The 288,358-nt window shown below is 40.9% G+C and overlaps 1 protein-coding gene across 1 annotated transcript; it reads right to left on the bottom strand.

Annotated features, from left to right (window-relative positions):
• Positions 1-56,128: 56,128 nt before the first annotated feature.
• Positions 56,129-279,459, bottom strand: LOC126412116 (phosphoribosylformylglycinamidine synthase). The gene is made up of 24 exons (XM_050081551.1): positions 279,443-279,459; positions 256,673-256,944; positions 243,642-243,792; positions 230,008-230,158; positions 229,785-229,921; positions 224,209-224,321; positions 207,320-207,460; positions 207,125-207,237; positions 193,928-194,188; positions 187,294-187,367; positions 179,424-179,580; positions 169,210-169,433; positions 150,474-150,599; positions 138,984-139,220; positions 135,704-135,829; positions 130,830-131,010; positions 126,776-127,021; positions 113,238-113,503; positions 107,534-107,750; positions 101,189-101,365; positions 100,923-101,087; positions 69,395-69,562; positions 61,060-61,188; positions 56,129-58,163 (listed from the first exon to the last, which is right to left on the bottom strand). Exons 2-24 carry the CDS (start codon positions 256,936-256,938, stop codon positions 57,982-57,984), a joined length of 4,008 nt encoding a protein of 1,335 aa, XP_049937508.1. The 5' UTR covers positions 256,939-256,944; positions 279,443-279,459; the 3' UTR covers positions 56,129-57,981.
• Positions 279,460-288,358: the final 8,899 nt, after the last annotated feature.

The following is a 288,358-nucleotide window of genomic DNA, read 5'->3' as shown; positions in this document are numbered from 1 at the left end:
GGGGATTCGAGGAATTGGTAAAATTTAATAATAAAAACTAAAGTAGCATAGTCACAAACATTATACTGATTTTAATACACAAGCAATGACGAAATGGCAGTTACAAGGCAAGGCGACAAGGCTTCTTAGACGTTTCATCCAATACTTCATCAGTTTTTATTTCTGTATTTTTGTGATTATACATCAAGGCCAATCCATTTAATCTGTCCCCTCCCACTGTGCTCCTTACGCATGTCTGCATGTACTGTAATGTTGAGAACGAATGTTCTTGTGTTGCTGTAGCTACTGGCAATGTGCAGAGAGGACGATGTTTCAATCCCGCGTCCGGCCATCCTGATTTAGGCTTTACGTGATTTCCCTAAATCGCTTCAAGCAAATGCCAGGATGGTTCCTTTTAATGGGCACGGCTGACTTCCTTCCCTAATTCGATGAGACCGATGACTTTTGCAGTTTGGTCTCCTCCCTAAATCAACCCAACCCCATGTACAGAGAAGTTTGAGCACTTTATTAGTACCAGGAAAATAATTTCATTACACATATTCAAAGATCTAATACAATCTGTGGGCAGTAAGTGAAGATCTGTCTGGTTCAGGGAATTTCTTCTCCATATCCTCAGTTAATTGAAGAAACTCTGGTGATGTATCAGAATCATTAGGTCACTGATTTACCATAGCATCAACAGTAGTTTCTAAGTTTTCATCTTATGCTTGCACTACGATTTTTGGCAACAAAGTCTGTGTTTTTTAGTATCCCCATATGGTTTAGAAAACTGTTCTTGAGCTGACTGATGAAACAGTATATGAAAGGAAGAAAAACTGAAAGCCCAGAATAGTCTTCTAAACTCTTTTTCTCGAAGTTAGGATGCTATGTTTGTGTCCCTGTGGTCCCTGGAATTTCCAGCTTAATTCCAGTAAGTTCAGCCATACTTTCTGCCTCCCTGTGCACTGGGCGAAAATGTGATGAAAATCTTCCATTTCCTTTTCTAGGTTCTCACACAGAACAAGACATATATTAAGGTCCATCTCTTTTGATTGTAGTAAACCGCTAAACTATGTGACAGGCTAGAAACCTGGCTAGCTACAACCACTGACACCAAGAATGTCGGTTTCTGTATTGCTGACAAAACTGAAAATGCTTGGCTTGAAGTTTCTGTATCTGGAAATTCTTGTATGTCGGACAAGGATTCAATGATGAGAGGAAATAATTCACCAAAGAAGGAAACAACAACCAGCTCTCTACCCACCTGGTCTCACAGAATTTAATAAGCCTTGTTCTCCTTACTTTGGCATTAACCTTTAATATTTTGTCCTTCAGTATTTTTTTAGGGAAAGCTCTGAAGAATGTAACGCTTTTGTTTGCGCTGCCTAAGGAGTTTTTGATTACAGAAACAATGCATGAAAAGTTAAGAGCTAAATTTAATGAATGGTTAGCACAGTGAATATAAATTGCCAGTGGTTAGAACTGTTCGAATTTTGCGGCACAGCCATTGAACATACCTTTCACATTTGCTGTGCCGTCGCAGCCCAATCCACAGACTTCATTCGGATTTAATCTCAGATGATGAAGGCTTCGTTTTATAACACCAGCCAAAGCTGATCCACGCAGATCATAAACAAGAACATATCTGAGGAAATCTTTATCAACATTTTTGTCTTTATCAACATATCAATCACAAAACATGAACTGTTCTGTTCCATAAATATCAGCTGTGTCATCTCTCAGAGGATTGAAAAATTAGATTTGTTAATTCTCTCAACAAGTTGTTTGGACATTAAAACACTGGCAGCTTTAACAATTTCATTCTGAATGCCTTTACCCAGATTCGTCACATAAGCATTTGCACTATCAAGATGTTCTTTTAGAGCTTCATGTCCTCCCTCAATTCGGAATCTTGGTAATGCCCTAAATTTACCATCATTTCGACTTGCACGTTCATCTATTGACAGCTGTCCATAATCTCTGTATCCTCCCAGTGGTAATCCATCTCGTCCACAAAACAAAACAATATTAACAATAGAGAAAAGCTCTGCTCTGTTTTCACTAACTGTTTTTTTTTCTAATGTGCGTTCATCTGGATGTTAACGTTATCTGCGTTCTTTTCAAACACTAATATAAAATTTTGAGTAGAAATGCAGGTTTTCACGTGATACCCTTTCTTTTCATGATCTCTGAATTCTTGTTTAGCATTTTTCTATATCATGAACGGTTTTTTTTATTAAAGAGCTCAACTGAATATGTGCACCTTTCTCTGTTTGGAATTTAGCTGCAAAAATATCACAGGATTTGCAGAAAGCGCCCTCATTTATTTCTGGATAAGCTAACTACTAAAACTCTGAGACCCACTGATGCTGAAATTTAAAAATTTCTTTTGCCACAAGGAAATCTCTAACTTCAAAGTGAAACTGAAGCTTTTGTAATTTAGTCATATATTTCCTGATCATCGTGTCGGCAGTCTGTGAAGAAAAGGTACCTATGTCATACTGGTTGTAGTTTTGTATTGGGTTTGGATGAGTAATTTGAAATTAGATGTACCTGGCTGTGGTTCAGTACGCTGGTAATGATGTATTCCATTCAGTTTTGTTGTTCCTGACTGCTGCGAGATGTCTTCGTCAGGTTCTGAAGTGATGTTCATTATCAGTGTAATTTCGGTTGTTTTTAAATACTTCATTTTGTTCGCAGACGAAAAGAAAAGCACAAACTTGTTTATATTTTGAACCCATTCCAGTATAACTACACGAAACATAACACTCTAATCAACAATATATTGTAATTGCAGCACGTCGTTTGACTGAATCATAATGGCCACATTACTATGATGACATGCTAATCCGTATAACACATAAGACCCTTCGAAATGGGTTAAGCTAGTAACAGGTTGTTCTTATGGTTTTCAAATCTGTCATGCGGTGAGCCGGCTTTTACTGCCGCACCTACGCACGAAGTTAAGTGTGAAGGCTCAAAAAAATCGGCCTAACACGTGACTAAACAGCTATCTGTTTGGTCCGAAATGTTCACACCCCGCGGTCGCGGACTGCAGCAAATAGCTAAACCACTAACACTGGAAGGTGCACACTCCTCAGTGATGGAGAGCGTGGTGTAGTCACGAGTTTGCTGTGAGACAAGGGTCGCATGTCGAGTTGAACGCGCAAAACACGTCTCGTCTCGGGGGACGCCTTTTAATTCGCGAAGGCGACGGGACTCCGTGCCTATTCAAATTCGTCTACGCGTCAGTGGGAAGTGCGCGTTGCAACACACGCAAGTGGTCCGCAGCCGGCAGAATCAGCGATCAGCATAAACGTTCACGCGCAACCGAGGTCCAGCACATTGGCTTCCGCTTTTGTCTCTTCCGTACGTGTGGGCGCTACACCGTTGCCAGCGGTTGACCTAAAGGGAAAAACCGCGCGCGAGTGCGAGTACTCGAGCGCCGCCACCCACGAGATTTTGTGGAATGGCTGCCACATGTGCAAAGCTAGCAGATTCCAGCGATTCCGCTAATTAATAGCGAGGATGTTGACTCACACTGTGTCATTGCTGTCCTGCCTATTGTTAGACCTGTATTACAGAGTAAAAGATCGTCTGCACAACAGAATTTAATGCACCGTTGGTCACGAGCTCATTGTTTTAAAATAAAGAAAAAATGCAAACAGTTGTGCGTGAAACCGCAGATAGCTGTTCACCACAATCTGCTTCATGATCTTTCCTACAATATGGGGACGTAACTATGGAAACTGTTTGAGAATGGGCAACCAAATATTTCAGTTGCACTTATGAAAGTAGCCTCTCGTATTTATAAACAAGGTATTTAAGAAATGCCATTTCTTAATTTCATTCATGGCAATCGATATTTCTGGAAGGCCCACAACTACGGCATTCATGTTTAAATAACGAAACACTTCGCTAGTTACGCATTTTTTGTGCTGAATCTAATGTGTTTTGAGAATTTCTTATCTTTATCAAGAGCAAATATTCACATATGTATTTTACGTGATCTTTTGCAGTGTAATACAGATCTTATCAGGAAGTATTTGATTGCAACTAAACGATCATAATATGAAAGACACGGGCGTGAAACTGTAATAAACAGATCGGTTTGGCATTAGCAGTCAAGGCATCAGGAATGCTGAGTTCATATCTCTTGATGATGGAAGTCTTAATTAGATTAATAATTTAGAGCTTATTTCATATGATAGCTGTCAGTAAAAGTGCCATTGAGGAGCATACAATAAATAGATCATAGTTCAAAAGTGCACTTAATACGTTTTGAAAATATGTTCCTTAATTATTGAAACCCAGATTATCATTTAACTAAAACGCTTCCTAAAGGCAGGGCTACAAATATCATATTTAAATATCTCGAACGTTTCACGGCCCTGTCAGCAACTGTACAAATATTAATTGTAATTTTAATAAAGAACAGCCTCAGTTGCACCATTTACCTAGAATATATCTTGGTTTCAGTTGGGATAACCCAACCTTCTTCAGAATAACAGTATCTATGGTTTGTCCATAGTGGACATCGTCAAGCTAAAACTACAAATCCATAAATTATCGTCAGACTAAAGCTTACCTGGTACTGCCTCGGCCCCACTTAGTGAACGCGATGCGGCAGCCATGAGTGCTGTACTGGAGCAGGATCTTATCAAGATCTGAGAATATTTATGCAGCTTCTTTCAGATAGTACTTCATTATAGATCACTGCATCACCTGCAAAAACCTCATTTTCCTGTTAATATTGTCTACTAGGTAATTAATATACAGTATGAACAGCAAGGGTCCCAACACACTTCCCTGGGGTTACATCTGAGGATGACCCTTCATCCAAGATAACATGCTGTGTCCTCGCTACTAAAAAATCATCAATCCAGTCACAAATTTCATCTGATACCCCTAATGATCATACTTTTGACAATCATCATAGATGGTGTACTGAGTCAAATGCTTTTCGGAAATCAAGAAATACTACATCAACCTGGTTGCCTTGATCCAAAGCTTTCATAATATAATGTGAGAAAAGTATGACTTAGATTTCACATGATCGATGTTTTCAAAATCCATGTTGGTTAGTATTGAGGAGGCCATTCTGTTCTAGATATCTCATTATGTTTGAGCTCAGAATGTGTTCTAAGATTCTACAATAAAATCGATGTCAAGGATATTGGACGGTAGTTTTGTGGATCACTTCTACTACCCTTCTTGTAGACGTATGTGACCTATGCCTTTTTCCAAGAACTGGGCACAGTTATTTGTTCGGGGGATCTATGGTGGATTATATTTAGAAGAGGGGCCAGCTCAGCCATAAGTTCAGTATAGCATCTGACAGTGATTCCATAGGAGCCTGGTGCTTTGTCCAGTTTTAACGATTTCAGCTATTTATCAACACCATTGCCTCTAATACTTATTTCATTCATCTTTTCAATGGTAAAAGGTTTAAATTGGGTCAATTATCCTGGGTTTCCCTTTGTAAAGGAACATTTGAAAAAGGAATTTAAGCATTTCAGCGTTTGCTTTGCTATCCTTAATATCACTTCGTGTCTCACTGCTAGGGCCTGGACACTAATTTTGGTGCCTCTAAGATCCTTTACATACAACCAGAATTCTTTTTAGTTCTATGAAAGATGACTCCACAATATTCTGCTATGGGAGTCACTGAAGGCATCACACATTGCTCTCTTGACAGCCAAATGCATTTCATTTAGCATCTCTCTATCTATAACCCTATGCTTTGTTTTACACCTATTATGTAGTAATGTCTGTTTCTTTAGAAGTCTCTTTACAGTGACTGTTCTCATGGAGGTTCCCTCCCTTTATGATCTGTACTACTGGGTACATATCAATACAGTGCATGGTCAACTGTTCTTTCAAATTGGAGCCAGAGTTCTTCCACATGCTCCTGCCCTGTGCTGAAAGTTTCAAATTATTCATTGAGATACGAAACTACTGATTTTTTATCTAGTTGACTGTGCATTTATATCTTTCTGCTTGTTTTAGTTGTCCATTGTACTGTGGTAATCATTGTTACCACAACTGTGTCATGTTCACTGATACCAGTTTTGATGTAGACATCCTCAAAGGGGTCAGATCTATTTGTTGGCATTAGATCCAATATATTTCCATCATGAGTTCAGTTCCTAACTACATGTTCTATGTAGTTTGCAAAGAAGGCCTTTAGCAAAGTTTCACAGTATATCCTATCATGTCCACCACTAACAAAACTTTAATTTTCCCATTTAATCGTTGGATGATTCAAGTTTCCATCGATGATTACAGTATGACTGGGGAACTCACATAAAAGTGAATTGAGGTTTTCTTTCTAAGTTTTTGGTTACATTAGGAGATGAGTCTGGTGAGTGATAGGAAGATCCAATTATCATTTTATGCTCACCTCTGATACTGAATCTAGCCTAACAATATCAAATGAGGCTTCAGTTTCCCCCTCAGTGGATTTGAATTTCTTGTCTACTGTGACAAATACACAAACTCCATTTCCCATTTCCCTATACTTTCGATACACACTTAATTTTCCCGAAAAATCTCACTGCTATCAATATTATGATTCAACAAGCTTTCTGTGGGAGGCTTTTTTTCGATATTATACTGATACTTCTGGGTTTTCTACAGCTGTCGTTATCTGGATTGGGTGGAAAGTCGCCTAATCTAAAAAATTCTTGCATGCAGTCCACACGCAGTCAGCTACCTGAGTAGCAACTTCTGATGTGTAGTCCACACCTGACCTATTTAGGGGAACCCCAAAGTTCTCAACCCCAGGGCGCAATTCCAGGAAGTCGCAGTATAGCTTGTCACAGAATCTTTGAAATCTTTGGTTCAGTCCTTCTACTCGACTCAGAACCAAAGGCTCACAATCAGTTCTGGGGACAGTGAGGTAAATTATTAGCTTCGTTGAATCTCCATGTGCAAGGTTTATCTTCTCAACCTTCTCTGCCAGTCGCTGAAATGACCCAAGAATGACCTTGGAGCCCAGACAACAGGCATTATTTGTTCCAACGTGTGCCACAATCTGCAGTTGGTTGCACCCTGTTCCCTAAATGGCTGCCAGGTTGGCCTGTTCAACATGTTGAATGAGGCACTGAGGTATACACACTGAGTGCACCTGGTGTCCTTTCCTGTCGCTTGCTGCCATTTTCCTCAGGAGTACCGTCATTCACGATATGTTTGAACTGCCAACGATTAACAGACCCCTACTCCTATGTGTTTAACCCTCACTGACTGGACAAAAAAGGTTTCCCCAGAAAAGATGAAGTGAGTCTCACTTTCGGTTTCAGTGAAAGACAGCCCCTCAAACTTGTTGGTTAGAGGGATCGGTAGAATACCCTGAGTCCTCCCTGAGCCCCTTCCATCCTTTACAGGACGCCTAGATCTACAACTGATAAGCCACTCACAGTCAAATGTATAGATAATGACACGTCATGTACTTTCTGCAGTGGACACAGGATCAACAGGAGAGGACAGTACTTGAGGTACCTCTGGTACAGGTATCACAGGTACACCACTCTTAGAAGCTCTTCTAACACACTGATTCACAGCAGTTGCCAATGGTTTGACAGAAGTCAGGGCGATTTTCAGCTGCTTATCAATGTCAATCAACTCGTCTCGTTTTTGAAAACAGCATTCACAGTTGGGCTGCATTTTGGCTGGTGCAGAGACCAAATCCCTATAAGAATTTAAGCTGATACACAAAAACAAGATTTCTACTAAGGCAACACAAAAACCTTTAGTAAAAATTACTAGTTTCCTAAAGCATTTTGATGTTAATTATAGTTGGTAGCAGATTTGAAAACAGAGTTAATTTACGATAAATGCAGTTAATATATAGGACTACTCGTCGTTAAGGGAAAACTAGATGTAATACAATATGTTTGTTAGAAAATCTGTTACAGTAATTGAATTACAAACAGGGTTTTACCACAAATTGCTCATAGATGATGTAAAGAACAATGGTAGCTTCCAGAATTATCAAAAATGCACGTTTATTTGTGTTGAGATACAATGAAATTCACGGATGATGTATTCTTTGGCTGAACTGTAAACCACAAACGCTGTTTTGCTACGAAATAAATTGTGTATCCGTAACACTCTTCCCAGAAACTTACGAAAATATAGTTTTGTAAGCGTCCAAAAGTTCTCAAACTAATCTATTTCTCATGTAGTTTTACGATGAAATAAGAGGACGATTGTTTTGAACGATACACGAATATAGGCCTACTGTTCTGTTTTTCCTTTTTAAAAAAAATAGCACAATTTACTTTAGCCCTGCAATTAACGATAACAGTACTAGTTTTCCATGGCACTCGCCAATGTTCTAAACTTCACAGTATCTCACAATACAGACGGGCATTGATACTATCAGCGAAAGATTACGCAGAAGCGATGCGAACAGTAAAATACGCGTATTTAGAACTTTAAATAAGTCGGTTGTTCTAAGTAAATAAAAATGCGCGTTGCTCGGATTTTTCACTTAGCTGATTCTGTGCACACTTCTGCACTAGCTTGCCGAAGAAGAACGCTGTACCGAAAGTTTATCTGGATGAAAATCGCTAAAAAGTGCGGCACTAACAAAGCACGTCCTCTGCCTGTTGTAGCTCACAATTAATGTGGAAAACGTACATGGAAAAGCAGTTGTAGTTCTGTTAATAAGATCATCTGTGGCTTTTACTTGCACAATATGTAGATTTTTGCCAATATACATAATTTCCAAGCATTAACAGCAAAAGTGCATATATCATCACAAGTTTTAACTATAATCTCAATGTATTGTCCATCAAGATTTAAAATAACAATGAGAGAATGGTACTCATTATTTAATCTACCATCATTGATATGCACAGACTTAAAAGCTCATAATTCTTCGTGAGGCTGTGAAATCAATGACACCATCAGAAAAAGCATTTTGGAAGCAGTGTGTGAATTTAATTTCTTTATATTATACAATGGGTCTCCGAGACTGCTTACTGTGCCACACTGGAGAAAATCTATTTTTCTATTTGCTCAGAATCACTAACAGACACACTTTAATGGAAAGTTAACTCAGATCCAATAGGCTCCGATCACTTTCTAATTGAAATAGCAGTATATAATTCACCAACTGATATTATCTATGAACCAAAATCGAGACTAAATGTAAGGAAAGAAAATTGGACTAGTTATTAAAGCCTTTTACATAAAGAATATAGTACATTTGACATTTCAGAAGGACCATTATAGTATCTACAGTAAATTTGCAAATATTCTCACTGCAGCCTCTATTTCACAGAACATGGTGCAATGGTGAAAGTTCACGTGTAGTTGCTAAACATAAATTAGGATTTACACAGTACAAACGAAATAGCACGTGGGAAAACGCAACTATAAGAAAGAGGATACAAAAGCTAAACAATTCCTTAAACTTCAGAGGAAATCTTCCTAGAAAAAATACAGTGGAAGGATTGGAAGAAATATGGCTCTCTCAGACATCTGAGCAAAGATAAGATGAATCAACAGTAATCCTCTACTGCCAAAATCTGTAAACAGTTGTCTTGTAGACTTTGCAGAGAATATTGCACCTCCATCAGCAGGAAGAGAAACATTACAGTTTTAAAACAGCATTCATGAAGAAGCACAAGGACCTAGTGAATTATTGGATTGGTGTGTAAGTTCGTAGCGTTTCTCAAGGAGATTAATAAGCACAACTGATAAAAATGATACAGACTTTAGTCATCAATAATATTTTCTCCTTCACTATTTACAACAGTCTGCCAACGCAAGTGTAGTTTTTCGCTTCTGCGACTGTAGAAATCATGTGCGCATCTTCGTCCTGAAGGGAAGTTCCTTGAAGGTTGTTCGACAGAAAGTAGAAAAGGTGAAAATCTGAGGTCACAAGATGAGATGAATAAGGTGGATGTGGAATGACTTCCCAACCGAACCTTTGTATGGTATTTTTTGTCAGTCTAACAGTATGCGGGCGGGCATTATTGTGAAGCAGCAGCACTTCATGCAGTCTTCCTGGTCGTTGTTCTCGGACTACGTCTGCTAGATGTCTCAGTTTCTTGACAATAAATGTCAACAGTGTTGGTTACACCTTGGGAAGCAAATTCATAGTACGCCATACTTTCACTGTTCCACCAGATGCATAACATAATCTTTTGTGAATATGCAGAGGTCTTTGTATGCGAAGTTGCTGTTTTATTTGAGCTGAACTATTCCTTCCTTTTCCTTATGTTAGCATAAAGACACCATTTCTCAACACCAGTAACGATACAGGATAGGAATGATCGATGTTGTTCACAAGCCAATTGATGGTGACTGAGCAGTGATGTACATATGGCCACCTGCTGATTTTTGTGATTTTGGCTTAGAGCATGCGATATCCATACACTCGATTTTTGAACCTTCCCATTCCATGCCAATGGCACACCACAACGGTGGAGTGATCACAGCTCATCACATCTGCCAGTTGTCGAGTACACTGACGTGGATCATTGTGGATTAATGCGTTTGAAGTGCAGTGTAATACTGTGTGTGAGTGATTGCCATTTATAATTATTATCTATGGCGCACTCTCTGAATTATGTTTCCTCATTTGTTTTTATGCTGTTCTGTTGTTTAATTTTCTAGTAAAGGAGTCGTATGAGTTACAGTGTTTTTATGTTGCAATTAAGTAAATACAACTAGTTCCGCAACACGTTTAAACAATCATCAATGCTCCTTAAAACAAGAAAAAACATTCTCTTGCAATGCTTTGTCCAACGACATTATTTCCAAACAAGGCGTCAATGCTTCTGGCTGCCTCTGTGGCTGTCACCTCTCTACTGAATTCAAACAGAAGAATACGTCGGAAATGTTGCGATTTCTCCACTTTGCACTCCCATTTTCTAGTGTCCGCATCTCCACTCACTATCTACAAATGACAAACAATTAACTATAAATAAAAAATGACTGTAGGCGACTTGCCTACAGCAAATAATTGCATAGCCGTCCGGTGTAATGAGTTAACGAAACAATATTTATTCGCAAAAACTCACAGTGAGAACAAACTAAAAAAACAACAGAGAAGTAACTAAAACTAGGAGACTCTATAGTCTTACGGCAAAGATAAAAAACAACACATGACAAAAACAAACCTCGCGCACTTTTGATATCACTTTGCACCAGACACGAAAAATATCACTGCTTCACAGCCCCCCCCCCCCGCCCTTAAAGTGCGGAGCCCCAGGGATATCTTGATACTTGAATTTTATTTGACGTCCAGCTCTGGTGTGCGTCGGGTGTCTCGGGGGCGGTGATGTTGTTTGTGGTGGTAACTCACCTGTCTCGGACGATGTACTGACCGGTGTTTCCGTATGCTCTGCGTCCATCATGTGTTGATGCACAGGCGTGGTGTCAGAGGTCGGAGAGGGTAAAACCCATGCTGGCTTGAAACGTTCAATCAATACCTTTGTCGGAACACCAGTGTACATTATGTCCATGGTATGCTCATTTCTACTCAGCACCTGAAATGGGCCCGTATATGGTGCTTGTAAAGTCTTTGTGTACAAACACCTTACAGTTGCCATGGCGAGAAGGTGGCGAGCAACGTATATTTGTGCAGTGACGTTTTAGCTGCTGCACCCAGTGTGTGAGGCCCTCTGATCCAGGTAGTGAGGTTGGTACTAAATAATCTGCAGGAATCCGTAGCGGGTCGCCATAAACCATCTCGGCAATTGATGCACCAATATCTGGTTTGTAAGCTGTCCGCAGGCCTAACAACACTAATGGTAATGCTTCCGTCCATCTCTCTTGATGACACATCAATACTGCTTTGAGTGTTCTGTGCCATCGTTCGACTATACCATTACTGACAGGGTGATAGGTAGTCGTGTGGTGGTGTTGGAAACCGCACATTTTGGATAGCTCGAGGAACAACGTAGATTCGAACTGACGTCCTTGGTCAATTGTGACATGAAGGGGGCATCCAAAACGGGCAACCCACGTTCACAGAAACGTCTTCGCAGTAGTTTCGGCTGAAATATCGACTATTGGAGTTGCTTCTGCCCATCTTGTTCACCTATCTATGGCTGTAAACAAATATCTGTAACCCTCTGACTGTTGGAGAGGTCCAACCAGGTCGACGTGAACGTGTGCGAATCTAGCAGAGGTACCTTGAAAATCTCCAATATCAGCACGCACATGTCGTCCTATTTTACTTTGTTGACGAGGAATGCAGGAATGTACCCAAAGGCGATCGTCTCTTTTCATAGAAGGCCACACATAGCGGTCTGTCAGCAGCTTGATTGTAGCGTTGTCTCCTGGGTGCGACAGTGTGTGGACACTGTCGAATGCGGTCTTGTGCAATATTTCTGAAATGAATGGTCTTGGTCTGCCTTGAGAAAAGTCGCACCACAGCTTCCACTTGGAGTTAGGCACCAGAATTTGCTCGAACTTCAGACCTGTAGATGGGTCGTTCAATAACTGTCATAGCTCTGCATCCTTGGTCTGTTCCACTGCAAGTTTATCATAGTCTATAATTTCTGAAATCCCGCAAATACGTGAAAAATAGTCAGCCACTAAATTTTCTGCGCCTCTTAAATGGCGTATATCTGTCGTGAACTGACTTATGAACTCAATATAACGGAACTGTTCAAAATGGTTCAAATGGCTTTGAGCACTATGGGACTTAACATCTTAGGTCATCAGTCCCCTAGAACTTAGAACTACTTAAACCTAACTAACCTAAGGACATCACACACATCCATGCCCGAGGCAGGATTCGAACCTGCGACCGTAGCAGTCCCACGGTTCCGGACTGCAGTACCTAGAACCACACGGCCACCGCGGCCGGCAACGGAACCGTCTTGGTGAGCACTTATCACTGGTGTTTTTAAAAGCCGATGTTATGGGTTTGTGGTATGTAAACACAGTAACTGGTCTAGCCTCTATTTGTGGGCGGAAGTATCGAATTGCTTCATAGATTGTGAATAATTCTCTGTCATACGTGCTCCACTTCTGTTGCGCAGTCTGTAACTATTTAGAGAAAAACCGTAGTGGTTGTCATTGCCCTTCTACACATCAGAAGGTTGCGTGTTCAGATCACGTCAGGGTCACCAATTATGTCCGGTATAATGAATTAACGAAAAAATATTTATTCGCAAAAACTCACAATGAGAAGAAACTAAGAAAACAACAGAGAAATAACAAAAACTAGGAGATTCTATAGCCTTATGGCAAAGATAACAAATAACACATGACAAAAAAAAAAACTCTCACGCACTTTTGATATCACTTTGCACCGGACATGAAAAATATCACAGCCACATGCCAATCGATAAATAAACCCATAGCAACCAGAATGCCAACATGCAAAACAGAAACGCTATGAAATTATGCACCAACCTAATATTTAAAAAATCTTTCACAATCCAAGAATTAGAAATGATGCTTAAATGTTCTGCTCTCATGGCACCAGGACTCGATCAAATAAATTACCCTATGAAATCTAAATTACCGACAGCAACAAAAACCATATTGGTGCAGGTCTTTAATACAATATGCCCAGAAAGCGAGATTCCTCAAGAATGAACCACACAAATTATTGTACCTATACTAAAGTCCAGTAAAGATCCGTTAAGAGCAGATTTATTTCGTCTAACTGCACTGTCATCGTGTTTAGCAAAGACTTTTAAATGCCTTCAAAATTACATTTAGAATGGTTGTGGGAACACAATAAAAATTTCCAATGTCACAATATAGTTTTTGGAAAGAGAAGAGCACTGTTGATTGCTTAAGTATTCTCACGATGGACATTGAACATAATGGGAGCGTGCGACTCTGTCGACGTTTTCTTACTGTTGCAGACGTTAGACCACTTAGGAATCCCACACATTTGTCTTGTTTTCTTCAGAATTATTTACACTGTAGCATGGTTTACGCTAGGAAAAAGATAACAGTTTGTATGGACGCTTCTCGGCGTGGAAAGGAATACCTTGAGGTGCTATTATAAACCCCTCTTATATGCTTCATTTCTAGTAGATTTGGGAAACATATTTGGCCCACTATTCATATACTACAGTGTGCAGATTATGTCTGAAAATATGTAGCATGTATCAGCCTGGAATTCTGTTGCTCATGGATGACAAATGCCGCTGATCCGCTACTTAAATGGTTACTGAGGAACAGTCTCAATTTGTCACAACCAAAATCTTCTGTAGTTTTCCTTACACGAAAATACTGAACATATTCAATGAATACTATATGTCTGGAACCTTTTAGATTTAATGCACGAACATTAGGAAATGTGTTGAGGCAGTTTCTGGAGAGCAGACTAACCTGGACAGAACACGTTTATCATATTGTTAGAAAAACAGAGGAAGATCTGAATGTCTTGCGAGCTGTAAGTCATTTGTGGTGGTGAGTCCAACAAGACAGACTCCTCACTATGGACTACTATGAACTAATACAGCCTGCAATGGAATACAGAAATGTTATATATTGAAATGCCCCACAAAAATGCTAGAAAAACTAGACGTACTACAGTTTCGGACTATTAGGCAGTGCCTACGTACAATGAAGTCTTCACCAAATAACGCCCTTCTAATAGAAACCAAAGATGCAGCTCTTGACACCGGTAAAGAACTACTTGCTAAAACGTTTTTGCTTCAATGATCCATAGTAATTAACCATCCCATCTTAGTTAAAGCTAAGTACTTGCAGAAAGAGGATACCCAGACGAATACAAACAAACACCACTGCCAGTAACGGACTTCCAATGTCTCAGATTTACATTCCCTTGGACATGGAAGGACCATATATTACCAGTGTTAAGTAAAGAATACGAAACAACATTTTGCCAACTAGAAGGCTGTCAAGTGCCTGGGTGTTAAAATTACGAACAACTTCAGTTGGAGAGACCACATAGATAATAATGTGGGGAAGGCGAACCAAAGGTTGCCTTTCATTGGCAGGACACTTAGAAGATACAACAATTCCACTAAAGAGACAGCTTACACTACTCTCGTTTGTCCTCTGTTAGAATATTGCTGCACTGTGTGGGATCCTTACCAGGTGGGATTGACGGAGGGCATCGAAAGGGTGCAAAAAAGGGCAGCCCGTTTTGTGTTATCACGTAATAGGGGAGAGAGTGTGGCAGATATGATACGCGAGTTAGGATGGAAGTCATTAAAGCAAAGACGTTTTTCGTCGCAGCGAGATCTATTTACGAAATTTCAGTCACCAACTTTCTCTTCCGAATGCGAAAATATTTTGTTGAGCCCAAGCTACATAGGTAGGAATGATCATCAAAATAAAATAAGAGAAGTCAGAGCTCGAACAGAAAGGTTTAGGTGTTCGTTTTTCCCGCGCGCTGTTCGGGAGTGGAATGGTAGAGAGATAGTATGATTGTGGTTCGATGAACCCTCTGCCAAGCACTTAAATGTGAATTGCAGAGTAATCATGTAGATGTAGATGTAGATGTAGATCTACGAGAAAGAATAGGTCAAGAGCTTAGAGCTAATAAGGACGTAATAAACTATCTGGAACTTAAATGGCTAGATTTTTTGACATACATGTAGTGACAAGTCTAAAACTCATGAGGGAGTTGGCGGCACATATTATTGTCCTAGGCTGCAGATAGCTAATTTTTTAATTTCCACCATTAAGTGGTATTTACACTGCAGAAAAAACGTTAAGTTTGGAATAGAAAAAGGGAACAAAACACTAATTCTGACTGACTCTAGAAGTGCTTTGGAGCAATTTCTATTTGAAAGAAACTGCTTACATATTGAGTCAGGTCTTGATAAGATTTCAAAGTGATACAGAGACTGGCAACTTATTTAAATGTTAGGAAATATAAAATTGTTCATTTCACAAAATGAAAAAATGTAGTATCATATGATAATGAGTCACTGTTGGAATTAGCGAACTCATACAAATACCTGGGTGTAACAATTTTTCGGGATATGAAATGGAATGAGCACATAGATTCAGTTGCAGGTAATGCAGGTGGTAGACTTCAGTTTATTGGTAGAATACTTGGGAAATGCAATTAATCGACAAAGGAGATTGCTCACAAATCAATTGTGTGAGCACTTCTAGAACATTGCTCATGTGTGTGGGACCTATACCAGACAGGATTAAAAGGGGATATTGAATGTATACAGAGAAAGGCAGCACAAATGATTACAGGTTTGTTTAATCTGTGGGAGTGTGTCACAGAGATACTGAAGGAACTGAAGTGGAAGACTCTTGTAGACAGATGTAAACTATCCTGAGAAAGTCTAGTAACAAAGTTTCAAGTACCAGCTTTAAATGATGATTCTAGGAACATAATAAAACCCCGCATGTATCGCTCACATAGGTATCATGAGGGTAAAGATTATAATACTTACTGCACGCACGGAGGCACTGAAACAATCATTCATTGCGCACTCCATACGTGAAATGGATGGAAAGAAACACTTATAACTCGCATGATGGGATGTACCCTCTCCATGCATCTCACGGTGATTTGCAGAGTATGCACAAAGGTGTAGAATTTGGGATCAGAAGTTGAAAGCTGACAACAGTTGTATCTGCGAAGTGATGGGAAATAATAATGAAGGCCAACAACGAAAATAAATCTGTACATCTAAAGTTAGTTGAAGGGTCACTAAAGTACTTGCCATAATGAAGCAGTAGATGGTCTTGCAAAAAAAAAAAGCGTAGAATATTTACGCAGTTTCCATATTCTGACTATCTCCATGTTTAAAAAAAAAGGGGGCATATAGTCAATGGGGCCACCAGAGGCACACGTCACAGGAGAGAAAGGGCTTTTAGTCCACTTCAGTCCAGCGAAAAATCTCCCAAGGAGGCACATAATATCAGTTATTAGAATGAGGCTGGGACATGTATGTCACCTGCACGCCTCTACAGGATTAGTATGATAGACTCTCCCACGTGTAGTGAGCATCTAGAAGACAATGGAGATCTTGACCATATTATTTTGGGATGCTTCAACCATCGAAATGAACTGTCGAAAAACGTTAAAAATGAAGATACCCATGCCAACAAATATTAGAACATTAATGAGTGAGAACACCTGAAAATCAATAGTTTAATCGTACATTACATACGAGAGGCGGATATATAAATTATTGAATTTGTAATTTTGAAATTTTATGTAAGTGTAAAGTAGATGTGTACCAACACTTAAGCCCGGTCCACACGCAACGATCTGTCTGCGCAGACATCGGCGCAGATGTCTGTACATGCAAAAGATCGCTGCAAATGTGGTGTATTCACACGACACAAACCCCAATCTACTACTCGCCCGCCATCTGTCGATGTAGAAAAGAAATATCAGTGGCAAGCGACTACGCTCCCCGAAAATGTCAAAATTTAATTCAGTTATTTTGAAAAATAGAAATAGAGGAAGTTCTGTTGTGGTCTGTGTTCGCAACTTGTGTTGCAAAAAACATTCAGACCAACCGCAGGAAACAGAGAAAGCGGTCAAAATGGTGCAGACAGTGGCTGCTAAAGCGAAAGCAGTTTTGTCACGTAAATTTACTGCGAGAGTTGCAGGGCGAACCTGTTTTGTTTTACATAACCTCGTGTTCCATTTCCTCGCACATTGGCACTCCAATTTCATCTTCAATTGTACTCCTGCTTGGTCTTGGCGTTTCTTGATCACTAAGAAAGCCAAGTAGATCAAAATACCATAACGTTGGCTGGTATACTTGATCTACTCCTACACCAGATCTTCTAGATTTCTGAACTTTGGATAACTCTTTTCGGTAAACAGTTCGCGGACAGACTAATTTACTTGACTTGCCTTCATGAACTCATCTTTCAGGAAAGCGTAAATAGCTTCACATGTGTTGGGTATTATTTCACTCAATGCTTTTTTCGATATTGCAGATGAAAATTCCAAATCATTGTAGCTCCTTCCTGTTGCTAGGAATCTTAATGTTACTGCCAGGCGTTCACGAGGAGAAATTTCCCTTCTCATACAAGTATTTTTCTCATAATATGAGGGGTTACATGCTTTAAGAGATAATTATAAGTTTCGACATCCATCCGCAAATAATTTCGCCAGTTCGCAACGAAATTATTTTTTTATTACCGTTTCTCTGTTTGCCGAGGCGCCAACTGCCCGCAATTTTTCAATTGGAGCATTGTATGCTGCTGTCTTTTTGTCTCGGTCACTATATTCTTTACTTTTAATCTTCCACAAACATGGGTGGTTTCTGTATATTTCAATGAATTCACTTACGAACTCTCGAGAACACTGACGAGTATCAGCCATTTTAATGACCTGTGCACACAAATACAAACACTAGACTGAGCAAACAGCTGTTTCGCGCCAGATTTGCGACGATCTCCTGTCCACACGCTCCAACTTGTCTGCGTAGATGTGGTTTGAACCGACAGATTTAAAAGTTTTCGCTCAAACCTCCAACTCCAACTTCCAGGTTTGCACACACCTCAGGTTGGTGCAAATCTTCTGTTCACACGCAACGATCTGTCTGCGCAGATGTGATGTGCGCAGACATTTGCGCAGACAGATCGTTGCGTGTGGACGGGCCTTTAAAGTTTAATTGATGTCACTAAGCCAAACAACTGTAATAGCTGTATTGTTTACTACATAAAGCCAATAAGATTATTTAAATGACTATGTTAACTCTAATGTTAATTACAGACATCTGTGTTAATGCACATTTAGTTCTGGTAAAATCATAAGAGAAAGGTTTTGTGCCAGCATATCTAACTTTGCCCAGAAATGTAACCCATAAATTGTATCAACTATTTTCTTTAACAGCAGTATTCAAAAGTCATCTCATAGACCATGCGTATCATACTGTTATATCCTGTATCGTACATGCAAACTTTGTACGATCTTGACCAAATGATCTTTAACAAATGAAAATAGTATTTTATAAGCGACGGGTTGCTGCCATCCGTAGTTAATATTTAGTAAACCGTCACGGTGTTTAGCTGTATCCAAAATGGATAAGCTTAACTATAAGTTTTTTCCGTGCTAGCACAGCCGACTCCCGTGCCGCTAGCACCTTCTAACATACGGTGCCGCTAGTCTTCTACAATAATCGATTAGTGTGACACTACAAAATGCTAACAAGGGAGAAGAGAATGGCACACAGGGAAGGAGAGGGAAGAAGACTAGCTTAAGAAGCCAGGAGAGACGCATTCATTGCAATCCGCCCCTGAAAGCAGGTACAGTCACACTATATAAGCATGGAAGAATGGACGAGACATTTCAAAGTCATGCTCAACAAAGATGGTAGAGAGGGAGCACAGGTAGCAAGTCAAGAGCTCACACAGCAAGAGATGCCAGCCATGTCCCCACTCACTCGAAATGAGGTCCAAAACATAATTGAATCAACAAAAAGGAAGAAGGCAGCGGGACTGGACATGCTTTACAACGAATACCTTAAAGACACAGCCCATCTGCTAGCACCAACCTGGACAAAACTTTGTAACAAATGCACTGAAACAGCAAAAATTCCAGGCCAGCGGAGAAAATCAATAGTAAGGGTAATGTACAAAGGGAAGGGCGACCCAAAGGACACAAACAAATACAGAGGAATAGCCTTGGAAAACAACCCTTTTAAGTTATTCACAAAACTAATCACAGGAAGAATAAGACACACTTTTGAAGACCACCTCCCAGAATCTCAATTCTGGTTCAGGGAAAAAAGATCCACTATCACAGCAGTGGAGCTACTTTTAAAAAAACATATGGGAAACCATCGATAAGAAGCAAAAATATTATGCTGTATTCATAGACTTCACAAAGGCCTTCGACCTCCTCGATCGATCATTAGTAAAAAGGATGCTCGACGAAACCCTGGGAAGAAACAGCGTCTGGACGAGGATCATAAACTCCATAAATGAATGGAACGAGATAAGGATCTCGGACAACCTCGACCTGTCTGAACCAATAAGGCAAACAAACGGAGTACTCCAAGGGGACCCACTAAGCCCGCTCCTGTTCATTCTGGCAGCAAAGGACATTATGGAAATCGCTCAAGACGAGGATGTCGAAGCATATGCCCACGCGGACGACATTGTAATAAACTAAAAAACTTAAAGAAACTACAGGAGACTATAGAAGACGTGGAAAAATGGTGCACAAAACACAAGTTCGTAATCAACACCGACAAGACGGAAATGATGGTATTCAGACCAGGCGGGCAAATCCCAAAAACGACAAGAATTGCACTACAAGTCTTTCTCATACATCAATGTAAATAATCAAAGTTGTACATGCTATTTCAATGTGGTCTGATGTTATGTAGTCTACTATGCACATCTGTATTTTGTATAGTATTGTTCACCCTATATGTGTGTATATATATATACTATGTATTATTTGACGAAATCCATGCAATGTACATTGTCTCTGGATGAATAAACTACTACTACTACTACTACTACTACTACTACTACTACTACAAGGCAAGCTAATATCTATCACAAAAGATTACAAATATCTAGGGATAACACTCCAGCCGTCCGCAAAGTGCTTCACTAAACACACAACAGAGAAAGCGACACAAGCCATCAGAGCGATAAACGAAATAAATTCCATCAGATACTAAATCTAGACACAGCTATGGCACTCTTCAAATAAAAAATAATGCCGATACTGGCTTATGGGATAGAAATCATATGGATACACCTAAATGAAAAGAACTTAGAAACATTGGAAAGAGTAAAAGCAACCTATATCAAAAGAGCAATAGGGGTAGCAAAAAACACAAGATCAAGATTAGTCTACCTTCTCGCCCGAGAACCTTTCCTCATAGAAGATCTAAGGATAAGGTTCTTACTTCCCAACACATCAGCGCCGGGGAACCTACTAAGAACACTACTCAAGAAAAGAGAGGAAGTACCAACGGAATTCTATGGATCCGGGGCCATGATCGACCGCACTTGGACAGCAGCAAATTTTGAGATGTGACACGTACTTACAAGACTCGCAGTACACGGATTCCACCATGAAATTTGTGCAAATACAACATACCACGAACCGTCAAACCTTTGCAAGTGTCCACTATGTGGACAGTCTTGTGAGAGATACCATACAGAAATATGCAACAAGAGGACCAGATCAATTAGAGACTATGCAATAAATGGTTCAAATGATAATCTATTATAATACCTACACTGAACGTAATCTACTACTAAGAATTATGCAGACACTCAATACATCCTTGTAATTCACTCTCAAATGATTGTATTCTAATGTATAACTATAATGGGTATTTTGCTGCAATAAATCGTTTAAAATAATCGATTAGTACAATTCGATTGCTACCTTGCGGTTGTATTTTGGAAACAATGTTTCAGTTTTCATAAGGCCCGTCCACACGCAACGATCTGTCTGCGCAAATGTCTGCGCACATCACATCTGCGCAGACAGATCGTTGCGTGTGAACAGAAGATTTGCACCAACCTGAGGTGTGTGCAAACCTGGAAGTTGGAGTTGGAGGTTTGAGCGAAACCTCTCAAATCTGTCGGTTCAAACCACATCTGCGCAGACAAGTTGGAGCGTGTGGACAGGAGATCGTCGCAAATCTGGCGCGAAACAGCTGTTTGCTCAGTCTAGTGTTTGTATTTGTGTGCACAGGGCAATAAAATGGCTGATACTCGTCAGTGTTCTCGAGAGTTTGTAAGTGAATTCATTGAAATATACAGAAACCACCCATGTTTGTGGAAGATTAAAAGTAAAGAATATAGTGACCGAGACAAAAAGACAGCAGCATACAATGCTCTAATTGAAAAATTGCGGGCAGTTGGCGCCTCGGCAAACAGAGAAACGGTAATAAAAATATAATTTCGTTGCGAACTGGCGAAATTATTTGCGGATGGATGTCGAAACTTATAATTATCTCTTAAAGCATGTAACCCCTCATATTATGAGAAAAATACTTGTATGAGAAGGGAAATTTCTCCTCATGAACGCCTGGCAGTAACATTAAGATTCCTAGCAACAGGAAGGAGCTACAATGATTTGGGATTTTCATCTGCAATATCGAAACAAGCATTGAGTGAAATAATACCCAACACATGTGAAGCTATTTACGCTTTCCTGAAAGATGAGTTCATGAAGGCAAGTCAAGTAAATTAGTCTGTCAGCGAACTGTTTACCGAAAAGAGTTATCCAAAGTTCAGAAATCTAGAGGTTCTGGTGTAGGAGTAGATCAAGTATACCAGCCAACGTTATGGTATTTTGATCTACTTGGCTTTCTTACTGATCAAGAAACGCCAAGACCAAGCAGGAGTACAATTGAAGATGAAATTTGAGTGCCAATGTGCGAGGAAATGGAACACGAGGTTATGTAAAACAAAACAGGTTCGCCCTGCAACTCTCGCAGTAAATTTACGTGACAAAACTGCTTTCGCTTTAGCAGCCACTGTCTGCACCATTTTGACCGCTTTCTCTGTTTCCTGCGGTTGGTCTGAATGTTTTTTGCAACACAAGTTGCGAACACAGACCACAACAGAACTTCCTCCATTTCTATTTTTCAAAATAACTGAATTAAATTTTGACGTTTTCGGGGAGCGTAGTCGCTTGCCACTGATATTTCTTTTCTACACCGACAGATGGCGGGCGAGTAGTAGATTGGGGTTTGTGTCGTGTGAACACACCACATTTGCAGCGATCTTTTGCATGTACAGACATCTGCGCCGATGTCTGCGCAGACAGATCGTTGCGTGTGGACCGGGCTATAGGGAGCAATAAGAAATATTGAAAATATGATTTGTTGTTGAGAATCAATTTCCAAGGGGTTTGTTTATTACTGCTGTGTATAGAGCAGATATGCGTGTGCAACACCTCCTGTTGTGTATATTGGACAATTATTGAATAAAAGTCAGTTGATTTGTGTGAACTGGACAAATATTTAATTAATTGTTACTGTACTTACAACCAACGCACATAAATGCCAGCACTTCTGTGCGTTTGTGACAAGAAGTAGGGATGACAAAGCGCAAAAACTTATATAAAACTCGTAATTATCAGCAAGTTTGTAATTCAAATGGAAAAGTAATATGCTTTGGGCGACATGCACTTTAATCGTCATGGTAGCGGAAGTATTAACAGAGGTCGGCAAAATTTTTTTTTTTGAAATTTGATAACTGACCTTTATGTACTTTTCAGCGCTGATTGCAAAAATGTAATCCATTTTTATCAATCACGTCAGGTTTTCTTACAAAAAAAGGGAGTATATTTGGATATAATAAAATTTAAGCAATTTATGACACTTTTTCCCACGTTATGAAATTTTATTTTATTTATAAATCATGTTCTAAGCTACATTTCCAGTACACTTACATTTCTCTTTAAGCTCGTAAGCCCTTATAATATTTCTTTCGCTTTCTGTCGAAGCTTCTTTTATTGCTTTTCCGGCTGTGGACTCGGAGGGTCATCTTTTTTTTTAAAATCATCTAGCAGTAGTCCGCTATCATGTTGACCTTCCTTGATATCTTCTTTCCATTTCTTTGATGTCGTGGTAGAATATTTCGCCCTGCTCTTCACTTACATTACCAAGGTTTGCAGGGAAGTAGTGTTGATGTGAGTGGAGAAAATGAACTTTAATGCTCATGTTACAGCCCAGCTTCTTAAAGTTGTCGAGCATGTCTGCGACGATTGTCGTGTAGTTTGGATCTCTTTGTTTTCTAGGAAACCGGTAATAACTAATTTAAAATATGTCCATGCTGCCTTTTCTTTTGTTTCCATTTTATCCCCAAAGTTGGGATCTGTCATTAGTTTTCTAATGTCTGGACCGACAAATATTCCTTCCTTTAGCTTTGCCTCGGATAAACCAGGAAACTGTCCACAAAGATATCTGAAACACTCCCCTTCTTGTGGCAATGCCTCAACAAATTGTTTCACCACTCCCAACTTAATGTGAAGTGGTGGAAGTAACACCTTTGTGTGATCCACAAGGCTTTTTCTCTCAAAATTTTCAACTCCTACCTGCAAGGTTTTTCTCAAAGGCCAAGCCTTGTTTATGTAGTGTTGCTTTCTCTCTCTCTACTGTCCCATTCACAGAGAAAGCAAGGGAACTTTGTATAGCCACTTTGTTGAGCAAGTCGCATTGAAATCACTTTTAAATTAGCACATAGTGTCCATTTGTGGTCTGAATAGCAGATTTTGCATAAAACCAGTTCAAGGTTCTCATAACATTCTTTTAAGTGAACAGAATATCCAACTGGTATAGAAGCATACTTATTGCCATTGTATAAAAGTACTGCTTTAAGGCTTCTTTTTGAAGAATCAATGGAAAGTCTCCACTCATCAGGTTCATATCCTATTCTGAAAAGTGCGATAAGTCCAGGAACATCATTGCAAAACACCAGGTCACCTTCTCGACAGAAGAAAGATACAAACTCCATTTCCCTTGATCAATAGCAGGAAAAGGATGTACCTGGAGCCAACATATGTTTATCTTTCAATCTAGATCCTAAAACCTCTGCCGATTCTTTAGAAAGGCCTAGGTCTCTAACTAAATTGTTCAGTTCAGATTGTGAGAATGGAATGGGATCGGTTGTGCCAGGATTATAGCAATCTGTCTTCTTCACTATCACTTTGCTGAGCCAGTGGCTTGTGATCATCTGTATTATCCAAAGAATCTGGAGGAGAGGGTATTGGTACTTCAGGTCCATGGGGAGCAGGGTGAATGGATGATTGAATGTTAGGGTAAGAAATATCGTTTTTGTTTTTCAAATTGAAACCTCGTACATTACAAGAACAAAAATAGCAGTTATCACTATGATTTTTGGGCACCCTCCAAACCATTGGTATTCCAAAACGTAAGGACTGCTTTTTACATTGAAACCATTGCCTTAGTTCTTCAACACACACTGAACAAACTTTGTGTGGGGCCCAAGGCTTATCTTGATCACCTAACTTTATACTAAAGTAGGCGAAATATACTTTTTCAGCAAAATTGGAAATGTTTCTTTGTTGCTTTTTAACGGTATAGTTACCACAAATGTAGCAGAAGCAGCCTGGCAACTTTATACATCCTCTGGTAGCCATTGACCATAAAACAACTTCACAACATAAGTAAACAGTCACTAGTAACAACAACACATGAACAGCACAGAGTGCAGAGGTACTGTGAACTGAAGGACAATAGCAGAAGCTCACTGCATGGTGATGGCGGGGGACGGGGCAGCGCGACAGAGAGGCACTGACATGAAAATACTGCTGGTTTCTTCTAATTACTCTTTACTTTATGTATATCTAGTATAAAAATGGCTAAATAACAGTTTATGGAGATCCTTAAAATCAAAATTCAAACTCACTAGAGTGCTGAAATATATATATAAAAAAAGCTAAAACTAGACAAGCAGTTTGTGAAATAATTGTACATGATGCAATTTTTTCTCTATTTTTCCCTAGATCAGTGTTGAAAACACTATAAAAATCACTTAATAAATTTGAAACAATTTTTATGTCGCAGACCTGTGTAATTGATTATGTAGTAATAGAAAGCCCTTTCTAGTTTAATAATTTTTGGGTTAATTTCTCAAGTGGAGAAAATTAATCAACACTTTCTAAGAAATCATTCACTGCGATACTTTGAGTTTATTCAGGTTCTGATGTTAACTGCAGAAAATATCTTTTTGTAGGACAGAGGTTGAAACAGTTAAATTTGGAGTTGAATACTCATTACTGGGAGATTAAAAGTCTACACATCAGCTGTACAATCACTGAGTTCTCAATGGCAGGATAATGAGTGCAATTCCATTTGTAGTAATTTCCTTAAAGCAGGAGTGCCCAAAATTTGTTCTTTGTTTATTTGTCCACAGGTCATTTTACAATAATACAACAATACTTAATCATTAGCAGTTATGCAGTGTATAATTACTTGCAGGTTTAGTTAATTCCACAAATAGTCATACACTATTTATTTGCATCTTGCCATGAATCACAGCACATATCTCCTTCTTTCTGACGTAAGGATCATGAACTAACCAAGGTTAGCATCCTTATGAAGGATACAAACTCAACCGTACCAGGTACAGCCCAGAGAGTAACTCAATAGGCCTACAAGTGGTTCACAGGCAAGACTTTAAGCCATAATATTGCAAAGACTCAGAATTGTAATTTAAAACAAGAAAAAATGGCCTGCTAGCACCGGAAATACACATTGATGGTTATGTAAAATTACCGGGAATGTAACTGAAGAAGTCAGTATGTATATAAATTAATGAACAAGTTCAGTTCAGCATGTTTTGCTCTTAGAAGCACATATCATTGTGTTCATCTGAAGACAAGCACATTGGCTTATTTGCCATATTATTTTTTACTCCTTGTGTTATAGAATTACTTTCTTTGAAGAAAATAACCAGAAACCTTCAAGGAGCTTTTTTGAAGCTCTTTGAATTCTTACTCTCTCTTCCCAGTACATTTACTCCTTAAATAATAATAATTATTGTTATTTTTTGCTGACAGTAAAAATTAGTTTCAGCTGTATTGTAATTTACACAATCATAATACAAGGAACGCCAAAAAAAATTCATTCAGACTTAAGCTCCTTTGCCAGGTCTCAGAGTGGCGGTATGTACTGTGGTGCAACGATAATCAACAAGCTTACCTCTAACTTCAAACAAGAAACTGGCAGTTTCACTTAGTTCAAAACAAAATAAACATACCTTATTAGTCACTCTTTCTACAAACTATCCAAATACCTGGATTAAAGAACTGAATGCAAGTAGCGGTGCTTGCTGTAAATCTGCATGAGTTGTAGTAGTGTTCTGTAAACAGGGCTCAGCATTTACAGCTGGAGGTAACTATTTTTGTGGAAATATACCAGTGCAATCAAGTAAATATTGAGCTGCCTATGAAGTTGAAAACGAATAAGTCACTATGTCACACTGAACCCCAGTCTGGTTTTTCAGAGAGTATTCTATGGCATTGGTCCCTTACTTGGCTTGCATTTATTGCGAATCACTTGCCCAATGAAAAGTCTCGAACAACTGGAAAAAAGTGCAGGTGACACTTGTATATAAGAAGTGGAAAGAATGGACCAGCAAAATTACAAACCCATATCCTTAACTTCGCTATACCGCAAAATTATGGAATATTAACAAATTTCCTTGAGGCAGAAAAACTTCTGTTCACAAATCAGCATGGATTTAGATAGCACAGCTAGTGTGAAACACAGTTTACTCTTTTCTTGCATGATATACTGTGAAATATGGATAAAGGGCAACAGCCAGATTCCATATTTTTAGATTTCTGAAAATCGTTTGATGTTGTACCCCACTGCAGACTTTTAATGTAGATATGAGCATATAGAATATGTCCCCAGAGAGTGGCTCAAAGACTTTATAAGTAATAGAACCCAGTATGTTGCCCTTAACAGTGAGTGTTCATTGGAGACAATGATATCTTCAGCAGTGCACCAGGAAAGTGTGGTTGAACTGCTATTATTTTCTATATATGTAAAAGAAATGGAGGACAGCTTGGGAAGCAATCTGCGATTGTTTGCTGATGATGCTGTGTTGTATGGGAAGGTACTGAAGTTGAGTGACTGTAGGACTATACAAGATGATTTAGATAAAACTTCTAGTTGATGTGATGATTGGCAGCTAACTCTATAAGTGTAGAAAAAAATAAGTTAGTGTGGATGAGTAGGAAAAACAAACCAGTAATTTTCAGATATAATATTAGTAGTGCTCTGCTTGACATGTCGTTGAAATATCTGGGTGTAACATTGAAAAATGATATGAAATGGAACAAGCATGTGAGGATTACAGTAGGGAAGGTGAATACTCAACTTTAGTTTATTGGGAGAATTTTAGGGAAGTGCGGCTCGTATGTAAAGACTGCATATAGGACACTGGTGCGACCTTTTCTTAAGCACTGCCTGAGTCTTTGGGATCTGTAGCAGGTTGGATTAAAGGAAGACATTGAAACAATTAAGAGGTGGGATGGTAGATTTGTTACTGGGAGGTTCAAACAACATGTAAGCATTATGGAGATGCTTCAGGAACTCATATGGGAATTCTTGGAGGGAAAACAAGATTCTTTTTGAGGAACACTATTGAGAAAATTTAGAGAACCGCCATTTGAAGCTGACTGTAGAACGATTCTACTGCTGCCAACATAGATTTTGCGTAAGGACTATGAAGGTATGATACAAGAAATTAGGACTCACATGGAGACATACAGGTAGTCATTTTTCCACCGTTCTATTTGTGAGTGGAACAGGAAAGGAAATGACTAGTGGTGATACAGGGTATGCTCCACCATACACCGTGCAGTGGCTCGCTCGCAGCATATTGTATTATAAAAGACAGAGGTATGATCTGCCCTTTCAAAATGAAACTAAAAGGAATATTTACAAAATAGAAGTTTTTATATCATAACAAAGTTTCTGAATTAAAAAAGATTACTTAGTTAAGAAGTTCTGTATTATATGCAGAAATAATAATTATATAAGAATAAAAAACAAATGTAATTATTGAACAATGGAAACACCAGGTAGGAATATCAACAATGTAGGAGGGTCATTCCAGAAGTAATGCCTCGTATTTTCATTCATGAAAACTACAGGGTATACATAAATCACAACAGCACAGCTAAAGAGAGCAATATTTCAGCTACAGCCTGTCATTTTTCCACATAGTCACCACCATTCATTATGCACTTTTGCCAACAATGAACCAGAGCCTGCATGCTGTGCGTGTAAAAATCAGAACCAACTGAGGCTAACCACTTTATTATAGCTTTGACAACAGGATCCATGTCTTGAAAATGTTTGCCATGTTGTCCGTCTTTCAGAGGCTCAAAGAGATGTAAGTCTGAAGGTGCTAAATCAGGACTGTATGGTGGATGCGTTAAAACAGTAAAGCTGAATTTTGCAATGAGTTGCATACTTGCAAAACTGGTGTGGAGCCTGGTGTTATCACATTGCAGGTAAGTTGGTCTTCTTCTCTGGCCTTACACTGGAAATTCGAGCTTTCAGCTTAGTCAGTGTCATCTTGTAGTATGCTGAATTGACAGTTTCTTCAGGCTCCAGGACGTCTAAAAGAATCACATCCTGGCTACCACTGAAGACTGTGCACATCACTTTTCCTGCAGATGTCTGTGTCTTGAATTTCTTCTGTGATGGAGAATTCGCATTCGCCATTCCATGGAGTGTCTGTTAGATTCTGGCTCGTAGTGGTGACACCACGTCTCATCCCTGGTGATGGTGCTATTCAGAAGATTGTCACCGTCAGCTCCATATTGGTCCAGCAGGTCCCAACAAATTTCCATTCAATGAGTTTTTTGTCCTCTTGTAAGCATTCACGGGACCCTATCTCGCACAGGCTTTGAAACAACCGAGATGTTCCAACATTGTTTCCAAGGCATTACAGCTGACATTCAGCTTTGTACACAATTCTCTGTTCGTTATCCGCCTATCAGTACAGATATATCTAAAAACAAAGATGATGCGACTTACCAAACGAAAGCGCTGGCACGTCGATAGACACACAAACAAACACAAACATACACACAAAATACTAGCTTTCGCAACCAACGGTTGCTTCGTCAGGAAAGAGGGAAGGAGAGGGAAAGACGAAAGGATTTGGATTTTAAGGGAGAGGGTAAGGAGTCATTCCAATCCCGGGAGCGGAAAGACTTACCTTAGGGGGAAAAAAGGACGGGTATACACTCTCACACACACACACATATCCATCCACACATATACAGACACAAGCAGACATATACCAGTACATATATCAGTACAGATAAGTTGATCAACAGCTGTGCAGGGTCGACTGGGCCATGGCTCGTCATGCACACCTTTTTCACCAACATGAAAATGCTGTACCCATCGCCTCACACTGCCCACGTCTATTGTATCGTCTCCGTACACCTTAGGCAAGTGTCGATGTATTTCAATCGGTGAAATTTCTTCAGCAGTGAGGAATTCAATGACACATCGCTGTTTTATACGCGCATCCATATCAGACTCCCTGCTGGTGCCAACTACTGCAGAACCACGGAACTACCTACTAATGAAAGAGGAAGGTTCAACCAGTAGCATTACACCAACAACATGTGGCATGGACATCCAAAGTCGCCACAAAAAATAGGAGGCATTACTTGCAGAACGACCCTCGTAGTTATTGATTAAAAAAAAATTCACTGTCAGTTATAGTGTAAGAAATTAACTTTAAGCTATGACGAAATCCACACAGTGTAAATTGTTTCATCATTTAATAAAATAATCAAATCAATTCACACCATACTAGAAGTAGAAATAATTTCCATATCAAATATGCAACCCCCTCTAGGGTGCATGCTAGTGTTTTATATTCTGGGGCAAAAGTCTAACAGGTTGCCTCTGTATGTCAGGTAGGATGTTGAATATCCACAAGTATTTAAACACAAAGTAAAAGAAAGCCTCATTACCCACTCCTACAATATATCTGAATACCAGCATACACAAATATGAATTTTGCCTAACTGTAAAATTTATATCGAGCAGACCCTTATTTTGCTAGTATATAGATAGTGGGAATTTTATGGACAGCATTGTCACAAGCCTTCAACAGACTTAAAACTGTGCCTGCTACAATGTTATATTTGTATTGTAATTAGCTGTTTCCACAGCCTGTCGTCGTGAGTTGGGGGAGTATTGCTTCAATCTGCCAGAATGGCATAGCTGCTCTCCTACCCTAGTGTTGTGAGTCCAACAGCAGGCATGGATGTTTGAAAACAGTCAGCAAGATGCCAACAGCTAAGGAACACTCTTTCGTTAACACAGGATCTCAGATATATTTGCTGCCAATAGGTAGGCATGCACATTCTGCAGTTACGAAGGGCATTGATCTCTCAATAAAGCGAAGCAAGGCTGAAGTGTCCGTACGAGGTTGCATCAGGCTTGGCCAGTGCTGATGCAATGTGGCACCTGGTACAGCCGATTTTCAGTTGGCAGAGAAGCTGACAGCAGAGGTCCCGTGGCGCGGCTTACAGTGTGGTCATTAGCCGCAGGGCTGGGCAGCAGCGTGGTGGCAGGCAGCAGGGGCAGCCCAAACTCTGGACACTGGTGTACGAGTTTTGGGCCGACAATGAACGATGGCTGTCCAGTGGATGCTGGAGGGACCATCGCATGGCAGCTGTCTGGTTACAGCTGCCTGCCCAAATGTGCTTATGGCTGGATGGACGCATATAAACAGCACTTTGGGGACAGTTTGTTCGGCTGGTACTGATGGTAGCTTCACTTAGCAAATGGCACAGAAATATGGAGAGCATTGCACGTCTGTTGGAAGAGTCAAGGCATGGCACAAGCGATTGAGGGATGTACGGATGATGTTGGCTGAAGATGCACTGACTGGAACTACACTACATAACTGATGCCATTTTCCAACAGGTAGATGCTCTCACTAGTCTAGATGGGCAGGCTATGGCAGCAGCCATTGCTAAAGAGGTCGGACTGATGGCCAAAGTGGTCTCGCCATCGTTAAGGACGCACTGAAATTTCGCAAACTGTGCACCCAATGAGTGCCTCACAGTCTTCAAATAGCACAGCAAGCACATCAAATGAGACTCCCTCTTGAAAATTTGCAGCATTATGCCAAGGAAGGAAAAGAATTCCTGTTACAAGTGGTCACTAGAGGTGAGACTTTGTGTTAGCCTTCAAACACAAGTGAAAAATAGAAAGTTTTTAATGGATCATGCAGGTCAGTACTGCTCAAAATGTACTACACCCTTTCCTCTTTTGGAGCCTCCATTTCAATGTTTTTAGTATGACTAATTGTAGTGGGCAATAGGTGTGTTTGCTTGCTCGCTCTGTCGTCACAAGTGTGCGCCCATGCCCCTCTAGCGGGGAGTTTGGGATGTGAGCACTCTTATAGGAACCACACCTATAGCTGCAGGCAGTTACATTATGATCCTTTCATCAATTTTAATTTTACAGCCTCTGGCTCATTTCTTTTTTAATACACCTTCTGCAATAGGTGGATGTCAAAGATACTGGGTGGCTTTTTTAGACAGGTATGACCTTTACATTCTTTCAGATATCTGTCACTTTTTTTGTTCAGAATTCTGCTGTATATTATACTCAAAAGAGGGCCAACTAAGCTGCAAATTCTGTTTAGTATGTAACAGGGATTCCAACAGACTCTGGAGCTTTGTTCAGTTTTAGTGATTTCAGCTGTTCTTCAATATCAAGGATACTAATATTTATTACTCACTTTTGCAGTGGCACAAGAATTAAACTGGGGCAGCCCTCCTTAGATTTACCTTCGTAAAGCAACATTTGAAAAGAGAGTTCACTATTTCTGTTTTTTGTTACCCTCAATTTAGTATCCTAGTCATCCATGAATGTGGAGACACTAACTTGGATGCCACTGACAGAGTTTACATATGAACACAATGTGTTTGGCCATTGTCAGAAGTATTTTGATAAGATATAGCTGCAGTAGCTGTTGAACACTTCAAGAATTGCTCTTTCGACAGCAAAACACGTTTCCATTTAGTATCCCTCTATCTATAGCCCTGTGCTTTTTTCCTACACCTATTGTGCAGTACTTTCTGTTTCTTTACTGAGACTGGATACCATTTAGGGACCCTCAGATGTTGAACTGTTCTACTAAGCACTTATATATCCAGTGCTTTGTGAGCTATTTTTGTAAGCTTGCTCCAGCACAAAACTAAATACTACCTTCTTGAGATGTGCCCCCTTATCTGGTTTACTGAACATGCCAATCTTTCTACTTATTTCCTCCTTGTACTTTGGGAATAATTAATGCTATAACTGCCTTACAGTCACTGATGCCAGCTATAATGTGAACGTCCTCAAAGAAGTCAGGTCTATTATTTGCCATTAGATATACAGGGTGTCCCACTCAAACCTCCCTGATTTCAAGGGCCCAGAAGAGAAAAACCACAGTAGATATGACAATGAAAAATGCACCACACATTGTAGAGCATCTCAAAGAATTCATATTCCCATGTCAGAAGTACCAAGTATCGCCGCCAGAGTGCAGCATGGTCACATGAATTGCAAATGGCGACTCCATAACAGCACACACAAGCAGTACTGTGCTTTGCAGAAACAAAATCGCCAATTACTGTACAAAGAAATTATCATCATGTGTATGATCCAGTTGATGTGAAAACAGTTAAGGAATGGTATAGGAAGTTTCTGGCAACAGGAAGTGTTCTGAAACATTCTGGTGGTGCATGTTACGGAGTTTCAGAAGAGACATTGGAGGAGATCAGACAAAACATCACTCAGAAGCCCACGTAAGTCAATTTGTCAAACATCTAGGCAACTTGTACCTTGATCAACATTGCATCGAGTAGTTCACCAGCGTCTTCGTATGTGCGCTTACAAAGTGCAAATTCTGCAACATCTGATGCTGAACGACAAACCACGCTGGCAACAATTTGCTGCGGATATGCTGCAGTGTATTGATATGGATGCCAGCTTCCTGGAAAGATGTTTATTCTCAGATGAGGCAACCTTTCATCTATCAGGAAGGGTTAACAGGCATAATGTTTGGATTTGGGGTTTGCAAAATCCGCACGTTGTCATTGAATGTGTTCGTGATAGCCCTAAACTAAACGTCTGGTGTGGGCTAATGCATGACAGGATTGTTGGACCGTTCTTCTTTGCCAAACAAACAGTGAATGGGTCAGTGTATCTGGATGTGCTGCAGCAGTTTGTATACCCTCAGATACAAGACTTGCAACCCAACATAATTTTTCAACAGGATGGGGCTCCGCTGCATTGGTCATGACTGTTCGCAAGTTTCTGGATAGGAAATTTCCCAGTCGTTGGGCTGGACGCGGAGGACACATTGCTTGGCCACCACATTCACCTGACATTATGCCACTTGCTTTCTTCATGTGGGGATTCGTGAAGGACCATATGTATGCGACCAAAGTGGGCGATATTCCTACGTTGCGACATCGTATCACTAATGCCATTGCAACAATAACAGAGGAAATGTTACAAAGAACTTGTCAAGAAATTGAGTATAGACTCGATATTCTTCGTGCTACAAATGGTTCACTTGTAGAGGTTTATTGATGATAAATAAATAAATTCTTTAAGATGCTTTACAATGTGATGCATTTTTCATTGTCATATCTACTGTGATTTTTTTCCTGGGTCTTTGAAATCAGGGAGGTTTGAGTGGGACACCCTGTATTATATTCCTTTCAGTAGTGGACTACTGAAATATCTGTTCAAAGCAGTTGTCAGAGAAAGCATTTAATATTGTTTGGAAAGGATTTATTGTAACCCACCAATGAAAAAGCTCTAACTGTCCCAACTGACTGTTGGAGGATTAAAGTCTCACCCCATGATGACAGTATTAGTGATAAGCATACTTATTAGCAACACATGTTTTGTTGGTTACATTTGGGAGTGAGTTTTGTGGTCAATAAAAGAACCCGCTTACAAGTTTATGTTCACCCTTTATGCTGAGTCTTGCCCAAACAATCCCAAATGTTTAAACTGACAAAGAAGTCGCTAACGTTTCTCATTAGTCTATCTTTTTGATATGCTTAGATTTACCATAAAACGAAAATGGACACAGCTGCCTTTGCAACAAGTGAAACTTGTCTCACAAGCTCAGTTAGTAAGACAACACCTTGAACATGGTGGTAGGGGAACAAGCGTGACACCCTGAGTTCTCCCTGGTCCCTGTCTCCCTTGTACAGAACCCCTGGATCTACCACTGACGTGCCCCTCACAGCCAAGTGGATGACAGTCACAGATCTTGTACTTCCTGCAGAGAAGACAGTGTTCATTGAAGAGGTAGCCCTCACCACACACCCAATTGTTTACCATCTGTGATGGTGATTTCCAGCTGCTCATGAATAGCAGCTAACTCATCCCTTGCCTGAGAACAGCATTTACAGTGGGGCCACACTGTGGCTGTTACAGTGTTTTACAGAATAACCAACATATGACTTTGTAGTGGATTAATGCTTCTCTTTTAATTTTTGGATCAAATGATGGAATGTCAACAGTATTAGGAAAAATATAGGTTGCTGTTCACCATAAAGATGACATGTTGAGTTGCAGCCAGGCACAATGAAAGGCTGTTGCACATTTAGCTTTCAACTGAAGCCTTCTTCAGAAAACAAAACACACACACATTCATACAAGCAAGCACACCTCAAGACCCATGCCCGCCATCTCCAGCAACTCGGACCGGAATACATCTGTTGGGTTGAACAAAAGTAGCAATCTGTAGAGGGATGGGGAGGGGGGAGGGCTAGCAGGGTACAAGAGAGTGGAGAGAAGAGCACTGTCTAGTGGAGATGCAGGCACTACATAGAGATATGAAAAGACTACCAGGCGAAACATCAGGAGGGAGGGAGAGGAAGGGGGGGGGGGGGAAGAGAGAAGCAGTAAAGGGCAAAGATAAGCAGGTGTGTTGGCAGAGGGTGGAACACAGTGAGGGTAAGCTACGTGACTAGGGGGGAGGTGATAGGACAGAGGAGGTGGAAACTTTTGGGTGGAGAGCATGGGGACAGTAGGTTACTGTAAGTAAGTCTGGGATAATTTTGTGAGCGGATAATGTGTGTTAAGAATAACTTCCATCTATGCAGTTCAGGAAAGCTGGTGGTGGAGGGGAGGATCCAGGTGACATGGGTTGTGAGGCAGCCTTTGAAATCAAACATGTGATGTTCAGCTGTATGTTGTGCTCCAGGGTCGTCTACCATGCTGTTGGCCACAGTCGCTGTTCATCTTCGTGGACACCTGATTGGTAGTCATAACAATATAAAAAGCTATGCAATGATTGCAACAGATTTGGTATATGACATGGCTGCTTTCTCAGGTGGTTGGACTCTGAAGGGAAGTATAAGCCCGTGACAATACTGGAATAGGAAGTGCTGGGTGTGTGAACTGGGGCAGGTCTCGCACCTGAGTTTTCCACAGAGCAAGGGCTTTTGGATTGGGAGTTGTATAGGGATAGAGTATGATACTGTGGAGTTTGGGTGGGTGAGGGGACATCACGTTAAAAGGACAATGGGAAGCGTAGTGTCAATAGCGGCAAGACCATGGGCGTGAGGTATGTTGATGTATAGGGAAGTGGCATCAACAGTGAAGATTAGAGATCCAGGTGGTAAAGGGGTGGGGATGATGGAGAGTCAGTTAGGGAAATGGTTGGTATCTTTGATGTGGAAGGCAGATTTCGGCAATTGGTTCGAGGTGGTGGTCAATGATGCCTGAAATTCTTTAAGTGGGGGCACAATGACCAGCTACAATGGGGCATCCAGGATTGTTGGGTTGGTGGAGTTTGGGAAGCATATAGAAGGTGAGTGTGTGGGGAGTCATCAGGGTGATGAGGGAAGTGAATTCCGGGGAGAGGTTCTTGAGCACAACAAGAGGTTATATTTGACTTTAGGGATGGGATCACTCTGGCAGAGTTGCAGACAATTGGAAGAGACTTTCAGCCAGGCAGTCACTGTGATTTGTAACAACAGAGGTGGATCCTTTGTCTGCAGGCAGGATGATTGGGTTAGGATTTACAGAATGAAATTTTCACTGTGCAGTGGAGGGTGCGCTGATATGACGCTTTGCGGCAGATTAAAACTGTGTGCTGGACCAAGACCTGAACTCGGAACCTTTGCCTTTTGTGGGCTTCTGACTGAGCTACTCAAGCATGAATCACGACCAGGAGTTTGGAAGGTAGGAGATGAGGTACTGGTGGAATTAAAAGCTGTGAGGATGGGTTGTGAGTCATGCTTGGGTAGCTCAGACAGTAGAGCACTTGAGTTTGAAAGACAGAGGCCCCAAGTTTGAGTCTTGGTCGGGCACACAGTATTAATCTGCCAGGAAATTTCATATCACCACACACACACTGCTGTGGAGTGAAAATTTCAGTCTGAAACATCCCCCAGGCTGTGGCTAAGCCATGTCTCTGCAACATCCTTTCTTCCAGGAGTGCTAGTTCTGCAAGTTTTGCAGGAGAGCTTTTGTGAAGTTTGAAAGGTACTGGTGGATGTAAGGATGGGTCATGAGTTGTGTCTGGGTACCTCAGTCAGCAGAGCACTTACCTGTGAAATGCAAAGATCGTGAGTTCGAATCTTGGTCCAGCACACAGTTTTAGTCTGCCAGGAAGTTTCAGGTCAGGATTTGTTTTGAGGTTGTGCATGGTTGTCCTTTCTTCTGCTGAAAGTTTAGTGAGGCCTCAAGTTGGAGGTAAGGAATTCCTGGGAGGTGACCAGTGGGTGGTTAGGAGGGAGGATCATGGCTGAATGATGGTATGAACTGGGAGAGGCAGGGTTTAATGTTGGCTTTCAGTGGAGGGATTGATGGCAAAGATGTGTTTCCATTGCAGGGATTGGGAGAACGAGAGCAGGTTTTTGACAAGTCCAACATGGTTAAATTTGAGTGTAGGGCCAAAAGTGAGGCCTTTGGATAGGACTGAAAGTTAGAAGTAAGGAATTTGTGGGAGGTGAAATACCTTAATAAACCTTTGGAAATGTTCGCCCACTGTGTTTTTTAGAGTTGTCTGTGCATTTAAGTTGTTAGCAAATTTCGTCTGGTAGTTTTCAGTTGACGTTTTGTATTGTTTCTAGGGAAATATTTCGGTAAATTTTTCATTCTCTGTTTTAGTTTCATTGTGTGTTCCAGTGGTCACTTGAATTTTTGGCTTTAGCTAAGAAATTGTGTGAAGTTTTGGAGGTATTGGTTTTCGTTGTGGTTCAGTTGTATTAATAAAAGTTGTTGCTTTCTTAGTACAGAGACAATTTTGAGGCCACTATTGTTAGTTCTTTAAACAGTTTTGCTGTGGTAATTGAACTTAGGTAATGTAGATTTTCAGTTTTTTTCAAGAACTATTAACATTTAACCATGAGTGAGAAATGTGGGCTTTGTCATAGGTTTGTGAGTAGTAGTTTATGGTGTGGAATTTGGTCAAAGTATTTTCCCTGGAGAGGGGGTGACGCAGTGGGGAAGCCAATGGGCATTCTAGTGAGATCCTCTCCTGAGAATGCAGAATCTGTAGAAGAAATAAGTGGAGGAGCAGGAGTGTAAGATCTGTGCCCTTCAGGTGCAGTTACAAGTCGCAAAGGAGAAACTAGATAGGTTGAGGAGGGTGAAGGGTGCTGGGGAAAGGGAACTGGCAGTTGGCATGAAGGCAGCTAGGAGGAGGAGGAGGAGGAGGAGCTTTTCAGACAGTTTTACTTTGTGTATATGCAACAGATTTGACCAATTGTCGGAGTTGAGTGTAGAAAACATGTAGCATCTTCAGCAGTTAGGAAGCGTAAGTCAGTTGCAAATTCTAACAGAAAGGGGGAGGTTCTGCTGCTAGGAAGTTCATACGGTAGAGGTTAGGCCAGGAAGTGTTGGGGAGTGAGTACCAGGTCACCAGCATTGTCAAGCCCAGTGCAGGATTGGCTCAGGTGACTGACAGCATAGGGGAGTTATGTAGGAAAGAGAATTAGGTAGCGATTGTGGATGGAGCAGGGAACAATCTTGATAGGGACAGGGAATATGATGTAGGTGGTGACCTGGAAAAGACAGCTATTGAAACTGGTGGCACTAATGTGCACTTCCTCCAACTGTTTCAGCATCATGATTGGCCTCATCTTAATGCTACTGTTAGTTGTGTTAACATGGTGTTGGAGATGGCAATGATGGCAGAGGGCATGGCTCACAGTGTAGTTGTGCCAGTTGAGTCTATTAATAGATCGGGTTTCACTAGGTATGGCCTACATCTCAATAGGTATGGAAAGGGGGGCTGGCAAACTTGTAGGTGAGAGTGTAGTGGGTGGTGGGATCACTCATGGAAAAATTCCTGTAGTAGTTGGTGTTAGAACTGCACTCTTTTTTAGACAGAAGTCAGCTGATACGTATCCTTGCTTAAAGGAGGTCCCTCTAACAAAGGGATCACCTTCAGAGGAGGTTAGGTATCCAAGTAGAGAAAGAATTAGCATATTTCATCAAAATATTAGAGGTATCAGAGATTAAGTTAGTGAACTGCTTATGAATGTTGACTCAGACATTATTGATATATCGAAGCACCACTTAAATAATTTGACAATTTACCAGGATACAGATTAGCTGGCTGTTTTTCTTTTCAGTTCTTTGCAGAGTGGGGGAGTGGCCATGTACATAAAAACTAGTATTCCATATAAGTCCGTAGACATATTACAACACTGCACTGAACATGTATTTGAATGTTGTGCAGGGTCACTTGAATTTAATGAAACTAAACTTCTAATTGTTGTTGTTTATAGGTCCCCTATCTCCAACTTCAGAGCATTTATTCTCTAGCTAAAGAGGGTTCTTGGTTTGGTTTACAGGAAGTACCAAAAATTAGTTATATGTGGTGACTTCAATGTTAATTTTGTATATGATTGTGCAAGAAAAAAGATGTTGGTAGATTTCCTAAACTCATATGATCTGATGCAGACTGTTTCTTCCACCCAGGGTGCAGGGGAACAGTAGCACAGCCATATACAGTATTTTTATTCATTCTTCATTACTAGATGGGCATTCAATAAGTACATTTTAACACTGAAAGGTTTTTGTACTCAAACAAATGTCACATATAATTACAAACTGTCCAGGAAAGCTAATCCAATGGTAATAGAGAGTTCCTTACACCTCATTAAGGAACAAGAGTGGCAGGACCTTTATAGTGCTGATAACAGATGACAAAAATAATGCTTTCCTTAGCACATTTCTCATGCTCTTTGAGAGTTGCTTTCCATTAGAACTTACTGAACAGGGGCCTAGCAGCAAAAGGCAGCCTGGGTGGATGACTAGTGGGATAAGGATATCGTGTAGAACAAAGGTGGAATTATATCAAAATTTTAGGAGTAGTCACAATGAAGCTACAGTAGCCCATTACAAAAAGTATTGTAAGGTGCTTAAAAATGTTATTAGGAAGGCAAAAAGTATGTGGTATGCAAACAGAGTAGCTAATTCACAGGTTGAAATTAAAACTATATGGCCAGTTGTGAAGGAAGTGTCTGGTCAACAGCACAAGGTTGACAATATAGTCAATTCATAGTAAAATGTTTCTGTTACTGATAAGTCACATATATGTACAATATTTAACAATCATTTTCTGAACATTTCTGGTGAATTAAATAAAAACTTTGTTTTTACAGGGAAGCATATAGCTCACAATTGGTTCACCCCTTACTTTAACAATAGACAGCAAAATTATTCATGGTGTTGAGAATGGCTGTGATGTGATGGGCCTGAGTGGGCTACGGTCAAATGGGGAGTCCCCCAGGGATCAGTGTTGGGACCATTCCTGTTGCTTATTTATATAAATGATATGCCCTCTAGTATTACAGATAATTCTAAAATATTTCTGTTTGCTGATGACACTAGCTTGGTAGTAAAGAATGTTGTGTGCAACATTGGCTCTGTTTCAAATAGTGCAGTTCATGACGTAAGTTCATGGCTTGTAGAAAATAAACCACGCTAAATCACAGCAATACTAGGTGTTTTACAGTTTCTAACACACAATTCAACAAAACCCAACGTTTTAATTTCACAGAATGGGCATGTGATTAGAGAAACTGAACAGTTCAAATTTTTAGGTAATTAGCTAGATAGTAAACTGTCATGGAAAGCCCACATTAAGGTCTTGTTGAAAGACTTAATGCTGCCTTTTTAACTATTCAAATGGTATCTGAAGTAAGTGATCGTTGGACACGAAAATTGGTCTACTTTGCTTATTTTCATTTGCTTATGTCATATGGTATTATATTTTGGGGTAACTCTTCCAATCCTCAAAGGATATTTTTGGCTCAGAAACAGGCAGTTCAGGCACTAAGTGGTGTAAGTTCGCAAACTTCTTTTTTTATTGACCCTTGTTCACTAGTCTGGCTATGCTAACATTGGTCTTACAATATATGCATTCTTTACTGTCGTTTCTTGTTAACAATATCAGCTCATTCCCAAGAATTAGGAGCTTTCATTCAATTAATACTAGGCAGAAATACAATCTTCATTTGTTTTGCACTTCCTTAAATCTAAATATCATGCAGAAAGGTGGGCACTATACTGCTGCATCCATTTTCAATACGCTACCACAAGAATTCAAAAATATTAGCAGTAATTCACGTGCTTTCAAATCAAAACTGAAGAGTTTCCTCAGGGGTCACTCCTATTCTGTTGAGGAGTTCCTTGAAAAATTAAGCTGATTCCTATGTTACATTGCTGATTGTGTTTACTGAAACTTATGGTTTGACTTTTTTTTGGAGTCATTCTATTTGTTATTACTTTTATGTTGAAATTTCATGTACTGACATGTTCCATGGCCTTGGAGATTTGCTCCTCAATTTGGTCCTACAGATCTAGATGTGTAAATAAATAAATAAACAATGTTCCATGAATGTTCCTGCTCTGGATTTAGTGGTGTGTTGGCAGGGAGTTTTCTGTGCCAAGTTGAAATGATCAGCTAGACAAGGTCTGGATGCAATGAGTGGTTGACAAGGGAAAAAACTGTCGGTAGGATTGGGACTGGATAATGGTGCCCCAAGGCGGCAATAGTATGTCAGCAGGTTGGATAACTTATGGAGATGGCACCTGGAATACCCCTCCAGGTGCTGAAGAGCATGGGATTCATTTTCAGGGAGTAAGTGTTACAGGGATGCTTTGGGAACTCAAATGGGATTCCCTGGAGGGAAGGCAATGTTCTTTTCGGGAAACACTATTAAGAAAATTGAGAGAAATGGCATTTGAAGTTGACTGCCAAACGATTCTGCTCCTGCCAACATACATCGTTCATAAGGACCAGGAGGATAAGATACAGGAAATTAGGGCTCATATGGAGGCATACCAAGTTGTTCATCCCTTGCTGTATTTGGGAGTGGAATAGAAGGGCAAATGGCAAGTAGTGGTACAGGCTACCTTCCACCATGCACCTGACAGTGGCTTGCAGAATATTGATGTAGATGGGATTGCAGAGATGCATTATCTTGCAGAGGGAACAGAAGTGATTCTGGGATGCCTGTGCCATGGAGATGTGTTTTTGCAATACCAGGTTTGTGAGGGCCATGGATTGGCATAATCTGAAATGGTGAAGGTCATTGATAAAGGAGAGATGAAATCCAGGGAAAGGAATTTTTTATGTTTAGATAGTTGGGGGGGGGGCATTCCATGATTTAAGTAGCATGTAAGGAACAGGGTTTGGTACTGGGTTTTAGTCTGGATACAGATACTTTTCTGAACTGGTGCAGGAAGGAAATAAGGCCATTGTGGCAGGGGGAGGGGCGGGGGGTTGCATTACTTTCCCCAGTCACCTGTAAGACACCGTGTTCATCCACCTTCTACATGCAACCCAACATCCACAAACCCAACAATCCTGGTTACCCCACTACAGCTGGTTATTGTGCACCAGTTAAAGAATTTTGACCCCCATTGATCAACATCTACAACCAATTACTGTAAATATAGTCTCCCACTTCAAATGTATCAACACTTCTTTCACTGACTCTCCACCATACCAGTCTCTGTACCTCCTGGATCCCTTCTTGTCACTGTTGACACCACTTCCCTATACAACAACAATCCTCAAACCCATGGTCTTGCCACTGTTAAAGACTATCTTTCCCTAGGTCCTTGACCCCACACTCACTGCCTCATTCCTCATTAACCTAACTTCATCCTAACACACAACTGCTTCTCTTTTGGAGGGAAGGTATACAAGAAGTCTGCAGCACAACCATGCACAACCAAATGGCACCTTCCTATACCTAAATGTTTATGGGACATCTACAGGAAACCTTCTAGGATTCTCAAAACCCCAAACCCTGGCCTGATTCAGGTTCATTGATATCTTCATGATCTAGACTCTGGGAGAAGACACCTTATTCGCATTCCTTCACAACTTCAACGCCTTCTCTCCCATCTGCTTCACCTGATCCTTCTCAACCTGATGTGCCACCCCCCTGGGCATTGACCTCCAACTCTATGATGGCTCCATCCACCCCTCTGCCCACATTAAACTACCAAAACCAACGGTACCTGCATTTCAATAGTTTCTATCCCTTCCATGCCACAAAATTCCTCCCACACTGCCTGACCACCCACGGACAGGACATCTGCAGTGACAAGATCTTTCTTGCCCACTACGCTGAAGGTCTCACAAAGGTCTTCACAGACAGGAACTATTCCACAGATCTATTCTGCAAACAGATTTCTGTGCCGTTTCTGTACACACTAGAGGTCTGCATCTGATGTGTATGCTTGCTCGAATTGCTTTCCTAGTGCTGTGAAATGTGGAAAAAAAACCACCAAGTGACAATTATAAGAGGAGAAACGACATCACAAATGGAACAGAAACATATGTAGAAAATCGTCCACACAACTTGTGACTGAAGATACCTGGCATAGAATAAAGGCGAAATGCGTATGGCATGAAAATTGTGTTTCATTCAGTTGTAGTTAGACAGTCCAAAAAGTAAAAATTATCAATATACCGTAATATTACATGCAACTGAGGAAGACATAACTACAAAAGTTGAAGATGTTCATGACACTCATTTGAGCATCACATGCTTGAATTGCAGCTATAATTACCCGACAGCCACTCAGTTGCCTGCATGGGACACAGACATGAGATGGAGAGAGTGAAAGCGAAACCTGATTTTGAATAATATCTCCAGAGTGCAAAACATGGTGGTTGTAATAATGTTTGGGAGAGATTTTCATCAGTGTCTGATAAGGGTGTCGGCTACATGTACTGTGGCACATTATCTGCTCTCCTGTGTTACAGGTCCGCCACCACACATCTGAAGGGGCATGTCTGCAGATTACGACAAAATGTAATTTCTGAAGCATTAGCTGTTTCAGTGAAAGCTTCAGTAATTTGGAAAGGTGCATAAAAATGTGTGCCAAAAACCTTCATCCATATACGTTAACATTAGGTGTTGGATTTTGAGGTTTATATCAAGAACTTGTAAATGTTGGTTCAGAAGTGGGAGATGTAGATGTTTCTAACATTTTGCCTCATCCTATAACAGTAGTACGAAACATTGAAAGAGAATCCAATAAAATATGAGCGAGCATGATGTGCAGCATTATTCAGGCCATAGGTGTGAATGCATGTGGATGTTCAGCGGATACATGGACCGGCAGATATCGGAAAATGTACTGTGGACTTTGCTTATCAAGATTAGGCACTGTGAAATATGGCACTGGTGACAAATCACTTCTCTGGAAAAAAATAAAATAAAATAAATGGGGAATTTATTAAGAACTACACTATTCAAATTATTAGGACTAAATACCCAACATTTTAATAAGATTTCATGTCCCACTGACGAAGGCGCTAATGTATGCAAGGTACTTCTATTGCACTACACACGTTTTGAACACAGTCCTGAAACATATGTTAGATGATGATTATTTAATAAATGGGGTTGGAGTAGTTTATTCCACGACTTATGCTGCTAAAGATAGTGACTGTTTCATGAAGAAAATTGGTGACCTGAATTCGATACAGACAAGCTTGAACCAATAAACGGAAGGTAAGTGTAACAGCTTGCTTAGAATGCTGCAGTATGTGCTAAGGCTCTGAGAAAAAGTCATGGAACAGCTCCCAGAGAGAGAGGTGGCTCAGAAAATGTTAATGATTACAGCAACAACACTGCAATAGAACTATTGACATTTTTAGAGCCATTCAGAGATGCAACAGGATTGCTGGAAGGCAAGAAGTTTCCAACAGTTCAGTTTGTTTTGTTATGGGTGCACAAATTTAATCGTTGTAATATAGGACCCGGTGATACAAAGGTGCATACGTCTAAATTACTGGGGACATGCTGCATGTCCAGCAAATGAAAATTGTGCTTAATTGCAAAACAGTGCTTTCAGTGTCACCAGTATTTTGCCAGTACACTACAATGGTTGTATCACAGGGTGCGACAGCATTCATAGTAGGATAGGATATTAAAAACACACCATCAGGCAGTAACTGTAATTTATTTATTACCTCTTACGTCAATTGATAGTTAAAGGTATGCCATTTACTAATGTGTAAGTCATTGTCCATATTGCGTGGATTACTTTTTGAGTATGACTCCTGTCAAATGATGCCCCCTCTGCACAACACATTCATCTAGGCGGCATTGAAGCTTTCCAGAACTCAGCGTAACATATTCCCTGGTACACTGTAGACGGCAGTTCTGATGCGATCCTTCAACTCAGGAATGGTAGCACAATGTGTCTGGAGCACTTCTTGCTTCATGTAGCCCCAAAGGAAAAAGTCTGCACATGAAAAGTCAGGTGAGCGAGGCGGCCAGGAAATGTCACCAAAACGGGAAATTACTCTACCAGGAAGTGTCTGTCGCAAGAAATCTATGCAAATTCTGGCTGTATGTGAGGTCGCTGTCTTGTGGAAACTGTAATTGTTCCACATCCACATCGACCACACCTAATTGGAGAAGAATGAAGTCTTGCAGCATCTCTAGGCAGCGTTCGCTGGAGACAGTTACAGCCACACCACTGTCATCCTCAAAGAAGTAAGGGCCAATAGCCAAAAGGAAGCAACTCCACACCACACTGTGACACGAAAACTGTGCATGGGCTTGATGTGCAGTTTATGCAGGTTTACATCACTCCAATAACACATATTCTGTTTATTCACTGAACCACATAACTCGAAATGAGCTTCATCTGACATCAAGATGGTGTGCAACATTTGTGGATTTTGGCAAAGGAGATCATGCACGGTTAAGCAGAATGTTTTGCGTGAAATCCAGTCGCGAGGCCTATTTCCTGAACAATCTGCAGCTTGTATGGGTGAAACTGGAGATCTTTGTGCAATATTCTCCTGAAATAGCAATCGGACATATGCACAGTTTGCGCATGATGACGAGCAGATCTTTTTGGGCTATGCAATAGTGCAGCATGAACATTTTACACGGCTTCTGGTGTCTGCATAGTTCTTTTACTTCCTCCAGTTTGCCACTGCAAACAGAACCTGTTGTTCGAAGTGCATGTACCAACCTCACAATGGTCTGTCCATCTGAAACTTTCCCATGACTTCCCAAGTTGAAATGTTGCCAAAATAGACACTGGGTAGCAATAACAGAGTCGTTATTCTTTTATTCTTGAAATAACTTCCAACAGCAAAGACACGATGCTGTGCTCTCCACCGCTCCATATTACTGTCACACTCGAAATGGCAGCTCATTAGTACACGAATGCGGCACAAGCTGTTGCAGTACGTCATTGTACTACGCAAGTCAAATTATGCTATGAATGCTGCCGCACCCTGTATTATCTATTAACTGTAAGTACTATCAGTACTGAATCATTGCTGTCTAAATCTCGCAGATGAAAAAGTTGAAATTCTGGCACTGCACAGATTAGTAACAATTCAGTGGTCACCCTTCTGATTACTGGAAATGATATTTGTTTGTGACAGAGATGAGGTGTTCAATACTGTGGGTCAAATGTGGGATGAAGTATCAGATTCTATTAAGTCAGTGGGGGAAAAAAAATCAGTATGGTTTGGAATGTTATCTCTGACTGATGAAGCGAACTTGATCCAAAAGGAGTCGATTCATTGTAATTACATCAACAGGCAATAATTTGGAGACAATTTTGTTCTTGTTAGATTTCTAATTTGTTAGATGGTCAAGTACACATACAAGGTGCTTCAAGTTCTAAGGCCTACGATTTTTTTTCTCCGGACTGGAAAGAGATAGAAACATACGCATTGTTTTAAAATGAGGCCGCGTTCATTGTCAATACGTCCCAGAGATGGCAGCACCGTATGGCAGATGGAATTTTACCGCCAGCGGCGAGAATGAGAACTGTTTTAAGTACTTAAAATGGCGACGTTTTCCTTACTTGAACAGCGTGCAATCATTCGTTTTCTGAATTTGCGTGGTGTGAAACCAATTGAAATTCATCAACAGTTGAAGGAGACATGTGGTGATGGAGTTATGGATGTGTCGAAAGTGCGTTCGTGGGTGCGACAGTTTAATGAAGGCAGAACATCGTGTGACAACAAACCGAAACAACCTCGGGCTCGCACAAGCCGGTCTGACGACATGATCGAGAAAGTGGAGAGAATTGTTTTGGGGGATCGCCGAATGTCTGTTGAACAGTTCGACTCCAGAGTTGGCATTTCTGTGGGTTCTGTGCACACAATCCTGCATGACGACCTGAAAATGCGAAAAGTGTCATCCAGGTGGGTGCCACGAATGCTGACGGACGACCACATGGCTGCCCGTGTGGCATGTTGCCAAGCAATGTTGATGCGCAACGACAGCATGAATGGGACTTTCTTTTTGTCGGTTGTGACAATGGATGAGACGTGGATGCCATTTTTCAATCCAGAAACAAAGCACCAGTCAGCTCAATGGAAGCACACAGATTCACCGCCACCAAAAAAATTTCGGGTAACCGCCAGTGCTGAAAAAATGATGGTGTCCATGTTCTGGGACAGCGAGGGCGTAATCCTTACCCATTGCATTCCAAAGGGCACTACGGTAACAGGCGCATCCTACGAAAATGTTTTGAAGAACAAATTCCTTCCTGCACTGCAACAAAAACGTCCGGGAAGGGCTGCGCGTGTGCTGTTTCACCAAGACAACGCACCCACACATCGAGCTAACGTTACGCAACAGTTTCTTCGTGATAACAACTTTGAAGTGATTCGTCATGCTCCCTACTCACCTGACCTGGCTCCTAGTGACGTTTGGCTTTTTCCAACAATGGAAGACACTCTCTGTGGCCGCACATTCACCAGCCGTGCTGCTATTGCCTCAGCAATTTTCCAGTGGTCAAAACAGACTTCTAAAGAAGCCTTCGCCGCTGCCATGGAATCATGGTGTCAGCGTTGTGAAAAATGTGTACATCTGCAGGGCGATTACGTCGAGAAGTAACGCCAGTTTCATCGATTTCGGGTGAGTAGTTAATTATAAAAAAAATCGGAGGCCTTAGAACTTGAATGCACCTCGTATGTGCATTTGAATCATTAGAGCAGATGGTGTTATAAAAAGCAAAAATGTAACTTTTTTGTTACGAGACGAACAAAAGTTGGTAGATACATAGTTTTCATGTGAAATTCCAAATTATTTCCAAAATTTCGTTACTGCATAAAGCAAGGTGTCTTCTCTTATGGATCACAATGATGTCACAATTAGAAACTGCCACCCAGGAGTACATGGATACAGCATAAACAAACTGATATGAATGTAGTTCCATCAGCTGGTGAGAGTATGTCAGGAGCGAACCAGCCTACAGACACAGAGTGCTGCTATTAAAACAGTGCCAATAGCAGTGCAGCGAATGCGCCACACTGTTTGGCCTCTGTCCTCTCCTTCCCACGGTGCCTCATTCAACCGCAGCCCGCTTCAAGCATTCGTACTTGGGGAGGCCACAACTGAGCACAGCACACTCGAGCAAGTATGAGTGAGCAAAACCCCCAATTTGCAGACCTCTAGTACACAACCCCCAAGTCCCCCCACCAACCCTTAGCAGCAGCTACAAAAGAGTGCCCCCTCCGTCAGACAATGCCAACTGGACTCGAAAAACTGAACCACATCCTTTGTGAGGGCTTTGATCATGTATCATTGTAACTTGAAATGAGGGACATCTCACCTGATATCCTTCTCACCCCTCCTAAACTGTGTGTTCCATTGCCCACCCAAACTGAACCACATCCTTTGTGAGGGCTTTGATCATGTATCATTGTAACTTGAAATGAGGGTCATCTCACCCGAGATCCTTCTCACCCCTCCTAAACTGGGTGTTCCATTGCCCACCCAACCTCCACAACATCTTAGTCCATCCCTGTGCCACTCTCAATCTCAACCCTTTGCCACAGGGATTATCTCTCTATGGAAGACCCAGATGTAAGACCTGACCGATCCACGCACCCAGCACTTCCTATTCCAGTCCTGTCAGAGGCTTATCCTATCCCATCAGAGGCTGGGCCACATGTGAAAGCAGCCATGTCGTATACCAGCTCTGCTGTAACTATTGCTCACCTTTTTATGTTGGTATAACTATCAACTAGCTGTCCACCAGGATGAACGGCCATTGCGACTGTGGCCAAGAGCATAGTACACCATCATGTAGCACGTACACCATCTTGTGGCACAACATGCAGCTGAACATAACATGCTTGATTTCAAAGGCTGCTTCACAACCCGGGCCCATTTGGATCCTCCCCTCCACAACCAGCCTTTCTTAACAGCATAGGTGGAAGCTATTCTTAGTACACAGTCTCCACTCCAGAAATCTTGGCCTCAACATATAGTAACTTACTGTCACTACGCCCTCCACCGAATAGTTTCTTTCCAGTCACCTCCTTCCAATTCATGTCCCCTCACCATCATTGTATGCTGCCCACTGTCAACACACCCGCCCATCTCTCCCTTTCCCTGCTGCTCTTCTTCTCCCAGTTCCTGCACCCTCCTTGAGACAGTACTCTTCTCTACCCTCACCCATGCCCTACTGTCTCTCCCCTGTCCCCACTCCACTCCACATTTTTACTTTTTGTTTAACGTGACAGTTGCCTTCAAGGTGCCAGAGATGATGGTCATGTATGCATGAGATGTGCTTGCTTGTGTGAATATGTGTGTATGTTCTTTTTCAAAGAAGGCTGTGGCCGAAAGCTGAATGTGAAACAGCCTTCTGTTGTGCCTGTCTGCAAATCAGTGTGACATTTTTATGTTGAGTAGCAATATGTCCATTTCCTAGTATTGTTGAATTTCTGGATTTGTTATGCTACAAGGATTATACAGGGTGTCCCAGGAGGAATGGTCAATATTGGGGGATATGGCAGGAACACTAATTTGAAACAAAAAAATCATATGGACATATGCTCTATTCCAACTTGTTTCAGAGATAGAACTCATTTTATGTATATTTGTTTTTAGGCTAGTGGCATGCACTTATGTCTTATCCAACCTTTAGACTGGTTGTGGTAGCACAATTAACTGGTCACCAATATTGCTGGACCTTATGCCATTACATTTTTTTATTGGGCTTGATGTGTACATATGAAAGGTGAATATGTAAGATGAACTGCTTGGTCACATCATGGACACTGCTGCTCTCATTAGGGAATGTGCAGAGGCAATGCAATAAGTAACACATTTTCCGAGTGCACAAATGCACTGAGGTTGATGGTGGGATATTCAAACATTTACTGGGAACTGTTCAATAGCTGCAATGTGATGTGTACAACAATACCTAGACATGAATGTGTTAAAAATACGTATTTTTCAATTGATTTGTTGCAAAATGCATTTTGTACATGTGTAAACCAGCCAGCATTTGAATAATACAGAAAATAAATGAAATGTACATTAAATGTGTTCTATTTTGGAAACCATTTGGAATAGGGCAGATGTCCATATGACATTTTCGCTTCAAATGATTGTTCTGAATACTGACCATTCCTCCTAGGACACCCAGTAAATTCCCTTTACGAACTGAAGTGGTTGATACTCAACAAAGTGATTTTTTTTATAACACAAGAAAAATCTAAGGTAAAATTTACGGATTACTGAAGCTAACTGGAACTTTGAGTCTAGTTTTGTTTCCTTGAGATTATGCTCACTAACAAATTAAAATGTAGCAGAAATTAATGACAAATGCCAAGATTATACATTGCTGTTGAAGGGCTAAAATAAATGTAATATGATACAATAGTTATAATATGCAGAGTACCCAATACTATGTCACAGCAGTTGACTTTGCGATAGCTATGTTTATATTCCAATCCTAAAGCTATCAACACTTTGCGATGATTCCCTCAGAACCTGCATTTTGATTAATTTTGCATCTGAAAAAGGCTCCTTTGGCACCTAAGAAAAGCTTTATCCAAAGACGTGTACATGGATGTGCTGTGAGTAACCACACCTCACATATTAATCAGGCAGAACAGGTGCAGTTAATATTTTACAGTGGCAGGTGACTGTTTGAGTGTAAAGTAGGGGAGATAGAAGTGATGATTAGGCACAGTGATGCATTTTGTGTGAATGTCAAACTAAATGCTTTAAAATTTACATTGTAATTGAAGCAACATACAGAAAATAATATACATCAAACAACAGTCTCTGTTACTTAAAAGTGCCACTATGATTTAGTAATTGCAAACTATCTAGGTTAAAAGAAAGTGGGGATCTCACTGTCAAACGATCACTCACAAACCTATACCGGGTTGTATGAGCGACAACATCTCATTCACATTTCCGCATCAGTTGATCATAATATTTAGGACGAGTAACTCAAAATGGTTACGCTTGTAACTTCATCAGTGTTAGCAAAAGGTCTCAAAGTCTTGCTCAGACGTATGCACAGGATGTGGTGATGAACACATACAGTGGTCTAAAGACAATGCATGTCATCAGAAATCCAGTGAACAGTCAGCTGTCATAACCAAATAAATAGACTATTACAAGTGACATTTTTAAATTGCAGTGTGCCACATTTGATGAAAGGTTATTCTGGAAATTATGAACTGGATAAATTGTTAGATGCATCATATGAAATGGCTACAGCCAGATGGCTTGCAGAAAGGAAATACCAGATTTGGTATAAATGATCAGAGACAGAAACTAGAAGATAGAAGGAGAAACGAAGAGTGGCACAAGAGAGAGGAGACATCCAGAGGAGGAGCCACAGTTGCCTTTTGGAAGAGAAAGCTACAGCAACATTGATTAGATTACATCAGATTCAGTTTTCGTTCCATAGACCCAAAAAAGATACGATTCCCATGGGTACGGAACATGTTAGAAAGTATAACATAAAACATTTGAATATAATACTTACTACACTGATCATTTATTAGGAGATTGTCAAAATAGGTGAATACAATGCGATAAACTGGAACAACTAATAGTTACAGAATTAACACACTCTCAGAATGAAACATTGTTATGCACTATTAATAAATTTATCATACATAAAATAACTAATTTTGACTTTTGTGATAAAGTGCTGTCAAAACTGAAATCTAACACACATTTTTACTTAAGCTGGCTTAACAGTCTCTGTTAAGATATTCATCTATAGCGTAAAAGTCTTTCAAAATCTGTTTAAACTGTGCTTTATCTGAAACCAAGTTTTTAATGGTTGCTGACAATTTATTTGAAAAATTTATTGGACCCCTTTTTGGACCAAGGTAAGTGATTTTAGGTCTTTAAGTGGATTGTTCTTATTCCTAGTATTGAGCTGTTGGTTGGAAATAGAGATATATTACTTACAACAAATTTCATTAGGAATAAATATACTGAGAAGCAGTGGTTAGTTTACAAAGTTCCTTGAATATGTTTCTACGTGATGTTCTTAAATTTACACCACAAATGATTCTTGTTACAAGCTTTTGCACCCTAAAAACTTTTGCTGTTTGATGAGTTACCCCAAAATATGACCCCGTATGACAAATAGACTGAAAGTAAGCAAAGCAGGCAAGTTTTTTATGTTTGTACCTCCTGCATCTGACATCATCCTACTGCAAATACAGACTTGTTTAGGCACTTAAGCATTTCTGTGGTATGCTCTTCCCAACTGAATTTATTATCAAGTTGTAATCCCAGAAATTTAACACAGCCTCTTCGGTCTGCGTGTCTTCATATGTTGTATACAAGCTGGAAGGAAATCTTTTACAGGTTCTGAACTGCTTACAGTGATTTAGCTTTAAACTATTCATTAATGTCAGTGGAAATTTGATTAGCAGCTATTTCTAAATCTGTACTTGACTTGCTACTTATTGAAATGTTTGTATCATCATCTGCAAACAAAACAAACTTAGCACCTGGCAGTGTAACAGATGAGAGGTCATTAATGTACAAAGAAAAAGCAATGGACCCAAGATGGAACCTTGAAGAACACCACATGTAATTAATTCTCAATCAGATGAAGACTGACTGCTGACTGCACAGGTATTTTGCAATGACACCCCTTGTTTCCTGTTAGATAGACAAGACTCAAACCATTTCACAGCATTGCTGGTGACACCATAATATTCTAATTTACTTAAGAGAATGCTGTGGTTCACACAGTCAAAGGCTTTTGACAGGTCACAGAAAATGCCAATAGCCTCTAATTTATTATCCAATGGATTATGTACATTCTCACAGTAAGTGTAAATAGCTTTCTCTATATCAGAGCCCTTAAGAAATCCAAACTGTGACTTGGACAATATATTATTTGCAGTCAGATGCTTAAGGAGACACTTGAACACAAGCTTTTCAAATATTTTTGATCAAGTCGGAAAAAGTGAAATTGGTCAATAGTTTTATGGTATCTCTTTATCCCCCTTCTTGTAAAGAGGCTTAACTTCAGCATATATTAGCCAGTCTGGAGATGCTACTTCTTTGGGAGACATGTCATTTCCATTTTACTGAAGTTACTTTTAAAGACTGGTCTCAGATACTCCACTGCACTGTTCACTGAACCTGATAACCCCAAGTTGTCAGTAACAGAAATGAAGTACTTGTTTAAGAGGTTTGCAACATTACACGCACTTGTTACCAAAGTCTCATTTATTTTCAGAGCTATCTGTTCCTCTTCCTTTTTGGCCCCACCTGTCTCTGTCTTGACTATACCCCATACAGTTTTTATTTTGTTGCCTGACGTAATTATGTTTTCCTCATAGTAAAGCTGCTTCAATTCTGGATTACTTGCTTCAATATTTTGTAACATTTGTTGTAATGCATTACAATTCTAACATCAGAACTATTTCTAGATAGTAGACAGTCTCCTTTTTGACCTACATGATACCTTTATTCCTTATGTAATCCATGTTTTATTTTTTGACTTCTGTGTGATCTGAGTTACCTTTAGGGGAAAACAATTTTCAAAAGTGGAGGTAACTTTATTACCAAATGCTTTGTCTTTTCCATTTGAGTCAGAAGTACTGTAAACATCTATCCAGTTCATGTCTTTGAGCAATAACCCGAATTTCTCAATTCTTGACTTATTTATCACCCTCCTGTACTCTGATTTACTAGATTTTTTATCTTACTAAGTTTCAACATTCAACACAAGATGTTGCATGTCATGATCAAATAACCCATTTACTATTGGTTTTGTGAGAGGACTTTTTTCTTTAGATCTGTCTATAAAGATATTATCATCAGCAGTCTCAGAGCATTTACATATCCTAGTTGTAAAGTTCACAGTAGGAACTGAATTGAATGATTGTGTTACTGACTGCAATAATTGTTCACTGACAGAGCTTTTCAATAAACCCATATTAAAATCACCAGCAACCACTATTTCCTTGTGTGTGTGTGTGTGTTTTTTTTACCATGAGATGGGACAACAGAGCTTCCAGATTTTTTATAAAGAGGATAAAATTTCCTTAAGGTGATGTGTAGATACCTAATATTTATAAAGGACTTATTATGAAATACTACTTCTGTTGCACAAGTTTCTAAGTGCCGCTCTGAGCAAAATTTATTAATAACAATATTGTTATTGTTGTTGTGGTTTTCAGTCCTGAAACTGGTTTGATGCAGCTCTCCATGCTACTCTATCCTGTGCAAGCTTCTTCATCTCCCAGTACCTACTGCAACCTACATCCTTCTGAATCCACTTAGTGTATTCATCTCTTGGTCTCCCCCTACAATTTTTACCCTCCACGCTGCCCTCCAATACTAAATTGGTGATCCCTTGATGCCTCAGAACATGTCCTACCAACCGATCCCTTCTTCTGGTCAAGTTGTGCCACAAACTTCTCTTCTCCCCAATCCTATTCAATACTTCCTAATTAGTTATGTGATCTACCCATCTAATCTTCAGCATTCTTCTGTAGCACCACATTTCGAAAGCTTCTATTCTCTTCTTGTCCAAACTATTTATCGTCCATGTTTCACTTCCATACATGGTTACACTCCATACAAATACTTTCAGAAATGACTTCCTGACACTAAAATCTATACTCAGTGTTAACAAATTTCTCTTCTTCAGAAACGCTTTCCTTGCCATTGCCAGTCTACATTTTATATCCTCTCTACTTCGACCATCATCAGTTCTTTTGCTCCCCAGATAGTGAATCAATATTATTGAAATCAAAACAGTTTCTGAGAAATGTGTCAACTCCTCCTTTCTCCATATTTGCCCTACAGAGGTAAGAGGCTAACTTGAATCTTGTAACATTTAACATATCTATACCAGTGGTCATATGATGTTCAGAAGGGCAGATTATATCAACTGGTTTGCTCAACTCTAATTCTTCAACACAAGTAAGCAACTCATTAAGCTTACCCCTTAGTCCTCAGATACTCTGATGCAATAAGGATAACTGATTTCGTGCACTGGCTGAATTACAACTGGATGAACCTAATTTTCCAGTCAATTTTTGAATATATCTAGTTTCAATCAAAGGCTGTGTGCATGAATTGTGTACATTAAAATTTGCTTTCTGACTGCCTGTTTTATCAGTGTGAATGTCTGAACATCTTTTATTTCTGTCCTCTCACACTAAAAAAACTGCTGATCTGTCACTTGTAACCACTAGTACTTTACCATTTGTGACAATGCCCCCCTCCCCAAGTTATTTGCTATTAGCCCACACAGTTTTCCCTCCCCTTTCCAGTTGAGGTGAAGGCCATGCCTAGCATAGTCTCATCTGCTGATAGCGTCAACTGTACCTGATCCAAGCAGCCATTCTCTCTCTAAATTAACTCTCCTAACAGAAGAGTTTAAATGAGGCCTGTCATGGTGCCTCAGAACAGACACAAGCCGAACACCAGCATGTCTCATTGCTGAAGCTATCTTCACCAGGTCACTCTCAATTGAATAATTAGAGTTCCTATCTATGCTGTTGCCTGCCCCACCCACTATTGAAATGGTGTTTTCCTTTGTGAAGTCTTTGCAAAGTGAACCTACATCCTCTGTCACCTGACCAAGTGGGCACAAGTACCTGCAGCTCCGAGAGGTGTATGGAGATATACAATGGGTGTGCACACGAGTGAGGCAGAGTCTGGGCCAAGGGGCAAGCTGCCTTCCACCCTGTTTGTTGAATATACTGTTACTGTTTTATGTCAAAGGGTACTGATAAGAAAGTGGTAAAGGTGTCAGAAATTAGATAGAATTGAGTAATGCCAAGATGAATATGATATCAAAACTCCTAGAAGGGTTTAGTGAAAAAATCTCAGAGGAAACCAGGAAATTCAGAGAAGGGAATTTAAAGGATTTAAGAGAGATCAGGGCATGTATCAAACTCAACACAGAATTGCAAAAAATGAATGGGATTTGTTAATGGTATATTCACTCAATATGATTGTACAGTGACAAGCATAGGGCATGACAAGCTTAGTAATGGGATATTTTTGAATTCATAACAATGTCCATCCAGGTATGGCTCAAAGAACACAAGATCTCCTTGCATCTTGTGGCACTGAACAAACTTGATCACCCTCTGTACAGTCCTGATCTAGTGCCCAGTGATTACCCTTTGTCCCTCTCCACTTGAAGAACCATCTGGGTGCCACAGCCATGATACTGTTGTCAAAATGGCCATTCACCACTGTCTGCCAAATTTTTATGAGTATGGAATTCAGACGTTGGTTGGAATACCAGTGAAAAGTAGTTTAAGGTATAGAGTTTCATGTAATAATAAAACTAGAACAAATACACTTCTGCTTAATTTAAAAAAAATGCTATCTGTTTAAAAAAAATAAGAACACCACTGTTGTACAACTCCCTTCCAGCTACCCTTTAATTGAGCATAATTGTATGAATACCTATTAGCGACCTTAAGTGCAGAGGTGAGTACATCAATTTTGAGAATGCATTACTGAGGGAATATAAGGAACAGTACAAAAATTATGAAACAGCTTCTCTCCCTCTTTCTTTTTAATGAACCATACTTGGTCTTTTTTGTATCAAAACACTTCATTAAAGCTTTCCCTTATAAACTAGAATACTTCACATAAAATTACAGTAACAATCATTAATATGGCACATGGTTCACTTTTTTGTACATCAAATATTGTGAAAATAAAATCATACAAAAAGTCTGCAACATACTTGAACCAAGAGGTAATCTGAAACAAGTCCCAAATATATATTTTTGTTACTTCAGTATTTAAACAATAATGTCATGTGGAGCATTTTAACAGTGCAAGTTATAAATTCTACTAACAGGAAACAACACAACAGTATTGAAATATACACACAATGTACATTTTGACAGACAACAATAACTTAGGTTGAAATTTAAAAAAAAGTAATATTTCATCATTTGCATTTATAAGTTAACGACATATAAAAAATTGATTTTTGCATTATTTCTGAAGAAAGAAAGTAAGGCATATAAGAAATGAGATTCAAAACAGGCCTTAAAAATGATAAAATAATGAGATTGTAAAACACGTATTATTAATGTAGTTCCAACATTTAATAGGATTATATTATAACTTCATAATTTTCCATTTGGGTCAATTGTTTTCATCTATCTATTTCAGAGGAACATTTTCTTCTAAATATTATTTTACCTTCTCTTTTGTATACTTCAGAATATATTTAACTTTTCCATTCCTTTTTTACCTGTCCTGGTATTTTTATTTTCTCTAGCTATAGCACTGAAGAGTAATTTCTACTTATGTTCCTAATTGCATACAAGAATAAAATGTGTTTTGGTATATTTATTCAGACTGTGAACATCTTATTAATATAAAACAAGAAAAAGAAATTAAGGTGTCAGTGAATTGTGTTGATTAACAATGAAGTAATCTCACTGATGGGTTTGTAAGGTGACAGAGGATGAATACAGAGATACCTAACTTCCAGAAGTAAACTTGTAATTCTCTGCAATTTACAACATACAGGAAGAATCAAGCAATGACACGAGAATGATAAATGTTTAAAAAGAGAACAGTAGATTCACTGACAAAGCACTGACAGGAGAGCACGTGACATGAATACCCACAGTGGTCCCTTCTCTATATTACCAGTCTGACAATAATTTTTGTTATCAATTGTTATAGTTGTGTACAACTGACATATTCCCTTCTATTTCTCAGATATAAGTAATACTCCGAGTAAACAGTAATTTACTCTTGAGTGTAAATTCAGAGAGGAGAGCTCGGTTGGCCTATGAGTCGGTGACACACCACCAGTATGCATTCTGGAACATGCGCAGCCACGGGGAGACCGTGTGCTCGCCCTTCCACTCTTGTGGCAGCCACGGCCACTGCCACAGCTGCGTGCAGCGCTCCGGGTGCGGCATCATTGCCAGGTGCCGCCCGTCGTCCGAGCATATCCCCGCCACACCGCCTGAAACAATACAGTGTGCTAGGATAAGCTGTCTGGCACTTGCAGGTGCTTTTGCTGTAATGTAGGAAAATCTGACAGACGAAGGAATATGAGTTGATCTCTTTAAATGGGCAGTAAGTAGACCAGGTTTCAAAATCTCCAAGGAGAATATTAATTTTTTTACTAATATAAATAAAATTCTTCAAACTACTAGCGAAAACTGGTCAACCAGCAGTCGTTAAAGAGTTCGAATATCAGTAATAGCTTACTCAAGAAAAGGCCTAAGAAAAATCTGCTATGGACGAAAGGTGCACACAATGGAAAGTGCGTACAGAATGGTGAAGTATATTTACAATAAAAAGGGCATATTGAGAAATGCAAAAATGCTACACAGAAATAATACCTGACTGCCTCTTACGAACAAGCACCTAGAGGTGCATAATTAATTAGACAAACAGAAAAATTGTAGAGGAGAATCAACACAAGAATTTTATATTTCCTAAGATGCAGTCTGAAAACTGAGAAGCAGTGATGAAATACACTGAAATGTACAAGCAATAATGAAAAAAAAAAATATTTTTTGCTAATTATACAAAATTAACAACAGACTAACAAAACAAATCTTCAAGTATCTCCGTTAAAAAAAGATTGAGAACAAAACAAAACATAATAAAAGAAGAAGCTGCAGAAAAAGTGCCAGCTGTTTCAAAATGAATAGCAGGGTTTTAAGGCTTTTTAGCATTCATTAAATTCAACTTACAATTACAAATAATATATGAAATGAGAGAGCAACTCAAACTGTTTGGTTCAAATACCTGTGCGCATGCACTGTTTCCTGTGTCTTCTGTTAAAACATGCTAGTAGCAAAGATGGCGACTAGTGAATAGAAAGCTCTTTGTGTTTTACAGTTTGCAAGGACTGAATCTGTTGTTACAGTGTAATGAGCATTCTGTATCAAGTTCCACTGTAATACTCTAAGTGATAATGACATCCATAGATGATACAATCAGTTTGAAGACTCCGGCTGTGTGAGACAATCTTTCATGCATAGAACCAAGAAATCAGTTCAGAAGTCTAGTTGTGAATTAGCAATTCCAGTGCTGTTCACATCGAAACTTTTAAGGAGACACTTACAAATAGTCCGTATCGTTCACTGTTGTCACAAACTCTAAAACCTACAGACTATGGTTTTTGTGCCAACTTTGCAAACGAAATGTTGCTGCATGATGAAGATTTTCTGAATTGTGTCATCTTCAGTGATTAATTGACAATTTTATGTAAGGGGAGATATGAGTGCACACAGTGAGCACATTTGAGAGTCAGCAGAACGCCATGAGATGGTATAGTTGCAACTAGAACCCCTAAATTGATATTTTTGGGCCATATTGTGACAAAGCAAGCTGGGATCTTTTCACTTCCTCTCTTGCCTTGGCATCTGCCTCCTTAAAATTCATTTTGTCATTTTTTAACTAATTACCATTAACATACATGAGTATAACCTGCATTTTCAGAAAAGAGAAAGGTTGGCCCTCAGTCTTAAAGAATATACCACCAGATCTAATTTTGTGCTTAGTTTTATGTATGTAATCGATTTTCTAATTTATTTTGACTATTCCTAGTTAATACTTTGGTTATAGGGTGAAATCAGTAATTGTTCCGTAACTTAAATTCTATTGTTGACTTATAAAAAAATATAAATTCTGTACTAATTATAAGCATTTGGAGGAACAACTGATAGTAGTCTTAAAGGATCTATTTGGTTCTATTTGAAAACACGTTAGCAAAGCCAGCACTTAATTAATTACAAAGTAATTACCAGGTTTGTCAAAAGTATTGTTTGTATACCTATATCTGTTAATTTCATCATTTAAACAAATAATACAGCCTAACCCTTGTAGTGGAAGAAACTATATATTCAGTTAATTGAAGGAGTTATGTTTTAATTGTAATTTCTGTAACTTAAACATCAAACAATGTATAGTTTCAGTGCCTATTATTGTGATGATATAAAGGCCCAATTTTTGGTCCCGAGACAGACAGTCCATGGCCAATTTTCAGACGAGGAATCTGTGCTGGTTAGAACAACAACAATGAATCAACTTAACAGTGTAATAAGTGTAACACAATTAGGAAGTGTGTTAAAACAATGACAGTGTCTGTTTAATATGTACTGTATTATTCTGCAAGAACTGTGATCTGTGTGGTTATGTTTTCACTGCTCATAGATATTCAACAGTAAAATATTGTAGCAGTATGCTGATGTTTGCCTGCATCCTATTAATGAGGCTTATCAAAATTTGCCAATATTTAACAGGCCATATAACTGTGTAATATTGGGGGTTGTGAACAATGATAGTGTGAAACGCAACTACGCAACTGTCGGCTACATCATTTACAGTAGTCAGTGTTGAACTTCCCCCCCCCCCCCCCTTTTTTAAGCCAGTATAATAATGCAGTATATTGACACTGAGGACTATCAACGAAGAAATACAGCAGATGAACGTCACAATATTCCACCACTTCTTGACCTGAAAGTGGAATGCAATCTTTGTCAGTAATGCCACAGACATGATGTACTGCTTACACATTCTGTGGATACCGGCTTAAATTTTCCATTGTTGTGCCATTGAAGTAACTGCAATAATATCATGTTACTCCTACAAAAGAGTTATATCACTGAATTTGTCTCACACTGATGTGGATGCTTGGTGCCCGATATTGTTTCTTACTTGTAAATAAAAGAAGCATGTTAAAAATGGAAAACCTCTGAAATAAAGTATTGTAGCCCGATGTGATAGTATAAAACAAGAGATTCAGGAACATTAAAACTACAAAAGCAATTGTAATTTGCTAAATATCAAATTGAGATGTATGCCAGCAAATCCGTCAAGATTACCTTGTAGAACTTTGGACTTACCAATACTTCCATTTGGATTCAGTGGGTATTCCAGCGTTGGTTTGCCATCATCATCAACGTATTTTATGGCTAAACATTTGTTTTTTTCTAATTCTGTGTACACATTTTCATCTCGGAAAGTGAAACGACCTGCAATCCAAATTGAATTATATAACACTGATTTTCAGATATTGTGTTCATAATATTAACTCACATATGCAAATATTAGGTGGTCCCAAGCAACTTTTACATATTTCAGAAACTTTATTACATGATTGCAGAGCCATACTTATTATTATTGTAACAATCAATTTTGGTTAGTCTTCTGCGTATCTGTACCAAAAGAAAATGCCGTAATATATGATACATTTATATGTATTGTTACACAGTAGTTTATTGGGGGAAAAAAAAGGGATGTGGTTGTACTTACACGAGAAATATAAATGGCAAAATGGTCAATTACCTAATTAAACTGCAAGTGAATTTTTTAATTAACTGAAACTCCTGCAAATATTTAATATTACATAGGATACAAGACTGTGGGATACATCTATTTCTTTCATCACTGCATGCAGAATAATGAAGGCTGCATCAACAGTATTTAGATCATAGAGCATATCGATAGCAGGCAGTGAAAACCTTGCAACTCCATTTTGCTCGGGTTCGCGATGCCGGAGTTGGCGGTAATGAGTGCGTGTGGTGTTGCTTGCTTTGTGTGTCAATGGCGTGTGTGTCTCTCTTTTACTGACGAAAACTGTGGTTGAAAGTTTTATGTAAGTGTCTTTTAATTGTGCCCGTCTCCAACCTGATGTGTCTTTTTTGCAGTATGTACCAATCTGTCTTTTCCTACCATGCAATACATGTTTTGCCTTTATTTATTTATTTTTTGAAATGCATCATCATCAGCCTGAAATATATACATATAAATGTGATTACTATTTTGTTTCACATACTAGACACTGTACTTTCAGATTAGAAACAGTTTTGACACTTCCTGACTAGAACATAATAATTGCCCAAATCTTTATTTAAAGGTTTGCAGCTGCTGCTCTACACGAGTGCTCGCTTTGCTGGTTTGAATGTTCTTCCCAATTACTGAATGTCATTTTCAACTGTTAAATGTGTGTTTGTGATCATCCCCCCCCTCTCTCTATCTGTGTGTGTGTGTGTGTGTGTGTGTGTGTGTGTGGCTAACTGTCCTAGTAATTTCCATGTCTTATTTTGCATTGGTGGAATGATGGCTGTGAAGCTGTACATGCTCTGTCAATGGAGAATGATTTGCTTCATATTTCCAACATCTGGTTTGTTCTTTGTAACATATTTTAAAATCTCGTCTTACACTTATGTATAATGTATCTCACCTTTGGCTTCAAGTTTGCTTATTCCTGGTCCCTAGAATTTGTTCCTCTTGACTGCTGGTTGGCTTAGGTTTGTTTGCAGAATTTGTACAGTTTTATATGCCATATGGAGGCACTGTTTCTTTATGATGTTTGTTGCTCTCTGTGCTACTTTGTGTGTGTAAGTCACCGTACACTATGTCCTGTGTGTGTGTGTGTGTGTGTGTGTGTGTATGCCATATGGAGGCACTGTTTCTTTACGATGTTTGTTGCTCTGTGTGCTACTTTGTGAGTGTAAGTCACCGTACACTATGTCCTATGTGTGTGTGTGTGTGTGTGTGTGTGTGTGTGTGTGTGTGTGTGTGTGTGTGTGTTGGTTTGGGGCTTTCGAGTTTCCCTATATTGTGGGCATATTGTGTTTGTTTTGTAGTAGTTTTAATTTTTTGACTAAGTTTGTGCAATACAAGGGACATTCAATAATTAAAGAGACAAACTGATGTAGGAGTGAAACAGTTTGTAGGAGTACTCTAGTTTCATTACTTTTGGTTGGCATCACTGTCATGAGCAGAGAGCAGCTGATGGATAAAAAGTTATTCAGATGGATACAAAGTTATTTTATTTATTATCTCCCAAATTGCATTTAATGATGGCGTGTCCACTTGCAGTTTCCACATTAGTTGAACAATGTTCTGTTCAGTGATACTGTTTTTTTCTAAAGGTGAAAAACTGGCTAAAATATTTTTTTGAATGCTTTTTACACTTTGGTGAAGGTTAAACGAACCATGGAAATTTTTGTAAGTGGCTGTGAGAACAGTTCAAGACCGGTCAAATCTCAGTGACTGATGAGCAATGTGATAGCCGGCCAGTTACCAAGATTTTAACATGTGAGGAAACTTGGGTTCACCATTTTGAACCAGAGTCCAAAATATCCTGGAATGGAAGGACAGCAGCTCACTTATCCAAATGAAATTCAGAACACAAACATCAGCTGGAAAAGTCGTGTTGACAGTCTCTTGTGATGTCCAAGGAATCGTCTTTTGTAATCATTCAGAAGATCAGTGCACAATGAAAACCCCTACTACTTAGGCATGCCTATGAATAAAGTAAAGCCAGCAATGAGAGAAAAACATCATATATTTCAAAGAAAAGGTGAAAATACTCGCCCTCACACTGCTCAGCTGACCCAAGAGACCACTGAATAAATGAGATGAGACATACTGTCTCATCCTCCCCACAGTCTAGATTTGGCACCCTCGGATTTTCATTTCTTTGAGCCCCTCACGGAGGCATTACACAGAAAAAATGTTCAGCAACAACAAGGTGGTCAAAGAATTTATGGGAAAGTGTTTCAAACAACAAGACAGAGACCTCTTTGCATTTGGTATAAAAAGAACTATTTCATTGTTGGAAAAGGGGGGGCTGAGTATTATGCCGAAAAGCAGTAAAAGTCTCATTTCCTAACAATTCTGCTTTTTCCATCAATTTGTGTCTTTTAACTAGTGAAGGTCCCTCATACATATGTGTCGTACCAATTGTGTGTGCTTGCATACATTTCATTTTCATAATTTCTCTTGTTCAGTGGAATCCTGTTTATTCTATATGATTTTGCCTTAGTGCAGCTAGTCTCTGGCTGTGTAACTGATGAATACACACAACATACCAACACAGTGACAACACAAAATAAAAACAAACAACATGGTTTAAAATGACTTACACTTATAAACTAACAGAGTGGCAAACATCTTACAGAAACAAAGCCTCCCTGTAGCATATAAAACTGTCCAAACTCTCCAAACAAACTTAAGCCAATCAACAACTAAGAGTGACAAATACAAGGGAGCAATTGTATATAAACCGAATGCCAAAGTTAATTTAGGAATTTTAAAATATGTTACAAAGAACACATCAGACGTTGGAAGTATGAAAGAAATCTGTCGTGTGTAAGCCATTCGCCCTGTCTACCAGCTATCCCTCTGACACCAGCTCATGTTAGTGGCCTATGTGGTGAAACTGCAGAGGCCACACCTGCAGATATCAGCCAGAAGACCTCACATGCCTGCTGGCCTGACAGGCGGCAGTGTAGGCGTCACCAGAGGCTCGGTGGCCTTTCTTTCTTCTAGCTGACAAAACAAATGGCTTATCTGGAACCAAAGTACCATATGGGACCTTAGCTTGTATTCCTGAAGTATCTGTTATATTCCAGATCTTCCACAAAAGAACATTTGCATCAGGGAAAGCTTCAAGGCCACTGTAGTTTGCATGTTTCTGCCATACAACATGCAAGGTCAACCATGTACTGCCTCCAAAGACAACAATAACATCACATGTAAACTGCATTCTGCGTCCACAAAAGACATTTGGGCCACCAATAAACTGCTGCTTATTGAATTGGCCAGCAAGGTCACTGTCTATTGCCTTCAAAGACTTGTACACAGGAACACCAATGGCAACAATAATAACATCGTGTAGGCATTGCAGAGGCATGTTAACAGAAGTGAACGTTGCAAGCCATCACCCAGTGCAACTCAAGAGCAAAGCATCCGCACGCTGACAGCTGCAGAGCAAATGACACCACGTGCTGCAGCGGTTGGCTATACGTCATTCTCCCTCTTACAACGACCGGATGTGCTGTTGGGACACTCTGTGCTTGGGGCCTCCACTTGCTTCCGGTCAACTAGCTGCAGCTAAAACTAGAGACACCGCGCCGCCAGGCAGCAGGTAAGTCAGCTCTCTTATGGTAGCCAACAGCCTCGTCACGAGATGAAACACACCAGCTCTCTTAAGGTACCCAACTGCCTAGTGTGTAACCAAGTGCTAAGAGCCTACATACGTTAATGAATTTTTTTTTTTTTTTTTTTTTTGAGGGATAGGGAATTAGGAAAGGAGGTAAGGATTTTACATTTATTGACTATAAGTCAACATACAGTTACCAACAATCTTTATTTTACAATTGCCATTCCCTACTTTGGCCCAAATAAACAGGTACTTGTCAGCGTTCAGCTTCTTTCTTCTAGGTGACAAAACAAAGGGCTTCTCTGGAACCAAAGTACCATATGGCACCTTAGCTAGTATTTCTGCAGTCTCTGTTATATTCCAGGTCTCCCACGAAAGAATATTTGCATCACGGCCACCGTAACCTGCATGATTCTTCCACACAACAGCCAAGGTCAACCGTGTACTACCTCCAAAGACAGCAGTAACAACACATATTAACTGCATTCTTAGTGCATGAAAGACATTTGGACCACCAATAAGCTGCTGCTTATTGAATTGGCCTGCAAGGTCAATTCCATTGCTTTCAAAGACTTGTACACAGGAACAATGTGCTGCCATTGGTAAAGATAATAACGTCATGTAGTCATTGCAGAGGCACGTTAACACAAGTGCCTCTGCAACACCTACGCAACATTATTATCGTCACTATTGGCGGCGCATTGTTCCTGTGTACAAATCTTTGAAAGCTAGACACTGACCTTGCAGGCCAATTCAATAAGCAGAAGCTTATTGGTGGTCCAAATGTCTTTCGTGCACTAAGAATGCAGTTAATATGTGTTGTTACTGCTGTCTTTGGAGGTAGTACACGGTTGACCTTGTTTGTTGTATGGGGGAATCTTGCAGACTAGGGTGCCCTTGAAGCTTTCCCTGTTGCAAATATTCTTTTGTGGAAGATCTGGAATATAACAGAGACTTCAGGAATACTAGCTAAGGTCCCATATGGTACTTTGGTCCCAGATAAGCCCTTCGTTTTGTCAACTAGAAGAAAGAAGAAGCTCGCATCAGACGTTCTGTGTATCACTTATGTTGCACCTCCTGCAAGATTCTTTTGTCTTGTTACGTGTGGACTCACAAGAGGATTATTTCGATTATTGTTCAGAGGTTTACGAATGCAGCTACATTTGTGTTACTGCATTGGTTTCGTGTATTACTTAATTACTACACGATTGGGATCCCATCCTCATCGCCAATCATCTAGTAACCAAGTAATACATGAAACCAATCCAGTAAACACAAATATGGCTTTATTCATAAATCTCTGAACAATAATGGAAATAAGCCTCTCGGGACTCCACACATAACAAGACAAAAGATTCATACAGACGGGGTAACATAAACGATATACAGAATACCTGATGTGAGCATGACAAACTAAAAGAACATAGTAAGAGTGAGCCAGTGCTGCTCCGCACATATATAGGCACAAGTTGCCAGCAGACAGCGTGGTGGAGATCCTACTGTGTGCACGCCTCCTACAGGTGGCCTGTAGTGGCCGGCCTGCAATGATACAGTTGGCAGTCGATTTAAGTACTTACGCATGACGACACTACATTCAGCGTACTCACACTCGCACACACTAGTAGCAGCATACGGTAGTATGTCGTACAATGGTGAAATATGGATGAGGTGCTGTTACGGTATGGGGGTGTCTGTTGTAGTTAGGGTGTGCTAAATGCAGAGGGTGTGGACACGTTTTATAACATTGTGTAATGCGTACAGTGAAGGAAGAGTTAAAAGTGGCCATATACCTAAATCCATTCTTGATAAGCAAGCATGTGCAAACGTGCTTGCCCAAGAATGCTTGATGCTTGATCAAACTTTGATTATGGTTGCTTGTGCAAACATTCAAACATGTGCATGATTGTGTGTCTACCAGGAGTAGGGATGATTGTGTAAGCATTTGTCAGTGATCTGATTTGATTTTTATTTAGTCCTGTTAAATTACATTCTGTAATAATGTTCTACTGTAATATAGGGGACTGGGTTGTTTGGGGGAGGAGACCAGACAGTGAGGTCATTGGTCTCATTGGATTAGGGAAGGACGGGGAAGGAAGTCGGCCGTGCCCTTTCACAGGAACCATCCTGGCATTTGCCTGGAGAAATTTAGGGAAATCACGGAAAACTTAAATCAGGATGGCCAGTCGCAGGATTGAACTGTCGTCCTCCCGAATGTGAGTCCAGTGTGCTAGCCACTGTGCCACCTCACTCGGTACTGTAATATGGGTAAGTCCAAGAATATTACATGGAGAAAAAGAGAAGAATAACAGCAACAGAGTGAGATAGTTTCTGTAGTGAGTCTAGTATAAATGGTTAATACAGGAATCTGATTTTCATTTTTTCAGTCACTCATTCCTGCACATATCGCATTTCCTATTCATTTTATTTAGTTTTATTTATTTATTTATTTTGTAAAATAAGCAAAATTGCTTCCAAAGCCAGCACAGCATAGCTCAACAATTTCTAGCAAAATGAACTGATTCTTGTGGAAGCACACTTGAGCTGTGTGGGGGCACGAGGAATTTGTGCAGTTACATGTGGCCACCTTAAGAGAGAATGATTGATTGTGTCAGCATGATAATGCACCCTGGCATAAAGCAGCATCCGTGAGGCAATTTGTGGACAATAGCATTCCTGCAATGGACTGGCTAGCCAAGTCTCGACTTGTACCCAATGGAACACATTTGGGATGAGTTAGAACATTGATTTCACTCCAGATTCCAGTGTCCAACATCACTAACTTCTCTGGTATTGGCTCTTGATGGAGAATGTGAAGAATGGGCCGCCATTCCTTCAAAGACACATCACAAAGTGCCTATCATAAACGTGAAGGGTGGACATACGCCATATTAATGTCCACTAATAGGTGTCTGGATACATTTGATCAGATGGTGTGTATGCCAACTGACACACACACACACACACACACACACACACACACACACACACACACATTCACTTCACTGTTAGCAAAAGCATTCATTGGTTGGCGACAACATCTCATACAAAGCATTAAGAAAATGTTTGTTCATACTGTCAATGTTTTGCTACCGACAATTCAAAAGACTGGGAGCAGAACAGCAGCTTTAAATCGAGCTAAGTGAGCACTCATGTAGAGTAGGAGCCAGAAACCTTGCAAGTAAAGATTCGGCCTATTATTACATTGTAGCACACCAGAAAGTGCCAGAACTGTTTCTAACTTGAAAGTACAATATATAAAACAAAACAGTATACACATAAAGATGTGTATATTTCAAGGCACTGATGATTCTTTTCAAAATAAAGATTAAATGTGTATGGAACGATAAAATGTATTTTATCCAGTTGCACATTGATGAATCTAACATAATAATTATCAACATAATATTACACGCAACAAATGATGATGAGACAACTAAAGTCACAGATAACATACAGAATGTTACTCAAACAAACAGACAATAATTATATTCACACAGCGTATGCATATACTGTCTTTATAGTATGGTGCTATAGTTCAAATTCTGTGAAAGATTTTTTATGTGTATGATGCTCAGTTAATTACTTCTTATGTACGTATAGCCACAACATCACTTCAAGACAGTGACTTTATTTGAATAAAGTATTGCTCCCGCCTCTTTAGCCAAGGGTACCAACACACAGCAGTGCAGTGCTGCTTGACTCTGAAGTAGCCAGCCAAGTCTCAGTAGCAGAAGAAACTTTCACCACCAGTATTTGACCAGCAAGGGGAGGTTAAGCAACTGTACCCACCCCCCCAGGGTTTCCAGCTAACAGTGGCATACAACTTTCTCTTTTGTTTAATACTACATGCAAATGCACTTTTTAATGATTTTTCTTTCCTATCAGATAACCTGAAGATAGTTTTAAAATTAATTGAAATCAGCTGCAAAAATGAAGACTGAGTACACTGTGAAATCATATGGAAAACAATCTTAAATTCAGGAATGTCCACAGTAAATGACAAAAATAAAAACATAGTAATACTGAAGCATTATTTTTAGCCATGTAAGAGAGAATATCTTTTTAACAGACAAAAAAACTAAATTTGATACAAGCAGTCATCCTTCAGCTCCTTCTCAATATAAAAATAAATTCTATCAAAATGAAAACTTGCTTGGGGGGAGGGTGGGCTATATAACTATGAGATAGAACCGCTGGTCAGTATTCACTCTCTTGTCTTGAAGGAAAGTACTGGCCATAAATTTTGTCACATCAATTAATTAAAGTAGTATGACAAATTATTATACCTTCTCCGTGAGCAATCCAAACTCCAAGGAGACACCCCTCCATACCATGCAACATAATAGAGGGAGATCTCTCGATCTTGACAGTGCTGAAGCGACACTCGAACCTTCCGGACAAGTTGTGATCCAATACAATCTCCGGTGTTGATAAACTGTCGCCTGAGGAAGAACCTGTCACAGTTTTCAGGTAAAATTAAACCATACGTGAGGGAAAATTAATTAAGAAAACAAAATATTCTAAATTCTCAAGTGTTTACACTGATAAGAACCTGAAATGGAAGACACATGTTACAGATAACCTTGAAAGTCTAAGAGTTGCATTATTTGTATTGCAGATAATAGCAGACTATGGAGATGAAACTGTCAAAAAGATGACTTCATGTTAAATGTCTTATTTTTCAGATATACCATATATTATTACAACTGATTGCTACTGCTGCATCAGTCACATTAATTACGAATACAGCTACTGTTCCCTCCTTTACTGTAAAGTTTTATTTTGTGTTGATAACAGCTAACAGTTATGTTCACTATACTTGCAGGATTCGTTATCAAACAATTATGATGACAGATAGAGTAAAATGACTGCTCCAAATTTGGGTAAACCACAACCGAACATATTAACTGTCCAAGTTGATGCGTCACAGATCAAGGTAACTATTAGACTGGTTTCCCACAAAGGCAAAATGTTTGTCTGCTTCCCCTAGGAGTCGTATCGGCAACTCTAACATACAACCTCTTATACGACCAGCGTCGATTACAAAATCCATTACTAATTTTAAATTAGCTAATGCAGAAATTTTTACGGTAACTACCCAGTGCGTGGAATATGAAATTCTTGTAGTTTACGCTGTAATTGATGATGATGATTACACAAAACCTCCAGATGTCAGACACTCAGATCGGTACCAAACATTGTGTGTTGATAGAGTATCAACCAAAACACCAATTTAGTTTGTGCTGTGTGCTGTTGTCCAACAGAAGATGCATAAACAGTATTTCTTTTTAACAGATTATGTGTGAAACTGTTATATGGGAGAACATTTTTCTGCCATGTAAAAGGACATTTCGGGATTTGTAGTAATGTTCTTTTGGCAGTCTGCTTTCGGTTCATTAATTGACAGTAGCAAACCAACAGAGTACATTTGTATAGATATGTGTGGTGTTATGTACACAACTGTATGCTCTAGGTTTTCTACTTTCATCTAACAAAGTGAAAGCAGACTGCCAAAAGAACATTACTACAACCTCTGAAACATCCTTTTACATGGCATAAAAATGTTCTCCCTTATAACAATTTTGCACATAATCAGTTAAAAAAAATCATCATCAGTGGGTTTTGAAGTCAGGACCTTTAGCATGACAATCTGACGCACTACGGACTCATCTACCACAGATTTTCACATTCAGAGCTCACAGGTATGGTTTGTGTATACTCCATAGCTCTGGTGTCACTTTTGATTACCATTTACACATCTTCTACTGGACAACAGCACACGGCACAAACTAAATCAGTGTTTTAGTTGATACTCTATCAACACGCAATGTTTGGTAGCAATCAGAATGTCCGACATCTGGAGATTTGGGTGTTAGTTAAAGCATTTTTGTAGCATGTACCTCAAACACGTTCATACAAAGCCCATCACAAATGCAACTGTGTTTTCAACTTGCACTACTTCCCTAATCAGATCTTGCATCTCTGAATACATAATTGTAGCCAGAGGTAATAACATAAATTTTGTAAACATCAGTCGCTCACTTTCAAAAATCTAGTGAATACTTTTCTACTAAAATCATATACAGCTTCTGCTTGGTCCAACTTGTCAGTCAGTCATATTTTTATTGCTGTATTTGCAACAGAAGCACCAAACACAGTAACTTTTTACTGACCAGATCTCTGTTTGTGGCACGTCAGCTCGTAACATATTATTTATGACCTATTTGTTACAATGTCCAAAGATCAAACCACAACATTCAGAAACTTTAAGTGTAATAATAAATATGCACTTACAACTGAAAGATGTGAAGTATCTAATTTACCTATGAAACTCAATAATTTGTAGATTGCTCTTCTGCAAATTGTTAGAGTAAAAAGCAAACTTGCGCCACAAGAGGTGTATCACTTAGGGCATATGAATGGCACCGTGACCTCTGAAAATTATTATCTTGCCTACAAACAACTATGCAACCATGTCAGGCAGTCGAAGAGAAATGCAGAACTTAGGTACGCTCATTTGCTACATGAGAACAACCTGTGCATGTGCCGACTTGTGGAAAAATCTACATGGTCTGGGAGTAAGCAAGCCCAGATTTAAAGTTGAAACTCTAGTTCATATTTTAGCTGTGCAAATTTGTTCAGCAGCAGTAGAACACAATGAAATTATAGTGAAACTGATCATCTATTCTACTATACAAAGACAAGTTGTCGTTTAACGCTGTTACCAAAACAGGGAAACAGCAAAATTTTGGAGAAGTTCTTGACTGACTTACTCCAGATTTTTATACAGTACACTAATAAACATTGAGACAAGGACAGACTATATTAAAAAAGTATACGTTATCTGTTAACACTGACTGCAAGAGAGAAAGTCTCATGCTGTGCTGTGAAAATGTACGGTTTCATTTTCTTTCTTGCTGTTAGTTTTAACTGTGACACCCTTTAAACCAGGGCTTCCCAACGTGTAGTCCGCGGACCCCTTAGAGGTTCGTCGGCCCTTTCTAGGGGGTCCGCGGCCACCTTTCACCAAATCATGTAAAATAATGAGTAAAATTATTGAATAAAAATGTGAAAATCAAATTCATCAATTATAATTTTTGTTGTTGTTGTTGTTGTTGTTGTGAAAAACACGTGTACTTTTACTTCAGGTCGTATTCCCAAGAAGCCTTTGCAGTTTCTAAGTGACAACGCATACACAGTTTAGTGATGGAGAATGTGACTTCTCTGATCGACAGTTTCGCAATATGGGGGTCGTTTGTGCGCCGGCTCACGGTGCTAGATGCGTTGAAACCATGTCATCGTGGATTGCGCGGCTGCTCCTGCCAGAGGTTCGAGTCCTCCCTCGTGTGTGTGTGTGTGTGTGTGTGTGTGTGTGTGTGTTTGTTGTCCTTAGCGGAAGTTAAACTTAGGTTAATAGTGTGTAAGACTAGGGACTGATGACCTCAGCAGTTAAGTCCCATAGACTTTACATATAGTTGAACATTTTTCTTCGGATTTCACGAAAAACCACACACACACACACACACACACACACACACACACACACACACACACACACACACACAACAACTGTTATGAAATATGTATGGTCCTTGCACAACTGTAGCCAAACAGTAGAAGTGAACAGACCACAAGCGGCAGCTTGTCAACAGCGAACAGTTTGGACGTGACATTGATTGCTCTTGGAGGAAGGCAGCTCCATCGTGTGAAATTTCAATTACCAAGTAATTTTAATCAGGCTACAGTGTGTTGAACAAAGGGAGTAAATCCAGTAGTAAGTGTCTGGATACAGTGGGAATTCAAATTGGATCGTTAATTTCAAGGTGTTTTCATTCATCTCTAAACCAAAGACTATTGATACTTCGGGGGTGGGGGCATTGGGAACATGGCACTTGCGTTAAGAAGCTTTCAGTTCCCATGGGTTTCGCTCTGAAATTTGATGTTACTATGCTCTTGACTGACTAGGGGTCCGCCATGGATTTTCGACTGAAGAAAGGGTCCGCCAGATGAAAAGGTTGGGAAGCCCTGCTTTAAACCATTTACACAAATGGGTTCTCCCAACGTATTCTTTTTCATTATACAGGGCGTTTCAAAAAGAAAGAGCAGATTTCAAACATTTATTTCTCAAAAACTACAAATGATAGAAACACAATTCAAACGTTTCTTGTCAGAGAAAGGTTCAAAGTTTTTCAATGGTCCGCGCAGAAGTTCCATGCAAATCCGCAGTGGCGCTGGCGTTTGTTTGTAGGAAAATGGCGACGACACCACAGGAACGATCATTTTGTGTGCTGCAATTTGCAAAGTTAGAGTCCATTGTTGGTGTGCAACGTGCATTCCGCCGTCAATTCAACAAACAGCCGCCTCGTCATAAGCAAATTTATGAGTGGCATCACAGATTCGTAGAAGATGGTTGCATCTGCAAGCGAAAAAGCACGGGTCGTCCACGCACATCGGATGAAAATGTCGAGCGTGTCCGTGCAGCTTACGAAAGGAGCCCTAGAAAATCCACGACACGGGCAAGTCACGAACTAAACATGTCTAAAACAACGGTATGGCGCGTTCTGAGTAAGCGTCTGCACATGAAGCCGTACAAACTGCAGTTATTGCAAGCATTGCGTCCTGACGACCACAACAAAAGGTTCGAATTTTCAACTGCAATTCTACAGGACATGGAAGAGGACAATTTTGCCGAACGATTAATTTTTTCAGATGAATCAACGTTTCACATTTCTGGTAAAGTTAATCGGCATAACGTACGAATTTGGGCGAGTGAAACTCCGAGGGACGTTATTCAACATGAAAGAGACTCACCAAAGGTTAACGTCTTTTGTGCAATTTCGGTAAACAAAGTTTATGGACCTTTCTTTTTCATGGAGAAAACTATCACAGGAACCATTTACCTGGACATGTTAGAAAACTGGCTATTTCCTCAACTTCAGGAAGATTCAAATCACTTCATCTTCATGCAAGATGGCGCCCCACCACACTTCTCTGAACCTGTACGACGGTACCTAAATAACACCATTCCAGGACGGTGGATTGGAAGAGCAGGAGCACAAGATCAATGTCATCGTCTGTGGCCTCCCAGGTCACCAGACCTTACTCCCTGCGATTTTTATTTGTGGGGGTACATAAAGGACTGTGTTTATGTCCCACCTATGCCCGCTACTCTTCAAGAGGTACGACATCGAATTGTTGCGGCCGTGAATTCGGTAACTAAAGACCAGTTGCGTCGTGTGTGGCAAGAAATGAGATACCGGTTTGATATTTGTCGTGTAACAAATGGTGCTCATATTGAGGTACAGTTTTGATATTTGTTGTGTAACATTTGGTACTCATATTGAGTGAAGGACCGTTGGAATTGTGTTTCTATCATTTGTAGTTTTTGAGAAATAAATGTTTGAAATCTGCTCTTTCTTTTTGAAACGCCCTGTATATAGTTTTCCACAAAAATTGTAGGCATAACAATGTGCTGTTTAGTTTTCTTCCTCACAGAAAGTTTTAACAGAAAACAGGATAGTTGTATTTATGGTGAACTTTGTAATACAACTTAGTTACAGAGTATGTATGTGAAGTACAGTCATTGAAACTACTGTCCCCACAGATCCAGTAGATGGAGAGGTCTCTCTGATACCCCATATACCCAATGATTCCAACTCATTTACCCACTCATTTTAAGACTGTTCAATTCTAAGTCAAGGTTTAGTTTGCAACAACAACAAACAAGGTTCAAGATCAGAGAGAGGAGGGAAGAGGAGGTGAACAGAGGGGGGACATCTTTAACTGCATTTGCCCTCCCAGACTGGAAGCAGGGACTTACAAACCATTACCCAAGAAGGAATCTGGCAAAAAACCCTCTGATATCACCCCATCTGCATTCAGCAGCATTATCTAAAGCTTTAGTTCACAATCAATTACTTTAATCTTGAATAGCCTTAAAGAGAAATATGTATGAGATTTCTACAAAAACCACAGCCCAACAACTGCTCTTGCTGACACTTACACTAGACTGAAGGAAGAAATCAAACTGCAAGGAGGTATTAGCATCTCTCCATACACTACAGAAATATCAAAACGTTCTTCCCCTTGAGTATAAGGAGGTCAAATTCTGAAGATTCATGCTGGATGAAACTGGCAATGTACACACATGTGGGATACATTTGTGACCTCCTTCTTCTTTTGGCCATATTACTCCTGTCTACATGCAGATAAGTGTAGAGACTATCACAAATTATGTTTGGTCCATCATCTGCACAATCATTGCACTCCCACTTATTTATTTTACACTATAAATACTTCTATCTGAACAATGCAGCAAAACTATTCACTCTTGACAAAGCAAAATGCTCTCCATACCACTACATAACACAGTCTAGTACTCTAAGTATTTTCTGCATCAGGAACCCTACTTCGGAACCAAAATCTTTGAGAAATCACGCTCCTCTTCCCTACAAAAGATTCCTCCTACCACAACAGCTCTTTCACATACCTGTCTGCAGTTTACTGAAGCCCCCTCTCTTCAACATTCCTTACTCTTTTATAGGTGTGTCTATTGAAACAGTCTGCTTTCTCCTTCTTAACATTTACTGTCACTTCAATCTTCTACTCCACCATTATCACTCCTATTTCTGATGATATTAAACATGACTTCAAAAGTACTAAATTAATTAATATTATTGTTCTTATGAATGCCTGCTACTACTACTACTACTACTACTACTACTACTATTATTATTATTATTATTATTATTATTATTATTCCATGCCAAATACTGGGAGCACCTCAGATAGCTCTGTCTTTGTTGGCTGGGTAAGGATTTGGTGATTCCAGGTTTTCTGAGCTGGGGGATTGGTAAGTGTCATGACTCCACTGTATCTGTAAGCTCTAGACATGCTTCAGCAATCACCATGAGGTGCAGTGATGGAATGTTGTGTGCACAAGGATGGGAATCGTGGCTTAGCCTGGATTGCAAGGTTGGTATAAACATCTATAAAAAAAATCCTCAATGTCAAGATATGCTGCATGACGATGCATGGCTATTGATGGAAAACAGGTATTAACGGGCAACTTCTAACGAACCTACCACAATGTTGTATAATACATACTGAGGCAAGTGGGACTCCATCTGGGTGGACCTCCATATCTGTAACTGCTTGTGGGAACACCATGGTAAATCACTAAAGCATCTACAAAAAACACTCCTGATGCGGTAAATATGCCACCTGAGAGTATCCGTACCCACTCTTCCACAAGACTGGGCAGGCTAGGCCTCCTGACGATCTTGACTGTACATAGTAATGGGGATCAACAAATTGTAAGTCTCTAAGTTTTAAGTTTCTAGTGATCAACAGGAAGAAAAATGCCCCTTTCTATATTCATAAGGTTTAGAAGACTTGCTGGTACCTTCAGATCTATCAGAAGTTGTGGAATGGTTCCTTGCTAGTTTAAACTAACAGATCAAAGCAGGTGGGGCTCCTAAGGAAGTCTCAACTATTTGATGAATGTTATATAGTTGTGAGTTCCACAGCTCCCTCGACTCAAGCAAACGTATGGTGAGATGCCGTGATATTCTGGACATGCACATATTGGAACATAAAGTACAATGGGTGTACAATGGGTAGATTGAGAAGACAGCCACTTTCATTGTGAAATTCATTTCTCCATTTCCTGAGTGCATCATGGCAGGGTTTCACTGATGCAGGATTAGACTTTACATACTTAACCCTGTGAGGTGCTACAAATACCAGCAATTTGGCTACAGAAAGCTGAGCTGCAGAGGTGAAACAACTTGCAGGAAGTGTGGAAAGGCAGCCCTTCATTTTGAGGATAAAAAATGCACCACAACAACAGAAAGGCTCTCCATTTCTTTCTTTCCCCGCTACTCTTGAAGGGAAAAGGGGTAGGAAAAGAAGCAGGATGTTCAGGTCAAAAGGTCAGATGTCATATTGGCATATCTGGCTGATGAGGAGGACATCATGCAGTTAGATGCCTCTTCACCAGACTGAGACAGCCCCCCACTCTTCCTCGCTCTACCAGCATCGCACTGTCCCAGCACAAGGATCAGGGTAGATTAAAACCAAGATATTGAAAAGGCTTCTGGAATGTGAGTGGATATATGACCCATTTGGAAGAATTAAGTCTCCTTGCACAGGAGAGACCTTTCTGCCCGAATCTCCTAGAGATAAATTTTAAAAGTACTGACACGCCTGTACCTGGGTCTATCATCTCCACAGAAAAGATGAAATTACTGGTGATAGGGCAAAAGCTGAGGTAGGGGTGTTCATCAAGGAGACATTCCATTCCTCGCCTGTGCACTGACCCACAATACTACAAACGATGCTGTCAAGATAAACGACCATGTTAATGTCACGGTGTTTTCTGTGCACCTGCCATCCCGCGAGCCTGCTGACAGTGAGAACAGCCTACTGCTGAACTTCCCCTTCCCTCTCCTCGTAGGGGATTTTAATGTGCACGGCACACTATGATGATGTGACATAATTTTCCCCAGGGTCGAGAAAATGAGGTTCTCATACTCACTGAAAGCATCATACTGATTAACATCAGCATCCATTTTGGAACTACTACAGGTTTGTCTGTTTACATTACATATGAACATTTTAACACAAACATACATAAATAAGCACTGAATGCAAACACAATTAACATTTTAAAAGAAAAAAGTGCTAGATTCACAAAGGAAATATTTTTGTACAGTATCCAATAGTTAAACGTGAAAACTGCACCTTAAGTTTACTTTATATGAAAATTTTCTTTCTATGTGAACACACAAATATATGCTGAACACAAATACGGTTAACAGCTTATAAGGATTAAGTATGGGATTCAGCAAAATTATTTTTGCACCGTTTCCAGTAGTTTTATGTTCAAACAGTACTTTAAGTAAAGAATTCCTTTCCTTGTAGTTAACTGCTCCATTTCCATCACTGAACCACAGGATAAATTAATCACTTGTATACAGATGGCAACACACGGATCTTATGAAATAATATTTTAGAATCTTGGTCACCGACACCCAAAGATACTCCTCACTGCTCAGTGGGAGGTGGATGATGACCTACACTGAAGTGACAACTATCCCTTCTGGATCCATCTGCCAGATGGAGCAGGTCCCAAAAGAAGCCTGCAGAAATGGCTGTACAGAAAGACTAACTGGATATTTTGTAGCCAGTTAGGTGTTTCTGAGCAGCATGAATGCATCTAGAGCTATGTGGGTCACATTACAGCTGTGATTCACCAAGCTGCCAATGCCTCCATCCCCAGGTCATTAAGAAAACCTGGGAGACAGCCTGTCTCTTGTTGGAATGATGAGCAGCACCAATCAGGGACAGGAGGTTGGGGGCTATGAGAAGGTTCAGTTGAGGCCCTATGGATCAGAATTTTGCAACCTTTTGGGTGGCAATGACAAAGGTGAGGAAAATAATTTGAGAGGGTAAGAGAAGGTCCTAATTCTATAACTTAGATCCCCATGCATAAGTAAAGTATGGTAAACTATTAGAAGGATTTCCGAAAGAAACTCATGACCACCAATAGCAGCTGTACAATTGGAGGGATGGCTCCAAACATCATCAGAAGATGTAGCTCAGACATTGGCTGAATCTTAAAAGAACATTACAGCTGATTACAGCCAGGAGCTGACTTTCTGTTGCTATTGGGCAATGCAGGAGATGATTAGTTGGGGCTTCCATTCCACCAACACAGAGGAATGCAACTGGCCTTCTGGTCATGAGCTGATAACAAACAGCAGTTGAACCAGCAACTGAAGGAGGTACTCCATCAAGCTTTGTAATGAAATCTGTGTGTCAGGAGTATTTCTCACCTCATAAAAAGAAGCTATTTTAGTCCTGATTTTCAGACCGGGGAAGGATTGTACTAACCCCAGTAGTTATTGTCATGTCACTCTCACTATCTGTACAGGAAAGACATGGGAGCATATGGTAAACTGGTGCCATGTGTGGGTTCTCGAAACCAGGTCACTACGAAGTCACTTCCAGTGTGGGCTCAGGCAGTACCACTTTACACTTGACTGACTCTGCTAGAAGCAGAAATTCAACAAGGTTTCCTACATAAGCAACACATTGTCTGTGTATCCTTCGATTTGGAAAAGACCTATGATTCTATCTGAAAGCATAGTGTTTTGTTGCATCTCTAAAGTGGGTTTTCCGTGGATTATAATATATTATGACAAACAGTATCAAATCCATGGTAAGGAATCCCGTACAGTGTTCCTTATTCACGTATGACTTCTCTATTTTCAGTACATCCTTCAATAGCTACTTGATAATTGCCTTCAACGGTCAGGCAGTTACAGGAATGGGCAAACACCACATGTTTCAAGTTCTCTTTGGAGAAAACTGATTGTCTTGATTTTAATTGCTCCTTCTGTCTTTTTAATTTAGCTGTTTTAAAACTGTGGGATACTTTTCTCATTTTTAAGGAAAAGTTGAAATATCTGGGTCTGGGTCTGACTTTTCATGAGTTGCCAACGTGACTGCCATAGCTTAAGGAAGTGAAACTGCAAAGCCTCCAGGCTTTAAATATTCTCAGATACGTCAGTCATCGATAATGGGGAGTGGACAGGGCATATATACTCCAATTTTGTCAAGTCTTCATGCGGCCATGGCTTCAATACGGATTGGACATTTATGGATAAGGAAGGTCTTCATGCCTTAAAATGCTGGATGCAGTTCAGGATGGTATTAGGATGTTAACAAATGTGTACTGAACAAGTCCAGTTTTAGTTTATGTGCAGTGGTGGTGAGGTTCCAGTGTCTACTTGATGTCATCTCCTCATGATAGGCCAAGCATATAGGACTCTGACTAATTCAAAATTGCCAACATCTGCCTCCATTGCATTGCCCAGCTGCCTCTGGAACATATGTTCTGTGACCGTCTGTGGGTAACGAGGCCATTTGGCATGTATGTGAGGGAGAGCGTCGAGTTATTGCATGTGGAGGTTACTAAGGTTCAAAGCCATGGGCAGGGGCTGTCCCTGGCTACTGAAGAGACCCATGTTATGTTTTTAATTGAACTGGTGCAGCATGAACTGAACTCCCGATTTTTTTTCTTTTTCTGAATCACCAGTCTTCTGATTGGTTTGATGTGGCCCGCCAAGATTTGTTCTCCTGTGCAAACCTATTCATCTCAGGGTAACAACTGCACCCTATGTCCTCAATTATTTACTGGATGTATTACAATTTCTGTCTTCCTCTACAGTTTTTACCCTCTACAGCTCCCTCTAGTACCACATAAGTTATCTCTTGATGTCTTAACAGATGTCATATCATTCTGTCCATTCTTGTTAGTGTTTTCCACATGTTTCTTTTCTTGCCAATGGTGCGGAGAACCACCTCATTTCTTAACTTATCAGTCCACCTAATTTTCAAAATTCTTCTGTACCACCACATCTCAAAGGCTTCTATTCCCTTCTGTTTTGGTTTTCCCACAGTCCATGTCTCACTATCATACAATTCTGTGATCCAAATGTACATTCTCAGAGGTTTCTTCCTCAAGTTCAGACCTATGTTTGATACTTCTTTCTCTTGGCCAGGTATGCCTTTTTTGCCAATGCTAGTTTGATTTTTACATTCCCCTTGCTCTGTCCACCATAGATTATTTTGCTACATAAGTAGCAGAATTCCTTAATTTTGTCTTAACTTAATCCCAAATTGTACTGTACATTTCTCACTGTTCTCATTTCTGCTACTTCTCAATAATTTCATCCTTCTTCAATTTACTCTTAATCGATATTCGTTTATGTATAGATTGAACAGTAGGGGTGGAAGATTGCATCCGTCTTACACCCTTTTTAATCCGAGCACTTCGTTCATGATCTTCCAGTCTTATTGCTCCCTCTTGGTTCTTGTACATATTACCCACCTTTCCCTATATTTTCCCATATTTTTCTCATAAATTTGAACATCCTGCACCATTTTACACTGCTGAACACTTTTTCCATATCGACAAATCCTATGATCATGTCTTCTTGCTTCCACCATCAACCACAATGCCAGAACTGCCTCTCTGGTGCCTTCACCTTTTCTAAAGCCAAACCGATCTTCATCTAACAGATCCTCAATTTTGTTTTCCATTTTTCTGTTTATGACTGTTGTCAGCAACTTGGACGCATGAGCTGTGAAGCTGACTGTGTGATAATTCTTGCACATGTCAGCTATTGCTATCTTACGAATTGTGTGGATGATGTTTTCCCGAAAGTCTGATGATATACCGCCAGTTTCATACATTCTACACACCAACGTGAATAGTCGTTTTGTTGCCTCTTCCCCCCAATGATTTCAGAAATTCCGATGGAATGTTATCTATCCTCTCTCCTTATTTGATATTAAGTTTTCCAACGCTCTATTCAATTCTGAGTTTAATACTGGAGCCCCCATCTCTTCTCCGATGACTCCTGTTTCTTCTTCTATCACGTCATCAGACAAATCTTCCCCCTCACAGGGGCCTTCAATGTACTCTTTCCACATATCCGCTCTCGCCTCTGCATTTAACACTGGAATTCCAATTGAACTCCTAATGTTACTGCCCTTGCTTTTAACTTTAGCAGAAGTTGTTTTGACATTCCTATATGCCGAATCTGTCCTTCCTATAATCATTACTTTTTCAATTTCTTGATTTTTTCATGCAGTTATTTTGCCTTAGCTGTTGTGCATTTCCTATTTATTTCATTCCTAAGTGACTGTTATTTCAGTATTCTTGAATTTCTGTAACATTTTTGTACTCCTTTCTTTCACTGATCATCTGAAGTAGTTTATCTTTTATCCGTGACTTCTTCACAGTTATCTTGCTTGTAACTACAATTTTCTTTCCGACTTCTGTGATTGCCCTCTTTAGACACGTCCATTCCTCTTCAACTGTACTGCCCACTGAGTTATTCATTACTACAATGTCTATAGCATCAGAGAACTTCAAAAGTCTCTCTTCATTTATTAGTATTTCCATATGCCACTTCTTCCTGACTTGTCTCTTAAACTTCAGCCTACTCTTCATCATTACTAAATTGTGATCTGAGTCGATATCTGCTCCTCTGTATGCCTCACAATCCAATATGTGATCTCAGAATTTCTGCCTGACCATGATGTAAACTATCTGAATTCTTCCCGTATCTTGCGGTCATCTTCAAGTATAGCTCCACCTCTTGTGATTCTCAAATAGAGTATTCGCTATTACTAACTGATATTTACTGCAGAGCTCGATCAGTCTTTCTCCTCTCTTGTTTCTACTATCAAGCCCATATTCTCCCGTAACCCTTTCTTCTACTCCTTCCCCTACAACTGCATTGCAGTCCCCCATGAATGTTATATTTTCATCACCCTTTACATTCTGAATTACATCTTCAATATCCTCATATACTTTCTCATCTCTTCATTCTTGGCTTGTGACATCAGTATATATTTGAATTATCCTTATTGATGTTGGTTTGCTATTGATTCCTATAAGAACAACCCTATCACTGAACTGTTCACAGCAACTCACTCTCTGCCCTATCATCCTATTCACAATGAATCCTCCTCCCATTATAACATTTTCTGCAGTTGACGATATTACCCTATACTCTCCCGACCAGAAATCCTTATCTTCCTTTCATTTCATTTCACGAGTCCCCACTATATTTAGATTGAGCCTTAGCATTTCCATTTTCTGATTTTCTAGCTTCCCTGCCATGTTCAAATTTCTGACATTTCATGCCCTGACTTGTAGAGCGTTATCCTTTTGTTGGTTATTCACTCTTTTTCTCATGGTCACTTCCCCCTAGGCAGTCCCCTCCCAGAGATGTGAATGGGAGCTATTCTGCAATTTTTTGCCAATGGAGAGATCATCACGACACTTTTTCAATTACAGACCACATGTCCTGTGGATACACATTGTGTGTCTTTAATGCAGTGGTTTCCATTGCCTTCTTCATCCACATGCTGTTGGTAATTGCTGATTCTTCTGCCTTTAGGGCCAGTTTCCCACCCCAAGGGCAAGAGAGTGCCCTGGACCTCTGTCCATTCCTCCGCCCTCTGTAACAAGGCCATTGGCTGCTCATGCCAGAAGTCTTTGGCTGCCATTGCTGATGATTTTTATTCAAAATTTAAGAGGTGGTGGGGTTGGAACCCGGGACCGAGGACGTTTTGATGACTAATCAAAGATGCTACCCCTTTTATGAGATTTTAAATTGCCATACAGATGTTATTAATGTGTACACATGTGGGTTTAAGCAGGGGATTTCACTGGCTGCTCTGTCAAGTTCTGTGACTTTTTTCTCAGGATAGGGATCCCAGAACAGCTATAAGTTTCTTATATGGGATCGTTTGCTATTCTGAGGGCACTGGAGTAGGTGAGATGGTATCATGGCAAGAAATGTCTAATCTGCTACGATTCCCGAAGTGCCGTTTTGCTATTGGTCAGGTGTACCCAGGGGATAAGATGGTACATGCTGTCCAGAAAACACTCTCCTTCTACTGCACAGGCAGGAAAAGGAAACAAATATCTTCTGGCCTCCAGAACACATAGTGATATGAGGGAACGAACTCACCGATGCAGCTGCCAAAGAGGCTTGCTCCATTCCGCCTCCTGCTAGCTGTTCAGTCCCTCTACAAGCTGTCACCTCATACGTGACCTGGAAGACCATTTGCTGCTGGGAGGCTCAATGGCTAGCAGTGCAAAAAATAAGCTGTGTTCAGTGAAACAGTCTGTGTGACCATGGTTTACCTCCTTCCAAGCATAACAAGCTGAAGAAGTAGCATTTACAAGGTTCAGAGTGGGACACTGCCCATTGAGACATGGTTTTATCGTACATTGTGAGGAGCTACCAGTGCGTCAAAGATGAGAACACAGTTGTCAATACAACATATGAATCGAATGTGTTTAATATGATGACCTGAGGACAGACCTGTGTCTTCCACGTGCCCTACCTTCTATTTTAACTAACAATGAGGCGAGAGTGTGGTTTGTGTGCTAGGGTTATGCGTGATGTCGAGACTCCTCCTTAAAATACTAGGTGTCTGATTTTAGTGTACTGCTGAGAAGGCTTGGTAAAACATCATTTCTAAGTAGCTACCCAGCCACAATAGTCCGGTCCCCATCCAAATGAGTCCGAACTAGCATTTTGTTCTTGATTTTATCTGCTTCTTCTGATGTGATCTATTTGAATTTTATGGATGGTCTTCTATTGATCTCCTGATGTCAGTGTTGTATTTTAAATGCTCATTTGTTGGTGCAGCCTAATATTAAAGGTTACTGTTATTTTTTAATAGATTTTCCCCATCCTCACATCTATTTATTTCCTACTAGGGCACTGATGATAACCTCACCGTTTAGTATCGCAAAACTCCAATCAGGTCACATCACACAATTATAATTATCTTTATAACAGTATCTGAGATGTACATATAACTGAGCCACAAGCACAAGTACGGACAAAAATTGAGAGGTTGGTAAACAGGGTTCTGCAGAGTGCAGACACTGTATCATGGCACTTAGCCATGAGTGTAACCCTGTCATGGACCAGGATTAGTCTCTTCACTCATTTCAAAGTAAATAGTTTTTGGTACAGAGTCCAATATTGCCAGAAGATTCTAATCTGGTCAAGGAAAAAAAATCTTGGCTACTTTTCCCTGTTATTGATATTGATACTGGCCAGATATACATCTACCTGTTCCTGAGAGAAAGGGGTCTTAATAGACGGACAGACACAGTCACATAACAAATGACCATTTTTTTTTCTCCATGCGATATAATTACAAATTGATGACTTTTGGATTTTCCCCCTTACTTGTAGTGTGAAACCTTACTTTTTGCTAAATTTCATGATTCTGCATCAACAGGAAGTATTCTATAGGTTTTGATGAGTGAGTTTGCAACTACCAAAATGTGTGGCACAAATGGCCATATCTTCTGATTGCACTGACTTAGCCGCTTAAATTTTTTACACTGCCAAGAAACTGTAGACTTTAGCATGTGACGTATATTTCAATACGATATTTCTACTTGTTAATGGGAAAAAGCGCTCTTAACAGATGGACAGACAGACGGACATCAAAGTGATCCTATAAAGGTCCTCTTTTACTGACTGAGGTATGAAACCCAAAAAAAGGACATAAAAACATAAAATAAATTTATTTTTATGTCCTCAGATACAAGATGTGAAGCAATTAAGTTTTACTCAGTACAAAGTAAGCATTTCATGTCTTTATTCTATATTTTTTAAATTACCGTGTATTAATTAATATTTCATTTGGCACACAGTATGTTTTAAATAAAGCACACGAAGTGGGCACACATCTTGTATCTTCTATTTTAACCAAAATAGCCAGCATACCAAGAGCTGCACACTACTCCTGCCACTATAGCCTGCATCACATAGGACGGCGCTTCCACGCATAGAGGTGGGGCGATGGGGAAGTGTGGAGGGGATGAGGTCTGTGCATGTGTTGTGTGCAGCAGAGAGTGGGCAAACAAGGTCAGTGTTGCTGTACTGTGTTGCTGCAGACAACAGTCAGGCCCATTTGTCTTTGGTATATAGTATTATACATTCAAATCTATGAGGGAGTAATATATTTTAAAACCGATTTCGATCAGCCATCTACATGAGAGAAATCTCACTTCACATCTTGAGGTTGTGTCCATGGCTCCATAGCAATTGTCTGTGTCACGTTGGTAGGAGAGAACAGCTGATGCAGCTTTGTGAAGAAGTCAAGTAGAATTGTTCTCAAAACGGCGATTGTCTAACGACAAGATCATTGATAATGTTTGCAATAATAGCCATTTATTGAGACTTAGACTATATTATAAGTAAAAATGTAATACACAACAAAATAAACTTCAAACTCAAACCAAAATCATTACATTTGCTTGACAATTGCTTCTACTCTATGTAATTTTTTAAATGTCTGTAATGCGCGTAAGTGGTTGTGTTTCACTGCAGTTCAACGTAAATCACTATGTGTAAAAAATAATTACTAGTGGCAAAGACTAGTGCAAAAGACTATCATAAAAATTGTCAGTATGTTACATTTTTTGGTGTCAAGAGGCATTATGATTTTATATATATTAATTCGTTCAACATTACAGTGTGAGAACGCATTAATGATCCATTGAACAAGCAAACAATTAACCACCTTCCGTGAATAACTCGATGGAATGCTCACGATAATCTCGAAAACCACCAATATCTCGACAGGTAACCTTCAATTTCATTTTAAGGCCTTTTCAAACTCGTGCCTTGAAACTAACAGGGGTTTACTTGTCAAATATTGCAGTTTTTGAGGAATTTATCAGGTCGCATTCTCGTGAGCAACTACAGCATACAACAGACTGTGAAAAGCTTAACTTCTCCTTGGGCAATGTGTTGAACATTATAGTACTTCATAAGATACATAGTTCTAATCAATAAAATCTAGGAAGTTCTCATGTACTGTTTACGCATTTGTTGTTGTTGTTGTTGTTGTGGTCTTCAGTCCTGAGACTGGTTTGATGCAGCTCTCCATGCTACTCTATCCTGTGCAAGCTTCTTCATCTCCCAGTACTTACTGCAACCTACATCCTTCTGAATCTGCTTAGTGTATTCATCTCTTGGTCTCCCTCTACGATTTTTACCCTCCACGCTGCCCTCCAATACTAAATTGGTGATCCCTTGATGCCTCAGAACATGTTCTACCAACCGGTCCCTTCTTCTTGTCAAGTTGTGCCACAAACTCCTCTTCTCCCCAGTTCTATTCAATACCTCCTCATTAGTTATGTGAACTACCCATCTAATCTTCAGCATTCTTCTGTAGCACCACATTTCGAAAGCTTCTATTCTCTTCTTGTCTAAACTATTTATCGTCCATGTTTCACTTCCATACATGGCTACACTCCATACAAATACTTTCAGAAACGACTTCCTGACACTTAAATCTACGAGTATACTCGATGTTGACAAATTTTTCTTCTTCAGAAACGCTTTCCTTGCCGCTGTCAGTCTACATTTTATGTCCTCTCTACTTCGACCATCATCAATTATTTTGCTCCCCAAATAGCAAAACTCCTTTACTACTTTAAGTGTCTCATTTCCTAATCTAATTCCCTGAGCATCACCTGACTTAATTTGACTACATTCCATTATCCTCATTTTGCTTTTGTTGATGTTCATCTTATACCCTCCTTTCAAGACACTGTCCATTCTGTTCAACTGCTCTTCCAAGTCCTTTGCTGTCTCTGACAGAATTACAATGTAATCGGCGAACCTCAAAGTTTTTATTTCTTCTCCATGGATTTTAATACCTACTCCAAATTTTTCTTTAGTTTCCTTTACTGTTTGCTCAATATACAGATTGAATAACATCATGGAGAGGCTACAACCCTGTCTCACTCCCTTCCCAACCACAGCTTCCCTTTCATGCCCCTCGACTCTTATAACTGCCATCTGGTTTCTGTACAAATTGTAAATAGCCTTTCGCTCCCTGTATTTTACCTCTGCCACCTTTAGAATTTGAAAGAGAGTATTCCACTCAACATTGCCAAAAGCTTTCTATAAGTCTACAAATGCTAGAAACGTAGGTTTGCCTTTCCTTAATCTTTCTTCAAAGATAAGTCGTAAGGTCAGTGTTATAACCTTTAATCACTACTAAAGTGCGTGGAGATACAAAAGTAGAAACACTAGCAGGTTACATGTTACTAACTCCGTATCTGTCATTCGACTGCCGGGCCGTGACATGCGGCCGGCGCCGTTCATAACCAGGTGGCGCTCCCGCGCTCGGCCGAGCTGCGGAGCGCCTCTATCGCCGTGTTCGCGTACTAACGTAGCGGCACTTTTGAATGTCGTGGCACTGTCACAACACTTTTCCCCCCTTGAAAAAAAAACGCTCACTTTCGTGGAGACACGGACAGTGCGGAGACATCCATGGCCTCTTGGGAGGTCCCGAGAAGATCCCGCGGAGAAACACGAGAGTATGGTCGAAAATGTCCAGGACGGAAGCTGGCGCGTGGAACGTGCCTCCTGGACGAGATGATGGGTGAAAACTCCGGAGCAGCATCCATAGGTGTCGTGGACCTGGGGGTGTGCTCCAGCGAGATGGGTCCCGGAGAAGGCGGCGTCGCGACTGGGGCCGGTTCCGGCGTACTCGGAAGCGGTAGCGACGGCGGCGGCAGCAACACGCCCGGAAGATCGGCAGCAGCGACAGGACTGGCTTCTCGGGCTGGTGGAGACGAAAAAAGGGGCGGTGGTACCGGCGTGGCCACCACTCGTGGGCGCATCTGGTCGTAATGGCGAACAACCATGCCGTCGTCCGTACGTATTTCACAAAGCCGGCGGCCGCGAAGAGCCTGGACCACCCCTGGAATCCATTTAGGGCGAGATCCATACCCCCGTGCCCACACGTCGGCGCCCACCTGGTATTTTCCCGCACTAGGGGACACAGTACAAGGTCTGACAGGGTGAAGCAGATGCAGTAGGGTGCGCGGTTGGCGGCCATGCAAGAGTTCAGCAGGGCTGCGATCACCCAGAGGCGTGAAGCGATAAGAACTCAGAAATTGCAACAGAGCGTCATCTGTGGAAAAATCACTAAGGAATTTTTTCATTTGGCTTTTGAAAGTGCGGACAAGGCGCTCGACCTCCCCATTCGATTGCGGATGGAAGGGCGGTGCTGTAACATGATGAATCCCTTGTCCAGTACAAAAATCACGGAAGGCCTGCGAAGAGAACTGAGGGCCATTGTCCGTGACAATCGTGGATGGAAGACCTTCTAGCGCAAAGATTTTTGACAAAGCCAGCGTCGTCGCCGCAGTGGTGGGCGACGGACAGCGAACAACAAACGGAAACTTCGAGAAGGCGTCAATCAAAAGTAGCCAATAAGTGCCGAGGAAGGGGCCGGCAAAGTCAGCGTGCACCCGTTCCCACGGCTGCGCCGGATCAGGCCACGGAGAGGGCAGAGTACGAGGCGCAGCCAGTTGTTGAACACACTGATCACACGCAGCGACCATGTGGGCGATGTCCGAATCGATACCGGGCCAATAAACGTGCCTGCGGGCCTGGGACTTAGTCCGAGAAATCCCCCAATGGCCCCCATGCAATAGTTTGAGAACAGCTTTGCGAAGAGAGGTGGGCACCACAACCCGTGGAGATGCGCCATCCGTGGCCAGAAGAACAACACCCTCACGAACAGACAGACGAAGGCGCAAGGCATGGTAGTTGCGAAGGGGATCCGACGCCCGGCCCTTTGTCCTGTCCGGCCAACCACGCTGAACAAAACTGATCACCTGATGCAGGACCGGATCCCGCGCAGTAGCCGACGCGACCTGCGAACCTGTAAGTGGAAAACCCTCGACCGCACGACGTTCTTCCTCATCAATGTGGAAACAGAGGAGTTCATCGCGATCGAAAACCGGGTCGGGGCCCATCGGCAAACGCGACAACGCGTCAGCGTTGGCGTGCTGGGCCGTGGGGCGATAGTGAATCTCATAGTGAAAACGAGACAAGTATAAGGCCCAACGTTGCAGGCGGTGAGCTGCCTTATCCGGAAGCGACGCCGAGGGGCTGAACAGAGAGACCAGCGGCTTGTGGTCGGTGATGAGGTGAAACTTAGAACCATACAAAAAAACGCTGAACTTTTTCAGAGCATAAATGATAGCGAGCGCCTCCTTTTCTATTTGAGAGTAACGCCGTTGGGCATCGTTGAGGGTCTTGGAAGCGTAGGCGATGGGTCGTTCCGACCCATCCTCATACCGATGGGCGCGAACAGCCCCTAGGCCATACTGTGACGCGTCAGTCGCCAGAACCAAGTGCTGACCCGGACGGAATGTGGCAAGACAAGGCGCTGACTGCAAATGAGCCTTCAGGCGGACAAAAGCCTGCTCACACTCGGCGGTCCAACAGAAAGGAACGTTTTTGCGTAACAGCTGATGCAGAGGATGAGCCACCGCCGCCGCGGAGGGAATGAATTTGTGATAATAAGCAACCTTGCCTAGAAACGCCTGAAGTTCTTTGACCGTAGACGGCCGGGGTAGAGCGGTAATGGCCGCAACGTGCTGTCGTAGAGGGCGTATACCCTCACGGGACAAGTGGAAACCAAGATACACAATGGAGGGTTGGAAGAACTGAGACTTGTCCAGATTGCACTTCAACCCTGCTGAATGCAGAACCCGAAACAGTGAATGCAAATTGCGAAGGTGCTCCTCAGTGGAGGCCCCCGTGACAACAATGTCATCCAGGTAGTTGATGCAGCCGGGAACGGAAGCCGTGAGCTGTTCCAAAAACCGCTGAAAAATGGCCGGCGCGCTAGCGACGCCAAATGGTAACCGCTGGTACTGATACAACCCACAAGGAGTGTTGATGACGAGAAATTCCTTGGAAGATGCATCCAACGGCAACTGATGGTACGCCTCCGATAAGTCAAGTTTGGAAAAGAACTGGCCCCCAGCGAGCTTGGTAAATAACTCCTCAGGACGGGGAAGAGGATAAGTGTCAATGAGGCTTTGAGCGTTGACAGTGGCTTTAAAATCACCACACAATCGCAGACTCCCGTTTGGTTTAGAAACCACCACGATGGGCGATGCCCATTCGCTGGAGGTAACAGGAAGGAGAATCCCCGAAGCTGTTAACCTGTCTATCTCAGCTTTGACAGGAGCACGCAACGCCATTGGAATAGGGCGTGCCCGGAAAAACTTAGGGCGAGCCGTAGGTTTAAGAGTAATGTGGGCTTCAAACTCCTTGGCACGACCCAGACCAGCAGAGAACACGGACGAGAATTCAGAACACAAGCCATCCAGCTGTGGATACGGAATGTCCTCAGATATGAGGTGCACATCATCATCAATGGAAAACCCGAACAACTGGAAAGCATCATAACCGAACAGGTTTTCAGTGCCCGCATGATCCACCACATAAAACGTGAGGGGCCTAACAACAGACTTGTAGGCAGTGGAAGCATCAAACTGGCCAACAATAGGAATTTTCTGCTTATTATAAGTTCGTAGATTTCGCGTAACGGGAGACAAGGGAGGGGAGCCCAACTCCAAATACGTGCGAGAATTAATGAGAGTTACTGCAGAGCCAGTGTCCACTTGCATGCGAATGTCTTTATCCAGAACACGAACAGTAACAAACAACTTATTCGTTTGAGAAAGCACACAGTTAACATCCATGTCCGATGCCTCGTCCTCGTCGACAGGAACTTTAGGGGACTGACACACAGAAGCAATGTGGCCTCTTTTCCTACATGAAGTACACGTGGCCCAACGTTTTGGACACGCGGCTCTGTCATGCTGTACGAAAGAACGTGGACAAGAAGGAAGGGCGGAACGAACCTGCTTCTGTGGTTGCTGTTTTCGCTGCGAGCGTGGCGGCCCAACGCGACGTTGTTGACGCGAGTGCACCGCCGCCACATCGTCGTTTCCCTGTGAAACAGGCACATTGTCTGCGTCGAAAGTGGTCTGGACAGCGCCTACATCACACCACGCGTCTATTTGCGCACCAGCAGCGTGAGACACTTCAAAGGATTGAGCGATGCAGAGAACTTCCGACAACGACGGGTTTGGCAATTGTAAGGCACGTTGCCGAACTTCTTTATCAGGAGCAAGCCGTAAAATAGCGTCCCGAACCATTGAATCAGCGTAAGACTCATGATGAGTGTCCGTGACAAACTGACATTTCCGACTCAGACCGTGGAGTTCCGCCGCCCAAGCCCGGTAAGATTGATGGGGCTGTTTACGACACCGGTAAAAAGCCACGCGGGCGGCAACGACATGGGTGTTTTTTCGGTAATAGTTAGACAATAAGTCACACATTTCTTGGAAGGACAGAGAGGCAGGTTCCCGCAGAGGGGCTAACTGAGATAGCAGCTGATAGATCCGTGGGGAAATCCAAGATAGAAATAACGACTTACACATAGGAGCGTCGACAACGCCGAAAGCCAAGAAGTGTTGCCGCAAACGCTTCTCATAATCCTCCCAGTCTTCAGCGGCCTCGTCATAAGGAGGGAACGGAGGCGGAGAAGAGGAAGACAGACGATGAGTAAGCGACGTCGACAACGCCTGAATAGCAGCCGTCAGCTGTGTTTGTTGTTCAATAAGCGCTTGCATAAGCTGTTCCATGTCTGCCCCGACACGAACACACAAGTCCACAACGCAGGAAAAAAAATATCCGACCTCGTCGCCAAAAAGTGTTATAACCTTTAATCACTACTAAAGTGCGTGGAGATACAAAAGTAGAAACACTAGCGGGTTACATGTTACTAACTCCGTATCTGTCATTCGACTGCCGGGCCGTGACATGCGGCCGGCGCCGTTCATAACCAGGTGGCGCTCCCGCGCTCGGGTGAGCTGCGGAGCGCCTCTATCGCCGTGTTCGCGTACTAACGTAGCGGCACTTTTGAATGTCGTGGCACTGTCACAACAGTCAGTATTGCCCCACCTGTTCCCAAACTGATCTTCTCCGAGGTCGGCTTCTATCAGTTTTTCCATTTGTCTGTAAAGAATTTGCGATAGTATTTTGCAGCTGTGACTTATTAAACTGATAGTTCGGTAATTTTCACATCTGTCAACACCTGCTTTCTTTGGGATTGGAATTATTATATTCTTCTTGAAGCATGTCTCATACATCTTGCTCACCAGATGGTAGAGTTTTGTCAGGACTGGCTCTCCCAAGGCCGTCAGTAGTTCTAATGGAATGTTGTCTACTCCCGGGGCCTTGTTTCGACTCAGGTCTTTCAGTACTCTGCCAAACTCTTCACGCAGTATCACATCTCCCATTTCATCTTCATCTTCATCTACATCCTCTTCCATTTCCATAATATTGTCCTCAAGCACATCGCCCTTGTATAGACCCTCTATATATTCCTTCCACCTCTCTGCTTTCCCTTCTTTGCTTAGAACTGGGTTTCCATCTGAGCTCTTGATATTTACACAAGTGGCTCTCTTTTCTCCAAAGGTCTCTTTAATTTTCCTGTAGACAGTATCTATCTTACCCCTAGTGATATGCACCTCTACATCCTTACATTTGTCCTCTAGCCATCCCTGCTTAGCCATTTTGCACTTCCTGTCGATCTCATTTTTGAGACATTTGTATTCCTTTTTGCCTGCTTCATTTACTGCGTTTTTATATTTTCTCCTTTCATCAATTAAATTCAATATTTCTTCTGTTACCCAAGGATTTCTACAAGCCCTAAAGCTGCATGCCATCAGGAAAAATTATGGCTGTAGTTTCCCCTTGCTTTCAGCCGTTCGCAGTACCAGCACGGCAAGGCCGTTTTGGTTAGTGTTACAAGGCCAGATCAGTCAATCATCCATACTCTACGCAGTTGATACGTTCACAAAAACATTTTTAAACCAAGAGTGTTTAAAACCAATCTACATCGTAATACCATCTGCTATCCAAGTCCATGTCTGAACCATCTAACTGTAAATTTAGGATGACAGGATCAAGGCTTTTATACATCTTCATCTTTCTGTCAGTCTTATTTCTGACACTTTTCAGTGTGCTGCACACAGTGCGTCCACGCTGAAGGGTGATGGTGTTTATTGCTTCATGCACAAGCATTTCAGTGTCTTGTCTCTGATGTTTTATTTTTTTCCCCACACAGCTTGTAACCTGTGTGCAAATTAATTCTATCAGATTATACTGACAGTGGTATGTGGGTAAATGCAAATCTGTGAGACCACGTTCTTACGCAAGAAAGTAAAATTTGTACATTTCGTTGCGTCACTTTTATAAATTAACGAGCTGCAGGAGTTTAGCACGGGTCTGGATTATATTGCCTGGAATATTTTTATTTTTCAGCCAGAGCACAATATCCTATTTCCTGGTGCTCGCACTTGGTCTTCTCTCTGTAACAACTGAATGATAATTGCCATGGTAATTACAATGACAAACTTGGAAGCAAGGTAGGCAATAATTGTTCAGTGAACCGCTTCTTCAAAATGAGAGCATTCATTTCCAAATGGTAGTCACTACTGGTTTTCTTACATCTAAATACTAGCTTACTCTCAGGATCCAAATCAGAAGAAGAGCCAGCATGTAGAATAAGTATCTGAGAACCTTTTCATATGGGAACTTTAAATCCACCACTACCATCACTGGTTTTCCAGCAGTTATCCATGGGATGATTCTGATTCAACCATGTTTCATCAATGTAACACACTGTAGAGCTACCTCCCCTTCTTGTATCGTGCATCTTTATAAGAGACATGACTTGTGCTGCTTCTGTGTCGCTTCTTTCAATGAAAAACTCTCTTCAACATATTTGAAACCAAAGACTATTAAAATTCATTGTACTGACGAGATGCTACCTTTGAATCCAATTTTCTCAGGTATAATTGTAATAAGTTTTTTTGACGTCAGGTATTCACTGCTTATTTACGTTTCAAACATGGAGCACTTTAAAATATTGTAGTCAAAATCTTCCATTTGTGTTACAGGTTTCTTGCAATTTCGATGCTTTCCAGGCGACACAAACAAATTTTCCTGAAGTTTCTACAGCTCTGACACTTTTGTTTACCATTCTCTATACACTTCTCTTGCCGACTCATGCTTCTGGAGTTCATTCTTGAGTCTTCAAATTGAGAAAAATTGAATTCTCGCTTTCAGATTCACATTTGAAAAAGTTATAGATGTGGAACATAAACCACCTCGACTGCTTGTAAAGCATCTACATCTACATCTACATGATTACTCTACAATTCATAATTAAATGAATAAATGCCTGGCAGAGGGTTCATTGAACCACCTTCAAGCTACTGTATTTCTCTACTGTTCCACTCTTGAACAGCATCGGAAAACAAAAACACTTTAATCTTCCTGTGAGAGTTCTAATTTCTCTTATTTTATTATGATTATCACTCCTCTCTATGTAGGTAGGCCAAAAAAGTATTTTCACACTCTGAGGAGAAAGCTGTTAACTGAAATTTCATGAGAAGATCCCACCACAACGAAAAAAGCCTTTGTTTTGATGACTGCCACTGCAACTCGCATCTGATAACTGCGGCAGTCTCTCCCCTATTTCGCGACAGTACAAAATGAGCTGCCCATCTTTGAATTTTTTCGATCAATCCTATCTGCTGTGGCTCCCACACCAGACAGCAATACTCCAGAAGAGGGCGGAAAATCGTGGAGTAAGTAGTCTCTTTAGTAGTAGACCTGTAGCATTTTCTAAGTGTTCTACCAATAAATAATAGTTTTTGGTTTGCTTTCCACACAACATTATCCACATGAATGTCATAATTTAAGTTATTTGTAATTATAGTCCCTAAGTATTTAGTTGAATTTACAGTCTTTAGATTTGTGTGTTTTATCTTGTAAACCGAAGTTTAGCAGTTTCCTTTTAGCACTCATGTGGATGACTTCAGAGTTTTCATTATTTAGAGTCAATAGCCACTTTTCTCACCACAAAAATATATTATCTAAATTGTTTTGTAATTTGTTTTAATCATTTGACGACTTTATAAGACAGTAAATCACAGCGTCATCTGCAAACAGTCTAAGAGGACAGATCAGATTGTCTCACAAATTGTTTATGAGATCAGAAACAGAAGAAGGCATACAGCACTTCCTTGCAAATGCCAGTTATCACTTCTGTTTTACTTAACGATTTTCCATGAATTACTGCACACTGTGTGACCTTGCTGATAGTCGCACAACTAAGATGACACTCTATAGGAACGCAATTTAACTAAAGTTGCTTGTGAGGTACTTCATCTTTACTGCCTTCACCTTACATACTCATTTAGAAATCACACGAAGATGTCACAGATACACAATCACAGCTATACTGTTACAAGAAAGTAACATCGACATCTGAACACTTTCGCTATGTGAATGAAACTGCATGGTCATTAAATACGGAAACAGCGCAGCATGCGGGAGAGAGATTCTTGCAGTTTAGTTTGTAACTTGCGGGTAGCCACTCAGAGACAGAAAGAATCTTATTGGCTGCTAGCAGATACTGGTGGGGGGATGCGCAGAATGGCTGAAAATAGGGCCACCTTCCTATATGATGTGAACTTTAGTTTAGAGAGCGTCTGTGTGCAGTGGGAACTGTGTACCCCCTCACAAATGACATAAATTTGAGGCTAGCATCACCGAATGGGTCTTCTGACAGGAGGAAGGTTCTTGCTCAGTTTGTGCCAATTTGACAATCTCAAACTATAACACCACTTCCTTTGTTACTCCCCACCCCTACACTTGTTCTATAATTGTGTGCTCAAAGCAATGCATTTATTTGTTTTCCAAACTCTGAGCTCTATGTTGACTGGAATACACTAATTATAACTCTTAAGGTATCAAGTATAATATCCAAATAGCGAAAGGCCAGCTGCAACTTGTACAGAAACCAGACTGCTGTTGCAAGAATCAAAGAACGTGACAGCAAAGCAGTAGGTGAGAAGAGAGCAAGCAGTGAAGGAAACCAAAGAGAAATTTGGAAAGATAATTAAAGTTCTGGGGCAAGCAACAGAATTTCGAAGACTTACTGAGGGCATTGTAATACTGTCAGAGAAGGTCAAGGACCTGGAAAATCTGTTGAATGGAATGGACAGGGTCTGCACAAAGAGGTTGTAAGAGGAACATAATCATAACTAAAATAACAGTAAGGAGTGTAACTGAATTATATCAGATGATACTAGGGCAATTAGATTAAGAAATGAGATGCTAAAATTTGTAGAAGCGTTGACTAGCTGGGCTGCAAAATACTGACACTAATGGAAGTAAAGAGGATATAAAATGCAAACAGGCAATAGCTGGAAAACTTTTTTGTCTTTTTCATGTCCTTTACCTCTTTAGAATTACAATCAGGTAGTTTCTTTTGGAAGTATTTCTTTGCCAATGCGGCATTATATGGAACGAAATGAGGATCAGAAGCAGTAAAGGCAGAAAGAGAATAGAAGCCTCGGAAATGTGGTCCTACCGAAGAATGCTGAAGACCAGATGGGCAGATCATGTAATTAATGAGGAGGTACTGAATAAAATTTGAGAGATAAAAAAATTATGGCACAAGGTGACAAGGAGAAGAGAGATGTTGTCAGGGCATTTCCTGAGGCACTAAGGAGTAATTAATTTTTAATGAAGATGTTGGGGGTATTGTACAGGATGACCATATGGCCAAGTTTCGAATATAGTACACAGATTCAAATGACTGTAGAACAAAGTACTTAAGCAGAGATTTAGAGGCTGTCACAGGATAGACTCTCGTTCAGTTAGCATTGACTGACTTAATTCAATTAAGCTTCATTACCATTATTTTATTTTTATTTATGTTCACTTCATAATTCCCAAGTGGAAAGCTTCATGTGTATGCAGTTTTTAGCTGTTTCAACAACAGAAATATATTTGTGTCCTTACTGAATGGTTTTGCGCAAAGAGGCTAGCTCTAAACTTTGAAAAAAACATGGTTCATCCAGTTTTGTACTGTACTCCTCTTAATGTAATAAATCAACAAGGAAGAATAAACAGGGTACAGAACTGAAAGATCTTAGGTGTGCATAAAACAAACTGGAAAAACCATAAGTAGAGCTGCTAAAATGTCTTGAATCGGCTAATTTTGCCAACTTTGGGAATACAGAAATTAGTAAGTTGATGTATTTTGCAAACATTCATTCAATGACTTCTTGTGGGAACATATTCCAGGAAAATGAGTGCGTGGCTCGTGTTCCCGCCATCATGTATTTTACACCCTGCTTTTAATGTACATCCACCTCACTACGTCAATTTAAATTACTAGTGTCACTGAGTGGCTGCTTTGCACAACTGTGAGCGGCGTTAGCAGCGTGTATCGATGTATCCCCTCTCGTAGTATCTTTGCTTGACTGCTATTACTTCCCGGTCATAGGCAGTTCGTTGCGAGTTTGGGCAGCCAGTCAGTTGGGACGCGTCTGGAGCAGAGTCCGGACCTGCCAGTCAGGGAGTTGCAATGCGGCACTAGTGCAGTTGGGCTGGAGCAGCAGTGAGGTCTGCGTCGACATGGCTTGCCCAAACATTCCCGCCACGCATCACTTGAGCTGGGCCACAGCCTTGGTGGATTGTCGGTCGGTCGTCCTACTGGACGACGCATTTAGGCTTGCCAATCATTCATGAGTCGGCTGTGTGTGTGTGTGTGTGTGTGTGCGTGCGCGCACGCATCGACTCCCGATTTGTCTTCATGTGTGCTTAGTTATTGTTGGGTATCGTTCAGGTCTTCATGCAAGTGTTTGTCAGGTGGTGTGTGTAGTTGGCATTATTTCCTTGACAAGTTATCTTAAATGTTGTTGGCGTACTGGCTCTGGGAGGTTGGTTGTCTCATCGGGTGACATGTAACTGGTTCTCAGAGCACTTCTGGGCCCCTTCAATTACCATCTTGTGGAAATTGGGTCGGCCCTTTTCTGGTGCAGGGATGTCATTTAGCCAGTGGGCATGTTTCCTCTGCATGGTTGGGTCCGAACCAGAATTTCTGCCATCCTGTGTCTGGAAGTGAGTGGCAGACGCAACAGGAGTGCGGTCGCGACGGAGCAGCAGTCGCGACGGACCAGCAGGCAGTCGGTCGGTTGTTGCGGACGAGGGAAGTTATCTCCATGTGTTGCAGTTGGCTGGGGCCGCTGGCAGCCCCTGCACAGTGTTGGAGTGTGTGTGGATCTGTCCGATCGCTGTGAGCTTCATGGTTCACCGACCCATGACGTCAAAGTTGAGTAGTGGTTTCAACTACCCAAGCCACATCCATTCATGTTGTGGTGGTTTGTTTCGGTGGATTGCTGTTGGGGAGGTTTTCCTGTGAGCAACACCAAGTGTTTCTACTGCAGAAATTTAGCCGCCATGTGGTGCAATTAACTATTTTGGTCAACTACAATTTGAGTGCACCAGTGGAATTTTCTGTCTTGTGGCTGTTAGTGTTCTGGTTACCTGCCCTGGGCACTACGTAAATTCAGGCAGTGTTCTTTTGAATGAAATGAACTATATTACCGTGTTTCAAATTCAAGTGTACCAGCGGAATTTTCTGCCTAGTGGCCGTTAGTGTTCTGGTTACCTGCCCTGGCTACTAACGTAATTTCAGGCAGTGTCCTTTCCTCACCTGCTGTCGCTGTCCAATATGGTGTGTAATTTTGACAGCTAATACATACTCCATTATGGATTATCACGTTGGTAATCTTTCTGGTTTGAGTTCGCATGTATTGATTGACAGGAAGCAAGTCGCTGTGTCGGTCAGTCTGTGGCTGTCCCCTGGTTGGGTTCCGACGGATCAAGTATAGTTGGGCTCACCACCTGTCTCGCCTAAGTGAACGGGACAGACTGACCTCCCTGGAGGCTTCTGAGTGCCACCGGTGTTTAATTATCGGTTGTCAGCTACTTTAAATTCAAGGCTTATGGTTATTATTTTTATTTTCTTAAAATTTTGCAAAATTAATTTTTAAATTTATCTTTCAAGCTTAAACATTGTGGCCTTCTGCCTTTAAAAGATTATGGTAATATATTTTAAAATTTTGAAACTTAGTTGTGGCCTTCAGCAATTGGTATTGCACCTTGCACATGTATGTTCTATCTGCATAGCCTTAAGGCTTTCCACATAGCCATGATATGTTTCTTTATTTATTTGATTTGCCTCTTTAATTGCATTTTAATCTTATTAATTTTTAAGATTTCTGGTTGTTAAACATTCTAGCCTTCTGCCTTTAAAAGTCTATGGTAATACATTCTAAAATTTTGAAATTTAATTGTGGCCATCAGCCATTTGTATTGCACTTTGCATATGTTTGCTGATATTTTTTAAAAATTATTTTATTGCTACCTTAATTGGAATTTTATCTTGTTGATTTGTTATGATTTCTTGTTTGGAGGCCTTCAGCCGTGAAAGAGTTGCATTCGGTAAAGGTCCGGCTATGTGCCACTTTGGTTGTAAAGGTTATTAAATTACAGTTAGAAGGAGAAACTGACCTCAACATTTGGCCCTTTCCAAAATCCTATTACCTGTTCTGCCCAGCGTGTTTAGCGGGTGTATCAGATAATATCTTGCTTAGGCAAAAAGTATTCATTGCACAGAAGAAAGTAATTAGAAATATGAAGTTAACACATATACATCTTGCAGATATCTCTTTAAGCAGCTGGGGATATTAACCACAGCCTCACAGTGCATTTATTCACTTATGAAATTTGGTATCAACAATCCATCTAAGTTTGAGAGTAACAGAGATATTCACAAGCACAATACACCAGAAGAAAAAATGTTCTGCATTACCCTATAATGAACATAATTTTGGCATAGAAAGGGATGAAACATGTAGCTACTAAACACTGACAATCTACCCACGGAAATAAAATGTCTGACAGATACCAGAAGTGTCTTCAAATGTACATTAAAGATGGTTATCCTTGACTATTACTTATGCATCACACAGGAATTCTTGAGAAGAGTATTATTATTATTAATTGTAAGTTATATCTATGTGTTCTTTGTTTTTACTGTCAACATGTTCCACATCACAACATTTACCATGAATTTGATCTATGTAACAACTAACTACAGTAACTAACTAACTCTTGTCCAGTGCAGTCCCCAACAATCAGTCTTTCCTTCGTATCCCGTCAGGTAAGTATCCCCTGCCACGGGGTTCCGGGTGACTTTTCCAAACTCTACGCCTTTCCCTAAACCTCACCAGTCCTTTTCTTTTACTCCTCTTCCTTCCGCCACAAGAAGGAGCTACTGTCTCCGAAAGCTAGCAAACTGTAATACCTTTCATTTATGTGTTCTCCTGCTGCCACTTGTTGAGTAGATTTTTTGCTATACAATTACTTATCAATCTTTATACTGACATGATAAATTAACACATTCCATTCGGCTAAGTTGTAACTGCCACAATACCTGCAGGAAGTGTTCCGATCCAGCCGAGTAAGCTCATTAGTTGGCAGCCGTTACAAACTCCCAGGCTAAAAGTGTCTTCTCTGGCAGCAAATGCCTGGAACTGAGCTCTGAGTGAAGGGTGAAAGAGCAGGCTTGCAGCCCAGCCTTTTGCTGATCCAAGAACATCTGAAACCATTAAAAATAAAAAGAGAAATAAAAATACAAAACACATTTACTGAAGTATACAAGTTCTTCAGGGGATGATGAAGAAGAAAAATACAACATACCTGCATAGCTAAAACCACCAGGAAATATTACTCCTCTGAAAATATCAACAGTCACTTTCTTATCAAGCAAGTCTTGCATAGTCACATCCCAAACTTCAAAGCCAGCCATATGAAGTGATGCTGCCATCTCCCGATCACCATTAATTCCTTCTTCACGAATTACAGCAACACGCTGAACTGTGAATTTAATTTTAGTCTGATTATTGTTACATAAATCTACAAAGTATTTTATATAACTTAAAAAGACTATTACAAGGCAAATACAAATTTGATAAACTGTAAAAGGAGAGAATATCAAATGAAATGAATTAATTATCAGATAGTCAGTCATTTATATTTTTTAGAATTCCATCAATATATTGTTATTCACCAAGATATATTGAAATTAAGAAATTAAAGTGTGTTCTTCTGGGTTTGGTAATATAAGCAACCATTTATTAATGGAACTTTTCCTGACTGCCTGAAATATGCTAAAATTCAGCCACTGTACAAGAAACAGGACAAAGAAAACTGTCGAGTTTCCAGATAATTTTACTTTTGCTGGCTTTTTCAATTTTTTGGGGTATAGTAATATACAGGATGGAACACAGCAAAATCAAAAACACTTCGAGGAGTTGCAGACAATGTCTTGAGGAACATACTGGAGACAGGAACATCTATCCAGAAATATCATCCAACCACACTACAGAGCTTTGAAGTTGCAGGGGCCAATGGCTGCTGTTAGGCTACCCGTTCAGCAGCAAATGTGAGTTTTTATGTTGATGCACTACCAGCAGAAGTTCTGACAATGGTCCTCACAGCATTCACTGTGTTAGACAATGCTAAATGAGTTCATGCCTGTCACAACAACAGCTCACCCCTAAAACTTAGACAGAAACTCTGTAGTGTTGCTGGACAATGTTCCTGGACATGGGTTGCTACCTCAGTATGTTTCTCAAGCCACCTTCTACAATTCCTCGAAGTTTCTTGGTAGTGTTTTGTTGCTCTTTCATAACCATCAGACTAAAAATTACATATTGTTGAAGTCTCAGTTTGACAGTATTATGAAAATGATGGTTACTAATCACCATATAAGAGATGCTGAGTCACAGATAGGCACAACAAAAAGACTATCAAACAAGTAAGCTTTCGGTCCAAAAGGATTTCATTGCAACTAGACAACACACACACACACACACACACACACACACACACACACACACAGCTCTGGCATATGACCACTGCCGAGGTCAGACTTCTCTGGTCATGTGTCTGTGAGTTGCATTTGAGTGTGTGTGTATGTGTGTGTGTGTGTGTGTGTGTGTGTGTGTGTGTGTGAGAGAGAGAGAGAGAGAGAGAGAGAGAGAGAGAGAGAGAGAGAGAGAGTTGCCTAGTTGCAATGAAATACTTTTTGACCAAAAACTTACTTGTTTGACAGTCTTTTTGTTATTTTGTTATGCCTATCTCTGACTCAGCATCTCAGCTATATGGTGAGTAGCAACCATTCTTCTCATCCTGGATTTTCTACTGTTTGGAGCCTCAGATTGGATTGCTAAAAAGGTTCTGATACTGAGAGTGTAATCAATTCATTAGACAATAAATTACAGGCTACCAGTACATCCTGTGACCTTACAAAGACATTTGACTGCATATATATGTATTGGAATTATACAGAATATACTGTGCATACTCCACAAATGATGCAATTCCATTGACTCAAACTTCGTAATATTATGAGGACATACATGACAATATATCTCCAAAACTATTCTCAGCAATCTTGGAAAAAACAACATCTAAATTGAATTGAGAAATGATGGGGATCCAAGATCTGGGAAAGACATTAAATAAACTGAGATGTGTTGTTGATATTGTTCTATTTGCAAATAGTATAGAATAGATAATATTCTTCTCGGGTACGCAGCTGGATCATAACGTCTTCATGACACAATATTTCCGCGGTCCAACTGGCCGCCATCTTCAGGTGAGAGTGCTGGTGCATGACCTCGCCGGAACTGACTTACTAGCGCAAGCGGCGGCCCATATATAGGCCGCAGAAGACCCACAACGTGTGCGCGAGAATGTGCCGTAACTGCCCTCTAGCGCAGTAAACATACCGCGCCGCCAGTGGTGGAAATAGGCGAAATCGAGATATCGCTGTCAAAAATTAAAAAATTTTTTGTTCAAGCAGAATGGCTATACAGATAAACAGATCCGTTGTGCTTTCCAGTTTGGACCTTCGCCTGAACCACCAGAAGATACCTGCAAATCGGTGGCTTTTCTGCCTTTTGCTGGGAGCATTTCCTCGAAGATAGGAAGAATTCTGAAATGATACCATATCAAAAGTATTTTTCAGCCGCCAGCCAAGATTAGAGCGCTCCTTGGCTCTGTAAAGGATGACTTGGGTTTGAGGAAGCCCGGTGTGTACAAGATCCCTTGCCACTGTGGGAAGGCTTATATTGGTCAAACAATCCGGACCATTCGGCACCGATGTGTTGAGCATCAGCGGCACACACGGCTGCTTCAATCTGAGAAATCTGCAGTGGCGGAGCACTGTCTCACCGAGGGACACAGAATGCTCTATGACGAGACACAAATGGTTGCCCCTGCATCTCGCTATTGGGGCTGTGTTTTAAAAGAATCCATAGAGATTCGTTTATCTGACAATCTTATTAATAGAGACAAGGGTTATCTTTTAAGTAAGACTTGGGACCCGGTGTTATCTGACATTAAAAAACAATGGTCTGTGTTTCGATCGTCGGAATAAAAATTTTTGACAGCGATATCTCGATTTCGCCTGTTTCCACCACTGGCGGCACGGTATGTTTACTGCCCTAGAGGGCAGTTACGGCACCTTCTCAAGTACGTGTTGTGGGTCTTCTGCGGCCTATATATGGGCTGCCGCTTGCGCTAGTAAGTCAGTTCCGACGAGATCGTGCACCAGCACTCCCACCTGAAGATGGCAGCCAGTTGGACCGCGGAAATATTGTGTCATGAAGACGTTATGATCCGGCTGCATACCCGAGAAGAATATTATCAATTATTACGCCGGGAAAGTCTTCATAGCCACAGTACAGAATACATTCAAATATTAGTTAGCGAATTTGTGTTAGTCTGCTTTGAAGTTGATCTAAAAATGAATTTTGACAAAACCAAGATCATGATGAAATGAATGGACCAACTGCAAAGGATCACAAATGTGTCTATCTGGGACAGTCTGTAAATATGAAAGCAGATTTGAAACTAGAAATATTTTGACAAGTTGAACTTAAGGAAGATACTCTTCAGTTTCCGAGTCTAAGAAGTCAGCTGAGCTGAAGGAAACAGTTTTTGACCAATGTATACTACCAATAATAATTTATGGCTGTGAGACACAAATATTTAATGAGTTCATCATTAGAAAACTCATACAGAAGTGGAAAGATCAATATTGTGCTATACAAAGAAAGAAAGAAACAGAGAAAGAAACAAAGAAAGACAGTAGTAGATATCAGATGTAAAACAAACAGAAGTAAGATAATGGAATACCTTGAAATGGCAGTGGGCTGATCATGTTGTTTGAAGAAAGTATGACCACATAATTGGTAGAAATGGAATAATCAGCTGGTACCCTATACTGTGAGCTGACTCAAAGAGGTCACATCTCCAAGTGATTGAATTGGCTCTCTCCTTGAAATCCCATCTGTCTCTAATCTGGGCACACTTTTACAATTTACTACAGTCCCTACACCCTCCTGCTTAACAGTATATTTACATCATCATTAAGTTTGTTGTAAATAATCCACACAGTTCACAAGGAACAATGATGTACATAATTACAATAACAGAAGGAAAATGGCATTCAGAAGAATTTCTGTTATTGTAATGTGTAAAAGGTGCCAGGTAGGAATTACTAACTCACATCATCTGTGAAATTCCCCCCCCCCCCCCCCCCCCCAAACACACACTTATAAATGTTCAGCATGTAGCCATATTTACAAATTAATTTGTGATGTGAATGTGAAGTGACTCATTCCACATCATTATGATTTGTCATGCAAACTGACCCATGGAACGTGAAACTAACGAATCAACCAACCAACCATCGTCATTATTGCCCTACATAATTACATTACACATTTAGCTGCCTCTGATCAGTTTGTTTTGACACTGTCGAAGATGCTATCTGAGCTACTTATGTCTCACTTCCACATGCAAGAATCGCTACCCACCAAAAGACTCTCGTGCAGCCTCCTGGCTACTCCTAATAGTTCCAAATCCTGCCTTACTGATACAATTCATTTCCCAAATACTCAGAAATCTACACTGAGTATCTCTTGTACAAAATGTCAAGCACAGTTCCTCTGGTATTTCTGGAGAACTTTGCAATGTGCAGGTGGAATGGTCCCAAAAAAAATAGGTGCTTTGTGCGGTGCCGTGTTGTTGGAAAATATTGGTTTCTGTCTTATCACAGCGAAAATATTTTTCAAATGGGAAATTTGTATGCCCATTTGATAGTGAGGTCTTAAATAGCAAAGCGGTAAATTTTATATACTGATATGGGTCAATTGGGACTGCTAAACGTGAAGAACCAGTAGTCTACCAACAAACACATAGTGCTGCTGTACAGCAGTGGCAGACAGGCAGCTCTACGCAGACTGGAACTCGAGGCGAGGATGGGTAGTCAGGCGAGGAAGGCGTAGCCCACTAATATTTACCAATACGATCAGCTATAGAGGCCAGTTCATTAAATCAAATATTACAGTAGAGTCTTCCATTGACACAGGATGTTAGAAGAAACACATGGTGGGCAGTATTTGTTTCAGCTGATACCACCTGTAGATAGACAGTTTATGTACAATGGATGTACGTGTTTGTGTCCCCGTGTAGCTCTACAATCGAGCTTCAGGCAAACTTGGTACGTATATGACTTATTACACTGTTGGGTAAGCCTCTCCCATCAGCCTTAAGGTGGGGTTGGGGTGTGGGAGAGGGGACATAAGAGTAATCGAAAAAGATCTACAGCAGTACCAAATCTACAAGCCAACTGGCAACAGCACAATTCTAATAACATTTTACATTTAACACTGGAATTTCAAACAAAGCTGTTGTAAAAATTTTTACACTATAGAAAGATTTCCTTGCTCTTCCTCTATGATAAGCTAATCAGCCCAGCAATGCCCCACAGGGCAAACTATAAGCAAGCCCTCCTCCTACTAACCAGGCACCTTAGTCCTTTCTAAATGTGCAATCCTCGACTCCAGGCCCAGGTTTAATCATGTCAGTTTTGTCAAAGATCTGCTATTCTATACTTTTGCCCCTCTATGGAAGGATTTCTTCACCACACACAACTGTCGGTAGTCATCACACATATGGAACTAACCGCTGTCTACAATTGTGTGATTGTAACCACAGGGAAGTGTCTAGTGTAAAAAGATACTAGAGTTTTCTCACTGCTGTATCAACCACCTAAGTGATTAAAAGTGACACAACGTAGTACTTATGTAAGGTACATTGAAATGATTTTAATGTCTATTCAGATACTTTTATTGGTGTATTATGATAATATGTAAATTGTGAGCTTAATAAATGTCTTCTGATTTCTATGTCATGCTGAGTACATGGATGTTGCAACATTCCGATGACCTTAAGAACATTTTGTGTAATTTTAAGATTTCCTGTCGCATGATTAATTTGAAATGTTCTAGGGTATACAACCACGTGACATCATTCAAATGGTGCACTATAATATCAGGAAGCCATCTTGCTGCCATATTCCGATGACCCCGAAGACGGACTATATTCTACATGAGTTATTATAGCACCAAGTTGTTAAGACATTTAAGCATTTCTGGGACAGCATTTTATGAGAATCTGAAGAGATCTGGCAACATGAACTGCCTTTTCCAACTAAGTAAAGCTTGGGACCCAGCACTGAGTATGCTCAAAGCAGCAAAGCAGAAAGACAACCTGTGGGGAGATCCAGTCATGGTACATCACTTGAAGAGCTCATTTAGATGTGGTTCCCCTGCTGTGGTGACACGGAGGTTGAGGGCCACAACTTGTGTCTCCTCCATGTCACCAGAGGAGCCACAGCCACGTATTGAAGACTTGAGGTTGACAGCAGTAGGCACAGGTATACGAGATAGCATCCATTGGGAGATGATAAGTCATCAGGGCCACATGAAGATGGCAACATGTCAGCTTGCAGAAATATTGCACCATTTGGATCACGCCACATTTCAAAATGAGAACAATTTTATTACAAACACTCCTTTCCTACTTATAAACATGTACATTGGCAGTAACGTGGCGGTAAGTGCTGGCCGGCCAATGTGCTGCCTCCTAATTTTACAGTGAGTTGCGCTCTCGATGCAATCCCCACACCTGATGACAAGCTGACTGCCACGTCAGGGTTCCTATTGGGGTCGAACGTGAGCCGGTACTTGGGTGCCCTCCTCCTTGCCAGATTCTCGAACTCCTGTCGGACACAGTCCGGGTTCGCCTGCCGTCTCTCCAGCTGGTAGCTTGTCTCCTCCCACACTCTGAACAGTGAGTACACGTCACTCTTCAGAGCGAGGTTTCCATTTACAAGTATCTTCACCTGAAAAATGCACCCATAAAAGTCAGCAATGTTATTCTCCTCTCACTGTGCCGAATGCAGTGACAAAGAATTTGAACCAACAGCACATACACAATGTTTCCCTATATCTCTGCTCCGGGTAATGCAGAAGCATTTAAAATTGCTTCCCAGTATCACTGGGTTATGTCCATTAAATATGAAATTCATTGATTTTTTTCTCTCTCTAATCTTCAATCAAGGTTTTTATGCATAAAAGATTTTTTAAGGTAAGACTTGCTTAAACTATGATAATAATTATAATATGATAAATACTGATAATAATGGTAGTAATAAGAGTGAAAAGGAGATTTCAGACAAATCTGAATATATCCAAGTCCTCAGTTATTATTAATTTTTCTGTCATAAGCTAACTGCAATTAATTCTAACAGCAGTTACATTAGGAATAACTGATACATAATAGCTGCTGCAGGAGGTGGCCATAGAAACAAACATATATGTAAGGCTATTTAGAATAGCTGTAGGCTACTGACAAATAACTAATAGCTCTAAAGCAGAAACATGGCTAAACTACAGCTATTACCAATAATAGTTCACAACTGTGGAGAAAGAAAATGTGGATCATTGACACTGCCATGCAGGCGGTAGCAGAATCAAGTAAAACTTGCCAGATGGGAGAACTCCAGAATCGAACTACAGTGTCTGTAACCAGTAAAAGTGGTCCCAGTAGTTCTCTGCACACTGGGAGCACTGTCAGAGTATCTTAGCAAACCACTGAAAATCAGTGGCACTGATAAAATGTCCATCTGCCAACTACAAAAAGCCACTTTACTGGAATCTGCACATATTATCTGCTCATACATCATGCAGTCCAAGATGTTTTGTAAATGTCAAACTAATGATAAAATATGAGATCTGGCACAGTGGACTCATTTGCTGTGTTTTTACTGCAATAGTAGTAGTACTAGCAGCAGCAGCAGCAGCAGCAGCAGTAGTAGTAGTAAAAATAAAAGACAAAAGCTTCTGTAGGTGTACAAAAGTGACTTCTAAGAGAGGTAATTTGAAGTACTGACCCAGCTAGGGCCTGAGGAAATAGAGTAAGGTGATACGAGTAACAACAGGAACCAACTGTTTTTGTGCACAAGTCATTCACTGTCTTTTAAGGTTGAAGGGTGCTTCACCTCTCTGATATAGTAAGGAAGATCACTCCAAAACGTTGTTCCTACTACTGAAAATGATTTAGAGCAGGCAGTTGGGTTATGCATTTTGTCGGAAAAGATTTGGTTGCCCTGAAGGGAATGAGTGTTTCTGTTGTGCTATTCAGACAAGAGTTCAAAGTCGAAGACATATACAAAGGACTGCATACATCAATCAAATGGTAGAACAGACAGAGGTTATTGAAATCTCTGCATTTTCCAGGATGTAGCCAGGATAGCCGAGAGTAAGGTTGTGAAATATGATCAATAAATCAAATGTCATGGATATATTGCACATGGAAGGTTGTGACCATACTGTGAGATTTTCTAACAGACATTGCTCAAGAACCGCTGTAATCAGCAATCATTGATACCAGCTTTTGTATTAAGACAAGCTGAAAATTAATGGCTTCGAATTTTTTATGCGAAAATTCTTAAAGCTTTTTAAATAAAATAAATGTTACTAAAATTCTACATCTTTATTCTTAATTCTAAATATTTGTAATTTTCTGTCACTGCAGGCCTCCGAATTGTGGTGTGTAATCATGGCAGTGTGCAAGAAATAGCATGCTGTAATCGAGTTTCGAATTTGAAGAGTCTTTCCACATATGGAGCACAGTCTCCGTCAGTATGACAATGCCAGACCACAGATGAGTGCTGTGACGTCTGCAACAATACAATGCCTTTGGTTCACTGTCCTGACTTGACTCTGCCCAATTTTCATCCCTTTCCAAAACTTAAAGAACGCCTTCAAAGACTTCACTTTGGTAGTGATGAAGTGGTTCAACGGAAGTGAGGTTATGGCGGCATGAACAAAGTCAAACATTCCACAGCGACAGTATGAACACAAACAGGTCTCTCATTGAGAGAAATGTGTTCGTTGCCAGGATGACTATATAGAGAAACAAATATGTTACATGAAGAATAAAGATGTAGAATGTCCTCAACATTTTTTTATTCAAAAAGCTTTAACAGTTTTCACATAAAAAACTTGAAGGCATTGCTTTTCAGCATGCCCTCGTACAACTTTGTTTTTCAGTTCTGGAAGGAAGGGCTTCTTATATTTTTGTAAGGCAAGGAGAAATACTGATGCCCTCTAAGTGGCGTTCAGTTTAGTTTAGGTTTGCCAAGCATTAATGACTACAAATTAGACACTAGACAGTAAAAATTAACTGCTACTAGATTTTGAGGAGGAAAGAGTATATGACATTCCTGTACATGTGTAAGTTTTTTTTAAGAAAAAAGGGAGAAGAAGAAGCTGCTGAGATATTAATCCCCAAAACCACATGTAGTAGTCGACATTCAACATCAAATGTACAAAACAAATTTGGGCATTCTACAGCAAGGAACAAACAAATTGACAATGGGATAAGGTTAATGGGTTGATATCCGTGCAGTGAGGGTGAAAGGTACCTATTTGAAAATGATTATATTCCTGTGATATATGTGTTTAAGATTGGACCTTGAAGCAGATTCCCATGGATATACTGTTAGAATCAAATTTTAGATTATGTTTCTGCCATCTGTTCTGGTTTCTGCTACAATGACTGTGCAAAAAAGAAATACACCCACTTATACATGGAATGGAAATGAAAGTTTCATTAATGTTGAAGTGAGATGCACTCTTGGTAAAATTGCTACAATACTGGAAACATGAATGAAAAATATAATACATTCTACAAACCTTCACCACCGTCTTTCAATAGCCCTTTTTCCTTAAAAAAAATATTACAGTAAGAAGTGCAGTAGTATTAAAAGAGAAAATGTTGGATAACTAATGATATAGGATATCATGTAACAGTTAGGTAATATGAAGGACAGTCACAGAATTTAACTACAAACAGTAATCAAAATCTGTCTATGGGGTCTGGCTTAAGGTGCCAGAATAAATAACCAACATCAACAAACAAGAAATATTCTGAACATCAATGGGCTAATGTACAGTGGAAGTTACATTAAGATTTCTGGCCACTGGGGAAACATTTCTGTACATTCATTGGCCTTTGCAACAAGAATTGCTGCAAATACATTATTTATAATAAATAACACCGACTTCTGAGATAATAGTTCAACTGAATGAAATTTGGAAAATTTAGAGAGTTCTGAAAAGACAGACTGTCTGAGCACCACTTAGCCGCAGGCTTAGATAAGTTACATATAAAAGATTACACTCTAGCATCCTACTCATGCAGAACTAAAATGAGAAAAGGAGGAATTGTTACATACAGTAAGACAGAATACAAGTTCTAAAACATTAAGACAAGCAAATTTTGTAGTGATCGGCACATTGAAGTGTGTACTTGTGAATTAATACTGACAAATAGTGCACTTTTAATTATAACTGTATGTAGATCCTCACTTGGAATTTTTCGACTGTTTATTACCAATCTGGATTCCTTACTGTGCTATCTGCTTTATCTATGAGTGAGCGTTCCATTTCTTATCCTTACAAAGTATTACACCCAGGTATTTGTATGAGTTGACGAATTTCAACTGAGACTCATTGATACCACAGTCACATATACTACATTTCAACATTTTGTGAAGTGTGCATTTTTAATTTTCTGAACAGTTAAAGCAAGTTTCCAAACATAGCACAACTCTGAAGTGTTATCAAGCTCTGACAGGGTGTTTGCAGAGTTTTTTTCTCGAGACAGAACTTTGTTATAGATAACTACGTTATCTGCAACAAGTCTGAGGTTACTATTAATAGTCTGCAAGGTCATTAATTTACAACACGAATGCAAGCGGCCCAATACACTTTTCTGGAGCACACCTGAAGCTCATTCTACAACTGTTAAGAAGTTTCCATGACAGATAACATGCTGTGTGCTCCCTATCAAGAAGTTCTAAATCCAGTTCCAAAAGTTGTTTGGCATCCCAAATGTTAATACTTTCATTAATAAGTGTTGGCATGGTATTGCATAAGTTGCTTTTTATAAGTTTCCATAGAAATTACTGCTGGCTGGGAAGTTATACAAAAGGAACTTCCTAATTATTTAGAGAATGTTGTGAAAGAAGACAGTCCCCCACAGCTGGAACAATGCCACAATTACTCTCCTCCAGAAAGAAATAGACAGACAAGGCATTGAAAATGCTGACTTACCAACCTCCTCTCTGTATGGGACAAATACTCACAAAAATTGTCATTTACTACACAGAAAAAATCTATTTATCAGGCACAGGGATAAGCTGGCTGTAGAAATGAACATAGGACAATGGGCCATTTGCAAGCTGTGTACAAACTGATGGAATTGAGAAATGGGTATGATTCACAACTCTGTGCGAGATTCATCTGAAGAAGATTAGTGTTAACACCATTGAGAAACAAGACCTGATTTGTGGCCTATGTTAGTAAATTGAAGAGTATACATGAGGCGTGGTCAAAAAGTTTTAAATATCTCTTTGAAAAAGTAAGATTGTGTAGTTAATTTTTATTTGCCTGAAGTCTCAGTACACATTGAAGTCTCCGTGCCACAGTACTCCATCACACCACTGGACGAGCCAAAACAAAATGAGGCGGCCTACTGTTAAAGTGGAGCACCATGCTGTAGTTTGTTTCTGTCAGCAGTGAAAATGTTGCATCTGTGTAAAGTTGATGACTTCTTTAAAAAAAAGTGAGGGTTTCTCAGTGAGCAATGGAGGAAATGTGTTTTGGGAATTATTTGGAGACAGGAAAACAAACTAATGGACTAGAAAGGAAAAGAAACTAATTGACCAGTGAACAGACACAAATGGAAAATGCAATTACAGCCACAATGAAAATGAAGTAGAGGTGGGTGGCACATGCAGCCATGCAGGTATGTGAGTCAGGGATGGTGTTTTCTGGATTACGGGATATAAAACGACCTCGACGATGACCCAGTGGAATGCAGATAGATGACTTTGGAAAATCTGTGGGTGTGATACAGACACATTATGTCCTTGAACGACTCCACTAATGATATCTCCCAAATCTAAAATGTTATCACCTTCCATTATTGTTTGAATAATTCCACACCCCTACTTGCATTCTTACTGTGAAATACATCAAAACAGTTATTTATAACAGCTTTAATTGTATAAAACGTTTCCTTTTCTACAACTATATTGTGATTTGCATAAATGCTTTGGGTGGATCACAAAAAATACCAACTGGTGATAATGTTAAATAGATCTTGTAATATTTGATAATGCATAGTGGCTGTAGTTAATACTTGTGTGTTTCACAAGACAACTGATCTCTTCACAAACACTAGATTCTTCTCAAGCAATGAACAGATAATTCCTATTACTGAGCAGATTTAGTAGAATAACAGAAAATAAAGTTTGTACCGGTGACTCGATTCCATAGCCAACAGAATCTCCAATGTAGTGGCACGGGACACCGCAGTTCTTGAATGATGTGGCAACATAATCTCGGAATTTTAGATCTACTTCGAGCACCCAACCGACTTCCTCAGCAAACAAAATGTCGACGGGGTCTCCTTTCTTGTGAGTTATGTCCAAATTCAGTCCACTGATGCCACAGAATGCCATCTCCAGAAGACACGTAATCAGACCACCATCGCTTATGTCATGACCAGACAGGACTCTGCCCTCTGAAATGAGACAAGAGGTACTCACTACACACAGAGTTCTCAGTAAAATTAAGATTAAATGTACAGTGCAAAGTAAGAGACCGAGATTCATCTAATAAACTAACAATACAGCTGGCTACATCATGGAATTGTTAACATGTATGTGTTGTCACGTCTTAATTTTTTTCTTACACTGATCATGGCAATAAGGATAAAAATCACTCAATGAAAGAAAGTAACTTAATATAATCCCATTCAATAACAAAATCAGTTGTTAATAATCTAAATGATTCCAGTTTCTTTGAGTCTTTTATATGTATTGTAACACAGAACTAAACACCCACTTCTTTTTAACGAAATTTATGTATTGCTATAGCAATTGTTAAAAATATTCATTTTACAAAATTTTCCATAGGAAAGTGTTTCACTTCACAAAAAAATTTATTTAAATTATAATTTTATTTTCTGTTGACTATATTCTCACACACATATTCACTTGTATTAATTCTATCCACTGCAAAATACGAAGGGTCATTATTACAACAATACTGTAAAAAGCATACATTGTCTGAAGTCAATATACGGGCTGGTGTTGGTCAAAGAATTAGTTGTTATGCACTAATAATGAAGTTATTGTGGCTGTTCTTGTTGTTGTCAGTTGCAGATGTTCAGAACAAAGATACAAGCGTAGAGGATTTGCAGTGAACGGGAATGATTTACTAGCCTGATCAACAGTCATGAACACTCTCAATTTGTCAAGTTAGGTGTGTGTGTGTTTGGATCTGATGGGCGCCCAGTGGCAAGGTCATCAGCGCCCTTACACTTTTAAAAACAAATGAATGTGGAGATGAACTAAAAGTGTTGTACATGCATGCACTCAAAATGACTAGAGTCATTCTGTAACACAAGCACTCTCACACGCACTAAACCCAATTAGGAGGGAAGAGAGCTAATCAAGAAATTAAAACACAGAGAAAATGAAACACAGACGAATTAAAAGAAAAGCACGGAGAAATGTGACTGGCTGACCACTTATAAAAATCTAGGGTGAGCAAGCCACCCTTTGACACGTTAAATACATCTCCCTAAAATCTTGTTAAAAACATTGGACAATTCACAAAACTTTAAGACCCTAATCACATTAGTTTGATCATTACATAAAATAGACGGCTGATCTGCTGGCAAATCCGCTGCAGTCAGCTGGTTGTCAAATAAAATGCAGTCCAATAAAATGTGGCGCACCGTGACCTGCACACCACAAGCACCATACATTGGAGGCTCCTCTCGCTGGAGTAAGAATCCATGTGCCATAGGGTTGTGGCCTATGCGAAGACGAGTAAGAAGGAGCTCATCCCACCGATATGGCTGGTAGGAAGTACCCCATGGCCAAGTTGTGGACTTGATGACACAGATCTTCCAGACACTCATCTTCTCATTGACACATGACTTTGTACCTCAACAGCAACGTGATAGCATGCAGGGGGATAGCACACCGAAATACCAGAGGATCACGACACGCCTCCTTGGCTGCTTGATCCGCCCTTTCATTCTCCGCAATTCCAATGTTCCCAGGTACCCAGCAGAAAGACAACTCCTTCGTCAGTTGTTGTTGTTCAAGGAGGGCTGCTGGATATTCTGGGTTACTGTATCTTCTGGGTACAAACATTGGAAAGAGTAAAGGACACTCAGAGAATCTGGGCAGATGAGAAATCTAGGAGAATGTCTCATCTGCTCCAGTGCTTACAAAATTGCATATAATTCAGGGTCAAAGATGGTAAATTCTGGAGGCAGTCTGACCTTGAGGACACGATTCGGGAAAACGATATAGCAACCCCCTGCTTAGACCCACCTGTAAAAACAGCTACATAGTCGTAGTACTCAGATAAAACATCAGAGAATATCACATTGAAAATGGAAGCAGGAGTGTTATCTATCCTGTACTACACCAAATATAAAATCACTCTGTGCCTCTCCAGTAACCAGGGCAGCAGGCGGTTGAAACCCTGGATTTGGGGTCATACTGGCTCCAAACCGAGTGACTCCAGCACACACTGTACACAGATCCCAAATGACATCGCTTGTGGATGGTAGGAAAAAGGCATTCCAGAGATGGACGAGCAACAGTATGGTGTGGGGGTGAAATTGGAGCTGCAAGGAACGTACTGACGCACCACGAGGAGCTGGCGCCTGATAGTAAGTGGCAGTTCCCCCACCTCAGCACAGATGCTAGGTAGGGGACTGGTCCGATAAGCACCCGTGGCCTGCCAAATCCACTCATGATGGACAGTGTCAATGATATGCAAGTAACAGGGCCTCGCTGACCCGTGCAACAGTAGTCCAGCCGCGAATGCACAAAAGCCCGATAAAACTGAAGGAGACATGCCCCGTCTGCTCCCCAAGACCTGTGGCTAAGGCACTTGATGATGTTCAGTGCCTTCAGGGTTCTGTCTTTCAGGTCTCGCAGGTGTGGTAACCACAACAATTGGGAGTAAAAAATGAGGCCCAGAAACCAAACTGTGTCTCTAAAATGTAGGATGGTGTCCCTCATATTCAAGGCAGGCAAATTAAAAAGACGACAAGAACGATTAAAATGAACACAACACACACACACACACACACACACACACACACACACACGCACCTGTGGAAAACTGAAAACCTATCTTTGTAGCCTACTTCTCTAACTGCCACACTGTAAGTTACAACTGACAGCCTGCCATTGCAATACTGGAGGAGGAACAGAAAACAGCAAAATTGTCTACAAATAAGGAGCACTGTAGAGGACTCCTTGTTTAGATGTGATACTGTTGGTGGCTATGGCAAAGAGGATAACACTTAAAACCCTGCCCTAAGGATCACCATTCTCCTGCTCAAATTGATCAGACAGCATGTCACCAATCCAGGTCCTGAAAAACCACTGAGAGAGGAAAGACCTTATGAAGATGAGGAAGTGGCCACGGAAGCCCCATTGATGCAGTTGTGTGAGAATACAGTGTCTCCAAGTAGTATTGTATGCTTTACTTATTTCGACGAATATGCCGATACAGTGATACTTACAGAGGCAAACCTGCAGAATAGCCGCCTCTAGGAGGGTCAGATTGCCGACAGTGGACCGAAATCTTTGGAATCCACACTGATGGCAGCTAAGGATTTGTCTGGTCTCTATCAACCACACCAGACGAAGTTAACCATCCGCTCCATTGTCTCTCCTGCACAGCTCGTTAAGGCGATACTCCAATAACTACTGGGACTTGTGCAGTCCTTTCCTGGTTTGAGGAGAGGGATCAGAATTGCCTCCCTCCATGAGTTGGGGATGTTGCCTGTCTGCTATATTAGATTAAAGCATTTGAGGAGGATTTCCTTTGATGCCACTGGAAAATGTTGAAGCACGCAGTACCGGATTTGGTTGTGACTGGGTGCAGTGTCACGAATCTCAGTCAGTGCTGATTCGAGCTCCCACATGGAGAAAGGGGGGTTGTAGGCCTCAGAACTGTTGGACCTGAAGTCCAACTTTTCCCTCTCTACAGACTTACGATAGCAACAATCCTGGCTTGCACTGGCAGTAGTTTGCGCAAAATGTTCGGCCAGCATCTGAGCAAAATCTCTGGGAGTTGTTTAGAAGCACCCCTGTTTCAGCACTGCTGCTATCGGTAAACAGCTGTGTTTACCGGAAATCCGCCGGATGGCTTCTCATACTTTTATAGAAGAAGTGGAACGATTGATGGAGTCCAGGAACCGTTGCCATGACCGTTTCTTACTCTCTCTAATGACGGGTCGAACCTTGGCCCTAACGACTCGGAAAGCCCTAAGGTTGTCTGCTGTCGGTCGGCAATTAAAATGTCAAAGAGCCGCACACCTTTCGCAGATTGCGGAATGGCACTCATCTCTCGACCAAGGTACTGGTCGCCTCCTAAGATGATCTGAGGACTGTGGGATGGAGAAGTCAGCGGCACGATGAATCACTCGTGTGATGTTGTCTACCCGTCCTCGGATGCTGTTGCAGTGTTCGAACACAGCCAGCTGGCTGAAACACGTCCAGTTAACCCTGTTGACCACCCATTTTTGGGGCTTAACTTCGGGTGGTGAGCCATTTAGTAGGTGAAGGCAGATTGGGAAGTGGTCATTGGAATGAAGGTCGTCAATGACCTCCCACTGAACAGAGTCCGTGAGGGCAGGAGAACAGAAAGAGAGGTCGATGGCTGAGAATAACCCAGTAGCACTTGAGAAATGTGTGTGAGTACCCGTATTGAGCATGTACAGTACGTGAGACATCACGAGGCCCTTCGAAACACGACCCCAAGGGTAAGTATTGGCTGAGCCCCACAGGACATGATGGGCACTGAAGTCTTCCATGAGGAGGAATGATAGTGGGAGTTGTGCGATAAGATCTGTGACAGCCTTAGAGTCTAGTGCATCTTGTGGAGGTAAATACTGTGAGCAAACTGTGATCATTTGACACACATGAATTTGAACTGCAATTGATTGCACGTCAGTAGCCAAGGGGAGAACAAAGAGTGGTGCGTATTAGTGACAAACAATACAACACCTCCCTTGGCCCTTTCATCCCGAAACATCATTCTTGCAGTATAGCGTATATCCCAGTAGCGCAGGAACATCTGTATCTTTAAAATGTGTTTCTTGTAAGCAAAAGCACAAGAGACGTGTCAGTGCTAGACGTTTCATTTCCTCCACATGAGTCCTGAACCCATTCATGTTCTACTGTAGTATGGAAGCAATGTCATTGGTGCAGTTTTAATTTACCCCTATCTTTGCACTGGGGGGCGTGAAGCACTTTAGGGGGAGTGGAGGGGCTGCCTGGATCCAAGGCACCTAGCTCCATGATATCCTCCTCATCAGCCTGACCCGATCATCGTGAGCCTTTCCCTGCACCCTGTCCCTTTGAGGATGAGGGGGAAAGGGGGCATTGAGAGGCACTCTGCTTTTCTTGTACCTTCTGGATGCTTAATGCGGACCTGTTGTTGGTCTTTCCTGACGCAGCTGCCTGGACTGCTTTCTCCTTAATCTTTTTCCCTTGACATATACATGTGCAAGTACAGGTGCTTGTGGTGAACACAGGCACACTAGGCGTCATCTGTGCTGAAGTGTCGCCTTGGGAGTAGGTTTCTGCACACTGGAAGAATATGAGGTGACGAAGACGGGGTTTCGTTGCCTTATATTCTTTTTTGGCTTTGGCATAGGGGATCTGCTTGGTCACTTTTATCTCCTGTATTTTGCGTTCTTCAGCTAAAACAGGGCAGTCCCAGCTCCAGACTGGGTGGTTCCCACAGCAGTTGATACAGATTACTGGATACGAGAAGTCAGTCCCAGCATCATGAGCGGCTTTTCTGCAGTTCCCGCAGATCGCTTCACCTCCACAACTCATGGTTGAATGGCTCAAATGCCGGCATATATAGCACCACAAAGGGTTTGGAATGTAAGGCCGAACATTAAGTCGAAGGAGCCCCACTACAAGAAGTTCAGGCAGTGTCCGAGAATTGAATGAGACAATGAAAGTGGCAGTCTTTTCAGTTGCTCCATTATTCCAGTGCATTCGTTGCTCCACATTCATTCTTGCTTCAGTTCTGCCATGTCCATGGCCATGATATCTCCGCATGTGACAACACCCTTACTGGAGTTGCAAGAGGTGTGCATCTCAACAATCATAGTCACCCAGTTTTTGGAAATTTGTGGTAAGATCTTATGGGACCAAACTGCTGAGGTCATCGCTTCCTAAGCTTACACACTACTTAATCTAACTTAAACTAACTTATGCTAGGGACAACACATACACCAATGCCTGAGGAAGGACTCATACCTCCCTGCTCGGCTATCCCGTGTGACGTCACTCAGTTTCTATGATTTCTTAGGAAGGTCTACCTGCTTTGACCTGTTAGTTTCGGCCAACAATGAGCCATTACGCAATCGTTTTATAGATTTTAATTTTCCAGCAAGGCCTTCCAAACCCTTATGGATATAAAAGGGGGACACTTTTTCAAATGTTCCCTCCTTCCTCTTTATCACCAGAAACAAAGTGTTATTCATGACTGCATGAGCCCTGTTACTGCAGTCCAAAGTATTCTTATTATCAGGAGGGCTAGCCTCTCTCATTCTTTTGGATGAATGGGTGTGAATACTTGCAGGCGGTACACCCTTCCCGCTGGGAGGAGAAGAAGATGATTTCGAGTGTTCCATCTCGGCCCCACGAGCAGCTAGAGAAATAAGTGTCCACTCAGACAGAGCCCTGCATGCCTGAGTAAGCCTTATACAACTGAGGTGTGGTAGGTTCCCCAGAGGTTGCCTGCTAATGATTATTACTTCTCAACAGCCATGCCTCCCATCAGCACACAGCACACCTTGAGATTGAGGATTTTTTTAAAAGAAGTTTATCCTATCCTCGTGGTCAAGCCAAGATCCCCGTTCCCTGAGACACACAACATTCCATCTCCACGCTCCATGGTGGTCGCTGAAGCATGCCGAGAGCTTACGGTAGCAGGGGATTGGTGGTGCTTACCAGCCCCCAGCTCAGGAACCCCGGAATCGTCAAGCCCGTACCCAGCAAATCAATGCTGAGCCCCTGAGGGCATCAAGTTAAGTATTAACACAATGTATTGTTACAACTCAGAAACTATTTTCTCATCACTTGCAGTAAACTTATTGACAATTTGAAGTACAGAGGAAGGTGTGAACTGAAATTTTAATTTGCGTCATGTGATAAGATTGGATTAGATGTTCTTTCTGTTCCAATAGAACCATCGTGAGGAGATCCTACCGGATGTCGAACATATCAGAAAACAAAAATATACAACAGAAAATCCATGATGGAATAACAACATTATTGTGGAAAGGATAGACTGCTACTCACCATATAGAGAATATGTTAAGTAGCAGACAGGCAAAACAAAAAGACTGCTATACATTTGAGCTTTCAACCACATGGCCTTCTTCTAAAGTGGAAAACACACACACTTTCACATGACCACTGCCTCTGGTCACTGAGGTTGAACTCAGTGGCCAGAGACAGAAGTCATGTGTGTGTGAGTTATGCTTGAGTGAATGTGTGGGTTTCCTACTTTAGAAGAAGGCCTTGTGGCCGATTGTTCACATGTATAGCAGTCTTTTTGTTGTGCATGTTTGCAACTCATCATCATCATCTCTGCATGGTGAGTATCAACCTACCCTTTCTATAATACTGCCAAAAATATACAGTAAATATTTATAAAGAACAATAGATGTGGTAATGTACTTACCACAGATCCCAAGTGAAATGGATGTGGAATAAATCAAAAAATCTTAAAGACACATTTTCATTTAAAAGGTAATAACAAATTTGTCACAAAACATTTATATGTTCAATACACTGAGGTGCATATGGTGATTCTGTGGCTACTGCAGCCATGAATCATTAAACAAAGAAATCATTTTACAACACTTCTTTACAACGATCACATTACTGCACAGAATTTCTACAGAAGTCAGATTGTACTAGTACTTGCATTTTTTGATATTATTAGTAACACACACACACACACACACACACACACACATACACACACACAATGTGTAGTTTCAGTATCTATTATTGCGATGATATATAAGGGCCGGAATTTTGGTCATGAGACAGTCCGTCATGGCTGAGTTTCAGATGACAAACCTGTGTTGCTTAGAGCTACAACAATGCTTCAACTTGACCGTGGAATAAGTGTTACACCAATAGGCCATGTGTAAAAACAATGACAGTGTCTGCTCCATATGTAACTGATTATTCTTCAAGAACTGTGAACTTTGTGGTTAAGTTTTACTGCTCGTAGATGTACGACAGGAAACTATTGTAGTAGTATGTGGAGGTTTGCACGCAAACTAATAATGAGGCTTATTGAAAGTTAAACAATAGTGCACTGGGCATATAAATCTGTTGGTTGGTTGGTTTGAGGATTAAAGGGACCAAACTGCAGAGGTCATCGGTCCCTTATATATCTGTATATGGGGGTTTGTGAAAAGTGAAAGTAAAAGACAGTGAAACGCAACTGTGCTTCCGTCGGCTACAATATTTATAGCAGTCAGTGTCCAAATTACAAACCCCATTTTTCAGCCAGTGTAGCAATGCAGTACATCGACACCGAGGACAACAAACGAAGAAATAAACAAAGCAGGTGGAACTGCAAAAGGATGTCCACCAGATCCTTGCATGTCACAACACCTTTACCTTAATTCAAGGGGAGCTGGAATGATACATCTCCTCCATGTTAATTTTAGCAAATAGAAGGAAAATTTTTTTCTAAAACCATTAAACATACAGCTCTGAAATTTGGACTACATGTTCAGTGAACATTTCTCTGCAAAGTTATAATGCCATGTTAAGAAATATTTATTGGTTTTTGTTTTACAATTTTTTTAAACAGATGCTTATTTTTTTCTCTAAAAGTTTGCACTTTTTCTTCAATAACTCTTGAATTATACAATACTTTTTTTACAATTTGCTATAAACATGAAGGAAAAGAAGTAAACAATATTGTGTATAAATTTCATTGATATACTGTTAGCAGTATTTGAGAAAATGTTCCTCAAAGATGAAAATTTTAAAGTTACAGGAAATGGCTTCCAAAGTTTTTTAATGCATTCCTGCCCCATATGATGGATTATCAGCATCCTCTTCTTTTTCCAGTGTTAGTTTTCTTTTCACTGGTCTTTTATTCCCTTTTGCTGAATGTTGTAGGCTTTTGTCTCTTCTTCCTGCACCTCTCAGTCTTTCTTCATCAATTAGGCGCATTGTGGAAATGGTGTTGTGTACTGGTTGGAAAACTAAACGTTTCAGCACATCACATTTGATAATGTTTCCTTCATTGTATGTTGCCACTGCATCATACTCTCCAAAATGCAATGTTTTTATCTGTACAAACACTCTTCTGGAAATCCTAATCCAAATTAAATTATTTACACTTTTATTTGGATTTTGTTTTTTCCCATGTAAACACTTTTCCAATAAACTTGGCTGTGATAAATCTCTGACTATGGGCTTAATTACATCAATTACAGCATTTGGCAAACTATTTTTGTGGGCATATTCCTTTCCTGATTGGTACTTACACCGTGAGTTATCACCTGTGAGGCACAGTGCATGTTGTGGGTGCTCATTTGTTGATGCAGTATGAAAAAGTAATGCCCATACTGCTCTCCTCATATGCTAAATGCTTCTTGTATTTTGCCTAATTGCACCCACAATACCTCTGCAATCTATCAATTGCTTCATCTGTCAATCTTCCTCTTCCTCCAAGGGCCTTACCATCACTAAGCTTCTGGTATCCTAATGTCTGCTTTAGTTTGCAAAAGCAAGCCCCTGTGCGCTTCTGCACATGTCCAATGCACTCCTGTTTTTTAATGTGAATTTCATTGCCATAAGGTTTGAGTTCCTCTACAGCTTTATATCCCTTAGAATCACCATCTCCTAGATAGTTAGTGTATCGTACATTATACCACTCCTATGATCTGGAAAAAGTTGCTTTCACTCCCTCTACTTCCATCGCTCTGCTCATGCCGTGAAAATTTGCTTCACAACTTTCACTATGTTCGTCCTTGGCATTGCCCTTACATCTGCAATGTTTTGAGAGAATGGCAACATAAATTACTTTGCAACTGTCTCCACTGGTAGCTGTCACAATCCCATTTAGAGATTTATGGCCTCTACGTTGCCACGATCCATCTAAAGCAACAGCTAAATCTCTACAATTCTCATTATCTGTCACAGCTTCTTCAACTGCTTTCTTCACTGCTGCTTGAGCAGTATCTTCAGCAGAAGATCCCACCAACTCATTATAAAATCCAAACTTGGTTGGTGGTTTTGGCAAGTTCATAATTCCACATAACATTGTCCCTGCAGCACTGCCCTTGTCAATGCAACAAGCCATACACTAGCCTAACATTTATAACATACACCTTCTTTCCACTATTACCACTATGAGGAATACTGTTAGAATTAGAAAACGAAACTCCTGCAGCACATTTGTTAAACTTCAATACCATTTTACATGCCAGAGCAATGTGTGAAGTTATTTTCAATTCCAGTCCTCTTTCTTTGCAAACTTCGGATAATACGTTATGTCTCAAAGTATTAGAGAGCAAGGAAATGTTAATTATTTCATTCACATCATTACTGTCACTTTCATAGTTTTCAAATGTTTCTTTGCTGTAACAAAGTTTCTTGCTGGAAGAAGTTCTATCACATTCATTTGAAGTAGTCGGTGAAGCAGTCTGAGCAGCATCTCCCTTCGAAACAACAAAAGATTTCTTCTTCCACTCACTGTGCCTTTTCTTAAACACTCGATTGCTGAAACGGGGCCATTGATATCCACAAACCAAATACGTAAAACAGGTACAAGCAAAATTCGTCAAATACACAAAATTGAACAGCTGAACAACACAAAGCAAACTCCACAAGTCAACACACATGGTATAGCATTTATGTTTACCGATATGAACAGTCACTTGTCACAGAGATAAAGCCATACAACGTTGGAAAAGAAAACACTCTCTAATTCCGCAAAGATACTCTGTTTGCAGCCAGCGAGTGGTGCTGTCAGAAGTGACACACCAAGTCGCTACAACCGTTTACGCGGCGCGTCAACTTTGCAGTGATAAAAAACACACTTAGTATTCACTTAGAAGGGTGAAACTTGATTTGTTTTATTCAGAAAACTCCAAATAATTTTATAGTGAAAAAACCAAAAAAATTCATGATTTTCATCATTCCGGCTCCCCTTCAACATGGTGTGGAACTCAGTTTCAGTGCCATACTTCCCAAGGCATTTCGTTTTCTGCACGTTCATTGTTTGCTGGAAATAAGAGATTTTGAGCAACAGTGTCCCATTCCATAGCCACCTGGCATATTTTAATGTCGCTGCAATGCCCTCCAAACCCTTTCGAATGTAAAACGGGGAGACTCTTGAGAAAGTTTCCTCTCATCTCTTAACTATCAAAAGTACATTCTGTCCTGTAGGATGCAGCCTGTTACTAAATCCCTAACAACTTTTAACAACTCTAGAATCCAGAGAACTCTTCAGACGAGGCCTCTTGTGCGACTGGGTGTTGGTATCTCCAAGCGGCCAACTTTATACAACAGAGGTGCAACAGGTTCCCCAGAAGTTGCACGCTATTGACTGTTTCAGTTCAACAGCAACGCATCTCATCAGCATGCAGCACACCTTGAGATTGAGGTTTTTTTTTATAGAGGTTTTTACCATCCTCACAATTTGACCAATCAAGTCAAGATCTTCATTTCCTGTGACACATAACATCCCACTGCCATGCCATACAGTGGTTGCTGAAGTCTCAGTTGTCTTGTTGTATATATTCCAACACTGTCTTCGCCTACAATTTTTTTGCCCTCCTCGGGGCTGTTTCTGTCACTCTTTATTTTGTGTCCAGGATTCCTTTACTTTGTCTACCATCTACTATGTAATCCCCAACTTTCAGTTAAAGTTCTCAAACCTCTCATTTCTTCTGGTCTGTAATACTTCCACCTCTTTTGATTAGCTCTCAGTCGACCATCCATTCCACTCAACAGGTCCTGCAATTCTTCCACATTTTCACAAAGCAAAACAATGTCATCAGTGAATTTTATAGCTGATACCATTTTACTATTAATTTTCATTCAACTTCTGAACCTTCCTTTTATTTGCTTCATCACTTTTACAATATACAAGTTGAACAGTATGGCAGAAAGACTGCATTTGCGCCTTATACACCTTTTAATACAAGCACTTCTCTCTTGGTTTACCACTCTTATTGCTTCCTCTTGCTTCTGATACATACTGTGAATTACCTGTCTTGTACCCATAGTGTGTACCTATTTTCCTGACAATTTCAAACATCTTGCATTAACACGTGTGAGTGCCTCTCTGGTGCCCTTATCTTTCTTAAAGCCAAAATAAAGGTCATCTAACAGAATTTTATTTTGCATTTCTTCATACACATAACTTCTCCGTAGCCACATGATTAGTGTTGCTGCCTTCGGTGCAGAAGGGCTTGATTCTGAGTACCTCCTCAAATATTTTTCTGAGGAAGGGTGGTGTGGAGAGGGGTCCATTCAGCCTCATGAGGCGAAATGAGGAGCTGCTCGAATAAACAAGTAGCAGGACCATCTGGATTTGTCTGCAGGCAACAAAGGTTTGAGGTATTAGTAACATGTTGATCACATGTTCCACAACCACAGGTCACTACTCTTCTTGGCTTGTAGATAGCAGCCAGCCAGTTGGGACAGGACTAAGGCAAAAGTTGTGAGTGGTGTTTTCTATTCCTCTGTATATTTTTCTAGTCAGTTACTTGACTGCATTAGGTGTTAAGTGGAATGTGTAGTAGTTCTCAACTTTATCTACCCTTGCTATTATCAGGATTGTTGGATGATAGCAAGGCTAACGGCACATCTCCATCTCATAGACTTTAAATAAGAGCTTGAATTACTGTTTCATTGCCACTTCCCCCACTACTTTCAGAAATTAGCAGGAATGTTATCGATCCTTCTTCTGTGCTTGATAAAAGTCTTTCAAAATTATAATCCGCTATGTAACAATGCAGTAGATCCTGTATGTTCTACAAATCAATATCCGTTTCTTCTTCCATGATGTTATCAGCCAATTCATACAATAGTTATGTCTAACAAATAGGTGTTTTACTAATATTGTTCAATAATATTGTTTTGTTGCAAATTCCATTGCATTCTGTGGAAAAGTTTAAAGCTGCACATATGACTTAATTACAAAGATACAGAAATGGCTGGCCAACGTTTACCTTCAAAGACAGAATTTTAATTACTACTAACAGACACATTTAAAAGTGAAGAAAGTATTCTCAGCTTTTGGAGTTAGTAGTTCCTTCCATGGGGCAGAAAGAAGGGTCGGCTAGGGAAGATTAAACAGGAGCAGCCCGCTGTGAGAATGTGGGAAGCAGATCCTAGGGTCTGAGCAAACTGTCTTTTCCAACTTTCATCAACCTGTCTGTCCTTCTACTGTGAGGAAGGATCTACTAGTTCCAAAGACTGAAAATAGTTTCTTTATTTTTCAATGCGTCTATCAGCAGTACTCATAATTCAGCCTCCCGGAGGCAATCACTGACCAACTGTTCTGGCTCCTTGTAATTTTATGGTTTCTTATGTGAATTCTTCTTTTCTTTTTATGATTTTATACACCCCCTAGCACCTGCTAACAAACACTGTAAAAAGTCTTTCTCTTTACATCATGGAAGTTTCTACAACATGTTGTACAAAAATTTTCACGATATTCCAACCACACTTACAAAACTCACCTTTTATGAGCTTCTGTGTGACTCCAAAAGCTTTTTTCAACAGAGAAGGTTGTTCAAGGTCAGGGCAGCTGTCGCCCAGCTGCCTGAAGCACTGTGCAAGTGCTGAACCTCCTAGGCGATTGCACCCGCCCGACAGATCGACATGGAACAGCAGTCCCGAACGACCCACAGATGGGCTCTTCAGGTCGGGAGTCACAACTTGCCTCACGTCCGGACACGGCGCATATGCCGAGACTACCAGAGTGCCTACAAAATGAACAGAAGTGAATAAGTACAAGGAAGAAAAAAGTGTGGATACAATGGGAGTCAGGGGGTGAGTGAGAGGAACACAATAACCCAGTATAACAAAGGAAAAAATGTTGCAGACGTGGTATGCATTTCCTATACAATGGTGTAAAGATATTACTGCTGCAGCATTGCCAGGGGCTATTCCTCGGTGGAAGGGTGCATGCAGCATCATGGGGCCAACTGAGCAGCTACTTGGCTCCAGGGTCTGTGAAACCGACAACGGGCTGCAGAGGGGTTTGCTGATCCTATGGCCCCTCTGCACTGCAGTCAGATGACGACAATGTGACGGTCCGTCGGTGTATGTATGTATGTATATAATAGAGGGAAACATTCCACGTAGGAAATATATATCTAAAAACAAAGATGATGTGACTTACCAAATGAAAGTGCTGGCAGGTCGACAGACACACAAACAAACACAAACATACACAAAAAATTCAAGCTTTCGCAACAAACTGTCTGCTTGTGTCTGTATATGTGTGGATGGATATGTGTGTGTGTGCGAGTGTATACCTGTCCTTTTTTCCCCCTAAGGTAAGTCTTTCCGCTCCCGGGATTGGAATGACTCCTTACCCTCTCCCTTAAAACCCACATCCTTTCGTCTTTCCCTCTCCTTCCCTCTTTCCTGATGAGGCAACAGTTTGTTGCGAAAGCTTGAATTTTGTGTGTATGTTTGTGTTTGTTTGTGTGTCTGTCAACCTGCCAGCACTTGCATTTGGTAAGTCACATCATCTTTGTTTTTAGATATATGTATGTATGTATGTATATGTGTGTGTGTGTGTGTGGGAGGGGGGCACTTGCACTCACTTGACCAAAAAAATGTAAGCACCCATAAAAAGCCAAGGAAGTGAAATGATATTTCAAATGCTAAAGGGTTTTGTGGTTTTCATTTCAGTGATAACAAAATCAGATCCACAGAGAAACAAAATTGGCAGCACAGGCACACTGGTTGTTCCCGTCAGTATCGTGTTGCACCCCGTCATCCCTGGAACGATGCACAAATCAGTTGGAAATGGTACTGATCATGCTGTACAGTCAATGTTTCCTCTCTTGAGGTAAACTGACCCCTGAATCTCGAGAATTGGACGAGGCTGACATCTGAGCGGGTCTCACACAAGTTCTATTGGAGACAGACCAGTGGCTCCGGCTGGCTGAGGGAGTTTCTCTACATCATGCTGACAGTACACTGAGACACAGGCTGAATCAGGATGAAGTTGGTGCTGTCAAAAGCTGGTGTCAGGGTGTTGTCTTTTGAGAGGCAATATCGGAGAACATATGTGACATGCCACTGTGAAAATATAACACAAAGGATAGCTGCTACTCACCATATAGCAAAGATGCTGAGTCACAGAAAGACACAACAAAAAGACTGTCAGAAAGCCAGCTTTCTCACAGTCTTATTGCTGTGCCTTTCTGCAACTCAGCAGCTCTGCTTTATGGTGAGTAGCAACTATCCTTTTTGTTATATTGTCACACACCACTGTGCTTTAAGACTTCCCTGAATCACTACCAGAGGTAACTTGAAGCCACGCACACTAGTGCCCTAAAATGTAACAGCAGTGTGTCTCTCCAAAACACTGTCAGAACACGTCTTCTTCCCTCAGTGCTGCCAATCTCACAGACCAGTGAATTGCAGAGTCGACAGTCAATGCTGAAAGTGGTGCACTGTTACTCATCAGCAGTCATCAGCGTGGTATTGTCAACAGCAGCCTACTGATGGGACAAAGGTTCTATAGCTTTTGCTTGTCTCTTACTGACGCTGAGTTATGATGTGTGGTGTTGTTATGACTTCATCACTTTTGCCCGGATTGCAGGTGCATATCTGAAGGGCCAACAATAAGCTGCCTCTGCAGTAAAGCATTCCTCCCTCGGAGTGATCAGACTAGGTCAACCAGAACCTTGCCGATGCATGTGATTTCCTTCATGTTTTCATTCAGTCCAACACTATCCCACAGCCACAGCTGAACACCCCTCGCGCCTGGATATCACACTGTTCGACCAACTGACCACATGCAGATCCAACTCTAGCATCATTCTCTCATGTGAGAAACTGCCATTCTATGTAGTCTTCATGAACGTCCATTATATAACTTGTCACTCATCATAATGTGGTCATGCGGTGATGGCACTAACGACCTGTGGTTGTTATTTTAAGTGTCACAGCTCCCTGCAACTCATTTAGATATCTAGTCATGTCACTTACAACTACAAAACTGCACATACATCAGATCATTTCTTATATGCGCTTAACTTTTTTTCAGCAGCATACGCACAGTCTCTCCCAGGTTTTCTCGGCAAGATCGATTAATAGTGTACTTCCTAGTGTTCAACTGAGTTGTTGTTCCCCTTTTATGCACTTACAGCAGCTGAAGGTGATGACTACGTTGTTCATTGAAATACTGTGGATAAGATGCAAACAATACTCTGCCTAAACTCCAAGGAATACACCATTAGTGTGTACACTATCGCTCAAAAGTTTTTGAACATTGGTGATTTTGAGGGAAAAAAATGCAAATTGGAACCAGATATGTTAGAAATACTCATAAGTCAGATTTGGAATAATCTTTTATTGAAAATAAATACATGCAGTTAAATTTTACTCTCCTCAAAGTAGCCTCCTTTGGCTTTAATCCCTTCTCTGCATATCTGAGGCACTCTTTCCATCAGCTTCATCCGTCAGGGTTTCCTCGGTGATGTGCTGCCATTCCTCTTGTAGTCTGGTCCAGAGGTCATAAACGTTGGTAGTAGGCTTTGATTTAACTGCTCTATCCAAGTGATCCCTAAGCAGTTCAATAGGATTACAGTCAGGGGATTGGAGTGGCCAGATCATATTTTTCAGTTCCTTCTTTTTTTCTGAATTTGCCAATTATGTTTTACACAGTTTTGAAGTGTGTTTAAGGTCGTTATCTTGCTGTAGGATGAATCCCTTGCCAATCAAACATCTTCCACATAACCTTGCTTGGTACTGTAAAATGCAATGGTAATCCTTTCTTCATTGTTCTGTTTATTTGTACAAGATCACCAGTCTTACTGCCTCCAAAACACCATTTAGCTGATTTTCCATTTTGAGTGCACTTTATAATAAACTGCATTAAAGACACTGCTTTTATCACTTCACAGTTCATACATTATAGCATTAATTAAAATACAGGATAAAAATACAAAGCTAGAAAAACCAAGGTGACGATTATTTTAACTGAACATGGTGATGAATCCCAAAACAGTTAAGGGATAGTGATTTTACAGACAACTGTGACACCATTAACTTCTTCCTGCCCCCTAAATATTTAGTGCAGTCTTCAGATGAGTGTGATATAATGGTCAAAATGCAGTTTCAGTATTATCTTTGGAAGATTAAAGTGAGAGCTAATATTTACCCAAAAGGCAAGAGTTGTGGCTACTTACAAGTTACATAAAAGGCAAAGTAGGGATTTACATATGTTTAGTGGATTTATTCAGAAGTCTGACACTCTTGGTGCATAAGACTCTTCTCTGAGGCTACCAGATGACAAAGACGCAATGATGCACAACTGGGGATGGGGCAAGTAGGAAATTTGATGTTAACTGTGCGTTGAGGATCCATGACCAGAGAGTATTTAAGAACCACTGGTGATAAAATAGGAGGCACGTATTACTTCTACACAAGTCTCTAACCAAACATTTGCGATTTTACAGATACACTGATGTACTGACATCCACAGATAATGAATTAATTAAAATATTTTAGAAGTTAATATTCACATAATAAAAGGCTGAACTCACGCACCTGGTGCCTTGACAGTGGAGCCGGAGACCCTGGCGGCCATGCTAAGGGAGTCTTTGCCGCCATCGACGGCAACGCCGAGCTCCGCCATCACACGGCACATGGCAACACACGCGTCGTGCAGTGCTGCACCCTCTCCGGGCAGCTTCGCTGCCCACATCCAGTTCCCACTGCACTTCACGTCCTGGCACACACACACACTGAGGGAGAAATGACATTAAACTGCCCTCATTAGGGTTTCTTTTCAAATTGTTGGAGCCTTCAATGACTTTATGGCATAACTCATTTAACGTGGACACAAAGAACTGGACGACGTACATAAAACAGACCTTATTCCTTTTCGTATTTCTATACAAAAGGCTCATCTCTGTACTACTGTACTGAGAAAAATGTTAGTGTTAGCAAAAAGTAAATGTATCAGTCATTCTACAATATACTTTTAGACTATGATGCAAGTCAATGGAAAACTGTATGACCAAGCTGTGTGATGGAAAATGCTAACCTCCTTTCGTCCTGTTTGGCTAAACATCTCCTTTATTATTGGAGGATATTGACTCAGTACAGGCAAATAGGAACACACATAGAATGTAATACAAAAGTAGGGGTATCATAATAGTGGTAAGATCAGCTGGAATACTGTATATGTTGGTGGTGTGTGCTAGTCCTGAGATCATCCGGAATACTGTGTGTGTGTGTGTGTGTGTGTGTGTGTGTGTGTGTGTGGGGGGGGGGGGGGGGGGGGGGGGGTGGATGATCGGATGATCACCCACGTTCTCGCATGTGTACATGCTAGTTAGCCCTTCAGGAACACATTTCCCAAAACATTACCATTGTTTCCTCTTGTTATGTGCTGAAAACAACTCACTATCTCAACTATTAGTGCATTACTAATTCCAATGCTCATACTTAACTAAAGTTGTTGAGGATTTATATAAGTCTGCAAGCTTCTATGGCTATTGTAATTCTGGGTGTTAGTTCCATGTCATTTTCCCTTTCAGCTTCTACACTGAACTCTTATGTTTTGACCCCTCCACCAGGATCTTCCTCAGGAGTTTCACGGTCCCTCTGGGTGGCTGAGCACTGTCAAAAACTATTACCCTGTCTCTAATAAATGTATTTTCTCCACACTTTTCCAAAGAACAGGCATCATGGGTAAAATTCCTCATCTCTCACTGGTGGGTCATCATTACTGAGGAGGACCGAAATCTTGGTGCGTGCGTGTGGGTGCATGTGTGTGTGTGTGTGTGTGTGTGTGTGTGTGTGTGTGTGTGAGGGGGGGGGGGGGGTGGTCAAAAATCTTGTCTTCATTACAGCTTGATGATAATTGTTTGTATCCCTCGCATGCCTCGGCTGCGTAGTTACTTTCTCGATGTCAGGAAGCTAAGGAGGCAGAAGCCTGTAGCTGTGATCTCAGAGTTTAAAGAAAAAGAGTTTAATTCATTTTGAAGATCTCGAATGCTTCCTTCACTTTCCTCCTACATATTTTACATTCTTTAGCTAGCATTTGTATGTTATTAAAATTTGTATTTGAAAAGGGTCTGCCTGGTGTTCCCTTACAGCAGGCTTCACACTTTGTTTTAAACATTTGTGGCACTTGTGCTCTTTAATGCATTCCTTTACTGAGCAAGCACACTGCACCCACCTCGTGAACACATTCCTCGAACAGGCAGTAATCGACCAAATGGAATGACCTCCAATATCAAATGATGAGAACTTCACTGATCTGCCTGGGACCAGTTCAACTCACAATATATTGTTGCAGGAACTTCCTACACAGACTGGATGACCTTAGGTGGGCAACTGCAGTAGAGGATTCCAGGCACGTTACAAAGCATGGGGTGGAGCAACACAGTAGTTGATGATATTCGTAAGCAAATTTTGATTTCAAAGATGTATACTTTCAAATAGATGACCTTTATTTTGTCATCATGTGCTTTCATTTCACATTTAAGTTATATTATTTAGTTTCATAAGGCCTGTTCTTTCATTTCTTGCTCACCATGGACCGAAGCTCACAGATATTCAAGTCATACAAATTCATTTTTGAGCAACTTATATGGGATGTTAATTGCAAATGGATTGCAAGTCGTTCAGCCTAAACAACCGTCATATAAACCTACACACGACCTCTCACCTCAGTTGGGAAGTACAGCCCTTATCTGTTTAGGCGGACACTAACTCCCAACCCTGAGGCACTGGTCTGTGAACTTGCAGGCTAGACTGCCATTGAGTCGGCAGTTGAGGGCTGCTACTCACTCAAAATTGGAGCTTCACAGTAACATCTAGCACTAACGTCACAAACAGTGAGCTGTATCGAGAAACTGCCAGTGAAGCACCTTCCCTGGCAGTTCTTAGAAGCAACCCAATATGAGTCAGAAACCAGCCAATAGACATTGTTCTAGAACAGCAATATTCTTCAGTTGGTCGCACCTTGTTCCTACAACAGCTGTCAGAGCAGTCTCTTTGACATGTTGAGTAAGTCTCCGGGGCCTACACACTGAGTGCTCTAAGGTCTCTTCCCATTCCTTGTTGCCATTTTCCTAAGGGATGCCATAAACTTCCGTAGTTTTGAACTACTGACAGGTAACAGAGTTTTCCCCTTCTGCAACTGAAGGATTTCTTCCAGTAGAAGTGTCAGTTTCAGGCAGCACTCGAGAAGATGGACAGGTGCCAATGCTGCCACTTGTAGCCATGTGACCCAGCAGGTTGTAACCAAGCCTTCTCTGCAGGCGGACCAGCATCAATGTAGGAGAGGTACTTTCAATACCGCAGACACATTCTCAAGAGTATGCCCAAATAACCTCTTGTGGCAGCTTCCATTTGTTAGACATCAGTCAAACTAATTTCTGATTGTGTACAAATTACAGCCAATGTGAAACCCAAAGGAGCATTATACAGGATAATTCTGTGATGGTGTTACAAATTTTAAGGTAAAAATGGAGAAGGGTAAATGTATCAATTTGAAGTATGGGTCTCTGGTCTGGAAATGACAAAGTCAAAGGTTAAAAGAAAATATTGATCTGATATCTCTGACAGTGGTATATGTGTACCAGTATTATTGTTGCTAAGATTGTAGGATAGGCAAATCTCAAGAGATAGTGGTCTAGGGCAAAACAAGAAAAAAATGTCCAGTAAGTATGGGCTCTAAAACGCATACCTTAAGAACTATGGGCACTTGTTCAGTGGAAGAGATGTGTTACACAAGTGTTCCTAGTCTTTATGGTATGCATTGCGGCGTCCACGTGTACTATACTTTTTTTCTTACTTTGGTCCATACTACCGGCTCTGGAAGTTCCTTCCTTTAATCTTAGCAACAAAAGTACTGGCACATGTATTCCACAGTCAGAGGTATCAGAACAATTTTCACTTATAACTTTCCACTCTGTCATTTCCTGACTGGGGTCCTTTTCCTCAAATTGATAATTTGTTCTTCTCCGTCATCCCTGGAAGACTGTATCATCATCACCGAATCACCATGAATAGTACAGTATAAAATGTTATATGACTTATTTACTGTATGCTTCATACACAGCTACATCCAATTATGGGTGTCCAGGCTGGAATATCAACAAATATGAAAGGCTTCGTTTATCTATTATCATGCCCTGAAAAGAGGGACATCCTATCCAAGGTACTCCCCCAACCCTCCTAAAGTGGTGTTCTGTCACCCACCAAACCTCCACAACATTCTCATCCACCCCTATGCTGCTCCCAATCACAACCCCTTGCCAAAGGGATCATCTCCTTGTGTGGGGCCCTGATATAAGACCTGCCCAATCCACCCACCGAGCACTTCCATGTCATATACCAGCTCTGCTGCAGTCATGTCACAGCTTTTTATATTGGTATGACTATCAACCAGCTGTCCACCAGGATGAACAGCCACCACCAAATGGCAGCCAAGAGCCAACTGGACCACCATGCAGCAAAGCATAACACTGAACATAACATGCTTGATTTCAATAGCTGCTTTACAACCCACACCATCTGCATTTTCCCCTCCACCACCAGTTTTTCTGGAATGCACAGGTGGGAGTTATCCTTACAACACATTCCCCATTCTCAAAATTATCCCAGCAACAACCCACTGTTCCCACACCCTCTCTCCTCCCGATTCACATCCCCTAACCCTCATCACGTGCCACTCTCTGTCAATACACCCTCAAGTCTTTTCCCCTCTATGCTCCTCTCCTTTTTCGTTCCCTCCCCCCTCCTATCCCACAGCCTCCCCACACTTCACTTAACAGCCTTATCTTTCTGTATTTTAGTCCCTGCATGCTCCACCAAACAGTGTCCCCCCCCCCCCCCCAATCCCCGCCACTGGCACGCTGCTATCCCTCCTCATTCCCTGCCCCACTCCAGATGGCTGCTTTCATTTAACCCAACAATTGAAGTCTGGCTAAAGTGGACAGAGGTAGCAATCATTAGTGCGAGATATGCTGGCTTATGAGAATGTGAGTGTATTTTCTTTTCTTCTCTGACAAAGGTTTTGGCTGAAAGCGCAGTGTGTAATAGTCTTTTTGTTGTGCTTGTCTGCAATTAGACACGTTATCTTTATAGTGAGTAACAATCTAGCCTTTTCATCATTGTTCATACACAGCTAAACTACTCATCTGTTGCACTATAGGCTAGACATGTCTCTTTCCTCAAATACATTGATAGTTTTCCTTCAGAAAAAATATTTTCATAGAATGAAGGCAGATTTTCCAGACCGACTTTCTATGGTGATGAGCGAATGTAAAAAATTTGTTTGCTCACGTGCAGTTAAATGTCATGGTGTGGTTGGTGCCAATGTCTTCCCACCACCCCTACAGGTATGGCATCACCTACAAAATACAGATAAATAGCAACACTAGTCAAGCACAGTGATGTTTTACCTGTATGTCAGATATTCTTGCAAAAACAAGATTTGTTAGGCATTCTGCAACTGTCATCCTTGCTCCAGCTGCTGCGTTGACAAGTCCTTTAATCGGTTGTTCACCAATTGCTGTAGCCACGCCTTCCTGAAAAGATAGAGGGAGAGTCAAGAGTGCTAACATTAAATTATTTATGACCAATTTCCATAAAATAAAAGCCTTTATTCTCAAATTTATGAGTAACATGAAGGATTCAATGACAGAAAATAAATAAAGACAACTAAAGCAGAAGCAAATAGAAATAAAAAGATGGATAAAACTGTGCTAACGTCTATATAAATCACACATACAGTATATAATCAAACTTGATAGACAAAAAATTTGCTCACCAAGCAGGGACAGGAGAACACAAACATATACCGTATTTACTCGAATCTAAGCCGCACTTTTTTTCCGGTTTTTGTAATAAAAAAAACCGCCTGCTGCTTAGAATCGAGTGCAAAGCAAGCGGGAGTTCTGAAAAATGTTGGTGGGTGCCGCCACAACTAACTTCTGCCGTCGAATATATGTAGCGCCACACAGGCATGCTTTGTAGGCACAAAGATAAATACTGGCACCAAAATCTCTGCGTCAGTAAATAAATTTAAAAAAAAAGTGGGAGACGAGCCTTTTTCCTCCGCCCAGAGTTTCGACCACTGTGTTTTGGTACATTATCCAACGAAGTAAATACAAATTCTGTATTGTTGATCTTCGGATGTAGCAGCATTTCAATGTACTACGAAAATCCGACTGGCAAGACTGTTTGGGATGTTTGTCAATATGGCCAACTGTACGTTCTGAATTTTTCCCTACCTGTGAGAAGAGATGGTTGCTAATAGGAGCTTTTATGAATTGTGAATCACATGTAGTATTCTCTTCGCCATAAGATTAATACGAATATAAACATTTTGCCATGTATTGTTTCGTGTTTGCTACTATCTCATTTAAATCCTGTCTGCCTAATAAACTACGAAACTAGAGTGAGACAACAGCAAACGCGGAAGAATATACATATCATGTCATGTTTATATTCGTATTATTCTTATGCCTGATAGTGATACAGTCAGAAATGAAGCACGGCAACTCACTAGATTTTTAAATCTAAGATGACTCTAATTTCTGTGCAGAATGTAATGAACTAAAGAGGCGCCTGCAAAGATTTTCAAATGGAGAAAAATTTTCGCTAAAATTTCGTTCAGAACATCATCTATCATACGCAGTCTATTATTTGGTTCTTGTTGGTCATTATCAAAGAAAGAAGTAGTGTAAGTAACAACAAATGTTTTGCTAATGCGACGACTCCTCTCTATTTTTTATTTGTAAGCGGCAGTAGCGCGCACAAAAGCAAGCCACGCCGCGAGCGGCGACAGGCCGTAAACACGCACTATCAGAATGCGACAAACAATGCATGACACAGTACAGTAATGCATTTTCAGCTTAGAGTGACGTAAACACCTATAACAAAGAGAACGGCACTTATCAGATCAAAGAAAAATAAGCATCAGTGAAAAAGGAAGGATATCCGTATAAATACAGACGGAGCGCGTGACGCGTAGCAATGGCTAACTGGTAAACCGTAACTGCTAAGCTTATGACTCGAACCAAACTACTGCAGCTGTATCGTCATTCATTCGACCTAAATTGTGTCTCATATTACAACTAGGCGAACTTTGTTTCGATTTGGAGGTGCGACCTAAAACTTTTCTCTTCCCTTGAATTTGAGTCTCAAATTTCAGGTGCGGCTTAGATTCGGGAAAAATTTTTTTTCCTTGATTTCGAGTCTCATTTTTCAGGTGCGGCTTAGATTCGAGTGCGGCTTAGATTCGAGTAAATACGGTAACTAGGTTAAGGAAATCTGCAAGCTCTTGGAGCCAATGGCTCCCTCTTCTGGCAGAGCGGTTGAAGGGGAAGGAAAAGAGATGATGAAAAATGACTGATGAGGTTTAGGAAATGGAGAGTTTGGAAAAGTCACCCAAAATCTGGGTCAGGAGATACTTATCCAACAGAATGGGAAGGAGAGACTGAAGGCCAACAAACCCACATAACTGAATATTATAAAAATGCAGACAATGGAAACTCCAGGTAGGAATATCAACAATGCAGGAAAAGACAGATTGCTACCTACCATAACGAAGACACTTTCAGTTTGTCCGAGCTGCCAGTCAGGTGTGCCTGAGGCATGCTTGCTTGTGTTTATAAATGGCATGTGTTTCTCTTTTGCTGATGAAAGCTGTGGTAGAAAGCTTTCTGTAAATGTATTGGTATTGTGCCTGTTTGCAACTTAACGTGTCTTCTTTATGGTAAGCAGCAATTTATCTTTTTCTACTTTGTTATTATAAAAATGCATATCATAATTATTGAACTGCACACAAACTGTAAGAATTGTTGTAAGCTTAGATGGGCAACTAATGAAGTAAACAAAACATTATTTATATAAACACTAAACAAAAAAATTACTTTCTACCACTATGAAACTACTGTTGACGCCTTAAGCCAGTGGTTCCCAAACTGTTTGCCAAGGCTATGCTGCAAGACACTGCAAAAGTACTCCAACGTTGTGACACATTCTGCAGCAATAATGAATAGCAAAATTATCACAGTTCCAAACATGGAAAAATTAACATAAGCTAGAAATGTAGGTAGCTGCACCCAGTTTGATTCTGGGATTTGAGAAGTTTTAGAGAGCATGCAAAACTCTTCCAGCCCATTAATTATTAAATTCAATAGATTATTTATGAATTTAAAACACACATTTAATTTTTTTATTTGTCTGGCCTACTGAGGACCACAAGAAGTAAGTTATGCCCCATTTCCTTTCTCCTTCCTTTCTTTCCAGATCCCTTCCCTGTGCTGTTCTCTTCTCTCTTTTGTCCATATTGTGCCTGTCTTTTTCTTTGTTTTCTCCTGCTGGCCACCGACACTTGTTACTTTTGCTCTGAATTTTTTGCTTTCTCCTATTTCTTTCACCGTTATTTCCATTTTCCTCGTGCTGCTTTACCTTCTCTCATCCACGTTATTGATGTTTCTGGGTTTTTAGCCCTCCTTCACAACTGTCTATATGCTACGTAGACCTGCTTTTGAAGCTGTCACTTGTAGGAGATTTATCTGCATTAAACTAACTGAACAGACTCAACTGTTCACTTCAACTCTGAGGGCCACGGTAATACCTCGACGTACTGACGCAACAGGGAACAAAAGTAGTTTGGGAACCACAGCCGTAGCCAATTACCTCTCATCGGATACATTGGCAGAGCTTCCTTACCACTCCGAAGATAGAAAGGGCGGTGACAGCAACATCAGCGGCTGGCGTGTGCAGCGGGCCGACGCACTGCTGGCGTGCGATCAGTCCTGTGACACAACGGTCCACCTTGTTGGTGAGGTATCGCTTGCTGGCCACTGCAGGCAGCCTCAGCACACGCTCTAGTGCCATCAGCACCGACAGGCTGGCAGGCAGCGACAGACTCTTTGGGATGCCTGGCTGCCGCTGTAGGTGGAACACCTGGCAAACAGGATAGGGTATATAGACTCCATGCTAAAATACGATTTATGGTAAATCTGAAATGGAACACAAGATAGTTATTTTGATTTGACTATTTCAAAAGTTGACAAACTTTCATTTGTATTATAGAAAACTGACATCCACAGGCATCATCATAAATTCACATTCTAATCACCCAACCCAACATAAGCACAGCTTTTTGTATACAGAGTGCTGATGGTTGGAATTATTGCAGCTGACTGCAGCCATGTCGAAGAGATCGCAGGGTCAGGTGATCTCTTTGACACGTGATCAGGGGAGTGAAGAGTAACAGACAGGCAATGAACAGAGGTGGACGTTTCGTCTGGTGGACAGAATTGGGTTTACAGCCGCTATACGGAAATGGCGCCGAGGGCAGTCTGTTAGCTCTCGGGGAACAACACATGATTTCTACACAGTCAGACATTACCATGTTCAGCTGAACTGTGATAACAGGCTCCTGGTTAATATATTGTCATGTAGAAGAAGGTGTAATTAGATAAATGATGAACACTAACTTCACTTAATGAAGGTTTATTCAGCACTTGCACATACAAGAGCGCTGAGTCAACTGCCTCCGGTCAGAACACATACAGCTACAGAACATTTCAGTACAATGATTCTTGACATTTGTGGATACTTCTAGAATGTACTCGAACTGAATATAGGAATTAGAATTGTACAGCCCAGGTGAGTTTTGAACTCATGACCCTCCATGCAACAATTTAGTATCATAACCAATACACCACGGAGCTACTCAGCTTTTTCTGCGACAATACGTTGGCACTGTGGTGAAATTCGAGTGCTGCCTGGGTGGGAGTAGTTATCGCCAGATACATATTACAATGTACATCAGAGTGCGCCTGTGCACATGTGCCCACTAGGAAGCTACAGCCACACCTGTTGCTGCCCCAGCACAGCACTGCTTGTCAAATGTCTTCAGGCCATCCACTGGCATGCAGTCATCAAGCCTGGTTCTTAAAGTGGTGTGCCAAAAAGTTTTTGTCACACAAACGCACTTGGGAAGTAAGTGGGACAAATATGTGCCAGGGGATGGACTGAGGATGGTATTGTGTATCAAAACCAACCAACAGCCAGTAAGCAAAATGACCAAAAGTGCAACTATACACTAAAACAATGGAAAATCCATATGACTCTGTAGACTTTCCTGGCATATTGACAGACCAAACTCTTGTCGGATCTTCAGCTGGATCAAACTGTCATCCACACTCAATATTTCCATGGTCACATGGCCACCATCATCAGCTGAGAAAAGCTAAGCTGCTCTCATCAATAACTGTTTCAAAACGTGAACAACAGAACCTTTATACCCAGCGAAAATACAAAAGCGCAAGCGCTGAGGTAATACACAAGTGCTCAATCGTTGCCGCTGCCCCTGGCGCAAGAAGAGTTGCTGCGCCTCCAATAGTGAATACTTACGTAAAATGATATATTGTTAAAAATTAAAACCCATAGCCGGCCAATGCAGATGCAAATTGTTTCTTCATAGCATATGAAACAGGATTCCAAGTTTTAATTTGTGGGTATCCATCATCACGGTTAACAATACTATCTGCTGCCTGATTTCGACAGATTGTTTTAAAACACAATCCAAATAGTGAGAGGCATTTGGAACAGCTTGACTGATCAGCACATCTGTCATTGATGGTAGGAATAGTATGGCCAGTATAATTTTACTGCTCTCACATGGTATTTTGTAAACACCAGGCTTCCTCACACCTAAATCATTCTTAACAGAGCCAAGAAGTGCTCTAATCTTAGCTGGCAGATGCAATTCTAATCTTAGCTGGCAGATGCAATACATCTGATTTCACATCTCTTCAAAACCCTTACTGCCTTGGCAGACACATTCCCAGCATACAGAAGGAAAGCCACAGAACTAAAAATGTCTTCATCTGGTTTAGGTAGCGGTCCAAACTCAAATACATGTCAAATCTCTCTGCCCGTATAGCCATTAAGATTAAGCACATCCTTACGATGTTGCAGCTCTTGTGGTACATTCTCAGCATCCGAGATAGCATATGCTCTTTTGACCAAGATCTGTAGGACTCTAGTACGTTGAAATGGTGGATGACAGCTGGTAGCATGTAAATACCTATCAGTATGTGTCGGTTTCCTATTAACTCTGTATCCAAGAGTTCTGTCATCTTTTTTATAAACCAGTACATCCAAAGAGGGTAACTTCCCCTTCTTTTCAATCTCCAGCATGAACCTGATGTTTGGATGAATACAAATAAAATGGTTCAATAATCGGTACAAAGAATCTATTCCATGGGGCCAAACAAGAAACATACTGTCAACAAACCTCAAAAAACAAGTAGGCTTCAAAAAAGATGTTTCAGGGCCATATCCTCAAAGTCCTCCATAAAAAGATTAGAGACTATGGGGGATAAAGGACTCCCCATACCCACACCATCAGTCTGTTCAAAATATTTGTCATTGAATAAAAGATAGGTGTACATCAATATGTGGCAGCAGAGCTTCATCATTTCCAAATCTAGTTTTTTATTACTTAAAATCAATTACTCTTCAAGCGGAACCCGAGTGAAAAGAGACACCACATCAAAAGTGACAAGTAAATCAGTCGGACTGAGACGAAGTGATTTTAAGCGCTAAATAAAATCCATGGAATTGGAAATATGATGTCCACATTTACACACATGAGGGCTGAGGACAGACACTAAACATTTTGCCAAGTTTTAATCTCCAAGGCCAATTATGTGAATAAGATGTACGACTTTCTTAAGGACCCGTCGTTTTATATACAGATCACATAAAATGGACAATGACTTCACTTCTGAAGAAAAGCACATTATCTGAGGTCACTATTAAAAAACTTAATCCTGGTGTGGCCATTCCACCATCAGCAGATTATACGGATTGCCGAAGGTACATAAAGGTGGGGTCCTGTCGCGCCCAATTGTTAGTAATTTGGGTGCACCGATTTACAACTTGGGAAAACATTTAGCATCTACCTTCAGCCTTCACATGGGTAAATGTGAACACCACATTTCCAATTCCATGGATTTTATTCTGCATTTAGAGCTGCTTTGTCTTGGTTCCTCTGATTTACTTGCCAGCTTTGATGTGGTGTCTCATTTTACTCGGGCTCCTCTTGAAGAATCATTGATTTTAATGAAAAACTATACAGAAATGTTGAGATCCTGCTGTCATGTACTGATGTACATTTATTTTTTATTTAACGACTAATATTTTGAACGGACTGATGGTGTGGCTATGGTGAGTCCTTTATCCCCCATAGTAACTAACCTTTTTATGGAGGACTTTGAGAATATGGCCTTGAAGCCTATTTATTTTCCGAGGTATGTTGATGATATGTTTTTTTGTTTGGCCACATGGCATAGATTCATTGTAACAGTTATTGGACCATTTTAATTGTATACATCCTAACATCAGATTCACGATGGAGATTGAAAAGGAGGGAAAGTTACCCTTTTTGGATGTACTGGTTTACAAAAAAAAGATGATGAAATTCTTGGATACAGAGTTAATAGGAAACTGACACACACTGATAAATATTTACATGCTACCAGCTGTCATCCACCATTTCAGCATACAGGAGTCCTACCAACTCTGGTCAAAAGAGTATATATGCTATTTCGGATGCTGAGAATGTACCACAATCACCACCGTTCGTGATTATTACAACCTGACAAATCTGTAGCGGCTGAGCACCGTCTTACAGAGGGTTGTAGGATGCCATACAACGACAGACAAATGGTTGCAAATGCCTTGCATTTCTGGGATCGTGTTTTAAAAGAATTTATCAAAATCAAGACTAACAGATAATATCATTAACCATGATAATTGATACCCACTAAGTAAAGCTTAGAATCCTATTTTATCAGATATGAAGAAACAATGGAATTTGAATTGGCCAGCTACAAGTATTAACTTTTAACAATATATCATTTTTTGAAAGTATTCACTATTGAAGGCACTGCAACTCTTCTTGCACCAGGGGCAGCAGCAACATTCGAGTGCTTGCACATTACCTCAGTGTATGCGCTTTTGTATATTCGCTGCATATAAACGTTCTGTCACTCATGGTCTGAGTCAGTTATCGGCAAGAGTAACTTAGTTTTTCTCTCCTGATGATGGCGACAAGCTATCTGTGGAAATAATGTGTGCAGACGACAGATTGATCTGGCTGAAGACCTGACAAGAATTTGAATGGAAAATCCAGGATGGACTATGACAATATTATGAAAAGAATAGTTGCTACTCAGCATATAGCGGAGATGATGAGTCGCAGATACGTACAACAAAAGGACTGTCAGAAAGTAAGCTTTTGGCCAACAAGGCCTTCATTGCAAATAGATAAAACACACACACACACACACACACACACACACACACACACACTATCAAAGTCTCTGGCTGCTGAGGCGCCAGACTGTGAGCAGCAGCGCATGACGGGAGAAGCAACCAGGTGGTGAGGGTAAAGAGGAAGCCGGGGTGGGGAGGGGGAGGTACAGCAGGGTAGGGGCGGGGGACAGTAAAGTGCTGCTTGTGGGAGCGTGCAGGGATGAGGCAGAGAGAGGGTAGAGCAGCTAGGTGAAGTCTGGAGGTTAGACAGAGGTGAAGGTGAGGAGGAGGGGGAGGGGGGGGGGGGTAAGTGGAAAAGGAGAGATGTAATAAGACTGTGGGTGCGTTGGTGGAATAGAGGGTTGTTTAGTGCTGGAAAGGGAACAGAGAGGGGGCAAGATGGGTAAGAACAATGACTAACGAAGGTTCAGGCCAGGAGCGTTATGAGAATGTAGGATATATTGCAGTGAGATTTCCCACCCGTGCAGTTCAGAAAAGGTGGTGCCGATGGGAAGGATCCAGATGGCACAGGCTGTGAAGCAGTCATTGATATGAAGAATGCTGTGTTGGGTGGTGTGTTCAGCAACTGGATGGTCGAGCTGTTTCTTGGCCACAGTATGTCAGTGGCCATTCATGTAGACAGATTGTTGGTCATCACGCCCCATGTATAATGCAGCGCAGTGGTTGCAGCTTAACTTGTATATTATTTGACAGGTTTCACAGGTAGATGTGCCTTTGAAGGGATAGCTGATGCTTGAGATCAAACTGGAGTACGTGGTGGTGGGAGGATGTATGGGGCAGGTCTTGCATCTAGGTCCATTACAGCCTTGAGGCAAGGGCTTGGGAGCAGGGCCTCTGAAGGGATGGAAGAGGATATTTTGTATGTTCATTGGGCGGCAGAATACCACAGTGAACAGGGTGGGAAGGATAGTGTGTAAACACTCCTTGTTTAAGGACATGACGAGAGGTAGTTGAAAACCTGGTGGAGAATGTGATTCAGTTGCTCCAGTTCTGGGTGGTACTGAGCCATGAGGGGAATGCTTTTACGTGGCTGGACGGTGGGACTTTGGAAGGTGGTGGGTGACTGGAGTGGTAAGGCACAGAAGATCTGTTGTTTTACAATGCTGGGAGGGCAATTACGGTCAGTGAAGGCCTCAGTGAGACCCTTGGTATATTTCGAGAAGGACCGCTTGTCACTACAGATGTGACAGCCACGGATGGCTAGGCTGTATGTAAGTGACTTCTTGATGTGAAATGTGTAGCAGCTGTCAAGTGGAGGAATTGGTGGTGATTAGTAGGTTTGATATGGCCGGAGGTACTGATGTAGCCATCTTTGAGGTGGAAGTCAACATCGAGGAAGGTGGCTTGTTGGGTTGAGTAGGACTAGGTGCAGGTGGGGGAGAAGTTATTGAGATTCTGGAGGAATGTGGATTGGGTGTCATCACCCTCAATCCAGATCATGAAGATGTCATCAATGAATCTTAACAAGGTGAGGGGTTTGGGAGACTGTTCGTTTAGGAAGGATTCCTCTAGAAGCCCCATGAATCGGTTGGCATAGGATGGTGCCACTTGGGTGCCCTTATCCATACCCTGGATGTATTTGTAGGTAATGCATTTAACAGAGTAGTGATTGTGAGTGAGGATATACTTGATCATTGCAACTGGGAAAGAGGTTGTTGGTTTGGAATCCACCGTGCTTTGGGAAAGGTAGAGTTCAATAGTGATAAGGCCATGAGCATCAGGGATGTTAGAGTAAAGTGAGGTGGCATCATCAATAGTGATGAGCAGGGTACCATGTGGTAAAGGAACAGGAACTGTGCAGAGTCAGTGGAGGAAATAGTTGGTATCTTTTACATAGGAGGGTAGGTTGCGGGTAATAGGCCGAAGGAGTTGGTCTATGAAAGCACAGTAAACAGCCACAATGGAACATCCATAACCAGCCACAATGTCACATCCTGGGTAGCTAGGTTTATGGACTTTAGGAAGCATGAAGAAGGTAGGAGTGCAGAGAATAGTAGGGGTGAGGAGAGGGATGGATGCTGGGGTGAGGTTCTGGGATGGGACTAAGGATTTGAGGAGAGACTGGAGAACCTGCTGGATTTCTGGAATGAGGTACTATGGCAGGGTTTGTATGTAGATTAATCTGACAGCTGGCAGAGTGCTTCTGCCAGGTAATCCTAGTGGTTCAAAACAACAGTGGTGGAGCCTATGTCTGCAAATAGGATTATAAGGTCAGGATCAGTGTTTAGGTGGTGAATTGCGGTTCTTTCTGTGGATGTAAGGTTAGTTTGCATGTTGAGGGCTCTGGGGAACGATGGTGAGGCAAGGTTTGAGGTTAAGAAATTGTGGGAAGTTTACAGAGGGTGATTTTTTTTTTTTTTTTTGGGGAGGGGGGGGGGAGGGGGTGGGGGGGAGGGGTCAGTGGCGGTAGATCATGTTTGGATGGAGAAATGAACTGAGTCATGTAGAGTTCAACATTGGTCTCTGGTTGAGTCTGACTGGTAGGGTTGGTGGCAAGAAAGTGTTTCCACCGTATGGTGGAGTCCGTATGGTGATGGATGGGAGTTTTTGAGGATGGGGTACATGTAGTAGGTTTGCGAGGCAGGATTTATCAGCTGTGAGGGGATGTGGTGGAGGTTTGGAAGGTTGTTGTAGAGGCGGTGGATAGTGGCAGTGCAAGCTGGGAATAGGAAGTGAACAGGGTGGACAATTTTTTGAGGTGACATTGTGCATGTTGCTGTAGTTACTGGAGAGCAAGAGTTTCAATGTGTGATACAGGATCCACAAATTTGGAATTGCATAGCAGGAGAATTTTATGGATGGAGAGGAGATATTGCTAAGAGGTTTGGGCCCGATTAATATGGTTTTGCAGAACTATATTGGTGAGAGCTACGGATTGGTGGAATCTGAACATATGGAGGTCATTGTGGAAAGAGGTGTGGCACATGGAGATGAAGAATTTGATGGTAAGGCCATTTGGGGGGATTCCATGTGCCAAGCAACAACACAGGAGCAGTATGCGAGACTTAGTTCTGGCTAGGGATAAGGAAACTCTTTTGTATTGATGCAGATGGAAGGAGCAAGGATCCACGGTGAAGGATAAAAGCGTGTAAAAATACGTAAATAACGCAGAGAAACATCAGAAAAAACTCTCAAAAATACACCCAAGCACATGGGAAAAAATCATGAAAAGGATTAAATGAATGAAGTTTGGGGAAACAAGATGAAAGCTGAGGGAGTAGGCTGATAGTGAAGGGTAAAAATCTTCTGAAATTGGTGTGAAGACAGAATGGGATCAAAGAAAAAATAATTAAAAAGAAGTATATTGGTTGCTGTTCCAACTGGAAGTACGTCTGGAATACGTAAACACAAAATAATTACGATGGCAGTCAACACACCTGCTGTGTCAGGTAAAACTGAACAAAAATAATGCTAAAGCTGCTTTTAAAACAACCAATAATCCGAAATTGAGGTTACAACATCATACAACACTTAGGGGAGATAAGTTCTCAGCAACTGAAGTGTATAAAATGATATGTCAATACTGCAAAAAACAATATGTAGGGCAAATCAGTAGGTCGTTTGACATTTGTTTCAACTAATGTACGTACAAGACCAGTAAGTCAGCGCAGGTCTTATTCTTAGTTAAGATAAACAGAGTATTATCAACAAGTATGAAGGGACATGCTTCAAAACCTTTGAGGAATTAGAAATTTATGTCACTAAACAGAAAGACCTAGATAAATTGTTACTTGACCACAATGAGTTCACAAGTGGTGCACATTTTTATACTTATCATGATATTTTACACACACACACCATTCCACCTATCACCTGGAGCTACACATAAACATCAATGGTCGATGCCAGACTTATCCAGTTATTTTGCTAGAAATAAATGTGACTGTGCCAGATAATAAATTATTTTCAAAAGAGAGAGATGCAGATAGGTTGTCACAGATGAAGCACCAGCTGAGGTCAAGGAACAGTACAGCAGGAAAATGGTCTGTCCTTTTTGGAGGAACGTGTGGTGCCCCACTTTCAAGTCGTAGCAATATCGCGTTACATAGAAGAACTGCGTAGAATTAAGCGAGAAAAACCAGCGAGATGAAAAACAAATGAAAAATATTTATTAATCACTGACTGTGAAGCTCTGAATATTAATTTTACATGTGTTTTGAGGGTGACCGACTGACGACATCTTAATGGTCCATGCTCTTTCAACAGTCTTTCTGTTATGCCAATCTGCCACTTAGCATCTCTGCTATATGCTGAGTAGCAACTATCCTTTTCATAATATTTTCATATTAATGGTCTACAGTCATAAAGAGTATTTTCCCCAGTTTTTGTGAGCTGATACTTACAGGAATTAATAAATTGGAAGTTATTGCAGAGATTGTGATTTCTGTCCTTTAAGTCCTGATTTTTTGTTCTGTGACTCCAACACTTCTCAATTTTTTTTTATATGATTATAATCAGTTGGAAATTGTTTTAGTATGAAGAAAAAATGAAAAACATAGTCTTCAACCTGATGACAATTGCAGAGCTAGCCACTGAAAGCTTGAGAGTTTTATTGGAATTGACATGACCTGAAAACCAAGAAGATTTTATTCAAGAAGACAATAGAAACTTTTGAAATGTTGCCATATGGAAGGATTAGAAGGTAGACCGAGTACCTAATGAGGAGGTACTGAATCGACATGGGGAGCAAAACTTTGTGGCGAAACTTAAAGCTGACAGAAGTCATCCTGAAACCCCGAGGCGTCGCCAATTTTGCAACGGTCAGAAGTGTACAAGCTAACAGTTTTAGAGAGAGATCAATAGTTGACTGCAGCAGACGGGTTAAAGTGAATGTAGGGTGCAGTAGTCACGCAGAGAAGAAAAGAAGGTGGGTTGAAGATCAAAACAACGACAGACTAGAAAAAGTTTAAAAACAAAATTTGTGAAGACTCAGAGTCACAGACACTATTGAGTTTACAAGCGACACAACCTGCATGGGCAGATTGAAAAGTTACACACACAAATCATTTACAAGACATTAAATGTGTTACAGGAAACAACATTACTGTAGTTGTATTTTGACATGCAAGCAGGAAAACTCAGAATGTTCCTAGCAGTGTGGCAGCAGTAGCAAAATACACACAGCCACCTCTGAACAACTCACGAGGAGTTGAAAAGTTTTCACAACATAAACTTCTTTCAGGGGCCAAAGACATGGAATCTACTGGGGCAATGTCGCAACACCTGCAGTTTGAACTTCAATGCTGGGCCTTGTGCCATCTCGGAGCAGACGGACAACTGCAGTCCTCCTTAAGAGGGCACTTGTCATGAAAGATAACACCTGACTGTCCTCACACTGGGACAAAACTCCAAAAGTGATGCAGATCCAACAGCACAGTCCCACAGGCATCCTAAATGGGCTGTCTCAATCTGAATTTCTACCACACTGTAAAGGTAGCCAGGCAGGAGCTTGAACCTCACTCTTTCAGTGTATCACCGTACTGGCCACAAGGGTCTGTACTGAAGTGAAATGTGGTCGAGAAAGTGTGATTACTGGAAATTATGACCTGTCACCCCGTTGGCCTCGATTATGTCATGTACTAATAAAATTGCTTGTAGTTTCCCATTCTTACGTTTTGTCAATTCAGATCTGCAAGGCAGGGCCAAATAACCGAGTTCCATAGACTTCTTCTCCCCTTGCATTGTTTGGGTGCTGAAAGAGAGAGTGGATTTTCTTCCAAACTACTGAAATAATCCCGAAGAATGTCCCCTTGAACTGCTGCATTAGCTCTTCTTAGTACACGAATTCATTACTTCCATTCATAGTAACTTTCACAGGCTTCAAAATATGTTATTATGACTGATCTTTACATTATCTTAGTTCACACAAGATTCAACTGACTGTTGTCCGGATTTTTTGTTTGTCATGCTGCTTAGATTTTTGTTATGACTAATGTTTTCTCTGTCGCAGCAAAATACCTCCAAGCTGTGACATCAAGGAACCAGCGGCCCCACAACAGATGATGACACTAACTCACTGTCCTGCCTTGTAGATGTGATGCACCTGCATCTTTCATCAAACCTGCACGTATCACAAATCATTCCTACCACAATGTGATGCCCAAAACTTAATTACTAATGAAATAAACTTTCTTCAAATCTTGCTAACATCTTTCATTGTTACGAAGGCTCAGGAGATGTGAAATATCCTTTTATCAGAACTGACATGTCACATCTCAGTACACACCTCTCATAATGTGACATGGTTAGTGATTACTTGCCTGTGTTTACAGTTTTTAACTGCAAAGTTTACACACGAGGCTGCACACCTAGTCGCCCCTCGCCCTCATCGACCAGGTGCCAGAGTGGCCTGCTCGTCCTTTCCAAACCAGTCTCTCTTTCATCCCTGACAAAATAACTTGCAGTTGAGAAGACCAGGAATGTCTTTTTCAGCTTTGGACATGTCTTTTGCAGACAAGTGCTCTACTGAATGAGCTATCCAAGAACAACTCACAATCTGCCGTCACAGATTTAATTCCACCATTACCTCACCTCCTACCTTCCAAATTTCACAGAATTTCTCCTGTATACCTTGCGGAACTACCACTCCTGGAAGAAATTTCGACCTCATGGAGCTAAGTAATAGTTAGTTGTTCAATTTTATCTAGTGAATTCTCCTCTTCAAGTTCTCAATTCCTTTTTGTGCCAGGGACAAACTAGTGTTCAGTTTTGATGATTTAAGAAATATATAACTCACAAGAATTAAGCAGTTTGGCGATATTCGGGGTTGACTCAAGGTAACCACAAACCAGTCAACAAACAGGATCTTGGAGGGCCTATTTTAAATAAATGCAATCTAAAAACTGTGATGCAATGTTTACTTACTTTTCTTGGCATCTTTCCTAACACCAACTCCAGTTCCAGGTCAACGGGGTGTCGAACATCTGATGATGTGTATGTACCATCCAAGTATTTTGTGTCCTCAGGATCCTCTTCCTCTGAGAGAATGACCTAAAACAATGACAGTCAAACCATCAGTGGAGTATAAAAAGAACAAAACTCTGTACCTACTCATCTGTACATAAGATGCTGTCTCACATGTATGTATATACTGTGTCCTTCTCCTAGGAGTTGTCAGGCACATTTTTATGGCACTTCTCTGAACAACCAAATACTCAACAAGTATGTCATGTGATGCCCAGAGTAAATGGAAATCATTTGTGTGCTACCCAGTGCAAACAAGATGTTATTCAAAGTGAAATTTTATGTGACCATTCGACAGATTGTAAATTAGTTTAGTTTGATATTCAGTTTATTGAAATGTTTAGCTGTACTTGTTACACCCTCACACATTAACTGGTCACACTTCCTCTCCTCACATCACCTCACCTTGCCGGGATGCTGGTATGCCACCACCTCTCAGCAATGCTACTCAGTTGCTGCTGAACTAATTCTGGTTTTCATGTTTTTCTGTTCTCCTTATAATATAAACTGCTAAACCAAATATCATATCAGACTAATATGATAGTACTCTACTGAATAAACACAGGAAGTATCATTGAACAAAATTTTAAGAACATTATACAAAGTGACACCAAGATAAGCAGGGTGTTGACTATGTACTTATACTGGAAACCACAAGATTTACGAGAATATAGAACAAACTAACTATCTGAAAATACCAAAAAGTAAAGCTGAGGTAGTTCCAGATTGATTGCACATGCAAGGATAAAAATTACCACAAAGAAATTTGCCAAATGAAAGTCCTCCATGGGATAGACATTGACTCGGATCATTAAACCTCAAAAATAAAAATAAAGTTAACACCAAAAAAAGAAACACAAACCATTCCAACAAGAGGAGGAATTATTACAACTAGTTATTTACAAATAATACAGTATATCGGGAGAGATCTGAAACACCTTTAAGTGACAAATGTGGCAAGACAATACATTAACTGTAAAATGTAGCTGAAGAAACTGGTCACAATAAAAAATAAAGAGAGAAATAAACATGCCTGGTGGAATGAAAATTGTGACAAAGCAATTAAATAAAAGGCACAAGTAACTGTTAAGCAAACAACAATAGAAAACTGAAAAATTCCGAGAAGACAAATGACCAAAAAAATTAGAAGAATTAAAATAAATCATCAAAATGAAATATCAAAAACCACAGACAAAGCATTCAGACCAACATAAAACAAGGGACTATTACAAAACATTTAGACAATATCAAAGTATATTGATCTCACTCCTATGATGAACAATAAAAATGGAAAAATGGCACACAACACTTGAGAAAAATGTCAGAATTAGGGCCAATATGTTCAAACAGTTACTCAAGTGTAAGGACTCGAAAGAGCACCTACTTTAAAGCATTATTCAACTGTGAAAAAACAAAAGAACCAAGAGTTTGGTCTTCCTCCAAGAAATAAAACTCTACTGGAAAATGTTATACCACCAGATTAACAACAAAATTATCAAAGCAGTTAGTTCACTCAGGTACTACGAAGCAGCATGAGAGAATCGAATGGTTGCAGACCTATGGAAGGGGCAAATGAACATACTCTTCAAAATCTACGTAAACACTTCATACACTACTCGAATACTGAGAAAGTGCCCAGAGAGTTGAAAACAGCAACAATCCACCCACTGTACAAAGAACGCAAGTGATTGAGCCCCAATACCTATTGGAGGGTATCTCTACTTGATATTACGTAAAATATTTTATCTAGGACTGCATACATGAGGATTCAGGAACAACTGGACTGAGAACTTTGAGAATATCAAGGAGGATTTTGACCAGAAAGACACTGTCGCATCAGACTGTCAGTCTTATGTGCATAACGAAACATCATATAGCCTGGAACAAGAGTTTAGGTCATCACTTTTATTGACTTCAGAAATGAGTTTGACAGTATACATCAAGAGTCATCCATTGTTTTCAACTTATGCTTAGTCATCACAACTTGAATTCTGGAAAAGTTTCCTTCTAACAAGAGCAACAATTTCAACTTCAACAAAAGCTCGCCAAACTGAGCTGTGGAGAGCAAAGTCCCCTGAAGGATTACAGACAGCAGAAGAGATGCCACTAACTTTGCGAATGTGGTGCGCCACTAACTTTGCGAATGTGGTGCAGGACAGGACCATACATACTTATTGGTTTGCAGTAATCTGAGCCAATATATACTCTGTGTGTGTGTGTGTGTGTGTGTGTGTGTGTGTGTGTGTGTGTGTGTGTGTGCACAATAAGCCTATCAGAATACCAAATCAGAAACATCAAAAGTTAAACTTAAAGATGAACTGTCTGAACCATTCAAAATCCAAATTGGCTGTCAACTGGGGGATGGTGTCTCAACGTCACTTTTTGCTGCACTTTGGAGAAAGTCATGCGATTTGCATCTACATCTACATCTGTACTCTGCAATTCGCCATGAGGTGCATGACAGAGGGTAAGTTCTATTGTACCAGTTATTATGGTTTCTTCTGGTTCCATTCACATACGGAGTGCGGGAAGAATGATTGTCTGAATGCTTCCGTGCATGCAGTAATTATTCTGATCTTGTCCTCACAATCCTTATGAAAGCGATACGTAGAGGATTGTAATATATACCTAGAGCCTTTATTTAAGGCCAGTTCTTGAAACTTTGTTAATAGACTTTCTTGGGATAGTTTACATCTATCTTCACGAGTCTCCCAGTTCTGTTCCTTCAATATCAATGTGACACTCTCCCATGGATTAAACAAAACCATGACCATTCGAGCTGCCCTTCTCTGTATACTTTCAGTATCCCCTGTTATTCCCATCTGGTATGAATCCCACACACTTGAGCAATATTCTATAACCAGCCACACAAGTAATTTGTAAGCAATCTCTTTTGTAGACTGATTGCACTTCCCTCTACCAATAAACTGAAGTCTACCATCTGCTTTCCCCACAACTGAACCTATGTTCATTCCATTTCATATCCCTACAAAGTGTTACACCCAGGTATTTGTATGAGTTGGCCGATTCCAACAGTGACTCACTGATATTATAGTCATAGGATACTACGTTTTTTTCATTTTGTGAGCTGCAAAATTTTACATTTCCAAACATTTAGAGAAAGCTGCCAATCTCTGCACTGAATATTTATGCTGCTTCTTTCAGATAGTACTTTGTTATGGATAACTGCATCATCTGCACAAAAAGACTGATTTTACTATTAATATTGTCCACAAGGTCATTAATACAGAACATGAACAGCAAGGGTCGCCACACACTTGCTTGGAGCACACCCAAAGTTACTTCAACATATAATGATAATTCTCCATCCAAGATAACATGCATGTCCTCTTTATCAAAAAGTCCTCAATCCAGTCACAAATTTCACTTGATGCCCAATATGATCGTACATTTGACAATAACCATGGGTGTGGTAATGAGTCAAACGTTTTTCGGAAACTAAGAAATACTGCATCTACCCAATTTCCTTGATCCAAAGCTTCCAGTATGTCATGTGGGAAAAGTGCAAGCTGGGTTTCACATGATTGGTGTTTTCGAAATCCTCGCTGGTTGGTACTGAGGTCATTCTATTATGTTTGAGCTCAGAATATGTTGTAAGACTCTAGAACAAATTTATGTCAAGGATATTGGATGATAGTTTTGTGGATCACTTCTACTACCCTTCTTGTAGATGGTGGTGACCTGTGGCTTTTTCCAAGAACTTAGTGGGGTTTCCTGTTCAAGGGATCTATGGTAGATTATAGTAAAAAAAAGGGCTAAATCAGCAACAAATTCTGCTGCTGCTGACAGGGATTCCATCGTAGACTGGAGCTTTGTTCAGTTTTAATGATTTCAGCTCTTTCTCAACACCATTGACACTAATATTTATTTCATTCATCTTTTCAGTGGTACAAGGTTTAAACTGAAGCAATTCTCCAGAGTTTTCCCTTGTAAAGGAACATTTGAAAATTGAGTTAAGCATTTCAGCTTTCACTTTGCTGCCCTTAATTTCAGTTACTGGACACTACCGTGTTTACTCGAATCTAAGCCGCACCTGAAAAATGAGACTCGAAATAAAGGAAAAAAAAAAAAAATAAATAAATAAAATTTCCCGAATCTAAGCCGCACCTGAAATTTGAGAATCAAAATTCAAGGGGAGAGAAAAGTTTTAGGCCGCACCTCCAAATCGAAACAAAGTTGGTCCATTGTAATATGAGACACGATTTAGGTCGAATGAGTGACGATACAGCTACAGTAGTTTGGTTCGAGTCGTAAGCTTAGCAGTTAAGCTTTACCAGGTAGCCATTGCTATGCGTCAGGCGCTCCGTCTGTATTTATATGGGTACCCTTCCTTTTTCACGTGCTTCGTCTGGTTTGAATCGATTGCTTATTTTGCTTTGATCTGATAAGTGCCATTTTCTTTGTTATAGGTGTTTATGTCACTCTAAGCTGAAAATGCATTACTGTACTGTGTCATGCATTGTTTGTCGCATTCTGATAGTGAGTGTTTACGGCCCGTCGCTGCTCGCGGCATGGCTTTCTTTTATGCGCACTACCGCCGCTTACAATGGCAAGAGGCTGCTATTTGTTGTTACTTAGACTGCTGTTTTCTTTGATAATGATCAACAAGAACCAAATAATAGACTGTGTATGATAGAACATGTTCTGAACGAGAATTAGGCGAAAATTTTTCTCCGTTTGAAAATCTTTGCGGCCGCTTCTTTAGTACATCAAATTTTGCACAGAAATTAGAGTCATCTTAGATTTAAAAATCTAGTCAGTTGCCGTGCTTCATTTCTGACTGTATCACTATTAGGCATAAGAATAATACGAATATAAACATGTCACGATACGTATATTCTTCCGGGTTTGCTGTTGTCTCACTCTAGTTTCGTAGTTTATTAGGCAGACAGGATTTAAAGGAGATAGCAGCAAACACGAAAGAATACATGGCAAAATGTTTATATTCGTATTATTCTTATGGTGAAGAGAATAATGCATGTGATTCACATTTCATCAGGTTCCTATTAGCAACCATCTCTTCTCACAGGTAGGAAAAAATTCAGAATGTAGAGTTGACCATATTGACAAACATCCCAAACAGTCTTGCCAGTCGGATTTTTGTAGTACATTGAAATTCTGCTATATTTGAAGATGAGCAATATGGAATTTGTATTTACTTTGTTGGATAATGTATGAAAATGCAGTGTTCGAAACTCGGGGCGGAGAAAAAAAGCTCGTCTTCCACCTTTTTTGTGGCGGCACCTATCGACATTTTTCAGAACTTCCGCTTGCTTTGCACTCGATTCTAAGCCGCAGGCGGTTTTTTGGATTACAAAAACCGGAAAAAAAGTGCGTCTTAGATTCGAGTAAATACGCTAACTTTGGTGTCACTAACATCCTTTACATACAACTAGATTTTTTTGTTTTGTTTTTGTGAAAGATCACTTGACAATACTTTGCTACGACAGTCACTGAAGGCATTTTGACAGCCAAACACGTTTCATGCAGCATCTCTCTATCTATAGCCTTACACATTGTTTTACATCTATTATGCAGTAATCTCTGTTTCTTTGGAAGTTTCTTCACAGTGGTTGTATACCATGGAGGTTCCCTTCCCTTATGAACTGTTCTTCTGGGTAGATATCAATCCAGTGCATGATGACCTTTTCTTTTAAACTTGAGCCAGAGTTTCTCTACATGCTTCTGCCCTGTCCTGGAAGTTTCAAGTCCCTTATTGAGATATGATGCTACTGTTTTTTTTATCTAGTTTCCTGAATATATCTATCTTTCTGCTTGTTTTAGTTGTCTGCTTAGCTGAGTGGTAACCTGTTTGCTACCATGCCCAGGTTCAATTCCCGGCCAAGTTGGAGATTTTCTCCGACCATGGACTGGGTGTTGTGTTGTCCTCATCATCCCATCATCATCACTGACACGCAAGTTGCCCAATATGGCATCATCTGAAATAAGACTTGCAACCTGGCTATCTGTTCTAGGTGATTTTCAGATTCTCCTCCTCAGGGGACACTGCCTTACAGTAGCACTGTCTGTGCAGGCGAGGAGGTTTGTGTGCTCTGGATCCTGGGGGCTATGCTGGCGGTAGCTTAGCTACCAGCAGGGTCACTCATGCTGGATTGGCCGAGGGGGAGGAGCCAGACGAAGTGTGTCCCACAACAGCCCACTGGTCCTTTTCACCTATCCCAAGTCTGTCCTTTTCCTGCCATCTCAAATCATAATATAGGGATTGTCCCACAGCCGCCCTAGGAGAGTAAACCCTTAAAAGAAAATCGGGCAAGTCTGGAGGCTCTTAGGTGGCAGCCCCACCACCAGACTAGGGAGCTGTGGGACAATCACCGGCACTCCCAAAAACAAATGATTGAAGAAACAGCAGAAAAGAACAGCCAGACGGACTCAAATATGACGACCTTTGGCATGAAAAGGACAACTCAAGTAGGTTTCTGGAATATTAAAACAGTGAGAGAAGCCAGTAGATTGAAACAGGTTACAAAGGAGATGACAAGTTACAGGTTGGACATTCTCGGACTTAGTGAGGTGAGATGGCAAGACTTTGGAGAAATCCAAACATAAGATGGATACACCTTTTTATACTCTGGACCCGCTGGAGAGGATGCAGAGCACAGAAATGGAGTTGGACTTTTGTTAACCAAAGGAGCGAAAAAGAGCCTTATGGAATGGAAACCAGTTTCACAAAGACTACTGACCGCACATTTTAGGACAAACATTCGAAATGTCACAGTCATCCCATGCTATACTCCTACAGAAACCTCAGATACTGAACAGAAAAAAAGAGTTTTACCTGTCCTTAACTGACACCATTAAAAGTACCAGTAAGAGAGACATCTTGATTATTATGGGAAACCTAAATGCAAAAATCGGAAAGAACAATGAAGGCCTACAGCATGTAAAGGGAGTCCAAAGTATCAGAGAAATGAATGAAAATGGGGATATGTTTTCAAATTTCTGTGCCAGTCATGATTTGGTAACTGGAGGTACATTATTATCACACAAGAATTGCCACCAGGTTACATGGATATCCCCTGATTGCAGAAGGGAAAACCAAATAGATCATATAGCGCTAAGCAAAAAATTTAGTAGGACACTGATGAACATGAGAAATAAATGTGGGGCTGATGTTGGCAGTGATCACCACCTTATTGTTCCAAATTTTAGACTAAATATCATGGCTACAAATAGAAAGATCGAACAACAGAACAAAAAATATGATGTGGGGAAACTTAGAATAACAGCAAAACAAGAAGCTTTCTGTATTGAGCTAAGGACCTGCTACGAGGCACTCCACAAGAAGTACAGGAAAATGATGAAAATAGTGTTGCTGATACATGGAGTCAGATTAAGGACGTCTATTGCAATGTGAGCAAACAGGTCCTTGGCTTTAAAAACCATTTGAAGAAAGATTGGATGTCTGAGAATACATGGAATTTGATCAGCTGTTGGAAGGAGATTAAGGCAAAATTAAATATGAGTAAAACAAGACAGCAGAAAATTCAAATGCAAGCTGAGTATGCAGCTACTGACTCTCAAATAAAGAGGAGTGTGGGGAATGATAAGAGAAAGTGGATGGATGAGCAAGCTCTGAGAGCAGAGACAGCCGCAGCAAGGGGTGATGCAAAAGAACTGTACTGCATCACTAGAATGTTGTCCAAAAAAGGTTTCAACAAGAACAGACCTGTGAAAAGCAAGGAGCGTCAACTGTTGACAACAAAAGAAGACCAACTCAGAAGATGGAGAGATTACACAGAGAGCAACCGGAAGAGAGGGAGAGGCAATGGAATTTTCCAGATGCCAGTGACAGAATCAATGTAAACACACTACCTAAGACTGAAATTAAAATAGCTCTCAAACAGATACAGAATGGGAAGGCTCCAGGAATGGATAATATTGCACCTGAGGTGCTAAAAGCAGACATTGACACCATTGTAAATCTACTGCATCCATTGTTTGAGAAGATGTGGTATGAAGAGAAAATACCAAAGGATTGGAAAGAAGGGCTGATTATTAAGTTGCCAAAGAAAAGGGATACTACCAACTGTAATAACTGGCAAGGCATCACCCTCCTATCTGTACCAAGTAAAGTACTCTGTAGATTGAAGCTAAACTGTATCAAGGACTTAGTCAAGGCACGACTGAGAAAAGAGCAAGCTGGGTTTAGAGATCACAGAAGTTGTGTCTATCTCATCAACACACTGCGTATAATACTTGAGCAGAGTGCAGAATGGCAGAAAACACTCTACCTTACATTTATTGATTTTGAAAAGGCATTTGACTCTCTTAATAGAAGAGTTACGTGGCATACCTTGGAAGAATATGGAATACCATCAAAGATAATAAATATTATTAAAGCCATGTATGATGGATATGAATGTAGGGTGCTACACAATGGGAAACTTACTGAATCTATCCACACAAATGCTGGAGTGAGACAGGGATGTATTCTGTCACCTACCTTGTTTTTGTTCTTGTTGGTGCTGGACAGTGTAATGAAAATAGTTGTTGATGGTAGGAGAAGAGGTATTCAGTGGAGAATGCAAGACAGGCTTCAAGACCTTGACTTGCTGACAATATCTGTCTGCTCTCACAAAGATTGCATGACATGAAAGAAAAGCTGGAAAGACCGAAAGAGGAAGCAGAAATTGCAGGACTTAAAAAAATAAATGTTCAGAAAACTAAGGAAATGAGAATGTGATCTGAAAACAAGCAAAGCTATCAGTGTTTGGAAAGGAATTGGAACAAGCAGACTCCTTTGTATACAGGGTGGTCAGAAAATGTCTGAAACGCTTGTCATGATGTTATAGGGCAGATTGTACTGAGACATAAATGTTAAGAAAAAAATGTGATACGTTGTGCCTTTTCCGAGTTATTTAGCATTGAAGTTAGCCAATAAGGTCGTTGCGCGCGCGCATTCAAGTTTCTGCTAACCAAACAAAGCACTCGTTAGGTAACACCACCCCTGGCAGGCCGCCTGAATGTGAGCGCGCGATGCCCCGATTGGCTAACTTCAATGCTAAATAACTCGGAAACGGCGCAACGTATTGCATTTTTTTCTAAACATTTATGTCTCAGTAGAATCTGCCCTACAACATCATGAGAAGCGTTTCAGACATTTTCTGACCACCCTGTATACAGGAAGTACCACCTGTAAAGATGGAGGAGCCGAAGAGGATGTAAAGAGTCGAATATGGAAGGCAAATGGAGCCTTTGTACAACTGTACCCTGTCTGGCATAATAAGAACACCTTGAGACGAACTAAGCTGCACTTTTTCAATAGCAACGAGAAGTCAGTCCTCCTGTATAGTCGCGAAACTTGGAAGGTAACAAACATGACTGTAAACCAGCTGCAAGTCTTCGCAAACCGGTGTCTTCGGCAAATTATAAATGCGAGGTGGCCAGATGTTATATCAAATGACGAATTGCGGGAGATGACAAACCAGCGACCAATCCACGAGCAAATAAAGGATAGAAAATGGAGGTGGATTGGTCACACAATACGCAAACAACAAGAAGCTGTCGAAAAGGCAGCGCTGCATTGGAACTCACAAGGAACACATAGATGTGGCCGCCTGAAAAAGACATGAAAAAGAATGGAGGAAGGAGAAGCTCTGAAAGCTGGTAAAACATGGAGTGAAGTGAAATGTTTGGTTGCCAACAAAACCAGATGGAAGGTCTTTACTGTTGCCCTACGATCCAACAGGAACAACAGCAAATAAGTCATTTACTAAAGTTTCACAGGTTGTCTTGTCACAACCACCACTAACAAAACTGGATTTTTCCTAATTATTTGAAGCCTCTGCTGATAATTACAGAATGATTGGGGAACTTACTTATAATTGAACTGAGGTTTTCTTGTAAGTTTTCGGTTACATGAGGAGATAGGCCTGGTGGGTGATAGAAAGATCCAGTTATCATTTTATGCTTACCTTTGATACTGAGTCTTCTCCAAACAATATCACATGCAGCGCCAATTTCTATCTTGGTAGATTTGAGTTTCCTGTCTACTGTGACAAATACACGATCTCCGTTTTCCGTTTGCCTATTTTCCCCAAAAATCTCACTGCTATCTATTTTAGGTTTCAACCAGCTTTCTGTATTTACTTTATGTGGGCTTCACTGCTTTTCATGAGCACTTCACACTTTGTCACTTTGATGCTAATGCTCCGGCTCTTTACCATTACGATTTTAATACTATCACCTGTGGGAGACCTTTCTTTCAATCTTACACTGAACCTTCTGGGTTTCCTAAAGCTATTGTTATCTGGCGTTGTCTAGCATTCACAGAAATCTTGCACAATTTGCAAAAAACATGGAAGAGGCTTAACTTAAAACTGAAGTACTTGTGGTGGGGGATGGGGTTGAGGAGCTAAGTAGCAGCAGAAGTTGGAGAGTAAATTTCATTAGAACAAAAAAGGAAATGATGCCAGTTTTCAAGGCTGAAACACTAGCTGTACGACTGAGCAATAACAAACAAATAAGACTGTAAATAAGATCTAATTTTTGTTGAAATCATGACCTGGAACTCTACCACGGAAGCCTCTATAGGACGCAAAACAACTGAAATGGGCACAACAAAACACCTGGCTAACCAACAAGAAGAAACCCCTCTCAATGAACGCCAGATTCAAACACTGCTATTCTGTTGTTAAACCTGAAGCAATTTACACAAATGAAACATTAGTTGATTACCAAATCAACAACAGATAATGAGAGAAGAATCATTAGAACAATCTTCAACATAAAAACAAGAAATTGAAGAGCAATGGAGACTGCTGCCTAAGAAAGTGGTGTATTGGGGTAATCAATCAGTAACACATGTAATGTGAAAAGGAGGCTTGCCTTTTTCTGTCAAATATCAAGATTGCCAGAAATCAGACTAGTTAAACAACTGTTCAACTACTTTTGGAAAAACAAAGCCAAGAATCAATGGTCCACAGACGTCCAGGATGATTTTGAAGAGTTGAATAAAACAATGCAACAAACTGAAAACGACTGTAAAGTCATTCTGAGGATAAGAGACTCGAGACTTAAACTAACATTATTAAAATGAAAACATAAATTAAAATGATGGTGGTGGTGGTTGTTGGTATGTTTAAGGGGGGCTAAACAGCGAAGGTCATCAGTCCCCCATTCCAAAATCAGGCGAGCCGAAAATCTATGAAGCAGATAAAGACCAAAGGGGGAGGAGACGTCCCCCCAGGCGCTAAAAGCACACAAATTCAGCAACAAACACTACCGACAAGAACAGGACAGAGGAACACCAGACAGAAAGAAACAGAAGAAAGGAAGATGGCTGGAGACTGGTTGACTGACCACGAGATCAAAAATGGGAAAGAGTCAACCATCTCACGGCACACCAGAACAGCAACAGACACAAGGACAATAGACACAGAAAGGGAAAGGCGCAGGACCTCCCTAAATCGAACCATAAAACGGACTACCACGGATAAAATTTAAAACGGTATCAGCCATGGAGGCATCGTCGGATAAAACCAAAGCCAAAGTGCCCGGGAGATTAAAAGATTGCCGGAGTGTGCGCAGTCGAGGACACTCCAGCAAAATGTGGCCGACCGTCAGCCGGGACCCACACTGACACAAGGGGGGATCCTCCTGACGTAACAGATGGCCGTGCGTCAGGTAGGTATGGCCGATGCGCAGCCGACACAGGACTACCGAGTCCCTGCGAGAAGCCCGCAGGGAGGAACGCCACACATCGGTCGTCCCCTTGACAGCCCGTAGTTTATTCGGGGCTGTCATGCCACGCCACTCAGCAGCCCACATCCCAAGTACCTTACGGCGCAACACCAGCTGCTGGTCGCGAGCCATAAGGCCGATCTCCAAAGCTGGGGCGTCTATCGCCCCTTTGGCCAGCCTGTCTACACGTTCGTTCCCTGGGATGCCAACATGACCGGGCGTCCAAACCAGGACCACCGAACGACCAGTAACGGGCAATGGCGGAAACAGTCTCCTGAATGGGGGACACCAGAGGAGAGGAGGGATAGCAGCGGTCGATGGCCTGAAGGCTGCTCAAAGAGTCACTGCAGATCACGACGGACCTACCTGAGCAGAAACGCATATGGTCAAGAGCGCGCAATATGGCCACCAACTCTGCAGTAAAAATACTGCAGCCAGCCGGCAAGGAGCGCTGCTCAACATGAGCAGCATGAGCAAAAGAGTAGGCAGTGCGACCATCAACCAGGGAACCATCAGTGTAGACAGTCTCACTGTCCGAAAATGAGGCGAGGAGAGCAAGAAAACGGCGACGGAGGGCCACAGGCGGAACCGAGTCCTTGGGTCCCTGTGCCAAGTCCAGACGGACGGACGGCCGGGACAAACACCAGGGAGGCGTAGGCGTACGGACCCGGAAGGGAGGCAGAAGAGGGAATGACCCCAGTTCTGACAGCAGGGACTGGACACGGACAGCTATGGAAAGCCCAGACCTAGGGCGCCGTTCGGGCTGATGGAGGACCATAGCAGGGAAAAGCAGGCGACGATTGGGATGATCTGGCGAGCAATGAACGTGGACAGCATAGTCGACAAGCAGACGATGGCGGCGAATCCGCAGTGGGGGAACCCCGGCCTCCACCAGTAGACTATCCACGGGGCTGGTGCGAAAAGCGCCAGTTGCAAGCCTAACCCCACAGTGGTGTATGGGGTCTAACAACTTTAACACTGAGGGGGACGCAGACCCATAGGCCAGGCTCCCATAATCACGCCGGGACTGCACAAGGGCTCGGTACAACCGCAGCAGCGTGCAGCGATCTGCACCCCAAGACGTGTGGCTAAGGCAGCGGAGAGCGTTGAGGTGCCGCCAGCAGTTTTGCTTCAGCTGAGTAACATGAGGAACCCATGTGAGCCGGGCATCAAACACGAGTCCCAAGAAGCGGCAAGTGTCCACCACTTCAAGCAGGTGGCCGTCGAGGTAAAGTGCAGGATGAGGGTGGACCGTCCGACGCCTGCAGAAGTGCATTACTCGAGTCTTGGCAGCAGAGAACTGAAAGCCATGAGTCAGTGCCCATGATGCTGCCTTGCGAACGGCGACTTGCAGCCTGCGTTCGGCGACTCCCGTAGTCGTGGAGCTAAATGAGATGCAGAAGTCGTCGGCATACAAAGAAGGAGACACCGACGACCCCACTGCTGCTGCCAGACCATTAATGGCCACTAAAAATAAGGAGACGCTCAACACCGAGCCCTGCGGGACCCCATTTTCCTGTATATAAGAGGAACTAGAGGTGGCACCGACTTGCACCCGGAAAGAGCGGCGCAATAAAAAGTTTTGAAGAAAAGCCGGGAGCCGACCACGAAGACCCCACCCATGCAACGTGACGAGGATGTGATGCCTCCATGTGGTGTCATACGCCTTCCGCAGATCGAAAAATACAGCAACAAGATGCTGACGTCGGGCAAAAGCCGTACGGACAGCAGATTCCAGCCGCACCAAATTGTCCACTGCAGACCGGCCCCGACGGAAGCCACCCTGGGATGGAGCGAGGAGACCGCGCGACTCAAGGACCCAACACAAACGCCGCCCCACCATACGTTCGAGCAATTTGCACAAAACGTTGGTGAGGGTAATGGGACGATAGCTGTCCACCGCCAGTGGGTCCGCACCGGGTTTCAAGATGGGGACAATAACGCCCTCCCGCCATTGCGACGGGAACACGCCTTCGCTCCAAATGCGATTAAATATCGCGAGAATGTGTCTCTGGCAGTCCCTGGAGAGATGCTTCAGCATCTGCGCGTGGATGCAGTCTGGGCCTGGTGCTGTATCAGGGCAATCGGCGAGGGCAGCGAGGAATTCCCTCTCGCTGAAAGGAGCATTGTATGTTTCATAATGACGCGTGTGGAACGAGAACTGCGTCCGCTCGGCTCGCTCCTTTAGAGAGCGAAAGGCGGGGGGATAGGATGCAGTCGCAGAGCTCTGAGCAAAGTGCGCGGCTAGCCGTTCAGCAATGGCGGCAGCGTCCGTGCAGACAGCGCCGTCCAAGGAGAGCCCAGGGACACCCACAGGGGTCTGGGAGCCATAAATCCGCCGGATCCGGGACCACACGTGCGAGGACGAGACACGGGAGCCCAGGGAGGAGACGTACCTCTCCCAGCACTCCTGCTTACGCCGTGCAATAAGACGACGGGCGAAGGCACGGAGCCTCTTAAAGGCGATGAGGGTCTCCAGAGACGGGTGCCGCCTATGACGCTGGAGAGCTCGCCTACGGTCGCGAATAGCCTCAGCAATCTCCGGCGACCACCAGGGGACAGCCTTCTGCCGAGGGAGGCCAGAGGAACGGGGGATGGTAGCCTCGGCCGCTGAAATGATGGACGTGGTTAAAACACGGACCACCTCGTCAATGTCACCCTGTGGGGGAGACGCAATGGTTACACCGGAAGTAAAAGCTGGCCAGTCAGCCCTGTGGAGAGCCCAGCGGGGCAAGCGCCCAGAAGAATGACACTGTGGCAGTGACAAATAGATGGGAAAATGGTCACTACCACACAGGTCAGGATGCACCCTCCAGTGGAGGGATGGGACAAGTCCAGGGCTGCAAATAGAGAGATCGATGGCCGAGAACGAGCCATGGGCCACACTGAAATGCGTGGGAGCACCGGTGTTTAAGAGGCTAAGGTCGAGCTGAGCCAACACATGCTCCACGGCCCGACCACGATCATCGGAGACGGTCCCACCCCATAGAGGGTTGTGGGCATTGAAATCGCCCAGCAGTAAAAAAGGTGGCGGCAGTTGTGCTATCAGAGCAGCCAGGACATGCTGCGCGACAGTACCATCAGGTGGAAGGTAAATACTGCAGACGGTAATGGCCTGGGGCGTCCACACCCGAACAGCGACAGCCTCTAAAGCTGTTTGTAGAGGCACAAATTCGCTGTGAAGAGAGTTCAGGACATATATGCAGACGCCACCAGACACCCTTGCATAAGCTGCCCGGTTCTTAAAATAACCCCGATAGCCACGGAGGGCGGGGGTTCGCATTGCTGGAAACCAAGTTTCCTGCAGAGCAATGCAAAGGAAAGGATGACGGCTGATAAGGTGGCGGAGCTCAGCTAGATGGTGGAAGAAACCGCTGCAGTTCCACTGGAGGATGTTATTAGCCATGGATGGGAAAGGCGTGAAGGGACTGGGGAGGCAGATTACGCCTCCGGGGCCCCTGCTGCTATGGAATCACCACCTGGACAACAGCCATCGACTGCATCCGAGGGACTGGCGAGATCCGTGTCCTCAGCGGACGCCAGAATCTCCACCTCATCCTCAGACGCAGAGCTTGTAGGAAGCGGTGGAATGGGTGCCACCGCAACGTCGGTAGCCTTGGGGAGTTTCTTCTTCTGCTGCTTCGCGCGCTGTGCCTTTGGTGGTTCAGGCTGGGAGGGCGTCACTGGGTCAGTCTCAGGGACAGACGATGATCGTGTGTCCCGACGACCAGGGACTGGCGGTTGTTTGAGCCACTTGCGGCCGTCGGTTTTGGAACCGGTTGGAGCGTGCGAAGGAAGGTCCCCAAGGGACCCCTTCCTTACGAGAGGAGCCGAAGAAGTCTTACGCTTCTCCGGCTGGGAAGGGGGGACTGATGTCCCCGATGGTTGGGGGGGTGTTGCTCCTGAAGTAGATGGAGCAGGAGCAACAGGAGGTTTAGTGCCCCCCACCATCAAGGGGGCAGTTGTGGGACTTCGACTCTGAGAGGTGACCAGAGCGGATGGAAGTGGAGAAGGAGTGACAGTGGCGGCATAAGAAACTGGCATGCGCACCGGATGAAGCCGATCATATTTCCGCTTCGCCTCAGTGTACGTCAGGCGGTCGATAGTCTTTATTTCCATGATTTTCCGCTCCTTCTGCAGGATCGGACAGTCTGGCGAGCAAGGCGGATGGTGCGCACCACAGTTCACACAGATTGGAGGCGGCGCACAGGGATGATCAGGATGGGAAGGTCGACCGCAATCGCGACAGACAAGGTCGGAAGCACAGCGTGAAGACATGTGGCCGAACTTCCAACACTTGAAGCACCGCATCGGGGGAGGGATATACGGCTTGACATCACAACGGTACACCATCACCTTGACCTTCTCAGGTAACGTGTCACCCTCGAAGGCCAAGATGAAGGCACCGGTGGCAACTTGACGATCCCTCGGACCCCGGTGGACGCGGCGGACGAAATGGACACCTCGGCGCTCCAAGTTGGCGCGCAGCTCGTCGTCGGACTGTAAAAGCAGATCCCTGTGAAAGATAATGCCCTGGACCATGTTCAGACTTTTATGGGGCGTGATAGTGACGGAGACATCCCCCAGCTTAGTACAAGCGAGCAAGGCCCGCGACTGGGCGGAGGATGCCGTTTTTATCAACACCGATCCGGACCGCGTCTTGGACAAGCCCTCCACCTCCCCAAACTTGTCCTCTAAATGCTCTAAAAAGAACTGAGGCTTCACGGAGATAAAGGATTCCCCATCAGCTCTGGTACAGACAAGATATCTGGGCGAATACGTCTCAGTGTCACGCAATGCCTGTCGTTCCTCCCATGGTGTGGCGAGGGAGGGGAACGATTTGGGGTCATAAACGTTACCTTTAAAATGGGCTCTCGAACGCTTAGAGACTGCTGACGGCTGGCCGCCAGCGACAGATGATGTACCACGCTTCATTGCGGGTCATCCGCCCTGATGCCACCTACTCCGACCAAGGGCCCTCCCCACGGGCGCCACCCAGCCACAGCAAAGGCCACCTGGCAGGATGGCCATTGCCGGGAGTCCTGATGCCCCAGGGAGATGGGCATCTACTCCTTGGCATACGTGGGGAGTGAACGGCGCAGGCATCAGTAGAGCGATCCCTGTGTTGTCAGGGGGCTACAACCAAGAGGGTACATGGCGACCCCACCACAACGGACTGGCTACCGTGCTGGATCTTAGGTGCAAAAATGGCCAAGGTCGTCGTCACAGTTAAAAGAAACACTGCAGAGTGCAGCGTGGTAATCGCCCAAGAGATCGAAAACGAGCGGGACACGATTGCAACGACGAGAAAGACGGCTATAGGTCTAATTGCACGAAGGATACAGTGCACCATGTAAGGTGCCCTTCCCCAATTGGCTCGCTCTTCGGAATAATTTAGATAGATGGAGGTCAAACCCGAGAGGGGACCATCACATAAGGCCGAAACGTTTGAGACTCCTTGTAGTCGCCTCTTACGACAGGCAGGAATACCGCGGGCCTATTCTAACCCCCGAACCCGCAGGGGGGAATTAAAATGAAAACATAAATACACCATAAATAATGAGCAAAGGGCAGCCAGGTCACAAAGAATGAAAAAGTTTTGGGAGCATAAGAGGAAACTGAAAAGCCAAATATCTATTTTGAAGAATTAGGTAGTTACGGACTGATTCAAGTGCTCCAGTGAGGACATTATCCATTGACACGGGGTGCAGTGCAACACACAGGAACGTATGAAAGGATGAATGGTGAGCAGTATGCGTTAGGGCTGACTCAGCTACACATAGCAAAAATGAAATTGCAAATATCTGTTGAAACACCAGAGAAAATATGCATTACAACGCTTCAGAGACACACCCAGTATAAATTCTGCCTGTAGACACAAAATAACTATATTTTAAATATGCATGATGACATTTTGTATATGGTGGAACGACCAATAGATGTTCAGGTTTTCATGACATTTAGATGTGTCCTTTTTACATGATCTATAGTGCATATATAAAAATTGCAATAAAAATCCATTATAGAGGTATTTCTTACCATTATGACAACATAACCTAGTTTGAAACAAGGGGTGAGCTCTAATAATTACAAGGTATTGTATTAGGTGTTGAAGTTTTTCACTGGCTTAGAATCCTTCGCTAATACACATGAGCATACACATGTAAAAAAAATGAAATAATGGCGGACACTTAAGTCAGATTTGAAAATTGTTCTGCATATTATACAGGACAGACAAGAATAATTTTTGAAGAAGACTTTCTCCAACATTTTGATGCATTTAGAATCAATCAATAGCTACATATTTGCAGATCGGAAAACACACAAAATCCCTAGTATCCATCACAGCACAAAAAGGTCAATTTACTGGAGGAACAACAGATTTATTTGCACAATTGTGAAGAGCCTGCTAGTTTGCTGAATATGTGCTCTACTCAACATTGTTTTTGTTTAACAGCACACACAAGAAACCACACAATGGTGTACCTGTAACTTCTGTAAAAAAAAAACTGAGCCTCATCATATGGATCAACACATGTCATTATGCATAACCTGAAGTAAAGACACTAAAGGTAGAATTTGTATATACATTCCCGTGAAATATCATACTTGCGTGATAAATTAGTATGTTGTGTATACATTAATTCAAAACACAGTCATAATTATTTATTTTTATATGAATAAGGAAAGAAGTACTCTGGACATTAAACTGACATGAGACAAAAGTTTCTTTGAAACTGCATAAAACTAGAGATATTTCCGTACATTGGTTGAAGTTTCGATATTTTCATTTGCAGCTGTTTGGCTTTGGAGAGTGTATCTGTGCTTACTTGTACTCTTCCGGTATTCCAAGAAAGGTATCTTAGTTAATTAAAACATTTATTCTGGATGAGAAATAAGTATAAAATCCCACCTTTCCATTGTCAAGAACAGTACCAACAAAGTTGATGGGGCACCTCTCTCGGTTAGCTATCTGCTGCGTTAACGGCACATCTTCTGGACGACATAAAAATGCATCATTCTCCTGGTATTCAGCACCCCACAACTCCAGTGTACTAATAGTAGGATCACCAAGCTGGAAGCAGCGAGTGAAAATCACAGCGCCGTTAGGTTCAACAAGTTCCTTCAACACGTTGCCTGCAACAATGAACTACATTTTTTTTTTGCTCTCAGTTAGCAAATACATGTAAGACATTAGTTCATTTTAGTTCACCGGTACATCAGATGGCATGATAAAATCTTACCAAGCAAACAGGAAACAGTTTGTAGTTCTAAGAGCTGCAAGATTTATATACATGGTGGAGAAAAATAGCACAATGATAAGGTTACAACAAGACAGAGGATGTTGAGTCAAGTAAAGTTTTGCAGGTAACTACAGTTCAGAGGTAGGACTATAAAAAGATAGTCAGTCAGTGCCAAGTGTGTGGAAGTTCATCTGATAAGCAAACAAGTCTGTGTAGGTCCAACTATAAGGTTTTGTCTGACTGAGCAATAATAGCCTTACAGGACTTTTTGCATAGCTTATTTAGCAGTTGAGTATTATCACAGAAAATTCACATCTATCATAGAAAGTTTCATAAAGTTCTCCTGTCTCACTGTACAGTTCAAGCCATTATCTTCAGTTAAATTAACAGCATCTGTACTCTTTAGTGTAACACCTATCAACTGAGGCAAGAAAAAAAACTTCTGCATCCTCAATCCTCACTAGCTGTCATTTTATGGCTGCAGCTCCGCAACAATGCATTTCCGACCGAATTACCAGGAAAATTATTGCTTGATTTGATATCTCCTGCCCTGTCCTGACCTTATTGTCAGGTTGTTTTTCTCCACCACATATAGCAGAGAAGCCATTAACTGTAGATATCGCGTGTCTCAATGTTTTGTACTATGGCCACTCCATTTCCTTGTGTTTGAAAATGATGTTAAAGGCTGTTCTCTTGTTCTAAATTAGTCGTATAAGCAGACATCCTTTTCTTTTTACAAACACAAAACCTATGATGAATCATGGATTGCAGCACCAATATTGTGAATGAAATAGTTCAATATTTTAATGAAAGTCAATTTTTTGCAAGCAACAGTTATATACCAAGGATGGAAGTTAACATAAAACAGTGATCAATTATTTGAGACAAACTAAAAATGATCTCTTACATAGATTTTCTAAAAAAAAAAAAAAAAACAGCCTGTCAAAGAGATTTGCAAAAAAATATGTTACCTAGATACTGTAAATACATTGTTACACTAAAGATAGCATATCATTAATTATTTTACTTGGTTTATAGGATTACGTAATGGTTACAGGTTTATGGAATATAAACTTGGCATGCGACAATACACCACTGGTCTTGCAGAACTGAGCTGTGATGATCATCTAGGTGGCTGGGCATAAAAGTCTACCCAAGTTTGTTCCACAAAAACTGGTATCTTTATTAGCAATAATGGCCTTTAAGCACCAGAAGTAGACAATAATGGTCACACACAAAATGAAACACACAACGTAACATTTCTTAGGTTTTAAGCGACTACTTCAGTGACATCTGCTAGCACCACGATCTGCTGTTTCATGGAAGATGAGGGCACGATTATGTTCCGTGTTGGTGCATAATAGGGACAGCGCAGAAGTTAATACTGCACCGTCCCTATTATGCACACAACTGCCAGGAGCACTGTGTTGTGCCTCGGTGCAGCTGTGCTATTCTTTGGTTTTGTTTTGTAATAATTATAAAGGCAAAATTCAGTCAACCAAGTTAACTGATAAGTGGTGACCCTGATGTGGTCTGGAGTGGAAAATAAACACACAACAAGTTCATTCCTTTAACAATACAGTGAGATGTCAGAAGAACCAAACATTTCTTCTCTGGCTGTCCGCCTATCTCCGTTCTGGCCTCATAAACCGATTCTATAGTTAGAAGCAAGCTTCAAGCTTCAATTACGTATGAATTACTACAGACATGACAAAACTCGCGCTCATGGTGAGCCAATTACACCATCACTATGCAGCCACAGTGCAGGACGTTATCAACGCGCCATCAGGACGAATCCTACACTACGCTGACATCTGAGCTGATACGACAAGTTGTAGCCTCCCAAGAGGACCGGATACACCAGATGCTCATGCAAGAAGTCATATGATACCGGAAACACTCACAGTATTTAGAGCACTAAGGTGGATACTAACATGGTTCCAGACAATCTACTGCGCATGCTGTGGACCAGCAGGTTGCCACTGCAAGCTAAGGTGATCAACTCAGAAAAACATGTTGTTGGACGCAGTAAGGGGACTGGCAGATGGTGTACAAGAAGCCACGTTCCAGCGCAGGTTAATGTAACTGCAGCACATTGCAACATTGCCACACCACCACAGACATTTGCAGTGTGTGCCAATTATGATGACCGCACAACAAAGGTCAAGCTACTATGTGCACAGATCAATGTGTTATTGTCACAGAACAGTGCAGATGACAAATGCAGCATGTGTTACAGCAGACATTGCTGAAGTACTTGCCAAAGGTTCAAGGTGGATAACAAGTTAAATGAGTCAATACGTAGATAAACTAAACAAGAAGTTCGGCTAATCACATTCTGCCTTTGGAGCATGAGCAGTGCGTTGACATAAAGACAAGAGTGTTGGCTTATCTTACACACTTTCACTCATTGTTGTCTGACACAATTATATTCTGGGGAGTGCATCCAAAGTAAATAAACTGTTCACTCAGCAGGAGTGGGCAATAAGAATATCATGTAGAGTAGATAACTATGGATGCCACAGATGCCTTCTAAAGGATCTCTGGATTTTTCCAGTTAGTTCCCATTACACTTATTCCTTAATTATCTGAAAACTACCTCGAGCAGTTAAACAGAGAACTGACTCGAGGTGATAACATATTAGACCTTCTGGTGACAAACAGACCCAAACTATTTGAAACAGTTAACGCAGAACAGAGAATCAGCGATCATAAAGCGGTTACTGCATCAATGATTTCAGCTGTAAATAGAAATATTTAAAAAGATAGGAAGATTTTTCTGTTTAGCAAAAGTGACAAAAAGCAGATTTCAGAGTATTGACGGCTCAACACAAAAGTTTTATCTCAAGTACAGATAGTGTAAGTTCCGTGGACAAAGTTCAAAACCATAGTACAATATACATTAGATGAGTATGTCCCAAGCAAGACCGCAAGAGATGGAAAAGAGCCACCGTGGTACAACAAACGAGTTATAAAACTGCTGCGGAAGCAAAGCGAACTTCACAGCAAACATAAACATAGCCAAAGCCTTGCAGACAAACAAAAATTACACGAAGCGAAATGTAGTTGAGGAGGGCTATGTGATAGGCGTTCAATGAATTCGAAAGTAAAGTTCTATGTACTGACTTGGCAGAAAATTCTAAGAAATTTTGGTCTTATGTCAAAGCGGTAGGTGGATCAAAACAAAATGTCCAGACACTCCGTGACCAAAATGGTACTGAAACAGAGGATGACAGACTAAAAGCCAAAATACTAAATGTCTTTTTCCAAAGCTGTTTCACAGAGGAAGACTGCACTGTAGTTCCTTCTCTAGATTGTCGCACAGATGACAGAATGGCAGATATCGAAATAGATGACAAAGGGATAGAAAAATAATTAAAATCGCTCAAAAGAGGAAAGGCCGCTGGACCTGATGGGATACCAGTTCAACTTTACACAGAGTATGCGAAGGAACTTGCCCCTTCTTGCAGCGGTGTACCGAAGGTCTCTAGAAGAGCGTGGCATTCCAAAAGATTGGAAAAGGGCACAGGTCATCCCCGTTTTCAAGAAGGGACATCGAACAGATGTGCACAACTACAGACCTATATCTCTAATGTCGATCAGCTGTAGAATTTTGGAACACGTATTACGTTCGAGTATAATGACTTTTCTGGAGACTAGAAATCTACTCTGTAGGAATCAGCATGGGTTTCGAAAAAGACGATCGTGTGTAACTCAGCTCGCGCTATTTGTCCACGAGACTCAGAGGGCAATAGACATTGGTTCCCAGGTAGATGCTGTGTTTCTTGACTTCCTCATGGCGTTTGATACAGTTCCCCACAGTCGTTTAATGAACAAAGAGCATATGGACTATCAGACCAATTGTGAGATTGGATTGAAGAGTTCCTAGATAACAGAATGCAGCATGTCATTCTCAATGGAGAGAAGTCTTCCGAAGTAAGAGTGATTTCAGGTGTGCTGCAGGGGAGTGTCGTAGGACCGTTGCTATTCACAATATACATAAATGACCTTGTGGATAACATCAGAAGTTCACCGAGGCTTTTTGCGGATGATGCTGTTGTATATCGAGAGGTTGTAACAATGGAAAATTGTACTGAAATGCAGGAGGATCTGCAACGAATTGACGCATGGTGCAGGGAGTGGCAATTGAATCTCAATGTAGACAAGTGTAATGTGGTGTGAATACATAGAAAGAAAGAACCTTTATCATTTAGCTACAATATAGCAGGTCAGCAACTGGAAGCAGTTAATTCCATATATTATCTGGAATAGGCATTAGGAGTGATCTAAAATGGAATGACCATATAAAATTAATCGGCGGTAAAGCAGATGCCAGACTGAGATTCACTGCAGAATCCTAAGGAAATGCACTCCGAAAATAAAGGAAGTAGGTTACAGTACACTTGTTCTCCCACTTCTTGAAAACTGCTCACCGGTGTGGGACCCATACCAGATAGGGTTGATAGGCGAGATAGAGAAGATACAACGGAGAGCAGCGCACTTCGTTACAGGATCATTTAGTAATCATGAAAGTGTTAAGGAGACGATAGATAGACTCCAGTGGAAGACTCTGGCAGAGAGACGCTCAGTAGCTCGATATGGGCTTTGTTGAAGTTTCGAGAACAAGTAGTATATTGCTCCCTCCTATGTATATAGGATGAGGATAAAATCAGAGAGATTAGAGCCCACACAGAGGCATACCGACAATCTTTCTTTCCACGAACAATACGAGACTGGAATAGAAGGGAGAACCGATATAGGTACTCAAGGCACCCTCCGCCACACACCGTCAGGTGGCTTGCGGAGTATAAATGTAGATGTAGATGTAGAAATGGTTTTCATTGATGATAATGAAAAACGAGTTTCACCTGAACTGTGATTTGCACAGTAACAACAGAAACTGCAAAAATAGTTTTCATGTAAATATTTGCCTATTTATTTAAGGTTCACTGTGCTGTTATGTAATATGGCAAAAAGGTGTTCAACAACATTCCATCCAACATAAAACAAGAAATTGAAAAATGATCTATTCAAAATTAAAAACATATTTCATTAGTTATCCTCCTACAAATTACCTGATCATCTAGATTCAAGGATTAAAAATTTCTGCACTGGTGTGCAGAACTTGAGGACAAAAATAAGATAAGCATGTGTCACTGCCAAGTAAGATAGCTCAGTGAAACTTGGACAGTACCTAGAAAGAGCTGCTACAATATAGTACAAAAGGTAACTGAAAGAAATAAACAAAGAGGAGAACAGTAATCACAGTTTTATTCAAACACAATAATTACACTGAAGTCATTGTGATTTATGATGGTCTCCTGTACAGTACAAAAGGACGGGCATGGTGTGTGATCACCACGGATGGCAATGCATATTCTGCAACATGCTCCTATGCAGGCCACAAGGCTTGTAAGGAATTCTTGTGGTAGGACATTCCATTCATCCACCAACACACCTAACAACTGCTGTACGGTCCTTGCTGGAATACATTTCCCAATCACTTCCCATGTATGCACAATGGGATTTAAGTAGGGAAAACAGGCAAGCAATCCATTCACCAATTATCTTCTCATTCCTAGAGCTCCTCCATCTGCGCCTTTTGATGCGATCACACATTGTCATCCATAAAAATGAAGTCAGGGCTGAATGCACCCCTCAAAAGGCGTACAGTGTCACAATAACACTGGCTGGTCATTGTACTATGTTCCAAGATTTAGAGGGCAGAATGCCCACGCAACTTTATGCCTCCCCATACCATAACACCTGGACCACCACAACGATCACATGCAACAATGCTGAATTAACTTGCATATGTCAAGATGTGGGAACACATAATATAACCAAAAATGTTGCCAAAACTCATCGTTTATGTAGTCCACGTGTTATGGTGCGTGGAGGCATAATGTTGCATATGTGTACTGACCTCCAAATCTTTGAACATGATACACTCATCAGTCAGTGCTATTGTGACAGTGTACTCCTTCCACAAGTGCATCTCTTTATGGGTGCTCTTGGCCCTGATTTCATTTTTATGGATGACAATGCACGATCGCATTGAACAGTGTAGGTGAGCAAGAGAATATTTGGCGAATGGACTGGCCCACCCATTCTCCCAACTTATGTCCCTTTGAGCACAGTTTGAATGCTTTGGGGAGACATGCTGCAGCATGTCCACATGCACCAATGACTATCTAGCAGTTGTCAACTACACCGGTGGAGGTATGGAACATCCTATTGAAAGAACTCCTTAGCAACTTTGTGGTCAGCATGGGAACACATGGTAGAGCACGCACTAGCGTCCTTGGTTGTCACACACCCTATCCCAATTAAGAATCATGCCCTGCCTTTTGTAATGTTTGAATTAATGCAGCCTGATCCTTAACGTGTGCATATCCGACTCCATTTCTCAATTGGTTTCACTTATTACAAGCATCGTAACTGGAAAAAGGGGGGGGGGGGGGGGTGAGGGAAAGATGTACATTGAAAAAGCAAAATGACATTTCCTTCAGTAATGATGCCTGTAATGAGAAATAAGGTTGCACTTGTACTGCTGAAGGCTCAAGATGTTTTACTGTAAATATCTGATGACTGTAAGCAGTTACCTTTGTACAGTTCTTTTGTAATGCCCTTGGAACCATCGTAAGTCAAGATGACATCAGTTTAATTATAGTTTTGAATGAAAGTGTCATTTCTGTTCATCTCATTGCGTATTTTTCTCAGTTACCTCCTGTTCTATACTGTAGCAGTTCTTTCTATCTATGTTCCGAGTTTCACTGAGCTACATTACTTGGCAGTAATTCATCACATGAAAGTTACTTTTGTCCTCAGATTTGCACACCAGAGTATATGTCAAGTAACAGTGCTCATTGTACAGTCATATGACATGTAGTAGTAATGTACTATTATTCAGTGCTTGCAGATGTAGGTACGTACTATCTTGGAAAATTCTAATTTAATTGATATTAAGCAACTATTGGGAGATAAAAAGCAGCTATCTAGCATTAGTGAGAGAGAAATAGCTTATGTCAAAGTAAAAACAAACAATTGGAAGTCCAGCTTGGAATATTAACAATATTTTGAAAAGAATAGATTGCTATTCACTGTAAACATGACTCATTGAGTTGCAGGGAAGCATGAAGAAAAGACTGTTACATATGAGCTTCCAGCCGAAGCCTTCTTCAGAAAGACACACACACACACACACACACACACACACACACACACACACACACACACACACAGAGAGAGAGAGAGAGAGAGAGAGAGAGAGAGAGAAAACACCTCCCATACAGTCGGGCCAACTGAGGATGGTGCACCTGCAGTGACTAAGAACGTCCTTGGCCAGTATACTGAAGGTCTTACAAAGGCGTTCACAGATAGACACTATGCCCCAGACCTAGTCCGCTAAAAATATTTCCTGTGCCATATCCCCATAAACCCTCAATCCTCCAACCGCCCCCCAATAATCAGCTACAAATGAGCACCGCCTTTGTTACCCAACATCACCCTAGACTGGAACAATGAAACCACATCTTTCATCAGGGCTTTGATTGTCTATCATCATGCCTTGAAATAAGGGACATCCTACCCAAGATCCTTCCCACCACTCCTAAAGAGGTGATTTGTCATCCACCCAACCTCCACAGCATCCCATCCCATCCCTATGCCATTTCCAAATCAAACCCCTTGCCACAGTGATCATATCCCTGTAGAAGAACCAGGTGCAAGACCTGATCAATCCATCCACCCACCCAGCACTTCCTATTCCAGTTCTCTCACAGGCGTATCCTACCCACTCAGTGGCCAGGTCACTTGTGAAAGCGGACACGTTAAGTACCAGATCTGCTGCAGTCACTGCCCAGCTTTTTATATTCGTATGACTACCACTCAGCTGCAATGGCCACCACCAAACTGTGGCCAAGACCAAGTTGACCATCTTGTAGCACAATATGCAGCTGAACATAACATGCTTGATTTTAATGATTACTGCAGAGATGGGAGTTATCCTTACAACACATTCTCTGCTCCCGAAATTATCTCGACCTCAACCTACAATAACTTCTATCCCCAAACCCTCCACCCACTCTGTTCTCTAACCTCCTCCCTATTCATACCCCCTCATCTTCATTGTGCTCTGCCCTCTGCCAATGCACACATTGGTATTTTCCCCTCTTTGCTCGATTCCTTTCACACTCTACCTCTCCTGCCACTTCATCCCCCCACTCCTGATGCTGTTTTTGTCCCTGCAAGCTCTGCCAGACAGAAATACTCTCTGCCCCGATGCAGACCATGTTCTACCCCAGTGCTTCCCAACCTTTTCAGCTGGCAGACCCCTTCTTCAGTCGAAAATCCATGGCGGACCCCTAGTCAGTCAAGAGCACAGTAACTCTTTAAGTTCCAGAGCAAAACCCATGGGAACTGAAAGCTTCTTAATGCAAGTGCCATGTTCCCAATGCCCCCCCCCCCCCCCCCAGAAGTATCAATAGTCTTTGGTTTAGAGATGAATGACAAAAATTGAAATTAACGATCCAATTTGAATTCCCACTGTATCCAGACACTTACTACTGGATTTACTCCCTTTGTTCAACACACTGTAGCCTGATTAAAATTACTTGGTAATTGAAATTTCACACGATGGAGCTGCCTTCCTCCAAGAGCAATCAACGTCACGTCCAAACTGTTCGCTGTTGACAAACTGCCGCTTATGGTCTGCTCACTTCCACTGTTGTGTAAGGAGCATGCATATTTCGTAACAGTCGTGTGTGTGTGTGTGTGTGTGTGTGTGTGTGTGTGTGTGTGTGTGGTTTTTCGTGAAATCCGAATAAAATTTTTCAAATGTATGTAAAGTCTTCATTTGGTCATCCTCCCTCCTCATTCATTTCAACTGGAAACTTCCCTTGTTGTGAAGGAGATGGAAAAACTGCACCCTTCTTCAATGATCCTGACTTCAGCCACCGATCCATGTTAGAAGTAATAAACTGATCAAAAATCGACTTATGAAATAGGTAGTGCACTGACAAAGCAAGTTTAACATTTAATGGTGCCTGGGGCCGCATACGTAGCAGCGAGCGCTGTGATTGGTCGACAAAACTCGCTCCGCGCATGTGTAAAAGGTTTCAGCGCATCTAGTGCCGTGAGCCGGCGCACAAACGACCTCCGTATTTTTGCGAAACAGTCGATCAGAGAAGCCGCATTTTCTGGCACTAAACTGTGTATACGTTCTCACTTAGGAACTGGAAAGGCTGCTTGGGGATACGACCTGAAGTAAAAGTACACGTTTTATATATACACACACACACACACACACACACACACACACACACACACACAAAGTGATGAATTTGATTTTCACATTTTCATTTAATAAATTTACTCATTATTTTACACGATTTGGTGAAAGGTGGCCACTGACCCCCTAGAAAGAGCCGGTGGACCCCTAAGGGGTCCGCGGACCACACGTTGGGAAGGCCTGTTCTACCCAATGCATGCAGTCTGGTCAAAAGGCTGGAGATAGTGGTCACAAATGTGTGTGAGGTGTTCCTGCCTGTGTGCACATTTTCCTCTCTTTCCTAAAAAAGGCTTTGGCTGAATGCTGAGTGTTTAACAGCCTTTTCACAGTGCTTATCTGCTGTGTCATCTTGACAGTGAGTAGCAATCTATTCTTGTCATAACTATTGATATTCCACCCTGGATTTTCCATTGTTAGATTAGAGATCTGTTTCCCCCTATAGGAGTTTTCATGCCTTATTTTTTAAATAGTATTTGTATTTAATGTGTATGATCATATGTGATTTGCTATGTCATACGCTAAGCATGTGACAGCTGGCTTTGGTGAGATCTATAATTCTCAAGGCAGTACAGGATGTAAATACACACAAACCATTTCCTCCGGCACCCTGGTCATGTATGCTGCAGATGGGATTCTTACTGCCCATCTCCAGACACGCTCGTATGAACCTGTGCAGCTTCTGCTCCATTTCAGCATCTCCTCTCTGAACTGCACCAAAGTCCAGCTCCGATTTGTTGTCTCCTTGTACCTGGGCAAATACAGTCATTTTCATGCAAATACCACAGAGTTAAGTTCACAAATCAGCATCTTTACATATTCTGCACATTTCTCATTAATGGTGTATGGTATAATTTTCTGGAGAAATTCCTTGCTCAGAAAGAAAGTAGCAGCTAGAACGGTATGTGGTTTTAGCCCAGAACCACCTTGTAAATGTCCCTTGAAATAATTGGACATTTTAATCACCTTTTCACTATGTTATATCTGCTAATGAAATTAGTTATAAACAGTCTATCACAATTTGAACAGAATAGTTATGTTGACAGCTACACTACCATAAGAAAATATATATATATATATATATATATATATATATCTAAAAACAAAGATGATGTGACTTACCAAATGAAAGTGCTGGCAGGTCGACAGACACACAAACAAACACATGTCGACCTGCCAGCACTTTCATTTGGTAAGTCACATCATCTTTGTTTTTAGATATATATTTCCTACGTGGAATGTTTCCCTCTATTATATATATATATATATATATATATATATATATATATATATATATATATATATATATATATATATATATATATATATATATTATTCAGGGTGTATATGTGGACAAGGAAAAAACATTCCCGGATTTTTCCCGGATTTCCTGGTTAAAAATACACTTTCTCCTGGGTGAAAACATGCTTTTTCCCTGTTAAGTGACAGTGTATTTTCCCTTATGAATCCTTTGAATGGTTATGGTTTTATACACGGACGTAGAATTTCCCAGCACTTTAGAAAACAAAACTCAGGGAAAAAGACACATTTTGGAAATATATTTCATGTGCAGCAACATGTACGCTGTGTATTTTCGTATTACGAAAGTATACATTGGAATTCCACCAAACACCGCATGTTACTTTCCAAATAATTGAAATCGAGATTGCGAAGCGCTTTTGTAAGCCAGTCATAGCTCATATCACGTGATATCGCCAGTCGATGACAGCAGATATTCAGAGCATAGGAGACATGATGTAGTCAGCCAACAGCAACATCACTGTCAAGTAGCACGAACACACAAACAGGGAAAGTTAATATTCAAAATGGTTCAAATGGCTCTGAGCACTGTGGGACTGAGGTCATCAGTCCCCTAGAACTTAGAACTACTTCAAACCTAACTAACCTAAGGACATCACACACATCCGTGCCCGAGGCAGGATTCAAACCTGCGACCGTAGCGGTCGCGCGGTTCCAGACTGAAGTGCCTAGAACCGCTCAGCCACAACGGCTGGTGAAAGTTAATAGTTTAAATTAATATACATAGTGTTGCTACATGAAAAGCAAAGCGTTCACATATAATATTGGTCTCTAAGGTTAATAAGCTGCAAGAGAAATTAAGCTTTCACATATAATGTTGGTCTTTTTTGCGCGTGTTACACTTTAAGATATATCACACAAATGTGACAGTAAAATTTTTAATAAGGACATATATGTCTGATCTTCAGGGTTTGAAATTCTTCTAACTGGCTCGTCATCAAAGAGTTTATTTTTAAAATAGGCCTTTCTAATATTGCAGCAATTTTGTAACACACAACAAATAAACGAGACTGTTTTGGCACAAATGGCCATTTTTATAACACGACAGAATATAATTCACGAACTACCAATATCAAACGCCTATTAGGCCTACTACAAGCAAAAAGCTTTATGTTAGGAAATAGTTTCACATTTCATTCATACGCACCAGTTTCTCAAGCATGAGATCGCAAAGTAGTATTACGAAATTTTTATATAAATTCGGAATCGTCTTATTCTTCGATAATTTGTGTGATGTCCCCATTTCTTTTCCTTCCTCGTCCTAACAAACAATCTTGTCATCACCAATTCTGTAGCTATACCTGCCATTGTCAAAATTTGTTCGTCGAGTAACTACACTAACCCTGCCAGAATCACAGGTTTAGCTATCCCGCGATTAGTTTCCGGTTAGGCATTATTACGTATTCGTAGAACACGTTTTCCGCATTACTTCCAGAATAGAATTTAAGCGGCTGCTAGCCGGGGACTGTACAACTGGTCCTTACCAGTGTAGCGATCTGGCCAAAAATTTTCTGCCAAAATTTCATTTTCTTGCATACATCTTTCTCATCTGTTATTCCTGTCAGTCATTTATTTCCATTCTGGTAGTCTGAATCTATGGATTTTGCTAGTAATTATAACAACGCTGATCATTCGCAAACCCAATCAACCACATAATCAGACAGCGACTGGCATTCATCCGTTCGGTTTTACTCCGCTCAGCTCGTACAGCCCCCTTCCATTTTGTCTCCGGAAAGTTTACTGCTAGATGTGACGAGGATTCTCCTGACAGAGACATCACATACACTACGCACACACTAAAAAATCAACTTATGATTCATTCAGAAATCAACTTAAAATGTGTTCAAAAATGTTCAAAACCCAAAAGGGAAGCGTTTTAAAATAATATGAATAATCGATAGACAAACGTGTTCTGCATGCTAGGCGATTTGTGAAACAAGTTTTTTTTTCTCAATAATATAAATTTGGCGCCCCCTTTGCTGCGATTGCTTGCACAACCAACAGCCACATTCCTGTAGCCAAAAGCGCGAGAATCTACTACTCAAATGCGACTCAACTGCGCATGCGCATGAGCCTGCTCGTAACTGCTAAAACAAATCAAATGTAAACAGTTGTGACTCCACACTCAACGGAGGCAATTTGTTGTTATGAAGCATTGCAGTCTTCTTAAAGCCTTTGACACACGTTGCTATCGGCAGACGCTTGCATGAGCACGGTTTGTCGTTGTTGTATATGGCGCATTTCCTTTGCATTTTAAGTTATTTTCGTTTTTATCTCTCGTTCATGTTCTATTGTTGAAGTATTATTTTGCAGGAGCGGGATACAGTAATATCCTTTGTTAGAGCATCGGTTCTTACTAATCAAAATTATAAAAATTTAACTGAAAACTAAAACAATGAAAAATTCCCGGGTTTTTCCCGGATCTCCCGGGTCGTATACACCCTGTTATTACTCATTACTGAACAGGCATGCACAAAATTCTTTGCTCATTTGTTCAATAACATAAAATAAAATGTCTGCCACATGGCAAACAAATCTTTTCCAACATGTTCAACCTGTTTCTCGCAATTGGATGAAAGACAGCCATGTAAAAACATTGTCTAGGTAGTTAGTATGTACAGAACTCTCCACTGTGCGCCGGCTGTTTTGATGGGAGTATAGAGTTGGAGTGAGATGTGCAAGCACAGAACGTCACCAAGGCGTGACTGCAACTGAACTTCTCTGCCTGCTGTGAAGGTGTTGCTTATCTTTTTGTGTCGCGGCTTGGTGGTGTTTTGGAAGGCAGAGAACAAGAGGCACTGCTGACAATGACAATGCCTGGGAAACCAGTGGAAGAAGCTTGAGAGAAATGTCACTCGATTTTGTTCTGTTCTAAGGGTATGTTTGGAGATGTTCCGATATACTGTTTAATATTAGATCTGTTCAGCCAAAATTGTAATTGTCGTATTGGAACAACAAAATGCAGAAGAGTTACAGAAAGATGTTTACGTCATTTAGTAGCTTGAACACTTCTAAGCTCTCTTCCAGCCCTCGAACTTCTGCAGATGGAGAAGAAGTCACATGGCAAGAGTTCATGCAACGTATAGCAGGTCCACTGCATCATGATAATTCAAGAAAGGCGACTGTACAAGAAAATAACAAGCTAAAAACTATGCATGATGTCATCAGGGTGACAGATCATTTGGATGGTAACACACTTCTGTGATTAGTTTAGTCGCAAAACAGCATAGTTACATTCCAATGCTCACACACAAATCATATGCATATAATCTGTAAACTTACTCATTCCACATGTAATTAATTAATTAACTAACTAACCAATAGTTAACTAGGAACTTGCAGACTGGAGAGAGAGAGAGAGAGAGAGAGAGAGAGAGAGAGAGAGCACCCCACATTCTGAGCATCTGAAATGTTGAGCAGATAAATTATCTGCAGGCTTTAACCTCTTTGCATCATTAAAATAATAATAACTATGAAACTGGCAGTCACATTAGACCATAGAAGCAGAAGACGAGGTACCCCAGTACCATATTACTCTGAAGTCATGATCATCTGTATTGGTTTATACTGCTTATTTTTCAAGATTATGATCTTCCAGTTTAACAGTCTAACCATGGGGTCAGCTGGCAGAACTCTCCTGTATATAACAAAGATAATACATTCAGCAGCAACAACTCCAGCAGTAGAGTACTGAGTTTTGTACAGTCTAGATGGCCCAACTGTATTCAAATACGTACTGATGGATGGATCTAAGACCAAAATGGAATAGGGCATGCCTTCTACTGCAATTTTCCCCAAAGCATAAAAAAAACTGTGCCTTTCCTTACGAAATCTACAAAACTACTGCAGACATCTTGGCTATTAAGGCCTCTATAAAACAAGGAATGTCACTATTTTCGAAACTTTAATGCTAAACTTAGCAAAAATACATTACAAACATTGAAACATCACAACAATTACAAGAAATAAGTAAGCCCCTAGCAAATATGTTGAACGAAATACATATTCTTGAGACAAAGCATTGAGATATTAACGTAATTAACGCTTAGGCTGGGCCCTATCATATCAAAATGGTGGATGCTTTTGTGAGGGAAGGAATTACTAAAGCAAACAAGAGACATTGAGTCGCAGACAGCTACAACAAAAAGGCTGTTATGCATTTTAGCTTTTGGCCAAAAGGCTTTCTTCTGAAGTAGAAAACACACACACACACACACACACACACACACACACACACATATGACGACCGTCTCTGGCCTCTGCTGCCAGACTGAATTTTTGAAATGCGCAGGTGGGAACACTTCCTGCAATATATCGCACACCATTGTGGCCTCAATCTTCACTAGTACCTGACCTTCACCTCCCTACATCCTCCCTACTGCCACTCCGACGCCACACAGCCTTCTATTCCACCAACACAACCCTTCTCTACTTCTCTTTTTTTCCGCTGCCCCCTCTCCCCTCAAATCACCCAACTGCACCTAGCAGCCTTGTCCCGCCCCCAGCACATTCCTGCATGTGTGTTTGGTTTTCTACTTTACAAAAGGCCTTTTGGCCAAAAGCTCAGATGTATAGCAATCTTTTGTTGTGCAGTCTATGCCTGTCTGTAACTCAACTTCTCCTCTTTATGGTAAGTAGGAATCTACATTTTTTCATATAATGTTGTAAAAAATTACAAAAGGCATTTTTCCAGGCACTTGGCTAATGAACACCAATTTCACTACTTAAGTCAACAAATGTGCTCCATAGGAATGCTCCACCTATTGAATCATTAGAGAGACAGATAGAGGAAGAGTTTACGAGACCTACAGTCCCTTTTAGTCACAGGCACATATTATTTTATACAATAGTAGATTATCCAACATTATTCGAATATTAAACTTTGTAAATAGAATGTAAAGGACCTTCATTGATTGTCATTGTTCATGTAACACTATGTTTTAATATGTCTGAATTCTTATATCTAAGTAAGTTGCTACTAATCAGCCTCTGATTTATTTCATGTTTACTACTTCAGTAATTGTTGAAGAGCCTGACTGGCATGTCTGATAATGATGTGCTGCCTGATCTGCGAGGAGTGTTGATTTCCCTATTCCTTCAGGGCGTCGGTGGGCTTCTCCGTAATTTATGGAGTAGTCCAAGCAATGCAAACTGGCATGAGAGTTCATTAAGGTGTGACATTAATATCTTCATAGCATTCTTATGTGATGTGCCATTTGTGATAAATTCTCATTGAGAAGAAACCACTGAAATTCTGTCCGCAGTTTCTACAAGCCTATTTGGCTTCAGTTTACGTACCTTTGACAGTAATGTGTGGTGCAGTTCTAACATGTGGGATATCCATATGGAGAGCAAAAATTTGTCAAGTACTCAAGTACATATGGAGGTACTGCAGCAATTGAGAGTATTTTCTGTGTCCCAGTTCCTTCCTCTCTGTGTGTGTGTGTGTGATTGGGGGGGGGGGGGGGGGGGGAAGCTGCTGTAAAATTCCACTGCGGTATTGCTCCTGTGATACCTACTGCTGCTGCTCGATATTTCATCCGTAAGGCAGTGACCTTCTCCTCGTGCAGCTGCTTTCTCCTGGAGGAATTCTTACTGCTGGCATGCCAGTTTTTGCTGCTCGTGCAGCTGAGCATTTTGTTGCTGACACTGACTTAAAAATTGCAGATGTGCCTTAAGCTACTCCAAATCCATGTATGGTGATTGTGGGCAGTCACTGTTCATGTCTCATGGATTGTCTGTACTCACGGACTGCCGGTACTTCCGTCACGTACTCATAGAGTTTTCCATCCTCACATCAGGGTCGCCAGGTGAGGTATACAAATATTCATAGTTGATACCTAGAATAGGTAGCTACTCGCTACACAGAGGCAGCATTGAGTGGCAGACAGGCACATTTAAAAATAGGCTAAGCTGTTGGACACAGTCCTCCTTCAGACTTAGAACACGCAGCACAAGCACACGTGCGCACACACTCACAAGAGCCAGGCATGGATACAGTAGTCTCCAGGCACCAAATTAGACCACATCACCTAATGATGGCATCCAAGTTCGATGCTGAAAGATCATGATACTAATGTCTGATGTACAACCTGTGAATTTTTGCTTGGGAAGCCTGCAGGGAAAGACACCTGACAATTCAGTCACTGGACTATATGAACTGTCCCATTCAGTGGTTGTGGTGGTGAAAGTGCTCCTCTCCAACACAGAAAACAGCTCTAATTGCGAAGCTTCTAATGCTTTGGACGACTTATAGTGGTGAAGTATGTGAATAAACTCGCACTTCTTTAACCATATGACTTACTTGAGATTGTCAACCAACTTTCCTTGCTGGTTAGCTTGCTGCTGCAAACTCCTTTTCTCTTCTTCTCCGAAGTATATTTGCTAGGACCAGGAATTTCTCAAGACTCTTTCTACTTATAAAATAAGCAGATGTATGCAGTTTCTTTTTCTTCACTTAACAACGTATATTTGAACATTAAACTTTTAAAAATCTCAGTCTCCACATAAACAAATACTATCAAGTAAGTCTCTTCACATCTTCAAAGCGTAGAAACAAAGTAGATTTACATGTAAGGTACAGCTGGCTTGATAAGCATGTCCTTTTTCAATATGAATCTGAATATACATCTTGTCCTTTCCAAGTCCAAAACGAGCATTAATTAACAATATCTCAACTATTCTTTTTTCCCCCACTACAATCATCAAAGTTATAAAATAGCGCATAATACATAAACACTCCTTGTTCTTTCACTATGGCTTCCATGGTGCGACCAGCAAACACTTGTTGGTGCCGTTCGACCGCCACGTCTATAGTCGTCTCATGATAAACTTCAAACCTGCACGCACAGACAGGTGATGTGCAGTACATAGGCTCTCTCTTACTTATATTTAAAATATCGTGTGTTCGAGACGGTAGAAGGCCGAGTGGTTCTAGAATTTATGTGGAAATCCTCGAAGCACTACATGCTGTAGCTCCATATTGTCATAATTTAATTCAATTTCCCATTGCTCTCAAAAGTGTATATTTCATTCACAGTTTTATTCAGAAACATAGATATAATGATTATTGGGCTTATAATGTAGGAAAGTGAACAGCTGTAACTCGTTAAGCAGTACGAGCATGTCTGCATCAGGCACATACCTCCACTGAACTGGCTGCTCCTCCTCCAACACCAATTCTGTAAACGGGTCCTCCAATCTTCACAACTTTCATTCCTGCAGAAAGCCACATGAAAATTTAAAACTTGCTTTATTTGTTTTTACACCTACTGTCTACATACTGTTGGGGTAATCCTCAGCTGTGCCCTATGTATTGGGTGGTACATATATTAATTCTATTGAAGAAGGAAGTTACTGATATTAACAGAGACATGCCCAAACTAAACAGAATGCACAAAAATAAATAAATAAATAAATAAAATAAATAAATCAATGGGTATTAAATAAATGAAGACACAATGACACCAAATAGTGTCAGTATAAAAGAGTTCCAAAATGCTGATCCTGCAATGTGGTTTATTGTGACAACTGAAACTTTGTGCTAGACCAGGACTATAACATGGATTTCTTGCTTTTTGCAAGCACTCACTTCAACCATTAGGCTATGTGAGCAAGCCTCCAGGCCTGCCTCAAACTTTCATTCTGACTGATGTTTGCACGTACAGTTTCCGAACACTGCAACAACAAGTTCTTCCACATAGTATGGGGGAATAGCACAACTGAGGGAAGAGAGTCATTGGAGGGAGGACTGTGGATTGTTCTGCCAGAAATGATGTATATCAATCCCCTCTCGGGGAAGCCTTACCCCTACAGAGCAAGTCCCTTGGTGCTGGATAAGGGAATGATTACCACCAGTTCCTGGCTGCTGAAGGGTAGAAGGGAAATAAAATACATCCTGAGGACCAAAAAGGGCCGAGAGAAAACTCTGGTAGCAAGTCCAGCTTCAAAAGGCTAGCAAGCCAGTAGTGGATAAAATAAACACTTTCAAACTTGCTACAAGCCTAGAAAAGAATGCATATAATGGAACATGACCTAGCTATTCCCAAGGACACAGATTTGGTACCTTTGAGGTACTAGGTCTGAGATGCTGACAGGGAAGGCGGATGAAGTCCTGGACTTGAAAAATAGGATTGTCGGAAACCATTTGGAAGGGAAGAGGGAGAAGGGAATAAGGAATGGATATAGGCTGTCGTGGAGTAGAATGGAATGAGGAAGAAGGAAGAAATGAAGTGGCAGTAGTTATGAGAGGAGCACTGAAATAAGAGGTGTAGGGAATAAGTGGTATGATGATGAACACCAGAGTAAAAGTGAAAGGGAAGGATATGAAAATTCTAGAAGTATATGCACCACAAGGAAATTCTGTTAAAGAGGAAGAGGACTGTGAAGAGGAAATGCAGAGACAACCAACTGGTAAGATCATGGTAATGAAAGACCTAAATGCACACACAAGCAAGGAAAGAAAACAGCATTAGAAAGCACTGGAAGCGGAAGAGTGGGGAAGCAGAAATGAGGAAGGACAAAAACTTTTGTAAAAGGTATAAGTTAACAGTTGGATACACCTGGTTTAAAATGAGGGAAAGTTAAAAGGTAATATGATACAGCCATAACTTGTTGACTAAATCCACGATGGGCTACATAAAATGTGACAATATGTGAATATAATATCTTTCAAAGACCTAGATATCAACCATTGTGTTTTAATAGAAATAGTTAGAGGAATTAAAGAAGAAAAGTAGGCAGAAGAACATGAAAGAAGGCTACGAGTGCAGATATTGAAAGAAGAGAGATGCAAAGAAGAATTTCAGAAAACTGAAAAGAACAACATGTCAGGCAATGAAATAAAGTCAGTAGAGGAAGAACAGAAAAAGTTCAAAACACTGATGGTGGGAGCTGCAGAAAATGTATGCAGAAGACCCAATAATAAAAAAAAATCATCCTGGTGGAATAACAGATAAGAGAGACAATTGCAAAGAAGGACAAAGCATTACATATAAATCAGACAATGGAACATCCAGGAGGGAATGCAACAATATTACGAAAAGTAAAGTTGCTACTCACCATATAGCAGAGATACTGAGTCGCAGATTGGCACAACAAAAAGACTCTAACAATTAAAGTTTTGGGCCATTAAGGCTTTCGTCAACAACAGATGACTGCTGTTGTGTGTGTGAGTTGCATTTGTAATTGTAGAGTCTTTTTGTTGTGCCTATCTGCGACTCAGTGTCTCTGCTATATGGTGAGTAGCAACTTTCCTTCTCATAATAATGTTGCATTACATATAAAGTTACAAGAGAGAAAAGAGGAAACAAGGAAGTAATATGCTTAGAAGAAGAAGGTGGCTAAGAGAGTGGTAACACGAGAGAAGATGAAATGAATGGAAGAGTGAACAAAAGAGGTTGGAGGAAGAGAGTGAGAGGAGTAAGAAGGTCCTCTATGGAATGGTCAAGGCTAAGAAGAGAGACATGATGGATATTGCCATTATCACCAATAAACATGGAAAAGAAGTTGAGATTGTACAGGAAATCAAGGAGATGTGGAAGGGATGTTTTGAAGAATTACAAAACCCCAATGGAAAGAGAGCAGAGGAAAATTATCAGCCTGGGGATGGATGGGATATCTAGATGGACCTAATCTGGACAGAAGCAGACGAAGTATTAAATGAATGGAATAAAGGAGGCTGATTCAGCTGACACAATGTAGCCAAAAAGGTGCATGTACACGATTGTGTGTGTGTGTGTGTGTGTGTGTGTGTGTGTTCTAGCTTAAAAAATGGATTCATCTGAAAGCTCGCGAAGTATTCAGCCTTATTTATGTGCCTGTCAATGACTCAACAGCAGTATCATTTGATGAATTGACACCTTCACTGCAAATTTATCCACATTCGACCAGAACTTAAATAATTCTGAACCATGTACAGAGTGATGGAAGCTTTTTGTATGAGTACAGTATGGCAGACAATGCAAGTGACAGGAATCTGCAGTTCTTTTCTCCACACCAGTGTTCTTCCTCCAACCAGGCAGCACCGACATCACTTGTGCATGTCAGTCTACTGTCACTGACCCTCTGCCCTCAGGTCCCTCTCAACCTGTGATGTGAGTGACCTGCTCCTCCCTCTCAACCTTCCCCAACCTATCCCTCTTTTCTCTGCAGGGGCGAGTTACCAGTTCTGTAAGGTAGGTAATGTGTCTTTTCTGTTTTTAAATGAGAGTGTTGGCAGTGTTCTGAATTTCTCATTCCAGCCACGTGTTCTACCGGCATGCAATTTTACAATTTTCTCAAATGAACTATCTGTCACGACATACAGTGCATCAAATTAGTTTTTGAGTTTGAGTTATGACGTGTAATGTAACAGACTGAGATTCATCAAATGAACAATACAATACACATAGTTAATAAAAATAACGATACATTTCTACATTTTATTTTTAATACCTAACCTTTCAGTTCATAAGTGACTTCATAATATTATATTAGTGCTATATAATGACACTCATTTTTCTGTAATTTTCCTTTTATTTGCATTCATTATTCTATAAATGTAATAACTGACTACACGAAACCATAACAATAATACTTAAAGACACTTAATTGTTAATTTCTGAAACAGTTACAATTTTTGAAGGAATGTTAACACCAATTGTTGTTCTGGCTCTTGTGGGTGATGACAAAACTCAAAGTAAATAGGGATTCCACCAAAAAAGAAAAGGTTGATAAAAAAGCATCATTGTAATCACATTAATTTAAAATAGTGAGAAATTTTAAAGTGAATCTTGAAGCAAAATCATTGGGATGAAAAAGGAAACGAGCTGTTTCAAGACTTTTCGTTAAGCACCATCCTCCCGGATTTAAAAAAAAATCACCTCAGGACTTCTGCAGTGAACATAAGTAACATTTAAATATGATAACAATATTTAACACATCCAGTTCAACCAGATAAATAACTACGGATTTATATACAGGGTTTTTCTAAATCATGGACCATTTTCAAAAATTCATATGTATTCAAGTGCAAGTCCAAAATGAACAAGCTTTATACCAATGAAAAGAGGAAGTTTCAAAGTTTTTGGCAGGTGGGCGGTGATGGTTTCAGAAGCAGCCGGTAGAGTTTGTGCGCCAATAGGGCCGTCATTCCATTTCATTGCTAGTTGCGAGTGAGATGGTGACTGCAGAGCACAAGGTTTTCTGTGTTCTTGAGTTTGCGAAAAGTGAGTCGCAGATTGCAGTGCAGTGGGCATTTCGTACTAAATTAAGTATTCAACCAACAACTCGCAAACGCATTAGCTGTTGGTTTAAGCAATTTAAACAGACTGGGAGTGTGTGCAAAGAAAAAGTGCAGGCCGACTGCATGTGTCAGAGGATGATGTCTGATGGATTCAAGAAAGTTTTGTGCACAGTCTCAGTAAGTCTACCAATCAAGAACATGGGATACTCCAACCAACTATATGGAAAGTTCTGAGACAGAGTTTGCTGTACAAGACCTAGTGATTACAACTTGTGCCGGCTCTCAATCCCAATGACAAAGAGAAGAATCTCGCATTTTGTGGTTATGTGCTAGCAAAGATGGAGGATGATGCATTTCTAAAGCATGTAATTCTTAGCGGTGAAGCGACGTTCCTCATTAGTGGAAAAGTCAACAGTGATTTATTTAAGTGATATCAAATATTATGAAAAAAATAAAAACTTTGAAACTTCCTCTTTTCATTGGTATAAAGCTTGTTCATTTTGGATTTATACTTGAATTAATACGAAGTTTTGAAGATGGGCCCACCATTTAGAATAACCCTGTATAATGTAAGGAGAAGGTATATTGCTACTTATCCTAAAATTGATATGTTAAGCTGCAGACAGGCACAATTAAAAGACACTTACACATTAGCTTCTGGCCTCAGCCTTCGTCAGAAAAAGAAAGAGAAACACACACACATTCATTCACACAAGCAAGCACACCTCACGCAAACATGAAAGCCATCTCCAGCAGCTCGGGCTAGAATGAATAGGATGCAGCTGTCACATACCACGGAAACAGCTATTTGGAGGGGGCAGGGATGGGAAAGGGGTAACAATGTGCTGTCCTCTGTCAATGCATCCACCTATCTTTCTCTACTCCTCCCCTTTTTGTTCCATCCACTCCCCTGCCCTCATCTCCCTGCTCCACAGTTTCCCGACACTGCACCTCTTGGCAATCAGTTCCACACTCCACAACCCAGTGCTCTTTTCTCCCATAACCACACCACTATACCTTCCCCTTCCCCTCCAGATTGCTGCCACCATTCTGCATGACAACTGCATTCTGGTCTGAGCTCTCAGAGATTGCGGGTCACGTATGCGTGAGGCGCGCATGCTTGTGTGAATGAATGTGTGCATGTTGTTGTTTTTTCTGACGGAGACTGTGGCTGAAAGATAATGTGTAAGTGTCTCTTAATTGTGTCTGTCTGCAGCTTAACATGTCATCTTTAAGGTAAGTAACAATCTATCTTCTCCTAGCGTTGTTTATATTCCAACCTGGGGTTTCCTTTGTTTACGTATTTATGTAACGTTTTCCTGCTCCAGAGCTCAACTTATCATTTTGCAGGACTCACAATATTATAATGTGGATACCACAAATAATTAATATTGGTGAACTAAAATTGTGTGTTAAATTCTTGCGTATACTGCGAATAGGAGTGTTACACAAACATCACCAAAACTGATCGAGTGATCACAGAGGGTAAGCAGTCTGCTACTGACATGCTCCTTCACTCTACTAGAGGACAAAGTCGGGAACTTTTGTGTGGCCTCTCTGAAACTGACAGGCAGAAATGTCGAAGGGATGAATGCAGATATGTGGAACTTACTACCATGAGGAGTACCACTGCCAGCAGCATCAGTCTCATGCCTCATGGACAACACTTCCCAGTAGTGCAGAACAACGAGTCTTTAGTAAACTACTGATCCATTACCGCCAAGGTCATCGATTATGACTAAACTTTTCATAGCAAATCAGCACAGTTCACAGCAGAACATTCAGCCATACACTAATGTGCCACAGCAAATAATCCTTTATCCTTTAATAATGCCAACAGAAATTTCTTGTGTGTGTGTGTGTGTGTGTGTGTGTGTGTGTGTGTGTGTGTGTTTACTTTCATCAACACTTTTGTGTCTCCTGCTACCGACTGAAGGCAGTCAAGGAAAAAAATTATGTAGCTACAGCATGATGTGTACCTAGCTGGTTCTGGTCTAAATTAAACCACTTACCTGTTGGAACAATATGAGTTACAGAAAGCACTACTCTATAGTTTTCACTAAATTAATGTTACAGGAGGTACTGCTCCGTCAGTAATTCAAGGTGGGAATAAGGGGACCAAAGACATTTTCCATTTTAAAATTGAATGCATGAATATCTGTGGTGTCTTTTCTTTTTGCAGAATAGTTAAATACTTAATTACCTAGCCAACAATGCCAACTAATCCCAAAGGCTATAGTATATAAAAGAACCCAATAAATTATAAAATATCATATTATTACCTACAACCCGAAACATATTAACATAAACTATACAAATGGTATTGCAGATAGCTGTAGATTATGTTTTAAAAATATTTTAGGAAGAAAGGAAACAGATTTCGTACCTGACTGTTTAACAAAGACCTGAAAACCACATTTTGATAACTAGGCTACTACCCACATAATTCAAAAGCAAAATATATGATCCTTCCAATCTGAAACAAAACTGGTACTTAAAATTTCAATAGGTTTTAGTAAATTGTAAGAAGCATTTTATTTCAGCAGCACATCACCTTTCTCAGGCTTCATCTTCTCAATCATATCAGCATCGAGGGCACCCACACCTCCACTGAACATAATGGGTTTGATCCATTCTCTCCTTTCATTATGCAAATCCTCCATACCAAAGGTGCGAGCAAACCCACATATTACAGGCTCACCAAACTTATTTCCATAATCTGACGCACCATTGCTTGCTTCAACTAATATTTCCAAAGGTCTTGCAAAGTTATCTGGGTATGAATATGATTTTTCTTCCCAAGGAAGATTATAGTCTGAAATTTTTTGAAAAATACAGCATAAAAACAATAAATATTCATAAAACAAACAGATAATAATTGGTCATACTGTCCATGTACAGGTTTACACACTGAATACAGCATAAGCATAAAAAGCAGCTTTAATGTGGGGGCAACAAAGACACGTGTACAATTGCATTTTATTGCAATCTGAACAGTGTGAAATGTACAAAGCAAGTTGTTTCTTATACAGTCTCAAATTGATTATGAGAGAAAGTGCCATAGACTACTGGTAGGTATTTATATCACTACTTTTGTGAAGTTTTGCAAAATGTTTCTATAAATTACAATCATTATTGACATTTACTTCAAGGTAATTTTGGTCTCCATGGAATGAGAATAAGAGTGTAATCTAGAAAATAGTGGCCTATTATGCCTACCCACTGCACATATTGAAGTCAGCCTCCCATTCAATGTTGAACAGTTTCCTCAACATCTTGCCTCTGTGTTATGCCAGTGCCACTCAAAGTAAGTTGTTACTCTGTGCTTTCTCTGGTTGTTTAAAATAAACTGATTGGTACAAAATCATGCAGGCTATGAGGTCAGATGCGTTACTTGGTTTTTGAAACCTGCACAAATACAGTCAACTGAAGGAAGTATATGGTATTACAGCAATGAATGAATGAAAGATGAGAATGTGGTGTCAAGAGTTGAGTGAAGAATGAAATCATGCACAATAAACATGTGACCCTAGAGGAGATATTCTTTTATTTCTCAAATACCTCTCATTCTTTGCTCAGTGGAAGTTGCGTCTAAACATTTTGACTATTGCAAAATTGGCAACCGATATGTTTCCAGCCAACACAACACACAGAGCATGATTGCAGCACTGAAATTTATACTGCAGTATAAAGCCAATGAAAATGACTTTCTCAAACCAACTGCACAGCCCTACAAATTTATACTTTGGATTTTTTTTTTACAATAATTTTAGGTGATCTTAATGTTTTTTCATATGCTAAGTTCAAAAATGCCAAGGATTTCTCTATAACACATTAGGTTTTTTCACAGACTAATGATAAAAATTCTGAAAATTCAAGCTACACTTGGGTCAGAATAACAAAGTGATTGACATTTGAGTATGGAATGAGTGGATGTTGTCAGTTAGGGGCTTTTCGCACAAGCACAATGTGGCTACAGTAGCGTATACATTCATACATTCTCCACAAATGTGGTGGGCTGGGCTCACTTTACTGGGCTCACTTCGGAGGATCATAATAGTGTTATCAATCTCCTTAGCAATTTCACAGATAACTTCACACATTTCATAAAATAAAAATACCACACTGAGAAACAAAGCATATCAGAACAAATCAAAACATCTCTGTTACAGACCACAACTGTCGCCTGCTGCTGACTGGTAGCCAGCAGCTCAGGTAGCAGAGCAGTATGACTACTGTGCACAGGGCAGAAGATGTGACCAAACTCATTCTCTGATTGGTTGTTGATATGGCAGCTGTCCTCTCAACAACTACCTGTCAGTCACTTTGTTAATGCTATCCACATGAAATCACATATATTTAAAAATAAAATGCTAAAATAAGGCCCTCCTAACATTATAATGAATTATTATGTTCTTCAGTACTAATATGAAGGTGTAAATGTTACTGTCTCTTCCTCTCCGCCTCAAAACTAAGTTTCAAAACAAATTTTTTTTTAGTGTGCTGCCTGAGACCATTCCCCATTGGTATCATGCCAACATTCCACAGGCTCTGATAACTTCATTCAATTTCCTTAATTTCCTGATGGAACCTATCTCTTTTCTTCTCACTCACAGTAACCTACCTAGGTTGTCTGGGAACAGCTGATGTGAGAGTCCAGAAAGAACAGTTTTGAGCCCACTGAGGCATCCAGTACTTTGAAGTTGTACAGCATGTTTCTTAGTACATTCTTATAATCAGGGTCTTTGTAGTTGCCAAGAAACATGTTGATAACTTCTTTAAAGGATATCCTAGCTGATCTTTCAAGTCTTTAATTTTATCTTCCAGTGTTTTGTCTTTTACTAGTTTCTGAACATCAGGGCCAACAAAAACTCCTTTCAGTTCGGCCTCTGATAGCCTTGAAAACCTACTTGGCAGGTACTTGAAAGTGTCACCATCTATTCATAGGGCTTTAATAAAGTGTTTCATAATTTCAAATGTTATGTGAAGTGGAGGCAGGAGGGTGTACGTGAGTGTGTGTGTGTGTGTGTGTGAGAGAGAGAGAGAGAGAGAGAGCATGCATGTGCGTCGAGGGGGGAGACACCAAAGAATCAAACTTTATCTGAAATCAGCATAAAAAAATACACGAGAAAAACCTTTTAGCCTTATGAAAATTCCATTATTAACCAGTGTTGTTCCTTATGATGAGACCAGATGTGTCACTTCACCCCAGAGATAAGAGTGTCAAAGACTGGCACCATACCTTGTCAATGCAAAAAAGCATGGAAATTGGAAAAAACTTTGTCAACGCGAAAACATCTGGTGACAGTTATTTGGAACTGTAAGGCTACTCTTTTGGTTGTTTACGTGTCAAAAAGCACTATGATGGATCCAAGTTGAAGAGAACTGCAGCGACGACTCCAACAACCCAAAATCATAGTTGTGGAACATTTTCTCACATTACTGTATTTCTTCACTATAAGCATACTATCATTTCAAAGTAGTCTTCTCTTTGAGCATTTGAAGTTACGCATCTGTGCTGTTGCGTGCAGTTGGGCTCTGTTGCTACATCCTTTAATGTTGTCGCTGACTATCCTGGGCCAGAGTGGTTTGGCAGATATGTCACGTTGACAGCCACAATATACAAGCATTGAGACATTACATTAAGTTAAATCAAACAGAGCAGGAAGAGAAGGTGGTCCCATTGCAGAGCTGTGGAAACACGTAAGTAATGAGTCAGTTCAGAGTATTCATAACATTGTAGCCAAAATATGGGAGACAGACCGACTTTTTAACAACTGGACCTCTACCGTCCTGTGCCCACTACACAAGAAAGGAGACATGTCAAGACCTCATCAACTATAGAAGCATTTCCTTCCTTTCAGTGACCTATAAGAAATTACTCGGAATAGTGGAAAGACAACTAGGCTCGTGCATAGGAAAGGATGAAATAAGATTCAGGATGTGAAGACCATGTGCAGAAGTGATACTGAACCTTAAAATGATCCTCAAATACATGAAATAAAAGAGCCTCACTTTACATAATAATAGCTGTCTTTCAAAAGGCTTATGACTCATTAAACATACACTCCCTCTTGCACACACTACTTGAACAAGGTCTAGATAACAATACACCAAACCTTGTGAAAGTAACACTTATCAATATAACGTTCAAAGTAAAGTTCAGAGAACTGTCAAGGAACTTCGAGATCAGAACTGGTGTTAGACAAGGAGACAGCCTACTCACAACATTCTTCAACTGTCTGTTGAAGAATGTTATTTGAGAATGGATGAAGCTACTTACAGATGACTCTGGACTGAGAATTGGTTTCAAGAAGGACAATTTAGTTGTCACCTGCCTAGCTTTTACAGATAATGCCACACTTCCAATATGCAATGTACAGGGAGTTACTTACCAATTCCACTTCCTCAACTGCATAGCAACAAGTTGAGTTGGAAAATGCCATCAACAAGACTGAGATACACCCAATACAATCCCATTAGGCAACACACTAATGTGTGGTACCAACTCCTTCAAATACCTCAGAAAATGGATAACCCCAAACATCAATCAGGTAATGGTTGTGAACAACAAGTGCACCAACCAGAGAAAGTCTACTATCTACGTAAGAATATTTACAGATCTGAATCATCTTCCCTCAATCTCAAAATCTGACAGTATGGGGACTTTCCATATTGTATGTCTAACATGGCAGAAAAAGATAACTCACAGAGCTAGAATAAAAGGGACAGAAAAAACATGGGCCTCGTCAAAGAAGGCAGTGTGTACAGAATCAGACACAACAAGGAACTCTACCAACATTTAGAGTGCATTACAACAGCAATGAGAAAGAGGAGGCTGGTCTTCTACAGGCACGAAGTCAGAAAGAATGATTGGAGACTCATGTCAAGGATCGTCAGCACTGTTTCTAGAAAGAAAGCGGAAGTGAACAACACCAGTTAGGAAAGACCTTGAGCTTGCCATAATGAAGCCCCAAATGGTTCAGTGTAGGCCTGCCATGTGCAACGAAAAAAGTATGGACAAACATTCAGGAAGAAAGGACACATGCATCAACCTGCTGTTGCAATGAATCCCAGATGCACTGATGTATCCCAGGAGAACTGTATATTGTTTCACAGCCACTGCCTTCCACAATATGGGCACCAAGACTTTTACATCTCATACCAGGCTTCCATACACAAGAGTTTTCAAAAGCCACCACAAATAAAGTCTAAATAGGCTTAAGTCTACAGAGGATGGAGGCCAAGGAATTCGTCTACCTCCACCTATTCATCCATCACAGAATCTGTTATTTAGAGGCCTATAAACATTAACACTGAAATGAGAAGGAGCTCCATTGTGCATGGAGTACATGTATTGTCACACTAGCAGAACAGGTAGAGTATTCTCTAAGAAAGCACGGTAAGATCCTCAGTTGACTCTGGACGGAAGAACATGAGGCCCTAACTCACTGTACATTCTAACCAAATGTAACCAAGAGGGTATTTTGAACATTTCTTGTAATGTTGGCACGTCCTGCTTCTGCATGTTTCCCATGATAATGTTATTATATGAAGAGAAGTAGAAAAGGAGTTCTAACATCGAAACAAAGCATTTCCAGACTCATTCCCATATAATGCATTTTCTTCCTTTATGAGTGAGAAATTTTCTTGAAAGTTTCGCCGTACCCTTTTGTTACACGCTCTATATTACAGTGATATGTACTTGATTATGCGTGCCCCCCCCCCCCCCCCCCCCCCACACACACACACACACAATATTACAACAAATCAGGAATTCCTCTACGCAGAAGGACATGTCAAGCAGATATGATATCTGGCATTGATGGATAATGTGAAGCATTTTTTCATCTTTTATTATCTTATAAATAATGCTGTGGTTTTTGATTAGTGATTGACTGATGACAGTAAATGTCCTAGTGGAATAAATGTAATGAGTGAGTCTAGAATGAAATTTTCACTCTGTAGTGGAGTGGGTCCTGATACGAAACTTCCAGGCAGATTAAAACTTTGTGCCAAGCCAAGACTTGAACTCGGGACCTTTGCCTTTCACAGGCTAGTGCTTAATGTGTGAGATTATTATCACAGTATGCCCAACTGTTTAAAGAGCTGTCTTCAGGATGTGTAGTGTGGATGCCACATAATTATTATCCTTATTACATGCTACTGTGCAACACACACACACACACACACACACACACACACACACACACACACTCTTTCTCAATGTAGGGTTGGCCATAAAATATGATGCCAGAAGACTTTAGTAGATGAAAATTGGTAAAAGTAAGTCACTGTTTTGACATTTTCAGCTCCAAAACCAATATAACTCTAATGCACAAGCTGCACAGCTTAGACATTTTAGAAGATTTATAACATGTGTTGTGTTTAAGATGATTTGTAACATGACCACCAGTTCAGGTTCTTATCAATATGACTCCATAAGAATTTAGAATATTCTGTTTCATTTATTGATTTACCTTCATGCCTAATTTCAATCACATGTTCAAGTCTTGTGCAACACAGAACTGCACATATTGTATTTTATCCAAGTTCAGCTACAGACGGTTTGCAAAGTTCCGGTTACTAGCCTCACCCAAACGATATATGTTGCTGTAGACAACAGCCTCGACAGGAGGCAATCTGGCAGTGCTGGTAATGAATTGTTTATATGAACTGCGAACATTGGAGATCCTACCATGCTTCCTATGGGCACATCGGCTCTTTCTTTCATTTCTGTAGAACATTCACTGTCCAGTATAACATACTCGTTTTTAATAGTGTAATATTCATCAAGCCAAATGCATTTAGGAGAAATCCTCGGTGCAGAAAAACAGCTTAAATCACTTAATGAAGACAAGGGCTTCAGCTCAAATTGTATACCAGTGAGTATGCTGATACAATAGCTCAACACTTAGCAACATATGCAACTGCCTGCTACTCGAAAGATCCGTACCTAAAGACTGGAAAGTTGGACAAGTCACACCAATACCTACTACTATAATTTATGGACTATAAGATGCAACTTAATTTTTAAGCAACTTTTTAAAAAAAATAATATTTTTACCATTTTTATTTTTAGAATGCAAAGTCTGACTAAAAAAACTTCTTAGTTTACAAAATCAAAATGAACTTTAAAGACCTGGAAAATAGTCATCTGAACTTTCTTCTTCTTCCTCCTCTTCATTGTCATCATTGTCCTCTTCATGTATACGATTGTATTCGCTGCCATTGAGAGCACTACTTATGCTGCACTTCTTGAAAGATTTAACAATAATGTCTTTGATCACTCTAGACCACAACTGTTTTATCCACTGACACACTTGTATGATTGTAGGTCATTTTAAACTTCCATTTGGCATGAATTCGTGTTGGGTTTCATCCAGCATCCATTTGTTCCATTCCTCTCTCGTATACACTTTAAATGGTATATTTATCGAGACATCTAGATGTTGCAATTGTGAAGTATGTCCTCTTGGAATAACAGCAAGCTCTGTATTTCCCCATCTCAACTTCTCTTTCACAGAATTTTTCAAATAACTACTAAACTGATCTGGCATAAGAAGAGCTCTTCTTCAATAAAGCACCTTTCCTTCTCTGCTGCACACGGTTAATTCATAATTTCATCCCAGCCTCATCCATTCTACCCTTATGTACATATACAACATCTGATGGTATTTCAGAAGGTTTCGGCACTGTTTTGCACTTGAAAATGATCATTACCTCTAGTTTAGCACTGTCGGCACAACATGAAAGGACAACAGAGTAGTGCATTTTTCAATTTCCACTTGCTTTTATAGTTTTTTAGTTATAGTTTCGGTGCCTTTCATCACAACTGATCTGTTAATCAGCACATCAAATATCATCCATATTTGCTATCTGGCTTAGTTCCACATTGGTTTCCTTTTGATGTAGATTAACAAAGTGATGGAAAGATAATATTTTCTCCTCTTACTTTTAAGGCATTTTCTGAGATATTTTGGTTTGTATTCTAAGTCCACGACACTTCATAAACCTGTAGCAACAACCAACTCCACCCTTAAAGTTTGTTAAGTTCCACTACAGCACTAGCTTACGAGCGTGTACTGGTATTTGAATCACTTTTGTATTAATTCCAATGCCTTTTGACGGTGTCCTTCAATATTTTTCAATACGTCATCTAGTTTTGGCCATTTTGCATTCAGTCCTCTGTGTGCACATTTAGTCTTCCATATTTTTTTCAGTTCTTCTTTCGAGCCTGCCAATCGCAAATGTTTGTTTCTGTTGGTGGAGGGCCGAAATGCCAGTCAGCTGCTATGTTTCCATGTTTTTCTGCATATACTATTACATTCAATTCATAGCTTGCATCATATGAATAACTTTTATTTTTTTCCATTACGAAACTAGCTACTAACAAAAATAGTGTACTGTTACTGATAACACAAATCACTTTCAATTCAAGTTAACTGGTACTCTAGACTGCAGTAACACATCATAGGATAGACAGTGTTCTGTGTTTGTGATGGTTGGGAGGGAGAGAGACAGTGTTAGCAATCTTGTGAATCTCAACAACTCATGTTCGTTGCATCCGTGCACTGCTGCTGTCAGTTAAATCCAATGTTGCCAGATAGAAATAGGTTTTTCGCAGCATCGAATATATGGCCATTTTTAGGACCAGCGAGAATTTTACATAAACACTGGCCTTTTTTATATAAATTTTGCGTATAAGACGCACGTGAATTTTGGAGCCAATTTTTTGAAGAAAAAAGTGCATCATGTAGTCTGTAAAGTACGGTAAAGGAGATAGGAGTAATCTGCTGAATTACAGACCCATGTCACTAATGTCGATTTGCAGTGATTTTGGAACACATACTGTGTTCAAACTTATGAATTACCTCGAACAGAAGTAATATCTGGCATTTCCCAAGGAAGTGTTATAGACCTTCGCTGTTCCCGATCTACATAATGATTTAGGAAACAATTTAAAGAGCCCTCATAGATTGTCTCAGACTTTGCTGTCATTTACTGTCCTGTAAAGTCATCAAATGATTGAAACCAATTGCAAAATGATTTACACATGATATCTGTATATTGCAAAAAGTGGCAATTGACCGTAAATAATCAAAAATGAAAGGTCATCTACACGAGTACTTAAAGAATCCGCTGAATGTCCATTACATGATAAATCACACAAATCAATAGCCTGTGAATTCAACTAAATACTTAGGCATTACGATTACAAAGAACTTAAATTGAACGATCTTGTAGATAATGTTGCGGGGAAAGCAAACCAATGACTGCAATTTCTTGCCAGAGCACTTAGAAAATGCAACAGGGCTACTAAGGAGACTGCTTACAACGTGCTTGTCCACCCTCTTCTAGAGTATTGCTGTGCAGTGTTGGATCCACATCAGATAGGATTGATGGAGGACATCAAAAAAGTGGAAGGAAGGGCTGCTCATTTTGTACTGAATTTTTTATCATGCTGAGAAACGAGATGGAGCAATCTGTTTTACTTGGTAAAAAAGTTTCTATAGCCAAGATTGCATAAATACTTATTTATTTTCGACAACCTGTTTCTACAGACTTTGCTGTCAGCTTCTGGTCTTCAAAAATTTTTGGAGCAAAATGTGTTCACTGGGTTACAATCTCATGTGAAGTTGTCATATTAGTGGTAAAATGTAGCACATTATATAAATATTTTTTCCACCACCATGGATCCTTGCTCCTTCCATCGGCATCAATACAGAAAAGTTTCCTTATCACTAGCCACAATCCAGTCCAATATACTGTTCCTGCGTTGTTGCTTGGCTCACTGAATCCCCCCAAATGGCCTTACCATCAAATTCCCTTCTCTGGCTGCCACCCTTCCTTCAACAATGACATCCATCTGTTCAGATTCCACCAATCCTTAGCCCTTACCAACATACTCCTGCAAAACCATTTCAATCAGGCCCAAACCTCTCGGCAATACCTTCACTCCATCCATAAAATTCCCCCGCTATGCAATCCCAAATTCCTGGATCCCGTAACACACACAAACTCTTGCCCTCCAGGAACTAGGGCGACACGCACAATGTCACTTCAAAAAATTCTCCAACCTGCTCGGTTCCTATTCCTGCCTTCTACTTCCACTGTCCACCACACCTGCAACAACTTCCAGACCTCCCCCATGCTCCTTCACAGCTGACAAACCCTATCTTGCAGACCTACTACATTTATCCACCCTCCAAAACTCTCCCCCCTTCCCCCACCACCACACAAAATCCAGAACCTAAACAGACCCAAACACAGTCATGAACCTATCCTACAAAATCCTTAATTCCATAAAAGTATCAGTCCTTTCCAAAGGCCTCACCTTTTGGCCCACTCCCAAATCAGTCATGCAGGACTTGTTTAAGATGTTCTCTCCTTCTCCTGGTCCCTACGGTGGAAACACTTTCTCGCCACCAACCCTACCAAACAGACTCAACCAGAGACCAGAGTTGAACCCTGCATGACCCAGTTCATTTCTCCATTCAACCACGATCCACCATCACTGCCCCAAAATCAACCCCTCTTCTTAACCTCAAACCTTGCCTCACCATTGTTCCCCAGATAACTCAACATGCAAACTAACCTTACATCCACAGAAAGAAACACAATTCACCACCTAAACACTGATCCTGACCTTATAATCCTATCTGCTGACAAAGGCTTCACCATTCTTGTTTTAAATAGCAAGGTTTACCTGCCAGCTGTCAGATTCATCTACCTACAAATCTTGTCACAGTGACTCAATTCCAGAAATGCAGCAGGATCTCAAGTCTCTCCTCAAACCCTTAGGCCCATCCCAGAACCTCTCCCCGGAGTCCATCTCTCTGCTCACCCCTACCACTCCCTGCACTCCTACATTCTGCATGCTTCCTAAAGTCAATAAACCCAACCACCCAGGACACCACATTGTGGCTAGTTATTCTGCCCCCACCAAGAGAATCTCTGCTCTTGTTGACCAATGCCTTCAGCCTATTACCCACAACCTATCCTCCTATATAAAAGATACCAACCATTTCCTCCATCGACTCTCTACAGTTCTTATTCCGTTACCATATGGTACCCTGCTCGTCACTATTGATGCCACTTCCCTTACACTAACATCTCTAGTGCCCATGGAATTACCGCTTTAAACAGTACTTTTCCCAATGTCCACTGGATTGTAAACCAACCATCTCCCTCCTAGTCATTATAACTAACTATACTCTCACCCACAATTACTTCTCCTTTGAAGACATTACTTACAAACAAATCCAAGGTACAGCTATGGGCATCTGCATGTGCTATTCTATGCCGACTTTTCATGGGCCATCTAGAGGAATCCTTCCTAAACAACCAGAATCCCAAACCCCTCACCGGTTCAGATTCAGTGATGACGTCTTCGTGATCTGGATCGAGGGTGAGGACACCTGTCCACATTCCTTCAGTACCTCACCACCTTCCCCCACATTTGTTTCACCTATTCCTACTCAACCCATTAAGCCACCTTTTTCCAGGTTGGCTCCACCTCAAAGATGGCTACATCAGTACCTCTGTCCATATCAAACCTACGAGCCACCAGCAATACCTCCACTTCGACAGCTGCCATCCATTCCATACCAAGGAGTCCCTTTCATAAAGCCTAGCCACCTGTGGCCGTCTCATCTGTAGTGATGAGCACTCACTCTCAAAATATAATGAGGGTCTCATTGAGGCCTTTACAGATCGTAATTACCCTCACAACCCTGTACAAAAACAGATCTCCTGAGCCTTATCTTTCCAGTCACCCAATACCTCCCAAAGTCCCACCATCCGGCCACATAGAAGCACTCCTCTCATGACTCAGTACAACCCAGGACTGGAGTAACTGAATTACATTCTCCGCCAGGATTTTCAGCACCTGTCGCCGTGCCCTGAAATGAGAAATGTCCTACCCACTATCCTTCCCACCTCTCCCACAGTGGTATTCCGTCACCCATCGAACCTACACAATATTCTTGTCCATCCCTACACAACTCCTGCTCCCAGCCCCTTGCATCATGGCTCATATCCCTGTAATAGACGTAGATGCAAGACCTGTTCCATACATCCTCCCACCACCACCTACTCCAGTCCGGTCATAAACATCACCTATCCCATCAACGGCAGGGCTACCTTGGAAACCAGTCATGTGACCTACAAGCTCAGTTGCAACCACTGTGCTGTATTCTACATGGGCATGACAACCAACAAGCTGTCTGCCCGCATGAATGGCCACCGACAAACTGTGTCCAAGAAACAACTGGACCACCCTGTTGCTGAGCATGCCGTCCTTCATTTCAATGACTGCTTCACAACCTGTGCCACCTGGATCCTTCCCACCAACACCAGCTTTCCTGAATTGTGCAGGTGGAAGCTCTACTCTCCTTTTTCACTACCCTTCCCCCCTTCTCTCCCCTGCCCTCCGTCTAACCTCCCAACTGCACTTAGCTGCCTGCTCCCAGCAGCACTTCACCGTCCCCCACCCCTACCTTGCTATCCCTCTCCCTTCCCACTCCAGCCTCCTCCTTACCCCCCAGCTGGTTGCCTCTCCCATAATAGGCTTGTGTGTGTGTGTGTGTGTGTGTGTGTGTGTGTGTGTGTGTGTGTGTGTTGTCAAAGTTTGACAAAGTACTTGCTGGCCAAAAGGTAATCTTGCGACAGTCTTTTTGTGGCACCTTTCTGCAACACACTATCTCCACTATATGGTGAATAGCAGCTATCCTTTTCATTATATTGTTATATAAATATTTGTCAGATATAAAGCAGTCACAATCAGAAAGCACCTTGTGCACATGATCTTGTCCATATATCTAACACTTTACAAACAACTGTTAAGTCTTAAAAATCATGATATACAGTAAAATGTTCATCAGCACATCTGTTTAATTTATCATGACATGTTCATCAATGAATAGAACAAGACAAACTAACATAAACAAATGTGCTGATGTGCATTTCACTGTATGTTTTGATGTTTAAACTGTAATGATCACTTGTGGGCGTTACCTATACAGACGTGGTCATGTGCACAAAGTGCTTTTTGATTGTAAATTATTTCTGACAAACCTTTGAATAATGTGTTACATTTTATCCAAGAATATTACAATTTGGCATGAGGGTATAACTCACAATGAACACATTTTGTAGTGAAAATTTTTGAAGTCCAGAAAATGACAGTCAAGTCTTTCAAAACCACTTATCAATTTGTATTATTGTGAAATAGGGGAGAGAGTGCCACGGATATGATACACAATTTAAGGTGGCAATTGTTAAAACAAAAGACATTTCTTGTTGCGCCAGCATATTCTCTAAAAACTTCAATCACCAGCTTTCTTTCCAAAGTGTGAAAATATTTTGTTGGTGCCCACCTACATAGAGAGAAATGATCATTGTAATACAATAAAAGCAATCAGAGCTCACAAGGAAAGTTTTAAGTGTTCTTTTTTCCCCACATGTTGTTCAAGAGTGGAATGGCAGAAAAATAGCTTTAAAGTGGTTCAATGAACCCTCGGTCAGGCACTTAATTGTGCATTGCAGAATAATCATGTAGATGTAGATGCTGATATAAGACTCATATATATTACAAGCTGAGACACTGACAGTTTCAGAAGAATCCATTCTCACACATTCCACAACCGAAAAATGTTTGTAGTAACACTACAACTGAAAGACAGGAAATCTATTTTTATCTGCATTATGCAGCACTGATTATGTAATAGAAAATTAAATAAGTGCTCACCAGGAATCAATAGATTTCCAACAGAGTAGCCGGCAGTTCCCGCAATATAATGGCCGCCTCTTCCGACAGCGTGTACATCTCTTATCCTGCCCCCGGTGCCCGTTGTTGCCCCACTGTAGAGTATCAAGAACACATCAGTAGCATTGAGTTTGTTGCTGTACTGGGAGTATTACTACTGAGACACGAAATCATTACCTGAATGGTGCAACACCTGTAGGGAAATTGTGTGTCTCTGCAGTGAAGACAATGTGCAACATTCCTTCTTCTATTTCGAAGTTACTTGCTTCCTTTGCCACTTTTGGATGGAATTTTTTGACTTGAAAGCCTTCAATTGCACTGAAATAATAATAATAATAATAATAATAATAATAATAACAGTAATGATAATTAAAATGGTGGATTCCATGTCCTCACATCTGCTCATCAGCCTAATACTTCATTAGGACACACAAAAGAGGTCTAACAGCAAAAGAACAGCCCCAACAGTGGGCTAGGCATGGCTGCTTCACACACCAACCACACTGATTAGCTAATGTGATTTTATATATGCCTCTATGGCAAAGCCTCAGAGTTTGACAAAATAATTTAATTGGATGGGTAAAAAATCTACTCACCAAGCGGTGGCAGAACACACACACACACACACACACACACACACACACACACAAAAGAAAGTTATAATTAGGGAAGCTTTCAGAGCCAGTGGCTTCTTCTTCAGGCAGAAGGATTGAAGGGGAAGGAAGAGGGGTGAAGGAAAAGGACTGGAGAGCTCTAGGAAAAAGTTAAGATTTTGGGAAACTCACGGAGAAATGCGGGGCAGGGGAGACTTACTGGATGGGATGTGAAGGAAAGGTTGATTGTTGCATTGGAGAAGCTTTGAAAACTTGAGAGGTTAAAGGTAGAAGACAGGGTAATATGGAAGACAGGGATTACTGCTTAAACATTGTGCATGGTTAATAAGAGTGAAAAGCTAAGTGCATCGCACATAACAGAGCTGGAAGGGAGAGGGCGGTGAGGGGGAGGGGGGGGGGGTGAAAAATAGATGGGTAAGACAATGAAAGATGTGGAAAACTAAAACGGAGTGAAGAAAAGAGTAGTTACTTTGAAGACATGCTGAGACAGAAGGAATTAATATAAATTAAGGACAGGTGGATGGCGAGAGCCAAGGAGATGCTGTCCCCACCTGTGGAGTTCTAAGAAACTGGTGTCTGGGAGAAGAATCCAGATGGTGTGTGGTGAAACAGGCACCGAGGTCATGACTGTCATGTTGTACAGCATGCTCTGTAACAGGATATTGTGTGTTGCCTGTGTACACCCTCTGCCTATGCCCATTCATCATAACTGATAATCTGGTGGTAGTCATGCCGATGTAAAATGCCAAACAGTGTTTACATAACCTCAAATGTGAAGTAGTAGTTGGTAAGTATAAAGTTGATTAAGGTGAGTCAAAAGGATACCATGGTTTGGAATCATGTGCGCACTGGCCGAGGACATGTTCAGCAGCAGACAGATCATGTATGTGGGGGATGTCGATATAGAGGGAGATGACATCGATAGTGACAAGCAAGGTGTGTGGCGGAACTGAGACAGGCATGGATTTCAGAAGATCTAGGAACTGATTGGTATCTTTGATATAGGAACGAAGTCTTTGTACTATGGTTTGCAGGTGATGATCAACTAAGGCAGATATATGTTCAGTGGGTGCTCTGAAGCCAGCAATTATGACGACCAGGTTGGTTGGATCTGTGGATCTTAGAAAGAAGATAAAAGGTTGGGGTGCGTTGTTCTGGTGGGGTGAGAAGTTTTACGGATTGACTTGTTAGTCCTTGTGAGCGGACTTACAGAGGGACTGGAGATCAGTTTGGATCACAGGCACGGGATGTTAATGGCAGCTGCTGTATGTAGAGGCGTCAGATGGATGGTAGACCTTCGCTAACATCCTCCTTACGGTCAAGTACCACAGTGGTAGTTCCTTTGTCTACTGGAAAGATAATGATGGAGTCATCAGCTTTTAGGGAATGTAGGGCCTGGAGTTCTGCAGAGGACAAGTTAGGGTAATGTTGAAGGGACCTGTGGAAGTGCTGTGAAGCACTGCTGGATGTGAGGAATTCTTGGAAGGCTTATACGCGATAATTTTGAGGTAGTGGTGGTAGATCAAGTTGGTACTATGGTCAGAACTGTTCAAGGCAGGGTCCAATTTCAGGTTTTCTGTTGGGAAGGTTTTGGGATTGGGTTGCAAAGTGATATTACCAGTTGACATTACAAATGAAGGAAAGTATGTCCATCACCAAAGCAGTATTATCAAATGCAAGGGAGAGTGCTTTAGACAAGATGTAACGAAGCACAGTTGCCCACTGCTATCCTGTTTTGGTTTTACAGTCATTCAGTAACTTAGTTAAGCAATGAACTTTTATTTTTTTTCATTTTCACTACTCAGATTCCGACTACAGATTCTGTGGCCTTCAGCCTCATAGTACAGAATTCAGAGATAGTTTAAATAAAATTCCCCTAGTAAAATCTATTATTTCAGTACATTCTATTCAGAAAGTAATGAGCTAATTAGTTTTATTGGAAATGCATCCTATTAAAAGTTATGAACAATGACATATATTGTGCAATACATATTAAGTAAAATTTGAGTGAGCTAATAGATCGAATTCAGCTATAAGACTGCATCCAAAAGAAAGCCTAAATTTTACTGATTCCAGCAAAGTGTTTAAATTAACCTAAAATCTATTAGTTAAATAGATATTAAGACTTGAAATCTGTAGCCTGTATGACTTTCAGTGTCAATTGTGACCAAACTACTAAATAATTCCGAGACCTGTTTTGATACTTTTGCTACCTTTATTTTTCTACATAAAATGACTCCAGTCTCAACTTTGTAAGTGCATTAATTAAGAATTAAGTAAATTTGAATAAGTAAAAATTATTGTTGAAGAGGGCTGCCACGGTTAAAAATCGGGAATTCCCACTGCGGATGCATAAGTTAGTTCCTCGTATTTAAATTGATACAGCTCACTCATGTTATTTAAGTAATAAAACCCAATAGTTAACTTCAAAACCAATTAGAAAGGATCATTTTAACCCTGGGAAATTATAAACTATAATATATGAACAGAAATAGTCAAATATTCAAGCACTCGTCTATATAAGGTCCGAGCTGGTGCGGTTCTCAGTTAGTTCTCGGTCAGATTCTCATGGAGCAAAAGTGCGGCAAGTTGGTTAAATTTTCTGGTCGGTACCAAAAAAGCGTAATTTTGAACATTGTTAAAGACTGGAAGTTTTTGACCTACCTAATGTGACGATTAAGTGTAAGAGGCCTGGTCACATGAATATTGTGTGTGTGACTGACAGCAAATAAATCGCACTGTGGTTGTCATAAATGTTCAACAATGAATATGGTCTTGAATTTTGATTTTGGAAAACTTAATCTAGGATCCTGGCTTCTTAATTTCAGTGTGATTTAGGTGAGACGGACGCAGCTACCGGGAAGACAATATTGAATAAGCAAAGCAAGGTAGGTCGGTAACACTGCGCACTATCTACTGGGTGAGGAAATGTTTCCAATACATTCGGTTGTGACGTGAACTTTAAGTGGCACTAATACAAGGATACAGCCCGGCACGTTACAAAGAGGCTGAGGACACTGTACTGTTTTGATTGGTTCTTGTGATTATGGGTTATTCTTGGTCTGAGAGGCAGTAGCGAAGGCTGTTGGATGTTAAGGAGGTTGGCCAAGCTCAGTTTGTAGGAGAGGAGTGGTGGTCGATGGTGTGGCTATTTAGGGAGCAGCAGAGGGACAGGAAGGGAAACACATTTTTTCACGTAGTTTAGGAGAAGGTCGAATAGCTTTTTGTGGTGAAATCTGGCATATTGTCACAGTTTGAATTAGGCTTGGTGGATGATATCAACCAAGGAAACATGAGGGGCAGATAACTGCAGGATTTTGTAGAAGGAAAGAAGTCTGGTAAAGTGGAAATTGGCGGACAAGGCATACACGTCACAGATTAGCCGGGTAACAGCAAGAGAGGGCTGCATTTGAAACTGTAAAAGAACCTGGTGTAGAGAGGGATTACATCCAGAAACAGGAACTTTCAATGTTAGCCCTTTTGGAGTAACTCTAAGGGACAAGCAGGTTTCAAGAAACAAAACGTGGGACTTAGTTTTGACAGTGCAAAAGCACGCTTTTGAAAAGAACAGATGTAATATGAGATGGGATTCATCATGGCTAGAGAGGACAGTTTGAAGGGCTAGAAATTGTGGGAATAACAAAAAAGATAAACAGAGTGAGGATATAATCTAGAAAAACAGAAGAAAAGCAAGGAAAAAATTTGGAAAAATCAGAAAAATTCATACGAAAACTGTGACAACAGACAATAAGTAATGAGAGAGGTGCTCTATATGATATGAAAACAGACAAAATTTTAAAAACTGGGAAAACAGAAAGACAAAGTCATAGGAGAAAATGTAAACTAATTAGGTTGGCAGTTAAAGTGACGCAGGAGATAGCAGTAAAAGTCGATCAGAGCGGTTTGGTGAAAAACAAACGCACAAAAACATAAAAGAATTACAAATAAACAAAATAAGTGGAGGGTGGGAAAGAGAATAGCTGTCAAATTTCTGAATAAGCAATAGACGATTGGGAGAAAGTCCTGCAGTGTAGTGAACCGTAAATAGTTATATGCAAATTTATAAAAAACAATAGAATTCTGGTAAGTGTCCCCCGACCTGCCGTTCTGGGTGACTTTCCCAAAATCTGCCCCTTTTCCTAGACCTCTCCTGATCTTTTCCTTCACCCCTCTTCCTCCCTCTTCAACCCGTCTGCCTGAAGGAGGAGCCACTGGTTCTGAAAGCTTGCCTAATTATAACTTTCTTTTGTGTGTGTGGATGTGTGCACGCGCGCGCGGCTGTGTGTGTGTGTTTTCTGCTGCCACTTGGTGAGTACATTTTTTTATCTATCCAATTAAATTACTTTGTCAAATATTGATTGTTTTTGTTGTTATAAAGGCCTCAGAATTGTTCCAGCTCTACAGACAACTTCAGTACCACAAGCAGACTTTTGTGTGTCACAATTGAAAACTGGCAGCACGACAGCCATCTGTCAGGGTGCTTACTTTCCATAAGAAGACATGACAACAATGCATTGATATATTGAAAACATCAATATTTCATAGAAATAAAATCTATTTTAATACACTTTTGGCATGGAAAGTTCTGGCAGTGTGCATGTTTGTGTGCACTCTAGCTTGAAGAAGCATTCGTCTGGAAGTTAGCAAAGTTTTCATTCTTGTTCATGTGCTTGCCAAGTTGTTACCTTTACTTCTTAATTATTTATAATGATATTGAAACTTCCTGGCAGATTAAAACTGTGTGCCCGACCGAGACTCGAACTCAGGACCTTTGCCTTTCGCGGGCAAGTGCTCTAGCATCTGAGCTACCGAAGCACGACTCACGCCCGGTCCTCACAGCTTTACCTCTGCCAGTATCTCGTCTCCTACGTTCCAAACTTTGCAGAAGCTCTCCTGTGAACCTTGCAGAACTAGCACTCCTGAAAGAAAGGATACTGCGGAGACACGGCTTAGCCACAGCCTGTGGGATGTTTCCAGAATGAGATTTTCACTCTGCAGCGGAGTGTGTGCTGATATGAAACTTCCTGGTAGATTAAAACTGTGTGCTCGACCGAGACTCGAACTCAGGACCTTTGCCTTTCGCGGGCAAGTGCTCTACCATCTGAGCTACCGAAGCACGACTCACGCCCGGTCCTCACAGCTTTACTTCTGCCAGTATCTTGTCTCCTACGTTCCAAACTTTGCAGAAGCTCTCCTGGGAACCTTGCAGAACTAGCAATCCTGAAAGAAAGGATACTGCGGAGACAGGCAAAGGTCCCGAGTTCGAGTCACGGTCGGGCACACAGTTTTAATCTGCCAGGAAGTTTCATATCAGCGCACACTCCGCTGCAGAGTGAAAATCTCATTCTGGAAACATCCCACAGGCTGTGGCTAAGCCGTGTCTCCGCAGTATCCTTTCTTTCAGGAGTGCTAGTTCTGCAAGGTTCACAGGAGAGCTTCTGCAAAGTTTGGAACGTAGGAGACGAGATACTGGCAGAAGTAAAGCTGTGAGGACCGGGCGTGAGTCGTCCTTCGGTAGCTCAGATGGTAGAGCACTTGCCCGCGAAAGCAAAGGTCCCGAGTTCGAGTCTCAGTCGGGCACACAGTTTTAATGTGCCTGGAAGTTTCATATCAGCGCACACTCCGCTGCAGAGTGAAAATCTCATTCTATAATGATATTTATAGACGTATTTTACTGTCGGTGACTTTGCAATATTGAAACAACTTCCATATATTATGGACTTTTGAAATTCTGTTCTCTATATAATTTTGGTCAGTATTGGATGTAACCACTCACTGGTGAGCACATATCCTGTCAAACAAATTTGACACAATGAAGATTCTTTAACCAATTCTAAAATTACATTAATTAACTCCCGTAGACCTGGAAAGTGTTAAATTTTTTATGGTATGTAAAGCAGCCGATGAGAGAACTATGAGGAGAGACACTGCAGCTATGAAGTTGTTTCTTCTAGTCGGTAAATATCTGGCCTCCGAAACTGGGTATGACCACCATCTCAAAAGCTGCTCTTCTCAAGGAATTTTACAGCAGGCTTAAGAAAAGAGAGCAGATAGATTTAGTTGACCTATCTGTGCTTTTGTATTCAGTGTTACAGAACATAGATCATTCTGATCCAAATTCATCACAAGAAGCTCTTAGCCAGATTGAAACATCCATTGCAGCACTGTGAGGAAATCTGTAAAAATGAAGTACTAACAAAATGTCAGTTTGGTTTCCAGAAAGGTTTTTCAACAGAAAATGCCATATATGCTTTCACCAGTCAAATTTTGAATGATCTGAATAACCGAACACCACCCATTGGGATTTTTTGTGATCTCTCAAAGGCTTTTGATTGTGTAAATCATGAAATTCTGCTAGACAAGCTCAAGTATTGTGGCATGAGTGGGACAGTGCACAAATGGTTTAATTTGTACCTAACTGGAAGAGTGCAGAAAGTTGAAATAAGTAGTTCTCGTAACATGCAAAGATCAGCACATTCCTCAAACTGGGGAACTATCAAGAATGGGGTTCCACAAGGGTCAGTCTTGGGTCCTTTGTTGTTCTTATTATATATTAATGACTTGCCATTCTATATTCATGAAGAGGCAAAGTTAGTTCTCTTCGCTGATGATACAAGTATAGTAATCACACCTGAGAAACAAGAATTAACTGAGGAAATTGTCAATACTGTCTTTCAGAAAATTACTAAGTGGTTCCTTGTAAACGGACTCTCACTGAATTTTGATAAGACACAGTACATACAGTTCCGTACAGTGAATGGTATGACGCCATTAATAAATATAGACCTTAATCAGAAGCATATAGCTAAGGTAGAATATTCCAAACTTTTAGGTATGTCCACTGATGAGAGATTAAATTGGAAGAAACACATTGATGATCTGCTGAAACGTTTGAGTTCAGCTGCTTATGCAATAAGGGTCATTGCAAATTTTGGTGATAAACATCTTAGTAAATTAGCTTACTACGCCTATTTTCACTCATTGCTTTCATATGGAATCATATTTTGGGGTAATTCATCACTGAGGAATAAAGTATTTATTGCACAAAAGCGTGTAATCAGAATAATAGCTGGAGTCCACCCAAGATCATCCTGCAGACATTTATTTAAGGATCTAGGGATATTCACAGTAGCTTCTCAGTATATATACTCTCTTATGAAATTTGTTATTAACAACCAAACCCAATTCAAATGTAATAGCAGTGTGCATAACTACAATACTAGGAGAAAGGACGATCTTCACTATTCAAGATTAAATCTAACTTTGGCACAGAAAGGGGTGAATTATACTGGCACTAAAGTCTTTGGTCACTTACCAAATAGTATCAAAAGTCTGACAGATAACCAACAAGTATTTAAGAAGAAATTAAAAGAATTTCTGAATGACAACTCCTTCTACTCTATAGAGGAATTTTTAGATATAAATTAAGAAAATAAAAGAAAAAAAACCAAAAATATTTAAAAAGAATAAAAAAATAAAAAAAAATAAAGAAAAACAAAAAACACAAAAAAATAAAGTTGTTATATTAACTTAAGTATGTTGTTAAATTAACCTAATTATGTCATGTATTGGAAAATTCGACTCGTTCCACATCATTACGAAATATCGTATTCATGATCCATGGAACTAGTATTAATCTAATCTAATCTAATCTAATCTAAGTTCATTCTTTTCATCCACGGTGCCACAGACAATATTGCCCTGGCCAATTCCCTATTCCTTGACTTTCAGAAGCCATGCTGTACAATTCCTCACTGTTGTTTGGTGAACAAAATATGAACTTGCTGAGTGTTGGCCATTTGTCACTAATTCAGGATGTCACATTGAACTTGTTTGTAACGGGATGAAACTGATGGAAGTAAAGGGAATTTCTTGAATACCCCAAGGAATGTTATGAGTCATTACTGTTTACAGTATATATTAATGATGGCAGCTTCATGAGGCTACGACTTGATGATACTGTTATCTATAGGAAGACTGCAATGCCAAAAGATCTACAGAGTGTACAGCAACTGGCAGTGGACCCCACAAGTAAATAAATGTAACATATTATATATAAAAACAAAGATGAGGTGACTTACCGAACAAAAGCGCTGGCAGCTCGATAGACACACAAACAAACACAAACATACACACAAAATTCAAGCTTTCGCAACAAACTGTTGCCTCATCAGGAAAGAGGGAAGGAGAGGGGAAGACGAAAGGAAGTGGGTTTTAAGGGAGAGGGTAAGGAGTCATTCCAATCCCGGGAGCGGAAAGACTTACCTTAGGGGGAAAAAAGGACAGGTATACACTCGCACACACGCACATATCCATCCACACATACAGACACAAGCAGACATATTTAAAGACAAAGAGTTTGGGCAGAGATGTCAGTCGAGGCAGAAGTGTAGAGGCAAAGAAGTTGTTGAAAGACAGGTGAGGTATGAGTGGCGGCAACTTGAAATTAGCGGAGACTGAGGCCTGGCGGATGACGAGAAGAGAGGATATACTGAAGGGCAAGTTCCCATCTCCGGAGTTCGGATAGGTTGGTGTTGGTGGGAAGTATCCAGATAACCCGGACGGTGTAACACTGTGCCAAGATGTGCTGGCTGTGCACCAAGGCATGTTTAGCCACAGGGTGATCCTCATTACCAACAAACACTGTCTGCCTGTGTCCATTCATGCGAATGGACAGTTTGTTGCTGGTCATTCCCACATAGAATGCATCACAGTGTAGGCAGGTCAGTTGGTAAATCACGTGGGTGCTTTCACACGTGGCTCTGCCTCTGATCGTGTACACCTTCCGGGTTACAGGACTGGAGTAGGTGGTGGTGGGAGGGTGCATGGGACAGGTTTTGCATCGGGGGCGGTTACAAGGATAGGAGCCAGAGGGTAGGGAAGGTGGTTTGGGGATTTCATAGGGATGAACTAACAGGTTACGAAGGTTAGGTGGACGGCGGAAAGACACTCTTGGCGGAGTGGGGAGGATTTCATGAAGGATGGATCTCATTTCAGGGCAGGATTTGAGGAAGTCGTATCCCTGCTGGAGAGCCACATTCAGAGTCTGGTCCAGTCCCGGAAAGTATCCTGTCACAAGTGGGGCACTTTTGTGGTTCTTCTGTGGGGGATTCTGGGTTTGAGGGGACGAGGAAGTGGCTCTGGTTATTTGCTTCTGTACCAGGTCGGGAGGGTAGTTGCAGGATGCGAAAGCTGTTTTCAGGTTGTTGGTGTAATGATTCAGGGATTCCGGACTGGAGCAGATTCGTTTGCCACGAAGACCTAGGCTGTAGGGAAGGGACCGTTTGATGTGGAATGGGTGGCAGCTGTCATAATGGAGGTACTGTTGCTTGTTGGTGGGTTTGATGTGGACGGATGTGTGAAGTTGGCCATCCGCAACTACCCTCCCGACCTGGTACAGAAGCAAATAACCAGAGCCACTTCCTCGTCCCCTCAAACCCAGAATCCCCCACAGAAGAACCACAAAAGTGCCCCACTTGTGACAGGATACTTTCCGGGACTGGACCAGACTCTGAATGTGGCTCTCCAGCAGGGATACGACTTCCTCAAATCCTGCCCTGAAATGAGATCCATCCTTCATGAAATCCTCCCCACTCCGCCAAGAGTGTCTTTCCGCCGTCCACCTAACCTTCGTAACCTGTTAGTTCATCCCTATGAAATCCCCAAACCACCTTCCCTACCCTCTGGCTCCTATCCTTGTAACCGCCCCCGATGCAAAACCTGTCCCATGCACCCTCCCACCACCACCTACTCCAGTCCTGTAACCCGGAAGGTGTACACGATCAGAGGCAGAGCCACGTGTGAAAGCACCCACATGATTTACCAACTGACCTGCCTACACTGTGATGCATTCTATGTGGGAATGACCAGCAACAAACTGTCCATTCGCATGAATGGACACAGGCAGACAGTGTTTGTTGGTACTGAGGATCACCCTGTGGCTAAACATGCCTTGGTGCACAGCCAGTACATCTTGGCACAGTGTTACACCGTCCGGGTTATCTGGATACTTCCCACCAACACCAACCTATCCGAACTCCGGAGATGGGAACTTGCCCTTCAGTATATCCTCTCTTCTCGTCATCCGCCAGGCCTCAATCTCTGCTAATTTCAAGTTGCCGCCACTCATACCTCACCTGTCTTTCAACAACTTCTTTGCCTCTACACTTCTGCCTCGACTGACATCTCTGCCCAAACTCTTTGTCTTTAAATATGTCTGCTTGTGTCTGTATGTGTGGATGGATATGTGCGTGTGTGCGAGTGTATACCTGTCCTTTTTTCCCCCTAAGGTAAGTCTTTCCGCTCCCGGGATTGGAATGACTCCTTACCCTCTCCCTTAAAACCCACTTCCTTTCGTCTTCCCCTCTCCTTCCCTCTTTCCTGATGAGGCAACAGTTTGTTGCGAAAGCTTGAATTTTGTGTGTATGTTTGTGTTTGTTTGTGTGTCTATCGACCTGCCAGCGCTTTTGTTCGGTTAAGTCACCTCATCTTTGTTTTTATATATAATTTTTCCCACGTGGAATGTTTCCTTCCATTATATAAATGTAACATATTGCGCATAAGTAGGTGAAGAGAACCATAACTGTTCTGTTGCACTACTGGTGACAAATCACTGAAAACAGTAATGACTGTAGGACACCCAGGTGTAACTGACTGAAGTGATATCAAGTGGAGCGAATACAGAAAATTGATACTGAGGAGTCTAGGGTGACCTAAAGTGGAATGAACACTCAAAACTAACTGTAAGAAAAGCAGGTGCCAGGCTGAGATTCACTGGGAGAATCTTAAGGAAATACAATTCATCCACCAAAAAAGTGGTTTATGGAACACTCATTTGACTGATTCTTGAGAACTGATCACCAATGAAAGAAGGCTGTATACATGGAAGAAGCCTGGAGATACTGACAGGTTTCAGATAGATTATATAATGGTAAGACAGAGATTTAGGAACCAGGTTTTAAACAGTAAGACATTTCCAGGGGCAGATGTGGACTCTGACCACAATCTATTGGTTATGAACAGTAGACTAAACCTGAAGAAACCGCAAAAAGGTGGGAATTTAAGGAGATGGGACCTGGATAAACTGACTAAACCTGAGGTTGTACAGAGTTTCAGGGAGAGCATAAGGGAACAATTGAGAGGAATGGGGGAAAGAAATACAGTAGAAGAGGAATGGGTAGCTTTGAGGGATGAATGGTGAAGGCAGCAGAGGACCAAGTAGGTAAAAAGACAAGGGCTAGTAGAACTCCTTGGGTAACAGAAGAAATATTGAATTGAATTGATGAAAGGAGAAAATATAAAAATGCACTAAATGAAGCAAGCAAAAAGGAATACAAACGTCTCAAAAATGAGATCGACAGGAAGTGCAAAATGGCTAAGCAGGCATGGCTAGAGGACAAATGTAAGGATGTAGAGGCTTATCTCACAAGGGGTAAGATAGATACTGCCTACAGGAAAATTAAAGAGACCTTTGGAGAAAAGAGAACCACTTGTATGAATATCAAGAACTCAGATGGAAACCTAGTTCTAAGCAAAGAAGGGAAAGCAGAAAGGTGGAAGGAGTATATAGAGGGTCTATACAAGGGCAATGTACTTGAGGACAATATTATGGAAATGGAAGAGAATGTAGATGAAGATGAAATGGGAGATACGATACTGCATGAAGAGTTTGACAGAGCGCTAAAAGACCCGAGTCGAAAGAAGGTCCCAGGAGTAGACAACATTCCATTAGAACTACTGACGGCCTTGGGAGAGCCAGTCCTGACAAAACTCTACCATCTGGTGAGCAAGACGTATGAGACAGGCGAAATACCCTCAGACTTCAAGAAGAATATAATAATTCCAATCCCAAAGAAAGCAGGTGTTGACAGATGTGAAAATTACCGAACTATCAGTTTAATAAGTCACAGCTGCAAAATACTAACACGAATTCTTTACAGACGAATGGAAAAACTGGTAGAAGCCGACCTCGGGGAAGATCAGTTTGGATTCCGTAGAAATATTGGAACACGTGAGGCAATACTGACCCTACGACTTATTTTAGAAGCTAGATTAAGAAATGGCAAACCTATGTTTCTAGCATTTGTAGACTTAGAGAAAGCTTTTGACAATGTTGACTGGAATACTCTCTTTCAAATTCTGAAGGTGGCAGGGGTAAAATACAGGGAGCGAAAGACTATTTACAATTTGTACAGAAACCAGGTGGCAGTTATAAGAGTCGAGGGGCACGAAAGGGAACAGTGGTTGGGAAGGGAGTGAGACAGGGTTGTAGCCTCTCCCCAATATTGTTTAATCTGTATATTGAGCAAGCAGTAAAGGAAACAAAAGAAATATTCGGAGTAGGTATTAAAATCCATGGAGAAGAAATAAAAACTTTGAGGTTCGCCGATGACATCGTAATTCTGGCAGAGACAGCAAAGGACTTGGAAGAGCAGTTGAACGGAATGGACAGTGTCTTGAAAGGAGGATATAAGATGAACATCAACAAAAGCAAAACGAGGCTAATGGAATGTAGTCGAATTAAGTCGGGTGATGCTGAGGGAATTAGATTAGGAAATGAGACACTTAAAGTAGTAAAGGAGTTTTGCTATTTGGGGAGCAAAATAACTGATGATGGTCAAAGTAGAGAGGATATAAAATGTAGTCTGGCAATGGCAAGGAAAGCGTTTCTGAAGAAGAGAAATTTGTTAACATCGAGTATAGATTTAAGTGTCAGGAAGTCGTTTCTGAAAGTATTTGTATGGAGCGTAGTCATGTATGGAAGTGAAACATGGACAATAACTAGTTTGGACACGAAGAGACTAGAAGCTTTTGAAATGTAGTGCTACAGAAGAATGCTGAAGGTTAGATGGGTAGATCACATACCTAATGAGGAGGTACTGAATAGGATTGGGGAGAAGAGGAGTTTGTGGCACAACTTGACTAGAAGAAGGGACCGGTTGGTAGAACATGTTCTGAGGCATCAAGGGATCACCAATTTAGTACTGGAGGGCAGCGTGGAGGGTAAAAATCATAGAGGGAGACCAAGAGATGAATACACTAAGCAGATTCAGAGGGATATAGGTTGCAGTACGTACTGGGAGATGAAGAAGCTTGCACAGGATAGAGTAGTGTGGAGAGCTGCATCAAAGCCAGTCTCAGGACTGAAGACCACAACAACAACAACAATATATTGCTTATAAACTGTAGATTAAAACTGAAGAAATTACAAAAAGGAAGGAAAGTAAGGAGATGGGACTTGGGTAACTTAAAAAGATCAGTTTCTGAAAGTTTCAAAAGGAGTTTTAGGTGCCAACTGACAGAAACAAGAATAAATAACACAACTAAAGACAAATGCATTGACTTGACAGATGAACCAGTGAAGGCAGAACAAGATTCAAACAGGCAAAAAGACAGATTGCTACTTCGCATAAAGATGAATGTTAAGTTGCAGACAGGCGCACTTAAAAGCCACTTACATAAAGCTTTCGACCACAGCCTTCATTAGTAAAAAAGAGACACACAGCAGCAAGCACACCTCATGCACACATGACCGCCAACTCTAGCATCTCGGGACGGAATACAGCTATCACTTGGGATGCAAGCAGCAATCTGGAACGGGTGCGATTGTATCGCTGTAGAAGACCCAGGTGCAAAACCTGCCCAATCCACCCAGCCAGCACCTCCTATTCCAGTCCTGTAACAGGTTTATCCTAACCCATCAGGAGCCATGCCACCTGTGAAAGCAACCATGTCATTTACTAGCTTTGCTGCAAACACTGCACAGCTTTTTATACTGGTATGACAACTAATCAGCTGTCCACCAGGATGAACAGCAACAGCCAAACTGTGGCCAAGAGCAAAGTAGACCACCCTGTGGAACAACGTGCAGCTGAACATAACACACTTTATTTTAATGGATGTTTCACTTTCTGGGCCATGTTGATCCTCCCCTCACCCAGCAGCAGCTTTTCTGAACTATGCAGATGGGAGTTACCCTTACAACACATTCTCCACTCCCATAACTATCCCAGCTTCAACCTATGGTAACACACTGCCCCACACCCTCCACCCAACAGTTTCCACGCCCTCTGTCCTATCATCACCTCCCCATTCTCATCTCCCACCCTCTACCACCACACCCGCTGCCTTTCCCCACTCCTCTCCTTTTTTCCTCAACTCCCTGCGCCACAACCTCCTGACACTGTGCCTGTTGGCATTCTAGTCCCTGCACACTCCACCAAACAGTGTTTGTCTCTCTTCCCATCCATACACTTCTATTCCTTCCCCTTTTCTGCTCCCTCTAGCTTGCTGGTTGCATCCCACATGATAGTTGCAGTCCGGACTGAGAGGCTGGAAATGGCGGTCATGTGTGCATGAATTGTGCTTGCTTGTATGTGTCTCTCTTTTACTAATGAAGGATGTGGCCAAAAGCTTTATGTAAGTCTCTTTTAATTGTGCCTGTCTGCAACTTAACTTGTCTTCTTTATGGTAAGTTTCAATCTGTCTTTTCCTACATTGTTGATATTCCTACCTTACTTACTTACTTACTTACTTACTCACTGGTCATAACGGACTCGAGAGTCCATTACCGCAGCAACGTATTTTCGCCATCTGTCCCTGTCTTGGGCTATTTCCTTCCATTCACCTTCAATACCTAGGCTCCTCAAATCAGCCTTCACATTGTCCTCCCATCTACGCCTCGGTCTCCCCACAGGACATTTTCCTTCTAGGTGCCCTACCAGTACTCTGCGCGCTGCCCTGCCCTCATCCATTCAAGCTACGTGACCCGCTCATCGCAGCCTACGTGATTTAATAATACTGATTATGTCAGGGCTTGAATAGAGTTTGTGAACCTCTTTGTTACGCAGTTTTCGCCACTCCCTGCTAATGTCATCCCTTTTTGCTCCAAAAATTTTCCTCAAAATTTTGTTTTCAAATACTCGAAACGGCTTTTCCATTTTGCACAGTGAGAGACCAAGTCTCACACCCATACAGCATAACTGGTAGAATAATAGTTTTGTATATTCTAATCTTTAATTTCCTAGACAATATCTGTGATGAAAGTAATCTATTCAGTGAGAAGTAGCACGCATTTCCTGCCCGTAATCTCTTCTTCAGTTCGGATTCAATCTCATTTCTCAAAGTGATGTCCACGCCTAGATACTTAAATGTGTTCACTTTTTCAAACTGCATGTCACCAACTCTTAACATTTCCTGATCTACTGCTGTTGGCATTCTAGTAGTAACCAGGTATTTAGTTTTGTCTTCACTTATCCTTAGACCTACATCTTCACTAGCCTTGATTAATATTCCTACTTGGAGTTTCCATTGTTTCATAGAAGAGTTTTGCTATTTAGGCAGCAAAATAGCTGATGCTTGCTGAAGTAGAGGAGATATATAAAATGGAGGCTGACAACAGCAAGCAAAGTATTTATGAAAGAGAGGAATCTCCTAATGTTTGACGTAAGTTTAAATGTTAGGGAGTCTTTTCTGAAGGTATTTGTCTGGATTATAACCTTATGAGGAACTGAAATGTACATGACAAGCAGTTCTGACAAGAATAGAGTAGAAGTGTTTGAAATATGGTGCTACAGAAGAATGCTAAAGATTAGATACAACAACAAAAAAATCAGTTACTAATAATATCATGTAAATGGACAGATAAAAAAATCTACTCACCAAGCAGCAGCAGGGGAACACACACACAAAACGATTTAACTTTCACAAGCTTTCGGAGCCAGTGGCTCTTTCTTCTGGCAGAAGAGTAGAAGGGAAAGGAAGAGGGGTGAAGGAAAAGGACTAGATAGGTTTAGGGAAAGGGGTACAGTTTAGAAAAGTCATCCAGAACCCCAGATCAGGGGAGACTTACAGGACAGGATGAGAAGGAAAGACTGATTGTTGGGGACTGCACCGCACGAGGTTTGGAAAATTAGACAAGTAGATCAAGTATGTAATAAGGAGATAGTGAACAGAATTGGGTAAAAAAGAAATTTATCACACAATTTGACTAAAAGAACAGCTCAGTTGATAGAACCCATTCTGAAGCACCAAGGGCTCAAGAATTTGGTAATGGAAGGAAGTATGGGGAGAAAAATTTCAGAGGGAGACCAAGGGATGAATACAATAGGCAGTTTTAAAATGGATGTAGGTTGCAACAGTTATTCAAAGATGAAGAGGCTTGCACAGGATAGATTAATGTGGAGAGCTTTATCAAATCAGTTTTCAAACTGAAGACCACAACAACAACGACAAATGACCCTGAGGTCATGTGCTTGGCACAGATGAGTTTAGATATTGTCCGTGTTGTCATTTAGGGGACCAACCCAGCATTTGCCTTAAGCCACTAACTGAAACTATACAATGGTCCAAATGGATAATTAGTATCTGACCAATGAATGTAATGTAAAAAGGTAGGAAAGGGCAATCGCATATTATTAGTGCTGATGCAGAATTAAAGTATGGTTTACTTACCTGCTGTTATCATTGAATTTTATCACATTGTTTTGGTTTGATGAATTCTGCGTATCAATAATCATGTCAATTAGGGATTCCTTCTGCTCCTCTCCATCAATAATCATGCGGCCCTGAAAATAAAAAGATATGGTAATGGAAAGTCCTGGTAGAATGTAAATAATTTAGGAGTAAAGATAACTGAATAGTAGAGGCACTGACTATTCAGTGATAATGTTGACTTTACTTCTGAATTAGTTGTGTAAAAATGAACCAAGAGAGAAAGGCAGAAAAAATATATGAAGATGAAAGTTTTCTTACAGGCCTCTCTAGTATAAATTATTTTTATCAAGCTTGTTTTCACTATGGGGAAAGACACACAGGTTGAAGAGCCATATCTTACATCAAATTCCTAAAATTCTCTTTCACAACTGCACTGTCAATGCTATTAATAACATTCCGTCATGTTCTGTCCATGGATGCAACTTCTAGCTTAGTGATATATTTTACTAATAATATTCCATCTTCAGTCACAATATTTTTATTACCTAATTACTGTCCAATGGGTTTCGGAATTACAACTCCACTTTGAAGGACAGTATAGACATAACAGTCCTTATGTCTGATTCAGTTTTTCACCTAACAGTAACAGAACAACAGTCATTATTAACAAGAAAACTGCCTCAGGTGGGACTAATCAGAGAAATGTTAGTGAAATACAGGGTTATTCTAAGTGATGGACCCATTTTCAAAAATTCGTACGTATTCAAGTACAAACCCAAAATGAACAAACTTTATACCAATGAGAATAGGAAGTTTCAAAGTTTTTGGTGGGCAGGTGGTGATGGTTTCAGAACCGGCTAGCAGAGTTCGCATGGCATAAGGGCCGTCATTCTGTTTCACTATCAATTGAGAGTGAGAAAGCGACTGTGGAACACAAGGTTTTCTGTGTTCTCCAGTTGATGAAAAGTGAGTCTCAGTGCAGCGAGCATCTCGTACCAAAATTGGTATTCAACCACCAACCACGGTGGCCACATTGAACATTTATAACATTTATCACATTTCTCATTATCAAATAATTATTAAACACTAGTTAATTACAAATTATTAAATTTATTAATTTGATATAAAACATTATGAAAAAAACTTTGAAACTTTCTCTTTTCATCGGTATAAAGCTTGTTCATTTTGGATCTGTACTTGAACAAATATGAAGTTTTGAAAATGGGTCCATCATTTAAAATAACCCTGTATAATATGTTACTTATTATCTGCGTCTGACCACATAACATTCATCTTCTGCATTGGAGAGAAACTTCCACATTTGCACTCACATTCTGTATGATTTAACACTTTTATGACAATACCAAATGACACATACTTAACCCATGTTACAGTGATGTGAGGGAATATTGAACTTCGAATTATTTCCGCTTTCATATGTTGATGAAACAAAACAGCATCTCTGCTCTGTGATTACTAAGTCCTTATCAAAGTAACTAAAATGATAAGATACATCAAATTTCTAGTTGGAATTTTGAATGGCCTGTTACATCGAAGCGCCCTAGAGGGAGGGGATAAGAAGTAATTATGATACAGTTTACTGTGTGCCCCCAGCTCGATCCACAAGGCAGCAAATAGGTTGCAGAACAGCTCTCAGTGTTAACCTACCCAACTCAGGTAGCGGTGTCTACAGAACTGGTACCCCGTCACCACAGGACCGGTCTTACCAGCAGAGTTAGACGGCAACAGTGAGCTGAACCGGAACAGTTGCTGGCGCCTCTACGGTAGTGAGATACTTTCGAATGCCCTCATTGTCTGTGCCTCACCAGCTGTGAAAGTAGCCATTAAAGTTATCATCAATCTCTACAGGCAGTTTCTTCTTCTTCTTCTTATTATTATTACTTCTTTTTTAATTGTACCTAACAACTGACTCTCCATTTTCCAGTTGGGTCATTTCAAATAAAATCCTTGATCTTTCGACAGCTGTCACTGCCATCATCATCATCATCAGCATCAGGAGTAAAACTACTGACTGTTGGGTCTGGTATGGCCTTCCACAAATGCAGGCAATGCAGCTGTGTGTGTGTGAGGTCGAGTTTGATGGCCCCAGGCTGCAAGGAACCAAATAACATCACAAGGTATGTGTGTGTGTGTGTGTGTGTGGGGGGGGGGGGGGGGGGGGGGGGGGGGGGGGTGAAGGGGGAAGGGGGCTGGTGTCATGTCCCAAACTGCCACTCCAGCCTTCCTATAACCATCCTTGGTGACTTGTGTTATGAGCATTAGGCCACGGTCCAAGCCGTATTTCCGTGGTTAAAATTTCATCTTCCATTAGTGGAAACATCATCAATGGCTATAACAACTTGGAAAGCAGTTACAACCTCAAAAAAAGCTCAGCTAACCCAACTGTTTATACGTATCCAGGAAAAAGTTAGTTCGTAATGTCATCAAACTGCTACTTAATATCATGGAGACGCATTGATATGTGTTGTTGAGCTTTTAGAGGGGTAGTGGGGAAGAGCTGGTGCTGTCTGCTTTATTTAGCACTAAGGCCAACAAGTTCCCTGATTTCAACCATCCTCCTTTTCTGTTAAGAGTTGTTTTCATGCTTTTCAGTTTCTACAGTCTCTCAGCATATCCTAGCATAATAATGATTTAAAGATTCATAAATCTATTAGTATCCAAAAAACAAATTTTGTTGTTCACTGGTCCCAGTGCATGCTCTGCTACTGCCGATTTATCTGTGTTGCACAGAGAACTGCTCTTGTGTTCCTCAAGGTGGGTGTTAATGCCTTCTTAAATTTAATTTAATTAACAACTGCATTACGGCTAAGCAACTGTATGGGCAACATGGATTAATCGGAAGTAGCAAGTCATGCATTCAGACCAGGGAATCACATGTTCATTTTTCCACATAGAAATTCAAAAGTATACAAATAACTTTAACAGAAAAGAAGCACGGCTGAAATTAGATAAGTCATGGGCCTTAGCATTAAATAAAGCAATCTGCAGCAACTCTTCCCCACTATGAGCTTTGTAACTCACAGTGACACAGCTCCGCAATCTAAGGCTCTGGCCAGATGGCAACACAAATTTACGGTTCCGTGAATACATGCAAACAGTTCAGTTTGTTAAGCATGTCTGGCACTGTAACTGTTTTCTGAGTCGTTATAGCTCCTGATCATGTCTACAGCATTGGAGAGTGAAACGTTAGGCAGAGAAATAAACCTTGAAACACAATCAAATGCCCAAGAAACAAAAACAACTCTAAAGCTGTGAAAGCCGGCACTGTATGACTCCATATAACTGCTGCATGTTTCTATTTTCATTTGGTACCCAAAGCCAGCCGCTGTGCATTACTAAGTGTGTACCCCCCTTTCATAAAAGCTTTACAATCTATAATAAGTAAAATAAAGGACAGCAACCACTCAGCTATAGCTGACATATGTAGCGCTCAGACACACAGCAGACAACAATATTGACAGTAGCTTTTGATCACTTGCTCTTTCGGTAGCAAAACTACACACAATCAGACTTACACCCAAAATTACACACCAGCAGCAGTGACAAGACTGACCGACTCAGTCTCACTGTGGTTGCAGGTGTGTACGTTTGTGTGTGTGGGTGCGCGGATACGAGCTTGAAGATGGTGTAAATGTTGCACATTTCTATGCACCACACGTCAGTAAGCTATAGGAGAGTGGTTGTCTTTCCTTTATTTTATGCATTATTCCATCCAGGAATATTGTATATTTTTGCAATTTAATTTGATCTCTGACAACTGTTTAACTAATGGAATACCAAAATGACCAGCCACGGACTGAAACACTGATCTTTTCGAACTATGTGCGGTGCCCCCGTTCTCTCAGCAGTGTTCAGTAATTTTACTCCTGAAGACAATAGCAGAGCAAGGTGTCGAAATGTCAATAATTTTATTCAAAATGATGTGGCTTGTATACCAAGAAGATCTTCTTCAGGTGCACCACTACGAAAGACTATGACACAGATCAAGCATTAGCAACAAAAGTGTGCTATCTGATGCACAGTGTAAGAGCTTGCTTGAGAAAAATATTGCTACACCCACCCACTGATGATCGCTACCACTTGGAGAAAGGAGCTTCAATTAAACAACACAGCAAGCTTAGCAGGTCTGTAACATGCTATTCCCTTTAGCTATAGGCCACAGAATAAAAAAGGGGACTCATATTCCTAAATTCCACTGCAAGCGAGAAAGCCACAAACGGATATTTACCTTGCGGATGTCTATAGGGTTAATGGTGTTATCACAATTGCGTAGGCTTCCGCGGCCAGAGTCAGTCGACATAAAAGTTTTCTGGGAATGGTACCGCATCATATTGTAAAAAAAAAAAAACTACTGCTGCTGGGGAAAACCAACGTCTCAGTCACAGTTGCAGCGGCCTTCTTCTGGGTCTAATGGTGCATTCTAGCTATGCAGTGTCCTTTATATTTTGTTGTTACTGTTCACTGATCATGCCATTACGTCAGAATTTTGAAAAGCTAGTTAGTTTCATTGGTCACTTAAGGAAGAAGGAGAGGGAACTTGATTTTAATAGGTTATTGTGGTGGAGGGGGAATGTGACCTCTGTTGTCTATTGGCTCTTGTGTTGTGTACCATGGCTGGTGGTCACCGTAGAATGAGAAGTTTGCTGCTGTTTACCAACTGCTGGACGTCGGCCACGCGGCGTCAGTTACTCGCCGCTAGTGCTCGTGCCTTGTGTTGGCAGTGCGGTCTGTTGGGCTCTGATTGCTGCAGCCAACGTGGGGCAAGCCTGAGTCCATCCTCCCTGTTCATGTTATTAGGGTGTTTAAGTATTTCGATGGCCTCTCTGATTTTGCCTTTTGACCAAATGGCTCAGAGTTTTGAGTCCCAGTCAGGTGCACAATTTTAACCTGCTCACAAAGAGAACAGAACTACAGGCAGAAGTCTTGCTGGCACTTCTCAAATAAAACTCTTACGAATCCTGGCAATATTGAATACTTAATGTTCAGTTGGAACTGTCAGTTGTATCTCAGCAAAGGACACAGACTGTATTTTCAATGCTGCAGATGTAATTTAATGGAAAACACTGTAATGTCACAAAAATTAGCAATAGGCAAGATACATTATATATATTTAAATTTTCCTACAACTGAATGAGGCGCGCTATGGTAGATACATAGGAAAATTATTTATCTTATCTACTTGTCATGCTAAGTGATACATATGTGAGGAAATTCTTGTGTGTATCATATTAATTCTGTTGCTAGATTTTCTGGAATATGGTATGTGGCAACATGCAACTTGGTCCAGTGTCAACTACACGGTGCTTCACAGTGTGTTCTTCACGGTGTCATGCGGAGCATCATAGGAAAGCTCAATAAGCAAGTGCTGTAAGATTGTATGCTTAAGTATGAAAATTGTTATTCTGCAGCTCGGTCACTCAATCAGTTTATGAACATTTCATGAAAAAGTTAGAAAGAGAGAAGGAGTGGGAGGGAGGGGGCGTGAAATTAACTAATAAGGAAACATCAGACGAAATGCTAAATGTAGCATTTTTTTAAGATCACATTTACACAGTCATATGTGAAATAAATACCTTGAAAAACCAATGCCTGCTGTGTTCACTATTTGACTGAGCCAAATCAAAGCACTCCACAGTTGAGGGATTCCTCTTCAACTTATTTTTAAATAGATCTGTATAAAAGTCCAGGTCCCAGTTATCAAAGGCTAAACCTGTGGCAACAAAAATAAAGATGCACTGTATTCTGAATAAAACCAACAATAACTACTATTATTTTCTCTACACTGAAAATATTTACCCAAGCTCGTATTAACATCTTCGAGCGCCTTCCGCCCCTTTGTCATGACGTCCACTTCAAACCATGGTTCAGGTCTAATGCCCAAGTCAAAACTCTTGATCGGTTTCACATAACGACATTGAGTCATTCGGTCATGTAGGACAGCAACCAACTGAAATAATAACATTTATCATGATGAAACAAGCCCAAAAAAAACATTTATCATGATGAAACAAGCCTAAAAAAATCCATGTTCAAAGATTCTGTTTATGAATGCCATTATATTGCATGAGGAAGCACAATAAAAGTTGTGGACTTGAACAACAGAACTGTTAATTTGTTCACACACACACACACACACACACACACACACACACACACACAAACACAAACACGTTCATTTAATCTACAAATAAACAATCACCCAAAAATCTCCAAATTTTTTTACAGGCTGTATTTTTGTGAATCTTATTGTTTTAAATAGAATTTACATTTGGTTGATTACCATAATGCAAATATTCTTCGTAAACACATTTAATTAAACGAAATATTAAAAATTTAAGATTTATATGTTCTCATGTACTCAAAATTTGTGATGTGATTGTTAGTTGCAACAAGCAGAAGACATGCTTAGTTAGTGCTGCACATTTTAGTGATTTTGACCGAGATAAACCCACGCTGCAGTGTTCTTCTTCAGCATGCCAAACTAGAAGTGTACACAGAAACAGCTAAGCGAAAAATCCGCGCAATATCCTTCTTTATTTAAATATAAAAGCCGACTTCAGAATTTTCATTTGTGTGAGACTGCGTGTACAAGATTCATATGTCAATTTGAGTCCTAGATTTGAATATTTTACTGTTCGGGTCACTTATACATAATCTTTCACTGACTGTATCAATACCTATTTGTATTGTGATATATTGTGAAATTTTGAACATTCGTGAGTGCTGTGATAAACTCTTATGTTAACGACAATTATAGGATTAAACTTTTTTGTGCTCTTTCAAAATTGTTGAAATCAGAAGGTATATCCTCATTCAAAACAACTGTGCTCTAATATCATTGAACAATTATTTAGGGAATAGGTATTTTTGAGAATTTTTGGATGCTTACAAGTTATATTTTCATAAGTTACCGCAATGAGTGTCAAGAGGAGGCAAACATGAAAGGATAGGGTTCTATTAATCATTGGCAGTTCAAACATACGGCAAATGATAGTACTCCTTAGGGAAATGGTAGCAATGGACAGGAAAAATACCAGGTGCACTCAGTGTGTATGCCTGAAGGCCTCATTCAACACGTTGAAAAGGCCATTCCTGGCAGCCACTGAGGGAACAGAGTGCAAACAACTGTAGTGCATGCCTGTTGCCTGGTCTCCAAAGTCAAAGTTGGACCATTCTAGTGACTGTCAGAGAGGGTTGAGAAGACCAGCCTAGTGCATGGAGTTTCAATGAAGCTCATCATTTGTAGCATTGTCCCCAAAACTGATCTTGGGCCTTTGGTTCTGAGTCGAGTGGAAGGAATTCAGTCACCAGAGACTTCGACAGTTCTGTGACAAGCTAGACTGTGACTTCCTAGACTTGCACCTTAGGGTTGAGAACTGTATATTCCTAAATGGACCAGGTGTGCACTACTCATCAGACGCTGCTACTGAGGTAGCTGACTGTGTGTGGGTGCACATGAGGATTTTTCAATTAAGAGACTGTCCATGCAATCAAAATAACAATAGCTGTAGGAAACCGAGAAGTATCAGTGCAAAAGAGCGAAAGAAAAGCCTCCGATTGGTGACAGTATTAAAATCCTAAACGTAAACTGCCAAAGCATTTGCAACAGAGTGCCAGAGTTTGAAGCACTCATGAAAAGCAGTGAAGCTCACATAATACTAGCTACCGAAAGCTAATTGAAACTTGAAATTGATAGCAGTGAGAATCTGGGGAAAATTTAAGAGTATCTACGTCTACATCTACATCCATACTCCGCAAGCCACCTAACGGTGTGTGGCGGAGGGTACCTTGAGTACCTCTATCGGTTCTTCCTTCTATTCCAGTCTCGTATTGTTCGTGGAAAGAAGGATTGTCGGTATGCTTCTGTGTGGGCTGTAATCTATCTGATTTTATCCTCATGGTCTCTTCGCGAGATATACGTAGGAGGGAGCAATATACTGCTTGACTCTTCGGTGAAGGTATGTTCTCGAAACGTTAAAGCCTGTACTGAGCTACTGGGCGTCTGTCCTGCAGAGTCTTCCACTGGAGTTTATCTATCATCTCCGTAACGCTTTCGCAATTACTAAATGATCCTGTAACAAAGCGCGCTGCTCTCCGTTGGATCTTCTCTATCTCTTCTATCAACCCTATCTGGTACGGATCCCACACTGCTGAGCAGTATTCAAGCAGTGGGCGAACAAGCGTACTGTAACCTACTTCCTTTGTTCTCGGATTGTATTTCCTTAAGATTCTTCCAATGAATCTCAGTCTGGCATCTGCTTTACCAACGATCAACTTTATATGATCATTCCATTTTAAATCACTCTTAATGCATACTCCCAGATAATTTATGGAATTAACTGCTTCCAGTTGCTGACCTGCTATTCTAAATGATAAGGGATCTATCTTTCTATGTATTCGCAGCACATTACACTTGTCTACATTGAGACTCAATTGCCATTCCCTGCACCATGTGTCAATTCGCTGCAGGTCCTCCTGCATTTCAGTACAATTTTCCATTGTTACAACCTCTCGATACACCACAGCATCATCTGCAAAAAGCCTCAGTGAACTTCCGATGTCATCCACAAGGTCATTTATGTATATTGTGAATAGCAATGGTCCTATGACACTCCCCTGCGGCACACCTGAAATCACTCTTACTTCGGAAGACTTCACTCCATTGAGAATGAAATGCTGCGTTCTGTTATCTAGGAACTTTTGAATCCAATCACACAATTGGTCTAATAGTCCATATACTCTTACTTTGTTCATTAAACGACTGTGGGGAACTGTATCGAACGCCTTGCGGAAGTCAAGAAACACTGCATCTACCTGTGAACCTGTGTCTATGGCCATCTGAGTCTCGTGGACGAATAGCGCGAGCTGGGTTTCACACGACCGTCTTTTTCGAAACCCATGCTGATTCCTACAGAGTAGATGTCTAGTCTCCAGAATAGTCATTATACTCAAACATAATACGTGTTCCAAAATTCTACAACTGATTGACGTTATAGATATAGGTCTATAGTTCTGCACATCTGTTCGACGTCCCTTCTTGAAAACAGGGATGACCTGTGCCCTTTTCCAATCCTTTGGAACGCTATGCTCTTCTAGAGACCTACGGTACACCGCTGCAAGAAGGGGGGAAAGTTCCTTCGCGTACTCTGTGTAAAATCGAAAGGACAGGCAAATGGGAAATGGAAGTGGTGTATTTGTCGCATGAGACAAGAAACTCAAATCCACCGATACAGAAATTGAAGCTGGATGTGAGATTGTTTGAACAGGACTCAGTATCAGGGGTGGGCAAAAATGGTAACTGGATCCTTCTATTGCACACCAGATTCATCTCCTGACATTACTGGAAACTTTAGAGGAAACTTCAGTTCACTTATACTTCAGTTTCCCAATCATACAGCAATCATCAGTGGAGTCTTCAAACATTCAACAATTAATTGGGGAAATTACAGTTCTGTTAGTGGCAGGAGTGATAAGAGATCCTGTGAAACATTATTAAGTACCTTCTCTGAAAACTATCAAGAACAGATATTCAGGAACTCCACTAATGATGGAAATACATTGGATCCAATGGCAGCAAACAGACCTGACCTCTTTCAGGATATCCACATAAAAACAGGTATCAGTGATCATACCGCGCTTGTGGCAGCAATGATTACCAAGGTACAAAGGACAACTAAAACAAGCGCATATATATATATATATATATATATATATATATATATATATATATATATATATATATATCTAAAAAAAATAGAGGGAAACATTCCACGTAGGAAATATATATCTAAAAACAAAGATGATGTGACTTACCAAATGAAAGTGCTGGCAGGTCGACAGACACACAAACAAACACAAACATACACACAAAATTCAAGCTTTCGCAACAAACTGTTGCCTCATCAGGAAAGAGGGAAGGAGAGGGGAAGACGAAAGGAAGTGGGTTTTAAAGGAGAGGGTAAGGAGTCATTCCAATCCCGGGAGCGGAAAGACTTACCTTAGGGGGAAAAAAGGACAGGTATACACTCGCACACACGCACATATCCATCCACACATATGTGTGGATGGATATGTGCGTGTGTGCGAGTGTATACCTGTCCTTTTTTCCCCCTAAGGTAAGTCTTTCCGCTCCCGGGATTGGAATGACTCCTTACCCTCTCCTTTAAAACCCACTTCCTTTCGTCTTCCCCTCTCCTTCCCTCTTTCCTGATGAGGCAACAGTTTGTTGCGAAAGCTTGAATTTTGTGTGTATGTTTGTGTTTGTTTGTGTGTCTGTCGACCTGCCAGCACTTTCATTTGGTAAGTCACATCATCTTTGTTTTTAGATATATATATATATATATATATATATATATATATATATATATATATATATATATATATATATATATATATATATATATATATGATGTGACTTACCAAATGAAAGTGCTGGCAGGTCGACAGACACACAAACAAACACAAACATACACACAAAATTCAAGCTTTCGCAACAAACTGTTGCCTCATCAGGAAAGAGGGAAGGAGAGGGAAAGACGAAAGGATGTGGGTTTTAAGGGAGAGGGTAAGGAGTCATTCCAATCCCGGGAGTGGAAATATGTTCAGTAAACTAGCTTTTAAAAAACCAGCAGCATCATATCTCAGTGAGGGACTTGAAACCTCCTGCAGAGGCCAGGAGCACGTAGAGAAAGTCTGGCGCAAGTTTAAAAGAATATTTCAAGGGCTTGGCTATAGGTAGAGAGATGCTCAATGAAAGACAGTTGGTTGTCAAGGAAGCAATGCATAATGCCTTACATGAGTACCATAGCAGAATATGGGCAAATGACATTTCACAAAATCCAAAGAATTTCTAGTAATACGTATAGGCCGTTGGTGGAACCAATGTTAGTGTCCTCCCACATAGAAAGGAGATAGGAACTGAAACTGAAAGTACCAAAGCAAAAGTTGAAATGCTTAACTCCATTTTCAAATGTTCCTTTACAAAGGAAAACCTAGGAGAACTGCCCCAATTTAATCCTCATAGCACTGAAAAGAGAAATACGTATTAGTGTCAGTGGAGTTGAGAAACATCTAAACAACGCTCCAGGGCACGATGAAATCCCTGTCAGATTCTGTACTGAATCTGTGACTGAGTTAGTCCTTCTTCTAACTATAATCTATTGTAGATCCCTGAAACAAAAAAAATGTGCCCAGTTCCCAGTTCTTGGAAAAAAGCACAGGTCACACCCGTCTACAAGAAGGGTAAGACAAGTGATCCACAAAACTACAGTCCAATAATCCTGACATTGACTTGTTGTGGATTCTCAGAACATATTCTTAGCTCAAATATAATGAGGTATCTTCAACAGAAAGACCTCCTTAATGCTAACCAGCATGGACCCTGAAAACATCGACCATGTGAAACCTAACTCACACTTTCCTCATGTGACATACTGAAAGCTTTGTAGCAAGGTAGTCAGATAGATCCAGTATTTCTTGACTTCCGAAAAGCATTTGACTCAGTACCACAGCTATGCTCATTGTCGTAAATGCGATCACATGGACTGTGTTGTTGTTGCTGTGGTCTTCAGTCCTGAGACTGGTTTGATGCAGCTCTCCATGCTACTCTATCCTGTGCAAGCTTCTTCATCTCCCAGTACCTACTGCAACCTACATCCTTCTGAAGCTGCTTAGTGTATTGATCTCTTGGTCTCCCTCTACGATTTTTACCCTCCACACTGCCCTCCAATGCTAAATTTGTGATCCCTTGATGCCTCAAAACATGTCCTACCAACCGATCCCTTCTTCTAGTCAAGTTGTGCCACAAACTTCTCTTCTCCCCAATCCTATTCAATACCTCCTCATTAGTTACGTGATCTACCCACCTTATCTTCAACATTCTTCTGTAGCACCACATTTCGAAAGCTTCTATTCTCTTCTTGTCCAAACTGGTTATCGTCCATGTTTCACTTCCATACATGGCTACACTCCATACAAATACTTTCAGAAACGACTTCCTGACATTTAAATCTATACTCGATGTTAACAAATTTCTCTTCTTCAGAAACGATTTCCTTGCCATTGCCAGTCTACATTTTATATCCTCTCTACTTCGACCATCATCAGTTATTTTACTCCCTAAATAGCAAAACTCCTTTACTACTTTAAGTGTCTCATTTCCTAATCTAATCCCCTCAGCATCACCCGATTTAAATTTGACTACATTCCATTATCCTCGTTTTGCTTTTGTTGATGTTCATCTTATATCCTCCTTTCAAGACACTGTCCAATCCGTTCAACTGCTCTTCCAAGTCCTTTGCTGTCTCTGACAGAATTACAATGTCATCGGCGAACCTCAAAGTTTTTACTTCTTCTCCATGAATTTTAATACCTACTCCGAAGTTTTCTTTTGTTTCCTTTACTGCTTGCTCAATATACAGATTGAATAACATTGGGGATAGGCTACAACCCTGTCTCACTCCTTTCCCAACCACTGCTTCCCTTTCATGCCCCTCGACTCTTATAACTGCCACCTGGTTTCTGTACAAATTGTAAATAGCCTTTCGCTCCCTGTATTTTACCCCTGCCACCTTCAGAATTTGAAAGAGAGTATTCCAGTTAACAGTGTCAAAAGCTTTCTCTAAGTCTACAAATGCTAGAAACGTAGGTTTGCCTTTTCTTAATCTTTCTTCTAAGATAAGTTGTAAGGTTAGTATTGCCTCACGTGTTCCAACATTTCTACGGAATCCAAACTGATCTTCCCCGAGGTCCGCTTCTACCAGTTTTTCCATTCGTCTGTAAAGAATTCGCGTTAGTATTTTGCAGCTGTGACTTATTAAACTGATAGTTCGGTAATTTTCACATCTGTCAACACCTGCTTTCTTTGGGATTGGAATTATTATATTCTTCTTGAAGTCTGTGGGTATTTCGCCTGTCTCATACATCTTGCTCACCAGGTGGTAGAGTTTTGTCATGACTGGCTCTCCCAAGCCCATCAGTAGTTCTAATGGAATGTTGTCTACTCCCGGGGCCTTGTTTCGACTCAGGTCTTTCAGTGCTCTGTCAAACTCTTCACGCAGTATCTTATCTCCCATTTTATCTTCATCTACATCCTCTTCCATTTCCATGGACTATCAAGTGAAAATTGTGACTGGATTAAGGATTTTCTGGTCCGGAGGACACAGCATGTTATCGTGGATAGAGAATCATCGTCAGACATAGAAGTAGCTTCGGGTGTGCCCCAGGGGCATGCATTAGGACCCTTGCTGTTCGTATTGTATATAAACGACCTTGCAGACAATATCAATAGTAAAAACCAGGCATTTTGCAGATGATGTAGTTATCTGTACTAAAGTACTATCTGAAAGAAGCAGCATAAATATTCAGTCAGATCTTGATAAGATTTCAACATGGTGCAAAGCTTAGCAACTTGCTTTAAACATTCAGAAATGTAAAATTGTGCACTTTACAAAACGAAAGTACGTAGTATCCTATGACAACACTATCAACGAGTCACTGTTGGAATCGGCCAACTCATACAAATACCTGGGTGCAACACATTGTAGGGATGTGAAATGGAATGATCACATAGGCTCAGTTGTGAGTAAAGCAGGTGGTTTATCGGTAGAATACTGGGAAGTGCAATCAGTCTATAAATGAGATTGCTTACAAATCACTTGTGAGACCTGCTATTGATTATTGCTCATTGAGTGGGACGCGTACCAAATAGGACTAACAGGGGATACTGAACGCACACAGAGATATGCGGCTACTCGGGTAGCAGGGGTTGTGTGGCGTGGACTGGGCGGTTTTTTAGGTTACATGGCCTCGAGCAAGTACAGAAAGGACAACAGCCTCAAAGGGTGCGGGGCAAAGTCAGGATATGCGGGGACCAAGCAGCAATCGGTATTGTAATTGTAAACTGTCGAAGCTGCGTTGGTAAAGTACCGGAACTTCAAGTGCTGATAGAAAGCACCGAAGCTGAAATCCTTATAGTTACGGAAAGCTGGCTGAAGCCAGAGATAAATTCTGCTGAAATTTTTAGAAAGGCACAGACGGTGTTTAGAAAGGATAGATTGCATGCAACCGGTGGTGGCGTGTTGTCGCTGTTAGTAGTAGTTTATCCTGTAGTGAAGTAGATGTGGATAGTTCCTGTGAATTATTATGGGTGGAGGTTACACTCAACAACCGAGCTAGGTTAATAATTGGCTCCTTTTACCGACCTCCCAACTCAGTAGCATTAGTGGCAGAACTGAGAGAAAATCTGGAATACATTTCACATAAATTTTCTCAGCATGTTATAGTCTTAGGTGGAGATTTCAATTTACCAGATATAGACTGGGACACTCAGATGTTTAGGATGGGTGGTAGGGACAGAGCATCGAGTGACATTATACTGAGTGCACTATCCGAAAATTACCTCGAGCAATTAAACAGAGAACCGACTCGTGGAGATAACATCTTGGACCTACTGATAACAAACAGACCTGAACTTTTTGACTCTGTAAGCGCAGAACAGGGAATCAGTGATCATAAGGGCGTTGCAGCATCCCTGAATATGGAAGTAAATAGGAATATAAAAAAAGGGAGGAAGGTTTATCTGTTTCACAAGAGTAATAGAAGGCATATTTCAGGCGACCTAACAGATCAATACGAAAATTTCTGTTCCAACACTGACAATGTTGAGTGTTTATGGAAAAATTTCAAAACAATCGTAAAATGAGTTTTAGACAGGTACATGCCGAGTAAAACTGTGAGGTACGGAAAAAAAACCCTGTGGTTCAACAACAAAGTTAGGAAACTACTGCGAAAGCAAAGAGAGCTTCACTGCAAGTTTAAACGCAGCCAAAACCTCTCAGACAAACAGAAGCTAAATGGTGTCAAAGTTGGCGTAAGGAGGGCTATGCGTGAAGCATTCAGTGAATTCGAAACTAAAATTTTATGTACCAACTTGACAGAAAATCCTAGGAAGTTCTGGTTTTACCTCAAATCGGTAAGTGGATCGAAACAGCATATCCAGACACTCTGGGGTGATGATGACATTGAAACAGAGGATGACACGAGTAAAGCTGAAATACTAAACACTTTTTTCGATCTTGGTATGACTACATCTTTATTGACGTACTTTGGAATGATGTTAAATGTGTGTGATGTGTGTTTTCTGGCAGGAAGGAGGGATGTAAAGTTTTCCTGATGTGCTCAGTTATTGGACAAATTGTAAATTCGAGTTGCGTACAAATGGATTGTATTTCGCTGAGTGAACATTGTAATTGATGGCAGCAAGGCATCTAGGACTATTAAAAAGGAAAATTGTCATATATGTTATTCAAGAAACACGTCAACCTAATACGTTTCCTGATCTACAAGAGAATCTGGGTTCTAGACAGAAGAATTTCGAGCAACGGATTGAAGGAGATCCTCAAAAAACACGATGAGTATTTTTTCTTTAAAACTACCACTAGATCTGGCCAATAGTTTTTACTCCATGAACATTTACTACAATTAATGGTCATCCAATTGTGCGTAACATAGGAGATCGTTAGAACAATCAATATGAACTATTCTGATTTGCAAAGTCGTCCTTCCATAAACGTACCTACTATACCGTTCTGGGTTCACATGGATTCTCATTTGTTATATTATGAATCAGCTTTCATTATGTGTTCTCACAGTGAAAACAAAGAGGTAAAAATGTCACAAAGCAAGAAACCTGCTGTCTTTTAATTTACACCACATGAGTCTTATTAGGCCCTTTTGCAGTCCAAAAACTTTGCCTTGGTTTGCAGAGTTAACCAAAAATATGATACAGTATGACATAATAGGGTAAAAGTAGCTTAAATATATCAGAGCTCTCTTTCAGCACCCACCCACTACAAAAGGTGAAGAAATCATATGTCACAGACCAGTGGTGTTGCACAGCAGGTGCACTACAGGAAACAGCTTCAAGAATGGTGACCCCAAGATATTGGTAAGGTAAAAGTTAGCATACGTATCACTCAGGTGACAGATCGTGCATGGTGTGGAACACAACATACTAAGCCAATTCATATGTAACACCCCAACATGTAAACTAAATAAACAGTAAACTAAGAAAAACATGTTTCATAATATGAGTATTAAGAAACTGTATATCACATGATAATCTAAGAACAATACATTGCTTATCTCCGCTCTGTATTGAGTACAGCATAGTTTTTTTGGGGAAATTGAGGAACAAGTTTGAGATCATTCACATTACAAAGAAAGATTATTAGACTAATGAAAGGGGTAGATGAAAGATCATCATGCAAGGCACTATTTCAGAAAAATAAAATATTGCCACTTCCATGTCTTTACATAATAGAAAATACAATTATTATAAAAGAAAAATTAAACAGTAGCAATCCATTCATCACCTGTAATAAGCCTTTCACAGCTACCACAAAAGACAAATGTTGTACTTTTACAACAGACAAATACAGCACTATTACAGAAAGGCATACTCCATCCTGACATCAAACTGTATAATGCATTACCAAAATCCACAAAAATAATCATGGACAGAAAAATTTCAAATCAGTAGTGAAGGATTACTTGGTCAAACACTACTTTTATAGATTATAGGAATACCTATTTAAAAAAAAAAATGTTTTTGTAAAGTATATAAAGTAATAAAATGTCATGTAAGATTACCTTTCGCTAAAATGATGAGTGTAAAAATTTCTAGAAATGTGTATAGTAATCAAGGAAGGTCCAATATCCATACACTATACAGTCCTAGAGTCACACGCTATTTATAACTTGTACAGAAACCAGATGGTAGATGGCAGTTATAAGAGTCGAGGGGCATGAAAGAAAAGCAGTGGTTCAGGAGGGTGTGGGGACAGGGTTGTTGCCGATCCCTGATGTTATTCAATCTGTACACTGAACAAGCAGTAAAGGAAACGATAGAAAAATTTGGAGAAGGAATTACAGTTCAGGGAGAAGAAATAAAAAACTTTGAGGTTTGCCGTGACATTGTAATTCTGTCAGAGACAGCAAAGGACTTGAAAGAGCAGTTACACGGAATGGACAGTATCTTTAATGGAGGATATAAGATGGATATCAACAAAAGGAAAACAAGGATAATGGAATGCAGTCAAATTAAATCAGGTGATGCTGAAGGGATTAAATTAGGAAATTAGACACTTAAAGTAGTAGATAAGTTTTGCTGTCTAGGTAGCAAAATAATGGATGATGGCCAAAGTAGAGAAGATATAAAATGTAGATGCAATGGCAAGGAAAGCATTTCTGGGGAAGACAAATCTATTAAGACTGAATATAGATTTAAGTATTAGGAAGTCTTTTCTGAAAGTATTTGTATGGAGTATAACCATGTATGGAAGTCAAACATGGACAATGAACAGTTTAGACAAGAGGAGAATAGAAGCTTTTGAAACGTGGTACTATAGAAGCATGCTGAAGATTATGTGGGTTGGTCATGTAACTAATGAATTACTGAATAGAACTGATGAGAACATAAATTTGTGGCACAACCTGAATAGGAGGAGGGATCAGTTAACAGGACACATTCTGAGACATCAAGGGATCAACAATTTAGTATTGGAGGAAAGTGAATATGCATGTGTGCGTCTGGGGGCAGGGGAGGTAAAAATTGTATAGGGAGATCAAGAGATGAATGCAATAAGTGGATTCAGAAGGATGTAAGTTACTGCAATCATTCAGGGATAAAGAGGCTCGCACAGGACAGAGTGGCATGGAGAGATGCATCAAATTAGTCTTTGGATAGAAGATCAAAATAACAATTCCCACAGAGTTTTAGCCTGAATTTTCCACATCCTAATAAATGTTGGTATGCTTCTGAATAAAAGTACGCAATTGCAGATGTCTTTGTGGGTACCTTAAAGCTCACAATAGAAGAACATTTCAAGGTCATTGTCTGCACTGAATGAGCTTTGAAAAAGCCAAATGCTTCGAAAATTACCGAAATGCTGAAGCTAAAACTATGTAGTGACAATCCACAATGTAATCACAATTTACTTTGACTGTGGGAAAGACATACCACTGTCTCAACAGTAAGGACAAGATTAATTTCCCATGGCTTTCAACTGTGAATCTACTTTACAGTGGAAGACTCAGGATTGTGAGAGAGATAAGGTCAAATTCCAGGATCCAATACAAAAGCAATTTTATGAAACTCTGAATGTGACCTAAAAATGGTGAAAGTGTCTTCATTCTTTATTCATGGCACATAACTAAACTTTTATGTTTACTGTTATTGTAGCTTTGTCTTAAGACAGTAACCATAAATTCTCTTGTAGTAACTAATGTGTTGCACTTCTTACATGCCGGTTACTTAGGGTGACATTGAAGAACCTACCGGCAATGGGCACTACAATTTTCAGGAAAGAAAACATGTGACATGGTATAAAATTATTTGTTTCATACTGTACAGCGATATTTCACCACAAGGAACAAAAATCTTGATGAAAATACATCTTTGAGGCCCATATTAATTCCAGTTTTACCATTTTATCCTAAGAATACAGTTGCTAAGACATTTTTATGAACCAAATGTATTTTTCCTGTTTCTGTAAACGTCAAACACTACTCAGGAATGCTGAACCCACACTCTAATGAATAGCAGTGACAAATGAAGATTTGTGCCAAGTGAGATTCATACCCAGATTTCCTGCTTTTTGCTAGCAAGGTGCTTTGATTTCATTCCCATCTAACCTCTGGCAGTTAGTGTTCAGAAAACATTGGTGGAAGCATTGGTGACAGTGAAAGTTTGAGTCAGGACTGGAGTCATGCTCAAACAGCCTGATGGTTGAGGTGTTGAAACAAGCAGCAAAACTGAGTTCGGATTCTGGTCTGGAACAAATTTTCAATTTTCAAAGGTGGTTCTTTGAACATCAGGCCCTGCATAAAAAATATCCAGAGAATAAATGGCCAAGTGAAATATTCTGTCTAATTTGGAGTAAATGAAAGGAAAGAATTAACTCAGTGAGTGTGATTAATGCTGGGTACATAGCTGGAGTGAAGTTTTTTTTTAGTCAGTACAAACAACAAAGCAAAAGACAGGCCCTCCAACAACACATTCAGACTAGTGAGAAGCAAGGAAGGCTGGTCAGAGTTCAAGGTCATGGCTCTGCCACAGAAAACATTGTGATATTTGCTCAAAGTGATTCTGAGAAACATCCTAAATTGGGATTGGCAGTTTAAAGCAAACTTCTCCCAAATCTAAACATAACCAACACTTGGTATAAGACAGAATGGCAAGAAAAAAAGACTAATGTAGTGACAAATGTTCTACGACGTTTTCTGATATACTTTTATTGTCGCAGTAAGAATACTTTTTTTGTATTTATTTCTAAGGAATCCAGTACTTTTCAGCCATTTCTAGCCTACCAAGACTGTTTCAGAAGATATACAGTTAGCATATGTGTAGAATTGTCTGCTAACGGACAAACCTTATTTTCAAGATCATCAGTCATCACAACGTCTTCGTGTCTCCAAGACAGCAGATACCTCGTAGAGGCTTCGAGCCTTGTTATTTGTTGGAGACCCACAGATTTACACATCGAGACTGCATTACTTGAAAATGCTGTAGAAAAGTTTAACCTGCAATAAACATTTATAATATGTTACTCCTCAAGCACACATTCAAAATGCAGGAATTAATGTTACAAGATAGATTCCGAGGAAAAAAACACATAAACCCTGAGACAACTTTTATGTTCACTATTTGCAATAAAAGACCTCTTACAAATAATACAACAATATTTGTGTGAAAATGCAACTCCAGTAATATTACTTGAGACAAACCTATTTTATTCCACAAACCAGGTACATAGTATGATTTGTAACTATCACTTCTAGATACGATCACAGCAAGACTGGGGTAGGCAATCTGTGCTAGCACACATAGTACCTGCATCTGTTGGTTACCCACAAATGCTGTCACAGAATTATCTGTCAGTGTATGTTTTTTGTACATACTTAAAGTACCCAAGTTAACTGAAAATCCCTCCTAACATAATATGTATAGACCGATTTGTTTTCTGTGTGCAAAACACATGAAAGTGGTGTATTATTTGCTACAGGAATAGTGAAGTTGATAGAGAACAATGAGTGATGAAAAGGAAAGAAAATATTTAGAGTGATTAAAGATGGGTGTGATGATATGTTTCTGATGATACGCAGAGTGGGTCATCTGTCATTTCTGAATACTCGGTGCAAAAAGTTGATGAAAAAGGTCAATAAAACAGACTCTTTACTATCTCAAAGTCATTTACTCTGATTACTTGAATTCCAAGAAGTGTTCTTCACAAAATTCTTACAGAATGCTTACACTATCAGAAACCGTGTTCATGTCAGGTACTGAAAATTCCCAAACTGACATGGATAAAACAGACGAGTATTCAATAGGACTACTTCAAATTCCTTTGAGTGCCACAGTAATGAAGGTGACGAGTTTTCAAGTCAAACTGTCACTGGAGAAAAAACGTTCATGGCTTATGCTACACTTGAATGTACACAACAATCTGTGGAATCGAGACATTCAACATCACCAAACTGTGTGAAGTTCAAGCGAAGATTTTCAGTTAAAAAAACTTCTGTGCACCATGTTTCTGGATTTTCAGGGGTGTTGTCTGTACATGTTATGTCCTACAATTACACAATCAACTCTGAAAATTCCAGTACTGGCAATACATGTTGAAAACAGTAATGCTAGCTTTTGGAACTATTACTTCCTTCTCTGGAGAGGAACGAAAGAGAGTGGATGTAGGAGGTTCGAGAGAGGGACAGGAAAGGGAGGCATGCCACAGGGTGCGAGGGACCAACCTGTCATGAGGACTGGAATTTCAGTTCCTGAAAGGTATATACCACCCGGGTGTTCTGCCTCTGACATTTTACAGTGTTCTCAAGTGACACGATCAATGTTAAGACATTTGTGAGGTCTTAACTAAAATGCACAGAGCAATCCAAAACAAAAGGCTATGTTAATGGACTCTTTGCCTTAGTGGCGATGTCTGTCCACATTTAACAAGATGGGCACGACATCGCACAACATCCTATGATTGGAGCAACTTGATCATGCCTGCGTGTGACCCTGATCTAGCGTCTTAGTGACAACAAATTTGTTCCAGCACTTACAGAACCATGGCAACAATGATAATGTCAAAATGGTCATTGTGACAGAACAAAAATTAAGTGTGACAAATATGTAATGAGGAGTGGAACTGATGATGCCATAGAGGAATTTAATTACGCGTGGCTAGCTCTAATATACCAACATTTAGGTACAGTAAAAGGATAGTACTTATTAAGGTTCTATATATGTCTCAGAGGCTCCTGGGTGTTAGAGAGTTGATGGTGCACAACCTAAGGAACACAAGAAGTACACTGTGCAATGGGCGACACACTGTGGTTTCCGATCACTGTAGATTTGCATCGCGTAATCCTCCAATTAATCAGCAAGGCACAGCATTCTACAAGCTAAAAAGACTCACTATGACAGTAAAATATATAAAATTTGGTGTCGTTTCATCGGTGGCAGTCCGCAAATTCAAATCAGGCTGATGTAGTTTTCAACAAACCATTGTTCACCATGTTGTGTGCCATTTCTCATAACCAAAAAAATTAATTCTCATTACTGAAGCAAGTCTACGCCAAACAGTAAAAAGGGTTCTGAAAGTGTGCAACCTGACTAAATTTTGAGTGGCATTAACAAAGGAGCAGAAATTTAGTTGCTGAATTATCACTGGAAGTTAAATTAAAATGAAAACTAATATTTATCCAAAGGACAAGGATTGCTGCCATTTAAACCATGCAATAGTGCCTCGCAAATTGGGTGAATTACATTCAGAATTATCCAGAATTTGAAATTTTAGGATGATATAACATTATGGAAAGGATAGATTGTTGCTCACCACCTGCAGGAGATGCTGAGTCACAGACAGTATCTGAAAGCAGTGGCCATATGCATGAGAGTTGTGCTTGTGTGTGTGTGTGTGTGTGTGTGTGTGTGTGTGTGAGCGCACGTGTTGTTTACTTCAGAAGAAGGCCTCTTGGCCGAAAGCATACTTGTTTAGCAGTCTCTCTGTTGTCCCTGTGTGCAGCTCCACACTTTTAGAACAAAAACACAACTGACTTAAAAATTTGTGTCGTAATAAATAGCTGAGAAAATACTGAAGGAAGTAGTGGGACCAACAACCAAAGAGAAGTGTGGAAATGTAACGAAGGAATATTGTTGAGGATCCTAGAAAAACAACTTGCTGTACAAAATAATACACAAGAAATAATAATACTGACACATAAGATCTGCAAGTGAGTACCAATTACAAGAGCAAGAACTGAAACTCCACACTGAAAGCATGTATACTGACAACACAAGAAAGTTCAGATGAAGTTGAACTGAGTACCTCAGCAGAGAGTGAGAGAGAGACAGAGAGAGAGAGAGAGAGAGAGAGAGAGAGAGAGAGAGAGAGAGAGAGAGAGAGAACTCCCTACATAGATTTCTAGAAGATACAAGTCATGAACAATAAATAACTGCAGGAAGTGGGAATCAGACTCATGATCTGCATGTCACCAGCCAGCAACTGTAATTATCACACCATTTGTCTGCAGATATTAGGCAGTTATCATCCTGTGACTGATGCTGCATCACAAAATTACTTCCATTGCCAGTTTTGACTGAGGCATTTTCCCACAATTAGATATCATTATACGTTGTGTCCCATGCATCAAGTAGTTTCTGGAGTTTTGGCCATAAATACAGACGGCTTTGCAAGTAATGCAGTCAGTGCACACTATTATCTACTTGTTACCATTTGTTGACTTGGGGAACCTCCCCAATAGGTCAATTCCAGTCTGATGAAATGGAGCAACTCCAAGAGGAAATGGTAGCAGGTGACCACAGTTAACTGAGGCACACATTTGTGCTGTTGGCATTTCCTACACTGCCTTGCACAGTGCCTGACATCAGCATACACCTGGCCAATGTTACCACCTACTATGGTTCCTGTCAAAGGTCTTTGCAGCTCTCTAATGATCCGACATCAGAGCAATGTGTAAGTACTTCAGCATGTCTGAATGTAAATGAGCTAGGATGATGGGCAACCACTTCTGTCCAACTGGCTCCCAAATTCTTTTGTACAGCATTCCATCAGTTAACATGAATTCTCCTTTGACAACTTCTTCCTTCTGCACGGGCTCAATGTCTTCAGTAATGCTGGGTCTTCCCGTTGTTCAGCTGCAGTGCTTGTTGGTGCAATGATGAATTGCATATCACCAGTGCTGTAATAGTATTTCAACGGAACCTGTGAAAGGCTGTCAGCTTATTTGTGTCTGCATCCACTTTCATATCTTACTGTGACGTCATAATCCTAAGGCTTCAGACTGCATCTCGCAAGTCATCCTGATGGACCCTCCAGGCTCTTCAAGCAGCATAATAAATGGTCAGTCACAACAGTGAATTGTCTGCTATAAAAATAAGATCGGATCTTACCCACTGCCCTAACAACTGCTAGACACTCTTTCTCAGTCATGGAGTGATTCTTTTCAGAATTCAAGAGTATTCTGGAGGCATAAGCAATCAATTAGTCAGTGCCTTCCCAGATTTACACTAGAACTGCACCTAAATTGTAACCACTAGCACCAGTGTTTTTAGTTACATTCCAACATTAAAATCCAGAACCCCCCCCCCCCCCCCTCCATGAACCATGGGCTTTGCCTTGCTGGGTTGGCTTGCATGCCTCAGTGGTAAAGATAGCCATTCTGTAGGTGCAACCACATCAAAGAGGTATCTGTTGAGAAGCCAGAGATACATGTGGTTCCTGAAGAGGGGCAGCAGCCTTTTCAGTAGTTGCAGGGGCAACAGTCTGGATGATTGACTGAGCTGGCCTTGTAACATCAACCAAAACGGCATTGCTGTGCTGGTACTGCGAATGACAGAAAGCAAGGGAAAACTACAGACATAATTTTCCCAAGGGCATGTAGATTTACTGTATGGTTAAACGATGATGCATCATCTTGGGTAAAATATTTTGGATGTAAAATAGTCCCCCATTTGGATCTCTGGGTGGGGACTACCCAGGAGGATGTCATTATAAGGCGAAACAAAACTGCATTCTAAGGATTGGACAGTGGAATGTTAGACCCCTTAATTGAGTAGGTACATAACCAAATTTAAAAAGGGAAATGGATAGGTAGAAGCTAGATATAGTGGGAATTAGTGAATTTTGGTGGTAGCACAAACAGAACTTCTGGTCAGGTGAAAACAGGGTTATAAATACAAATTCAAATACGGATAATGCAGGAGTGGGTTTAATAATGAATAAAAAAATGGGAATGTGGATAAGCTACTTTGAACAGCATAGTGAATGCTTTATTGTAGCCAAGATAGACATAAAGCCCACACCCAACACAATAGTACAAGATTAGATGCCAATTAGGTCCGCAGATGATGAAGAGCTTTCAGAAATTTATGATGAGATAAAAGAAATTATTCATATAGTGAAGGGAGATGAAAGTTTAATTATGGTGGGGAACTGGAATTCAATAGTAGGAGAAGGGAGAGAAGTATAAATAGATGAAAATGGACTGGGAGAAAGGTATCAAAGAGGAAGCCGCCTGGTAGAATTTTGCACAGAGCATAATTTAATCATTGCTAACACTTGGCTTAAGAATCATAAATGAAGGTTGTGTACGTGGAAGAGACCTGGAGATACCGGAATGTTTCAGATTGATCATATAATGGTTAGACAAAGATTTAGAAACCAGACTTTAAACTGTAATACATTTTCAGGAGAAGCTGTTGACTCGGACCACAATTTATTGGTTATGAACTGCAGATGAAAAACTGAAGAAATTGGGAAAAGGTAGGAAATTAAGAAGATAGGACCCGTATAAGTTGAAAGATTGTTGAGAATTTCTGAAGGAGCATCAGGCAACAATTGACTAGAACAGCGGAAACAAATCCAGAAGAAGACAAATAGGTAGCTTTAAAGAAATGAAACAGTGAAGGTAGCAGAGGATTAAACACATTAAAAAAAATCCTTGAGTGATAAGGAGATACTGAAGTTAATTGATGAAAGGAGAAAATACAAAAATTCAACAAATGAAGCAGGCAAAAGGGAATACAAAAAAATGAGATTGACAGAAAGTGCAAAATGGCTAAGAAGGAATGGCTAGAGGACAAATGTAAGGATTTAGAAACACATAACATTAGGGGAAAGATAGATGCTGCCTATAGGAAAATTAAAGAGGCGTTTGGAGAAAAGAGAAGTAGCAGTATGAATTTCAAGAGCTCAGATGGAAAACCAGTCCTAAGCAAAGAAGGTAAAGCTGAAAGACTGAAGGAGTATACAGAGGGTCTTTATAATGGAGATGAACCTGCAGGCAATATTACAGAAATGGAAGAGCACCTACACTCAGGCTCATAAATTAAGGATAACGCTGATACATGGTGAAACAACACTCTTGTGGGTGGTTTGCAGGTTTAAATCACCTCTTGGTATGACCATGCGGTGCATTTGACCTGTGGTCATCGCACGGTGGCAATGGCAGCAGTCCACATACGAAGAAGTGTGTTGGTGCATGTCAGAGTACGTTGCAGCGAGTAAGTGTACAGACGTTTTCGGATGTGCCAATGTTGTGTTGGAAATGGCTCAAAGAACACATATTGCTGATGTTACGAGGGGTAGAATACTAGGGCGACTGGAAGCTGGTCAAACACAGCAGGTCGTAGCACAGGCCCACCGTTTGCCACAAAGTGTGATATCAAGATTATGGCAATGATTCCAGCAGACAGGAAACGTGCCCAGGCACAATAGCACAGGACATCCACAGTGTACAACACCACAAGAAGACCAATATCTCACCATCAGTGCCCGCAGACGGCCACGGAGTACTGCAGGTAGCCTTGCTCGGGACCTTACCGCAGCCACTGGAACAGTTGTTTCCAGACACACAGTCTACAGGCGACTGAACAGACATGGTTTATTCGACCGGAGACCTGGAAGGTGCATTCCACTGAACCCTGATCACAGGAGAGCCCGTAAAGCCTGGTGTCAAGGACACAGTACATGGTCATCGGAACAGTGGTCCCAGGTTATGTTCACAGAAAAGTCCAGGTATAGTCTGAACAGTGATTCTCACCGGGTTTTCATCTGGCGTGAACCAGGAACCAGATACCAACTTCCTTAATGTCCTTGAAAGGGACCTGTATGGAGGTTGTGGTTTGATGGTGTGGGATGGGATTATGATTGGTGCATGTACACCCCTGCATGTCTTTGACAGAGGAACTGTAACAGGTTAGGTGTATCGGGACGTCATTTTGCACCCCTATGTCCGCCTTTTCAGGGGTGCAGTGGGTCCCACCTTCCTCCTGATGGATGATAACGCACGGCCCCACTGAGTTGCCTTCATGGAGGAGTACCTTGAAACAGAAGATATCAGGCAAATGGAGTGGCCTGCCTGTTCTCCAGAACTAAACCCCATCGAGCGTGTCTGGGATGCCCTCGGTCGACGTATCGCTGCAAGTCTTCAAACCTTTATGACACTTCAGGAGCTCCGATATGCACTGGTGCAAGAATGGGAGGCTATACCCCAGCAGCTGCTCGACCACCTGATACAGAGTATGGCAACCCATTGTGCGGCCTGTGCACGTGTGCATGTTGATCATATCCTATACTGATGTGGGGGTACATGCGCAGGAAACAGTGGCGTTTTGTAGCACATGTGTTTCGGGACAGTTTTCTCAACTTATCACCAATACTGTGGACTTACAGACCTGTATCGTGTGTGTTCCCTATGAGACTATGCTATTAACACCAGTTTTGTGTAGTGCCACGTTGTGTGGCAGCACATTCTGCAATTATTCTTAATTTATGAGCATGAGTGTAGATGAAGATGAGATGGGAGACATGATACTGTGGGAAGAATTTGACAGATCACAGGAAAACCTATGTTGAACCTGGGCCCCAGGAGTAGATGACATTCCATCAGACCTACTGATAACCTTGGGAGAGCCAACCATGACAAAACTCTTCTATCTGGTGTGCAAGATGTATGAGACAGGCAAAATACACTCAGATTTCAAGAATAAAATAATAATTTTATATTATACTTTTTTACTTGTTCCAAACCCACAAGAGTCATCTCATTTTTGGGTCTATTCAACGAAAACTGAATCTAAATCTAATCTATTCCAATTCCAAAGAAAGCTGGTGCTGGCAGATGCGAATATGACTGAACTATCAGTTTAATAAGAACTGGCTGCAAAATACTAACACGAATTCTTTACAGAGGAATGGAAAAAGTGGTGGAAGTTGATCTTGGAGACGATTAGTTTATATTCTGGAGAAATGTGGGCACACATAAGTCACACTGACCTTACGACTTATCTTAGAGCATAGGTTAAGGAAAAGAAAACCTACGTTTATAGCATTTGTAGACTTAGAGAAAGCTTTTAACAGTGTTGACTGGAATTCTCTCTTTGAAATTCTGAAGGTAGAAGGGGGTAAAATACAAGGTGCGAAAGGCTATCTACAGCTTGTACAGAAACCAGATGGAATTATAAGAAAAGGAAGCAATGATTGAGAAGGGAGTGAGACAGGGTTGTAGCCTATCCCCGATGTTATTCAATCTGTACATCAGTGAAGGAACAAACAGAAAAATTTGAAGAAGCAATTAAAGTTCAGGGAAAAGAAATAAAAATTTTGTAGTTTGCCAATGGCATTGTTATTCTGTCAGAGACAGCAAAGGACTTGGAAGAGCAGTTGAATGGTATGGACAGTGTCTTGAAGGTGGATATAAGATGAATAACAACAAAAGCAAAACAAGAGTAGTGGAATGTAGTAGAATTAAATCAAATGAGACACTGAAAGTAGTAGATGAGTTTTGCTATTTGGGTGGTAAAATAACGGATGATGACTGAAATAGAGAGCTTATACAATGTAGACTGGCAATGAGAGGAAAAGCATTTCTGAAGAAGAGTATTTTGTTAACATCGAATATAGATTTAAGGGTCAGGAAGTCTTTTATGAAAAAATGGTATGGAGTATAGCCATGTATGGAAGTCAAACATGGACAGAAATAGTTTAGACAAGAGGAGAATACAAGCTTTTGAAACGTGGTACTATTGAAAGACGCTGAAGATTAGATGGGTAGATCAAGTAACTAATGAAGAGGTACTGAATAGAACTGGGGAGAAACGAAATTTGTGACACAAATGACTATAAGAAGGAATTAGTTGTTAGAACACATTCTGAGACATCAAGGGGAAAACCAACTTAGTATTGGAGGGAAGTGTGGGAGGTAAAAATAGTACAGGGAGACCAAGAGACGAATACAGTAAGCAGATTCAGAAGGACGTAGGTTGCAGCAGTTATTCAGAGATGATGAGGATCACACAAGATAAAGTAGCATGGTGAGCTGTATCAAACCCGTCTTTGGAGTGAAGACCAAAACAACACAAACCCGAAGTTCTGGGACAGTTGAAGATATCAGCACTTCTTTCAGGATAGAGAAAGATGTTTCCCGTTCCTTGCTCCAGGAAAATTGTTGTGGCCGTGACTTTAGAAATCCTTAATAAATAATATATGCTAGGAATACCATCCAGGGAAGGTTGAAAATTGCTACAGCTCTTACTTCTTCTGGATCAGAAAAGGCTCCATTTCTGTTAACTAGATGTTGCAAGATTTTTATCTCTTGGGCAGCACAGAGGCAATTTTTTGAATCCAGAAAAAGACCTGTGTCATGGAAACACTTTAGAATAAGTATCAGGTGACTTAGAAGCTCTTTAAATGTCTTTGAGAACTGAGGTAGCCTACCTATTAAAGATACATCATATATTTAAGCTCTCAAAGCAGGTTGTCAGTTGTGCATTCATATGCCTTTGGAGCATTGTATGGACTAAATGAAATAACTCTGAACTAACAGAGGGAACATCAGGTTTGATGAAAGTTGTTTTTCTTGGCAGCCTCATCAACCTCATCTGAGGGTAGCCAGACTGCATACCCATAGGATAGACATATTTTGCTCCCTTCAGAATGTCCATCGTGTCATTTCACGGATGTCCCAACAACTTCTCGCCTACCTGGGGTTTCACTGTCCTTCAACCAATTTCCACAGACGATCACAAAAAGTAGTTCTCAAAGAGCTGATCAGGTTTGTCATTTCCGAGATGCTTGTTCCCGGCCACCTGGCCTTTACGATCTGCCCTTTGTCAAAGTTGCTTAGTCAGTGCATTTCTTCACTTGTGCCCTGCAACGTGCTAGAATGATTTCTCATTTGTCTCTGCTCCGCATGTATACTTTCCTTGTCGCGTCACACACCCACAATGCCACCAAGTGGAGTTCAGTATCACAGCAGGCAATGGTCATAATGTTTTGGTTCATCAATGTTTCTTAGGTATGATGGCAACAAACGGACATGTACGGCCTCTTTGAGGATGACCACATTGAAGCAGGTATAAATGAAAACAAAGTGGCTGTAGCAACAGTGACTACCAAAACACAAAGGGCAGTTAAAACAATGAGAAAGATTTACATATTTGACAAAAGAGATAAAGGGTTAGGTGTCATGTCTCAATCAGGAACTCTAAACATTTAGCTCTGGACAGGAAAATGTGGCTCACGTTTAGAAAAATAGTTGACCATGCACTGGACAGACATGTACCTAATAGTACAGTTCAGGACGGGAGGTATCTTACTTGGTATATACTTGTGTAAAGAAACTTCTAAAGAAACACAGAATACTACATAAAAGGTGTAAAAAAAAGGATACACCTATTGGTAGAATGGTACTGTACAAAGCACATTTGGCTATCAAAATGGCTAAGTGTGAAGCCTTCAAGGTTTACCATAACAGAATCTTACCGAAAGACCTCTCACAAAATTCAAAGAAATCTTGTTCGCATGTAAAGACTGTCAGTGGGATCAAAATTAGTGTTCAGAGACTCATGGATGACATAGAAACTGATAATGAAGACAGCAAAGCAAAAACAGAAATGGTGTATCCATTTTCAAATGCTCCTTTCCATACGGAAGTATGGAAGTTATGCCCCATTTTAGTTCTCACACAATGTGTTCTGCCATATGTCGAATAAATAACCACTGCAAAGATGAGTGACATAGATATTAGTGTCAGTTGCACTGAGACCACTGAAACTGCTAAAAGTGAACAAAGCTTCAGTGCCAGATGGAGCACCCATCATTCCACACAGAATTTGCAGTTGAGTTAGCTCCTCTATTAACCATAATATACTGTAGGTCACTCAAAGAAAAAACTATCTCCAGTACTTGGAAAAAAGCACGCAACAAACCCATCTCCATGAATTGTAGTAGAACTGATCCACAATACTACTGTCCAATACCTCTGACAACAATCTGAACTCAAATGTAATGTAACTGGAACAGAACAATCTACTCCACGTCGACCAGCACGGATTCCAAAAACATCAGTGATGTGAAACACAACTTGCCTTTTTCACTCTACACAATGAAAGTAGTGGATCAAGGTAAACAAGTAGTTGCAGCATTTCTTGACATCAGAAAAGCATTTTGACACAGTACCACAACAACACTTATTAACGAAAGCACAATCATATGGGGCATCTGGTCACAGTTTTTTGAGCCAAGGGGAAGCATTGCGAAAATACTGAGAAACTTGAACTGACACGTGATTGAAGACAGACACAGACTGTCACGTCAAAGTCCACTCACAAAGTTTCAACAAGTGATGAATCTAGGATTATGCTACACCTCCCTACTATGTACCATCCCCAGATGGACTACAAAGACCAGCAATACTTGTTACAGCACACACAGAGGCAATCGAGCAGTCATTCTTTTGGCATCTCCTGTGCAAATGCAATGGAAAGAAGCCCTAATGAGTGTCACAAATAAATGCTACAATGGGAAATACCCTCTGCTATGCACTTCACAGTAGTTGTAGTGTTTAGATGAAGATGTGCATTCATCATGACTATGTCACATGGGCCCCTACTGCACGACTTTTTTTGTACATTTTGTTTCCTTAAACACTGATAATTTCAACTGTACACACAGTTCCCTATGTATCCGACCTGTTTAAAGAATCTTTCAAAACTGTACGAGGTTACTGTTTGTTAATGTTTCAGATAACCTGGCAGCTCCTGTGTGAGATGTTAAACTATCCAATGTGATGTTCTACTTCCAATGGATCCATACATACTATGGATGAGCATCAGTTTGTAACAAATGATGAACTTAATTCAAGAATTAGATTATAGATGGAAATGTAACAACGTGGAGTATATCCACTGCACCTGATTAATTTCAATAAATAAACAAATATTTTTTCTTGCCTAATCTATATGTAATAAACAGCATTCCAAAATTCTTTTACAACTTTTATTACTCCAATTATTATTATTTAAATTAGAATTTACATTTAGCTGAGTATCGGGACAAAGGTATTCTTTACAGAAATCTTGTCTTTAATGAATTATTCAATATTTAAGATCTATAAGACCCTGCATATTCAAAATTTGAACCCTACTAATAAGTTTCTGTTGCAGGATTGATGTCCCTTATTTTAATGCCCTAATTTTCTTCCATAAAAGGCACCTTAACTTCTTTCAAAAATTTTTAGTTTACAAAATACTGGTAATCAAAAACTATTTTTTGTAAGAAATGCTAGAGCAATTTACGCAACAGAACGATTCAAAAATGAATTTTCTGTCAATGAAATGTGTATGATGCCAAGGTAAACACACTAGTTAATCAAATATTTTAATTACCAGATTTTATTTCTGAAATAACTTTGGCAGGCTATGACAGAAACTGTGGGAGAATTTTTTTAATCTAAAAATCCGTTTATAAAATAGAATTTAATGTAACAGCTATTTGAAGAATACAGATCCAACTATTAAAAAAAGTTATTTCATTTTTGAATGTGTATACATATTACTGTTTTCTAAATTATTGACTACAACATAATTGAGATGTATTTCACGCATTCGCAAATAATTTGTAGATAATTTCCTACACATGTACAGGATGAAACTATACAGAAACAGTGGACAATGCCTTATGCAGTTTCAGCTGAAAATGTAAGGCTGAGGAACCTATGTTTATTTGTGAAAATATGCCACTAGTAGAACTATGTTTACGTTGGCACTGTGGATGTCAATGTAAATTACAGGCCCACTATTTTAAACAAAGACCGTGCTACATTCAACCGTAAGCTGAAAATTTCCTAGCATTAGTTACTATTTCTATCATCATTTGAGGCTACAAAGGCAAACTCAAATGAGATGTAGGCAAGTAGCTTAACAAATTGTAAAATGTTGAAATACAGTATGTAATAGTTATATACCAAAGCACTTTTTCACGAGATATTGAAACATTTGTTTGTTGGTATATTACATTTTCAACTGCCATCCTTGAAATGTAAAACTATATTTTTTCCAAGTGTGACTTACAGTAAAAAATATTTCTTGTCATGAGCTTACCTTGGACCTATCTCAATAAGCATGTTCTCCTTTCCTTTTGCTTGAAGGTAAGGCTTGTGCTGAACATCATCAGGTTTGAAGGGTGATCCCAAAATCCATTTCAATTTCTCCAGTTCTCCAGTTGACAGAGGTTTGCTTATCTCGACATAAAAGCATATTTCTGTATGTAGAGCTTCTATTTTTGCCTCTGCTCGAAGCTGCTTTAATTTCTCGCATTCTGACGCCACACTCAGGCCCGGCTTCTTGTACAGGTAAAGGATGTCCATCTTACTCTGTAGCAGAGGTTTGAAAGCAACTGTGAATTATCTCTAATCTATTACCACATGACACTGAATTTCCAGGGGGTCCGGAATATATGAGCAGTAGTGACGTCAGAGGTTATCAGAAAAACAACAGTCACAAAGCAAAAACAAGAACCAATCTTAAGGTCATGATCCTTGAACCCAAGCAGCCACATCACTTAATTCATATGGCTGGTTCCACAGAAAATGACAGATGGTAGAACTGAAAGGCATAGAACAAGATCATCTTATCATGTCTAACAAGGAGGAGGGGTGAGAAAAATAGTTTGAAACTGTCTCAACCGTAAAGTCTCCAAAGTTAAGTATTTCACAAAGGCGCGTAAAAATTACTAGGTTTTGATTTCAAGTATAATACTTGAATTCACAAGGAATTGAGGGGGAAAAATAAAAATAATTCTCATGTATATAACCATTTAACTGAGCACATTTAACAAATATTGAAGAGAAACTCTGTACACATGATGGACATCTGTCACTTTATTTTCCGAATCAGCAGCAGCTTTATTGCTCCTTCTCACTTATAACAGTGCAACTACCACAAATATAATGCAATAAATTAAGAACGTTTTTATTCTTGGATTATGCACATAATAAGACATTCAGCAGCTGACAGGAGTAAGTCTCTGGTCTCTGAAAAATAACCATTTATCTCATGATAAAGTTGTGAAATATAGCTCAAACAGCCATCTATACTGGCATCAGCTGAACCAAATGGAAGACCCTGTGTGTGTGTGTGTGTGTGTGTGTGTGTGTGTGTGTGTGTATGGGGGGGGGGGGTGCAAGAGTGTGCCTGAAAGAGAGGGGGGGGGGGGGGGGGGAGAGAGGGAGAGAGAGAGAGAGAGAGAGAGAGAGACTGGCACCTTTATAACAATACAGAAGATGTATGTGTTTGTTTGATTTTAGCAGTAACATGCTCAGCAACGGAGAGCTCTGTGAGGTAAAAAGTCACATAAAATAGAGAACTGTTTGCTTCTCAGACTATTTCCAAATAAAATCTATCAAAGTGTTACATGCTCAAATAATGCATTATGGGTATTTACATTTGTGGGAGTTGACAACAAATTAAATCAGAAGGTAACGGGATTCTGTCGACACAGCTTGGTACAAAATGCGAAGGAAAATTACTGTTTAACATCCAATTGAAAAAAGTGGAAAAAAAGCCTTGCTCAGTTGTACTGGTGGGGGAAGACACAACTAACCACCACAACAATAAAGGAACTGTCCCAGCATTTGTCTTAAATGATCTGTGGAAAACTTAAATCCAGATGTCCTCAGAAGGATACGAACACTAAAAGCATACAGGGGTCACTCTCATAGTCTAAGAACTAAAGGAGGCCAGATCAATATAATCTCCCTAGGAGGCTGATTGGAAATAAATTTATCGCTTACTTTTGTCCCCTGCCCATTTGCATTCATAATATGCCAGTTTCTCCTCAATGAACAGTAATGAAGTAAGAAGGCTTTAGATGTCATTATCTACTTCATGTCTCCTGTCGTCGCAGTCATTGTTCCAAATACTGTTATTATACAAAACACCACACTTGGCATATCCTGTGCAAGATTGCCTAACTACTGCAACTGACATCCTTTTGAACCTGCTTACTGTAGTTAAGGCATTGTCGCCCTCTACAATTTCTGTCCCACCCCCCTTCCTCCAACTTCCCTTCATTACCAAATTACATATCAGTTGGTGCCTTAGGATGTATCCTATCAACAGATCCCTTCTTCCAGTCAAGTTGTGCCACAGGATTCATTACCTCTTCACCTAGTTATCCAATCTACCAATCTAGTCTAGTATTCTTCTGTAGCACCACATTTCAGAAGCTTATACTGAGTGGGGTGGCACAGTGGTTAGCACACTGGACTCGCATTCGGGAGGACAACGGATCAAACCCGTCTCCGGCCATCCTGATTTAGGTTTTCCATAATTTCCCTAAATTGTTTCAGGCAAATGCCAGGATGATGGTTCCTTTGAAAGGGCGCAGCCGATTTCCTTCCAAATCTTCCCTAATTCGAGCTTGTGCTCCAACTCTAATGACCTTGTTGTTGACGGGATGTTAAACACTAATCTCCTCCTCCTCCAGAAGCTTACATTGTCTTTTTGTCTTAATAGTTTATCATCCACATTTTACCTCCATAAAAGGCTGCACTTTAGACAAATATCATTAGAAAATATCCTTAATGTTTAAATTTATGAAACTTCACGGGACATAGTTTTAATCTGCCAGGAAATTTCAAATCATGGGACATAGTTTTAATCTGCCAGGAAATTTCAAATAAGTGCACACTCTGCTGCAGAATGGAAGATTCACTCTGGAAATTCAGCTTTATACTCAATGTTAACACGATTCCCATTTCTCAAAAATGTTTATCTTTGATAACAGTGCACTGTCCATGTTTTACTTCAAAACCTCTTTTCGAGACACTATATACTCCATTTAAGCGATCTTCCAGGAGCTTTGTTGTCTCTGACAGAATTGCAATGTCATCGCCGAATCTGTTATTTTTATTTCTTCAGCACAAACTTTCATTTTTTGAAATTCTCCTCAATTTTCTTCATTATGGACTCAATATAAAGTTAAAATGGGACATGGGCCATGACACTGTCTCACTCCAAACTCCATTACAGCCTTCCTTCCACATTCTTAGACTCTTAGAAGTGCAGTCTACTTATAATGACAGTTCAATTCAACAGGACTGTAAGCAAACAGTTAATGAAAATAAGGAATCCATTTATATATATATAAAACGATAGTGTAAATGCAGGCTTCTCAAAGATGACAGTAAATGCGCTAAATAGTTCAAGTCTATACACCTGGATTTTCTAAAATAGTTAAAAATTGCTGATATGAACTAAGAATTTTCAAGAATCAAACAATGGAAAATTCAGAATGGAATAATGACAATATTATGAAAAGGACAGATTCCTAGATTCCTACTCACCATACGGTAGAGATGTTGAGTTACAGACAGACACAACCAAGAGACTGCTAAGCAATTAAGCTTTTAGTGAAAGGCCTCCTTCTGAATTAGATAAAACACACACACACACACACACACACACACACACACACAGCTCCTCCACTTATGACCACTGTCTCTGACTGCCAAGGCCAGACACAGCATTTTTCAAGAATTATTTATAAGGGAAGAAAATGAATTGTCACTTATCAGCAACCTATTATTGTTAATAAATACAAGGAAATTATTTTCTGAAAAACTATAGATGCCACTCACTGACAGCTCCTACTAGTGTGACCACAAAGTAGTTGTCAAAAAAACAGCATAAAAAACACCTACCACAGAAGTGGCATGTAATATATCTTCCACTGTAACAATAAAATAATCAATTGCTGATTACATTATATCATCTTCCATGTGGTAGTCACGAAGTAGAAAGCTCAGCTTTGGAACATCTGACAGAGACAAGAGGCCTCACAGAAGCCTGAACTAAAACAAAAAGAACTCTATGCTTTTATTATCAAAATGAACTCTGAAATACTTAACACATATACGATGTATTATGATAGTGTCAAACAGAAACACACAAATGCGAAACAGAACTAAATCTTAACAACAACAGGACACACATGATCTTGTGTTACAATGACTACAGAACAACTGCTAAAATACATAGGGCAGGAATAAATGTCACTTACAATGGGCGCATTAGCTCTGTGTCGTGACTGTTAGAGGTCAGCAGCACAAACACAGCATAAGGAAATAAATTCTCACCGAGTTTTGGAATCCGTCAAACAGCTGATAAGTAACTGCTTACACCAGCCAGAAGGCAGAAAGTAAACCAGGCACTAAAAATCACTGTAGCAGCAATTTTCAATGAAACAGTGAGCGCAAAGTGTAGGAAAGAACGCACTGTTCAGAAGAATCCTCCACCTTCCACAGAGAGCAGCAGCTCAGAAGGGGCTTGGCAGCACCAGAACCGGGCCACAGAGTGCCACCCGGTTCAGTTTCCAGACAGAACTATGAGAGGTGGAGACTGAGCCACTCACGGCGCCTCCCGTGGCCTCTGCTACTTCTGCTGCTGCTTTTTTCTGTGTTCGTAGACACACACAGGATTTTACTCCGGGACTTCCTAATGTACACATGCAAGTCACTCTCTTGCGCTGGTTGACAGGCCGAATCCCATGTCGAAAAACCTTTCACCTGACACTATGATGAAATCTGACCCAACATACAGCACCGTTCTGATTACGCATTCCAATAATTTCTCTACGAGTGAGCTAGGGAGCAGACATGGGAAGCAGCAGTTCACCCAGATGGGCCTGTAAGCACCCTGATCAGAGATTTATTCCACAGAGAGACCGGAGGTGTTCTCCAGGAACTGAACTCAGAACCTCCACGTCAGAGGATCCTGTCAAGATACCCAAACTGATCTTGTAGAATACAGACTTTTCCAAAGCAATACATACTCACATTGGCAAAGCTACATCAACTGTTACATTCTGCCCATGCAATGAAAGAATATATTATAACACAATGTAATTAAATCCTGATAATACATCCTGACAGGTGCTGACATTATCAGTCGAATGATCACAATCATGAGCCGATTACATGTTGATTACGCATGTAAATCAATTATGCATGACATACTGAAAATACCAACATGTCGTGGAAGGATTAAACTACAAGAATTAGAATGATTATGTGATTATCATATATCACTTTTATTAAAAAGTCCAAAATAGTGTTTGTGATTAAGAAAAATTCTTCCCAGTTACATTTACAATTACTCTGTGATTCATACTTTAGTGCCTGGAAGAGGATTCATCATATCCCTTTCACACTATTTCTCTACTGTTCCACTCTTGAACAGTATATGAGAAATATAAGCAGTTAAATCTTTCTGTGTGAGTTCTGATTTCTCTTATTTTATTATTCTCCCTATGTACATGAGTGCCAACAAAATATTTTCGCATTAGGAGGAGAAAGTTGGTGGCTTTAATTTTGTGAGAAGATCCCGCCGCAACAAGAAACACTTTTGTTTTAACGATGTCCACCCCAAATCCTGTATCATGTCCGTGACACTTACTCCCCTATTTCTCGATAATACAAAACGTGCTGCCCTTCTTTGACCTTTTTTATGTTCTCCTTCAATTCTACCACACAGCCGTATACTAGTAGAGGGCGGACAAGCACAGTGTAGGCAGTCTTTTCAGTTTATTTGTTGCAGCTTCAAAGTATTCTGCTAATAAAAAACACTGGTTCGTCTTCCCCCCAACATATCTTCCAGTTTAAGTTATTTGTAATTGTGGTCCCTAAGTACTTAGCTGAACTGAGAGACTTTAGTCTTGTATGATTTATTGTGGAACTAAAATTTAATAGATTCCTGTTGGTACTAGTGTCAATGGCTTCACACTTACCATACATAGAGTCAACTGTTTTTGATCATCTGATGGACTACACAAGATGGCAAATGGCAGCATCACCTGCAAGCAATCTACGAGGGCTGCTCGGACTGTATCTTAAATTGTTTATGTATATCATGAACAGCAGAGGGCCTATAACACTTCCTAGGGGAATGCCTATTACTTCTGTTCTACCCGATGACTTTTTGACAATTACTATGGACTGTGACTTTCCTAACAGGAAATCATAAATCCTGTCACACAACAGAGACGATACTCCATAGGCAAACAATTTGATTAGAAGGAGCATTTGAAGAACGGTATCAACAGCCATTTATTAATGACCTATGCAATGGTGGAGGGAAACTTTTATCTGCACGATCTCATGTCAGTGCCATGTGGAAAGGACAACCCTAGAGCTAAAAAAGTCCTCACTGCTGCTGTAAACATATATAACAGGAGTAGGTCATCACAGCTTCCTGCAGGGCTGGAAACATGGAGTATGTTTTTAGTTGTGAAGTCATAGTACCGATGTAATAAAATGGCTGATGACACCATGCACCCTTTCATTTGTTGCTCAGTTGTGTCTCATCTGTAGCTTACCAGATCTTCGCTAACCCAAACATCGCCAGAGCAGTCTGGTGCCGTGCTCATCAGTTCTCATTACCAGGGAGGCAGATCCGCAGAGTCTAGCCTCGCTATTCATTGCATCACATCTCTACAATGTGGTATCGGCAGATGCCAGCCTTGAGGCAACACACACCTGGGGTCAAAGCTTCGAGCTGTCGGCCACCTACAAGCTGTCACTAAGGCTGTAAATGATATGGTCTGTGCTGCCCCATGCAATGAATCTCTAGAACTCTCTTGCTTAATTAACACCCTCCATTCTATCTTTTTGTAGCCCCCCCCCCCCCCCCCCCAAAGTGCATTTGAAATTTGAACCATACTCTTAGTGTCCAACACAAGTGTGGAAGTTACTCTATCTGCTGCCATCTTGTCCGGGCGTTTTAACGTGCTACAGCCTGGAGCAAGCAAACTTCTCTATATACTTAATACTTTTTCAGTGCAAATATTTTCCCATGTGAATTGGGCTATTTCCACTGATAATCTGGCATTGTGGATTAGTGACTCTCAAAAAGGAATGGCTCCATCAAATTTCATTTGTGTTGAAGAATATTTCTAAAATGAGGTAATACAAAATTCCCGATTGTTTTTGTCTGTAACTGTAACATCTATCCCAATATATTTGTACAGCACGTTTCAGCAGAAACACCAGCAATAGGATGAGAAGTCCGACACTGCCACTGCCACAACAATGTGAGAATTTCTCTGGATGTAAGACAGTGGTTACCTAACAGTAGGGAAGGGGGTGACAGTTAGGAGTTTCCAGCTCCTTACGTTTAGGTTTCCTGTGAGTTCCCTAATACGTTTTGGGTTAATGTGGGGATGTTTCTTCACCAAAGATGTAACATGGAACACAAACTGCAAAAGAAGACATGTCCTACAATACAGTATTGCCTCCTAAGTTATATAGAATCACTACATTTACTTGGCACTCCAAAAACCAGATTTTGTAAATTGATTTTCCAATACCAATTAAAAATTGTGGAAATCCAGTTCTACCTGATGGTTTTCACTTTTACAATCGAATTTTGCTTCCATCTAAATGCAAAATGTGCTTGGGTTTTCAGGTTATGTTTTCCTTTTAAAATTTTTTGGCTAATGTTGACACTGCAGTGAAGAAGCAGAAATATTAGACCAATCATAAAGCTGTCGACCTCTATTAATTAACCGAAGAGAAACAGCGACTGTGCTGACTTAATCAGAAACTGGAACAGCTGCTTTTCAGACAGCATATTTGAATGGGCTAGCAAATCTGTTGTCTGGGATTCTCAGTGTTGTGGGCAAGTTTGAAATAATGGAAAAACTGGCAATGAGAGCTTAGTGGCATATGTGTCGGAAAGTTAATTTTGGAATGAATCTCAGGATCTCCACTTTCTCTCTCCTCATTTCTGAAATATGAGAATGCTTTCCTATCCAGCAGGAAAGGAAGAAATATTATGTGCTGTAGAGATCTCTGCAGGAGAATTCTGCAAAGTGCAATCGAAAAGCAGCAACTGGACGAGGGAAGGAGCAGAGAATTCAAGAGGACCAGAACTGATTACAACACTTGGTGTAACAATGTTGATGATGCGCAAAGCTATGTCGATGTGTGTCTGTGTCAAGTAACTGACATATCAGACTTGTATGACAACTGACTGCTTGATTGGTGGAAACAAAAATCACCAATACTTCCATAACTATTAGACGTGGTCTCAGCTCTCTGAAACTGCAGATGTGTGTGCAAGTTGCATTTATGCGAGTGTGGTGTGCGTGTGTGTATGTGTGTCTACTGCTGACAAAGGCCTTAATGGCCGAAAGCTTTAATTGTGTGAATCTTTTTATTGTGCCTATCGCGACTCAGCATCTCCGCTATATGGTGAGCAGCAACTTTCCTTCTCTGGTATTGTTACGTTCCATCCTGGATTATCCATTGTTTGAAACGTATTTGTGGTATTCCTGCTACTAGTGCTGCATGTGAAAGGACATTTAGTAGGGCAGGTAAAATTATTCAGATAAAATATTATAAATAATTCCTAAATATGGTGATGAACTTTTGTTTCTTAACAAGTATTATAAACATGCAGACAAATGATTTCAAGCTTGTGATATATTTTAACTTAAAAATGGATAAACTAGAAAAAATTTAGGATGTATTGTTACATCACAGCTTTTTGTGTGTTGGTTACATTTCAACAAACACTAGAAATTGCAAAAAAAAAATCATGACTGTTTTGATTTAATAAAATTATATCGCATGTAAGTGCATACAAATTTGTTTACTATTTCTCTTCTGCACAGTGTGCTGACATTTGTTCGTATCTGCTCTGTTTTGTTAGTAATTCGTAAATATTATGTATGTTTCTAATGTCATTCTAAATTATTTACATACCTTCTTACAACTAGAGGTAAATGAGCACAACCACAAAATAATATGGGACTGAGTTAGGTACTGCATATGAAATCAGGCATACACAGGTGTGTGTATATCCTTTAGGGTACAAAAACAACTGTCAGAAACAACCCACACTGAAATTTCTCAGTACCCGGGTATAACCACCTGTTGCACATATGTAGTGTTAGAGGGTTGATACTAGTTGGATGCAAAAATAATTTGATAAGTTGGTTGATTAGGAAATTGTTCAATAGTGATTTCATAAATGAGCAACAGTTCATATTGTCAGAACAGAAGAGGATAGATATGCACTTCGCCAGGGAGACTGCCTACAGGACTAGTTTGGAACGGGCTGCCACTGGGCAGTTTCACTCCATGCTGATGTTTTCGGTCCAATAAATTCAAAGGTGAATGTGCCGCTGGGCCATAAAGCTGGCAACCATAGTCTAATCGGGATGAGAACAGAGCTCAGTTAACGTAGAGAGGCGTAGTGCAATCTGCACCCCAAGAGGCGTTGGCGAGGAAGCAGAGAGAATTAAAATTTTGTATGCAGCTAGTCTTCGGCCGACAGATATTACAGTCTAATACTGCTATGTTAGATTTTATGAAAGAAGAGTCCAGTGTCAGGATGGACTGTAGTACAACAACGGAAAAGCGAGACTTGCATTTTTGCGGAAGACACTTGGAACCCACATGACAGGGTTCACGTGGAACCCCTCTGGGTGAAGACTTGGAGTTGGTGTTCAGCCAAAGTTGCAGAATGAGAGCTGTGTCAAATGCAAAAGTCACCAGCATACAGTACGGGGATGGCCAGTTGCCTGGTGGAGGTCACTAGTCTATTGATGGCAATGAGGAAGAGCAAGAGCGTAACACAGCATGGAGCCTTTGGGATGCCATTCTCTTGGACCCAAAGGTAGCTGAGAGATGTACAACTCTAAATCGAAACAAAACTGACAAAATTCAGCAGGTTGCCTTGAAAGCCTCAGTCATGGAGGTTAAGTCAAATGTATTGGTTCCAAGTGGTCTCTTATGCCTTAAGTAGCGTGGGGAGGGGGGGAAGGGGGGGGGGGAAGGACTGGAATAAAGTGTTGGTAACTAAAAAGTGCTTGTTGGATTACTCTTTCTAACCCAATGAATGGTCATTTGCAGATCATCCCAACCAGAAACCACACTGACCGCAATTTGAGAACCCAGTACAATTGTCAGGCTATCACCATTTCAAGCAGTTTGTAGAGTACATTGGTGAGGCTAATCAACTGGTAGCTGTTGATGCATGTGGGGTTTTTCGTTGCTTTAAGGATTGGGACAATGATACTGTCATACCACTGCAAAGGGAAAATAGCTTAGAGCCTAATGCTGCTGAAGACCCTCAGTAGATGACGTTTTTGAGAACCTTTCAGCTGTTAGATCATCTGATCAAGACGCGAATCAGGGCATGGTGCCATATTGCATGATAAGTCAAGAGCCTGGAGCAGTTCCCAATGAGTGAAAGTTTCATAATATAATTCACCTTGGCAGGAGGGGTAGAAGGATATGGAGATGTCTTCAACTTGTCATTTATGTGTTCAAAAGGTAGCCAGGTGAGAAGAGTGGGCCAGCACTGTTGCAAAGTGATCAGCAAGAACTGACACATCGATACAAATAATACCATGAAGGAAGCAACGCATAACAGTTGTTAATCTTTGACAGTGCACAAGACTACAGAGGTTGGCTCATACCTGTGAACAAGGAGGATACTTTCTCAAGTGAGGAGACAGAGCACTCCCACGATTTCCTCTCACTGCATTTAATTAGACAGTGAGCCTTACGGTGAAACAACTTAAAAGTGAGGAGGTTTGTGGGTAAAGGACGCAGCTTGAGACATGTGAGGGCCTTCCGACAACCCTGAATAGCTTTTGCAATGTCTTTGGTCCACCACGGCACCAGCCAACTACGGGAGAGGCCAACAGGAACAGGAGCACAGGTGACGACATCAGAGACATCACCCAGAACCTCACCAGTCCAGTCTGACAGAAAAGGGCCGAAGCTACAGCAAGGATATACAAATGCCAGATGGATCCTCAAAGAACCCATCAGGGTAACTGGTCTATCAGGTAGTGAGGAGCAAGTGACAGGATCACCGAAAAGTGGTCACTGTCACAAAAATCGTTATGTAGCGTGGACTGTAGCGAAACCACAAAACTGAGGAAGAAATCGCAAAGTTGATAGCCAGAACGCAAAATGGTGCCATGCCCAGCAATGATGTGGATAGGGGTACTGTCACTGAGGCAGCACAAATTAGGATTGAAAAGAATCTGTTAGTTACACATTCCATAGATTGTTTGAATGATTCTCTTATCAAAATGATGGGGAACAAGTCAATTTACATGTACCGGTACACATAATTAGTGTTAATTAATGAACACATTATTTTTTTTAGTCCTGTTCATGCCACTGTGCTTGAAACAAGTTAGTGGTTTTTTTAATTTTTTATAGGCTATGAATTTTTAAATTGAAATTAGTTGATGAAGTTGTCCAGCAGAAATGATTTTAGGTTAGATTTAAAACTTGCTTTTCTACCTGTGAGATTTTGTGGTATTGCAGATCATCATCATCATCATCATTTTAGACTGATTATGCCTTTCAGCGTTCAGTCTGGAGCATAGCCCCCCTTATACAGTTCCTCCATGATCCCTTATTCAGTGCTAACATTGGTGCCTCTTCTGATGTTAAACCTATTACTTCAAAATCACTCTTAACCGAATCCAGGTACCTTCTCCTCGGTCTGCCCCGACTCCTCCTACCCTCTACTGCTGAATCCATGAGTCTCTTGGGTAACCTTGCTTCTCCCATGCGTGTAACATACCCCACCATCTAAGCCTGTTCGCCCTGACTGCTACATCTATAGAGTTTATTCCCAGTTTTTCTTTGATTTCCTCATTGTGGACACCCTCCTGCCATTGTTCCCATCTACTAGTACCTGCAATCATCCTAGCTATTTTCATATCCGTAACCTCAACCTTGTTGATAAGGTAACCTGAATCCACCCAGCTTTCGCTCCCATACAACAAAGTTGGTCGAAAGATTGAACGGTGCACAGATAACTTAGTCTTGGTACTGACTTCCTTCTTGCAGAAGAGAGTAGATCGTAGCTGAGCGCTCACTGCATTAGCTTTGCTACACCTCGCTTCCAGTTCTTTCACTATGTTGCCATTTCTAACTTTGTTCCTCCTATTTGGCACTCAATCCATTTATATTTCTTTCCCACTGACATTACTTTCGTTTTGGAGATGCTAATCTTCATACCATAGTCCTTACATTTCTGATCTAGCTCTGAAATATTACTTTGCAAACTTTCAATCGAATCTGCCATCACAACTAAGTCATCCGCATATGCAAGACTGCTTATTTTGTGTTCACATATCTTAATCTCACCCAGCCAGTCTATTGTTTTCAACATATGATCCATAAATAATATGAACAACAGTGGAGACAGGTTGCAGCCTTGTCTTACCCCTGAAACTACTCTGAACCATGAACTCAATTTACCGTCAACTCTAACTGCTGCCCGACTATCCATGTAAACACCTTTAATTGCTTGCAAAAGTTTGCCTCCTATTCCATAATCTTGTAGAACAGACAATAACTTCCTCCTAGGAACCCGGTCATATGCCCTTTCTAGATCTATAAAGCATAGATACAATTCCCTGTTCCACTCATAACACTTCTCCATTATTTGCCGTAAGCTAAAGATCTGGTCCTGACAACCTCTAAGAGGCCTAAACCCACACTGATTTTCATCCAACTGGTCCTCAACTAATACTCGCACTTTCCTTTCAACAATACCTGAGAAGATTTTACCCACAACGCTGATTAAAGAGATACCTCTGTAGTTGTTACAATCTTTTCTGTTTCCATGTTTAAAGATTGGTGTGATTACTGCTTTTGTCCAGTCTGATGGAACCTGTCCCAACTCCCAGGCCATTTCAGTTATCCTGTGTAGCCATTTAAGACCTGACATTCCACTGTATTTGATGAGTTCCAACTTAATTTCATCCACCCCAGCCGCTTTATTGCACTGCAATCTATTGACCATTTTTTCCACTTCCTCAAATGTGATCCTATTTCCATCATCATTCCTATCCCATTCTACCTCGAAATCTGAAACATTACTGATCGCATTTTCACCTACATTGAGCAACTCTTCAAAATATTTCCTCTATCTGCCCAAGGCATCCACAGGATTCACCAGCAGTTTTCCTGACCTGTCCAAAATACTTGTCATTTCCTTCTTACCTCCCTTTCGAAGACTGCTAATTACACTCCAGAATGGTTTTCCAGCAGCTTGACCCATAGTCTCCAACCTGTTTCCAAAGTCTTCCCACGATTTCTTCTTGGATGCTGCAATTATCTGCTTGGCTTTGTTTCTTTCTTCACCATAACTTTCTCTGTCTACCTGGGTTCTGGTATGTAGCCATTTTTGATACGCCTTCTTTTTCCTTTTACAGGCTGCCTTGACTGTATCATTCCACCAAGCTGTTTGCTTCATCCTACTTTTACACAATACTGTTCCAAGACATTCTTTAGCCACTTCTAGTACTGTGACCCTGTACCTTGTCCATTCCTTTTACAATGACTGTAATTGACTACATTCAACTAACTGGTACCTTTCTGAGATCGCTGTTATGTACTTGTGCCCGATTTCCTTATCCTGAAGTTTCTCCACTCTTATCGTCCTACATATGGACCTGACCTCCTGCACTTTCGGCCTCACAATCCCAATTTCACTGCAGATTAAATAATGATCAGTGTCATCAAAGAATCCCCTGAATACATGTGTGTCCCTCACAGCCTTCCTGATCTGTTATTATATAGTCAATGACAGATCTGGTTCCCCTGCCTTCCCAAGTACACCGGTGAATGTTCTTATGTTTAAAAAAGGAGTTTGTGATTACTAAGCCCATACTGGCACAGAAATCCAAGAGTTGTTTCCCGTTCCTGTTGGCCTCCATATCCTCTCCAAATTTACCCATAACCTTTTCGTACCCTTCTGTTCGATTTCCAATCCTGGCGTTAAAATCACCCATGAACAGAACACTGTCCTTGTCCTTTACTCTAACAACTACATCACTGAGTGCCTGATAAAAACTATCCATATTCTCTTGATCTGTCCCTTCACAATGCGAATATACTGACACAATCCTAATTTTCTTGCTAGACACTGTCAAATCTATCCACATCAGTCGTTCGTTTACATACCTTATTGCAACTACGCTGGGTTCCATTTCTTTCCTGATGTAAAGCCCTACACGCCATTGTGCTATTCCTGCTTTGACTCCTGACAGGTAGACCTTGTATTCTCCCACTTCTTTCTCACCCCTTACCCGAATGTCACTAACAGCTAAAACGTCCAGCCCCATCTTACTTGCAGCCTCTGCCAGCTCTACCTTCTTCCCAGAGTAGCCCCCATTGATATTAATAGCTCCCCATCTCATTACCATTTGTTTGCCAAGTCGTATCTTAGGAGTCCCTGGTTTGTCAGTTAGAGGTGGGACTCCGTCACCTCCAAAGGTCCGAGGCATTTTGCTCTGATTGTTGCCAGCATCATATTTAAAGTACCAGGGAAGCAGGTTGCTAGCCTTACTTGCCCCGAGTCCCATTGGGTTTTACCCCTAACGGCTGAGGGACTAACCGGTGGATTTGGTAGTCTTTGCCGTATGAGCACAAAGGTGACCACGACTCAGAATATGTCCGAGATGCCCAGCCTTATTCCAAAGTAACAGGTATCCCGACTGTCGGGACCACTTACTTGGCCACTCATACGTTGCCCGTGGTTCATGAACTAGGACATGACTACAGGAACCCACACCATGAACCAGAATGCAGAATGATCAAAAAATTTGTTGCTCCATATTAAACTCATTTCTGAGCCATTGACATCTATAATAATGGGTAATAAAGGTTATTTCTCTCCTCTATTGTTGTAGGTTCGGCTATCACTATTCTCCTCAAATTGTTGGTTGGTTGGTTGATTTGATGGTGGGGACCAAACAGCAAGTTCATCGGTCCCATCGAATTAGGAAAGGAAATTGGCTGTGCCCTTTCAAAGGAACCATCCCAGCATTTGCATCAAGTGATTTAGGGAAATCATGGAAAACCTAAATCAGGATGGCTGGATGCAGGTTTGAACCCCCATCCTCCCAAACACGAGTCTAGTGTGCTAACCACTGCGCCACCTCGCTCGCTCTCAAATTGTGATAAATTATTTAAATGAATTTCACTAATGAATGTATGTACTGTGATGGTATGGTTAAAATTCCCAACTTCTTGAAGAGATACTTACATGACGACCACAGGAGAACACTGCATGTTGTTCTTACTGCTCACTTTCGTGCATTCAGTACTTTCTAAATGATTAGTTACTCCAGAAAATTATTTCATAAGACATTTCCGAGTGAAAATACGCAAAAAATGTCAGGAGAATAATCGTTTGTTTCCAAGACTAGCAGTTATACAAAGAGCACATGTAGACAAATGTAATTGTTTGAGAAGCTCATAATATACTCATTCCAGTTCGTTTTCATCAATATCTACACCAAATATTTTGGAGCAGTCTATCCTACTTACTGTCTCCTGTTCATGTGCTATATCAATTGCTGGTATACTCTCTCTGTTGCACAAAACTGACTATAGTGTATTTTTCTCAAAATTAAGAGAGAGTGTATGTTAAGAGAACCACTTCATAATTCTTTGGAAAATATCATTTGCCAACTCTTCTGTTGCTTTCTCCTCAATGGGATTTGTTATAACACTGGTACTGCCTGCAAAAATTACCGATTCTGCTTCTTGAATGTTAAGTGGAAGGTCATTCACATATACAAGGAACAGGAGTGGACCTAAAATTGAACCTGTGGGACTCCCTTTGTGATTTCTCCTGTCACTAAAATTTTCTACCTTTCCAACAATGTCTCAGTTATTCAATACAACTTTTTTTTGCATTCTGTTTGTTGAGTATCATCAAAACCAGTTCTATAAAAAACATTCAATTTCATACAACCTGAGATGTTCTAAGAGTTACATGATCTACACAATCAAACACCTTGGAAAGATGACACAAAATACCAGTTGGCATTATTTTATAATATATAAATTGCAATATTTGGTGGGTGAATGTATAAATGGTATTCTCAGTTGAGTAAACCTTCTGGAATTGAAACTGTGAAATGCTAAGCAAATTGTTTCTCCTTAAATGTGAGATGCCTCCTGATTCCATGATGTCGTCTAAGTACACGCCAGTGATGAAACTGTACGATAATTATTTAAGTCTTTCTTGTCAGCTTTCTTATAAAGAGGCTTAACAACTGCATATTGTAACCTGTCTGGAAAAATCCTCTGTGCCAACAACACATTACATATGTTACCAAGAAAATTATTTATTAAGTTAGAGCTACTTTTCAGAATTCTGTTGGAAATTTCACCAACTCCATATAAGCCTTTATATTTTAGAATTTTTATAATTCTAATTTCAGTGGAGGATGCTGGTGCTATTTCTTGTTGCGCAAAGTCTTTTGGACTGATATTTTTAGTGTATTGTCTTGCTGCTTCAACTGAACCATTTAACCCTAGTTTTGTTGCACTGCTCCGTTTAGGAAATGATTCTTCAGCGTACTTGCAACCTCTGAATTGTCAGTCACAACACTGTCATTTTGTTTAATCGTTTGGTATCTTGTTCATTGACTGGCTGTCCTGTCTCCTGTATGACAATATTCCATATGCCCAAGACATGAGGAAGAGCAGCATTGGACACAACTTTTTAATCTGTTTATTACAGACTGATTTCAGCTATTGTGTAGCTATCTTCAGTGCAATTATATCCAAGTCAAGATGGACATCATAAATACAATCGCACATGGTACCACACTGACATTACAAACAACAAATTGTTACCTGTATGGTCAATGTGGTACAATCCGATTTTATTTACGATGAGTATACATGACTTGGATATAGTTGCACTGAAGATAGCCGCACAGTACCTGAAATCTATCTGCAGATTAAAATTTTGTGGCCAATGATGCCCTTCCTCCTATCTTGGACTTCATTAACACAGTCGTGGAGCATGCTGTTACTAATGGAAACAAACTTGGAGAATATCTTGTATAGTTTTAATCTTACTATCTGCGACTGATTGCTAACTTCCTTTCTGCTCTAATTACATTGCAGTTTCTGTGGACAACACAATCCAACCTGATTATTATCTGCGTCATTAATTTCTGCCACAAAGTGCATTTTTCTAGACACTTCAATGGCTTCCCTTGAAATATAACAGTATGTAAGTAATGTCAGACATTGACTTATTCTGGCTGTTACATAAATTTCCCTAAGTCTGAGAGATTTTAATTCCCTTAGTTATCCATGGCTTACGCGTTTTGTAATGGGTTTTCTGAATAACTTATCAGGAAAGCTACTTTCAAATAAAAATTTAAAAAAGCACATCAAATAGATTGTAAGTATAGTGGTACGAAAGCAAATAAAAAAAAACAATGTGTTCATTAAAGTTGACTATGATCATGTGTAGTGTATACCTGTAAACTAACTCGTTTCAAATCATTTCAATAAAAAGAATTATTGAAATAATCTGTGGAACATGTAACTACCTAAGTTAAAAGCAGAAGGGCCGTACGAGACAAAGCTGTGCTACCCCACATGGGATGCTGCGCATTCAAATACTGACATAACAGATGAAATAGAATTGGAAAGGGGGGGGGGGGGTTGGATTAAGTTGGACATCTTAAGATATGTACGTGTTCCATCTAGAGGTAAACAAACATTAAAAATGGTGATCGCCAGCACTGTTTGCCCTTGCACTGATGTTTATTTCAGTGTGGCACGATGATTTATGTGCAAACCAATGTTCAGATCTCCCCAGGTGGTCTCACAGGGCCAGCACAGTACTGGCAGAATGCAGTGCAGAGTTAGGGAATGGTCATCAACGAACTGTGTTTCTTGGAGAGCAACACAGATTGCTGAAGAATAGGAAATTAGCTGTTGGAGTCCTGAGGATGGGAGTGGAACAACATCAATGAAAGCTGCCTTGGAGTTTGAAGGGGAGGGAGGAGGGAGGGAGGGGTTATCTGCCACCTCAGGGGGCACTGGAGGTGCCTTCTTCAAAGATGCCCTGTAGCCGGTAGACACCAGAGGACGAAGCTGCATCTCCATTCAGATACGGGAAGTGTTTCCTGAAGATGGTGCCACAAGAGCCAAGAGAGGTGAGCGTTCACCACCTCCACAGTCAGGTTTATTTGTAGGCTATCAGTGTCGATGTCAAGGGGGGCAAATACACAGGGCACTGCCAATAACATGTCCGCAACAGAGGCAAAGGTTGATTTCACTAAGAGTGGACAATCTGACCTCCATTTTCTGCATTTTTCCATTCCATTCCTTGAGCAGGGCAGCACACTCCAGGAATTAGGGTAGACGACACAGACACGTGGCAGTGCACATGGAGAATTTTCATGAAGTGGTTGGTTACAGTCCCCGCAATTTGGGTCATATGCTCACTGGGAAAACATCTACCTGAAGTGTTGGCTTTTAAAACACTAAATCGGGGATGGAGAATACGACTTTACTGCAGTGGTAACAAATGTTTTTGATCTTTTCTGGAAGCAAATCCCCATAATGAGGAAGGACGACTTTGCTTGCATCTAACCTGTGTCTGTCTGCCCCCAACGTACACCAAGCAAAAAGTGGATCCCTCACCTCTCTGAGTGTTCTCATAGTTCTTCATCCGTCTGCAGTGTTAGGTCCCACTAAAAAACTAACTCCTATATCATGTTTTGGTTCTTATACCGTTTGATGGTAACAGGTCAACATGAAGCTGTTTGTATGAGTGTGCCACCCGGGAATTGATAGGCCACCTTAATTATGATGGAACCACTCACAGTTGCTAAGGGAAGATAGTTTACAAAATTGTTAAGGCTTTCGTGGCCACTTGTTGACAAACTGCCTATTGGCTTCTGACTCGGGTTCTTCGGCCGACGTTCATCTAATGATTTTTCTGACTTTTGCCAGCACGAGTGGCTGGCATTGTCAAAGCTTCACCCTCCATTGCCGGTGGTGAACTGGAGCCGAGATCGCAGCCGCAGACTATATGTACCTGGCGCGCCAACGTCCGAGGGCTTCTCCGCGGTCATTTCCGGTGCGGTTCTCCTCTTGGTACCTGCGATGGTCGTTCGCTGCAGTACGGGAAGCCAGGATCCGTTTACCTTAAGGCTTTCCTCTTTCTTGTTCAAACTGTTCGCGCGTTTTTGTATTTCTACAGCTTCTCTGAACCAGCGCGTGTAATAGTGCTTCTCTACAGCCAGAACTTCCGTGTCAGCGATTTTTATTACGTGGTTGGTCTCACTCAGTGCGTGCTCTGCCACGGCTGATTTCTGCACCTGCCCCAACCTGCAATGTCGCTTATGCTCTTTGATCCTGGTGTTAATGGATCGTCCAGTCATTCCGACATAAACTTTTCTGCATGTGCATGGTATACGGTATATTCACCGATCTAAGACACTCTTTGATCTTCCTTGTCGGTTTGAAAATCGTCTTTACGCCATGTTTGCGCAATATACGGCCGATTCTGTCCGTCACTCTGGGAATGTATGGCAGAAAGGCCGTACCTGACATTTCTTTTTCTGGTTCCTTACTTCGCCGAGTGTTTGGCTCTGTTACACTTCTAATGTAATTTGTGGAGTACCCATTGCTCCTCAGAACAGTTTCCAGGTGTTGCATTTCTCGTTTGAGGTGTTGCGGCTCACATATTCGTCCTGCTCTCGTTACGAGCGTACTAATCATGCCTCTTTTCTGGCTCGGATGGTGGTTTGACAGTTTTTGCAGGTATCGGTCCGTGTGTGTCGGTTTTCGATACACGCTGTGTCCCAGGTTTTCGCCGTCCCTTGTGACCGGCACATCTAGAAATGGCAGTTTCTTGTCTTTTTCTACTTCCATGGTAAATGTTATATTGGCATGGAGGCTGTTCAAGTGCCTTAGGAATTCACCGAGCTGTTCTTCACCATGGCTCCACACCACGAAAGTATCATCGACGTACCTGTACCACACCTTAGGTTTGCAAGTCGCCGAGTCCAGTGCCTGTGCTTCGAATTGTTCCATGAAGAAGTTGGCCACCACTGGACTGAGAGGACTACCCATGGCGACGCCTTCCAGCTGTTCGTAGAAATCGCCATTCCACGTGAAATAGCTCGTGGTGAGACATGCATGGAAGAGCTTTTTGATGTCTTGCGGGAACATGGAACCGACGTGCTCCAGAGCATCACTGAGTGGCACTTTCGTAAATAACGAAACAACATCAAAGCTGACCAGGATGGCGTTTGGTGCAAGTTTCAGTTTCTTCAGCTTCTCAATGAAATGTCCTGAGTCCTTATTATATGTGTCGGTCTTCCCCACGTGTGGCTGGAGCAGAGAGGCCAAGTGTTTTGCCAGTTTATATGTCGGTGAGCCAGGAGCGCTAACGATCAGACTCAGTGGAACGTTGTTCTTATGGATCTTGGGTAATCCATACAGCCGAGGTGGTAGGGCTTCTGTGTTGCGCAGGTTTCTCTGTATGTCCGCCAGCAGAGAAGACACCTTGATTAATCGATTGGTATTCCGAGTGATACGCTGCGTCGGAACCGCACCGGAAATGACCGGAAGATAGTTCGCCAAATAAGCTTTCAATATTGCCTACAAAAGAAATCAGATTAGTTAGAAGGAAAAGACCATCCGTCTGTTCGGACACAAATCAGGAATAGAGGGGAATAACTGTCCGTAAGTCATTTGATTTTGTTTTTATCCTACAGCAGAGTCAAGTAGGGAATGTTGCTAGCACTGTAACAATTGACAATAAATTGCACTCTGTCTGAAGAGACTGCCAGGACCTTGCAGCCACCAGTTGATAACTTTGATGTTTTATAATGTCAAATACCCACCACGATGCTACCTACTCCGATAGACGGCTCTCTTGTAGGGCATAGCCCACCCAGAGCAAAGACCAACTTGTGTGGTGGCCGATGTCCTGGTGCACCCAGACATGCACTGTGCTAGTGTGAGTGTGTGTGTGTGGATATGTGTGTGTGTGTGTGTGTGTGTGTGTGTGTGTGTGTGTGTGTGTGTGTGGGTGGGTGGGTGGGTGGGTGGGGGAGAGGGGGGGGGGGGGGGGAGTTGACAGCCCGGACATCAATAATGCATTCCCCGAATGGTCAGGGAGCCAACACCGTACGGATTGTGCTGCGTAGAGAGTGATCCTCCTGCTCAACCTGTAAAGAATTTGGGGAAAGGTAGAGCTCAAACCCTTGTGTGGGGACCAAATGTAAAATGAGAGTATAAAGTTGAAGAAGTCAGAAACGATGCCTTACGAGCAAGCTAGGTTGTCAGCAGAGAATCCATCATAGAGGACAAGTTAGAGAAAAGGCATAGTCAGAAAGTAGAACTGCAGGACAGGAAAGGAAGAAGCAATGCTACAGACTGGGGCACCATGTACACACTAAAAAATGTTGTTCAAAGGTTGGTAGCAAGCCTCTCTTCTCAACACTACTTTGCTAATTTCGTTACGTAGAAGAAAAAACTAGCAATTCACTCAAAGACACAAGAGCCTTAAATAACTGAAGACATTGCTTCAAAATATTAGTGTACAACATATAAAACTAAACTTTCTTAACTGTCCCCCCTACACACACACACACACGCACGCACGCACAGAGAGAGAGAGAGAGAGAGAGAGAGAGAGAGAGAGAGAGAGAGAGAGAGACTTAACATATTTAAGTACTAACCACTTAAGCATGAACGACTCTATGTAAAAATACAGCACAGTGTAGCTTCAGACTATCATGTATATCGTTCGCATGAGGCTATAGTACTATGATTGTAAAAATGGTTTATCTCACACCATAGGGAGAGTTAACTATTATGACGCACTAAACTAGGGTGATTTAAAATGCGGCAAACATGCAGACTTTGTCAGTACCAGGTAGAGTGCTTGCAGTTACCTTTAAAGAGTGCCTTTCACGCACGCCTGAAATATGATTTCATATTGTGGCAAAACTCTTCTGCAGCTTCTACTTTTGGAATCAAAGTGAAAAACGCTAAGGTTATTACAGGAAGAGCAAATACTAGTGCAAACCATGATTTAAAAACAAGAAAATGTATTACCTTTATCATGGATATGTATTATGTATATACTAAGCTGTATAAAACAAAATGTAATGAGGAAACATGGGACATACCCAAGCACAGAGCAAGATTACAAGGAGAGACACAACTTTCCTATGCCAATACAAATATGTTTCATAAATGTAGATTCTATATGAGAACAAAACTGTTCAATAAAGTGTCACAAAATAAAACATGCTTAGTAAATAGGAATGCATCTGAAAGACCTACTACAAAATATTTTCAACAGGCCCATACCACTTCGTCTATGCAATATCTGAATTTCTAATACAGGATCTACATGCAAAATATACGTTAATATTTTTCCTAGTAAACACTAGATTTAAATAAAATGCCCAATAACATCCAATAAACACAGTCGAACACTTGTCCTGTCATCATATTGTACAGGGCCATATACATATACTGTGTGTAATTTTTGAACTATTTACTTTCGTCGTATTGTAATGATAAATCCTACATCACTGAAACATGATTCCTGGTTGAATAAATGAACAGCTAAATTGACTGATTTATGACGATGTTCGTTACAAGGGGAACGATAATAGCCCACAAACGAAATGTTACTTGCACATAGGATTTTCTCAAAGTGCATTGGTATCGGCTTATTAATAAGTGCTTGTTGCAAATAAAATGAGTATCATACGGTTACGCCACACGTAACCCAGTAATTTACGCATTACATTCCAACACATTTACGCGAGTATGACATATTTGCTCTGCGATGTAAATACATGATATACGAGATGATACTTCTACGATAAAAACAAAATCTGAACATAATTTATGAATAATGTATCTTGTTCGCTATTGTTTACACGCAACAACCTGTTGCGTGGCTTGCTACTCTTTCAGAAGTGAATGATCGGACTTGAAAGTTGAATACCGTATAAAACATTGACAGTACTGCTACCTTTAAATCGATGTTCAGTCGTCTGAATGCAATACATTGATCTCAGAAGATCTTAATTAATGACAGGGTATAATGAGTTACGTAATATTACGAATTGCTGATGGCTGGCGAAGTACGAATCAGCATTTCTAAACAAATCCCATTGCACGTACCATTTTCCCACGAACTCCTCCTTGGTTGTTCTTTCAATTTTGATGGTTTCTTCGCAGATATGCAGCTTCTAATTTAATTTCCGGTGCATCAAATATTACTTTCGGCAATTTTTTGCAATAATTTAAATTCGCGCCTCGCAGAATACGTGCTACAGTAAACAGGCAAAGATAATCAGATTCATTGAAGATACTCAACTTTTGACCCAGAGGACAACAAGGAGGTTTGAATTTTTTGAAAAACCGTAAAATGCGAGACAAGCGACTTAAACTGAGTTTAAACAGGCATGAATTTCCTATATGTGCATTCCCCCACCACTACGCTTACGTGCACGTTAGAATTTCCACACATCGAAGTTGGAAAAGCTACTTACGAGACTTCCAAGCTAGCTGCAAGTGAAATTAGCAGTACAGGAATTTAGCAAATTTTAACCGGGGTCTTATGGTGCCGTTGATGAACACAAATCAGACATACAAAAGTTGGCTATCTCTTAGGAATTGTGGGTACATCCAGTAGACTAATTGGAGGAGTTAAATGCCAAGGCCGACGTTTGGTTCTAAAATCATCTTGAATGAGTAAAATCAATTTTGAAATATTTGTGAGCTATATTTCTCGCTCTGTACAAAAGTCTAATAAACGTACATAACATGCCGCGCCAGCTCACATTACATTACAAGTAACACTGAAACACCTGGCAACTGGAGTCACTGCAATAATGCCTACACTCTTAACACCAAAAAATAATGCACGGCTAAGTAATTATCCGAATGAGACTAAAGTCAGTGAATATGATGAACATGTACAAACAAACTAATGATTACAATTTCAGAAAAAGTGGATGATTTACTCAAGAGAAACAGTTTCACAAATTAATAACATGTTGGTCCACCTCTGGCCATTATCCAAGCATTCGTTTGGCTTGGCACCGATTGATAGAACTGTTGGACGTCCTCCTGAGTGCTGAATTCTGTCCAATTCGCCCGTAGATCATCAAATCCCGTGCTGGTAGGAGGGCCCAGTCCATAATCTGCCAAATGTTCTCCATTGGGGAGAGCTCCAGCGATCTTGTTGACCAAGATAGGGTTTGGCAGGCACAAGGCCGGGTAACAGAAGCTCTCGACGTGTGCGAGCAGGATGGCTTGCCATGAAAGATAACTACAAGGGGCTTAGAATATCGTCGATGTATCACTGAGCTGCAAGAGTGCTTCGGATTATACCAAATAGATCCTGCTATGAAATGAAATGGCACTCCAAACAACCATTTGTGGCTCTCGGTTCATGTGGCAGGCGACAGTCTTGTTGGTATCCCACTGCTGACTGAGGTGTCTCCAGACATGTCTTTGCTGATCATTGGGGCTCACTTTGAAGAGAGACTCATTACTGAAAACAGTTCTGCTCCAATATACTATTTAAAATACAGTCGGAGGTTGCAGAATATTACTTATTAACTCAAGAACGACGCGTTTCGGCATCATCAGGTTATCTGCAAATATAAGGGAGACTACGATATTACAACAAATCTGGCGTGGTCATATTCTGGACTACTGTAAGTTTCAAAAACTCACCGAACAAAATTATATAGAGAAACGTAGTGTAACTCACGTTAAAAGAAATTTTCTGCCAAAATATATCAGTCAAGAAGGGATGTTACTGCATAAAACATACTAAAAGGCAACATACACGGAACAATATTAAAAATTAATGAAATAAAATCACGACATCGGGTATTAGTAGAGAGTGAAAGAGAAACCGAAAATGCATAGTACCTCATGGAGGTGGTTACTGGCATAGTAGCGTAGAACAGGGGTACATAGAAGGAGCCCCCTAGAAGATTGCGAGCCTAAAGACTGAAGACAGACACAACCGGGCGTACCCTGGAAACGGTGAAAGATTTCACCGGCTAATCCTTCTAACACCAGATCAAGTTAAAGTCCAAAACCAAATTAACATCAAGATGCAATGGCCTTTATCAAGACCACCCCTTGTGACGATCTCGATAAATATTGAGGGATTCTCTAGTCATAAGAGTGTTTTATTAGCAGACATGTGCTATAACCATAAATGCGACGTATTGTTGATGCAGTAAACACACCGGGGAGCCACCAGCCACAGACCTAAAATAGCAGGAATGGATTTGGCCATTGAAAGACCTCACGACAAGTATGGGAGTGCGATTTTCATCAGACTCGGGCTCAACGTAACATCAGCCGCAATGACAGAAGTAAATAACATTGAAGTACTTACCATTCACGTCCAGAAGTTCGCTGTGACGTCTGTGTACAAACCACCAGATGTGGACTTTGTTTTCCATGAACCAAACAATTTTACATATGACCATATTAATTTTGTCATGGGCGATTTCAACTGCCATGGTGAAGCATGGGGATATAATGAGACTGATGAGAATGGTGTAAAGCTTGAATCCTGGTGTGACACTAACGACCTACAACTCATTCATGACCCAAAATAGCCAGCATCGTTCAACAGCAGAAGATGAAGAAGGGGATATAATCCTGACAACATCTTTGCGAGTAGGAAGTTGGCAGCACAGTGCATGAAGCTTGTTGAAGAACCTATCCCAAGTACACAACACAGACCTGTCATTTGTGTTGTGAATGCCACGGTTAAACCATAGGAGGTGCCTTTCCGAAGACAGTTTAATTTCAAAAAGGCAGACTGGCAGAAATTTAAAGAGCAATTGGACGAAGAAATTGAGAAAATCTCTCCTCGACCAGATGAATATGGTAGATTTGTCGATCTTGTGAAAGGGATCTCAAGGAAAAACATCCGAAGGGGTTGCCGTACCCAGTACATCCAGGGTCTGACCAGCAGCAGCAAGGTCTTACTTGACATGTACCAAAAGCTGTTCACTCAGGACCCCTTCAGCGAAAATACGATGGAGGCTGGGGAGGAACTAATGCGGGCTATTGCTGAGGATAAGAGATCACGGTGGTGCAAACTAGTCGAGAATCTTGACATGAAACAAAACAGCAGATGTGCATGGGAATTACTGAAAAACTTAAGTGGGGACCCAACTGACCACCAGCAGAAGAACAATGGGGTTACAGCAAATCAGATTGCTAGCCAACTTCTGAAGAATGGGAAAACCAAAGGGAAAAGAGAAAGGGAAAGAGTTATACCCCAAGAACAAAAAGATTACGGACTCCTCAATGCTTCATTCACAGCAACTGAACTGGAAGACGCCATTCAGAGTATGAAACTGAATAAGGCCGCTGGAACTGATCACCTTAGAATGGAGCAGATAAAACAGTTTGGGCCCAAAGCTCGAAACTGGCTACTACAAATGGTGAACACCTGTATTAAAGAGCTGAATATTCCAAAACTATGGAGGCAGGCAAGAGTGGTGGCTTTACTAAAACCTGGCAAGGAGATAAAGGACCCCAAAAGTTACAGACCAGCGTCACTTCTATGCCATCTCTATAAGATACTGGAGCGGATGATTCTCAACCGGGTGGCAGAAACTATAGATAAAAAGCTCATAAAGAAACAAGCCGGTTTCAGACCAGGAAGATCTTATTGTGGGCAAATGCTTAACCTGATGCAACATATAGAAGAACTTCTTTCATAGAATGAAGCAGCTTTCATAGATCTTACTGCTGCATATGACACGGTAAACCACAGAAAGCTATTGCGCAGATTATATCACCTCACAGGGGACTGTAGGTTGACGTTGGTTATTGGTAGTCTTCTGCAGAATCGAAGATTTTATGTCTCCCTAAATGGTAAGAACAGTAGATGGTGACTGCGGAAGAATGGCTTACCATAAGGAAGTGTACTTTCTCCATCCTTTATAATGTGTACACTAATGACCAACCTATACCTCAAGATGCAAGACTGTTCGTGTATGCTGATGACACAGCTGTGGTGGTCCAGGGGTCCAATTTTAATGCAACATCTGGAAATCTCTCTAGAGTGCTTGAAGAACTGGCTCAATACTATGACGCCAATCACCTCAAGCCAAACCCTGACAAAACCCAAGTATGTGCTTTCCATCTGTGCAATAGAGATGCTGGAGTTGAGCTCGACAGTACATGGCAAGGTAAGAAGCTAAAGCACTGTCCAACACCTAAATACCTTGGGGTTGTACCTGACAGAACACTTTCCTTCAAGCAGCATTGCCAAAACACCAAGGCTAAAGTCTGCTCCAGGAATAACATCAACCGCAGGCTGACAAACTATGAATGGGGAGCTCAACCATCAGTACTGAGAACATCAGCACTTGCTCTGTGTGTTTCTGCCGCAGACTATGCAGCGCCAGTATGGGAAGCATCTGCACATGCTAAACAGGTTGATGTAAGTGTAAATGAGACAATGCGAATTGTTACAGGCTGTCCCAGACCCACACCAACGGGTAATTTGTACCTACTTGCTGGAATTGCCCCATCCAAGATCAGAAGGCAGGTGGCAGCAGACGCTGAGAGAACAAAGAAAGAAACAGATTCTTGACACCCACTGAATGGGCACATCACTCAGGCTCGGAGGCTTAAGTCTAGAAATAGCTTTATTGCAAGAACCAAGATCCTTGACGGTTTACAGGAAGATAATAGAGTCCGTAAATGGGAGAATGAACAAACCGCACTGCAGATAATACCACAAGAGCAAATGGCACCTGGAAACAAACTTCCTTATACAGTGTGGAGAACACTAAATAGGCTGAGGGATTTCACTTCTGGAGGCAGTTGAGTGTACATTTTTAGGGCGACTGTTGGAAAGCTGTCTTGTGTACTTGACAGGCGACACCTTGGCACTTCAATGTTCCTCTTACAGCGAGTGTCATGATTATGTATTTCTTGTCTTATGCTAAAATTACCTTTGATTTTCTTTTATATACATGAGGCAGAAATACACATACTGGCTAAAGACAGTCATTATGCCTAGCCTGGTGAAAGTAGGCTTACAGTGTCCAGTCTTTTGCTAGAGGTTATGATCCTGATGGCTTTTTTTTTGTAATAGCAACACATCTTTGCTGCCTGAGGAGTGTCCCCACAACAACAGTCCATAGCTAATGTGGCTGTGGAAGAGTGCATGGTAGACTATTGTGAGAAACTGGTCAGTTATTACCCTCTTCAGCTTCCTCAGGAGGTATATCACACGAGAAAGTTTGGTGCATACATATGCAGTGTGATCATTCATGGAGAGTTTGCTGTCAATCTTGTAGCCCAGTAGTCTGACAGTCTCCATGTTTTCTTGGTCTTCAATGTTGGTTAGACTGCATATCAAATGTTGGGTTTTTTCTTCATTGATCTTCATTTTGTTTATTATGAACCATTCTTTTATTTCTTCAAACATCAAATTTGATGCACCAAGAGCTTCTGCGGCTGTATGTCCTTTGGCAATAAGGGTAGTGTCATCTGGAAACTGCAACATTTGACTATTACAGCTCATATCATTGACATATATGAGGAATAGGAGAGGTCCTAAGACTGATCCTTGGGGCACTCCATGTTCCAGTTTTTGTTCAAGAGAAGTTACTCCATGCACTGATACTACCTGCTTTCGGTTTTCCAAATAAGATTGGAGTGTTAATAGAACACCACCTCCTACACCATAGCATCTTAACTTGGCTGTTAGTGTTGTGTGTGAGATGCAGTCAAAGGCTTTGCAGAGGTCACAGAGTGTCAGTTCCACACTCTATCTCTCTTCAAAATTCAGTTGAACTGTTTTTAATAAGTCCAGTGTGGCTGTCCCTGTTGATCTCCCTTTGCGGAATCCGTGCTGTGTGTTTTGGAATAAGTTGTTTTCCTCAAAGTAAATCAGTACCCGGCGGTGCATCACAGACTCAGTAACTTTGGCTAGTACTGGTACCACTGAGATTGGTCTGAAGCTGGACACCTCACAAGGATCCCCCTTCTTATATATTGGTACTGTGCGTGCCAGTTTAAGGAAGTCTGGGAAGACACCAGAAGATAGACATTTGTTTATTGCTATGGCTAGTGGCTGAGCTAATTCTGCAATAATTTTCTTTAGCAGTGTGCAGGACATGCCATAGATGTCTACACTTTCTGAGTGTTTGTAGGAGTTCACAATTTTTATCATGTCTTCAGGGTGTACTTCCTTCCAGTTTTGAATACTGCAACTGTCTGCATTTCTTATGTTTGCAGTTGGATCTAGGTCAGAGTGTGGAATTTCACTCACTGTCTTTTCCACTATTCTGACAAAATATTCATTGAAGTCATCAGGGCTACACGAATTTAAGGAGGAGGTAGTCTTCTTTCTGTTCTCATTTACAAGATTCCAGGCAGCTTTACAAGGATTTTGGGCCTCTTTAATGTATGTATCATTATATTTCTTTTTTGCTTCCACTACTGCCTTCCTATAAGCTTTTTTGGCTTTTCGGTAGTTGTGGTGATGTAATTCTTTAGCTGGAATGTCTAAAGCTGATTTCATTCGGTCCATGCACATTGTTACAATACACTTCAATTTATTGAGCTCGGCGGTGTACCATTGTTTCACATTGAAACTTTCTGCCTCCCTTGTGATTTGTCCAGGGGATTCTTCACTGGTCTTACCGGAAACATATCATCAAATATTGCTTTTAAGGTTTGGAACAGACATAAGAAAGAATCACTGCCTACTAACTCTGCAATTTTCTGCTGCCAGTTTACACAAGATAGAGCTGCTTTGAGATCATTTAGTCTCTCTTCTTTAACAAATCTTCTTTTGAATGTGTAATTTGAATGCCATCTGCGGTTTGCTCCTCATACTGGTTTCCATTACTAGTGCACAGTGATCTGCTATCATAGGTTCAACTACACTGAGTTTATAATCCCAGATGTTGAGGTTGGTGATTATGGTGTCCAGGCATGCACCACCCCTTGTTGGGAACTTATTGGCAATAAACAACCCATAACTGGTAATTAATCTCATAAAGACCCTCTCTCTGGCATCTCCATCGCCTATGTGTATGTTAAAATCTCCACACAGTGCGATTTTTGACTTTAGGCGTGTTAGGTAACACAAACAGTTCTCCATATGTCCAATAAAATTCTCAAAGTCACCATCTGGTGAATGGTACACAGAAACAACAACTAAATCAATATTTGTTAATAACAGTGCAGCTAATTCAAGATCAAAATCCACACAAAAACTGCTTAAATCAATTTCCTTGATGCTATGATCTCTGTTGGCATACGCAGAGACCCCACCATGGGTTGCAGTTCTTCGAAACCAAGCACTGGCCATATCTAAGTATTCAACAGATTTATAGAAATCACCTTCTGCTTCAGCTAGCCAGTGTTCACAAATACATAAAACATCTGGTTTAATTTCTTCTATAAAAAATGATAGGAGATACATTTTGGTTCTTATGCACTGCACATTTACACTTGCAATGATTATAGGCATATTGTTTTCAGTACTAGAAACATTCTTGTGCAGTGATCCTTGTTTTTAACTTCATAATCTATTTTATTGGCATAACAGATGGTCTCCGGAACAAAAAACGCTTAATTACAACACTTTTGGGCCATGCAGCAGTGTCCATTAGCTTGTCGTTTAGATGAAAGTCTACACCAATCTTAAAACTACTATTTACACCCTTAGATTCCAATTTTTCTACGTGAAAGTTGCTATGACCTGGTAGGATTTTCTTCAAAAAGTTAATTACGTTTTCTGCTGTCGTTCCACTTTTCACCTTTCCTAAATGAAACCATGCTCTCTTTTCCCCATACAGCATTCCTTGGTCATCACCAGTGCCTATTATTTTATTTTTCCTGTCACTAACACTTGAATTTCCAACTACTGAGATGGCATTGGTTGGAGGAGTTGATCTGATAGTCACTGTCTGTGGCAGTTTGCATGGTATATCTGTATTTAGCGCTGTATTATTTGTTTGTTGTTCTGCAGAAGTTGTTGGGGTTTTCTTGTCCCTATGGCGAAAACTTCTTTTCCTAGAACTTACTACACACCACTCTGTATTGGGTGAGAGTTTATTTTCTGAGGAATCTGCAGAGTTGTAGAGACTATTTTCGTCTTTATTAACGCCAGATCCTGTTTTGTTGACCGATACATTGTTTACATCAAAACACTCATTTGATTCCATGATATCAGTTTGATTACAATTTACAATTTACGGTTGGAGATTTTTCGTTTGGAATGATCTGTTTTCCTTGTTGTAGAAAGGGATTTGAACAGTTTCTGTCACTACTTACATTATTACAGCATTCATCAGCGCCGTTTTCTCGATCACAAACAGTTGTTTTGGATGTGTGAGTCGGGTTGCACAGCACACTAACCGCAATATGGTGTTTATGTTTATCTGCCGCCAAATCCGTTTGTTTACCATTTGCATACCAATGTTTTCCTGCACAAATTCACTTACTTTGCTATAACCACTTTCCAAGGAGTCAGCACCGTTTACAAGTGGTTTTTCACATATGTTTACGTTATACTTTGGAGACTGCAATTCTTCAATCTTAGAATCAGCAATGATAATTGTATCCAGATTTTTATTCATTGATAGGTTATCTTCCGATATTTTATTTGTTAACTTGAGTATATTTTGCAAGTATTCTAATAATTTTACGTCACCGTTCACTTCAATATCACTTTTGTGTTTCTGCACATCAGGTTCATGTAAATTTTTGCTACTTAACCTCTTTTCGCAGGACACACAGTGAAACTTAATTCGGTCTTTAGAACATGCTACTGTACGAGCTCCACTGTTACTAACGCCTACACACTCGTTGTGAAAGGATTTATTACACCATAATCCACAAACTAGCACTATATCTGTCGTTTTAATAA

Source organism: Schistocerca serialis, chromosome 7 (genome assembly GCF_023864345.2).
Source record: "Schistocerca serialis cubense isolate TAMUIC-IGC-003099 chromosome 7, iqSchSeri2.2, whole genome shotgun sequence".
Taxonomy (NCBI): domain Eukaryota; kingdom Metazoa; phylum Arthropoda; class Insecta; order Orthoptera; family Acrididae; genus Schistocerca; species Schistocerca serialis.
Note: the sequence above shows the minus strand (reverse complement) of the source record. Positions and strands in the feature narration are given on the sequence as shown.

Bases quoted from the DNA above. Each gene is read 5' to 3' on its own strand.
- LOC126412116 (XM_050081551.1), bottom strand. From the start codon at position 256,938: ATGGACATCCTTTACCTGTACAAGAAGCCGGGCCTGAGTGTGGCGTCA. The intron at 69,563-100,922 runs GTATTGTGGCAG...AAACTGTGACAG, and splicing joins GATCGGAACACTTCCTGCAG to GTTCTTCCTCAGGCGACAGT. The intron at 61,189-69,394 runs GTATAATAATTT...TTTGGATTGCAG, and splicing joins TTGGATTGCTCACGGAGAAG to GTCGTTTCACTTTCCGAGAT.